Here is a 281059-nt window from a genome sequence, read left to right on the forward strand (position 1 = left end):
CCTGGGAGTCTCAAGGCCTAAGCCCCGCGCATGGCTGGGCGGCGCATCACTAGCCAGAGGCCCTCTGGGAAGCGGGATGGATGTTGAAAGGGAAGATGTGGACGAGCAGCAAGGGGAGAGATCCTGGGATGAAAGCAGGGCGCCGAGGATGTGGACCAGGGTGGAAAAGGCTCCCACTGGAGGCCAGAGCCCGACAGGCGGAAAGGGGCGGTACCCAGTGGGCGGGGCACGGCGGAAGCAAGCTCCACCCCCTTGGGCGCGTCCGTGTGCGTGGCTGGTGGACGCTGCTCACAGTCCCACTCGACGATGCAGAGCCTGAGAAGAGGACCCAGCAGCTCTCTGGTGTCCATCTTTCTGGGGACCCGTCACCTCAACATCCAGCCCGATCGTCTCACAGCTTAAGGAGGACGCGTCCCTGAGACCGCTCGCCAACATTCTCCCCCCTCCCCCACCACACCACATTCACACAGCAGGTCCAACGCGACACCCCCACCCGCGCTCCGCGCGCGTTCCCGCTCCGCCCCGCCCCCGCCTGACGTGCTCCCTCACGCCGCGCCCCCTCCCACCCGGCACGCCCCTCCGCTGCTCCCGGCCGTCGCGGGCCTGGAGCCGCCCCGCTGGCCTAAGCGACCCTCTTCGCGGAGCAGTCCTCCTCCGCCCGCTGCCCGCCGCCCGCCGCCCGCCGCCCGCCGCCATGGACGTGTACACTTCGCACCGGCTGGGGTCGCCCCGCGCGCGGCTCCCCGGCAGCTCCGGCCGCGGGTCGTCTTTCGTCAGGTACGCGGGGTCGAGGCCCCAGAGGAACGGCTTGACTAGGCGGTGGGGAATGCGGGCTGTCGGGGTCCCGCGGACGCCGCAGGGCGTGGCCCGACATGGCTTCCTGGCGGACGATTCTTTAAACGGCTCCTGGAGGAACGTTTTCCCAGGAACGGCGCCCTCTGAAGAGGCCCTTCCACCGCTCGGGTGTAGACAACCCCACACGGCTCCTTGTGAAGAGCCCTCCCTCCCCCATTGTGACAGTCCTCCCTCCGTGGGACGTTTCCCCCCACCCCGCAGGAGCCCACAGTGGCTTCCCAGAGGATAGCTCACTTGCCTTCGCCTGCTGATAGTCACCCTAAAACAGCTACCTCTGGAGACTGTCCCTTCCCTCACACAATGGGCTTCCCCCTGTGTAGGACCCCAAAGGCGTCTCTCTCAGAAACGACTCACGTAGGAAACCCCATTATTGTAGTTGTCTGGAGTCTTTGCCCTTGATAGAGTCTCCTCTAAAATCCCTCTCGACCCCTACACACAGACACACACACACACACACAGACACACACACATCACATCCCTAATTTCGCTTTTCCCCACCGTCCCCTACCCTAGACTGCATGGCGACGCCCCCCTCCCCTCACTCCACAATGGGGAACTCAGGTTGGGGGAGGTGAAGGTCATTAGGGTCGCAGGAAGGAAAAACTAACTGGAGGATAAAGAAGAGAGGTCCAGAAGCTGTGAAAGAGGCGGATGCAGAAAGAGAGAGCCCTCCTGGGGTGACTTGGCATGGGAGGGTGTCTGGTATTGGGAGAGTATCTGGTATTGGTTTTGGGGAGAGAGTCCCCTCTTCCCTTGTTGAGATGGGAAAATCTGTTTCCGATTTCTGCTCTCTGTCTTTGGAATTGACCTTGCTGGTCTGGGCATTGTTTGTGACTGAGCTGGCATGGGGCAGTTAGGGAAGTGTGGAGGTTGGAATGATGGAAAGGTTGCAGCTGAGACCTTTTAGAGGGAAGAAGAGTGGGCATTGAGCTTTGGTAGTACTGCTAAACTGCTATTAAACCAGAAGAGCACTTTGTTTGCGTGGTTGCTTTTTCTTTATTTTAGCCACTCAGCAAAGCAAGTGTGGTATTGTATTGTTCCCTTGAAAAGAGGCCGTCAATTTATATGCTAGAATGGCTTTCCCATATTCTTATTATGGTACTTAAGGTTTGGTGGGATTTTTTTCCTTTTTGCCCTGCTGGGGATGGACCCCAGGGCCTTGTAAATGCTAGGCAAGCACTCCACCACTTGGCTACATCCACAGCCTTGTGTTTGTGTGTGTTGTTTGTTTTTACTAGATGGAATTTATGCAGAACAAGAACTCATTCTTAGAATTCTGACCCTCTTTTCCTTCCATTCCTTTGCACACACTGAAAACGAATGCATGTTTGTAGAATGAATAAAGAATGGAAGAGCTTAAGAGAATAAAAGATGGTATCAGGACACACCTGTAATTCTGGGACGCTAAGGCAGAAGAGGATTGAGCCAGTCGAGGCCACATTGCAAGACATTCTGTGTCTCAAAGTGGGGGAAAAAAAACAAACAAAATTAAAAACAGCTAAACAAAATCAAGGTGGGAGAATTAGGGCTAGACTCCAATGAAATAATGTATTTTCTGCTAATTTTCTACTAATTTGACACTGTGTGAACTCCTCTGCTTTGTGGCATTCCTTCTGGGCTTTACAGTATCAATTATTTAATTGTTTTTAGTAACCTCCAGTCATCCAATGCTTCTGCCAGATAGTTTCACTGCTTGAAAGTGTTTGTTTCATAGAAATTGTCTAGGGGACTGGATAATTCTGTGTCTCAAGTGGTAGAGCACAAGCAGTGAGGAAGCAAGTTGAGTAAGAGCTTGAGGCCTTGAGTTTAATTAATCCTTGGTGTACACACACACACACACACACAAATTGTACAGGATACTTTAGAACTTGGAGGAGTTGGAGACATGGTTCATGTGGGAGAGCACCAGCCAATGAGCAAAAGTATCCGATACCAAGTTCTAGTCCAATTTCGGACCAAAAAAAAAAAGAACTAGGAGCAGCCATCCATTAAATCTAAGCTCTCTGTAAACTTGGAGTTTAGTTCCAGACAGTCTCCAGCTCAGGAAACGTGTGTGTGCGCGCGCGTGCGTGCGTGTGTGCGTGTGTGCGTGCGTGTGTGTGTGTGTGTGTGTGTGTGTGTGTGTGTGTGTGTGTGTGTGTCCGTCCCTGGAGACCAAATGCAGAACCTTGCCCATAGTAGTCAGGTTCTGTAGTTCTGGGTTGTATCCCAAACCTTAGCTCAGGAATATCATAGTGAGTTTTGTGTGTGTGTGATTTCTAAGGGGGAAAATACAAATATAAAAGTATAAAATCTTATGCTGGGCGCCGGTGGCTCACACCTGTAATCCTAATTACTCAGGAGGCTGAGATCTAAGGTTCACTGTTCAAAGCCAGCCTGGGCAGGAAAGTCTGTGAGACTCTTATCTCCAAACCACTGAAAAACAGGAAATGGTGATGTAGATTGAACGGTAGAGCGCTGGCCTTGAGCTGAAGAATGAGGGACAGTGCCCAGGCCCAGCGTTCAAGCCCCACAACTGACAAAAAAAGTATAAAATCTATAAAACATAAATCTGTCTAGAAAATAACTGCTGGGTTACTTGTTTGTGTTAACAAAGGAATGCTTTTTTTTTTTTTTTAATTGTCCCAATCCTGGGAGCTATCCCTGAGCTTTTTGCTCAAAACTCATGTTCTAGGGCTGGGAAGGTGGCTCAGTGATAGAACTCTTACCTTGCATGCCTGAGGCCCTGGGTTCGATTCCTCAGCACCACATAAGCAAAAAAGAAAAAAGCCAGAAGTGGTGCTGTGGCTCAAGAGGTAGAGCGCTAGCCTTGAGCTGAAGAGCTGAGGGACAGTGCCCAGGCCCAGAATTCAGGCCCCACGACCGGACCCAAAAACAAAACAAAACAAAACTCATATTCTACCACTTGAACCACTTCTGATTTTTTGGAGATGAGTCTCACAGACTTTCTTGCCCAGGCTGTCTTTGAACAGCAATCCTCATGTCTCAGCTTCCTGAGTAGCTACCATTACAAATATGAGCCATCAGTGCCCAGCTGCTTTTTTTTTTTAAAGGCAGTGTTTATATTAAAAGGATGTTATGATGGCTTTTAGTCATACCCAAATTCTGAATTTTCCATCAAATAGTTTAAGTAAAACTTAGGCTTCAGATAAGTATGGTGGGGCTAGGAAGGTGGTTTAGTGTAGAGTGCTTGCCTTGCATGCATGAGGCCCTGGGTTTGATTCCTCAGCATGACATAAGCAGAAAAAGCCAGAAGTGGCACTGTGGCTCAAGTAGTAGAGTGCTAGCCTTGAGCTGAAGAGTTGAGGGACGGTGCCCAGGCCCAGAGTTCAGGCCCCATGACTGGCAAAAAAAACCCCAAGCAAACAGGTAAGTATGGTGAGAGTAACACCAAGACCTAGCTGTTCTTTTCTGTAATTTTTGCCATCCTGGATCTTCAACTCTGGGCCTTGTCTCAGTCCTTGAGCTTCTTTTGCTCAAGGCTAGTACTCTACCACTTGAGCCACAGCACAATTTCTGTTTTTTTTTCTGAGTAGTTCATTGGCGATAAGAATCTCACAGACTTTTCTGCGGGCTGGCTTCAAACTGCAATCCTCAGATCTCGTCTCCTCAGTAGCTAGGATTATAGGTATGAACCATTGGTGCCTGGCTTTTTCTATACCTTTGATAAAGGAAATTCAGTGAAGTTTCCCCCTCCTTTTCTCACCTCTATATAACTGAACATGCAATTTAAGCCTGTCCCTTGCCTTTTTTTCCCCTCCCTAAATACTGGGGCCTCTTTCGTTCATCTTACTTGTTCATGGCAGACACTTCTACTTGAGCTATGCCTCCAGCCCAGCATTTTGCTTTTCACTGGCTTCAAACTGTGATCCTTCAGATTTCAGATTCCTATGTAGTTTAGGATTACAGGCATGAGCCACTGGTACCTAGCCTTTCCCTTACTTTTGACATTGAACATTGCTGATAGGTTTGGGCTAAGCACCTTCCAGTCACCCATATTGGCTTCTCTGCTACTCTAACAACTGAGTGATGAAAGAAGCAGGCTTAACTGGTGAAGTTACATTCCTAAAGACCCATAGTACCTTGCAAGTGCAAGGTTCTTTTCTACAAGGGAGTTCATTTTCACAGATGGGAATGGAGATCAAGAGTTAAAATATTATTGCTCAGAATTGGAGGTGCCTTTTCAAGGGTATGATAGTCATCAGTGCTGTCTATCAGATAATGTTGGTATCTGTCTCTTGAGTACAGAGTAGAATCATAGTTTCTTGCTTTGAAGTTGTCTATGGCTATGCAAGTTGCTTTTGGTCAGTGAAATGTATATAGGAATGTGTAACCCCTTGGTGATAAAAGCTTCAGGTATATAATTTGTCACTCTATTTTCTTCTGTTTTGATGGCTGTTGCTGCTCCAGATGGTGGCTACTCCATCAGTCTGGGGCTCAGAGTAAGAATGAGCCTGAAGTGAAATGCCACTGGGATTTTGGAATTATTACCAAAGTATAACATAGCCTAAATAGACTGGCACTAAGGAATCTGAAAACTTTCCTGCTTTCAAATATTTTTTCTTTTCTTTCTTTTTTTTTTTCCTTTTTGGTGCTGGTCCTCTGGAGCTTGAACTCAGGGCCTGGGTGCTGTCCCTGAGCTTCTTTGGCTCAAGGCTAGCACTCTACCACTTGACCCACAGCAGCACTTCTGGCCTTTTCTGAATAGTTTATTGGAGATAAGAGTCTCATGGACTTTCTTCTGGACTGGCTTCCAACCGTGATCCTCAAATCTCAGTCTCCTGAGTAGCTAGGATTACATGTGTGAGCCACCAGCACCCAGCTCAAATATTTTTTTCTATTGAAGGGTCCATTGCTGCTTGGGATTTGTTTAAGAGTTTAAACTACCTCTTTTCAACAAGCAATTCAATATACACTGTATTAGGTCTGTAGATTTGATGAACAAGATAGTCCCCTGCTCTCAAAGAACTATGTTATAAGTGAAAAGAGACAAATACAATAAATACAACATAGTGAGAAATAACTACTAAGGATGAACTAGAACTAAGGAATAGGAGATTAAGGAGGCCTATTCTGCTTAGATCTCTTCTAGGTTACTGGTGTTTGGACCACTGGAACAGAGAATAAAGTTCAGTTTGGGTCAGGCTCATATCCAAACGGAGATATTGGATAGAAGGTTATATAGAGTCCAGGAGACAAATTGGGGCTGGAACCATCTATCATCTGATGACTCCTAGCTTTGTATTTAAAGCTATATAACTTGGTATTCAGGGAGTGAATACATGAAGAAAACAACAACAAAAACTAATTTCTAAACCCTGGGGTAGCATGTGTATAATTAGAGTAAAAAGGTTCCAGAAAAGACAATGTAGCAATGTCTTCTAAATTCTGAGTAAGAAGTTTCCTATGATGTAGGCAAAAAATCAAGGAGAGTCTTAAAAAGCCAATGATACTGTTGATAGTTTGATATGGACTAATGACAAACTATTAGATTGATAATGTGGAAGTCATTGGTGACCTTAACAAGACCAGTTTTGGTGCAGGGGGTTCAAGAGCAAATGAGAGAATTGAAGAGTATAGATACTTATAGTGTGTGTCCTTTCAAGAACTTACAAGAGGGAGCAGAATAATTGGGCTATAACTGAAAGATTGTGAAATGTTAAGGCAATTCTTTTTGTGTTTGGTGAGCAGATATTTTAGCATGTTTTAAAATTGATTGAAATGATGCAGCAGAGGGGAAAATTGATGGTTTCGAGAAGAGACCCTTCCACGAGTGATGTCCTTTAAATAGGTAAAAGGAAATGGGACCCAGTACCCAAATGATACGTTGTCCTCAAGATAGGTTAAGTACAATATGGACAGTTTATCAGTGGAAGATTTTGTGGACCCAAATGCTGATACATTGGCAGTTTAGTGGTAAGAGAAAATGAAGCTGTCTTCTAATTATTACTATATCCTCAGGTAAATAAGGAAGATCTTTAGCTAAAAATGAAGAGTGGGGAAGTGAGATGTTGGAAGTTTGAAGAGAAAGGTGTAAAATTCATCCAGGAGACTGAGTTGGGCAAAGAAATGTTTTAGGATTGTCAGGCAGCACCAGGAGTCCAGTTAGTATTATTATAAATTTAAGGAAAGACCCAGTGAGCACAGTTGTATGCTTGTTTATAGCTGTGTTAACTACCTTGAATGTGGAGAGGGAATAAATAAGGGAGAACCTAGGCCTGGGCGCTGCCGCTGTTTTTCAGCTCAAAGGTAGCTCTCTACCACTTGAGCCACAGCAGTACTTTTGGTTTTCTGGTGGTTAATTGGAGATAAGTGTCTCATGGACTTCCTGCCCAGGCTGGCTTTGAATTGTGATTCAGTACACACTGAAACTATATTTTCATTTACAAGAAATAAGTTGGTGTAAATAACTAAATTATATATTTTTCCTTAATTACAAATCACATATGTAGAGTGAGAAATCATTAGATTCCACCAGGATTGGAAGCCAGAAGATAATGGAGCAGCCAGTGCCCTAAGAAGTGAACGTAGGGACCGGGAAGGTGGCTCAGTGGTAGAGTGCTTGCCTGGTATGCATGAGGCTCTGGGTTTGATTCCTTAGTACCACATAAACAGAAAAAGCTGGAAATGGCACTGTGGCTCAAGTGCTAGAGCACTAGCTTTGAGCTGAAGAATTGAGGGACAGCACCCAGAGTTCTGACCCCATGACCGGTAAAAAACAGAAAAGAAAAGAAAAAGAATGAAAATGTAGCTGGGTGCTGGTGACTCACACCTGTAATCCTAGCTACTCAGGAGGCTGAGATCTGAGGATTGCAGTTCAAAGCCAGCCCAGGCAAAAAAAAAAAGTCTGTGAGACTCTTAATCCCCACTAAACTACTCAGAAAAAGCTGGAAGTGGTGCTGTAGTTCAAGTGGTAGAGCACTAGCCTTGAGCACAAAGAGGTTCTGGCACAGTGCCCAGGCTCTGAGTTCAAGCCCCAAGACTTCAAAAAAAAAAAATTTCCACTCAGAATTCTGAATCCAACCAAAGGTGGTTTTCAGGCAAGTATAAGGAGAAATGGAGAAGATTTCATACATGCAAGGTCTCAAAGTTTAACATCCCATGCTTTGAAAAATAATATGATTAAGAGGTTTGTGTGGGACTCCTGTATATCATGTTGATGTGGGATGAAGAAATTTATAAGGCTCTTTGTGTTAATCCTGAATGATGGACCCCCCCCCTTTTTTTTTTTTGCGGGAATGGGGAGGAGAAGGCAGGCTCTCATTGTAGCACAGGCTGGCCTGGAACTTGCTATGATTTGATATGTAGAGCTGGGTGGCCTCAGTTCAGCTCATGATCCTCCTCCTTCCTCGGCCTTCCAAGGGCTGGGATTAAAAGTATGAACCATCACTCCAGGCTTGGAAGGGACCAGGTATTTTGTTTTCCTGTTTTGTTTTTTTTTGTTGTTGTTGTTGTTGTTGGATATGGGGCTTGAACTCAGGGCCTGGGCACTGTCTCTGAGGTTTTTTTTTTCTTGGCTCAAGGCTGGTGCTCTTTCACTTTGAGCCACAGCTCCACTTCAGGTTTTTAGGTGGTTAGTTGGAGAGTCTTACATTAGAGCCTTTCCTCTCCAGGCTGGCTTTGAACCTTGATCCTTAGATCTCAGCCTCCTGAGTAGCTAGGATTATGGGTGAGAGCCGCCAGCACCTGGTGGGATCAGTTTTAGTTGCCAGTTCCCACATTGCTTCCTCCTGGTACTTAGATCAGCGTCTGGCACATGATCAATATTCATTAAGTATTAACTGCTATTGATAGCTGTTATGAAACACTCCTTGTACTAATTATTTATTGAATGAATAAAGAATAATTGCAAGGTGAAACTGTGGACTATGTTAAATTTCATGGGTGTTTGTAGAATGAAGCATTCCAGCTGTGAACTGGGTGGTGACAAAGTGGTTAATGATAGTGATGCTGAACTGAGAGCATTTTAATTAAAGCTTCATAGAAGTCAGTTATCTCTTGGTGATTATTGACTACTCACCAAAATATTCATGTTTCTCTTTGGGGTTTACAGATCTACAGAAATAAAAATATAGTTGCAGTGTGGATAATCCCTGCCTCAAGAAAACCCAAAATGCAAAGTACTATTGTGTCTTGGAATGTCTGAAAATTTCAGCCTGTTATATACTTGCTTGGATGTTGGCCAGGGAGGTTTATTGTGGTTTTAACAGAAGAAAAAAGCGTTATGTACAGTTAGGCTTTTGTGTTCTTATTTCTAGCCCAGAGGTAGAGGTCTGGCTATTTTGTCTTTACTTGTGTCTGGGATGACAGTGTACTGTGGACTCACTCTTTTTCAGTGACTATTATGATACCATGCACGATATCTTGACAGTGTGTCCTAACTTTAGGACTCTTCTCTAGTGTTCTATTAGAACATTAATGAAAAGGAGGAGTGAATGGTGAGAAATGGCTTGCCTTGTATGTTACACAGTCTAAACTATTGTTTTTGCTCTGGAATTTGAAAAAAAAAAAAAAAAACAGGGTTTACAACATGGGTGCTTAAAACTGATACTTGTGATTTTAAACCCTACTTTGAAGAAAAGGCAGTTTATTTATAATAATTTTTATTTTGAAATCTAGACTTGAAAATGAGTTGCAAATATGGTATTAAGTATTCCTATGTGCCCTTCATGTGCCTTCCTTATATTTTACGTACAAGCATAGATTATTTATCAAAACTAGTTAAGATTGGTATAATGCTTTAGTTAACTTAGTAAACTTTTGCTTGCTTGGAGTTTAGCATTCGAGACTTTATTTGAATTGCTTAGTGTTCTCACATGTCCTTATCTATTTCAGGATCCAACCCAGAGTTCTGCAATGTATTTAGATTGAGCATGCTTGTAATAGCTAAAGTGAGGGAAGGTTAACTGTGGATGCTTTCTGAATAAAGACTTGGAAAACTGACTTTACAATGAGCAGATTGTGTGAAAGAAGCTTCTTAGAAAAGGAAGAAAATGGAAAAACAAATTATTATACTGGAATATAGTGAACAGATTTCTAAGTATCACTTTCCATTTATGGTGTTTAACATTTTTTATGTTCTTGGGTTTAGTTTGTAGAGTGCCACATGTATACTGGAATTAATGAAATATATGTGTGTATACATATGTACATATAGATAGATAGATATAAATATCAATTGCAAATGGGTATGAGTCTAAACCATTTTTTTTGGGGGGGGGTCCAGTCGTGGGGCCTGAACTCTGGGCCTGGGCGTTGTCCCTCAGCTCTTCAGCTCAAGGCTAGCTCTCTACCACTTGAGCCACAGTACCATTTCCGGCTTTTTTTTCTTTTTGCTTATGTGGTGCTAAGGAATCGAACCCAGAGCCTCAGGCATGCAAGGCAAGCGCCCTACCACTGAGCCACCTTCCTAGCCCCTAAACCATTTTTAAAAGGGGCCTAACAATAATGAACTATAGCTGGTAGCTTTTGCTAAAAGGAAACCTTGCCAAAATGCTTTAACTTCAGAATTTATTCTCTCTTGCAAAAGGTATCTATCTAGAGGAGGGCAGGCCAACTGTTAAAAAGTTATCAAAGAACCAGGCCTCTTCGGTGCTTATATTTTGCTATCTTTAAAGAGCAAGTATTGCTGGGCATGCCTGTAATCCTAGCTACGCAGGAGGCTGAGATCTGAGGATCACAGTTCAAAGCCAGTCCCAGCAGGAAAGTCTGTGAGACTCTTACCTCCAATTAACCACCAGAAAACTGGAAGTGGCACTGTAGCTCAAGTGGTAGGGCTCTCACCTTGAGCTGAAGAGCTGGGGGACAGCACCCATGCTCAGAGTTCAAGCCCCATGACTGACCAAAACAAAAAACAAAAAGCAGTTGTTTTCCACAAAATGGATGCATAACTATCATATCTACTCAGTAGGAAGGGGAAAGAAAGCAGTAAGGTGCTAGTGGCTCACACCTATAATTCTAGCTACTGAGACTGAGATCTAAGGATTGTGGTTTGAAGCCAGCCCAGGCAGAAAAGTACATGAGACTCTAGTTAACCAGCAAAAAGCAAGAAGTGGAGTTGTGGCTCAAGTGATAGAGCACCAGTCTTGAGAGAAAAAGCCAACTGAGAGTGAAGCCCTAAGTTCAAGGCCCAGCACCAGCCCCCAAAAAAGTGGGGGGGGGTAAGTTGGAGAAAGGAATATTCCTCTTAGTTCCCTTTAAAAGATCTTCCCTGGAAACTCCTGCAAGAAAACATCTGTATATGTAGTCACCTCTTGAAAAGATCTGTGTCTATTGCTGCCCCAAATTAAATCAGAGTGTTATTAATAAGATGGGAAGATTGGATATGGATTTGACAACTGTTTCTACCCCAGGAAGGTAGCTATGAGTCATGAGAGATATATTGTCTTGGATTAATAATGGCTGCAGGAAAGTACTAGGATAATATTAAATAGGTAAATGATATCAGCATGTTTTTCAGTCATCTGTGTGCTTAGTGACCTTCAGCTTGAGTCAACTTATGATTAGTGTCTAACCATCTATTGGCCATCACCAAAGCAACAATGACCGTAGGTCACTGTTCTATCAGACATCTGTGGAAAATAGCATTTATTGCCTTGTCATTCAATGTCTTTGCCTTTTCTTAAAGTGTCTAGTTTTGCAAAGAGAATAATTGCTGGTTTCATTCAGGACCAGTTTCTTTCTTTCTTTCTTTCTTTTCTTTCTTTCTTTCTTCCTTCCTTCCTTCCTTCCTTCCTTCCTTCCTTCCTTCCTTCCTTCCTTCCTTCCTTCCTTCCTTCCTTCCTTCCTTCCTTCCTTCCTTCCTTTCTTTCTTTCTTTCTTTCTCGTCCGGTTGTGGGGCCTGAACTCTGCTGTCCCTCAGCTCTTCAGCTCAAGGCTAGTGCTCTACCGCTTGAGTCACAGTGCCACTTCCGGCTTTTTTCTTTTTGCTTATGTGGTGCTGAGGAATCAAACCCAGGGCCTCATGCATTGCAAGGCAAGCGCTCTACCACTGAGCCACCTTCCCAGCCCTCAGGACCAGTTTCTTAAACCTATAACAGTCCTACAATGAGCTTTGTTTAATTAATGCTGATATGGCTTTTATTATTCCTACTGTTTCCACCAACATATTATTAGGAAAAAAAATTAACATGGCTAGAGCTCTACGACTTGAATACAGTTCTACTTCCAGATTTGTGGTGATTAATTGGAAATAAGAGCCTCACAGACTTTGCCCAGATTGACTTTGAGCCACAATCCTCAGATCTCATCCTCCTGAGTGAGTAGGTTTATAGGTGTGAGCCACTGGTGCCTGGCTCTTTTATTTTTTAATGCATTTCAGAGTAAGTAGTAGACATCAGTATGCTTCAACTTCTAAACATTTCTTGGAATTGATTTTTTTAAGAATAATTCTATTGCAAATTACAAAGATTCTACTCAAGAATTTAAGAATGGAATGTGGGGGCTGGGAAGGTGGCTCAGTGGTAGAGCGCTTGCCTTGCATGCTCGAGGCCCTGGGTTCGATTCCTTAGCACCACATAAGCAAAAAGAAAAAAGCCGGAAGTGGCGCTGTGGCTCAAGTGGTAGAGTGCTAGCCTTGAGCTGAGGGACAACGTCCAGGCCCAGAGTTCAGGCCCCACTACCGGACCCCCCCCCCCCCAAAAAAAAAAAAGAATGGAATGTGTTGGCTTACTTGGCTAGCAGGATAGTAGGGAATTAAAAATTGTAGAAATTGCTGTAAGGAACAGAGACCTCAGCCATTGGAGTGAAGACTCTGCTGTCTGAAAGTTGCCTCCTTCTTTGCTGTCTGTCATTTCTGTTGCTCACTACCTGGATGCATTTCTTCTTATAAACATACCTTCCCCAAGTCATGACTATCTTAGCTCCAAACCATGTTCTCCCTGAATCATGATCCTGGAAGCTATTTCTCTTCCACCACTAAAAAGATGTCCCTGAAAAGAATTTCAGTTGACTTAACTTGCCAACTGTCCAATCAACAGTAACTTGGGACACTGGCTGGGAACAAGTACAGGGTATGTTATACTATTAGGAGTAGAGATGGGAAGCATGCCAAGGGGAGTATATATCTCAGGAAGCATCCTATTCATTCTCTAAGGTTGGCAAACTCCTGATGTTTGATGAGGAAAGGAGAATTACAAATGCCAAAAAATATTAAATAAGACAATGGAATATTGAGTTTAGAACTATAATAATATAAAACGGTTTCATGTACAAGTAGGCTTTGGCCCAGAACTACAAAAATGGCTTGTTATTAGGAAATGTATTAATGAACTAACGGACCAGTAGATAGATGCACCCCCAAACACCTGCCTAAAATTGTCACACATTTTTTATGTAAGTGTGATAAAGTTCCAGCTAACAAGATAAACCAAAGAAATAATCATATATTACCTGGCTTATTGCAATAGATTGTTAATAGGTCTCCCAGGTTCAATTCTTACCTCCTTTCACAGTTCGAAGCCAGCCTGGGTAGAAAAGTCCATGAGACTTTTATTTTTAATTAACCAGCAAAAGCTGGAAGTGGAGTCGTGGATCAAGTGGTAGAGCACTAGCTGTGAGCAAAAATGTTCAGGGACAGTGCCCAGACCCTGAGTTCAGGCCTCAGGACACACACACACACACACACACACAAACACACGCACGCACGCACGCACGCAAACTTTGAAAACTGTAATAGTCTCAACGTTATATTCAAAATGGTAACAAAAATAAAATAATCAGGAACAAACCCAGTAAGAATGTGTAAGACTGACTATGCCCAGCTTTTATTGATTGAAATAGGTTATCTTGGAATTTTTATCTGCACTGGCCTGAAACCTCTATCTTTCATGTTGCCACATCCTGATTAGCTAGGATTACAGGCATTCATCACCACTGTATCCAGCCTGTATTTTTTTTTTTTTTGTCGGTCGTGGGGCTTGAACTCGGCCTGGGCACTGTCCCTGAACTCTTCACCTCAAGGTAAGAGCTCTATCACTTGAGCCACAGCACCACTTGCGGTTTTCTGGTGGTTAATTGGAGATACGAGTCTCATGGACTTTCCTTCCCTGGGCTGGCTTTGAACCTTGATCTTCAAATTTCAGCCTCCTGAGTAGCTAGGATTACAGGTGTAAGCCACTGGCACCCGGCTTTTTTTTTTTTTTGTATAGTTATTTCCATGTTTCTACAAGCATATATATATGGGTCAAATAGAGATTTAAAAAATTACATATGGCAATTTAATATATTCTACAAGTGGCATTCTACTAAAAGGATCAGTGAATGATTTTGTAACAAAATACAGTTAAGTTCTTGCTTCTCAAAACATTCTAGAGGAATGAAGAGCTAAGTGAATTTTTTACACTGTCACATAAGTAAAAAGGAAAATATTAAAACCCTAAGATTTAAAATTAAAGAGACATTTAATTCTGTCAAACCTTAAAGGTGTTTTTTTTTGTATTTTTTTTCCTTGTCCTGGGGCTTTATCTCAGAGCTTGGGCACTATCCTTAAGGTGTTTTTGCTCAAGGCTAGAACTCTTATTACTTGAGCCACAGTTCTATTTCTGGCTTTTTGGTAGTTTATTGGTGATAAGAGTCTTACCAATATCAGGAGTACATGCTTGTATTCCTAGCTACTCAGGAGGCTGAGATTTAAGGATCATGGTTCAAAGCCAGCCTGGGCAGAAAAATCCATGAGATTTCTATCACCAATTAACCAGTCAAAAACCGGAAGTGGTGCTGTGGCTCAAGTTGTAGAGTGCTTGCCTTAAGCAGAAGAACTCAGAAACAGGCCAAAGCCCAGAGTTCAAGCCCCATGACTGACAAAAAATATATATATATATCTAGAGGGGGCTTGGGATGTGCGTTAGTGATAGTGCTTATCTAGCATGCATGAAGCCCTGGGCTCGATTCCTCAGTGCCACATAAATAGAAAATTGGGAAATAGAGCTGTGGCTCGAGTAGTAGAGTGCTAGCTTTGAACAAAAGAAGTCAGGGACAGTGCCCGGGCCCTGAGTTCAATCCCCAGGACTGGCAAAATAAATAAATAAATAAAATAAAAATAATATATATATAGAGAGAGAATTGAAGAAAATATTTGCAACATATGACCAAACAACTTTTTAAATACGATGAAATACTATGTAACTATTGAGGGAACCCCCCCCCCAGTGACTGAGTAGAAAATGGACAGATAACTTGAATATGATAAGCATTTGACAGCTCCCCATACTTTATTACTGAATACAAAAATGTTCACATCAGTCTTCTGTGACGTGGATCACATGAGTGTGAGGATTTACTGTATAAAGCATTCAAAATAGGAGGCATACACTATGAAGAATAATATGAATACTTTGTTTACTTTTCAAGATTGAAAAAACATGAATCATGGAAGAAAAACAGGTACACTTTTCCCAGAAATTTTTCTATATTTTCAGGGAACCAGAATGAATTATAAATAAGAAAATCTGGCTGGTTATGTAGCACTTGTTATAAAAGCATTCAGCAATGAGTTTGCTGTTAGATATATTAAAGAAGATAAGAGCAATTTAGATAGTGGTGTAGGTTTATCTGCAACAGTTTTTACTGTCTGGAAGCCAGTGAGGTGTAGCAGAAAGAAAGTCCAGAGCCCACAGCTGGTGGGTCATTTGAGTTCTGGTCCTGTTAATCTTTTCTTGGCCTTGTGACCCTGAGCATGTTGCCTCTGTTTTTGGTAGGTTTTGCCTTCTTGTTATCTATAATGTCTAAACTTGGTCTAAACGCAAAGAAAATCAGAAATTATACTATGAAAGCAGCATATTTGATTTAAGCTATATTACTGGGTCAGCTGAGAATACATGACTTCTAAAGGTAGAATTTTGTATCCAGAATGTACTAGCCCTGCTCAAGTAGACCTGACCTGTGAACTCCAGGGCAGTGTTACTGCTGCAGTTAGGTGTATGTTTTTGTTTGGTGGTTTCTATTAAAAAAAAAAAAACAAAAACAGCTAGTCTAGTTAAACAACGGTGACCTCTGGGGATGAAGGTCGATTAAAATCTTTATTCTGTTTTTTCCCTCTTGAAAACTGACAATAAGTTAATACTTTGCATGTGTAATTCCAAAAGGCACAAATGCTCCAAAAAAGCAAATACGTCAAAGATGTTAATTGAATAATTCCTAATGGATCCTGGGAATATGAGCAATTGTGCTTTCTTTACACTTACCATGTTTTATGTGTGTGTGTGTGTGTTTAGTTAAATAATTGAGTAAGTGACCTGTTTTATGGTTCAGTGACAAATAGTGCCCTGTAATCTGGTTAAAAATTAAATTTGGGCAATAACTAATGTAAAAAGAACTGTGGATAAGGTTTAAGTGGTAGAATACCTGGCCAACAGTGTGTCTTTCTGAGTTCAAACCTCCAGTATTAGGAAGGAAAACACATAAATTTGGGGAGCAAGCAAGTGTACAAGGAAAAATAGAACTGAATTTTGTTGCTCTGAGTAACAAAAAATAAGCACTAAGAAAATGCTTTATTCTGGAAGGAGAAAGGTCTTTTGTATTTTCTGTCCGACTTTATTTGCCAACATATCTATGGAAACTACTGTTTACAGCATTGTCTAGGCTTTCTACTGCAGTACTGGGGGAGCTGTTTATTTCTTGGTCATATGACCTATTCCTGCTCTCTCACTGGTTGGTTCTAAGTTTGAAAAACCCCAGAGCTCTTGGTAACCCTGGCAGCCTGTCAGCATACAGTCTAGATGGATTAGGAAGCAGGCCAAGGACCAACTCGTTGAAATCTTTCTAGTGCAGTGACTAATTATAAGATTATAAGATGAAAAAGTAGCATTACTTTCCAGGGGAAGTTTTCCTATTTTTCTTAATTGTCTTACTGTTTCTGTCAAGTACTTCTTATACCTTAATGATCCTTTCCTTCCTTCTAGTTATAAATTTTTATTGTGAAAATGTTCAGATCAAACAGAAAAGGTCAAATAATAGTCCAATAAGTATCCATTAAGCCTACTACATGGATTCAGTCTTTTTGTTGTTGTTGTTGGTTGTGGGGCTTGAACTCTGAGCTGCTTTGTACTCAAGGTTAGTGCTCTACAACTTGAGCCACAGTGCCACTAACGGGTTTTTTAGTGGTTAATTGGAGATAAGAGTATCACGGGGACATTTCTGCCAGGGCTGGCTTTGAACTGTGATACTCAGATCTCAGCCTCCTGAGAAGCTAGGATTACCAGGCTTTAGTTACCAGTAACAGCTGTATTCAGTCATTTTTAACCTGTTAACATATGCTTCATCTTTTTTGCTGTTACTCTCTTCTCTCTCTCTCTTGCTTGACTTTTTTCTTTCCCTTTCTTTTTTTTCTTTCTTTCTCCCTTTCTCTTTCTCTCTCTTTCTTTCTCTTTCTCTCTGTCTCTGTCTTTCTTACTTTCTTTGGTGTGTGTGTGTGTGTGTGTGTGTGTGTGTGTGTGTGTGTGTGTGTGTGTGTGTGTGTGTGTGTGTGTGTGTGTGTCCTGGGGCTTGAACGTGTGTGTGTGTGTGTGTGTGTGTGTGTGTGTGTGTGTGTGTGTCCTGGGGCTTGAACTTAGGGCCTACATGCTATCCCTGAGCTTTTCTGCTCAAGGCTAGTGTTCTTCCACTTGATCCACAGCTTCACTTCCAGCTTTTTGGTGGTTAATTGGAGATAAGAGTCTCATGGACTTTCCTGCCTGGGCTGGCTTGGAACCACTGAGTAGCTAGGATTATAGAGATGAACCACCAGTGCTTGGACTATTTCTCTTTTATATCAAATCTTTCTGTAAATTATAGACATCATGACTATTTCTAAGTACTTAGGTGATTGCTAAGAAAAGAGGGCATTCTACTTCCATGAGCAGGATAACATCAAAAACTAATATCAACAAATATGTATTTAGATTTGTCCTGCATGTCTCACAGATGTTTCCCTGTTTTACATTTTTTTTTTGCTGGTGGTGGGGATTGAACTCTAGGCCTGGGCGCTGTCCCTCAGCCCTTCAGCTCAAGGCTTGCACTCTACCACTTTAGCTACAGGGTCACTTCCAGCTTTTTCTGCTTATGTGGTGCTGAGGAATCAAACACAGGGCCTCATGTATGCAAGGCAAGCACTCTACCCCTAAGCCACCTTCCCAGCCCCAAAAATCCACTTTCTTTCTTTTCTTCTTTCTTTTTTTTTGGTCAGTCATGGAGCCTGAACTCTGGGCCTGGGTGCTGTCCCTGAACTCTTCAGCTCAAAGCGAGCACTCTACTACTTGAGCCACAGAGCCACTTCCAAGACAGATCAATCTTGAGCAGAGAATTGGGCATCCATTTTTAGAGCTGCTGAGGAGAGAGGATATGAATATGAAAAGAATTAGGGTCTTTAGAAATGATACTAAAGTCTGGGAATATCACACCTTACACTTTGTTTTGCGGTGAGCGTAGGAATATCCTTGAAGCAAATAGAATCTGAAATAATACAAGTATACAGAAATGGAAACAAATATTCTCTGCTGACATTCTTGGTAGAGGTAACCACAGGGATGAATTTAGCTTTGTTTAGGCCCTTATACCAACATTTAGGTTTTATTGCCTTTGGTTTTGAGACAGACTGATGAGAACTCATTAGGGAAAATCAGTGTGGAAAGTTTCTTTTAAAAATCATCAGAAGTCGTCTTTGGAAGTTCTTAAAGTCAGCTGCTAAGTCTCAGTCCTGTTCTGAGATTGAATGTGAAAGGGCCTTAGGCTTCCCTCCTCTTTTGAGTCAGAGTGACTGGCCATCCAGTTCATATCAGTAGTTCAGGCCTAGTTCTCAGACCACTTGTATATAATCTCTTCCAGAAATTGAAGGAAACTCTTCCTACTCTTCAAGTATGTATTTTTATCCCTAGCAAAGTTTTCCCTCTTTTCATGCCTTTAAGGACTTGCTGCTTTTCTCACAGATTGTGCTGGCACTCAGGGAACTGTTTTCTGTTCTTGTTGCAGTGGCAGTCGACTCCGCCAGGTTCAGAGCATCCTGACCCAGAGCAGCAAGTCTCAGCCTGATGGAATCCTCTGCATCCTAGGTCAGTACTTGAGCACTTTGACAAGATGGTACTTACGGCTATGGTACTTGGCTTCTTGTTTACAGAAATAATAGTATCATTTGATAACTGGTATATTTATCTAGCAAAATGGAACCCTTATCTTGTGTGAATATGCAGGGGATGAAGGAAGGATGATACGATACTCTTACCAGGACCAGGATCCTAGTTGGAGATTAACCAATCTCTGTAAGGAATATGGGCACATTTCATCCTAATGAGTCTTGACAAATCTAGGCATGAGAGAATGCCCATTTGCTACATAAGCTCCATCTGTTAGTTACCAGAGTTCTGCTAACAAAGTACCATCCTAGATCTATCCAAAGACTCATTTGTTTTTTTTTCTTAAAAAAAAAACAAAAAACAAAAAAACCTGTCCTTGGGCTTGGACTCAGGGCCTGGGCACTGGCCCTGAGCTTTTTTGCACAAGGCTAGTGCTCTTCCACTTGAGCCAAAGATCCACTTCTAGCGTGTGTGTGTGTGTGTGTGTGTGTGTGTGTGTGTGTGTGTGTGTGTGTGTGTGTGTGTGTGTATGTGTGTGTGTGTGTGTGTGTGTGTGTGTGTGTGTGTGTGTGTCACAGACTTTCCTGCCTGGACTGGCTTTGAACTGCATTCCTCAGATGTCAGCCTCCTGAGTAGCTAGGATTACAGGTATGAGCCAGTGGCACCTGGCTTCATCTGCCTTTTTGTTTGTTTCTGTCTTATTTTTGAATTATAGAGGTTTAAAAAACATTTTATTATCATAAAGGTGATGTACAGAGGGGTTACAGTTACATCACTTGCCTTTTTTTGGCTAGTTTGAGGCTTGAAATCTGGGCCTGGGCACTGTCCTGAGCTCCTTTTTCTCAAGGCTAGCACTCTACCTTGTGAGCCATAGTGCCACTTCCAGCTTTTTCTGTGATTTAATTGGAAATAAGAGTCTCACAGGGGGGCTGGGAAGGTGGCTCAGTAGTAGAGCACTTGCCTTGTATGCATGAGGCCCTGGGTTTGATTCCTGAGTACCATATAAGCAAAAAGAAAAAAAAATAGCCGGAAGTGGTGCTGTGGCTCAAGTGGTAGAGCGCTAGCCTTGAGCTGAAGAGCTGAGGGACAGCGCCCAGGCCCAGAGTTCAAGCCCCACTACTGGACTCCCCCCCCCCCCCCCAAAAAAAGGAGTCTCATGGATTTTTCTGTCCAGGCTGGCATGGAAATGCAGTCCTCAGATCTCAGCTTCCTGAGAGGCTACGATTACAGATAGAAGTGAGCCACCAGTACCTGGCTCACCACCTTTCTTGATCTCCCCAATATAGGCAGGAGGGAATGCTAAACTACCTGCTGTAACACTAGTACAGCTTGCCCTTAAATTGTCTCACAGAGCATATTTTTGCTTTAAAAAAATTCCTATCACTTTCATGAAAAAATAATAGTATCATTGCAAAATAAACAGTGGATTAATGTTCATCTAGCTTTCATTCCCCTGAAATTGGTTGCTATTTTAATAAATGTGGTTAAGAGAGATCAGTGGGACATGGGATTCTTACTATTCTTGGAGCTCCTTTTGCCCCACCTCCTTCCTCTTAGCTTCATATAGGCAGCTTCCTCCTACTCTTGATACTTCTGTCTTACCCAGACCCCTCATATTAGAGCTCCACAGAAACCTAGAAACAGGTAGTATGTATTCTTGATGCATTGAAATGCAATTAGTGAATAATGTATAATTTTCTCTTTGTCTCTGACTCATACATACTAGATGGAAAGCTTTGAAAAGGCCATTTATAGGCACATATATCACCATACCCCTGCATCCAGTTTAGTGTGAGGCCTTCCTCCTGATATGTGTTGAGTTATGAGTGTTTCCAATCCCACTCAGTTGTTTTCTTTTTTGTGTGTTTTTATTGTTGTTTTGCTTTTTTGAGACAAGGTCTCACTCTGTAGCCCAAGCTTGCCTCAAACTAGTAATCCTCTGTTTCTGCCTCTCAAGTTCTGCAATATATGTGTACACCACCACACCAATCTGTGACTTAGTTTTATGTTGCCACTGTAACAATGATCAAAATTTAGTAACTATTTATTTATTTAGTCTGAGTAACTGAAAGTATTGCAAGATTTTTACCAAACCAGGTAAGACCATAATTTTTGTTCCTTTTGCTCTCAAGAATTATAGAAACGAGGGGGCTGGGAGGGTGGCTCAGTGGTAGAGTGCTTGCCTTGCATGCCTGAGGCCCTGGGTTCAATTCCTCAGCACCACATAAGCAAAAAGAAAAAAGCCGGAAGTGGCGCTGTGGCTCAAGTGGTAGAGTGCTAACCTTGAGCTGAAGAGCTGAGGGACAGCGCCCAGGCCCAGAGTTCAGGCCCCACGACCGGACCAAAATAAAAAAAAAAAAGAATTATAGAAGGGAGTAACTTCAATAATAATTGCTATTTGATCAGCCCACCTGAATAGGTTTTGAGATCAAAGTAAAAATACCTGATATTGAGACCTGTTTCTTTCAAAGAGAGTTGCTTAGTTTAGTTTCTAGCATAAAACTAGTCTCTGCCACTGCCTTTGAGTATCATAATTTTGCTGAATAAGGACAAATTATTAGAGCTCATTGTACCCCATAGTATAGGACAGCTAATCAGAGCCTTTTTTTGCTTTGCAGGAATTGATAGCAGGTACAATGAAGGCTGCCGAGAGCTGGCAAATTATCTTCTGTTTGGTTTATATAATCAGAATACCAGTGACTTTGAGAAAACGGGATTTTCTGAAGAAGTTTTAGATGGTAAGTCTGGTAAACTGAAAAAAGTGTGTAGTCTTTTTCGTGTGTGTGTGTGTGTGTGTGTGTGTGTGTGTGTGTGTGTGTGTGTGTGTGTGTGTGTGTTGATCAAGATCCTTGAACTCAGAGGCTGAGCACTGCCCCTGAACTTTTGAGCTCAAGGCTAGTGCTTTCCAGTAAGCTACAGTTCTACTTCTGAATTTTTGGGGTGTTTAATTGGAGATAAGAGCCTCACAGACTTTCCTGCCAAGGATAGCTTACAATTGCAATCCTCAGATCTCAGCCTCCTGAGTAGCTAGGATTACAGGTGTAAACCACCAACCACCAGCATGCAGCATGATTTATTTCTTTAGATCCTTATTTCATGTTTTCCTTCAGTTCCCTGTACTAGAATTTGAACTAGCACTTTACACTTGCTAGGTACCTTACCAATTAGAATACACTTCATGATCTATTAGCATTATTTCATGGTCTTTTAATGGAAAAATATGATCAGATTTAAAATATTCCAAAAACCCCAATAAATTCTTGTTTATTGCTTTTTGAGTGTGTGTGTGGGGGTATGTCTCACTATTATTGTTGAAGGCTGACATTGAATTTATAATCTTCTAGTCTCATTTCTCCTGAGTAGCTACGATTATAGGCATGAGCCACCGGTGCCTGGCTACAAAATTTTTTTAATAGTGAAAAAAAAGCATTTCTTCTTTTCTGATGGTCCAAATGCTAGGTAAGAAGTTACTAAGAAGTAATTTTCAAAATACATTTCCTGAGGCCAGGTACTCGTGGCTCACATCTGTAATCCTAGCTACTTATGAGACTGAGATCTAAGGATTAGAGGAGGGACGTAAAATCACACACACACACACACACACACACACACACACACACACACACACACACACACACACACACTTTAAACTGAGTAAATTAGTAAATTGGCTTTGAGGAAGAAAACCTTGGCTAGGGACTATTTTTTCCTTTTAATTGCTCACTGGTTTTTTATACAGGTTCAGATTATGTACTGGTGTCCAGTGAAAGCAATGTCAGTTGTGAGGCAAGGATGAGCCTGCAGGCTGTCTTGTAAGGAAGACTTCACATGGATCTTCAGTTGAGAAACAAAGGCCCTTTGTCTTGCTGACTTTAGGAATTGTTTTTGTGTGACTTTAATTCATGATGATGTTTATGGCAACAATGCAGGCTTTCTGTTGCATTCTTCTTTCCTTGGCTCTGAGACACCCTGCCTGTGTTGCTGCTGCTGTGGGCTGTTGCCCAGGAGCTATCTCTGATATCACATACTTAACATCATGACTTGTCTGCCAGATGGGTTAGAAAACACAGGAACAGACAAATAAAACTGGACAAGACACAGACAGCCTCTTGTGAGGCAGCTGGGGGAGGCAAAACCAAATATCTGATGTGAAATGAGCTTTCTGGAGTGTAATAGTTCTCAGCTGGGGATAGATTTGTCCCCCAGGAGACATTTGGCAATGTCTAAAGACATTTTTTTTTTATGTCCATAGCTGGACACAGATGCTAGTGGCATCTAATGGGTAGAGACTAGGGGTGTTGCTAAACATCCCGTAATGTACACTCCCAAAATTATCTGTGTTTTTTTTTTTAAGACATGTTCTCATTGTATAGCCCCAGGCTGGCCTTGAACTCTCAATCTTCCTGCCTCAGTATCTTTAGTGCTGGGATTCTAGAGGGGCACCACCATATCCAGTGACAAAGAATCTGACCCAAACTATCAGTAACTAGTTTTACAAAACCTATTGTAGTGTATATGAAAATTCTTCTTTGGTAGTGTCCTTAATAGTTTAGTGTTTATCCTTACGAATTAATTGAAGCTTTCCATTTTATCAGGAAGTACAGAAAAAGGTGACTGAAATTGTTCCATTAACTTAAAATTTTCAAATTTGGTTTCAGATTTTGATTTAAAATTTTTCCCTGTATATTGCATAGCCTCTGCTAATTTAGAAAGCAGCTTGGTATCTTGTTCCAGCCACATATTTCCCTGAAAACAAGGTGACTAAGGGAATTAGGGCACTGATATTAAGGAAATAGTTTAAATTTCCAAAGGTGCTTTTTTTTGGGGGGGGAGGTAGGGTGGGCGGAGTCAGTTGTGGTACTTGAACTCTGGGCCTGGACACCGTCCCTCAGCTCTTCAGCTCAAGGTATGCGCTCTACCACTTGAGCCATAGCACCACTTCTGGTTTTCTGGTGGTTTATTAGAGATAAGAGTCTCATGGACTTTCCTGCCTGGGCTGGCTTTGAACCGCAATCCTTAGATCACAGCTTCTTGAGTAGCTAGGATTATGTAATAGGTGTGAGCCACTGGCGCCCAGCTCAAAGGTGCTTTTTTACTTACATTTATACTGTCCCCTGGCTCAAAGGATGTTTAGCAAATGAACATTTCCCTCCAAATTATAAACTTATTTTAAAATCCAAATAGTTAGAAACTTGAAATGACCAGATAAATTTTGCTCCTATAGAGGAAGGAAGAGACCAACATTAGGGATTTTTATTAAAAAGACACAAAAATATCTTATATTTTCACTTCATTCTTATGTACTTCCTTCTTTTACCTGATTCTATATTCTGTTAAACTTATATTCATCATGGTGACATCAGTCTTGAGAACCTGAGAATGCTTAGTTAGGTTTAGCCTAAGGCTGTTGTGTTCTGTTATTGGCTTCTAATTTGTTTTTTGTTTTTTTTTTTTGGGGGGGGGTCCGGTCGTGGGGCCTGAACTCTGGGCCTGGGTGCTGTCCCTCAGCTCTTCAGCTCAAGGCTAGCGCTCTACCACTTGAGCCACAGCGCCACTTCCGGCTTTTTTCTTTTTTCTTATGTGGTCCTGAGGAATCGAACCCAGGGCCTTGAGTATGCAAGGCAAGCGCTCTACCAGTGAGCCACCTTCCCAGCCCTGGCTTCTAATTTTTTGAGTTACAGTTTAGAGTTTGATACTAGAAACCCTCAGTCTTTCAGTGATATCACACTTTTACTCTTCAGTAGGTAATCTACAACTGGTTTAGGACCAGACTGTTGGAGGAAGGGAAGAGGAGGAAGCACAGTCCTGAGAGATTGGTTTAGAGGGTAGCCTTTTCTGCCTTTTGCTGTCATTTGCTTCTAGCACTTCCCTAGGAGTCCATAGTGAAAAGCTGTGCTTAGTGTGTTTCCTGAACACTCTGGACCAGCCAAGTATAGAGCAGAATGGCTTAAAAGGCCATCTTCATGGAGCTTTGTTTTAGGCCACCCAGACATGTGGTCAGCTGGGGTTAATGTTTACTGGGATTTAGTGTGTTTTCATACAGTGTGGTCTTTCACACTGCACTGCTGTGCTGGCATTGCTAAACTTGCTGCATCAGATACTCTCCTTCCCCGTGTACTTTTTCACCTCCAGTAACTTATTTCTTCATTTTCTTCTGGAAGTCTGACTGCTTTCTTTTTCAATATTCTGGCTACTTTACTGTTCCTGCCACATTCCAAGCTCCTTCTGTTTACCTGGGTTTATTTGTACCCTTGGGATTTATGTTATTTACATGATCAACCAATATTAATAGCTGTTCCTTAAGTCTGTGAGGTGCTGATATATTTATAGATGCTTATTCCATTTCTACTTCCTCCCAGCTTTTCCTGTGTACAGAGTTCATTGCCCTATAGGAACCCTTCCAAAAAACTGACAGTGTTTAGGCCCACAGTTATCTGGAGCCAGTGGCCAAGAGTTCAACACTGATGTCCGTGGAAGAAAAGTCACTACCCTGCTTGGTGTTGTTTCCTGCCCCCGTAACCATGGATTCTATCTAATATTTGTCTCTGCACTGAAGTACACAACTGAGTTTAGTACTACAGATTTGACTGTGATGGGCTTTGCAAAACACAACTATTTCAGGAGATGAAGCCTATTTGACTAATTTTGTACCGACCTTATCAAGAAGGCAGTGGTGTGAACACTGTACAGGATATAATAAACCCGTACTGTCACTACCTGACAGTTCTATAGTCATTTTGAAGCACATTAACTGACTAAATAGTTTTAGTTTAAGGTTTTGTTACATTGTTTTTGAAGTGGTTTTAATATTTTATTTTGGTTTTTGTTTTGCTTTTTATGATGGTGTGGATGAACCCAGGGTCTTACATATACAGGTAAATACTTTATCACTGAGCCTATATATACTCATCCCTTAATGGTTTTAGTAATTTTTTGGCAGGAAACATTTAATGGAAAAAGCCTTTGTATAATACTCTTGTATTTTGATTTTTTTTATCTTGCAGATGTGATTATATTGATTAAATCAGATAGTGTCCATCTGTACTGTAACCCTGTCAACTATCGCTATCTGTTACCCTATGTGGCACATTGGAGAAATCTGCATTTCCACTGCATGACTGAAAATGAGGTAAGGTGTAAAAGAAAATAGGCACATACTTAAGGAAAGTGTTGGTATGGAACAGGAGGTACCCCTCCCTGTTCCCCTAAAAATCAAATTGTAGAGTGTGATTACATAAAAATAGCTCCTTGTTTCAAGTGGAAAGTTTTGAATTTCATATGAAGCTAACTTTTTTTTTGGGGGGGGTACGGTAGTGGGGCCTGAACTCTGGGCCTGGGCGCTGTTCCTCAGCTCTTCAGCTCAAGGCTAGCGCTGTACCACTGGAGCCACAGCGCCACTTCTGGCTTTTTTCTTTTTGCTTATGTGGTGCTGAGGAATCGAACCCAGGTCCTCATGCATGCAAGGCAAGCGCTCTACCACTGAGCCACCTTCCCAGCCCCATGAAGCTAACTTTTAAATAAATTTTTTACCTATTTAAACTGGAGCCTAGTAATAGCTTTATAAATCCACTGTCCTGACTTATTCTATTCTAGCCTGAATCCAGTCTCTCTCCAGGCTAGTAGTATCTAGGGACTGCCCTTGGAGATTTTTTTTTTTTAATTTTGTGATATTCTTATTTTGGAATCCTTGAGATTTGGGATTTCATAGAAATTGTTCACCAGTATTGGTCAAGAACTCTTTTTTCCGGGCTGAGAAGGTGGCTCAGTGGTAGAGCGCTTGCCTTGCATGCATGAGGCCCTGGGTTCGATTCCTCAGCACAACATAAGCAAAAAGGAAAAAGCCGGAAGTGGCTCTGTAGCTCAAGTGGTAGAGCGCTAGCCTTGAGCTGAAGAGCTGAGAGACAGCGCCCAGGCCCAGGCCCAGAGTTCAGGTCCCACGACTGGACCAAAAAAAAACAAACTCTTTTTTCCATGTGAATGAGGGGCTTAAGGGTGTTGGCCAAGTTTTATCTTTTTTTTTTTTTGTCTGTTGTGGGGCTTGAACTCTGGGGTCTGGATGCTGTCCCTCAGCTCTTCAGCTCAAGGCTAGCGCTCTACCACTTGAGCTACAGTGCCACTTCCGGTTTTCTGGTGGTTTATTGGAGATAAGATTTTCACGGACTTTCACGGGCTGGCTTTGAACTGGGATCCTCAGATCTCAGCCTCCTGAGTAGCTAGGATTACACAGACATGAGCCACCAGTGCCCTGCTCCAAGTTTTATCTTCTACATTTAGGTCTCTTGATCCATTTTAAGTTTTTTTGTGTGTGTGTGTGATATGAGTTTGACAAGTATTTCTGACTAGCAAATGACTGATTCTTGCTGCTTCTATAAAGATAACTTAGGTCAACTCTGATAAAATACAGGGACAATAAAGAACTTTGTATAACATCTCATTACTGTCTGTTTTAATTTGTCTTCAGTATGAAGATGAGGAAGCTGCAGAAGAATTTAAAATTTCCAGCTTTGTGGACATGGTTCGAGACTGTAGTAAAATTGGCATTCCTTATAGCTCCCAAGGTAAGTCTCTTATAGTGAGTTTTTATTGGATAGTGTATAAATGGAATGCCTCTGTTTCTTTCTTTGGAAGCATTCAGACGGGAAATGCCTTGATTCATTTTTACTAAGGCAAAGAATGAAGCAGAGTGAAGTTTGGGGACTTTCCTATACAAGCTTGTATTCATAAATGAAATTTTCACATCAACACAGCAAGCTACCTGTGGCCAAGAAGAAGATCTAATGAAGGATTTAGCACAATTGACATTTAGTTTGTATCACTTTTTTTTCCTGAAACATAGCCCAGGTTATCCTGGGACTCACTATGTAGCCCAGGGTGGGCTCAAACTTGAGACCTTCATTCCTCTGCCTTCAGAATGCTTGATATACAGGCATTTGTCAACATACTTGCCTCTGTATCTCTTTTTTATGTGAGGCCTCTTGGTTAAAAAAAAGTAGTAATTTAGATAGCCATTTAAAAACATGCTGACAGAGTGGCTAAAAAAATGATATGCTGACAGATTAAAAAACGATGTGTGGCTGGGAAGGTGGCTCAGTGGTAAAGCGCTTGCCTTGCATGCTTGAGGCCCTGGGTTCGATTCCTCAGCACCAATAAGCAAAAAAACAAGCCAGAAGTGGTGCTGTGGCTCAAGTGGTAGAGCGCTAGCCTTGAGCTGAAGAGCTGAGGGGCAGCGCCCAGGCTCAGAGTTCAGGCCCACGACCGGACCCAAAATAAAAAACGATGTGTGGAGCCGGGCGCCAGTGGCTCACACCTGTAATCCTAGCTACTCAGAAGGCTGAGCTCTGAGGATAATGGTTCAAAGCCAGCCCAGGCAGGAAAGTCCATGAAACTCTTATCTCCAATAAACCACTCAGAAAACCGGAAGTGGTGCTGTGGCTCAAAGGGTAGACCCCCTAGCCTTGAGCTGAAGAACTGAGAGACAGTGCCCAGGCCCAGAATTCAAGCCCCCATAACCAGCCAAAAAAGAAAAAATGATATGTGGAATACAAAAAAAAAAAAAAAATTGGTACTGGGGCTGAATCTCAGAGCCAGTCTCAGCACTGTCCCTTAGATTTTTTGCTCAAGGCTGATGCTGTACTACCTGAGCCTCATCTCTTACAGTTTTTGGTGACTAATTGGAGATAAAAGTCTCATGAACTTTACTGCATGGGCTGGCTTTAAACTGTGCAGTGCCTGGCTTAGTATTGTATTAAAAAAAACTGTATTTGCTATTGTTACAAGAAAGGAAACTTTTTGATTTGGTAATTTTCCCTTGAGGAAGTTGGCCATGTTTCCTAAGGGAAAGAAGCCAACTTCAGATCTGTTAATAATTACACCCACTAAATGATGCAAGTCAGTTGTAACAGAGTACTATTTACTTACTTACTTTTTACTTAATTAGGAAATCAAAATGAAAATGTAGAGAAATCTGAATTTATGTCACTTGGTTAGGTTAGAGTTTTCCTTGGATTTTATATAGTATTTCTAGTTTGAATGTATAACCTTTTTTCCTTTGAATGTATTTTGCCAGATGAGGCCCTGGTGAACTGGTGAGAAATGATGCCTATCTGACCATGTTAGATCAGGTTTAAAGACTGCTATGTCCAGGATAGCATTTGATATGTGTTGTTGTATTTGATTCCTCTAGGTCACTTACAGATATTTGATATGTTTGTGGTGGAGAAATGGCCAATTGTACAGGCCTTTGCACTTGAGGGCATTGGAGGGGATGGATTTTTTACCATGAAATATGAGGTATGTATGAAAAGCAGTGTATTTGGTTTTTGTCTGCCAGTGCTGTTAATTATGAAGGTCTCACAAAGTGAGCATACATTACTGTATCCCTCTGAAAACCTGACTGTTACTTCCCAAGGACATGGAGCACATTAGGATATTTGAAATGCAAAACAGTTGTTTTTGTGCCAGCTTGGCTGGGACACTGTACATGAGCTTTTATGCTCAAAGCTAGCACTATACTACTTGAGCCACAGCTCTACTTCCAGCTTTTTGGTGATTAATTTGAGTTAAAAGATTCATGGATTTTCTTGCCTGAGCTGGCTTCGAACCCCAATTCAGTGTTCTTAAATTTAGCAGATGACCAGTGACTCTTTGTTAAGTCAATTAATGAATGAATCTAAGGAAAAGGACTCTCTGGAAAGGCCTAGTAGGTTAGCAGCCAGACACAGGCTCCATGTGCCTCAATTGGATACACACTGACATGACCTGCCCCATCCAGCACAGGAAGCCAAGGAGGCAAAGAATTATCATGTTAGAAATGGGCACATCCTGTTATACCTTAGAAGCAAGCCTGAGAAATATCAGAATCCCTAGGAAATATGCTTGGCAGGACCACTTAGACTTGACTTTTCCTGCTCTAAAGCAACAGAATTTTTCCACTGCTACCAAGTAGCAGAACCTCAGCAAGGCTTTGGGAAGTAGTACTCTCTAATTCAGAAGTTTAGGGGCTTGAAAGGAGACAAACTACCAGACATAAATTATTTGGGGGGAAGGGCTTGAACTTACCAGCTGGGCACTGCCCCTGAGCTTTTTCACTCAAGGCTAACACCCTACCACTTTGAGCCACAGCTCCACTTTCAGTTTTCTGGTGGTTAATTGGATATAAAGTTCTTGCAGACTTTCCTGCCAAGGCTGGCTTCAAACCTCAGATCTTAGCCTCCTGAGTAGGTAAGATTACAGGTGTGAGCCACCAGTGCCTGGCTAATAATGATTGTATTTTAATTGTATGAACTAGACATTTGTAGAATGTCAACTTACATGACAGACACTACTCTGAGCACTTTATATGAAGTGACTGGTTTAATTTTTTTTTGTCGGTCTTGGGGCTTGAACTCTAGGCCTGGGCAATGTCCCTGAGCTGTTTAGGTCAAGGGGAGCACTCTACCACTTGAGGCATAGTGCCATTTCTGGTTTTTCTGGTGGTTAATTGGAGGTAAGAGCCTCCTGGACTTTCCTGCCTGGGCTGGCTTTGAACCATGAACCTCAGATCTCAGTCTCCTGAGTAGCTAGGATTTTAAGTGTGAGCCACTGGTACCCAGCTGGTTTAATTTTTATAAAACTCTCTGAGGTAGGTACTATTTTATATGTCTCTTTTTCAAAGAAATTGAATGAACTTCCCAGTCACAAAGTAAGTGACGGTAGGCTTTGGCCAAGTTCAGATGGTTTGTCTCAGAGCCAATGTTAATACAACCCAAGTGAGGCAGGCGGTCTGACTCCTGCCTTAAGGTACTAAATACCATGATGTCACATTCAGAAAGGTCCCTGCCCCCTAACAACTTTGATCTTTACACAGTAAGGTGGGTTATTTGGAGGAAATGGCATATATCACTGCCAGTGTAGTGGTAAATGCCTATAGTCCCACTACTTGGAAGGCTGAGGTAGGAGGATGTCAACTTGAATGCTAGCCTGAGGTACATACAGAGTCATACTGTCTCAAAAAAAAAAAAAGAAAAAAAGAGAAAGAAATTCTTTTATTCTGCTCCTATGTAGTTGTTAGTTTTTATTCTTCAGATATTTTGACTCTACTTCACCTTTCCTCACCTGAAGTCTCAGCTCTCTTCTTTACCCTCTCTTTCCCAGTTATTTAAGATGTGGAACAGTTTACTCTGCTAGTGTCCTCTCTACTGAACTCTGAGGGCTTGATGACTGCCTACGTCAGACCCTCTGGCTACCTATGATGGCCAAAAAGAGAGCTATAGATACTTATAACTTTACATTTTAAACTTTGTTTTTAATTAAACGGCCGTATTCAATGGAAGGTCCCTTATTTATTTATTTAGTCAGTTGTGGGACTTGAACTCTGGGCCTGGGCACTAGCACTTTGAGCCATACCACTTCCTGTTTTCTGGTGGTTTGAAGGTAAGTGTCTCAGGGACTTTCCTTCCCTGGCTGCCTTCAAACTGCAGTCCTCAGATCTCAACCTCCTAAGTAGCTAGGATTATAGGTATGAGCCACTGGTGCCTGGCTTAGAGGGCCTTTTGTCCCTGATGGTGGTAGGTTGTCAGCAGGAGAAAGAAAGCCCGTCTAGGCTAGGTCATAATTTTATTTGGCATTGAGACTAAGCTAAACTGGGTCATAGATATGGAGAATTTTCTCTACCTGGAAGCTGTAGAGGGAAGTTTTATAGCTTGTGTTTTTCTTCCAACTTCCTTCTTTTTTGGGGGGGGGAATCCGGTAGTGGGGCCTGAACTCTAGGCCTGGGTGCTGTCCCTCAGCTCTTCAGCTCAAGGCTAGTGCTCTACCACTTGAGCCACAGTGCCACTTCCGGCTTTTTTCTTTTTTTGCTTATGTGGTGCTGAGGAATCGAACCCAGGGCCTCGAGCATGCAAGGCAAGCGCTCTACTACTGAGCCACCTTCCCAGCCCCCCAACTTCCTTCTTATCCTTGAGCTGCTAGAAAGAGCTATTAGTTGGCAAGATAAATTTATAACAACTGGCTTCCTAAGGGAGGATCCTAATAGCAACCATCTGGCTAATGAAAGTAAGCAATTATTTTACTTATTTATGGACAAACAAAATCTTCATACTAAAATGTGAAGTAAGATTTTTGAAAAAAAATTCAGTAAGCCAGGAATGTTGACACACATTTCTAATTCCAACACTCAAGAGATTGGGATCATATGTGTGATCACAAGTGTTCACAAGTGTGTTAGACTTTTTGTCACTGGTGAAATACCTGATTTAAACCACTTCAGTGGAGCTGTATTTTGGCTCATGGGTTTAGTCCATGGGCCTTGACTATTGATTCCAGGCCTATGATGAGGCAGAACATCTTGGCAGTGGGAGCATGGGAAGCAGAGAGAGGAAGGGATTGGAAACCAAGTACGAATTTGAAAAGCACACCCTTGCTGGGGGCCAGTGGCCCACTCCTGTAATCCTAGCTCCTCAGGAGGCTGAGATCTGAGGATCTCGGTTCAAAGCCATCCTGGGCAGGAAAGCCCGTGAGACTCTTATCTCCAATTAACCACCAAAAAACCCAGAAATGGTGCTGTAGCTTAAGTGGTAGAGCGCTCACCCTGAGCTGAAGAGCGTAGGGACAGCACCCAAGCCCAGAGTTCAAACCCCACAACCAACAACAACAACAACAACAACAAAAAGCACACCTTTAGTGACCTACTTCTGTAGCTAGGCCCTGCCTCCTAAGATTTCACTACCTCTCAAAGTAGCACCACCAGCTCAGGTCCAGGCATTTAACAGATGAACCTGTGTATAGTATTTAGTATTCAGATCATAGCAGTGAGTTGGAAGTAAACATGGGCTACATAATGACATCTTACCTCAGAAAACAAGCTAAAACAAAACAACATTAAACAGAACATTAAAAGATCACAATCTGTTAGATGCAAGGATATATATCAGCATTTTAAGTTGGACACCAGTGGCTATGCCTACAACCCTAGCTATTCAGGAGGCTGAGATCTGAAGATTGTGGTTCAAAACCAGCCTTAGCGGGAAAGACTGTGAAACTTTTTTTCCAATTAACCATCGAAAAGCCAGAAATGGAGCTGTGGCTCAAGTGATAGAGCACTATTGAGCACAAAAGCTCAAGAACAATGCCCAGGCCCTGAATTCAAGACCCAGTACACACACACACACACACACACACACACACACACACACACACACACACACGTGCATGCACGCACACATGCGCACACACCACGTACACACACACACACACACACACACACACACACACACACACAGTAAAATTCTCCGTGGTTGGTGCCCAGGCCCTGAATTCAAGACTCAGTACACACACACACACACACACACACACACACACACAGTAAAATTCTCCGTGGTTGGTGCCCAGGCCCTGAATTCAAGACTCAGTACACACACACACACACACACACACACACACACACACACGAAATGTAAAATTCTCTGTGGTTGGTATCCAGAGATTATGAAGTTTAAAAAGAAGTAGAAAAAGCTGAGTGACAGTGGCTTATGCCTGTAATCCTGGCTACTCAAGAGGCTGAGACGATTATAGTTCAAAACCAACCTGGGGGGCTGGGAAGGTGGCTCAGTGGTAGAGCACTTACCTTGCATGCATGAGGCTCTGGGTTTGATTTCTCAACATCATATAAGGAAAAAGAAAAAAGCCGAAAGTGGCGCTGTGGCTCAAGTAGTAGAGCGCTAGCCTTGAGCTGAAGAGCTGAGGGACAGCACCCAGACCCAGAGTTCAGGCCCCACGACCGGACCCCCCGAAAAACTAAAAAACAAAAAAACCAACCTGGTCAGAAAAGTCCAAAATAACCAACAAAAATCAGGACTAGAGACATGGCTCAAGTGGTAGGCACTAGCCTAGCAAGTGCAAGACTCTTGAGTTCAAACTCCAGTACTAAAATAAAAAAAAATTTACATTTATCTATCTGTATACCAAAAAAAAGAGTTTTTAGTAGTTGCTTTTGTGGAGTGAAGATAACAGAAGATGTTTAGAGCTTGGAGTAGGGAAGTCACATTTTTTTATTTTAAATTTCCTATTTGATTTTTTTTTGGGGGGGTCCGGTCATGGGGCCTGAACTCTGGGCCTGGGCGCTGTCCCTCAGCTCTTCAGCTCAAGACTAGCGCTCTACCACTTGAGCCACAGTGCCACTTCTGGCTTTTTTCTTTTTTGCTTATGTGGTGCTGAGGAATCGAACCCAGGGCCTCAGGCATGCAAGGCAAGTGCTCTACCACTGAGCCACCTTCCCAGCCCTCCTATTTGATTTTTAAATTAAAAATTTTGTTATTTTAAAGGTGATGTACAGAGGGGTTACAGTTACATAAGTCAGGTAATAAATATATTTGGTTTTTTTTTTTTTTTTGGTCGGTCATGGGGGTTGAACTCTGGGCTTGGGCGCTATCCCCGTGCTCTTCAGCTCAAGGCCAGCACTCTACCACTTGAGCCACAGCGCCATTTCCAGTTTTCTAGTGGTTTAACAGACTTTCCTGCCCGGGTTGGCTTTGAACTGTGATCCTCAGATCTTAGCCTCCTGAATAGCAAGGATTACAGGTGTGAGCCACCAGCGTCCGGCTTGTATTTCCTTTTTAGACAATGTCACCCTTTCCTTCATTGTTTCCTAGTTTTTCCTTCCTGTCCTCACATACAAGTTGTATAGTTCATTTTCAACATAGTGTCTGCTGCATTTGTTCCTATTTGATATCTTTAAAGATATGTATTTGATTTTTTAAACCATAGATATGTATTATTTTAGTTAAAATTACAAAGACAAAACCATAGAATACTTATATACATATACATGTATATTATATACATATATATTATGTATACATACATTTATCTATCTATCTATCTACCATGTGTATGTATGTATATATGTGTGAACAATGATTGAAGATAATCAAAGAATGTACCAAAAGTTCTGAAAATATTCTTGAATGTGAAAGTATTTAGTATGTGAAAGTTCTATTAAACTTGAAACACTTAGGGACATGGAGGCATGGGTAAGGTGGCAGAGTGCCACCTGAGAAAGCAAGAGGTCCTGAGTTCCTCAAAAAAATAAAAATAAAAACCACAGTATATTGGGTGCTGGTAGCTCATACTTGTAATCCTAACTACTCAGGAAGCTGGGATCTGAGGATCTGAGCAGCTAGGGCAAAAAAAAGTCTGTGAGACTTATCTCCAGTTAACCAGCAAAAAGCTGGAAATAAGCCAGGTACTTGTGGCTTATGCTTGTAATCCTAGCTACTCAGGAGGCTGAGATCTGAGAACCATGGTTCAAAGGCAGCCTGGGCAGGAAAGTCCGTGAGACTCTTATCTACAATAAGTCATTCAGAAAACCACATGTGGCGCTATGGCTCAAGTGATAGAGCGCTAGCTTTGAGCTGAAGAGCTCAGAAGTGCTTAGGTCCAGAGTGCAAGCCCCATGACCGACCAAAAAAGAAAAAAAAAGCTGGAAATGGAAGTGTGGCTCAAGTGGAAGAATATTGGCCTTGAGCAAAAAAGTCAAATGAAAGCCAAAGCCCCGAGTTCAAGTCCCAGGACTGGGTCAAAAAAATCTCTGATTTACTATTCTTATCACACCAATTAGAGTAATTTCTGAATATCAAAAAATTCTGATTGTCTTAATGATACTGACTTAATTATTTCAATGTTTTTGTTCTTTATTCCAGTTGCAAGATGTGAGTTTGAATCTGTGGAATGTTTACAGCAAGATGGATCCTATGTCTCTGGAAAATTTGCTTTCAGAAGTAAGGAGACAAACAATTTAATTTAGTGAAATAGAGTAGTTTTTTCCTAGATTGTTATCTTGTGCTTATTGGGAAAGGAAGAGAACCTGAAAAAGTGATACTCCCTCTTCCTATTCTACTATGAGAAAACTTTACTTGAGGTAAAACTGAGGCCTTCTTCATAGTTTAGGATCTGAAGTTTCTCCTAAAGATAATCTTTCTGTGGGACTAAGTCTTAGTGAAACAGTGTAGAATGTGTTTTGTTGTTGTTGTTATTGTTTTGTAGCATAAAAAAAAGATGAGGTATGGCTTAAAGGAATCAAAGAGAATTCTGCAGAGGGCTAGAGATTAATAGTTTTGGCTTTGCGTGCTATTTGGTCTCTACTGCAACTATTTAGCGATACCATTGTAACATATAAGTGCCCTAGACAGAGCTTTAACAAGTGAATGTCTTAAGAGTGTATCTACAAAAAAATATGTGGATCTGCCCACCAGCTGTAGTTTGCCAACTTCTCCGACATTGTTCATCTGAACTTTGAAAAAAAAAAATTCAGGGTAAGGAGAACAATTTGCATTAAGAAAACAACAAATGAAGCTAAAGCCATGAGCTGGGCACTGGTGGTTCATACCTGTAATCCTAGCTACTCAGGAGGCTGAAATCTGAGGATCACCGTTCAAAGCCATCCTGTGCAGGAAAGTCCATAAGACTTTCCAATTAACCACCAGAAAACTAGAAGTGGAGCTGTGGCTTAAAGTGGTAGAGTACTAGCCTTGAGCAGAAAGAGCTCATGACTGACAAAAACAAAAAAACACCTAAAGCTATGAAATAGGTACTATCGTAAACAGTTCAGTAGTGTCTCTCAGTGGATGTAAATGAATGTATATAAAACCCCTATGATGTGTCCCTTTAACTTTGTACCCCTCATTTAGAATAGGGTAGAATAGACTGTTTACTATCTTTTTTTATTAATAAGTTTTTTATTGTGAAAATATTGTACAGAGGGGTTACAATTACATGAGCAAGGTAATAAGTACAGTTCTTATCAAGCGTTGTTGCCTCCACCTTCGTTTTTCCCCTACCATCCCTGCCCTTCCATCTCCACGACTACACTCCCCCCCAATACTATCATTTTTTATAACCAGCACTAATTTTAAAAAATGGGTGTATTTGCTGAGCACTGATGGCTCATGCCTATAATCCTAAATACTCAGGAAGCTGAGATCTGGGGATCCAAGCAGGAAAAGCTATGAGATTCATATCTTCAATTAACTACCATCATTCCTTCCTCACCCCACCCCCAAAACAAAATAAGTAGAGCTGTCACTCAAGTAATATAGCACCAACCTTGAATGAAAAAGCTAGGGAGGGCTGAGAATGTGGCTTAGTGCTGGAGTGCTTGCCTAGCATGCGTGAAGCCCTGGGGTTGATTCCTCAGTACCACATAAACAGAAAAAGCCAGAACTGGAGCTGTGGCTCAAGTGGGAGAGTGCTAGCTTTGACCCAAAGAAGCTTATGGACAGTGCCCAGGCCCTGAGTTCAAGCCAAAGTACCAGCAACCAGAGTACCTTAAACTGATTAGTTAGAAAGATGCACAAAAAAGCTTGCTGGATGCTAGTGGCTCACACATGTAATTCTAGCTACTCAACAGGTTGAAATCTGAGGATCAAGGTTTGAAACCAGCCTAGGCAGGGAAGTTTGTGTGACTCTTATTTCCAGTTAACCACCAAAAAAAACCAAAAAACCTGAGTCCCAGCCCCAGTATTGGCGCACACACAAAAATAGCAGAAAGTACCATGTGCTGGTGGCTTATGCCTGTAATCCTAGCTACTCAGGAGGCTGAGATCTGAGGATCGAGGTTCAAAGCCAGCCCGGGCAGAAATATCCATGAGACTCTTGTCTCCAGTAAACCATTAGAAAACTGGAAGTGGCGCTGTGGCTCAAGCGGTAGGGCGCTGACCTTGAGCTGGAGAGCACAGGGATAGCGCCCAAGCCCAGAGTTCAAGTCCCACAACCGACCAAAAAAAAAAGAAGAATACAACTCAAAGCCAGGTGCTGGTGGCTTACAACTGTAATCTTAGCTACTCAGGAGGCTGATATCTGAGTATCACAGTTTCAAGCCAAACAGAGCAGGAATTTCTGTGAGACTTTTTTTTGTTGTTGTTTTTGGTTTTTTTGTTTTTGGGTTCGGTTGTGGGGCTTGAACTCTGGGCCTGGGCACTGTCCCTCAGCTCTTCAGCTCAAGGCTAGCGCTCTACCACTTGAGCCACAGCACCACTTTCGGCTTTTTTTTCTTTTTGCTTATGTGGTGCTGGGGAATCGAACCAAGGGCCTCATGCATGCAAGGCAAGTGCTCTACCACTGAGCCACCTTCCCAGCCCCTCTGTGAGACTCTTTTTTTTTTTTTTTTTTTTGGGTCCAGTAGTGGGGCCTGAACTCTGGGCCTGGGTGCTGTCCCTCAGCTCTTCAGCTCAAGGCTAGCACTCTACCACTTGAGCCACAGCGCCACTTCCGGCTTTTTTCTTTTTGCTTATGTGGTGCTGAGGAATCGAATCCAGGGCCTCAGGCATGCAAGGCAAGTGCTCTACCACTGAGCCACCTTCCCAGCCCTGTGAGACTTTTTTGTGTGTGTGTGTGTGTGGCAGGGAGGGGGGCATCAATCATGGGGCTTGAACTCTGGGGCTGAGTGCTGTCTCTCAGCACTTCAGCTCAAGGTGAGCACTCTACCACTTGAGCCACAGTGCCACTTCCATTTTTTGGTGGTTTATTGGAGATAAGGGTTTCATGGCCTTTCCTGCCCCAGGCTGGCTTTGAACCATAATCCTCAGATCTCAGCCTCCTGAGTAGCTAGATTACAGGCGTGAGCCACCAGTGCCCAGCTCTGTGAGACTCTGAAAGTGGAAGTGTCACTGTGGCTTAACTGACACTCTGGAAGTGTCACTGTGGCGTAAAGTAGTAAAGTGCTAGCCTTGAGCAAAAGAGCTCAGGGACAGTGCTCAGGCCCTGAGAGGAAGGCCCATGACCAACTAACACACAAAAAAGCACAATTCACTGATGATTTAATAAATTTAAAGAGCTGTATAACTATCACAACAAGCAAATTTTAGAACATTTTCATCAACCCAGAAAGTTAACCTGTTCTCACTTGAAGCCAATCTTAATTCCTACCACAGCCCTAGGCAACTACCAGTCGCTACTTGTCTTTGAGGATGTTTTATATAAATTGAACATATTCCTGATAGTTTTTTGTGTTTTTTTTTTTTTTGGTCAGTCATGGGGCTTGAATTGAACTCTGGGTCTGGGTGTTGTCCCTCAGTTCTTCAGCTCAAGGCTAAGACTCTACCACTTTAGCCACAGTGCCACTTCCTGTTTTCTGGAGGTTTATTGGAGATAAGAGTCTCACGGAGTTTTCTGCCTGGGCTGGCTTTGAACCACAATCCTCAGATCAGCCTGCTGAGTAGCTGGGATTATAGGTGTGAGCCACCAATGTATGGCTCCTGATAGTCTTTTATATCTAGCTTCTTTCACTTGACATGTTTTTATGATTAGTCTATGTTGTAGTGTCTATCATTAGTATTACATTTCTTTTTATTCATTATAGAAATCAGTCTGATAGTTGATATCCCTTACAGTTTCAGGATAATAGTTTTCCAAAGAATTCTTATATAACATTCTTTTTTAAAAATTTTTCTTTGTAGGATTTGGTGGCTTTTGAGCATCAATGGACTAGCTTCTTTGCTAATTTTGACACAGAAATTCCTTTTCTACTGGAACTTTCAGAATCTCAAGCGGGTGAGGTAAGTAAGGGAAGAGCCAGAGAGAAGTAAGTGGATTAGTTATTTATCATTTTCATTATTTATTAGTTTTTTCAAAATACAATACTACCCTAACTTACTTTTTATTTTTATATATACTTTTACATATTAGAAACCTTGTTTTGTTTTTGTCAAGTCATGGGGCTTGACCTCAGCGCCTGAGCTCTTTTGCTCAAGGCTAGCACTCTACCACTTTGAGCTGCAGCTCCACTTCTGATTTTCTGGTTGTTAATTGGAGATGAGTCTCATGGATTTCCTGTCTCTGCTGGTTTGGAACCATAGTCCTCAGATCTCAGTCTTCTGAGTAACTAGGATTACAGGAGTAAGCCACCAGCACCCAGCTGATTTTTTTTTTTTTCAGTCATGGGGCCTGAATTCTGGGTCTAGGTGGTCTCCCTCAGCTCTTCAGCTCAAGGCTAGTGCTATACCACTTGAACCACAGTGCCACAGTGCCACTTTCCAGCTTTTTTCTGCTTATGTGGTGCTGAGGAATCTAACCCAGGGCCTCATGCATGCAAGGCAAGCACTCTACCACTGAGCCACCTTCTCAGATGATTAAAAAAAAAAAATCAGTTGGTTATCTCTTCTGGAAATGTGACTTGGTGGTAGAGTGCTTGCCTAGCATGCATGAAGCCCTGGGTTTAACTCCTCAGTACCACATAAACAGAAAAGGCCAGAAGTGGCTTTTTTCAAGCCCTAGGACTGGCAAAAAAAATTATTTAAAGAGGAAAGGATCTTACTAGCTCTGATTCCATTGTATAGATTGTTTGCAGTTGGTATCCTGGCCTTTGATGGATGTCCTCTTAACATTTTTTGTGCTTCAAATTTTCTGATGATTAATTCTTTCAGCATTTGTATATCTGAGGAAAAATATTTTATTTTGCCTTTTTTGTTGTTGATTTTTTTGTGCCAGTTCTGTGGCTTAAACTAGGCCTGGGCACTGTCCCTGAACTTTTTTACTTTACCAATTGAGTCACAGATCCATTTCTGGTTTTTTGGTGGTTATTTGAAGATATGAGTATCATGGACTTTCCCTCCCAGGCTGGCTTGCAACTGAAATTCTCAGACCTCAGCCTCCTGAGTAGCTAAGATTATAGGCATTAGCAACTGGTAACCAGCTTGCCTTTTTTTTTTTTTTTGGTGCTAGTTCTGGAGCTTGAACTCAGGTCCTGAGTGTTGTCCCTGAGCTTTGTTACTCAAAGCTAGCACTTTATCACTTGAATTATAGCTCTATTTCCAGCTCTTGGGTGGTTAACTGGAGATAAAGGTCTCAAGGACTTGCCTGTGTTGGCTATCTTCGAACCTTGATCCTCAGATCTCAGCCTCCTGAGTATCTAGGATTATAGGCCTGAGTCACTAGTGCCTGTCCTTATTACTGATTTTAAATGAGTGAGTTATAATAAACATTCATTTATTGGAAATGTGGAAAAAGTATAAGGTTACAAATTAGATCATAAATGATTATTGATACAGTTTCAGTATTTAAAATTTATAAATTTGAATTTTTCTTTTCCTTTTGTAGATTTTTTTTGGATAACTTTTGTTTGTTTACTATTTGTCCACAAAATTCATGTCACTATCCACTATATATACCGTTTCATGTTCTTATAGTTATCCAGACATTTTTATATTTCTTACACACATTACATACCCACCTGATGTGTTTATACATATGCATACACATATACACAAATGAGGAATTTTGTGAAGATTTTACAAAACTATGGTCTTATATACAACTTTGGCTTCTTTTCAGCCATTCAGAAGTTATTTTAGTCATGGAATGATCTCCAGCCATATAACTGAAAACAGGTAATATTCCTGGGAAAGAATAGTGGATGTGAAATAGAAAACATAGTTGATGAGGATGATATGGGTGGGGTGGCACAGATATATGGAACATCCAAGTTCAGAAGTTTGAGTCAGGAGAGTATAGCTTGACTTATCAGAGGGTATGAATACTCTATAAACTCAAGTTATTTTACTGCTTTTGCATTTTTGTATTTGTTTTATTTTTCTGTAACTTTATAATAAATTAGCATGAAAACATTATAACCTGCTGAAATTTAAAGAAATTTTTACTCCATTCCTAGCCCAGGAAAATAAGAAGAGAGAGTGTCCAAGAGGGGCTAGGCAGGAGCACAACAGTGACTTGTGGGAAGAAAGAGGGATGAGGCTCAGGGTCCACACCATGAAGAGGATAGAGGGTTCTAGAGTGCTTCCTTCTGCGTTTTTCTCTTGAGCAGCAGAGGTGCTTCCCTTGATGGATAGAGAATATAGAACTTTCCTGTTTCTTAATTCCAGTTCTATAACAGTGACATCTACTACCCTGATGGGACTCAGATTCACCATTTCAGTTCACAATACCGTAAACTACACTGGTGGGACTCAGATTGATCATTTTTTGCCCAAAGTTCACTTGGCTTGCATTAAGTTTCAGAAGAAAAATTAATCCCTCGTATTTTTGAGGGCGCTAGTTTACCCCAAACCTCAAGTTGTAATTCTTAAGGAAAATGAAAATACCAGCAATTTAAGGAAAAGGAGGGGATAGTGGAAACTATCAAGTATTCCTTCAATATTTCCTTTAAAACATTCCTATGGTCAGGCGCCAGTAGCTCATACCTGTCAGCTACTCAGGAGGCTGAGGTCTGAGGATCGCAATTCAAAGCCAGCCTGGGCAGGAAAGTCCGTGAGACTTATTTCCAATTAACCACCGGAAGTGGCACTGTGACTCAAGTGGTCAAGTGCTCGTCTTGAGCTAAAGAGCTCAGGGACAGCGCCCAGGCCCAGAGTTCAAGCCCCACAACTGACAAAAAAAAAAAAAAAATCCTAGGGAAAATGAAAGGTACACTGAACTGAAAGCTTTACTGGACTGAATGGACCACAGGCAGTTTGAAATGTAGGAGATCTCTGGCTAAGTGAAATGAAACTATAATATTCTAGGAGGAACCAATAGGTTAATCCTGTTGTAAAAATGAGCTCTGTGCATTCATGAAACGGTTCCAATATTCCTCATTCAGATTCCCAGCAAGGCCTTTTTTTTTTTTTAACTATATACAAGTTCTGTTTATATAAAAAGTAAAACATTCTTCTGTTATCAAATATATGCTAGCAGCATATGATATATCAAAGAGAAATGATTAAAAAACAAAACAAACAAGTATGGTTTCTGCCCTATGGAGTTTATAATGTGATAGAGAATTAAGACACCAATCAAAAAACATACCAAAATGAACTCCAGGAAATGGAAACGAGGGTTTTTTCTTTTTTTTTTTTTTTTTTTGTTTTGTTATTTTGGGTCCAGTTGTGGGGCCTGAACTCTTGGCCTGGGCGCTGTCCCTCAGCTCTTCAGCTCAAGGCTAGCGCTCTACCACTTGAGTCACAGTGCCACTTCCGGCTTTTTTCTTTTTGCTTATGTGGTGCTGAGGAATTGAACCCAGGGCCTCAGGCATGCAAGGCAAGCGCTCTACCACTGAGCCAACTTCCCAGCCCCATCTTTTTGTTTTATTTAGTCTTTGAGATGGTAAAAGGGATCACAGAAATAGAAAGACAAAGGTGGACAAATGAAGCAGTGGTACTCACTAGACAATAAACTACACAAATTTTGTGTGAGGACTAGAGGGGAAAACTTGGAGAGAGTGAAGGATGGGGTTACATTGTCCAAAAAGAAATGAACTCATTGCCTGACTTTTTTTTAAAATTTCTTAAAGCCTTTACTTTTGACTTTTGAGACATAATGGATTAAAACCTTACACACATGGAAAAAGACAGACATGATCACAGTTGAACAGAATCTAGTCAGAAACATTTTAGTGACTGCCAGCTAATGGTGAAGCTGAAGTTCTGGGAGCATGACATGCTGCAGGGTCAAAGGAATGAGTGATTAGTACTCCTCTCCTTCTTCCTCACCCTCTCCTTCAACAGAATCCACACCAACCTCCTCATAATCCTTCTCTAGGGCAGCCATGTCCTCACAGGCCTCAGAAAACTCTCCTTCCTCCATCCCCTCACCCACATACCAGTGGACAAAGGCACGCTTGGCATACATCAGGTCAAACTTGTGGTCCAGGCGAGCCCAGGCCTCAGCAATGGCTGTGGTGTTGCTCAGCATGCACACAGCACGCTGCACCTTGGCCAGGTCTCCACCAGGAACCACAGTGGGAGGCTGGTAATTGATGCCAACCTTGAAACCAGTGGGACACCAATCCACAAACTGGATGCTACGCTTGGTCTTGATAGTGGCAATGGCAGCATTAACATCTTTGGGAACCACATCACCACGGTACAACAGGCAGCAGGCCATGTATTTACCATGGCAAGGGTCACATTTCACCATCTGGTTGGCTGGCTCAAAGCAAGCATTGGTGATCTCTGCTACAGAAAGCTGTTCATGGTAGGCTTTCTCAGCAAAGATGACAAGGGCATATGTGTCATTGCCTGACTTTTGAAACTAACCTTTCTGTATATCATCCCTATAATAATAAAAATAAATACTCATATGGAAATATATTACAACTCTGATTGGTCCTATGAAATAGAAAAGAACATGGTTCTGTGTACACCATAATTAGAAAGCCAGATCACCTCAGGAATGATGAGTAGAAATAGAGAAGAGTCAGAAGCCCAGGACCAAAAATAATAATAATAATACTTTTTTAAAAGAGCACAAACTTGGCTAGAGTATGGGAGTTAAGGATGAATGGCCTTGCATGGAGTTGAAGAAATTGACCAGACTATAGAAGTTCTTTTTGGCTATGTGCAAGATTTAGGTTTTTCTCCTAATAGTAACACAAAGGTAGTACATGTTTTGCATGTTTGAAAGATTGTCATCACTTTTGGAGACTAGATTATAGAAGGGCAAAAGTTGATACAAGGAAACAGTGAGGGAAAGCTGCAGTTGTCCAAGAAAGAAATGATGGTAAACCCAGAATAAGACTGAGGCCAGGTGACTGGAGAGAAATAGATAAATAGGAATGAGCTAGGAAAGGCTGTTTAGATTTAGGGATGAGGAAGCCGATATCAATGGGATGTCACTGGTATCCTTTGCAAGAGCACTGTGAATGAAATGAGTGAGGGGAGTTGTTTGGATGGGCTGAGGAATAAGCAGGAAATGTGTATGAGGTCCAGCTAAGAGAAGTAGTAAGATAAGGATGGCAGGAGGGTATAGTGATGAGACCATTTACATTCCTCTTCTTCTCTCCTGCAAGTTAGTTAGAAAATAACTGCTATATTGTTTATCTAGTCTAAAAATCAGAGTTATTATCATACTTTTTTAAAGGCATTTCTGTTAAGATGTTATTTAATAACATCTTAAAGGGTTTGCTTTATCTTTACATCATGGACAACAAACTTAAAGCTCAAGTTGGAAAATACAAACCAAGCAAGGGTTTAGTTAGGTCCTAAACAACTAAACCCATAGGTCACTAGGAAGAGAGAGACATCTGGCATTCCTTTCCAATCAGCCAGGAATATTAGGTAGACTGGACTTTGCTCGTGTTGTAGGACATTGCTCAGAATAACCTGAGAACTCACTCAGGTGATAGGAAGTTGCCCTGACCAGGAATCCCTTTTCTAATCACATTCTAATCTATTGTTGACTTTCTGCATTAGCCCCAGTCGGCAGCCATTTGTTCTCTTTGGTAATCACTCCACACGAGAAAACCTGAATGCTGGCAACTTCAACTTCCCTTCTGAAGGACACCTAGTACGCAGCACTGGTCCTGGTGGGAGCTTTGCCAAACACATGGTGAGTAGCTGGACTACCTGGTGTACATGATTACATTTATCAAATAAGAGGGAAAGGCAGCTGGACAAAGGAATCTTTCCCAATTAATATGTTGATTTAGCTCTGAATCTGAAATTGTTTTGAAGGTTAGAAATCTATTGGAGGGGCTGAGAAGGTGGCTCAGTGGTAGAGCACTTGCCTTGCATGCCTGAGGCCCTGGGTTCGATTCCTCAGCACCACATAAGCAAAAAGAAAAAAGCCAGAAGTGGCGCTGTGGCTCAAGTGGTAGAGTGCTAGCCTTGAGCTGAAGAGCTGAGGGATAGCACCCAGGCCCAGAGTTCAGGCCCCACGACCGGACCCAAAAAAAAAAAAAAAATCTATTGGAAACTGACTATATATTCTTATAATTAGTAGTTATGATTTGGAGACATTCAGTTTTGAAATATTTGAAGGAAAATAGCTAAAAACATACTTTCACAAATCACTCTTCAAATTGTCAAAGTAATATTGGTAGAATTAAAAAGTGCAAAATTAAGCCTGGTGCCAGTGGCTCACACCTGTAATCCTAGCTACTCAGGAGGCTGAGATCTTAGAATTGTGGTTCAAAGCCAGACTGGGCAGTAAAGTCTGTGAGACTCTTTATCTCCAATTAACCACCAGAAAACTGGAAATAGCCCTGTGGCTCAAGTGGTAGAGTGCTTGCCTTGAGCTAAAGAGCTCAGAGTTCAAGCCCCACATCCAAAAAAAAAAAGTAAAGGAAGTAGAGCTGTGGCTCAAACCTAAGGAGCATACCTCTTGATAATAAAATATATTAACCAACTAGAAATATGTACATGAGGGGCTAGGAAGGTGGCTCAGTAGTAGAGCACTTGTCTTGCATGCCTGAGGCCCTGGGTTCAATTCCTCAGCACCACATAAGAAAAAAGAAAAAAGCCAGAAGTGGCACTGTGGCTCAAGTGGTAGAACACTAGCCTTGAGCTGAAGAGCTGAGGGATAGCGCCCAGGCCCAGAGTTCAGGCCCCACGACTGGACCCAAAAAAAAAAAAGAAAGAAATATGTACATGAATTGTTTTATGGCAATATTGATCATGTTCACATAGTAAGTTATAGGTTAGAGTAAATTCTCATGTCTATAACTTGGTTTTACAATGTTACAGAAAAATGCCAGGTATTCCAGTATAACTTCCTTAAATGCAGTAAAATTTGGAATGAATGAATATTTATAAATATTTATCCCATTTTTAGTAGTTGCACTAATTTTCATTCTTTTAGTTTTTGTACTAGCATTTTTGCATTTCACCTGCTATTGTAGGAATCCTTAGGAGATATGGACCATCCATTTCTGTCTTGGTCTAAAAGAACAACTTATTAGGGAAGAAGGAAAAAAATTACAAAATCCAGGTGAATATATTTTCTTTTCTGCAAGGCCTTTGTACAAGATAAAATCCAAATAAGGATAAAGTCCTGGGTTTCACGAGTTTGTAGTTTCCTATACCTTTGCCTGTCATATGTATCTAGATCTTATACTATAAAAGCTCTGGACAGAATATTATTGACAGTCAAAACCCAAACAGTAGCTGTGCGCTGGTGGCTCACACCTGTAATCCTAGCTACTCAAGAGGCTGAGATCTGAGGATTGCGGTTCTAAGCCATCCAGAGCAGGAAAGTCTGTGAGACTCTCATCTCCAATAAACCACCAGAAAACCAGAAGTGGTGCTATGGCTCAAGTGGTAGAGCACTAGCCTTGAGCTGAAGAGCTGAGGGACAGTGCCCAGGCCCAGAGTTCAAGCCCCAAGACCAACAGAACAAAACAAAAAACCCTGAACAATACCTCTTTTTTTCTTTTTGAGTTGTAAAGTCATTAGCATCCTGAGCTAAGTACCCAATAGCAACCTCACAATATGCCAAAGTTAAAAATAAAAAGCTGAGCATCAGTTACTCACAACTAAAATCATAGTTATTCAGGATGGTGAGATCTGAAAATCATGGTTCAAAACCAAGTCAGAGGGGGTAGAAAGGGGAAGAGATGGTATGGGGAAACAAAGAAGGAGGCAACAATGCTTGATAAGAAATGTACTCACTATCTTGCCCATGTAATTGTAACCCCTCTGTATGGTATTTTCACAATAATTAAAAAAACAAAACAAAACAACCAACTCAGTCAGACAAGAAAGTTCATGAAACTCTTTTTCTTTTTCTTTTTTTTTTTATGTTGGTTGTGGGGCTTGGGTGCTGTCCCTGTGCTCTTCAGCTCAAGGCGAGCACTCTACCGCTTGAGCCACAGTACCAGTTCTGGTTTTCTAGTGGTTTATTGGCGATAAAGAGTCTCACGGACTTTCCTGACCGGGCTGGCTTTGAACTGCGATCCTTAGATCTCAGCCTCCTGAGTAGCCACCTGCGCCTGGCTAAATTCATGAAACTCTTATCTCCAGTTAATCTATGGAATAGCACTAGCCTTAAGCAAAATAACTCTGAGCACACAGGCCCTAAGTTCAAGCCCCAGGACCGGCATGCACACAAAACAGATCTTTTGAAATGATAAAATTAAAGATGATCTTTTCTTCCTGTCTTTAAAATATAACAAATGGGCTGAGAATGTGGCTTAGTGATAGAATGCTTGCCCAACACGCATGAAGCCCTGGTTCGATTCCTCAGTACCACATAAACAGAAAAAGCTAAGTGGCTTTGTGGCTCAAGTGGTAGAGAATAGCCTTAAGCAAAAGAAGTTCACAGACAGTGCCTAAGCCCTGAGTTCAAGCCTCAGGACTGGCAAAAAAAAAAATTAATTTGGGTAAAATTAAATATACTTTAATTAACTTACGGTTTTTTTCTCCAGCAGTACACGTCAGCCTGCTCTTATTTTAAACTTTATTTTTAATGTTTCTCTAATATCCAGGTGGCACAGTGTGTCTCACCAAAGGGACCTCTGGCATGTTCAAGAACATACTTTTTTGGAGCTACTCACATTCCTTACTTGGGTAAATCACCATCTTATCAACTTACCTAATGAATGGTTTCTCCCATGAATGAAAAGATAAGATTTAACTAATTTGCTCAGAAGCTATTGGTACTGATTTGTGGGCCTTAGTTGATCCTCCTTGTTTGCAGCCCAACACATTATTCACAGAATGTATTTCAGGAGAAAAACCATTGATCAGCCTGTAGTGCCAAGGTGTACCCATGCATAGGCCCCATGCTCAGTGTCAGAGGAAAGGCCCCTATGAAAAAGACCTATTTTCAGATAGTAGAAGGTGTGGGTTACTACAAGGTTTCCATTCAGTTGTTCTTGTGATGAAAGTGAAAATAGGCCATACTAAAGGGCACCTAGGAGCTAGGAACTTCTAGAGCCCCACCCAGAAAGGCCAGCCATCCAGAAACTACAGTCCTCCAGAGATATAGAGAAAAATCTAGAAGATGCATGTGGATTCCAGCATTGATACCCAGAGAGGAATACATCAGAAGCCAGAGTTTCTCTTGAGTGTTACTAAATAAGCCAGAAAACTCTGGAAAGAAGCATGACTGGGTCATTTTAAAGTAACTAAGATTAATTAAACAACTGAGTCTAGCTGTAAGATAGGAAAATTATAACATTTATGTTATATCATGTAGCAAGAGTTTAATCAAAAGGAGTCAGAAAAGGCCAGGTACTGGTGGCTCATGCCTGTAATCCTAGTTACTCAGTCGGCTGAGATCTGAGGATTGTGGTTCTAAGCCAACCCTGGAAGGAAAGTCCATGAGACTCTTATATGCAGTTAACCACCAGAAAACCAGAAGTGGTGCTGTGGCTCAAGTAGTAGAGAGCTTGCCTTGAGCTGAGGAGCTCAGGGGCAGCACCCAGGCCCACAACCAAAAAAAAAAAAAAAAAAGCACAAAAAATACAACTAAAAATGATCAGAGCTTAAAATTCTACACATCTTCTCTGGTATTCAATGCTGATGCTGAATGGGTTATAAAATTAAGAATGTCAGGGGTGAAGGTCCAGGAGGCTATTGGGAGAAACCACTGCTGCTTGTACTTGAATTGTATTTAATTTCTAAAAGTACCATCCTTGAAAATGCTTCCAATTAAATCAAGCACTCCTGTACTCTGTCACATTCTTAATGCATGTGTTCTTTCACAGGTGATGATGACAAGCTAACCAAGAATGACAAGCTTCTCAGGAAAACTGAACAAATGTAAATCTTTAAATCTTTATATCTTTTTTTTTTCTTTTTCAAAGTTGAGCTTCTCACTGTGTCTGGTCTGTCTACTTCCTAATGAGCTTGACAGTTAGGACATCTGGCTGTGAGGTGGACATGGTCATGTAGTTTCCCAGGAGATCCCATTGAGGTTGGAGGGCCTTACCAACTTCTCTATCTGCTCCTCTATCCAGAACTCAGAGTTTTTATCTGCACCCCCATGCATTTATATGACATTAATTTCCTCTTTTGTGTGTGTGTGTGTGATGCATTATTTTTATTGGAGGATTTTCCAAAAACAAAACATTTTGAAATCCATTGGCAGAATTTGTGGGAAATCTCATGCAAATTGAGTTTCTCTGAACTCCTGTTTATGGAACATAGCTATGATCTGAATCTTGGCTTTGTAGCCTTAGAAAGTTCATACCTAGCCAGGTGCCGGTAGCTCATACCTATAATCCCAGCTAATCCTAGCTACTCAGGAGGCTGAAATCTGAGGATCACAGTTCAAAGCCGGCCCAGGCAGGAAAGTCCATGAGACTCTTTTCTACAATTAACCACCAGAAAACTGGAAGTGGTGCTGTGGCTCAAGTGATGAGTCCTTACCTCAAGCTGAAGAGCTCAGGGACAATGCCCAAGCCCAGAGTTCAAACCCCATGACTGACAAAAAAAAAAGAGAGAGAGAGAAAGAAAGTTCATACCTAGGGTCTGGGAATATGGCTTAGTGGTAGAGAGCTTGCCTAGCATACATGAAGCCATGGGTTCTATTCCTCAGAAAAAGTCAGAAGTAGCACTGTGGCTCAAGTGATAAGAGTGTTAGCCTTGAGCAAGAAGAAGGTCAGGGACAGATCCCAGGCCCTGAGTTCAAGCCCCAGGACTGGCAAAAAAAGAACATACCTAATGCTGACTCCCTCTTCCCCCCACATTGCATATATTAGGAAACCATATACAGGATATAACTGAATTACAAATTTTCAAAAAGCATTTACATGAATATGATTGAAAACAGAACAATGAAACCAGTTGAAATTGTTGTAAGAGGGGGTGGGGGGAGGCTAGGAAGGGATGTGAAGGGTAAACAAAGGAGGAGGCTGCAATGCTTGATAAGAAATGTACTGATTGTCTTGCCCATGTAATTGTAACCCCTCTGTACAGTATGTTCACAATAAAAATTAAAAATAAAAAAAAATAAATTGTTGTAAGAATGGTAGGTACAGGATAAAGGAGAGTGATAACAGGAGAGGAGATTGATTTGGGATGCATTGTATGTGTTTGTGGAAATGTTAGAATGAAACTGCCCTTATACAATTAATATATATGAATTGAGAAAAGGCATCTTCCTTCAGAAATACAAATACAGTAAGAGCTCTGTTATCACCTGATTATACACCAGAGTAAACTGGTGGGGTCTAGACATGAGCTTCCCAAAGGCCATCAAGGACAGGCCATAAAGAGGCTGGAGGAATGGTTTAATTAGACCACCAGCCTGGCAAGTCCAAGACTCTGATTCAAACCTTATTACTGAAATTAAGGAGGAATGGAAGAAGGGAGAGAAGATGATTTGAAGGTTTCTTCAAAACACAGGTTCCTGGGGCTGGGAAGGTGGCTCAGTGATAGAGCGCTTGCCTTGCATGCCTGAGGCCCTGGGTTCGATTCCTCAGCACCACATAAGCAAAAAGAAAAAAAGCCAGAAGTGGCCCTGTGGCTCAAGTGGTAGAGCGCTAGCCTTGAGCTGAAGAGCTGAGGGATAGCACCCAGGCCCAGAGTTCAGGCCCCACAACCGGACCCCAAAAAAAACAAAAACAAAAAACACAGGTTCCTAGAGCTGAGGGTGATCTAGCTGTGGCACCCATCATCCTATTGATTGCCAGGGGTGATCTGCCTGACTATATAAGTATCCCTTTTTTCCCTAACTGCCCTATATCAATTCTTTCCATCCCTTCTTGCAGCTGTTCTCTGTTGAATGGATGGATGATCTTCTCTAGTAGAGGAGGGCCACTTTTCAGTCTAGGATATGCAAGTAGTTATGCTTCCTGTTAGTTGTGCTGATAGCAGGAGATTACCAAATCATAGACCTAGTAGAACTTGTAACCTGGGGAGTCCTAGTGAAAATGACACCAGTATCACCCTGGTCCTTTGTGTGTGTGTGTGTATGTATGTATGTGTGCCAGTACTGGGACTTGAACTCTATAATGTCTTGCATTCTCAGCTTTTTTTTTTTTGTTCCCGGTTGGTACTCTACCAATTGAGCCATGCCTCCAGTTCTGGCTTTTTACTGGTTAATTGAAGATAAGTGTCTTTTGGATTTATCTTCCATGGCTGACTTCAAAAACCTGCATCCTCAGATGTTAGCCTCCTGAGTAGCTAGAATTGTAGTTGACCCATTTGGGGGTAGAGAGGTAGGCATTAGCTTGTGTATTGAGCTCTTATCTAATAATCTGTATAGACACTAAAGCAAAGGGAAGGCTGACCAGTGTAGATTGAGTGATGTTTGAATCAAACTAGAGAGGAGATATCTTTACATTTTGGGGGATTAGCGTTCATACTTAACCCCAATATCATGGTGTGAAAAGTCTTCTGGTCTCACCTGGAAGCGGACTGAAAACTCATTGGCAGTTTCCTCACCAGGCCCCTTCCTATCAAGCATACTTTGTGCCCCTGGCCTGGTGAACAGAATTCAGGATATAATGATCCATGAAGCTGCTAATCTGAGATTAATTGAATTTAGCTTTTCAGTCTCTCTTAAATAAGGTCTCCAGCCCTGAAATCACAGTAACAGCCAGCTTTTAGCAGGTCTGGTTAGGAGAGGACATACGGTATGATGGCTCTTGGAAAAACTGCAGGTCAGTATCGTATACTGAAGGAATTTTTGGTCTGTAGGTAGTGGTTCCAGGCCTGCTCTTTAGCTCTTTTGCTCAAGGCTAGTGCCTTCCACTTGAGCCACAACTCTACTTCCAGCTTTTTGTGGTTAATTGTAGATAAAAGTCTCATATACTTTTCCTGCCAGGGCTGATTTTGAACTGCAACCCTCAGATCTCAGCCTTCTAAGTAGCCAGGATTATAAGCATGAGCCACCAGTTCCAAGCAAGACTACCAGTTTTATTCTCTTTGTTTACAGAATTGGTCCTTTGAGCCAAACTCAGAGGAGCTGACTTTTTTTAAGGTAATTTAACAAGAGCAAAGTATAAATCAAATAGGCATAAGACTTTAAAAAGCGTTAAAGTTTAGAGTTGCTTTTTTCAATAAGTTCCTTTTTTCGATGAATCCTTTTTTCATTTTTTTCAGTCTTTTAAATTGGGGGATTATCATTTATATGCATGCAGCTTTTGATGAAACCTTGTGTTACTGTAGTTAATCATTATTTTTTGCTTTTAAAGTAGGCTCTTGTCCCAGATATATGCTGCTGTTATTGAGGCTGTTTTGGCTGGCATTGCATGTTACACTAAAACTTCCAGCCTAACAAAGGTAATTTAAATTTCCTTTTCTGTAATCATTATTTTCATTGTTTTTTCTTAAGACACCTTGAAGTGTTTAAAGAACGTTTGTGTGGCACCAGCAAATTGCTTATAGAGCACTAAATTTCTGCTGCCTTTGGCCAGCTGCTGTTTTTTGACAAGTGACAGCTAATCAGCATGTCTTTGTAAATACCTGTTCTGTTAAAGAAAAGTCATTATCTTGTTAATATTTAAACAAACTGCTTTTAGAAGTTAAAGAACCGTGAATCTTAACAAAGTTAGGTAAGTTTGTTTTGAGTTTGGTTTTCTATAATCCAGTGTTTTTTAAAAAATCAAGTACAAACTTGAAAATCTGACTTGCCTTTCCTAGACAATCGCACGCATTTTCACTTTCTGACCATTTTCTTCCTTGCTGTTTTGCGGTTAACCTGCCCTGCTGAGTTGGATTCCTAAATCTGACCCAGTAAGGAGATGAGAAGAGTCGGCTTGATGCCTCCCAATGCCAATAGGACCTTTCCTGAAAGAAGCCAGTTGACATTGGAAAGGTTGTGTATGATGTAGATATCAGAGAGACTGTAGCTGTAGACACCAGCTCCTTGTCATTTCCCCTCCTTACTGAATTGAATCTTAGACTTGTACAAAGCCATGGGACTTCAACATCACTTCTCACACTGTTTTCTAACTTATCTTCTGTAACTCTAGCAGTTTGAATCTTCTTAGCCTCTAGCAGAGACTGAGGGCAGTGTTCCCTTCCTCAAAGATAATGGAAGGGGTAGGAAAAAGCATTTCCTAGACCTCACATGTCACTTGCACCATTCTAGCTCCTTACTTCTCTCCAGGAGTTTTTCCCATGAACCCAGCCTGAAGAAAGCACCTGTTTTCCTTAACCTGATGCTTTCACTTTAATTTCCTGATGTGTACAAAGTAGTCATGTAGAAGAGAAGGGCATTGGCCATCTGTTAGAAGTGTTTTTCCTATCAGTAGTATGTGTACTTTTTGCTGCTTGAAAACTGACTCTGATTTTATATTATTTTTTTTACAGGCCAAGGAAGAAGCAGAGCAGATTCTGGGATCTGGGTTAGATTCCTTTGAGTTGATTCAGTTTAAGGCAGCCCTCCGGTAAGCAATGACTAGGTCTTTTATAAGGAACTTTTTTATATTTAAAAAAAGAATCTTCTTCACTTTTGTAATTTATATTTCATCTTCCATTTGAGAAATGTTCCAGTAAAATAATGAGATGTGTGAAGGAGATCATTCCTGATTAAACCTTTGAGAAGCTAAGATGTTAAGGATAGAGGAACTATATGAGGAAGTTAGAGGCTAGCATGTGAGGCAGCCCTGAGAACTTGTACAGAAGCAGACCTGGCTCCTCCGTACCTGATGGCATGGGACCCCAGGAAAAGTGCTTAAATTAACTAAATCACTCTCACTGGGTGGCTTGAAAGTATAGGGCAGGGGGACTGTGGATGTGGCTTAGTGGTAGAGTGCTTACCTACCATGCATGAAACCCTGGGTTCAATTTCTCAGTATCATATAAACAAAAAACTCAAAGTGGCACCATGGCTCAAGTGGTAGAGTACTATCCTTGAGCAAAAGAAGCTCAGGGACAGTGTCCAGGCCTTGAGTTCAAGCCCCAGGACTGGCCAAAAAAAAAAAAAAAAGTGTAGGCCAGATAGAGTATAGAAGTAAATGTCTGAGAGGATTCTAACCCAGTAGTCAGCAAGAGAAGTCTGATTTCTGTTTTGTTTCCTTTTTGGTTTGTAGCTCCAAGACAGCTTTTCATATACATGCTGTGAATAACCAGGGAAGGTAAGTGTATGGTGTGGTGCCTCCTCACATGAGGCAAGTTGAGCATAAAGGGAGGAGAGGCTTAGTGGTGCATACCTATAATCCCAGCACTGAGGCTGAGGTCAGAGATCATGAATTCAAGCCTGGCCTGGAATACAGAGCAAGACCTCGCTCAGAAAAATAAAAAATAGGGGCTAGGAATGTGGGTTAGTAGTAGAGTATTTGCTTAGCATGGATTAAGCCCTAGGTTCAATTCCTCAGTACCATATACACCAAAAAAGCTGGAAGTGGTGCTGTGGCTCAAGTGGTAGAGTGCTAGCCTTAAACAGATGAAGCTCATGGACAGTACCCCAGGCCCTGAGTTCAAGCCCCAGGACTGGGAAAAAAAACAGAAAAGAGAGAGAGAGCAGCTCAGGGACAGTGTCTTGTCCCTGAATTCAAGCCCCAGGACCCGCACCAAAAAAAGAAAGAAAATAAAAATAACAAGTGAAGGAGAGAGGACCCCCACAAAGATCACTTCAGGCTTGGGCTCAGGCTGGCTGTACTCAGGTAAGCCCCCATACCTTCAGGACTTCCACAGAAAGCTTAGGGGCAGAGGTCAGGACATATTCACTTCAGTGACTATATAACTTCAGTGACTAATTCTGCACATGCAGTCCAAGGTTAAAAATCTCTGAGAAAAAAGTTGTTGCCATTAAAAAAAAGATGGGTGCCGATGGCTCATGCCTGTAATCCTAGCTACTCAGGAGGCTAAGAGCTGAGGATTGTGGTTCAAAGCCAGCCCAGACAGGAAAGTCTTTACCTCCAGTTAATCACCAGAAAACCAGAAGTGGTGCTGTAGCTCAAGCATTCGCCTCAAGCATTAAGCTGAAGAGCTGAGGGACAGCACCCAGGCCCATAGTTCAAGCCCCAGGACTGACAAAAAAAAAAAAAGATTGTGAATTTCAGTCCAGTTAGAAATCCTTTAATGTCTTTCTCTCATTTCTTTACTCTTCTAGAATTGTGCCTCTGGACAATGAAGATAGCTTATTCTTTGTGAAAACGGTAAGCAGAGCTTTTGTGAGTCAGCTGGTTAAGAATGGCTTGTAGAAGGATATCTATAAGCAGTAAAGTGGAAGTAGGTGGGAGGTCTCCAAGGAGCTGAGATTGTGCTGTCCTTGTGTGAAAATATGAGCTAGGACAAGCCTGCCTTGACCAACAGACCAAGCTTTCAACAATTGTTTCTTTGCATTCCAAGTCCATAGATAGTTGTCTTTTTTTTGGGGGGGGGGGGTTGTCAGTCATGGGGCTTGAACTATGGACCTGAGCGCTGTCCCTCAGCTCTTCAGCTCAGGGCTAGCACTTTACCACTGAGCCACAGCGCCACTTCTGGTTTTCTGGTAGTTAATAGGAGATAAGAGTCTCACGGACTTTTCTTGCCAGGGTTGGTTTTGAACCGTGATCCTCAGATCTTAGCCCCCTGGTAGCCAGGATTACAGGCATGAGCTACCAGCACCTGGCCTGCATTAATATCTTTTTAACAGAGACTTAGATTCATTAATTGAACAATCCTGAGAGACCTAGGTGGTCTCCAACAACATGGGGTAGAGCTCCAGCGATAGAGCTTTCTATCCTGTGTGCTGGAGCCATACTAATGGGCCAGAGTGAAGGTTTAGAGGCATACTGAGGATTATTGGTTCCTTTTTGTTTGTTTGCAAAGTCTGTTCATGGGACAGACAGTCAAGTCATGGGACTTGAAATCAAGGTCTGGGTACTGTTCCTGTGTTCTTTTGCTCAAGACTAGTGTTCTACCATTTTGAGCCACAGTGCCACTTCTGGTTTTCTGACTAACTTTTCTGCCTAGGCTGGCTTTTTTTTTTCTTTATTTTTTTTGTCGGTCGTGGGGCTTGAACTCTGGGCTTGGGGCACTGTCCCTTTGCTCTTCAGCTCAAGGCAAGCACTCTTCCGCTTTAGCTACAGTGCCACTTCCGGTTTTCTAATGGTTCATTGGAGATAAGAGTCTCACGGACTTTCCTGCCCGGGCTGGCTTTGAACCAAGATTCTCAGATCTCAGCCTCCTGAGTAGCTAGGATTATAGGCATGACCCACCAGCGTCCTGTTCCTGGGCTGGCTTTGAACTGTAGTCAGACGTGAGCCACCAATACCCAGCTGAGATAATGGTCCTTGAAGTAGATCCTTGAGATATTGGTCCCTGGAGATAGCATGGTCCTAGGGGAGCCAGTTTGTAGGCCAGTTGCAGCTGCACCCAGTGCACACTGATATGAAGACAGTTGATAAACAATTTATGAGAAGATACTGAATATCAAATGTTCTGTTTGTTGTGTGTATACACACAAATTTGACCTTGAGTGTGTCCTATGACTACTGCCTAAGCCCTAATTTCAGCAGGCTTTGGTCATGAGAAACTAGGTGGGCAGCTATGGATGACTTGCATTCCCATCACCAGAGGAAAGCATCACAAGTTCCTGTCAATAATGTTATCTATGGAGAATAGTACAAATGTCATTTTTTAAGGTTATAAGTAATGAATGCTTTATAATACACCCACTTGTTAACATTTTGTGTTGATATTGTTTTAGAGCTAATTAGACTTTTTGGTGACATAATTAAGATCTATTCTTCGATAGTTAGGTGATAATAATACTTGCTAAAGTCTAAACCCCCAACTTCTGTTTAGTATTTTGGAAAGTATTTTGGTCAATAATAGGTGATTACAAATCCAGAACCTCCACTGAATGCTTAAAACTTCAGATAGTATCAAATCCTTTATCTACTATATTTTTCTTATATATACATACTTATGGTAAAGTTTAATTTATAAATTAGGTACAGTAAAAGATTAGTAACAATTTGTTACAATACATTGCCAGTATCATTAATTTTGTGTTTGAGGGCCATTATTAAAGTAAAATAAGGAAAACTGTCACCCAGTTATAGTTTAACTATTGGAAAACAAAATTATAAGTTATAAAACAAAAGTATATTATAAACTCTTTTTTAAAAAAAGAGAAAAAGAATCCGGGTGCCAGTGGCTCACACCTATAATCCTAGCTACTCAGGAGGTTGAGATCTGAGGATCATGGTTCAAAGCCAGCCCAGGCAGGAAAGTCCATGAGACTTTTATCTCCAATTAACCACCAGAAAATCAGAAGTAGTGCTGTGGCTCAAGTGGTAGAGTGCTAGCCTTGAGCTGAAGAGCTGAGGGACAGTGCCCAGGCCCAGAGTTCAAGCCCCAAGACCGACAAAAAAAGAGAGAGAGAAAAGGAGTTACATGGTGGTACAAGTTTATAATCCAAGCTACTCAGAAGGTGGAGGCAGGAGGATTATGAGTTTGAGACAAACCCAGGCAAAGTTACCTTTGAGACCTAATCTCAAAACAAAAACAAAAGTGCTAGGGGCAAAATCAAGTGGTAGAGTAGGAACCTAGCAAGCATGAGGGCATTATCAGTACAAGGCAGGAATTTAAAAAGGCCCTTACTTGGGCTGGGAAGGTGACTCAGTGGTAGAGCCCTTGCCTTGTATGCATGAGGCCCTGGGTTCGACCTCAGCACCACATAAACAGAAAAAAAAAAAAAGCCGGAAGTGATACTGGGGCTCAAGTGATAGAGCACTAGCCTTGAGCTGAAGAGCTGAGGGATAGCTCCCAGGCCCAGAGTTTAGGCCCCACAACCAGACCCAAAAAAAAAAGGCTCTTACTTGAATGAATACTATGACACTAGTCCAGTTGGTAACCAAGATGGTTATTAAGTGACTCACAGTGTAGATGTGTTGGACAAAGGAATGGTTCATATCCCCACCAGGATGGAATACAGTAGATAATATATTCCAACGCACTGCTTGGAATGCTGCACAGTTTAAAACTCATGCTTTGCTTATTTCTGGAATTATATGTGTGTGTGTGTGTGTGTGTGTGTGTGTGTGTGTGTGTGTGTGTGTGTGTGTGTGTGTGTGTGTGTGCGCGCGCGCGTGCACACACACGCGCGCGCTTGTCCTGGGGCTTGAATGCAGAGCCTGGGCACCTTCCCCCAAAGCCCTGCTCAAGGTTAATGCACTTAAGCCACAGTTTTTTCGGTAGTTTTAATGAAGATAAGAGTCTCACAGACTTTCCTGCCCAGGCTGGCTTTGAACTTAACTTCTCAGCCTCTTGAGTAGCTAGGATTACAGTAGTAAGCCACTGGTGCCCAGCTGGAAATCAATATTTTGGAGCTAACTGCAGTCAGTGATACCATAGGTAAGGAGGATTAGAAGGAACATTAGCAGATATAGACATGTACGCATAAATATCCACAAAGACGTGTCACCAAGTAAATAACTACCTTTCCAGTCTTGTTCAGAACCCCAGCCTAAACCTAACAAGGAGTTAAGAGTATGAAGTATATATATGTACAGAAGCCTATAAGAAATACCTCCAACTCTGATAAGCCAGTCATAGTTAAGAATGAAGGCTGTATTGTCTCTTAGAGGGAGAACAATTTGAGGGAATTTATAGGAACATAAAGATGCTGTCCTTCTAGCCTAAATATGTCTCTGATGCACTGGGCACTAGTGGCTCATGCCTGTAATCCTTACTACTCAAGAGGCTGAGATTGAGGATCATGACTTAAAACCTGCCTGGGGGAGCTGGGAAGGTGGCTCAGTGGTAGAGCACTTGCCTTGCATGCATGAGGCCCTCAACACCACATAAGCAGAAAAAGCCAGAAGTGGCGCTGTGGCTCAAGTGGTAGAGTGCTAGCCTTGAGCTGAAGAGCTGAGGGACAGCGCCCAGGCCCAGAGTTCAGGCCCCATGACCAGACTCCTCTCCCCTCAAAAACAAAACAAAACAAAAAAAAACCTGCCTGGGCATGAAAGTCCATGAGACTCTTACCTCCAGTTAACCACCAAAAATCCAGAAATAGGGCTGTGGCTCTAGTGGTAGAGTACTAGCCTGAAACAAAAAAAAGCTCAGGGACAGTGTCCAGGCCCTGAGTTGAAGCTCCAGTGTGGCACAAATATGTCTCTGATGAAGGAGCAATTGCAGGGAAGCCTGGGTGATTTTGAAATATCTCTCAGTTCAGAGGTTTTTCAGTATAGCTCGGTTTTCCCTACAAACTACATAGTAAGCGGCTTTGTGCTGCTTTAAGGTAGTATTTTGTTATGTTTGTTTTTTTTTTCTTTTTTTGTTGTCAGTCCTGGAGCTTGAACTCAGGGCCTCTGCACTGTTCCTGAGCTTCTTTTGCTCAAGGCTTTTGTTCTACCACTTGAGCCACAGCACCACTTCCAGCCTTTTCTGTTTTTGTGATACTGAGGAACCAAATCCAGAGCTTCATGCATGCTGGGCAAGCACTCTACCACTAAGCCACATTCCCAGCCCTGTTATGTTTCTTAAGCATCTTTCTCAAGAGGTACTTGACTGATAACTGATCTTACTCTGTTTTTTCATTTACTATAGGCTTGTATGACTGTCTATGACATTCCTGATTTGCTGAGAGGAAGAGGGTGCTTAGGATCTGTGGTCTTCTCAGAATCATTTTTGACATCTCAGATCTTGGTTAAAGAAAAGGGTAAGTTGGGCTGGGAAGGTAGGTCAGTGGTAGAGTGCTTGCCTTGCATGCATGAGGTCCTGGGTTTGATTCCTCAGCACCACATAAGCAGAAAAAGCCAGAATTGGAGCTGTGGCTCAAAGTGGTAGAGCACTAGCTTTGAGCTGAGGAGTTGAGGGACAGCATCCAGGCCCAGAGTTCAGGCCCCACAACTGACTCCCCCCCCCAAAAAAAAGAAAGAAAATAAGAGGGTAAGTCTTTGGAGATCAAACCTTGAAACTTTGGCAGGGGGGAGCAAAATAAACCGTAAACTAAGGCAAAAGACCAGCATAAATTGGTGGAAATATTAGAATCCCTATGATAAAATAGTAGTATAATAATTAATGAAAAACTCTTATAATTTAATAAGAAAAAAATGTATCCTACTCAATGGTAATATGACAAAAATATAAACATGCCAATTGCAGAAATGGAAAATAAAAATATAGGGAGGAAAGGGATAGTAGGGGAAAAACAAAGGAGGAAACCATGCTTGATAGAAAATATACTCACTTTACTAGCTGTAACCCCTCTGTACACTATTTTTACAATTAAAAAAACATAAAAAGCTGAGTGCCGGTGTCTCACTCCTATAATCCTAGCTACTCCGGAGACTGAGATCTGAGGACCACAGTTCAAAGCCAGCTAGGGCAGGAAAGTCTGTGAGACTCTTATCTCCAATAAAAAACTCTAGAAAACCGGAAGTGGCACTGTGGCTCAAGCAGTAGAGTGCTCGCCTTGAACTGAAGAGCACAGGGACAGCGCCCAAGCCCAGAGTTCAAGCCCCTCAACTGACCCAAAAAAAAAAAAACATAAAAATATAAGGAGGGACAGATATATATGAAAATATGTAGCTTTAGTGGTAATTAAGATGAAACATTTTGTAACAATAGTTAGATACAATTTGTTACCCATTATGTTGGCCAAAAACTTTAAAGAATGATATCCAGTGCTGGGAAGATGATCCTGATAATTTCAAGTTGGTTTTAATAAGTGTATTTTGTAGTACCTGTAATTACCTAGATAAAAATGAAAAGTAAGCTAAATTGGGCATGATGGCACATGCTATAATCCTCCACTCCAGAGTCAGATGGATCCCAAATTTGATGCCTGTCTTGAGTGAGACCCTATCTCAAAAAAAGGGAGGAAGACTGGATGAGGGCTAGAGGCCCTGGGTTTAATTCCCAGCACTACAAAAAAGAAAAAGGAAAGGAAAAAAGTAAGACTAATTTCTGCAACTCTTAAGTGTAGGTTTCTATTTGTTCCGAAAAATACCCAAGTTAATTACAAGGGGAAACTATTCTTCCATCTTCCCATTAGTCTCTCTGTCTCCAGATAAAGTTCCTATTTTCTAAGGACATTGGACTGTGCTAGTAAGAGAAGTCCTTGATCTTGAGAAGCAAGGGATCTAAATGTCTGTGGGATAATGGTTGGGAATAACTGACATGTCTGTGGTCTTCCTACAGATGGCACTGTTGCCACAGAGACCAGCTACATAGTCTTGACAGCCGCCATACCCCGATTCTGCTCCTGGCTGGTCAGTATCATCTGTAAAAGTAGGCCCATATGTAAATGTGGGGAGGACTTTGGGCAAAAGCTGCTTTGTGGGCTTCCTAGTAGGCTTTATGTCAGTGAATCTCAATTCTTTAATTTTCTCACAATCTTAGAAAATTCTTCACCCTTCCTCCCCTCCCCCCAAAAAAGCTTTATTATCTGTTAAGTGATGCAAGGAAGCAGTTAACCCTTCATATAATAGATGAAGATACTGTGCCTTAGAAGCTAATAATATCTAGGGAATACATTCTAAGTCCCTGAGTGACCTACCAGTCCAAGGTCACACAGATCTTGAGAAGTGGCTCCTGTGGCTCGCTTTTCCAGGCAGAATGATTGCTGCTGAGATGTCTCTCTCCTTGTAGAAGTGTCCCATTTCCACAGTAGGAAGTGGGATATAGAAACCATGATAGCAAGAGTATGATATTTAAAAGTCTAAGTACCTATTTTAGAATCTGTTTATACTGTTTTCCACTAGCCACACTGGAACTGTAGAAACAAAAAGTTATCCTTATCCTCTGACATGAATGTATTTAAATAAGAACACACTTTAAAAAATAGTTTAAGGGCCAGGAAGTGGCTTTGCGGTAGAGTGTTTGCCTAGCATGCATGAAGCCCTGCATTCGATTTCTCAGTACCTCATAAACAGAAAATGCTGGAAGTGATGCTATGGCTCAAGTGGTACAATGCTAGCTTTGAACAAAGGAAGCTCAAGGACAGTGCCCAAGCCCTGGGCCCTGGAAAAAAAAAAGTTTAGACTAGGTATCAGTGACTCATGCCTGAAATCCTAGCTACTTAGGAGTCTGATATCTGAGGATTAAGGTTCAAAGCCATCCTGGGCAGAAAAGTCTAGTCTATGGGATGTTTATCTTAATAAAATTACCAAATAAGAAAAAGAAGTAGAACTGTGGCTCAAGTGGCAGAGCACTAGCCTTGAGCAAAAAAAAGCTCAGGGACAGTGTCCAGACCAAGTTCAACCCCCAGGATTGCACACACACATACAAAAAGTTTAGTGTGTGCTTATTTCTTCATCCTTAAACAGAATTGTTGTTTTCCTTCTGAAATGGCATGTAAGTGGAGATTAACAAACATTCTCTCCATGGCCCATTAGCTGGATTAAGGTGCCAAGGGAGAGTCTACTATGTTCCAGGGCTCTGTGCCTTACTAACCAGCAGCCACCTCTATTAGCCTATCAGAGCCTGAGAATACTGGACATGGTGGAGGGAGTTTTAAATCATTCTCTTGGGAGATATATGAACACAGTGAGGAGAACTAGCAAGCTCTATCCTTGGAGTAGGAAACTGAAAAGCTGCATTTCTGTTGGACACAGGTAGAAGATGATGATGTAAAATTGTCTGAGAAAACCCAACAAGCAATGAGGGTAAGCAGCCTTCTCATCCCTGGTATTAACATCATTATCAGCATAAAACAAGTAATTCATAAAGGTAATATTTCACCTTAACTGCTATGCTAAGGGATTTGTACTTCTTTATCTTGGATTCCAATTTGCACTTCCCCCTTCCTAGCAGGCTTTTGGAAATAAACAATTCTGAAGGATAGAATTAGATGGATTTCTTTTGCCATTTAGACCTTTCATTGTTTTCAGATCTGAGACAGGGCTTGACCTAGACATGTAGAGCTAAATGTAAAGGCTTTAAGCCAAGGAAAAACTGAATTTTTCACAGAAAAAATTAAATCCACTAGAACATGAATAAGTATCACAGGTTCCGATGACAGGACTGGGAGAGGACCTTGATATTTCCTTTTCTCAGCATGTATCAGGGATGTCAGTTACATGACAAAAAGCCAGGCAATGCTGAAGGCCATGGAATAAGTTGGGCATATTTGAGTCTGACTCAACCTTTTAGACAGGTAAAACTAGGCAAGACTTTTTATTCTGTGAGTATTTATACTGTAAATCATCTCTTCTTTTGTTGTTAATGTTTTTAAAGGGTGATGAGTGTTTCCTGGGAAGTTTTCTAACAGAAGGAGAGGGAGTATATCTTTATTCTAGTAGTCTGCAGTCCTGGCCTGAGGAAGGTAAGTAGCTGTGACTTCTGTTCACTCTGTCTGTGTCCTTGGATTGCAGATACTGGCATGGGTGTTGTGATTAATCATACATCTGTTATTTGAAAAGACTTGTTATTAAAGAATTGTTTTCTTATAGCTTTTCTCCTTTGACCTACCCACTTTGTGGATGAGGAAACTTGGGTTGGGTTCACAAGCAAAAGGGTTAGTCCCAGAACTGTACCTGGACTTCTTGTTGCTGCCTGAAATTTTTTCTCAGAATGTGCTTAAACAGCAGCATTTTCAGAAATAGAGTCTCTAATCCTAAACAATTCTAGTTTTTTTCTATTGCTGTATAACAAATTACCGCTAATTTAGTAGTTTAAAACACTTGTTACCTTGGGTTGGGAATTTGGTTTAGTGGTAGAGTGCTTGCCTAGCATGCATGAAGCCCTGGGTTTGATTCCTCAGTTCCACATAAACAGAAAAGGCCAGAAGTGGTACTATGGCTCAAGTGGTAAAGTGCCAGCCTTGAGCAAAAGAAGCTCAAGGACAGTGCCCTGGCCCTAAATTCAAGCCCTAAGACTGGCATACAACAACAACAACAACAAAAAACACTTGTTACCTCATCATTCTGCAAGTCAGAAGTCCAGGTATGCTTGTCTGGATCTATGGTTTCATGAGGCAAAAGTCAAGGATCAGACAGACTAGGGCTAGAGGCTGTACTCCCAAGCTTTTCCAGGTTGTTGGTTTGCTGATTTCTTCTGCTTATAAGACTGAGACTCCCATTTGGTTGCAGGTTGCCAGGTAGGAACTGTACTCAGCTCTTCCTTTCAGAGGTCCTTCCCTGAAACCCTCTCTAACTCAACAATCAAAAACCTTCCATGTGTTGAATTTATCTCATACTAATGTACTTTCTGGCCCCTTGATTCACATCCTTTTTCAATATACAAAATACAGTCACTCATGCCCCAGGGTCTCATCTCATAACTGTAGCAACTTAGATTCCTACATCACATGAGCTCCAATATGCTGAATGCCATCATGAAGACCATAACCCATTGTAGATGAGGTTCTGGATTATAGTACACTGTTGAATGTAGTTCCTAAACACAATTTTTCTCCCTGTCTGTATGCCAGTGAAGCTATGAACTAAGTTAATTACCCCCAGCTTTCCAAACATAGGACAATATGGGACCAGAATAGGATAATAGATAGTTCTTAGCTTCAGGTTCAAACACAAGAAAAAATGGAAGTGAAAAAGGGGTCAACAGACTAAGGAGATTTGAATCCAGCTTGGCATATTAATTCCTTGATGAAGGTCAAGAACTGGAAATGATCTGTGGCTGGCTGGTAGCTCTGTCCTCTGGGCTCTTGGTTCTGTTAGCTGTGACTTCCTAGAGTTGCCCGCCACCTTTCAGATCAGCCTTCTGAGTTGCCTTCCCTTTCTATGAAAGGTAGTAGTTTCTTGATTAGGACTTATCACCTGGAAATGTCCTGCCCCCTTGGCTCTTGAGTTTCAACTCTGAGCTCTGGATTTCAACTCTAGGCTTATGACTCTGCCTTCTGGATTTCTGGCCACACCTCTTGTATCCTTTTCAGCAAAAAAGAGCACCCGGTTTGTAGCTTAATTTAAAAATCGAACTCTGAGAAATCAACAGACTCCCTTCATTTTGTATACTTTCTGTCCTCTCAATCCAGTTGTCAGCGTTTGTGCTGATAGAACATTCAAGAACCTTTGGATCTTATTATATGGATATGATGGGGGTTTGCTCCATGTTGCTTTTAGGTCTCCTTAAAGTAACGGGGGCGGAGGAGGGGAGAGAGAAAGAGAGAAGGAGGGGGAAGAGAGAGAGACAGGCAGAGAGAGACAGGGAGAGAGAGAATGTGAGTTTTGCTGAGGATCCAACCCAAGGCCTCACAGGCAAGCACTGCACCACTGAGCAGCACACCAAACCCCAAAATAAGACTTTCATGTGATCCTGTTCTTTCCCTGTTGCAAATAGCTTTTGTGCGGAGGAAGAGCTCTGACTTCACAAATTCCTCAACCTCCACTAAGCAAATCCTCTTTCTGGATGATTTGTTCTCATTGAAAATGTTCTAGCTGGTGGCAAATTCCTCTCCTTTTTCTCAGATCACTGGTTCAGCTTCTCCATTCACATAGAAGACATGCACAAGGAGGTCTGCCTTTCAACCCACAGAGTGCTGGGGGTGGTAACAGCATCTGTTAGCACGCCTTTGTCCTTCATTTCTGCTCCTCCAGATCTCAGTGCAGAAGAGCTGGAAATTAAGAACATTTGTGGAAGTCATGCAGTGTGTGACAATGCCACCAACAAGATTGTTTGTATATATTTTGCTTTTTGTTTTATTTTTTGTTTTCATTTTTATTAGAGTAGAGTGATTACACAAAGGGGTTTCACTGCACTATTTCCATACATGTGTATAGTGTACTTTGACTAAATTCACCCCTTCTGTTATTTCACACACACACCTCCCCCCATCCCATCTCCCCTCTTTGCATACCTTGCATAGTGTTCTATTTATTTATCCCATTACTGAGGCTTGAATTTAGGATCTGGAGCTTTTACTTGCTTTTTTTCTCAAAGCTGGTACTCTGCCACTTGTACCACACCTCCACCACTTGCATAGTTTTGATAGCAGGCACAACAGCAAAAATACTTGCCAAAATTAGTCTGTACCTTCTTAGCAAAGGATGTGTTAGAAAATTAATCTTGCATTTTACTGAGTTTGCAAGATTCAGTATAGCCTAGGTCTCTGTAAAATAATAATAATGTAACTAGTCACTGATAGCTGCTAGCCCAGGCAGAAAAGTCTGTGGGACTTATACCCAAGTAACCATCCAAATAATAATTTTTTAAAGGTGCAATTATTTATAAGATCTTATTAGTCCCTGTGTGTGTTTGTATGTGTGTTTTGCTAGGTATTGAGCCAAAAGCCTCCACCACTGAGCTACATACTTCAGCCCTAAAATTCTACTTTCATGTGAGTTCTCAGCACTTGCCTATTAGGCAACTGTTCTGCCACTTAGCCACATTGTTAGCCTAGTCACATTGTTTTAAGAGCTTAAATATCAAACATTCTTAGTTCTTGAGATAGATTCATTTTTCTGAGGCAGGAGAATTCAATAGATAGAAATTTAAACAGGAGGGGCTAGGAAGGTGGCTCAGTGGTAGAGTGCTTGCCTTGCATACATGAGGCCCTGGGTTTGATTCCTTACCACCACATAAGCAGAAAAAGCGGGAAATGGCTCTGTGGCTGAAGTGGTAGAGCACTAGCCTTGAGCTGAAGAGCTGAGGGAGAGTGCCCAGGCCCAGAGTTCAGGCCCCATGACTGACGGGAAAAAAAAGAAATTTAAACAGGAAGCCAGGTGCTGGTGGCTTACATCTGTAATCCTAGCTACTCAGGAAGCTGAGATCTGAGGATTGTATTTCAATCCCCATGAAACTGTTTTTGTTTTTTATTTGTTTGGTTGGTTGGTCCTGGTACTTGAATGCTGGGCCTGGGCATTGTCCCTTAGCTCTTCAGCTCTAGGTTAGTGCTCTACCACTTGGGCCACAGCATCACTTCTGGTTTTCTGGTGGTTTATTGGAGATAAGAATATCACTGAGGTTCTTGCCCAGGCTAGCTTTGAATTTAGATCCTCAGATCTCAACCTCCTGAGTGGCTAGGATTATAGGCGTGAGCCACAGGCGCCTGGCTCCCCAAGAGACTCTTACCTCCAATTAACCACTCAAAAAGCAGAAGGGAGACTGTATCCTCGAGCAGAAGAGCTCAGGGATAGCACCCAGGCCGTGAGTTCAAGTCCCATGACTGACAAAAAATATATAGAAATTTAAACAGGAATCTTCTCATTCATTGTATTAAGTATTTTGCCTCTTCAGGGCTCACAAAGACTAACCTAAGTCATGAGCCTTAGAATTTAGGGGCTCATTTAGAAGAAAGTAATAAAAATAGTTAAATTTTTTCTTAGGCTTTGGAAGTAGGCTTGGATAGTTGAAGGGTCCTGAAATTTAGGTGTCATTACTGTCTTGATAAATCTGCCTCTATTTGCATTAGATGATTAGTTAGAAATTGATGTTTTCCCATTCCTGAAAATATTTATCTTGAGCTTCTCAGTATATATTGTCTTGATTGATGCTTCAAGTCCTGAACCCCGTAGAAGAAATGAAAACTGGTTAGGTGCCGGAGGCTCACGCCTGTAATCCTAGCTACTCAGGAGGCTGAAATCTGAGGATCTCGGTTCAAAGCCAACCAGGGCAGGAAAGTCCGTAAGACTCTTATCTCCAATAAACCACTAGAAAACCAGAAGTGGCGCTGTGGCTCCAGCAGTAGAGCACTCGCCACAAGCTGAAGAGCGCAAGGACAGCACCCAAGCCCAGAGTTCAAGCCCCACGACCGACAAAAAAGAAAGAAAGAAAACTGGCCAGATTACAGTGCCAGTTAACAGCAGCATCTACCTTCCAGGATTCTCCAGATCTGGGGAGTAGTGCAGGCCTTCTGACTTTCTCCTCCAGAGTAGTTATGGGTGAGCATAGTTCTTCCTTCCCCTTGAAATTCTTCCAGCTCCAGAACTTTTTCTTTCCTAGTCAGTGGCTTCTGCTATCATAAGACTTCTTGCTATTCAGCTTCCCATTCATTTATGTCCTTGAGATGCCCTCTCCACCCTGCTGACAAGCCAGAGAAGCTGCCCATTACCTAATCCTTCAGAATTTGCTTTAGAGTTTTACCACACAAGCCCATATCCCTATACAGTCCTGTTTTGTACTTAATCCAAATAGACTCACATTGTGTTTGTTCTTCTTGGACTTGCTTTATATTTAATTATATATTTCTAGGATTCATCCAGATTATGTAGTATTTGGGCATCACACAGAATTACAATAGGAATTAGCAGGGCTATAGTAAACTATGAATGTATGGAAGAAGACTAAAAAGAAGTTTCTAAAGATAAAAATGAAAAAGATCAAATCATCTAGTTTTAAGCAATCTTTGCCCACAGTAATTAAAAACAAGAATGGTTATCAGCTGATTGAATAGACATTGCTAGGAAGATACCTTTGTAGATGTATTTAATCTCCCAATTTTTTTTTGGGGGGGGGGTCGGCCATGGGGCTTGAACTCTGAGCCTTGGCGCTCAAAGAAAGCACTCTACCGCTTGAGCTACAGCTCCACTTCTAGTTTTCTAGTGGTTTATTGGAGATAAGAGTCTCACAGATTTTCCTGCCCGGGCTGGCTTTGAACCGTGATATTCAGATCTCAGCCTCCTGAGTAGCTAGGATTAAGGCCTGAGCCACCAGCGCCCGGCTTAATCTCCCAATTTTATTTGCTCCTTTGGGAAATAGTTGACTGACTCCCTTTGTGGGTGTGGGTGTGGGTGTGGGGGGGGTGTGCATTTACACACCCACACATGTTCCTATGCTGGTATTGAGACTTGACCTCAAGACCTCACCCTTTCCTTGGCTTTTGTGCTCAAGGCTGTCTACCACTTGAGCCACACTTCTACTTCTAGCTTTTTGTTGGTTATTTTAAGATAAGAGTTTCCAGGACTCTCCTGGCTCTATCCTTAGATCTCAACCTCCTGAGTAAGATTACAAGAGTCAGCTGGGTTGGGGCTGAGAAGGTGGCTCAGTGGTAGAGTGCGTGCCTTGCAGGCATGAGGCCCTGGGTTCAATTCCTCAGCACCACATAAGCAGAAAAAGTCAGAAGTGGCACTATGGCTCAAGTGGTAGAGCAATAGCCCTGAGCTGAAGAGCTGGGGGACAGTGCCCAGGCCCAGAGTCCAGGCCCCACAACCAACCAAAAAAAAAAAAAAAAATCAGCTGGGAATATGGCTTAGTGGTAGAGTGCTTGCCTAGCATACATGAAGCCCTGGGTTTGATTCCTCAGTACCACATAAACAGAAAAAGCTGGAAGTGGCACTGTGGCTCAAGTGGTAGAGTGCTAGCCTTGAGCAAAAGAAGTTCAAGGACAGTGCCCAGGCCCTGATTTCAAGCTCCAGGACTAGCAAAAAAACAAAAACAAAAAAAAGCCACCTGCACCTAGTATATAAAAGTTTTTTTAACTGAACTCAGGACATTGCACTTGCTAGGCAATAGCTTTGCCACTGAGCTACATCCCAACCCTAAAATTTTTCATTTTGTATTTTGCACAAAAAAAATCTCAGATTTCAGCCTCCCTAAGTAGCTAAGATTGTAGATATGAGCCACTGACACCCAGATCCCAGAGTATTTTTTTCATCAAGTGGAGATTATTCAGCAGTAAGTCCCAGAAGTGTTCATCAGACAACATAGGAAGCAGTAGACAAATCCTGCAAAGACTGAGACCAAGGTACAATTACCTGCTTTATGGACAGGCCCAACAGCTGTCTGTACCACCTTCTCATGTTTGTCAGCTCCATACAAGTTCTTTTGAGCATGAGTGAATTATACAGTTGTATATTATCCACTTAGGAATGACTGTCATAGAATGCAAGATTCCTTCTGTAAAAACTGGCAAGCAATATCTAGTTTTTTAGGGTATGTTTAGATATGGTAAAACTACAAGACTGAGGATATTTGTTCCTTCTGAGTGGAAAGGAACGGCTGCTGCTGAGAAATGACATGCAGAGGGCTTCAGAAGAACTACGAAGGTCTGATTTCTTAGGCATAGGTGTGGAACATGTAGGCATTTGGGTTTGGGTGTTGTTGCTTTGGTCTTTTTCTTTTAAACAGCATGTGTACCTTTTTTTTTTTTTTTTTTTTGTCATGTGTACCTTTTTTTTTTTTGTCATGAGGCTTGAACTCAGGACTTGAGCCCTATCCTTGAGCTTTTTCACACAGGCTAGTGCTCTACCACTTGGAGCCACAATGCTACTTCCAGTTTTCTGGTAGTTAATTGGAGGTAAGAGTCTTGAGGACTTTCCTGCCTGGGCTGGCTTTGAAGCATGATCCTTACATCTCAGCCTCCTGAGTAGCTAGGGTTACAGGTGTGAGCTACTGGTACCTGGCTTTTGTGAACATTTTATGTTCTCTTGCTGACACAGAATGAAAATTACACATCTATTGCCTCAATTTCCCTAGAAGTGACAAATGTCCCCTCTCCACACAAGTTGTATTGGTAAAATACTTCCTTGTGGTCTGAAAAAGAAAAGGCCATATTCTTCTTTGACACCTGGTGTTGGAGCTAAGAATGTGACTTAGTGGCAGAGTGCTTAGCACTACATAAACAGAAAAAGCTAGAAGTGGTGTTGTGGCTCAAGTGTTAGAGTGCTAGCCTTGAGCAAAAGAAGCTCAGGGACAGTACCCAGGCCCTGAATACAAGCCCCGGGACTTGCAACCAAAAATAAAGAAAGAAAGCTATGCTGTAGCCCCTGCTGCTTCTTGGGCATTCATGGGAACCTTCCTTTTACTCTGGGTTTTCCATCTTACAGAATGGAATGGGAAGGACAGTAGTACCCACTAGGGTCCCTAAGGATGAGATAAGAAGCCAAAGAGATCTCTCCAGGAGTTGGCTATCCAGTCCCTGAAAAACCCTTGCAAAGGCATGTCCATTCAGACTATCTGTAATCAGATAGTCAAAAATCCAGAGTAGATATCAGAAATACTATGACTTCTGTGAATTTGAATCTCAGAGACCAGCACTGATTCTGGGCCACCTGATGAGTTATTTCATTTATCTCTTTGTGCTCTGAAGATAATGACAGAGATTGGTTCAGACCTTGGAGTAATGTGCAGGGAAAATCATGTTTTCCTTGTTGGAAGGACTAGAGGACTTCCCTCTGCTGACCTATACTGAGGGTCAGGCTCCATTCCTTTTTCCTGTATACAGAAAAACTACCCTCCATTTCCCCCATTCCTCTCTAATTCCCATTCATACTCACTAGGCCTCTCCTGTCCTAAAACCCCACCTACTCAAGAAGCCTTTAGAACTTCTTACCTCTCATGCAGAGGCAACCCTCCAGAGCTTTGGGACTACTTTCCTAGAACCACAACTCTAGTAGTCACTCCTTGTCCTTAGTGCCTATGCCTTAGAAATAAGATATTAGTGATAGTATTCTCAAGTTTGTGCCTCAGGCTCCAAGAACTGCCTTATATCTTGCCTTGTGTGAAAAGCTACAAAGCAGGAACAAAAATGATCCACCTTGGACCAGCTCCAGAGAACAGATTTATCTAGGGGTCTGATGGGTGTTCTGCATGGGCTCTATAGCCTAGCTAGCCTTAATGCTTCTCAGTTATCCATCTTTTCTATGTTACCTGCTTTGGGTATGTTTCCTAGTTGTCCTGAGACCCTAGTGATTTTTCTTGGTTCCTGAGTGAAGGACATGTTCTATTTAGGGATGAAACAGTTTCTTCAAAGAGAGGGAAAGAAGAATCTATGGACTTAGCAAAAGAGTGATACACTCAAAGTCTTTTTTAGCATATTTCTTTGGAAGATACCTGTAAAGGAGTATGAATTTTCTTCCTCCCTATCAAGTGACAGTTTATACATTTGTTTTTTAGTTCTTATGAAAGACTGTAACTATGGCTTTATTTCCCTCTGCAAGGATCTATGCAGAGCATGGTATTAGCATACAAATCATATAATGGAAGCTCAACTGATACAGTATCTAGTTACTACTTGGAATACCCCACCTACAAGGACACTGGACTTTGCCCCCAGGACTCAGCCCCTCAGCTCTGATCAGCTTTCTTTTCGTTCCAGGGAATATACATTTCTACTCTAATGGTCTTCTGTTTTCTCACCGTCATCATGGAAATATCATCATTTCCAAGGATCACATGAATTCCATTTCCTTCTATGATGGGGTAGGTGTTTTACCTGCCCATGACTTTGGTAGGTCTGAAAGATACTTACATTTCTGAGGGGAAAACCCTTCTTGTGTCTCCTGCACTGCCTTGAGACTGGATGACAAGAACCAGCAGGGTACTGAGGAAGGCAAGCATAGAGGTTGACAAAAAGCCTCTATATTCTTTTATTTATTTATTTATTTTGATGTCTATTCTGGGGCTTGAAGCATTGTCCCTGGGTTTTTGTGCTCAAGGCCAGCAATCTACCCCTTGAGCTACAGCTCCACTTCTGGCTTTTTTGGTCTCGTGGACTTTCTTGCCTCACTGACTTCAAACCCTAATCCTCAGATCTCAGCCTTCTGAGTCACTAGGATTACAGGTATGAGCCACTGGTGTCCAGCAAAACCTTTATATTCTTAAGACTCTTGGGAGCTTTGTCATACTCACTGTTCTGTAAACAGAACAGGGCTTAGTAGAAAGGGCTCTGGGTCAGAAAGGCCAGTAGCTCTCTATGACCAATTCACTCTTCTCAAAGAGGACTAGGAATTAACTTGAAAAGTCCTCCAAGTGGCCCTTCACAGATGACCTTTAGCCCAAGAACACAGGGCTTATGTACTTCAGTACTAGAAATGTACTTTATCCTATGCATTGATGGGACTCCACTTTCCCCTTAACTTTGGGAAAGAATTATGAATGGACCAAAATGGAGAGAAATGCCTAACTTTCCCTCTCAGGGCTTTAACTCTACCTCCCTCATACACTCAGGCTTAACCTCTGGCTCCATGAATGTACCACTGCAGAACAATCCTGCACTAACACTAGTTACAAGTCTGCACTAACACTCTTGGCTCTAGTGGGAAAAGAGTAGCTCTGAGTTTCTCTAGCCCATACTTAACAGCCAAGGCACAGCTCACCTCTCAAAAGTTTTCTCATATCCTTTTTCTTTTGGCAGTACTGGGATTTGAACTTAGGACTTTGGACTTGATGAGCAAGTACTCTACCACTTGAGCCACACCTCCAGTCCTTTTGTTTTAATTTTTTTTTAATTGTTATGAAGGCGGTATACAGAGAGGTTACAGTTATATGTCAGGAAAAGAGTGAATTTCTTTTTGGGAACTTTACCCTTTCCCTTGTACTCTCCCAGTTTTTTCCTCCCATCCCTACCCACAGTTCATTTTCAGTGTCTAATAAGTACCACTGCTGCATTTGTTTACCCTTTGTCCCTCCATTTCTGTGCTTCCTCTTACCCTCCCAAAGTCCTTTGGTTTTTCACATAGGGACTCATACTTTCACCTGGGCTAGCCTTAGTCACAAGCCTCCAATCTTTGTCTCCCAAGTAGCTGAGGCAATAGGTGTGAACCTCCACACCCAGCTTATTTTTTGAAATGGAGTCTCCCTGACTTTTTGTCCATTGCTGGCTTAGAACTGCAATCCTCCTGCATTCCACCTTTCAGGTAGCTGGGATTACAGATGTGATATTGTATCTAGAAACCTTAAGGATTCTATACAAAGCTGCCCAGCATTCAGGAGACTGAGGCAGGAGGATCTTGAGTTCAAGGCCAACCTGACTATATCTCCAACAACATAAATAAAATAGCTCTGAATTTACTGCTTATGTTTATTTGTTCTCTGTCTCTCTTTTACTTTCCCTTCCCTTTCTTTTCTCCTCTTCCCCTTCCTTTCCCTTCCCTTTTAAGCAGTAACTGAAATAGTATACCAAAAGCATAGACATCAAGAAACAATATTTAGGGGCTGGGAAGGTGGCTCAGTGGTAGAGCGCTTGCCTTGCATGCCTGAGGCCCTGGGTTCGATTCCTCAGCACCACATAAGCAAAAAGAAAAAAGCTGGAAGTGGCGCTGTGTCTTAAGTGGTAGAGCGCTAGCCTTGAGCTGAAGAGCTGAGGGACAGCGCCCAGGCCCAGAGTTCAGGCCCCATGAGCGGACCCCCCCCCAAAAAAAAAGAAACAATATTTATAAATTAAGTTTACCAAAATTAAGCCTCTCAGCGGCTGAGGAACATAGCTCAAGTCATAGAGCATCTGCTTAGCAGGCTAAGGTAATGAGTTCAAACCTCAGAAAGGGAGCAAGGTATAGGAGAGGGGGGAAGGAAGGGAAAAGAGGGAGGGGAAAAAGGAAATAAATAGGCTTCTGTGCTTTAAAGTACACTCCCATTAGTATGTAAACCAAAGAGAATGGAAGAAATATTTGCAAATTATATAATACAATAATATATAAAATAAGGGATTAATACCTTAGAAGGAATTTTGAGATGACATTTTCAGTTTGGTAAAAAGATACTTGTTCTGCCCATGTTTCCTGTAACAAAGTTGGAACATATGTCTATGATTGAACTTCAGTAATCTCAACATGAGGATAATCACAATGAAATTGTCATAACTAGTGTGTATTATGATACTAGTTGTAAATCAGCAAATGGCTTATCTTACTAATGATCTTCTTTTCTGTTTAGGATTCCATCAGTGTAGTGGCAGCCCTTTTCATAGACTTCAAGAGCTCATTACTTCTTCATCTCCCAGTTCAGTTCCATGGACCAAGCAGTTTTCTGATGATTGCCCTTTTCCCAAAATCAAAAATATATCAAGCATTTTACTCAGAGGTAATATCAATCATTCAGTAAAACATCTACTACCTTTTTTCTCATAGCAATTTAGATGGTAAACAATATCCTAGAGCTAACAGTGAGATGATTAGAGCAAGAGCAGAGAGGGCTAGTTGTGGGAGGCATTGATAATCCCCTGAGTTCTGGAATAGTATTCTTACCTATGAAAGTATGAGAGCCCAAAGAAACAGAGGGAGGGCTTTTTAAAGGCCTTTTAAGAAAGATCTAGCTGGGCACTGGTGCCTATAATCCTAGCTACTTAGGAGCCTGAGATCTGAGGATCATGCTTCAGAGGCAGCCCCAAGCAGAAAAGTCACAGTGAGTCTCTTTTCTCCAACTAACCACCAGAATACTAGAAGTGGCACTATGGCTCAAAGTGGTAGAGCCCTAGCCTTGAGCAAAAAGAGCTTAGGGACAGTGCCCAGGCCCTGAGTTTAAACCCCAGGACTGACATAAGAAAGAAGAAGGAGGGAGGGAGAGGAAATATCTACTTTGTTCTTGTAAGTCCTAATTTGATTTATTTCCCCTTTTAGCTACCCCATTATTCTCCATCCTGATGGGTCATGATCCCTGCCCTTGCAGATAGTCCCATCTGGCAGGCTGCCCATTAGATGCTCAACAGATTGAATAAGGGGCAAAGTATACTAAGAATTATGTGACTCCCTTAGAGTCCAAGCAGTAGCTAATACCAGACTGACAGGCAGCCACACAACTGGTGAGAAGACAGTGTGACTTCCCCCACTCCTCCAACAGATCTGCACAGTGTGAAGGAACTATAATAACTCATCCTAGCTGCAGAGTGGCTTCTCAGCCCAATCTGTGTCTTTCTTTTACTGCTGGCTGGGCCTTCTAACCTGCTTGTGTTTGCTCTTTCAATCTGGGAACCTAGATACCCTTTTATATTCTTATCAGCCATCCCTGTGCCTTTAGCCAAAAGGTAACTTGTACTACTGCTGTCTGGCCCTGACACGAGGAAGAGCTTGCCCTCCACTGCCAGAACAGTGTTACCTGACACTGTCCTCCAGACTTCCTGCCCTCTGGATGAGCAGTCCCTGTAGAGAGGAACCCAGAAAGACATTTCTAGCTCAACACACACACACACACACACACACACACACACACACACACACACACACACACACACACACACACACACACACACACACACACACACACACACACACACACACACACACACACACACACACACACACACACACACACACACACACACACACACACACACACACACACACACACACACACACACACACACACTGCTCTGGGCCTTATTTTTAAAGCAAACTTGTTTGTTACAATGGTTTCTGGATGAGCAGTCCCTGTAGAGAGGAACCCAGAAAGACATTTCTAGCTCAACACACACACACACACACACAAATTGCTTTGGGCCTTATTTTTAAAGCAAACTTGTTTGTTACAATGGTTTTTCTCTGCACTGGCAAGTCTAGATTTTCAACAACGATCAAATCCCCATGTGGGTTCCATATCCTGTTGTTGGGTTTAAAGTGTTCTTTGCTTAAATTCTGTTTTGTTTAGGTCTTCTCCCCCTGGCAACAGCAGGATAACTCAGGGCTTTCTTTAAAAGTGATCCAGGAAGATGGATTATCTGTGGAACAAAAGAGATTGTAAGTGGCTGCCTTCAGTGTTTGTGCTTCATTCCCTAAGCCTTGTGGGTGTGCTCTCTCTGCAGGGAGACTTACGTAACATAGGGGTCTTGGCTTCTGGAAGTCCTAGCAGTCATTTCAGTGCTGCCAATTTGCAGGTAGCCAGTGGCCTTGATACATAGATGGCAAGAGAGATGAAATCCACTCAATCCGAAACTGGAACTAGTGTCAAGCACCTTTAGACCAACCTTCCTATGTGGACATGCCAGTCATGTACTGATACCACATTTTGTTTTAGTCAGTGAAATGCTTGTTTCAGAAATATTGGTTCTGTCACGAAACTGTGGCTTTAAAGGCTCAGAACTAGTAGTATAAAATTCTTGTGGAGTGGGGAGGCAGAATTCTAATCTGTGAGCTTTTGATATTACAGGCACTCCAGTGCACAGAAGCTCTTCATTGCGCTGAACCATCCTGCTGGAGAGAAGTGGAGTTCTCAAAAGTTGCTCCCAGCAAAACTCCCAGAGCTGGACTGGTAAGCTCTGGATGTATGGTTTTCTTTCTTTCTTTTTTTTTTTTTTTTTGGGGGGGGGGGGTGTCCGGTTGTGGGCCTGAACTCTGGGCCTGGGCACTGTCCCTCAGCTCTTCAGTAAAAGGCTAGCACTCTACCACTTGAGCCACAGTGCCACTTCCGACTTTTTTTCTGCTTATGTGGTGCTGAGGAATCAAACCCAGGGCCTCATGCATGCAAGGCAAGCGCTCTACCACTGAGCCACCTTCCCAGCCCGGGGGGTATGGTTTTCGATGTTTATTGTTCCAACTTTTGAAATGTTAACAACCCCAGTGTTTGACCTTTCTAAGCTTTCTAACTTCTTTGAGATTCCTATAGAAGGTAGTAGTGATGTACCATAAACAATTTTACTTCTGGTGAGAATCTCTAAACCTCATTCTTCAACAAGTAAGAAGTTGCTAAGGCAAGACTGTGATGGTTTTTCTACTGTCTTGGTTTTTCCAGCTTTCTCCAGCATTTTGCTGTCAGCAGCATTAGTTGGGAACCTGTGATGCGGACCCATCTTCCAGTCCTGCTGCAGCAAGCTGAAGTCAGCCCTACTCACAGAGTAGAAAATGACAAGGTAGAAGAGTTTACCAAACGTGCTGGGAATTCACAGGAGGATAATCCTACAAGCCTGCCCTTAGATCTTTTATGTCAGTTAACAAAAGATGCTCAGACAGAGTCCTTTTTATAAGACTCCACCCCCTTGGATGCTGATGTAATGATACACGTGAAACTTGCTCTATACAATGAGTAGGTCAAGCCAAGCTCCATAATAGTGATAAACTCTGGCATCCTGCCATGCCCTCCCCTTGCCTCTTCAAGTCTTTTACACTCTTACTCTGTGTTCTCATGCTGTCAACTCTTCCTAGTTGTGACAAAGACTTACCTAGCAGTAGATAATACATTGTGTTTAATAAGGGGAAGGGTGCCCATTTACCATGTCCTGGCAGCAATCCCTAGGGTAAGGTGATATTATATAAACATTGTTCTCCCTAGAATGGATTTTAATCTGTTCCCTCCCCATGCTTTCCTCCCCTTGGCCTCCCTCCCATCATTCCTTTGGGAGCCATGTGTTGTAATAGACTCAGAGGAGGCATTTATTTCTGTGCAAATCTAGAAGACACAGCAGCAAAAGGAAATAGCAATGCTAAGCAATTAAAAGCATCATTTTCCCCTTAGGCAAGAGTATAGAAAGTTTAAAAATGCCTTTTTACTTAAAAAAAAAAGTGCTATAAGAGTCACCTCAGCCGGGTGCCAGTGGCTCATATCTGTAATCCTAGCTACTCAGGAGGCTGAGATATGAGGATCTTGGTTCAAAGCCAACCTGGGCAAAAAAGTCCATGAGACTTTTTTTTTTTTTGCCGGTCATGGGAACTGAACTCTGGGCCTGGTGCTGTCTGCAGATCAAGACTAGCGCTCTACCACTTGAGCCACAGTGCCACTTCCAGCTTTTTCTGCTTATGTGGTGCTGAGGAATTGAACCCAGGGCCTCATGCATGCAAGGCAAGCACTCGACCACTGAGCCACCTTCCTAGCCCCAGTCCATGAGACTTTTATCTCCACTTAACCACCAGAAAACCAGAAGTGGCACTGTGGCTCACGTGGTAGGGCACTACCCTTGAGCTGAAGAGCTGAGGGACAGTACCAATGCTCAGAGTTTAAGCCCCACAACTGACAAAAAAGAAAAAAAAGATTTACCTTAAAGTAAGCAATTATCTGTCTGAACACACATGCCGTGGTTTAAGGAGCTACAGCCTGGGTACAGAGTAATGGGAAGCAAGATAGAGAAAGGTGGATGGGAGGAACCCAAATAGTATGTCAGTTACAAGAAGGACTGTCCAGGGAACAGAAGGGGATGCAGTCCAGAGTTCCTGGTCAGAAGGGAGGAAGGAACATTGTGAGCTCTCACAAAACAAGAGGGCTTCACAGCTGTTTCTGCTGGTGTGATCAGCCTGAGTGATGAGTACCTCCACACCTAGCTATAGAGTGGTGTCTGGCCTGTATAATGAAGTAAATATATGCCCAGGGAAGTTTTTGCCATGTTTTGTTACTATTTTTTGTTTTGTTTTGTCTGTTATGGGGCTTGAACTCTGGGTCTGGGCACTGTCCCTCAGCTCTTCAGTTCAAGGGGAGCACTCTACCACTTGAGCCACAGTGCCACTTCTTGTTTTCTGGTGGTTAATTGGAGATAAGAGTCTCACGGACTTTCCTGCCCTGGCTGGCTTTGAACCACAATCCTCAGATCTCAGCCTCCTGAGTAGCTAGGATTACAGGTGTGAGCCACCAGCACTCGGGTCCCAGTTGTCCTTTCTGCCCAGTGCTTTACTAAGAAGTGTTACAGTAAATCAGTCAAAATATCCTTGAATCTCTACAAAAGAAGTGTCTGTGATCTCAAACCTATATGTTATTCAATTCATTGGACTTGAACTGATAAATTTGCAACATGCTCCACAGAAATTAGAGCTGCATTTTATATGGTGGTGGCTTTGTGCAGGCATTGTTGTAAACATTTTACATTAAACTCCGCTAATTCTCATACCCACCCTATAAAATCAGTTTATCATTGGCCCAAAATCAGAGAGCCTGGCTCCAGAAGACATTTCTCTTAACTTTTTTACATAGCGCTGCATCTCAGTTGAATTGCAAACCAATGACTTTTCTTTCATGTAGGTAATTATCAGCATTGTAACGGGTCTCCCAGGCTGTCATGCTAGTGAACTCTGTGCTTTTCTGGTCACTCTGCATAAGGAATATGGCAGGTTAGTATGAGTAATTCTTTTGCTTTGGGGAAAGGGACTGTATGCCTTGGCCTGCCTAGCTGCAGGGAGACTTTCCACATGTATGGCTGCTAGTTTGACTTTTATCTGCACAGTAGTTGTGCATCTATCCATTTATTTAACACATGCACTGAGAGCTTCCTGTATTCCAGGCACACTCTGAGTATGAGGGAAAACATCAGTGAACAAAATAGAGAAGAAAATCTGTTCTTTGGAGCTTACATTGTGGTTTGGAAGACAAATAACTACATAAGGAAGGCATAGTAGCCAGTAAAAAATGCTATGGAAGCTGGATGCAGTGGATCACACCTGTAATCCTAGCTGTTCAGGAGGCTAAGATCTGAGGGTCTTGGTTTGAAGCCAGTCTGGGCAGGAAAGTATATGAGACTCTTATGTTCAATTAACCACCAAAAAAGCCAGAAGTAGAGCTGTGGCTCAAGTGGTAGAACATTAGTTTTGAGCAAAAAGCTCAAGGACAGTGCTCAGGCCCTGAGTCCAACGTGCTCACACACATACAAATACAAAATGCTATGGAGAAAATAAAACAGAAGGTTCATGGAAGTACAGGCTAGGAGTGGAACTCCAATGTTTTGGTTTGGTTTTTGGGTTTTTTGGAACTGGAGCATGAACTCAGGGCCTTGTGTTCTTTCTTGCTCATCTTGTCTTCTTAAGGTTGTCATTCTACCACTTGAACCACAGTTCTCCTTCCAGCTTTTTGCTGGCAAATTGGAAATAAGAGTCACATGGATCTTTATACCCTGCCTACTTTGGATCCTTAGACCTCAGCCTCCTGTGTTGCTAGGATTTGGGGCATGAGCCACCAGTACCCAGCTGGAACTCAAAGTTTAAAATTGGGTAGTTAGGGAAGGCCTCACTGAGAAAATAACATTAAGGCAAAGACCTGAAGAAATAAGGGAATGAACCGTGTGATCTCAGGGAGAGCAGCAGGATGAGGAGGTACAAAGACTTTGGAAGTGTGCCTGGTCAGAGGGAAAGTCAGAGCCATGATGATTATAAAAAGTTGGGAGGTAATGAACCTTCCATGAACACAGAGTCTGTGTATGTGAGTCCATGCACAACTAGGACATGCTAGCTCAAGTAAAATTGGAAAAATAATTTACCCATCACTTCACTTGCTTGGCTGACAATTAATCAATCTTTGCTGACTGAGACAGGCATTTAATATACAGTCAGACTAATATGAAGGCATCCTGCAGGATTGTATGAAAGAACTGAAAAAAAATGAAATTACCTAGATAGAGCCAGGCGCTGGTGGCTCACGCCTGTAATCCTAGCAACTCAGGAGGCTGAGATCTGAGGATCATGGTTCAAAGCCAGCCTGGGCAGGAAAACCCGTGAGACTCTTTTTTTTAATATTTACACATTTATTTATTTATTTATTTATTTTTATTGTGAAAGTACTGTACAGAGGGGTTACAATTACATGGGCAAGATAATAAGTTCATTTCTCATCAAGCATTGTTGCCTCCTCCTTCCTGTCCCTTCCTATCCTCTCCCACCCCCCCTACCCGATTCTCTTCCCCCTCCACCAAAATTGTAAAGTTCGTTTTTCTGACATAATGACTTGTACATCTCATTGTTGCAATGGGTCCCTCTGTATCCCTATTTAAATGATTTGTTTTGTCCCTTCCCCTCCACAAATTATACCAACATCAAATACAGTAAAAGCAGGGGTGATACTGTGGGGGAAGGACATACAAAGCAACAAAGAAATCATCTTATAAATATGATAGAAGTATTCAAATGTTTTTTTCTTTCATGAGACTTATCTACAATTGACGACCAGGAAACCAGAAGCGGCACTGTGGCTCAAGTGGTAGAGCGCTCACCTTGAGGTGAAGAGCTCAGGGATAGCACCCAAGGCCAGAGTTCAGGCCCCACGACCAACAAAGAAGAAAAAATAAAAAATAAAAAAAAAAAAAGAAATTACCTAGATAGTTGGGAGTTTCGGGTGGAGGCTGTGGAGATCAGAAGGTGCATTTTGGAGAAATGTTAAGGTCACATTGGGTCCCAATTAACAAGCACTTAATGGCTCACCAGTTCCTCATGTCTAATTTTTTGTTTGTTTTTTTTGTTGTTGTTGTTGTTTTGTCAGTTGTGGGGCTTGAACTCTGGGCTTGGGTGCTGTCCTTCAGCTCAAGGTTAATAGTCTACCACTTGATCCACAGTGCCATTTCTAGTTTTCTGGTGGTTTATTGGAGATAAGAATCTCATGGACTTTCCTGCCCCAGCTGGCTTTGAACCATGATCCTCAGATCTCAGCCTCCTGAGTAGCTAGGATTACAGGCATGAGCCACCGATGCCTGGCATGTCTAATGTTTATATTGTATAAACATTATGATTGAGGCTTGAACTCAAGGCTTCATGTTTCTGCTTAGTTTTTTCACTCAAGGCTGGAGCTCTACCACTTGAGACATACCTACTTTAAACTCTATGCTAACTAATTAAAGATAAGACTCTTCAAACAGAGATTCTCAGATCTCAGCCTCCTAACTAGCTAGAATTATAGATGTTAGCAACTGGCATACTCCTAACATTACAAATTCTCTTACCTTGCCCATTTCTTTTTTTTTTTTTTTTTTTGGGTCCGGTCGTGGGGCCTGAACTCTGGGCCTGGGTGCTGTCCCTCAGCTCTTCAGCTCAAGGCTAGCGCTCTACCACTTGAGCCACAGCGCCACTTCCGGCTTTTCTCTTTTTGCTTATGTGGTGCTGAGGAATCGAACCCAGGGCCTCGAGCATGCAAGGCAAGCGCTCTACCACTGAGCCACCTTCCCAGCCCTTACCTTGCCCATTTCTTACTCTTAGCAAGAGTTTTATTGAATACCAGACTGAAGCCATTTTATTGCATAGTCCTTCAGGAAATCACTGCCTGGTCAAAAATCCTGAAGCATGGGCCTGGGAATGTGGCTTAATGATAGAGTGTTTGTATAACATGTATGAAGCCCTGAGTTTGAATCCTCAGGACCGCATAAACAGAAAAAACCAGAAGTGGCACTATGGCTCAAATGGAGTACTAGTCTTGAGCAAAAACAGCTCAGGAACAGTGTCCAGACCCTGAGTTCAAGTCCCAGAACTGGCCAAAAAAAAAATCTTGAAGCCTATTGGTTCTATGTGTTCCTGTCTTCCATATGGCAGGAGGTTTCTTGCCAAAAGCCCCGGTGATTGTGATTCCAGGATACTGGGCTCCCAACTACCTAGTGTTCTCTACCTTCTTCTTTGGTGCCAGGATTGATTTTTGCTCACAGAGTTTATGGGCAGAATGTCTTTGAGAGTACTAGGTACATTTGAATCCATGGCTAAGCCCTTAGGGCCAGGCCATCAAATGCCTCTGTACTAAGATCACCTTTGCTATTTCCAGGTGGATGGTATACCGCCAAATTATGGACAGCTCAGAATGTTTCCATGCTGCACACTTCCAGAAATACCTTTCTAGTGCCCTGGAAGCCCAGCAGAACCGCTCTGCCCGCCAGTCAGCCTACATTCAAAAGAAGACCAGGTTATTGGTAGTCTTACAAGGGTAAGTATTGGAAATCTAGGGGAAAGTGAGTAAGGGTGGTGACGGTACCATTACTGTGATCACAGAATAAACTCCCCATATACCTGAGCAGTGTCTGTGCTACACAGAGGAGTCTTAACCGAATAAGAATCCAGTTACACCGGGCGCCGGTGGCTCACATCTGTAATCCTAGCTACTTAGGAACTGAGATCTGAGGATTTCGGTTCAAAGTCATCCTGGGCAGGAACATCCGTGAGATTCTTATCTCCAATAAAACCACTAGAAAACCGGAAGTGGCACTGTGACTCAAGCGGTAGAGCACTCGCCTTGAGCTGAAGAATGCAGGGACAGTGTCCAAGCCCAGAGTTCAAACCCCATGAACAAAAACAAAAAAATGTGTGTGTGTGTGTGTGTCTGGGGGGGGGGGGGGGAGACGGAAAGGGATAGGAAGGGGAAACAGAGGAGGAGGCAACAATGCTTGATAAGAAATGTACTCATTGCTGGGCACCAGTGGCCCACACCTGTAATCCTAGCTACTCAGGAGGCTGAAATCTGAGGATCATGGTTCAAAGCCAGCCTGGGCAGGAAAGTCTGTGAGACCATATCTCCAATAGACCACTAGAAAACCAGAAGTGGCGCTGTGGCTCAAGTGGTAGAGCGCTCACCTTGAGCTGAAGAGCTGAGGGATAGCGCCCAGGCCCAGAGTTCAAGCCCCACAACCGACAAAAAAAGAAAAAAAAGAAATGTACTCATTATCTTACTCATGTAATTGTAACTCCTCTGTATGGTATTTTCATAATAATAATAAAAGAATCCAGTTACCATACTGTGGCCAAGGGATGGCCAGAGTATGGTAGTGGGTATAGTCCATATACAAATTACAAGTTTGACTTCAACATCATAATATCCTGAAGAGTTTGGGAATTGGGGAATTTGATCAAGATTTCTGACACTTGGGGCTGGGAAGGTGGCTCAGTGGTAGAGCACTTGCCTTGCATGCCCATGCATGAGGCCCTGGGTTTGATTCCTTAGCACCACATAAGCAGAAAAACAGGAAGTGGTGCTGTGGCTGATGTGGTAGAGCAGCTAGCCCTGAGCTGAATAGCTGAGGGACAGCACCCAGGCCCAGAGTTCAGGGACTGACAAAAAAAAAAAAAATTCTCTGACACTTGTTGGAATAATAATCTCTAAACTTCATCCTTCACTATCTAGATATGGGGATCTTATCTGTTTCTTTCTTCCTTTAAATGAAACTCTAGAGGTAGATTTCTCTCTCTGCAGTCTTGATTCTTATCCTGATTCTCAGGATGGCCAGTCCATTTGGGGTGGAAATACCACTTCTCGACCAGTATAGAGCTGTGAACACAGACTCTAGCTCCTCATGTCCCTGTGTAAGCAGCATGATGGTAGGTATACAACATGGGAGAGAAGATTTGCTAGAGCTTGTGTCACTGCTCCAGGAGACTCTAGATGAAAAAACATACTCTTGATCAGGCCTTCTAGAGAGGAATCTCTTGCCAGTTCAGGTTCATCGTCATCTGGGCCAAGATGGGAATGTGCAGGTCAGGAAATCCCAGGCTGTACTTTTCACTATTGTTATTATGGTTGGTAATAAAGAAGCTTTTGGTGCCTTTATGCTATTCTATGTTTTTTGTGTGTATTAATAATAATTAGTGAGTGCAGTAGGCTAGTTGTTTCCAGTAAAGAATGGGCCCAGATCCAAAACACTCTTTAGACTTCTGGCTGTGAAGGTGGCAGTTGGAGGCAGCTGGGATTGTGTTCCTGAGGAAAAAGATGGGTGGGACTGCACTCTTAAGACCTTCATGCATGGGCAGACTTTATGATCATACCCTATCTCCAGCCTCCCATAAAAGCCATCTTAGGCCACTGTGGGATCAGGTCACAGAAGCTACAAAGGAAGAACGTGGCCTTGAAACCACTCATTTTCTTCAGGTATTCTGTTGCTTCCGTTGGTCAAAAGAATGGGTCAGCCCAATTCCATCACTTCCTGCCTCTGCCAGAATTGACAGTCCGTAGAAGTTTGGGCCTGTGGGAAGGATCTAGCAGCTTTCCAATTTGCACTTGAGGTCGTTTCTGTTATTTCAGAGAATTATTTATTCTCTGTCCCTGGTTTCTTAAATCTCTGAAAGTGTCAGCTGTCCTAGCTGCTTCTGGTCTTCAGTGACTGTGTATGACTGACCACTCTTGGTAATGAGTACAGACTCCACCTTTTTCCAGGTTTCCTGAAAGATTCAAGTGAAAATATCACTTGAATATCACTACATGCTATAGCTCTTCACTAGGGCACTCTCTCCATAGGATGGGCCCATATTTTTGTTAGTTTCAAAAACTGAATGAATGGTTTTTTGGTGGTTTTTTTTTTTGTTTTTGTTTTGTGCTACTAGGGTTTGAAATCAAGGCATTGCACTTGCTAGCCAAGTGCTCTACCGTGCACACATGCAGGCATATGCACCAATATGTATATGCTTGAACTCAGGGCCTGGGCATTGCCTCTTAACTTTTTTGCTCAAGGCCACTTGAGCCACAGTCCCATCTCTAGATGTTTTTATGTTGATTTGGAGAAAGAATCTCTCTCACTCATGGACTTTCCTGCCCAGGCTGGATTTGAACCACAGTTCTCAAATATCAGCTTCAAATTCCCAGACCTAGCAATTGTCTTTCTGTTTACCCCTTCCACATAGGCTGGGATGATAAGTATGCACAGCATGGTTGAAGTGAGGTCTCGTGAACATTTGCCAGGGGCAAAATTTAAACTGCTATCCTGATCTCCACAACCTGAGTACCTGAGATTAAAGGTGTATGCTACCAAGCCCAGCTAATTAATGTATAATCTTAGAAACTGAATTGAAATTAGAGGCTGCCAGGGATTAAGATGGAAGTAGGCAGTAGAAAAGTAGATATGTGGGGCTGGGAAGGTGGCTCAGTGGTAGAGCGCTTGCCTTGCATACATGAGGCCGTGGGTTCAATTCCTCAGCACCACATAAGCAAAAAGAAAAAAGCCGGAAGTGGCGCTGTGGCTCAAGTGGTAGAGTGCTAGCCTTGAGCTGAAGAGCTAAGGGATAGCGCCCAGGTCCAGAGTTCAGGCCCGACAACCAGACCCCCCCCCAAAAAAAAGTAGGTAAGTAAATAACAAGGGATCCTTGTGGTATTGGAACTATTTAGCATATTGACTATGGTGGTGGATAATAGGAACCCACAAAGATCATAACTGTATAGATTTTAATATGCTCAGAGTATAAGTAAAATTTGATAGATATGAATTTGTAAAAAATTTTATGAAAATTGAAGGTTATATTTATGTAGTTGTAGTAGTTGTAGTCATTCTTTAAAATTACCTAAATAAAACAAATTTGCAATAGAGTAATGAGAAGAAAAGTCATAAAATTTAATGTGTATCTTACAAAATTAAGAAATTTGAGGGAAGGGGGGATGAGAGGAATGAGGGAGAATAATGAAAGGGGTGACACTGATCAAGATGTATTGTATTCATAAACTACTTTGGACTAGGAATGTGGCTTAGTGGCTTGCCTAGCATACATGAAGCCTTGGGTTCAATTCCTCAGTTCCACAAAATCAGAAAAAAAAATCAGAAGTGGCACAAGTAGTAGAGTGCTAACCTTGAGCAAAAGAAACTCAGGGACAGTACCCAGGCCCTGAGTTCAAGCCCAGGACTGGCAAAAAAATAAAAATAAATAAATAAGCTGGGCACTGGTGGCTCATGCCTGTAATCCTAGCTATTCAGGAGGCTGAGATCTGATGATCACGGTTCAGAGTCACCCCAGGCAGGAAAAGCTGTGAAACTCTATCTCCAATAAACTACCAGAAAACAGGAAGTGGCACTGTGGCTCAGGTGGTAGAGTGCTAGAGAGCTGAGGGACAGTGCCCAGGCCCAGAGTTCAGGCCCCACAATCAACAATAACAACAACAATAAAACATTTTTTGCTCTCAAGAAAATTAAATTAATGTAAAATATTTGCCTAACCAAATTGTAGGCTTAAATTTCAAACATAAAACAGAGCCCAGACCAGGTACTGGTAGTTCACATAGATAATCCTAGCTACTTGGGAGGCTGAGATCAGGAGGAACACAATTAAAGACCTATCTAGGCCTCAGTCATATCTCAACCAATAACTAGTCATAAGTGATGGTATTCCTGTTATTTCTAACTATGTGGGAGGGAGGCTGAGATCAAGAGGATTGCTGTTCCAGGCCAGCCTAGGCAAAAAAGGAAATAATAACCATAGGAAAATAACCATAGAAAAATAGGCTGAACGTGTGAATCAAACAATAGTGTGCCTGCCTAGCACACGCAAAGCCCTAAGTTCAAACCCCAGTATTACCAAAAAGCAAAATTAAAATTTAGAGGATACTTGGATAGAATTTCTCTAGATATTAGAGAAAGTTAAAGTTTTGCTAAGATTTTGTCGTGTTGTATTTTTTTTTTTTGCTTGGGTATTTTTGTGTATGTGCCAATACTGGGGTTTGACCTCAGGGTCTAAACACTGTCTCTTAACCTTTTTACTCAAGCCTAGAACTCTATCATATGAGCCATAGCTCTACTTCTGACTTTTTGATGGTTAATTGGAGATGAGAGTCACAGTCTTTTTTTTTTTTTGGGGGGGGGTCCGGTCATTTGGCTTGAACTCTGGGCCTGGGCGCTGTTCCTCAGCTCTTCAGCTCAAGGCGAGCACTCTACCACTTGAGCCACAGCGCCACTTCCGGCTTTTTGCTTATGTGGTGCTGAGGAATCGAACCCAGGGCCTCAGGCATGCAAGGCAAGCGCTCTACCACTGAGCCACCTTCCCAGCCCCGAGAGTCACAGTCTTTAGAACCAAGATCCTCAGTTCTCAGTCTCCTGAGTAGCTAGTGTTACAGACACGAGTCACTGACTCCTGGGGAGGACAGACAGGAAAGAAGACAACATAAAGAGCCAGAAGTGGCACTGTGGCTCAAGTGGTAAAGTGCTAGCCTTGAGCAAAAGCAGCTCAGGGACAGCACTCAGGCCCAGAGTTCAAGCCTCAGGACTGTCCCCCTCCCCTCCCAAAAAGAGCCAGTTTTTTGCTTTCACCATGCTGTTGGTTCACATTAGCCAAAGTGGTCTGGTATGCTCTGGCAGCTTGAGCACCAAATTGTCTTCTGCTTCCTTCTGTGGTAAGGGCCCTTCCTTCAGTTTGGAGGTCACACTCAGTTGTGTGGTAGCAAGGGGAGAAAAGGCAATTCTAGCAAGAACTACTCATTCTCTTAGTGAGTAGAGTAAACAGTTATGTGCTTTTTGTTTTGGAGCAGTGCTCAGATACACAGGACTAATCAAGGAGCCTGGAGACAGTTTTTCATTCTTTATCTTTCCACTAAAATTAATGAAGGTTAATGGAATCCTCTTAAAAAATTAGAATTCCCCCACTCACCTTCTGTAAGGGAAATCCTATTAAAGTGACTGAAACCCATGAGATACTGAACTTGGAAAAGATAAAGCCCTGAGCACTTATTTTTAGAAGTGATAAATAGTTAATGCTGAAGAGTAAGATAGAGGGCACTTATCTATTGAACATTCCCACAAAGAGCTTTGGGGCAGTATGTAGCATCAGTCCTGCTTACCAAGCCTACTGTTACAAGGGTCTGGTAGTGTCTATACATGGCATCCAGGACCACACAAGCACTACAGTAGAAAGATCCTTATGCGGGGCTGGGAAGGTGGCTCAATGGTAGAGTGCTTGCCTTGCATACCTGAGGCCCTGGGTTCAATTCCTCAGCACCACATAAGCAAAAAAAGCTGGAAGTGGTGCTGTGGCTCAAGTGGTAGAGCACTAGCCTTGAGCTGCAGAACTGAGGGAGAGTGCCCAGGCCCAGAGTTCAGGCACCATGACTGGCAAAAAAAAGAAAAAAAAAAGATCCTTATGTGGACACACACACACACATGCACACACACACGCACGCATGCACGCAAAGGGAGAAGCTAATGAGCAGAAAGCTTGCTGTGGAAGCCAGGCCCTCGTGAGGAAACTCTAGGACTTAGTACACCATGTCCTATACTAAAGCCCTGCTGGTTGGGCAGGATTCTGTCTAGGACTAGATAGAGAGTACAGGATATTGATATCTGGGATAAAGCTAAGGGCCATTTTACAGAGTTCAGGCCCCACAACCCCCCCGCCAAAAAAAAAGACAGGCACTGGTGGCTCACGCCACCTTGACCTCCAGAGCCCATCTGATATGAAAGCCTGCTCATCAGATTTGACTTCATAGGAACAGAACTTCTAGTGATGGTCCAGGTTAATTAGGACAATGTTTTCCTCTGTAAGGTCCCAGGGTTCTTGGAGTGGCCCAGGGTTGGCTTCAGAGCACTCAATAACCACCTTAAGTTTGTTTTTTGTGAGGGTGTTTTGTTTTGTCGTTGATCATGAGGTTTGAACTCAGAGCCTAGGTGCTGTCCCTGGGCTCTTTTTTTTTTTTTTTTTTGTCGGTCGTGGGGCTTGAACTCTGGGCCTGGGCGCTGTCCCTCAGCTTTTCAGCTCAAGGCGAGCGCTCTACCACTTGAGCTACAGCGCCACTTCTGGTTTTATTTCTGGTGGCTTATTGGAGATAGGAGTCTCACGGTCTCTCCTGCCCAGGCTGGCTTTGAACTGCGATCCTCAGATCTCAGCCTCCTGAGTAGCTAGGATTACAGGCGTGAGCCACCAGCGCCCGGCTCCCTGGGCTCTTTTGATCATGGCTAGCACTGTCACTTTGAGTGATAGGTCCACTTCTAGGTTTTAGTGGCTAATTGGATGTAAGAGTCTTACAGACTTTCCTGCCTAGACTGGCTTTGAATAGCGATCCTCAGACAGATCTCAGGCTCCTGAGCAGCTAGACTTACAGGTGTGAGCCACTAGTGCCCAGCTCCCACTTTATGTTCTTGTTGTAGAGCCAGTAAACAAATAAATAAGAAAGGATAACAGATGAAAACAAAAGCAACAAAAATATACAAGAACAAAATAAAAAGTATATGTAGCTTATGATCAGTGCTTTGAAGAAAAATTGAGGGAAGGGAGCAGGAAGTGCCAAGAAAGTGACTTCTTGCAGAGTAAGTATGAAGTCAGATGATGCCTTCTCATAAGATGTATCTCAGTGGTAGAAATAGAGCATGTTCAAGGACCTCAGTTTGATCCCTAGCTCTGCAAAAATAAACAACAATAAAATGCCACTTGAGCAGAGAGATGAGAGAAAGGGAGTAAGACTTGCAAATAGGAAAAGAGCATTCCAGGCAGAAAGGACAGAGAGTACAAAGGTACAAGTATGTCTGGCATGTTCAGGGATGAGCCAGGAGGCCAAAGTGGTTGGATTAGGGGAAGGGACAAGATGGTTGATGAAATTCTTGCCTATATTGGAGGAGCAGGAGATCAGATCATAAAGGCTATCTGGCCCTTAGTGTTTCAGCTTTCACACAGATGAAAAGCCACTAGAGGTTTGGCGCAGAACAATGACAGGGTCTGACTATGGTTTGGGCATATCCGTCTGACTTGTGTATTTAGAATAAATTGGAGGAAGGTAAGGATAGAAATATGAAGGAGGGGGCTGGGAAGGTGGCTCAGTGGTAGAGCGCTTGCCTTGCATGCATAAATCCCTGGGTTTGATTCCTCAGCACCACATAAGCAGAAAAAAAAAAGCCAAAAGTGGTGCTGTGGCTTAAGTGGTAGAGTGCTAGACTTGAGCTGAACAACTGAGAGATAGCACCCAGGCCCAGAGTTCAGGCCCCACAACTGGACCCCCCCCCCAAAAAAAAAAAAAAAAAAAAGAAATATGAAGGAAGGCTGGGAAGGTATCTCAGTAGTTCAGTGCTTGGCTTGCATGCATGAGGCCCTGGGTTCAATTCCTCAGCACCACATAAGCAGAAAAAGCCAGAAGTGGTGTTGTGGCTCAAGTGGTAGAGCGCTAGCCTTGGGCTGAAGAGGTGAAGGACAGCGTCCAGGCCCAGAGTTCAGGCCCCACAACTGACCAAAAAAATAATAATAAAGAAATATGAGGTATCAGATGGGAGGCTATCAGGATGGTTTAAGTAAGAGATTGTAGCAGTTTAGACTCAGTGGGAATATGAAAGTGAGACCTCTTTTAGATATATGCTGGAAGCTAAGATAAATCTTCTGGCCTAAGGCTGGGAAGGTAGCTCAGTGGTAGAGTGCTTGCCTTGCATGCATTAGGCGTGGGTTCGATTCCTCAGCACCACATAAGCAAAAAAGAAAAAAAATGGAAGTGGCGCTGTGGCTCAAGTGGTAGAGCGCTAGCCTTGAGGTGAAGAGCTGAGGGACAGCGCCCAGGCCCAGAGTTCAGGCCCCACGACTGGACCAAAAAAAAAAAAAAAATCTTCTGGCCTTGCATCTGAAATAGAATCCCCTCTGATAAGAACGACAGGAGGAGCAGGCTAATGAGAGTTGATCACAAATTTATTAACTTCCAAGGGAAGATAACAAATTGGCTTTAAGTCTGGAGTTAGAGAGGTTTTCAAGGCAAAAGATGAGAATTTGAATGGATACAGCATGTGTCTGCTGACCTAGGCAGGTTTGATGGTCCTGTGATATGGGAAGAAGAGGAAAGAGTTACAAAAAAAAAATGTGGGGGGGGGGGTGGGGAGGCTGGGGGGGTGGGGAGGCTGGGAAGGTGGCTCAGTGGTAGAGTGCTTGCCTTGCATGCATAAGGCTGTGAGTTCAATTCCCCAGCACCACATAAGCAGAAAATGCTGGAATTAGCACTGTGGCTCAAGGGGTAGAGTACTAGCCTTGAAATAAAGAGCTGAGAGACAGCGTCCAGGCCCAGAGTTCAGGCCCCACAACAACAACAACAAAAAAGCACTGGTGGCCCAGAGTTCAGGCCCCACAACAACAACAACAAAAAAGCACTGGTGGCTCACGCCTATAATCTTAACTGTTCAGGAGGCTGAGATCTGAGGATCATGGTTCAAAGCTAACCCAGGCAGGAAGGTCCGTGAGACTCATATCCAATTAACCACTGGAAAACTGGAAGTAGGCTGTGGCTCAAGTGGTAGAGTCTTAAGCTGAAGAAGAGTTCAGGGACAGTGCCCAGGCCCAGAGTTCAAGCCCCATGATTGACAAAAAAAAAAAAAAAAGTAGACACTGCCATGAGCTCCCAACTTAATGATTAGATAACATGCCCAAGGATACTTGAGTTCTGGGCTTATAGCATACTTCCTTTTTTCTGCAGAGCTGTGTGCCTTTCCTACCCATTCTCTTGCACAGTTATAAGGACTAACAGAATTAGGAATATAGAAACACTTTGTAGATTCCAGGGGCTCTAAATTGTGCTGGTAAGCTAATCATTCCTTTTTATCCTGTCAGCTACACAGATGTTATTGATGTTGTCCAGGCTGTGCAGACACATCCAGACCCAAATGTCAAGTCTCTCTTCACTATTGGTGCCATCACGGTGTGTGTGGAGCCCCTGAGCTGCTACATGGAACACAGGTAGTTATTTTTCGCCACCTCCAGCTCACATAATGTGGTGTGTTTAAATGTGCTAGAAGTGACTGTTTCCCTAATCACTACAATAAGAACATCACTGTACATGCAGTAGTTTATTAGTCTACATTGTATGTAGTAAGTGCTACATTATTATTGTGTGTGTATATGTATGTGTGTGCTTGGGCAAATGCAAGTATACTGGTCCTGAGGCTGGTACTCAGGGCTTGGAAACTGTCTCTGAGCTTTTTTGCTCAAGGCTAGCATTCTGTCACTTGAGCCACATCTTTCCACTTCCAGCTTTTGGGTAGTTAATTGGAGATAAGAGTCTCACAGACATTCCTGACTGGTCTGACTTCAAACCATGATCCTCAGAACCCAGCCTCTTGGGGCTGGAAAGGTGGCGCAGTGGTAGAGTGCTTGCCTTGCATGCATGAGGCCCTGGGTTGAATTACTCAGCACCACATAAGCAGAAAAAGCCAGAAGTGGTGTTATGGCTCAAGTGGTAGAGCACTAGCCTTGAGCTGAAGAGCTGAGGGACAGTATCCAGGCCTAGGGTTCAGGCCCCATGGCCAACAACAACAACAAAAAAAAAACTCAGCCTCTTAAGTAGCTAGGATTACGGGTATGAGCCACCAGTGCCTGGCTTAAGTACTAGATCTTTAAATGACCCAGAGCCAAAGAGAAATGAGAGGAATTGTAGAATACATACAGATGTGTGAAGACAGGAATTATGTCCTTTTTTTTTTTTGTCCATCATGAGGCTTGAACTCTGGGTTTGGGCACTGTCCCTGCGCTCTTCAGCTCAAGGCGAGCACTCTACCGCTTGAGCCACAGCGCCACTTCCAGTTTTCTAGTGGCTTTATTGTAGGACTCATCTCCAATTAATCACAGGAAAAAGCTGGAATTGGCTCTGTGGCTCCCTTCATGACAGCCCTCGTTGCAAGGTGCTTAGCTACACTGTTCATCTCTTAAATATCCATGGCATAGGGAGGATGGGATGACAGAAAGATCTTATCTTTGAATTGCTTGTCTGTTGCTTTGATAAAAGTTAATTATGCTGGGGCTGGGAAGGTGGCTCAGTGGTAGAGTGCTTGCCTTGCATGCATGAGGCCCTGGGTTTGATTCCTCAGCACCACATAAGAAAAAAAAAGCTGGAAGTGGCACTGTGACTCAAGTGGTAGAGCGCTAGCCTTGAGCTGAAGAGCTGAGGGACAGTGCCCAGGCCCAGAGTTCAGGCCCCACTACTGGACCACCCCCCCAAAAAAAAAAAGTTAATTACTGCTGTGTGCTAGTAGCTCACATCTGTAATCCTAGCTACTCAACAGGCTGAAAGCTAAGGCTTATTAATTCAAAGCCGTTCTGGGCAGGAAAGTCCATGAGACTCTAATCACCAATTAAAAACCAAAAAAAAAAAGGGCTGGAAGTGGAGCACCCTAAGCAAAGAGCTCAGAGATAGCACCCATACCCTAAGTTCACGCCCCCAGACACACATACACACAAACACAGAGAGAGAGAGAGAGAGAGGTAACTATTCTTCTCTGGGAAGGACTTTATGATGTTTTGGGAGTTTCTATCTCAAAGCAGTGCTATATAGCAATTTGCTGCCATTTGTATTGAGCAGAAGAAATCACCATTGTGTATATACTCAAGTCTTTTTATTTTTCTTCTTTTCAAAGATGCTCTTGGACATTATTGGGCTTGCAGAGTTCCTTTATTCTGGGGTTACAATGCTTTTTATCGTTTCAGGCTTCATTTTAGCTTCAGCAAAAGTTGTTAAATCATGATTTTGCAGAAACCTTTGTTTTGGACAGTTTCCTTTTTTTTTTGGATTTGGGATAGATTACATAGTAGTATGAAGTATGCTGTAAATGAAAATACAAGCTAGTGCTTTGTCTTAGCAGTTTTAAGAAATTAAAGCAAACAAATTTAAGTTTTCTTGTATTGAAAATAACATATGATTGTATGTTTTGCATTCCTAGAAGTAGGTTAACTGTGTTTTTTAAATTGTTATAACTTCACACCTTTTTGAAATCTGCCCTACAAAATTTGTTTGGCTTAAACGTCAAAGCCGTGACAATTTGTTCTTTGATGTGATTGTATTTCCAATTTCTTGTTCATGTAAGATTTCAATAAAACTCAAAAATCTATTCAAAACAAAACAAAAAAAAGGCAGTGCAATTTGAATCATCATCCTCTACCCTATTTTGAACTTTCATTTACCATTGGATTTGTGAATAAGATTAAGCTAGGGGTGTAACTCAGTGATAACATTTATCTAGCATGTGAGGTCTTGAGTTCAATCCCAAGTATAGCAAAAAATTAAAATTAAAAAATAGTCATCTCTATCTCCTATCACCTGAAGAACTAGTACTGCTCCCAACATCTTCTCCATCACATTTCATCAAGGGTGGGCCATGTGAGGACTTCTGCAGGGTGAGAACTTTGGTGCAAAACTGTGAAAGTCTTAGCCAGGCACAGTTGCTCACGCCTGTCATCCTAACTACTCAGGAGGCTGAGATCTGAGGATCATGGTTCAAAACCAGCCCAGGCAGGATAGACTGTGAGACTCTTATCTCCAGTAAACCACTAGAAAACCGGAAGTGGCACTGTGGCTCAAGCAGTAGAGCTTTGGCCTTGAGCTGAAGAGCTAAGGGACAGTGCCCAAGCTCAGAGTTCAAGCCCCATGACTGGAAAACAAAACAAAACATAAAAACTATGAAAGTTGGGCTGGGAAGGTGGCTCAGTGGTAGAGCACTTGCCTTACATGCATGAGGCCCTGTGTTCGATTCCTTAGCACCACATAAGCGAAAAAAGCCGGAAGTGGCGCTGTGGCTCAAGTGGTAGAGCGTGCTAGCCTTGAGCTGAAGAGCTGAGGACAGCGCCCAGGCCCAGAGTTCAGGCCCCACAACTGGACCCAAAAAAAAAAAAAAACTGAAAATCTTGAATAACTATGACTGTCTAGTGCGCAGTACTACCTGCCTCTTGCCTCATCAAATATGTCAACCTTGCATATCAGCAATATTTCAATTTTGAGGGAAATAATCAAGATGCTAATGATTTTTTTAATATTTCTTTTTCCCTAGATTTCTCTTCCCTAAATTTCTTGATCAGTGCTCACAAGGTAAGCAATATGCTTTACTTCCTGCTTACATGCCTTTCACATTCTGTTCAGATACAAGAGATTTCTGTCTGTGCTACCACTCTGAAATCTAAAGCAGGGAACTTTGACAACCTTCTTTTATCATACTTGATAAACATATTTCTTCCAAGAGCTTATATTGTAATTATCTTTATTATTATTACATAGTTGTACAAAGAGGTTACAATTCCGTATGTCAAGTTATAGGTACAATAAATCTTGATCAGTGCCACCCCTTCCACTATTCCCTCCCACTGTACCCACCTCCCATCCCTCCCCTCAAGTTTCTGTTAATGGCAGTAAAAAAATCACAGCAACATCACTTGTGGGCTCACGTCTGCTCTGGCCGTGTAGCTAAAGACTGGGCTGAGTAGTCTCTGGATAAACAAAATCTTAATGAATTTCTCTATCCCCAGGGCACAGTTTTTGGCAGAACCTATCTTCCTTAATATCACCCTTTCTTTCACACAATGTAATTTTCCATACCTCTTTGAATGTATTTAGAAAAATCTACTCATCCTGCAGGTTATATTCAGCTTTTCATTGTCCTGCTGCTATCAACTATAGAAGCTGTACTTCCTAGTCTATATTATCTGTGACACCTAGAGAGTGTGAATAAATTATAACTTCTCCACAGTAGTGATAAAATGCCCATTGTTGTCATGAGGTATGCTTGGGGATGGACTGCCTGAGCCAGCCTAGCAAGCAGAAATCTAATGGAAGAAAACAACTCAATGTCCCCAGCACATCTGTGCCTTGCTGATCCCATTGCCAGTCTGCAGGGAGCAGAGACAACAGCATACCAGAGCTGTTGTCTTGGGAAACAGCTGATCTGGGTGCTGCCCAAGGCAGGAGACTGGTCCCTGAGGGGGGAAGGGGTATGTGTTTGTTGGACTGCTATACCAGGTAGTTGTTTTTTGAGGCCCTCAGTATCAGGGTAGAATAGAAGCTGTCCTCTCAGTGTGTAACCCAGAGGGAAGTTAGGTATGAGTTGGAAAAGAGATATCCAGGTTGACTCTGCTTTGTTTTTTTTTAACCTTTGTGTGAACAAGTGTGTGTGTGTGTGTGTGTGTGTGTGTCCGTGTGTCCTGGTGTCCTGGTGTCCTTGGGATTGAACTCAGTTGGAGTTTGGGTGCTTTCACTGAGCTTTTCTAGCTCAAGGCTAGCACTCTTACCAGTTGAAACACAGTTCCATTTTTGGTTTTTGGTGTTTAATTGGAGATAAGACTCTCACAGACTTCCCTGCCCCAGCTGGCTTCAAACCCCTCTTGTCAGATCTCAGCCTTCTAAGTAGCTAGGATTACAGGTTGAGCTACTGATGCAAAAATCCCTAGGTTTTTATTTTAGGGGACTAAAAAGGGTAGTGGTACCTGTCCTTGAGATAGAAAACACCAAAATACATGTATAGATAATCAAGGAGGGTTATCTGACCCTAAGTTACATATTTGGATGTTTTAGTCAAAGCCAAGGGCATGGAGGGGCTGGGAAGGTGGCTCAGTGGTAGAGCGCTTGCCTTGAATGCATGAGGCCCTGGTTTCGATTCCCCAGCACCACATAAGCAAAAAGAAAAAAAGCCAGAAGTGGCACTGTGGCTCAAGTGGTAGAGTGCTAGCCTTGAGCTGAAGAGCTGAGGGACAGCGCCCAGGCCCAGAGTTCAGGCCCCACGACCGGACCAAAAAAAAAAAAAAAAGCCAAGGGCATGGAGTATAGTCAGCCAATACCGGGCATGGATCTAAAAAGTAAGAAAGCCAGAGTATGGAGGGAAATGAAAAGTCTAGGAAACTGAAAGTCAAAGCAGGACAGAACAATGTTTCAGACATTAGAGAAGGAATAAAATCATTGGTGTGTAATGTTACAGAGCCCTTAAGAGAAGGACAGAAAAAGCCTGTTGACTTTGCAAGTAACCTCAGCAAGAGTGCCTGAGTGGACTGATGAGGGCTGAAGCCAAGTCCAAGTGGACTAACAGTCAGTGAACTCCTGGAAGCCAGCAAATGTAAATGATACATTAAGGTATATGGAGCTGTTAAAAGGATTGACAGGGAGAGGAGAGTGCTTTCAAGAAGTTTTATTTCTAAGCCCGACAACCTAGATACTTGAGAGGCAGAGATCAGAATGATAGTGGTTTCAGGCCAGCCCAGGCAGAAAAGGTTTTTTTTGTTTTATTTTGGTTGGTCATGGGGCTTGAACTCTGGGCTTGGGCCCTCCCTGCACTCTTCAGCTCAAGGCGAGTGCTCTACTGCTTGAGCCACAGTGCCACTTCCAGTTTTCTAGTGGTTCATTGGAGATAAGAGTCTCATGGACTTTCCTGCCCGGGCTGGCTTTGAACCATGATCCTCAGATCTCAGCCTCCTGAGTAGTTATGATTACAGGTGTGAGCCACTGGCACCCAGCTACAGAAAAGTTTTTGAGACCTCATTTCAACAGAGAAGGCTAGACATCTTGGTGCATATACCTGTCATCGTAGATACACTAGAAAGTATAAATAGAAAGATTGCAGTCCAAGCTAACATGAGCAGCAAAGGAGACCATATCTCAAAAAATAATCAGAGGGCTGGGAATGTGGCTTAGTTGGTAGAGTGCTTGCTTGCTTAGCATGCGTGAAGTCCTGGGTTCAATTCCTCAGTACCACATAAACAGAAAAGGCTGGAAGTGGTATTGTGGCTCAAGTGGTAAAGTGCTAGCTAGGCTTGAGCCAAAGAAGCTCAGGGACAGTGCCCAGGCCCTGAGTTCAGGTCCCAGGACTGGCAATACTATCATCATCATCATCATCAGAGCTTTTTGGGCACCGGTGGCTCATGCCTATAATCCTAGCTACACAGGAGGCTGAGATCTGAGAATCATGGTATGAAGCCGGCTTAGGCAAAAAAGTCTGTGAGACTCTTATCTCCAATAAACTACTCACAAAAAGCTGGAGTGGCACTGTGGCTCAAGTAGTAGCCACTAGCCTTGAGCCAAAGAAGCTCAGGGACAGCACCCAGACCCAGAGTTCAAGGCCCTCCCCCAAAAAAATCAGAGTTGCCAGACACTAGTGGCTCATAACTATAATCCAAGCTACTCAGGAGGCTGATATCTGAGGATCGTGGTTTTAATTCAGATTGAGCAGAAAAGTCCATGAAAGTCTTACCTCCAACCAAAAAGCCAGAAGTGGAGCTGTGGCTCAACTAGTAGGGTGCTATCATTGAATACAAAAGCTCAGGGACAGTACCCAGGACACACACACACATACACACACACACAAATAAAACAGAGGCAAAGGTGATGGAGTGCCTGCCTAATGAATTTGAATCCCTGAGTTCAAACCCCAGTTCTACCCCCACCCAAAAAAAAAAAAAGATTTGCTATTTCTAGAAGAATGTGAGTAGTTATCCCTGAAGTCCCAGAAGTATTGCTGTTTGAGGCCAGTCTAGGTAAAAATTTGCAAGTCTCCATCACAATCAATAAAGCAAGGCTTGGTGGCATGTTTCTAGCTACATGAGAGGCATAAATAGGAAATTTGCAGATCAGGCCAGCCTGGGAAAATATGCATGATCCTATTAAATATATAAAGCAAAAATGGCTATGCATGTGACACAAGTAGTAGAGTGCTTGTTTAGCAAGCACTGTAATAATGGGTTCATAATAGGCTCAAACCTCATTATAACAAAATAAGGTAAGGTATGGTGGGGTATGCCTGCAATCCCAGCACTGGGGTCCTGACAGGGGAAGAGGGCCCGGGGGAAAGGATCAAGAGTTTGAGGCCAGCTGGAGCTACATAGTCTTATCTGAAAAACAAACCCCCCAAAAGTAATTATTATTAGTGAATTAATTACTCTTCCCTTGTTGCTAAAGAGAAAACCTGTGAGCTAGAGGAAGATATTAGACTTAATAGAAGGAGTCTATGGGGGTCCATATCAAGCTTAGAAATGAAAGTTGACCCAAAGTGTCCTCCAGGGAAGTAGAGAAATGTTTTTCTGGTTGATGGTTCTGACTACTAGTTGTGTTAAGACTTGTTGACCTGTCCTAGGCCCTGTCATGTAAATGTTGGAGCTGCCTTCTTGGCACTTTCCTCCTTAGTGCCTCTCTACTTTTTTCATGATGGACAAACACAAATGACCAGGTGCGGGAATCTTGGGGATCTTGATGATCTTTTGTCATCATTGTCCATCAGCTGAGAATAGCCTTGGGCCTGCATCCCAAAAGTAAAGCCCCTTTTAGTCTGAAGCCTTCTAGGCCAAGTCAGACTGAGTTCCCTCTGATACTTGCAAGATATATTTCATTAGTGCTACCTGTTCAAAGGCAATGTATCCAAGTCCATACTTACATATAGTTAGGGTTAAGGACAAATGACCTTGAGGCTATATTGATCATGAAGTGACAGTGCCTTGATAAACATCTTCCTTTTGCGTCTGGACACACAGGACTCTGTGGCTTGGCCTCACTTGAGACTTACCATGGGCATGGGCAGTATGGAGGAGATAAAGGCCTCACTTAGAAGTAGAATATATAACCAGTGGACAAACACCTCGTACCCCAGGAAGTATATCTCCCTTTGCTTCTGTTCATAAGTCAGGCTACTTGATTCATTGCTTTTAATAACAGAGGATTATTTTATAATGAAAAAAGGACTATGTAATATCCTCAGGATGCTTTGCTGATAGAAATCCAAAAACTAGGAAGCAATCTTGCTGCTTAAACTGCAAACTAGACAATGCTAGCTTAAAAGCAAAGTGGAGGGCTGGGAAGATGGCTCAGTGGTAGAGCGCTTGCCTCGCATACATGAGGCCCTGGGTTCAATTCCTCAGCACCACATAAACAGAAAAAGCTGGAAGTGGTGCTGTGGCTCAAGTGGTAGAGTGCTAGCCTTGAGCTGAAGAGTTGAGGGACAGTGCCCAGGCCCACAGTTCAAGCCCAATAACTGACAAAAAAAAAAAAAAAGCAAAGTGGAGATATTTTGTTGTTATGGCCTCCTTTTTACAAGTGTCTGTAGATAAAAGAAATGAGTTTTAACTGGGCACCAGTGGCTTACACCTAAAACCCTAGCTACTTAGAAGGCTGAGATCTGAGGCACGCAGTTTGAAGCCAGCCCAGTCAGAAAAGTCTGTGAGATTCTTCAGAAAAGCTGGAAATAGGGGCTGGGAAGATGGCTCAATGGTAGAGTGCTTGCCTTGCATGTCTGAGGCTCTGGGTTCGATTCCTCAGCACCACATAAGCAAAATGAAAAAAAAAAAAGCCGGAAGTGGCGCTGTGGCTCAAGTGGTAGAGCGCTAGCCTTGAGCTGAAGAGCTGAGGGACAGCGCCCAGGCCCAGAGTTCAGGCCCCATGACTGGACCCCAAAAAAGAAAAGCTGGAAATAGAGCTATTGCTCACGAGGTAGAGGGCCAGCTTTGCGCAAAAAAGCTTAGGGACCATGCCCAGGTTCTGAGTCCAGGACAGGCACAAAGAAGGTGTGTGTGTGTCTGTGTCTGTGTGTGTCTGTGTGCATGTGCGTGTGCATGTGTGTGAGTTTACTGCTGGGCTACTATGAGCCTTTAGCCCAGTTTGAGATGATCAAAGTGACTGTAGGAATGGCTTTTTAGGGGAGTTTTTTGGTTGTTTTTTGTTTTATTTTTTCCTACACGTAGGAACAGACCAGGCCAGACTGCTTGCTTATTCACATCCCAGACAAGTGAGGCCTTGGTCAAATCTGGTGTTCACACCCTGATATACATAAGGAAGCTCCTGGCCCAAACAAGATGAAACTGCTTTTTGTGACCTGTTTATCCTGTGCACCAGATAACTGTGTACCTGCCTCCCAGATGGCATTTCCTCTTGGCAGGTGGCAGTTTGCATAGCTGTCTCAGGAATGCTGGGGATAATCCTTTTGCTTGTTTCCCAGTAAAGCAAAGGCTCTTTTCTATGCCCAGTTACTGACCTAGAATCTCAACCCCACAAGATTTGTCCAGATGGTTCATGTTTGGCAGGCAGGACTTTGGACAGGGTACATCTCCTAGCCTCTCTTCAGCAGGCTAAACTTGTACATATGATGCTGGTATATACTCCAAAGGTGAGCACATTTCACTGGTATTACTCTCCCCTTCCTTTTTCTCAAAAGGATACTAGAGTCCCCTGGGCCTTTATAGATCTCCACTCAGTCTTTCCTGTCTCTTTTTAAGAGCCTTCATAGACTATTCTTGAGAATCTCATAGACCCCTTGCAGATCCTTTTTCTTGTTTTCCTATGAATTGTGAGCTTTCCAGGATACCACCTACTTTTCCTCAGAGCCACATTTTGGGCATAACCTCTTGAACTTCCTCCTGTGACCCTGGCTGAACCAGGCATGGGGTTCTGACAGACTATCCAGGCTGGCCTTGCTATAGCCCTGCAGCCTCCAAGAGTGACTTTCTGAATTGAAAATTAAGGCACAGACACCACAACTATCACCTTGATTAGGAGGCATCCCAGACACTGACTGCTTCAGGATAACAGGGCACTGGTGGTTCATGCCTGTTATCCTAGCTCCTCAGGAGACTTGAGATCTGAGGATCACAGTTTGAAGCCAGCTGGGCAGGAAGGTCCATGAGACTTTTTTCTCCAATAAACTACTCAGAAAAATCTTGGAGTGGCACTGTAGCTCAGGTGGCAGAGTGCTAATCTTGAGCACAAAGAGGCTCAAAGACAGCAACTAGGCCCTGAGTTCAAGCCCCAGGACAGGCAAAAAAAAGAACGTTCAGGATGCTGGGTGCTGGTGGCTCACACCTATAATCCTAGCTACTCAGGAGGCTGAGATTACAGTTCAAAACCAGCCCGGGCAGAAAAGTCTGTGAGACTCTTTATCTCCAATAAACCATGAAGAAAACGGGAAGTGATGCTGTGGCTCAAGTGGTAGAGCACTCCTCTTGAGCTGAAAAGCTGAGGGACAGTGCCCAGACCCAGAGTTCAAGCCCCATGACCGACAAACAAACAAACAAAAAAGCTTCAGAGAAAAGTACAAGGAAGGAATCTTAGCTACTCAGGAGACTGAAATCTGAGGATCACATTACCAAAGGATGCCAGTTTAGGCATACAAAATCCAAGAGACTCTTAACTACTAGCCTTCAAAATAGCCAGAAGTGGGGCTGGGAAGGTGGCTCAGTGGTAGAGCGCTTGCCTTGCATGCCTGAGGCCCTGGGTTTGATTCCTCAGCACCACATAAGCAAAAAGAAAAAAAAGAAAAAAAGCCGGAAGTGGCGCTGTGGCTCAAGTGGTAGAGTGCTAGCCTTGAGCTGAAGAGCTGAGGGACAGCGCCCAGGCCCAGAGTTCAGGCCCCACAACTGGACCCAAAAACAAAACAAAAAGAAAGAAAGGCCCTGACTTCAAGCCTCAGTACTGGTGTGTGCATGTGCCTCCCCTCCAGCAACACACAAAAAAAAAAAAATACCAAATCTATAAAGCAGGCTAATGAAGCCTCTAGATTTAGCTTTCATGTTGAACAACTCTGTGGTTGCTATTACATAACTCTGGCTAAACCTTGAGATCTGCTGCCACTTCTCAAGTGCTAAGATTAAATTTATAGCTGGGAAGGTGGCTCAGTGGCAGAGTTCTTGCCTTGCATGCATGAGGTCCTGGGTTCGATTCCTCAGCACCACATAAGCAGAAAAAGCTGGAAGTGGCACTGTGGCTCAAGTGGTAGAGCGCTAGCCATGAGCTGAAGAGCTGAGGGACATCGCCTAGGTCCAGAGTTCAGGTCCCATGTCCAGCCAAAAAAAAAAAAAGATTAAATTTATAAACTACCATGCCTGGCAGAATGCAGTTTTTAAATTTAAAAAAATTATAAGGGAATGAAAAAAAACAAACACAAAGAGAATTATGACATACATCTAGGTGATATATTATGTGGACTTTGGTTCCTGGCCCAAAGCTCTTGACAAGAAAATATTCTGAGGGGTTGGAAGTGTGTGTGACTCAGGTGATAGAGCACCAGCCAGTGAGTCAAAGAGTTTGAGTCCTGGTCTTGGACAAAAACAAAAAAAGGAAGGTAAGCCGGGCACCAGAGGCACACGCCTGTAATCCTAGCTACTTAGTAGGCTGAGATCTAAGGATCCTGATTCAAAGCCGGCCAGGACAGGAAAGTCCATGAAACTCTTATCTCCTGTAAACCACCAGAAAACCAGAAGTGGCGCTGTGGCTCAAGCAGTAGAGTGCTCGCCTTGAGCTGAAGAGCTGAGGGACAGTGCCCAGGCCCAGAGTTCAAGCCCCACAACCAACCAAAAAACAAAAAAGAAGGTAGAAAGGATGGATCTGGAAGTAGAAGTATGGGTCAGGTTGTAGAGCATGAGCTTTGAGCAAGAAAAAGCCAAGCAAGAACACAAGGCCCTGAGTTCAAGCCTCAGTACTAACACACACAAACACACACACACACATACACACACAAATTCATCTCTTAAAAACAAGCTGATTACAGTGCCTTATGCCTGTAATCCCAGCTAAATATAGGAGGATCATGGTTTGAGACCTTTCAAATCTCAAAGAATAATCTGGGTATGGTGATGCACTTTATTATAGTACCACTGCAAGGGAGGAATAGATAGGCAGGCTGTGGGCAAAAAACATGAGACTCTACCTGAAAAATAAACTAAAAAACAAAATGGCAGAGTACATGACTCAAGTGATAGATTGCTTGCCAAGCACAAGGCCTTGAGTTCAAACTCCAGAACTACACACACACACACACACACACACACACACAAGAAAATATGAAACTTGAACATGGACTGGATTTTTTTTTTTTTAATCAAGGGGCTTAAACTCGGGGTGGCCACTGTCTCTAAGGTTTTTTGCTCAAGGCTAGCACTGTACCACTTTGAGCCACAGCACTTGTTTGGGCTGGATTTGAACTGTGATACTGTGATCTCAGCCTCCTAAGTAGCTAGGATTACAGGTGTGAGCCACCAGCACCCAGCCATAGCTTGACTTTATACTATGTAACAAAATTACATTACAAAATAAATAGTGGAAAAAATAATAAATTGTGGTTAGGGGCTGGTGGCTCACGCCTATAATCCTAGCTACTTAGGAGGCTGAGATCTGAGGGTTATGGTTTGAAGCTAACCCTGGCAGAAAAGTCTGTGAGACTCTTATCTCCAATTAATCAGCGAAATGCCAGAGTAAAGCTGTGTTTCAAGTGGTAGAGTACCAGCCTCAAATGAAGAAGCCAAGTGAGATTGAGAAGCCCTGAGTTTAACACACACACACACACAAAAGAAAATATGAAACTTGAACATGTACTGGATTTTTTTTTTTTTGGGGGGGGGGGTCCGGTCGTGGATCCTGAACTCTGGGCCTGGGCGCTGTCCCTCAGCTCTTCAGTTCAAGGCTAGCACTCTACCACTTGAGCCACAGCACCACTTCCGGCTTTTTTCTTTTTGCTTATGTGGTGCTGAGGAATCGAACCCAGGGCCTCAGGCATGCAAGGTAAGCGCTCTACCACTGAGCCACCTTCCCAGCCCTGGATTTTTTTTTTTAATCAAGGGGCTTAAACTTGGGGTGGCCACTGTCTCTGGTTTTTTGCTCAAGGCTAGCACTGTACCACTTTGAGCCACAGCACTTGTTTGGGCAGGATTTGAACTGTGATACTCTGATCTCAGCCTCCTCAGTAGCTATTACAGGCATTAGCCTCCAGTTCCCAGCTGGCTTGGATTTTTTTACATTAAGGAGTTTGTTAGTCACTACTTTTTAAGTGTCTTTACATTAGAAATACTCAATACTAAAATATTTTGGGGTGAATATTTGAATAGCTAGTGGACGAGGCAGGAGATGAGCTGAGGAATGGTAGAAATGAAATGTGATTGGTCAGTATTGACAATTTTTCAAGCTCAGGTGATGGGACTCTGTTGGTTTATACATAGGTACTTGTCCTATATGTATTACTGACATCTGCTTTTGTTACCTTGTTTATTTTTTATTCTATTTTTTATTTCTTTTTTGTTGTTGTTAGTTGTGGAGCTTGAACTCAGAGCCTGGGTGCTGTCCCTTTTTCACTCAGGGCTAGCACTCTACCACTTTGTTTGTTTGTTTGTTTTTGCCAGTCCTGGGGCTTAAACTCAGGGCCCGGGCACTGTCCCTGAGCTTCTTTGGCTCAAGGCTAGCACTCTACCACTTTGAACCACAGTTCCACTTCCAGTTTTCTGGTGGTTAATTGGCAATAAGAGTCTCATTGGGGGCTGGGAAGGTGGCTCAGGGATAGAGTGCTTGCCTTGTATGCATGAGGCCCTGGGTTCAATTCCTCAGCACCGCATAAGCAGAAAAAGCCAGAAGTGGTACTATGGCTCAAAGTGGTAGAGTGCTCACCTTGAGCTGAAGGGCTGAGGGACCACCCAGAGTTCAGACCAACAAAAAAAAAGGAGTCTCATGGACTATCCTGCCTGGACTGGCTTTGAATCATCATCCTCAGATCTCAGCCTCCTGAGTAGCTAAGATTACAGTGAGCCACCAGTGCCCGGCTTTAATTTCTTCTTTCTGAAGAGAAATCTCACTGTGTTGCTCATAATGGTCTCAAACTCCTAGGCTCAAGCAATTCAATGGCTTAGCTTTCCAAAGTGACAGGAATTACAAGTACATTCCACTGCACTTGCCTTTGTAACTAATACTTTCCCAAGAAGGAAATAAGAATTATTGAATACTAGGACTGGAAAGGTGGCTCAATGGTAAAGCGCTTGCCTTGCATGCATGAGGCTCTGGGTTCGATTCCTCAGCACCGCATAAGGCAGAAAAAGCTGGAAGTGGTGCAGTGGCTCAAGTGGTAGAGTGGTAGCCTTGAGCTGAAGAACTGAGGGACAGCGCCCAGGCCCAACATTCAGGCCCCACGACCAGCCAAAAATAAATAATAAATAATTTCTTTTAAAAAAAAGAATTATTGAATACCAAAAGTGCAAAGGATTGTATATCAGAAATGGTGTATATACTCTGATCATAACTATGTAAAAATAGGAGTGACATGTTCAGGTTTTAGGCTGTGGTAACTTTTCTGACTTCTACATTCTCTGTGGTCTCATGAATTTTATGTCTAGATCTTCACATAAAATTGGGAGTGGTGTGATGGTGGCCCAACCACAGCTTTGTTCCTGGGCTCCCCCACCCCTTTTTTTTCAAATCATTCTCTATGTGAATATAACAGCTAAGTGCCTGATGTCTGTGGTCTCAAATGGCAGAGGTAAATGGCACAGGGATGTGAAGAGACTCTGAGCAGGAAATGTAGAGAAGAGCAGAAAGCTGCAATTTAGATAAAGAGGGTAGGAAGTGAAGCAGCTGCAGGGCTGAACCTAAGAATCTGCAATTCCTAGAAGTAAGACTGAATGGTCATGTCTGCATCAGAGTCTACTGGAAGGAATGGTCGGTCAGAGGAAGGAGTCCACAGCCCATCAGGACTCTGAAGGCTGACTGATTATTCTTGGTTCTATTCCCCAGGTCTGGTTAACAATGTGGTGTTCACCAGTCACACTATGGAGCAAAGGCACCCTCTCCTTGTGCAGCTGCAGAGCCTTATCAGGGCTGCCAACCCTACCGCAGCCTTCATTCTTGCAGAAAATGGGATTGTTACCAGGTAAACTTCTGCAAACTCTACAGAACCAGCCACTTTCTCAAACATAGCAATCTGCCTGTGGCACACAGGGTCTTTAAACTGTATTTAAGACCTAAGCATTATAGAAATTAGTTTTTGAAGTGCATTGATACTTAAAAGCCACCAAGAAGACCTCATTTGTCAGTATCCTATACTAGTATAAGGAGTTTTGGGGCTGGGAAGTTGGCTCAGTGGTAGAGCGCTTGCCTTGCATGCCTGAGGCCCTGGGTTCGATTCCTCAGCACCACATAAGCAAAAAGAAAAAACCCGGAAGTGGCGCTGTGACTCAAGTGGTAGAGCGCTAGCCTTGAGCTGAAGAGCTGAAGGACAGTGCCTAGGCCCAGAGTTCAGGCCCCACGATCGGACCCAAAAAAAAAAAAAGGAGGTTTTGTGTTGGTGCATTCACACTGTCATACATTGAAGAATAGAAATCCACCATAAGGTGTCTTATGTTGATTTGAGAGAAGTTGTATAGAGAACATAGAGTAATGAATTTTTTGCTTCACAGCCTTGGATTTAAATTACACATCAAAAATAGAGAAAACTGTTATATTGCAGTTTTGTTTGCTCAGTTTGTTAAAAGGTATATGGCTTATGCCAGGCACCGGTGGCTCAAGTCTATAATCCTAGCTGCTCAGCAAACTGAGACCCAAGGATCGTGCTTCAAAGCCAGCCCAGGCAGGAAAGTCCATGAGACTTTATCTCCAATTAACCACTAGAAACCTGGAAGTGGCACTGTGGCTCAAGTCGTAGAGGGCTCGCCTTGAGCTGAAGAGCTCAGGGAGAGCACCCAGGCCCAGAGTTCGAGCCCCACGACTGACAAAAAAAGGTACATAGCTTTTTATATAGTTTTGACTTCTCAAACATTAAAGGACTGGGGATGCAGCTTCATGATACTTGGTTTTTTGTTTGTTTGTTTGTTTGTTTTTGGTTGGCCATAGGGCTTGAACTTGGGGCCTGATTGCTATCTCTGTGCTCCTTTTCTCAAGGCTAGCTCTCTACAACTTTGAGCCACAGCACCACTTCTGGTTTTCTGGTGGTTAATTAGAGACAAGAGTCTCAGACTTTCCTGTCCAGGCTGGCTTTGAACCACGATCCTCAGATTTCAGCCTCCTGAGGATTACAGGTGTGAGCCACCAGTGTCCAGCAGATTCAACATAGTTAGTTACACATGTGTGAGGTCTGCGTTTGGTGTACATTCACACACACACATCTACACACACACTCATACAATAAATAAGCATGGAAGAAAAAAACAAATACTAGCCAAAACAATGAATCTGTGCAATTATATTCAAATAAATAATCAGGAGCTAAGAATGTGCCTTAGTGGTAGAGTGCTTGTCTAGCATGCATGAAGCCCTAGGTTTGTTTCCTTAGTACCATATAAACAGAAAAAGCCAGAAGTGGCGCTGTGGTTCAAGTGGTAGAACTCTAGCCTTGAGCAAAAGAAGCTCAGGGATAGTGGCCAGGCCGAGTACAAGCCCCAGGACTGGGAAAAAAGAAATAATTCAAGTAAAATATTAACATAATTCTATTGAAACCCTGACTCCACTAGAGAGAAGATTACACATGTGAAAGGCAAAAAGTGAGAAGGAATCTTTCAAGTGTTTGCTCAGAATTGAGGATACAGTAATGAATTTGTTAATTTTTGTAATGTATGTCCCTTAGCTTTCAATGGAAAGAGAATAATGCCACAATAACAATGTACACCCCTACCTTTAGATCTTAGTTTCTAAGTACCAATCCCTATCAAAAGATATCAGGACTCCTTGTAGGGCAGATAGCATGTGTAAGGCAGGAAAAATACAAGGTAAGCCTGGTCCAGTTTATGTCAGTAAACGAAGGAAGTACTCAAGATTAGTGGAGATGTGTGGGAAGATAAGAGAACTAAATTACAAGTTCCCACAAGAGCTGGACACTGGTGACTCATGCCTGTAATCTTAGCTATTCAGGAGGATGAGATCTAGATTGAGGTTTGAAGCCAGCCCAAGCAGAAAAGTCCACTAGACTCTATCTTCAAAATAACCAGCAAGGGGGCTGGGAAGTTGGCTCAGTGGTAGAGCGCTTGCCTTGCATACCTGAGGCCCTGGGTTTGATTCCTCAGCACCACATAAGCAAAAGGAAAAAAGCCAGAAGTGGTGCTGTGGCTCAAGTGGTGGAGTGCTAGCCTTGAGCTGAAGAGCTGAGGGACAGCGCCCAGGCCCAGAGTTCAGTCCCCACGACCGGACCCAAAAAAAAACCAGCAAGGACTGTGAAGGTGGCTCACTGGTAGAGTGGTCGCCTTGCATGCATAAGGCCCTAGGTTCAATTCCTCAGCACCACATAAGCAAAAAAACCTGGAAGTGGCCCTGTGGCTCAAAGTGGTAGAGTACTAGCCTTGAGCTGAAGAGCTGAGGGACAGTGCCCAGGCCCAGAGTTCAGGCTCCATGACCCACCCTCCCCCCACCAAAAAAAAAAAAAAAAAAATAGTAAAACAACCAGCAAAAAACAAGGCTGAAGATATGGCTTAAGTGTTAGAGTACCAGCTGAGCAAACATGAGTCCTTGAGTTCAGACCTTAGTACTGCCTGTCAAAAAAGCTCCCACAAGTCAAATTTGGTATAATTTGAATGCAATAAAGAACAATAATAATAATGCACTATAGTACAGTGATATTAAATATGGGGAGAGGACTGGATAACAAAGCCCCCCCTTTTTTTTCCCAGTCGTGGGGCTGGGGGAAAAATCGCTAACAAAGCCCTTTCTTTGTAGAAACAAATAAGGATTGACAGTTCAGTGATTGATGGTCTTATGTCTTCAAGAACCTGGGCCAACTCAGCACCACAAAACAAGAAAAAGGAAATCATTTTGTGGCTGAAAATGTATGGGGGAAAAAGATGCCTACTAGACCTCCAGAACAGACCACTAATCACTCACAAAGAGGAAAACTACCCTTACATCCTCAAGTTTGCCTAATGAGACATTCTGTTATCATGTGCCTCCAGGCTGTCAGTCATATGAATACCACCTGGGGATTAAACTTAAGCAAAACTATTTAACCTGAATCTAATTCTGAGGGAACAGTCAAGTCCAAGTTGTTGATGTGACAGCCCAGAGCCTGTGGCTCAAGCCTATAATCCTAGGTACTCAGAAGGCTGAGAGCTGAGGATTATGGTTTCAAGCCAGCCCAGGACACACCCAGACTTTTTTTTTTGTCGGTCATGGGGCTTGAACTTGGGGCCTGGGTGCTGTCCCTCAGTACTTCAGCTCAAGGCTAGTGCTCTACCATTTGAGCCACAGCACCACTTCCGGTGGTTTTCTGGTGGTTTATTGGAGATAAGAATCTCACAGGCTTTCGTGCCAGGGCTGGCTTTGAACAATGATCCTCAGATATCAGCCTCCTGAGTAGTTAGGATTACAGGCATGCCATCAGTGCCCAGCCAGAAACTTTTATCTTCAATAAATTACCCCAAAAAGTTTCTGATTCAGGGTGGGGCCCAAGATCCTACATTTCTAACCAGCCCCCAGTGGAAGCACTTCTGACTATACTGTGCAGTGGAAATGCCTTGAACGTGATAATAGTATTGTGGTTCTATAAAATACTTTCCTCAATTTAAGAAATGTATACTCAAGAGTTTTGGGTCCTTCTCCATGCAATTGCATGCATGCTTGCATGTGTATGGATTATGAGAGGGAGAAAAATGTGCAGGTTAAGGTTGTTAATCTTTTTTTTTTTTTGCCAGTCCTGGGCTTGAACTCAGGGCCTGGGCACTGTCCCTGAGCTTCTTTTGCTCAAGGCTAACACTCTACGGCTTGAGACACAGTGCCGCTTCAGGCTTTTTCTGTTTATGTGGTACTGAGGAATCAAACCCTGGGCTTCATGCATGCTAGGCAAACACTCTACTACTAAGCCTCATCCCCAGCCCAAGGTTGATAATTAACTAACCTGGATCTTTTCTGTATGTTTTTGAAGGAATGAAGACATTGAGCTGATTCTCTCAGAAAATAGTTTTTCAAGTCCTCAGATGCTACGATCTCGATACTTAATGTACCCTGGCTGGTAAGTATCATCATTGAAAAATAGCTAACTTTTTTTTTTTGTAAGCCCAATGGTTTATTTATTGATAGCAAAGCAAGAAAAAAAAAGTGAAAGCACTACTATGCTCTACAAAGAAGATAGTTGTTAGCTGGAATGCCCTGCCAGGATCCCTGTAGTCTATGTCTTAGGCTTCAAATTGGGAGCCATCCTAGATGTTGAGATTTAGGGAGTTATCTGTGGGCACAATGCTACCCAGTATTTTCTCTGGTGAGGGCAAGGTAACTGGCATGGCACAAGGAGTTCTGTCCTTCCCAGGTGAGAGTGTAACTAGTCCCCTAGGTTTCTATCTGACAGGTAGGCTCAGTGCCAAGAAGGCCCCTTCAGAGGTGAGTATGCAGTCAATCCATTGTAATCATACTCTGTCAACATCACCTAAACAGTCAGGTGTGAGCCGGGTGCTGGTGGTTCATGCCTGTAATCCTGGCTATTCAGGAGGTTGAGACCTGAGGATTGCAGTTCAAAGCCAGCCCAAGCAGGAAAGTCTGTGAGACTCTTTATCTCCAATAAACCACTAGAAAACCAGAAGTGGCACTGTGGTTCAAGTAGTAGAGCACTCCCCTTGAGCTGAAGAGCTGAGCGACAGCACCCAGGACCAGAGTTCAAGCCCCACGACTGACAAAAAAAAAAAAAGTCAGGTGTATGCTAGGTATTGTTCTAAAACTATACTCTTCAATGTGGTCACTTCTACCTACATGGCTGTTGACTGTAATACAAATTAATAAAAATGAAATAAACTTAGAACCAAGTACTAGTGGCTCACACCTGTAATCCTCGCTATTCGCTATTCAGGAGGCTGAGATCTGAAGATTATGGTTCAAAGCCAACCCAGGCAGGGAAGTCTGGGGAAAGAAGGGAGGGAGGGAGGGTGAGAGGGGAGAGAAAGAAAGGGAAGGAAGGAAAGGAAGGAAGGAAAGAAAAGGAAGAGGGAAGGAGAGAGGGAGGAGGGGGAGAGAGAGACAAAATGAAGGAAGGAAGGAAAGGAAGGAAGGAAGGAAAGGAAGGAAGAAAATTTACAGCCAAGTACTTGTGGTTCACACCTGTAATCCTAGCTATTCAGGAAACTGAGATCTGAGGACCGTTCAAAAGCCTTCCCCGCCCCCCCCCCCCCCCATAAGAAAGTACAAGAGGCTCCTATCTCCAATTAACCAACAGAAAACTGGAAGTGGAACTGTGTCTCAAAATGGTAGAACGCTAGCCTTGAGCTAGCAAAGTTCAGGGACAGCGCCCCAGGCCCTAAACAAAAGGCCCACAGCAACAAAAAAAAAAAACAGAATTTAGTCTCACATAGCCATATTTCCAGTATGCCATGGCTGCCTATAGTTTACAGCTATATTGCACAGCTCCAGAACATTTCCACCACTATAGAAGGTCCTGTTGGACATTGCTGCTCTAAGAGTTCTACCTGTGTTCTCATTTAGCCCTTATACCAAAGCTGTGAAGTAGATTCCATTTCTACATTTTGTAGATAAGGTAACAAAGGCAACTAAGGTACAGCTAAGCTAGTAAACAAAAGAGCTGGATTTCAAGCCCTGTTGTCTGGTTCTTGAGCTTGTTTTCTTAACCCTCGAGCTACACTTGGCCTTGTACAAATGGACAGTTCTGTCTATAAGTTTAGAAGGAATTTTTTACATCCTATTACAATTATATTGAAAGGAAAATAATGAAAACACCAGTTCTCAGTTTAAAAAAAAAAAGTTACACAAACAAGCACACTTTATGGCATCAGGAACAAAGTTTAAATATACGGAGACGTTCCTATCTACCAACCCAACTATTGTAATTCTCCCCAACCCTCTGAAGATATGAAGAAGGAAACTTTTGTGTGTGTGTTTGTGGGACTTGAATTCTGGGCCTGGGCACTCCCACTGAGCTCTTCAACTCAAGGTGAGCTCTCTACCACTTGAGCCACAACACCACTTCCAATTTTCTGATGGTTAATTAGAGATAAGAGGCTCACAGACTTTCCTGTATGGGCTGGCTTTGAACCATGATCCTTTGAGCTCAGCCTCCTAAGTAGCTAGGATTACAGGTGTGAGTCACCAGCGCCCAGCTAAAAGGAAACTTTTGAGGACAAAAGTGTTTAAGCCTTGGCCATAATTAATCTCTTCTTGTATCTAGATTATATTTGTTATTCTTAGTTCTTGAAGGCACTCTCTACATCCTGTATACTACCCCTATACCACCAATTGGGTATAGTAATCAAAATCTGCTCCAGGGCTGGGAACGTGGCTCAGTGGTAGAGTGTTGCCTTGCATGCATGAGGCCCTAGGTTCGATTCCTCAGCACCACATAAGCAGAAAAGGCCATAAGTGGCGCTGTGGCTCAAGTGGTAGTGTTAGCCTTGAGCTGAAGAGCTGAGGGACAGAGCCCAGGCCCAGAGTTCAGGCCCCACGAACGACCAAAAAAAAAAAATCTGCTCCAGGCAGTGGTGGCACCTAGCATTTAGGTGGAGGCAGGAGGGTTGACAAGTTGGATGCTATATATTGAGCTACATAGTGAATTCCAGGGTAGCCTGAGTTATGTAGTGAGACCCTATCTCAGCACCAACAGTAGTAGTCACTCTCTTTTAAAGCAGATAAAAAAATATTAAATTGGAGATTTTCATCAATATCTTTAGAAGCCTCTGATTTGAGTCAGATATTTTCCCAAATCACGGCTAGTGTGCCATTCCTTATTCTTTTGTTTTTTTTTTTTTTTTGGGTCTGGTTGTGGGGCCTGAACTCTGGGCCTGGGCACTGTCCCTCAGCTCTTCAGCTCAAGGCTAGCGCTCTACCACTTGAGCCACAGCACCACTTCCGGCTTTTTTTCCTTTTTGCTTATGTGGTGCTGGGGAATCGAACCCAGGGTCTCAGGCATGCAAGGCAAGCACTCTACCACTGAGCCACCTTCCCAGCCCATTCCTTATTCTTAAATAAGACAATTATATCTCAGCCTACCAAACACTGTAGAACTCAGGATACAAACATACTGTGTACCAAACACCACAGAACTCAGGAGACAAACCTAGTGCACGTGCATACCCGCGCGCGTGTGTGTGTGTGTGTGTGTGTGTGTGTGTGTGTGTGTGTGTTGGTACTGGAGTTTGAACTCAGGGCATTGTGCTCTTTCTTGGCTTTTTCACTTGACTTTTTCACTGGAGACCATTCACCTCTCTGTGTATGAGCTGTTGATGCTCTTGCTGCCTCTACCTGTGGAGTCTGATTTTAAAGTCTTCCGTTACCTAAAGAAGCTCCGTTCTCTAGGCCATGCTGACCCATGCTGAGCTTGGTGGTAGAGAATGGAGCTCAGGGTTCAGGCTTAGCTAGAGAAAGACTAATCCAGAAAAGAGTAGATATGAGGAGCTCATTAAAAGACTATATATAGAGAGAGGAGGCAACAAGTTCAACAAGAAATGTACTCACTACCTTTTTTTTTTTGGGGGGTGGGAGTCCGGTCGTGGGGCCTGAACTCTGGGCCTGGGCACTGTCCCTCAGCTCTTCAGCTCAAGGCTAGCATGCTACCACTTGAGCCACAGCGCCACTTCTGGCTTTTTTCTTTTTGCTTATGTGGTGCTGAGGACTTCATGCATGTAAGGCAAGCACTCTACCACTGAGCCACTTTCCCAGCCCCATATTCACTGCCTTTATGTATGTAACTGTAACCCCTCTATATCACCTTTACAATAAATTTAAATAAAAAAAACTCTGACTTTTGAGGTTTTCCCTGATTAAAGAAGACCAATTAATACTTCTAGGCACTGGTAGCTTATGCCTAGAATCCTCACTGCTCAGAAAGATGCTGAGATCTGACAATTGCAGTTCAAAGCCAGCTTGGTCAGGAAACTCCATGAGACTCTTATTTACAATAAGCTACAAAAGAGCTAGAAGGGAACTGTGGCTCAAGTGGTAGAATGCTAGCCTTGAGACAGGGAAGAAAGCTCAGGGACAGTACCTAGGCCCTGAGTTCAAATCCTAGGACTAGCACCAAAAAATAAAATATAGATAGATAGATAGATAGGCTTGGTGATCCCAACACTTGAGGGAGATGAAGGCAGGAAGATTACCAGTTCAAGGCCATTTATGATATGTAGCAAGTCACTTTCTTTAAAAAAATTTTAATGTTTTATTTGGTGTATGTGTTTGTGGGGAGAGAATATAAGAAAGCCTTCATGCCAAGAAATTGGCTATTTCGGGCTGGGAAGGTGGCTCAGTGGTAGAGCGCTTGCCTTGCATGCATGAGGCCGTGGGTTCGATTCCTCAGCACCACATAAGCAGAAAAAGCTGGAAGTGGTGCTGTGGCTCATGTGGTAGAGCACTAGCCTTGAGCTGAAGAGCTGAGGGACAGCGCCCAGGCCCAGAGTTCAGGCCCCACGACCAGACCCCAAAAGAAAAGAAAAGAAATTGGATATTTCATCATCCATTCATTTATTTACATTACAAGCTCAGTTCCTACTGCTTGCTAAGCAGATGCTCTACTTTTTTTTTTTTTTTTGCCAGTCTTGGGGCTTGAAGTCTGGACCTGGGCACTGTCTCTAAACTTCTTTGCTCAAGGTGAGAGCTTTACCACTTGAGCCACAGTGCCACTTGCAGCTTTTTTGAGTAGTTTGGGGGGGGGGGGTGGTTGTTGTTTTTTAGATAAGAGTTTCATGGAGTTTCTTGCCTGGGCTGGCTTCAAACTGTGATCCTCAGATGTCAACCTCCTGAGTAGCTATGGTTATAGGCATGAGTCACTGGTGCCCAGCTTTCTTTCAAAAAAAAAAAATCAGTCCTGGGGCTTGACTTCAGAGACTGGGTACTGTACCTGACCTTTTTTGCTAAAGGCTAGCACTTTACCACTTGAGCCACAACTCAATTGGAAATAAGAGTCTCATGGACTCTTTCAGGCTGGGTTGGAACCATGATCCTCAGGTCTTAGCCTCCTGAATAGCTAGGACTAAAGGTGTGAGACACTGGCACCCACCTCATTTATTCTAACAGGATGGCAGCAATCAGTCTCCTCTTTGTTTTTATACTCATTTATTCTAACAGGATGGCAGCAATCAGTCTCCTCTTTTTTTTTTTTGTCGGTCATGGGGTTTGAACTCTGGGCCTGGGTGCTGTCCCTCAGCTCTTCAGCTCAAGGCTAGTGCTCTACCACATGAGCCACTTCCAGTTTTCTGGTGCTTTATTGGAGATAGGAGTCTCACAGTCTCTCCTGCCCGGGCTGGCTTTGAACCGCAATCCTCAGATCTCAGCCTCCTGAGTAGCTAGGATTACAGGCGTGAGCCACCAGCGCCCGGCTTCTCTTTGTTTTTATACTTTACTCCTCTCCCACTTAGATCAAAGTTACCACTTAAAGTGGATAGGCTTTGGTTAAAGCACATGCTCATGTATAGGGATCCTCAGCCATTTCCCTCCCACAGTCTTGTTCTTGTAGACCCTACTCAAGACTTTGCTAGTAAAACAGTTTCTTGCTAATATTGCTAGTCCCCAATCATACAGTAAAATAGACACATTCACTTTTTTTTTTTTTTTTTGTCGGTCATGTGGCTTAAACTCTGAGCCTGGGTGCTGCCCCTCAGCTCTTCAACCCAAGGCTAACCTTCTACCACTTGAGCCACAGCACCACTTCTGGTTTATTGAGTGGTTTATTGGAGATAAGAGTCTCACAGACTTTCCTGCCTCAGATCTCAGCCTCCTGAATAACTAGGATTACAGGAGTGAACCACTGGCTCCCGGCTCACATTCACATTTAAACAAATGTTTATATACAAAATGGTATACATTAGGGGAGAATCATATAGGATAATAACACTGTTAAGCCCCAAATATATGTACTTAAATATTTTTAACTGTTTTAAGGTATGAAGGAAAATTTGATTCTGGATCCGTCTTTCCACTAATGGTTCAGATCTGTGTATGGTTTGGTCGACCCCTGGAGAAGACTCGCTTCGTAGCTAAGTGTAAAGGTGAGTGTTGACTGGAAAAGGTCCCTGGCTCCAGTGAAAAGGCACCCAAGAGTTGGTCCTACCTCCTGGAATCATTTCAGTATTCTGCATGCTATTTCTTCTCTCTGCTATTTTTTTTTTTTTTTTGAGTCCAGTTGTGGGGCCTGAACTCTGGGCCTGGGCACTGTCCCTCAGCATTTCAGCTCAAGGCTAGCACTCTACCACTTGAGCCACAGTGCCACTTCCGGCTTTTTTCTTTTTGCTTATGTGGTGCTGAGGAATCAAACCCAGGGCCTCAGACATTCAAGGCAAGCGCTCTACCACTGAGCCACCTTCCCAGTCCCTCTCGCTGCTATTTGTAAGGACCTTGTAGTCCCTTCTTTCTCATTGTGTGTAGCTAATTTGATCTCCACTCCATTGAGAGATTTTTCTCCATCCCTGATAATGTGAAAGAGGCTCCAGGAAAGATGGGGGTGGAGATAGAGGCTGTGAACCTGTAGTGGGTTCTTTCTCCAGTCCCTAGCCCTCCAAGCTGTATTGCCCTAAACTTGGCATCTGCCCTGAGATGGGTAACATCTCTGTGCTTTCTTCTCTTCTCCCCAGCAATTCAGTCCTCTATCAAGCCAAGTCCCTTCTCTGGAAACATCTACCACATCCTTGGCAAAGTGAAGTTTTCAGGTAACTTGGTAGTTGGAAGTGGAGCCCTACACCATGGAGCATGTAGCTCATGATGGGAGATTTTGTTGGTGGTTGTTTTTTTGGGGGTGTGTGTGTGTGTGTGTGTGCATGTGTGCATGTTTAAGGTTCTGGGGCTTGAACTCAGGGCCTGAACTGCTTTGTACTCAGGGTTGGTGCTACCACTTGAGCCACAGTGCCACTTCTGGCTTTTTCTGAGTAGTTTATAGAAGATAAAGCAAACCATGATCCTTAGATCTTAGTCTCCTGAGTAGCTAAGATTACAGGCGTGAGCCACCAGTGCCCAGCTTCATGATGGGAGTTTATAGCTTCTGCTGGTATTCTGCATACTGTTGATGCCTCTCTTAGACTACAACACCCTCCTCTGACCATACCAGATACCACTCTGCCCTAGGGCCCACTTGCTCCAGGTCTTCATACTCCACAGTGGAGGGACTATCCCTGGATAACCTTCTCAGACATCTCTCAGCTTCTTCTTTTTTTTTTTTTTTTTGGGGGGGGGGGGTCCGGTCATGGTGCCTGAACTCGGCCTGGGCGCTGTCATTTAGCTCTTCAGCTCAAGGCTAGCACTCTACCACTTGAGCCATAGCGCCACTTCCGGCTTTTTTTTTTTTTGCTTATGTGGTGCTGGGGAATCGAACCCAGGGCCTCAGGCATGCAAGGCAAGCGCTCTACCACTGAGCCACCTTCCCAGCCCCTCCTCTCAGCTTCTTGACTTCCTTGTTCCAGAGATTCCACCCCAGCCTTGAGCCATCCATGAACCTGTCACCAGGACCTGCCCATTTCTGAGTCCACCAGATCTCAGTCTGTGTCTGCCAAAGTCTGAGCCTCAGCTTGCTTCATTCTCTCTTCTGCGTAGCAGACCTGCTTATTAGCCTTAGGCCTCTAAAGGCCTTGCAACTTCATGGTCTCTCCTGAGCCTGGGAGTCAGAAAAGACCTAAAAACTGGTAGGAGTTGGGGCTGGGAAGGTGGCTCAGTGGTAGAGCGCTTGCCTTGCATGCATGAGGCCCTAGGTTCAATTCCTCAGCACCACATAAGCAAAAAGAAAAAAGCCGGAAGTGGCACTGTGACTCAAGTGGTAGAGCGCTAGCCTTGAGCTGAAGAGCTGAGGGACAGCGCCTAGGCCCAGAGTTCAGGCCCCACGACCGGACCCAAAACAAAAACAAAAAACTGGTACGAGTTAATAAACTTAACATTGAGGAAGCAGAGTCCATCCCTTTCCGCTGGACCAGCATTTACTATAGTACAGAGTCAGGATGAGGAAGGTTTATTATTCCTTGGAGGGAGAAAATGTGTCTGCTAGGGCACCTTCAGCTGGTATAACAGAAAACCCAGTTTAACTGGCAGGTGTTAGCTGTTTAGCAGGTGTTAAGAGGTTGGCCGCTGGTGGTTCACACCTATAATCCTGGGTATTCAGGAGGCTGAGATCTGAGGATCACAGTTCAAAGCTAAACAGGGCAGGAAACTCTGTGAGACTCTTTTTTTTTTTTTTTTGGGTCCGGTCGTGGGGCCTGAACTCTGGGCTTGGGTGCTGTCCCTCAGCTCTTCAGCTCAAGGCTAGCACTCTACCACTAGAGCCACAGCACCACTTCTGGCTTTTTTCTTTTTGCTCATGTGGTGCTGAGGAATCAAACCCAGGGCCTCATGCATGCAAGGCAAGCGCTCTACCACTGAGCCACCTTCCCAGCCCCTCTGTGAGACTCTTATCTCCAATTAACCACCAGAAAACTGGAAGTGGTGCTGTGGTTCAAAGTGGTAGAGCATTAGCCCTGAGCAAAAAAGCTCAGGGACAGTACCCAGGCCCTGAGTTCAAGCCCCACAATCCCCCCCCCCCCCACCCAAAAACAAAAAAGACATTGGACAGCAAAGGCAACACCATTAAGTATGTCTAATATTCTCCCATTCTTTGTAAGTTAGCTTATCCTCAGACTCTGCATCTAGCTAGTGGGGAGAGGCTGGGCCTACAGATGAGCAGGACTTAGCTCATTTGCAAAATCACTGGGCTCTCTCCTGCTTTGCAGGGCTCTTCCCAGTCTAGTGCAAGACATTGCTCCTCTTACAGTCTTACAAATTCAACAGCTAAAAAGTCCAGTTCCTACTCTCCTAAGTCTTTTTGTCTTCTTGTATTCTCTGCCCTGTTAGTATTATCCATCTGACCACCCTTAGCCAAGCCACAAACTCCTCCTACTCTTTCCTCTCTCATCCCAGTCTTTCAAACTTGCCACTAGTCACATCAGTTTTCTTGCAGTTTCTTGGGACTCTGTCTCAACTATTGACTTTTTTTTTTTCTTTTACTGGTCCTGGGGCTTGAACTGTGGACTTGGGCACTGTCCCTGAGCTCCGTTTTGCTCAAGGCTAGCACTCTATCACTTAAACAACAGCAGAACTGCTTCCAGCTTTTTCTGTGATTAATTGGAGTTAAGAGTCTCATAGACTTTGCTGCCCAGGCTGACTTTGAACTGCAATCCTCAGGTCGCAGCCTTCTGAATAGCTAGAATTACAGGCATGAGCTTCCAGTGCCTGGCTTAACCTCTGGATAGGGTCTTAGGTACCAACATTTGTTCTCCTTGCAGACTCAGAAAGGACCATGGAGGTCTGTTACAACACTCTAGCCAACTCCCTAAGTATTGTGCCAGTTTTGGAGGGACCCACACCACCTCCTGACTCGAAAAACACAACTCAGGACAAAAGCGGGCAACAGGAGTGCTACCTTGTGTTCATCGGCTGCTCCCTGAAAGAGGACAGCCTCAAGGACTGGCTTCGGCAGTCAGCTAAGCAGGTAACTTTGAACACCCAGAGAGAATATAGCATTTATATGACCAGCATACCCCAGGGCTGCTACTGGCCCCTGACAACCCCAGCCCTCCTTCTAGTCTGTACCTCACAGTCTTAGCCAGCACTTTTAGGGACATTTTGACAATGGGTAGAACCTACATTGGGGCAAACTAAGCAGATATGGTATATGTGCCCAGTGAGCCAAGAGCACAAGCTCTGCACACTCAGGGTGCAAAGCCTCTTAACACAGATTAAACAGTTTGTCTCACCTAGAACTCTAGGAATAGATGTGGCTAGGGCCTGGGTCTCTTGTAGGTACTCAATTCGGAGGCATAGGCTACCTCACCTAGATAAGCTCCTTGAATCCTCATACCTCAGCCTCTAAGTGTTAGGATTACAGGTGTGCACACCACTCCAGGCTTTGGATAAGCTCTTAAATGGTACTTGAATATAAGACCTTAAGCTGTCCCTTTTGTCTAGATTCCCAGGAAAGAGAATCTGCAAGTTGGCAGGTTAACATTAACAGAGCTACTGGGCTTTCTCCCATTTGTTCCCTCCTTAGGTGGCAGATAGGCAAGATGTTATGTTTAAGTCAAGCTAGTTCTTATGCTTTCCCTTTGCTGGGGGCTTCATCATGTAACTGACTCCCAGAGCCCTAGGCCTTCAACATTCCATGTACTCCCAACAACTCCTTTGCAACTTGTTCTCTCCCTCCATCTCGGCCTAGAAACCTCAGAGGAAAGCTCTGAAGACTCGGGGAATGCTGACCCAGCAGGAAATCAGGAACATCCACGTGAGTGTCCTTCCCTGGCCTCTCCCCCCAGGGGTCCAGTGCTGTCCTGGGCTATATAACTCTTGTCTTTTGGATTTCCTGAGGGAGGAACTGTTTATAGGGCATGCTTAAAGTCTTGCTTCTCTCAGACCACAGAGGGAAGCTAGTTATGACCAACCTTGCAGCTTTAGAGTAATGACTTGGACATGAAATGGAGGAGAACCAGTACCTGTGAGAGGTACAAGTAATGAGAGGCCTGGCCTTGTCACTCTGTTCATGTAACTGCAGACTATCTGTCCAAGATGAGCCATAACTAGGAATCAACTAGGGCCCAGAAAAAAACATTCTACATCCTGAGTGCTCACGAGAAAGCTTTCAGCTTCTGAGGCTAAGATGAAGTGCCCTTGATGAGCACCCTCACAAATTCCTAGGCTGATGCAGCCTCTGCCCCAGGTGGGCTCTGTCACTTGTCCCAGTGATGACTGGATGGGGCAGAGGAAGACTCTGGGACTCCTGGAAGGCCCTTAGCATGAAGCATCTACCAGCCTGGACAGCCTGCATACTCCTTGGGAGAGCACGGTGGGCATAACAGAAGACAGTACTCATAATGCAGGTTCCTCAGAAGCAGACCTGGAACAGGATTTGAGTACAGGTCAGTTGTTTGAGAAGGGATTCTAGGAGACATTAAACAATGTATATAGAAGATAAGAGATAAGAGAAGCAGAAATGGCCAGTGAAAGGCATGCTGATAAACCAGTGTTGCTGTGAACAGTAGAAACTTAATTCCATTAGGAACTCCAAGAAACCCTCCTGTGAGAGGCAGGGAATCACATCAGTCATTTGAGGTTACTATTGGTGTTACTGTAATCTTCTGCTTGTCTGTAGCAGAGTAGACTAAGACTATCTTGCTAGTTGTAATAGGCCAGTTTGTTTTTAATGAGTGAATATTAGAAAGTAGTCATAATTCTAACAGGATTCTTCCAATAGGTGAAACGCCATCTGGACCCCCTACCTGCAGGCTACTTCTACAATGGCACCCAGTTTGTCAACTTCTTTGGTGACAAGACTGACTTTCACCCACGTATCCTTAGACTCACCTTAGTCCCTGTGTGGAACCTGGGGTGGCTAAGCTGGGAAATGCAAACCTCTCTGAGGGACAGGTCTGCAGTCCTAGTGCTGGGATACACCAGGACAAACCTCAGGGTTGCGCATTTTATGTAGGCCTTTTATTTAATATTTATTTATTTACTTACTTATTTATTTTGTTGGTCATGGGGCCTGAACTCTGGGCCTGGACACTGTCCCTCAGTTCTTCAGCTCAAGGCTAGTGCTCTACCACTTGAGCCACAGCACTACTTCCAGCTTTTTCTGCTTATGTGGTGCTGAGGAAACGAACCCAGGGCCTCATGCATGCAAGGCAAGCACTCTATTACTGAGCCACCTTCCTAGCCCCTTCTGTAGGCCTTTTATTTTATTTTTTTTGTCGGTCGTGGGGCCTGAACTCTGGGCCTGGACGCTGTCCCTCAGCTCTTCAGCTGTAGACTAGCGCTCTACCACTTGAGCCTCAGCCCTACTTCCAGCTTTTTCTGCTTATGTGGTGCTGAGGAATCGAACCGAGGGCCTCATGCATGCAAGACAAGCACTCTACCACTAAGCCACCTTCCCAGCCCCTATGTAGGCCCTTTAAACTTGTTGAAATTAGAGTTGTCCTTTAGTTTGCAAATGGTAATGTTACTCTGTGGGGTATAGCTTGAATGCAGTTGTGGTAACATCCTGCAAGGTCATGATTTACAAGTTAGGAATATGGCCTGGCTATAGCGGTTCACCTGTGAAAAGATGGATGGTGAAATTTGAGACTGGGAGCTGCTATATGCAGGCTTCCATTCTAGGATCTCATAAAGGCCTTCTATCAACCCCTATCAGTCTTTGTAGGTGTGATGCTGTCTGTTAGGTACCTCAGTATCCCCTGCCTAACCTGCCTCTAGCTCCCTCTGGACCAGGCAGTTTCCCTTGTCTTCCAGGCTCAAGGCTCTCTTCCTTAACCACACACCACTCTCTTCCTTAACCACACACCAGTCATGGACCAGTTCATGAATGACTACGTGGAAGAAGCCAACCGGGAAATTGAGAAGTATAACCGTGAACTAGAACAACAGGAATACCATGACCTCTTCGAACAGAAGCCCTAGAAGCTGGGCCTGATGTCCACCCACAATGGGTGAATGAATGGGGTGTCAAGCCCCAGCTCTCCCAGAGGCCTCTGGAGGGTCTTTCTCTGTCCTCGTTGGCCTGTGTGTGCTGGCTTGAGTACATGTTGTCTTTGTTCTCTCCACAGCGCTGAACTCCATCACCTGCACCATTGCTGGGGGGTGGGGGTGGGATCTTCAAAGATGAGCAGTCAGGGCTGCCAGTATGCCTCTGATCTCTGATAACAGTATTTCCCTTGGTCTGTTGAGGCACCATGGGAGAGTGTGGGCTAACCATTTAGTTTGCACAGAGGAACTACTGGGACCTACCTACCCTGAGACCTAGGTATCCAGATACCCTGGCTATCCAAATGGTTACTATGCCTAGTAGCCAGACACCATCCCAAGATGGCCCTCCTCCCTGATGGTGCATGTTGTCCCTGCATCCTTCCATTGAAGGAGCTGGCCTCTGCTGGCCCTGGGACCTGTCCAGCAGGTTTGCACAAGCCCTGCCCAAGCCCAACCTATGGAGCCAGGAGCTCAGGTTGAGAATCATAGTACACTCTGAATGAGAAGGATTCCCTGATAAGCAAGGTTGAAAGAAAGGAATGATGCTTTCCAGAAGTGTGTAGCTCTTGAGGTAATGTTAACGACACTCCATGGTTGGTTCTTGAGCTCTCTGATAGCATGGTTTGATGTCCCAAGTTCAAAGACAAGAGCAAGCCCGCTGTCCAGGCTCCCAACAGTGCTTCCCCTTGCTGGCAAAAGGAGTGTCCTGTATCCTGCCTGGGACCTGATCACTCTTAAGGTGTCCAACTCCAACACCCAGTCTTCCTCCCATCCATACTAAGGAAGGACAGCTTTCAGCCATTCACTTCAGGAAACGCATGCCCCTAAACCTTGCTCTTGGCCCTGGATTTCTTTGGCTCCTGTGTATTGGGAGTTTCAGAGCTTCCATACCCAATCAGAATTCCTTCCAGTGGTTTTGTTTCTAACTGGACCATAAAACAGAGGGGAAATAAAAATTGTGTCCAGCTCAGCCTTTGAAATTAAGTGTGCAGTGGTAGGGGATCAGGCACTGATATTAGGTGATATCTCCTAGGACTTCAGCGCCTCAGTTGCTTGGATTGTAAATGTTTCCTGAACTTCACATACTTCTTGCATGCCTTAGGAAGAAGCACATAGTTGAAACCAGCATAGTTTTTTGGTAATGTAGAGGGGTTTTGAAAAAGACCCCTGGTGCAGAGGAGAGCCAGGATGGAGCACACATGTCCATATGCCTGGTCACAGGGAGCCCTGCATGCAAGTAGCAGAGCAAGGCTTTGTCAGTAAAATATGCTTGTATTAGAAAAGAAAACAATTTATACTTGAAGCCAAATGAACAAAGCTGCAAATACCATTATATCAGAAATCTTGCATTGAGAAAGCCTCCTGAAACTCAGGCCCATGTGCTCTAGTCTTAGCTCCAAAAGTCTAGGAGCCTCTGACTTCTGGCTGGCCAGAGGCCAGGGTCCACAAAGACCTTGCCTCTGCTTCAGAATCAGTAACATAGATCTTAAGTGCAATTGATTAATAAGCAATGAGTTACTGTAGCTTCCTTTAGCTCTACTGAGCTCTTTTTAAAAACTCGGAACATGAGCAGCCTTAGAAAAGGGAAAAGGGGGTGGGGGTGGGGGTCGACAGGGGAATCACAGGCCATTTAATTCTTTGACTGTGAAGTTGTTGATGGATGCTCTGGATGTCAGAGCTCAAGCCATTTCCTTGCTGCCCTGGCCTGGCAGTCTGGCTGCTGCACAAGAGTTTTTAAAGAGGGTTCAGAGTCCGCGGGACAGCGGGCCTTCCGGCCATGTGGGGCTGTACTACATGTCACACTTGGTTTCTGACCATTGTCCCTAGAAATGCTCTCTCACCAATCTGCCCCTCAGTCCCCATTCCTCTCCAGGTAGAGGGGAAATGATTACCTCAACTTGAATATGAAACTGTGATTGAAAAAAAAGGGCAAAATGTTAACAAGTATCAAAGCCAAAAAGGCAAAATGGGCTGAGGCCTCTACAGACGCTCCCCAGCCTGCTCGGGAGTGTGGAGGGGCACCCTGGTGAAAGGGCATTCCTGGGCACCCTGCTGTGCTCCTGGTGAAGGGCACAGCACAGCACACTGTGAGCTCTTGGTGGATCATCATGAACACTGTTCCCGAGAACCTGTTCTGATCATGGAGTTTTAAGACCCACTCTATCCCTTTGGGTCAGGGAGTGAGGTCTTAGGCTATCTCCAGAGGAAAAGCCGTGACACTGTGTTTTAGCTTCTGACCTCGGCAGTGGACACCAGGGACAGGCAGGGTCCTCCAGGGGCTGACGTGCTGCTGCCAGCTTCGTGTTAGCAGCTTCAGTTTCATGTCACCAGAGTGAATGTGATAATGGTGAACTCGCTGAAGTTAGGTGTTTTTTGTTTTAATATGGGGTTTTTTTTTTTTTGTTTTTTTTTTTTTTTTGATTGGAAGGGAGGCCGTAGAAATTGGAGAAATTGGAGATCACCCTAGCAAAGGGTCACTAGTGAGAAGTTGAATTGGCCCCACAAGCCCTGGGGCCCTGAACAAAGGCCTGTACGCTGGCCTAAGCTGAGATAAATCACTCCTAAATTGTTGGGATTTTGGAGAATTTTTGCACAGTAATAAGCTCTGGGTTGCTCTTTGGGCTTCTCAAAAGGGAAAAGTTCAATTCAAAGATTGTAAGCTACTAAGTATTCCAGCCATGTGGCTGAGTAGTTGGATAGTGTACCTCAAAAAGTAGGTGAGAAATGGCTTCCTTGTTGCTCCAGGGGGTCAAATACTAATGATATGAGCTCACTTACCTGCCAAAATTCACTTTTATACTAGTTTTTCAGTGCTTTAATATTTGTAACTTAAATTTTAAAACTCATATTTACAAACACTACTGTAACTTCAGTGAAACTGAATTGTGTGAATGAAGCTTTTTGCTTATTATAGTATTTATTACACTACTTAATTCAGTGAATATATAAAAGTAGCCTTCGATTTATTTTTATATTATTTTACATGTTTTTACCTGCAGTTGTGTACGTGAGTTTACCTTGGTAATTAAGATGTAATGCTAAGGACCAATAAACTATCACCCAACAAGCAAGGCCTCCATTGTTGTCTGTCCTGGACACTGCCCCAGGTTCCTTGACAAAAGGGGGGCAGGGGGCATTCCTGGGGACTCAAGGATCTTCCCAGCCTGGCTGGGATGTCCTTTCACTGGAGCTGCTATGAGACAAACCCTTGGGGGCTCAGAATGTGGCTTGATGGTAAAGTGTTCACCTAGTATGCATGAAGTCCTGGGTTCGATTCCTCAGTACCACATAAACAGAAAAGACTGGATGTGGTGCTGTGGCTCAAGTGATAGAGTGCTAGCCTTGAGCAAAAGAAGCTCCAGTGCCAGACCATGAGTTCAAGCCCAGGACTGGCACCAAAAAAATGTGGGGGAACCCTTAGGGCTCACACTTCCTTCCCTGGTTTCCACAGTTCACAAGAAGAAGCCACCTTCTCTGGCTAGCAGAGAGGGCCCTGGAGAAACTGGAGAGGAGCTTACAAAAGCCCAGTAGGAAAGCCCTCCCACCTCTCTACCTGCCAGATTCCTCACACACACTCTCATACCCTGTCCTTTTTTTTTTTTTTCTCCATTGCTAAAGATAGACTTCATGGCCTGGATGTACAAGCACTCCACCATGAAAAACATGGAACTATATCTCCAGCTCCTCTCCTAGTCTTTATCCTAGCCTGCAGTAGGAATGTGCCTTTACTGACTGAATGACCTGTAATGCACCTCCAGGTGACCCCTCAAACCCACCTTATAAATAGGAATTACTGGGCTGGAGAGCTGATAACAGACGGCAGAGCTACTGCCCTTGATTCCCTTAAAGCTGAGAACCCTCACAAACTCAGATCTAGAGTGGGGCCTTGAAACTGCCAATTCTTAAGGAGTAGTTGGCCAAAACCCTGGAGCTCTTAGGAACAAATATAAATTCAGGAACTATCCCTGCAGGTCCAGGTTCCGCTAGCCTAGCATCCACAGCAGGTGGCCTGCGGGTCTGGCAAGCTTACATCCTCTCCCACAGGCTCCACAGCTCCTGAGGGTGGGGAGAATCAGAGCCTGTGGAGAAAAGCGCTGATCTGGGAGGGGCCCTTTCAGTCAATTCCTACCCCCAGAGGCCTCAGGCTTGCCTCCAGGGGAGGCAGTGTTCCTGTGACCTGGAGTTTGAAAATCTAAGGTTACAAGTTCTGTGAGTCCTGTACAAGGCTACGTGGGAAGCTTCTGGTCGATGGGAGGGGGTGACCACAGTGTCACCCTCCCCCCAGTCCACATCACCCAGCTTCCTGCCACTCATCCTGGTGGCCGTACACCCAAGCTCCTTTACCAACCCACAGACTTTAGGGATGGTTCCCCCAAGGAACTGCAAGCAGAAGTTAGTGGGGGGGGAGATAGAAGTATAGAAGGGTTTCTTAGCTAGAGTGAATAGTGTGTTTATGTGGGAGCTTGGATGTTAGGAAGCAGGGATGGAACAGCATCTTCAACCTGGAGATCTCAGTGGGGACCTGGGACTACTGAGAACTGCTTGATAGAGAGGAGGAGCCACAGAACCTGAGAAACCTAAGTGTGATTTAGAGCTGAGGATTTCATGTGGCGTTGTAGTGAGGAACACCAGAAACAGGGATATACCAATTTTTGTCACACAGGGTAGAACAGTTGTGTCCAAACAACACAGCCACAGCCCATGACAAAGGGAACAGCTTGGTTCCGGTATACAGGGCCTGGAGTGGTACTAGCCTCAATTCCAGCATCGAGACATCGATGGCATCAAGACACCCTCTATGCTGGGTAGGGTAGCCTCACTCCCCGCCAGCAGTGAGCTGTCATTGCTTCCAGCAACACAACCCACCAAAAGCAAGACCCCACCTGCTCTAAAGGGGTTCCCAAAATCTGGGGTTCCATTCCTATTCCTAAACCAGACACTGGTCAGGAAAATGGGCTCATTCTGATAGGCCTGGCCAAAGGTCACTTCCACAGGCCCCTTTGGGAGCTTGTTCCCCAGACCGGCATTGTGGTTCCTCCCCTGCAGGTCAGATACCATTCTACTTGACTTTTACACAGTTTGCTTTTGCCAGTCTTTTCTAGTACAAGTCACTGGAAACAAGGTTGTGTTGTGATGGTGGTAGGGTGGGTTTTTTTTTTTCCAATTTTACTGCTAGTGTATTCATATTTTAATTGGCACATGTTAGTTGTAAAGGGGGGGGGAGTGTTGTGATATTTCCACACATGTACATAATGTATCCCTACTAACCTTATTCCTCTCTTGCTCTCCCCTCTTCCTCCCTCCTTTTTTTGTGGTGCCATCCTAAGGCTTGAACTCAGGGCCTAGGCACTGTCCCTGAGTTTTTTTTGCTCAAGATTAGTGCTGTACCACTTGAGCCACAGCCCCACTTTTAGCTTTCTGGTGGTTAATAGCGATAAGTCTCACTGACTTCTCAGGCTGGCTTTGAATTATGATCCTCAGATCTCAATCTCCTGAGTAGCTATGATTGCAGGCATGAGCCACCAGTACATGGCTTTCTTCCCCTTCTTAACACCTGAGTTTCAACAAGTTTCACTGTTCTATTTTCATACATGCCAAAACTGGGTACTGGGGTTTGAACTCAGAGCCTCTAGCTTGTATACTAGGTGGTCTACCACTTGAACTACATCCCATTCCTTTTTTTTTTTTTTTTTTTGTGGGGCTTGAACTCTAGGTCTGTACACTATCCCTCAGGTCTTCAGCTCAAGGCAAGCACTCTACCACTTGAGCCACAGCGCCACTTGTGGTTTTCTGAGTGTTTTATTGGAGATAAGAGTCTCGTGGACTTTCTCGCCCAGGCTGGCTTTGAACTGGATCCTCAGATCTCATCCTCCTGAGTAGCTAGGATTACAGGTGTAAGCCACCAGCGCTTGGCTCCCATTCCTTTTTTTTTTTTTTTTTTTCCTGAAGTAAAAGAAAGGTCTTTCAGAGCTGGAGATTTACCTCTGTTGGTAGAGCACTCTGCTTAGCATGTGAAAACTCCTGGGTTTGATCCTGAGCACTACAAAAAAAGAAAAGAAAGTCCTGTCCATTGTAATGTGGACAGGCCACTGTTCCACACTGGGGGCACAAGAACAGTCACACAGCCATCTTGAAGGAAAAACTGACAAGAATCACCTGATGACTTGAAGATAAAAGTGGAAAAACCCAAAGTGGAAAATAACCAGTATTTTGAAACATTTCCAAGAACCTTTTGTTACATTCCCTAAAAATCTGAAGAATAAATTTGTCCATAAATTATTCCTTTTCTTCCCAGGCCTCTGCACTGCCCTATATCATGACTAGTTTTTAAAAGACAGATTGGAAATAAATATTTATTTCAAACTATAAATCTGCAAAAGAAAATATAAAGTGTGAATGTATGTCTATTTTATCCATACAATACTTGCTGCTTTTCCTGTACCAATAAATTTATCCATGCACTAGTAGTTCCCACATGTAATTTGAGGCCAACCCAGGCAAAAAGTTTGTGGAAACACATCTTAACCAATAAAAAGCTGTACATAGTGGCATATGCCAGTTATGGCAGGAAGCTCAAGAGAAGGATCATGATCCAGGGTGATCCAGGGGGAAAAAATGTAAAGCCCTATCTCAAAAACAGAGCAAAGCCAGGCTCCAGTGACTTATGCCTGTAATCCCTATGATCTAGTCATTTTCAGGAGGCTGATATTTGATGATCGAAGTTCAAAGGCAGCCTAGGCAGGAAGGTCCAGGAGATATTTTACAATTAACCACCAGAAGGCTGGAAGAGGAGCTGTGGCTCAAGCACAAGAGATTAGGGACACCTAGACTCTGCCCCAGGCACCAGAATTAAAGGAAGAGAAAGGGAAGGGAAGGAAAGAAAGGACCAGAGTAAAAAGGATTAGAGGTGTGGCTCAAATAACAGTGAGAGGGGAGGGGTATGGGTATGCCCACAGTCTGGCCCTAGGGCTTAAACTGTGGGCCTAGGTACTGTCCCTGAACTTTGGGTTTCTTTTCTTTTTTTTTTCTGTTGGTCATGGGGCTTGAACTCTGGGCCTGGGCGCTGTCCCTCAGTTCTTCAGCTCAAGTCTAGCTAGTGCTCTACCACTTGAGCCACAGTGGTTTATTGCAGATAAGAGTCTCTCAGACTTTCCTACCCAGGCTGGCTTTGGACCATGGTCCTCAGATTTCAGCCTCCTTACTAGCTAGGATTATAGGCATGAGACACCAGTGCCCGGCTTCCCTGAACTTGAGTTAGAGCTCTACCTCTTGAGCCACAGCTCTACTTCTGGCTTTTTGCTGGCTAATTGAAGATAAGAGGTTCAAGAAGTTTCCCACTGGGCTGGCTTCCAACTGTGAATTACAGATCTTAGCCTTCTGAGTAGCCAGGATTATACATGTGAGCCACCAGTACCTTGCTGTTACCACTTTTTTTTTTTTTTTTTGTCGGATGTGAGGCTAGAACTCAGGGCCTGGGTGCTGTCCCTGAGCCTCTTTGGGCTCAAAGCTAGTGCTCCACCACTTAAGCCACAGTGGTATGAGCCACCGGTGCCCAGCTGTTGTTTTTGGTTTTGGGTTTGGGTTTTTTTGTTTGTTTGTTTTTTGCCAGTCCTGGGGCTTGAACTTGGGGCTGGCACTGTCCCTGAGCTGCTTTTGCTCAAAACTAGCACTCTACTACTTGAGCCACAGTGCTACTTCCAGCTTTTTCTATTTATGTGGCACTGAGGAACCCTGAGCTTCATGCATGCTAGGCAAGCACTCTACTACTAAACTGTATTTCCAGCCCATGTTTTTACTTTTTTTTTTCAGTTTTTTTTTTTTTTATTGTGAAAATACCATACAGAGGGGTTAAATTACATGAGCAAGGTCATGAGTACATTTCTTATCAAGCATTGTTGCCTCCTCCTTTGTTTCCCCTTACCATCCCTTCCCATCTTCCCCCCTTTGCCCCCCATGTTTTTACATTTTTAAGAAACTTTATGACTCCAAAATTTCATGCCTGGATGAAAACCCAAATAATAGAGAAATAAGGACAACAGGAAAAGATGGCTTGATAAAGAAGGTAGTTCTAGTTTGAAACTAAGACTTCATGGAATTTTCTAAACAGACTCTATTTCAACCTCTGTGGTTTTTTGTTGTTTTGTTTTTTTAAACTTTAAGCCAGGATTTATTTTAGTAGAACAAGATAAAAATAGGGGGCTGGGAAGGTGGCTGAGTGGTATAGCGCTTGCCTTGCATGCCTGAGGCCCTGGGTTCGATTCCTCAGCACCACATAAGCAGGAAAAAAAAGCCGGAAATGGTGCCGTGACTCAAAGTGGTAGAGCGCTAGCCTTGAGCTGAAGAGCTGAGGGACAGCGCCCAGGCCCAGAGTTCAGGCCCACGACTGGACCCCCCCCCCAAAAAAAAGGGAGAAATACGAGAAAAAGGGAGAAACATTTCCTGCTTCCAATGCAAAAAATGGGGGCAAAAGACTCACTAACTTCTTTGTTTTATAGATAAAAATAATTCCATACCTAGAAAGAGTAGAAATCTTACCCAACAGGTGCTTGGACCTCTCCAGTGTCTTCCCCAATCCATGTGCACCCAGCATCCTGCCAGGTTTGAAGCTAGTGTGAAGGGTGGTCTGAATAAGGCTTTAGGAAGCCTCAACTCTGGATTGTAAACTGGTGACCAGGACAAGGGACCAGTAAGAAGGAGAGCTAGGGATAAGAGTAAAAAAGAGAAGTGATGGGAGGATGATACCAAATGGACATAGACTAGCCAAGGATGGCCTAGAGGTGTAAGCCATCCAGAGGGCTTGAGGGTCTCCAGCTGGAATTCCACCTGTGGCAGGTATGGCATTCCAATGAGGTAAGGAGGGGTTAGATGAAAGGTAAAGTTGGCACCAGTGATGGCTCATGCCTCTGTAGCTTCTTGGGAGGCTGAGATCTGAAGATCATGGCTCAAAGCCAGCCCAGGCAGAAAAGTCTATGAGACTCTTTATTTCCAATTAACTATCAAAAAGCCAGAAATGGAGCTGTAGCTCAAGTGGTAGAGTACCAGCCTTGAGCAAAAACTCTAAAGGACAAAGAAAGGTGAAGTTGGGAGCCCAGACCTGTGGCATTTGCCTCAACACCTGCTGGGCAAAACTAGGTCAAGGTTTCATTGGGTCTGTCTATCAGATGTGTATTGGCTGAGAAGCTGAGCTGTGGAGCTAGAACTCAGGTCATGAGGGCAGTGGGACAGCCCTGGAACCTTCCTGCCCAGATGAAATCAGTGACCTGAGAGCCTATAGATTTCTGCTAGTAATAGATGCTGACAGAGTGCAGCTTTGGGGGTGGGGAAGGCCATAGAGATGTCATCCTCAGGGGAGCAGGTTATTGTTGAATCTCTGAAAAGCAGGAGTTCCCTGTTCCCTTGGAATAAAACTGAAGGGAAAAATGAGTAAACTACTTGCTTTCATCACAGATTTTGGAAGTTACTTAGCTAAACCAAGCATTAGACCCCTGCTAGCTCTAGTGTAGATAGCACCTTTGAACATGCATCCTATGAAGATATAGGAACTTTGTTTTTGGTTTTTTTTTGGGGGGGGGTCCGGTCGTGGGGCCTGAACTCTGGGCCTGGGCACTGTCCCTCAGCTCTTCAGCTCAAGGCTAGCACTCTACCACTTGAGCCACAGCACCACTTCTGGCTTTTTCTTTTTGCTTATGTGGTGCTGAGGAATCGAACCCAGGGCCTCAGGCATGCAAGGCAAGTGCTCTACCACTGAGCCACCTTCCCAGCCCCAAGATATAGGAACTTATATTACACGTGCACACACCATTTATTACTTCACCTTACTTTTGATGGATTGTCATGCTTTAGACCACTCTGTGTGTGTCTGTGTGTCTGTGTCTGTGTCTATGTGCACGCATGCTGGTCCTAGGACTTGAACTCAGGGCTTGCATGCTGTCCCTTACCTTTTTCACTCATAGCTGATGAGTTCTGCCAGCTGCCAGTGGCTCATGCCTATAATCTTAGTTACTCAGGAGGCTGAGATCTAAGAATCACAGTTCAAAGCCATCCTGAGCCGGAAGGTTTGTGAGACTCTTTTTTTTCCCCATTTATTTCTACCACTTGAGCAACAGCATCACTTCCTATTTATTTATTTATTTATTTATTTTTTTTGGGGGGGGGGTCAGGTTGTGACCATGAACTCTGGGCCTGGGCACTGTCCCTCAGCTCTTCAGCTCAAGGCTAGCGCTCTACCACTTGAGCCACAGCGCCACTTCTGGCTTTTCTTTTCTTTTGCTTATGTGGTGCTAAGGAATCGAACCCAGGGCCTCAGGCATGCAAGGCAAGCGCTCTACACTGAGCCACCTTTCCAGCCCGTTTTTTTTAAATTAATTTTTTTATTGTGAAAATACTGTACAGAAGCCGGGCGCTGGTGGCTCACGCCTGTAATCCTAGCTGCTTAGGAAGCTGAGATCTGAGGATCGTGGTTCACAGCCAGCCTGGGCAGGAAAGTCCAAGTCCATGAGACTCTTATCTCCAATAAACCACTAGAAAACTGGAAGTGGTACTGTGGCTTAAGCGGTAGAGTGCTCGCCTTGAGCTGAAGAGCACAGGGACAGTGCCCAAGCCCAGAGTTCAAGCCCCACAACCGACAAAAAAAAAAAATACTGTACAGAGGGGTTACAATTACATGAGCAAGGTAAAGAGTACATTTCTTATCAAGCATTGTTGCCTCCTCCTTTGTTTCCCCTTACCATCCCTGCCCTCCCATTCCCCTCCCCCCCCACACGCTTTTTTTTTTTTTTTGGGTCCGGTTGTGGGGCCTGAACTCTGGGCCTGGGCGCTGTCCCTCAGCTCTTCAGCTCAAGGCTAGCACTCTACCATTTGAGCCACAGCGCCACTTCCAGCTTTTTTTCTTTTTGTTTATGTGGTGCTGAGGAATCAAACCCAGGGCCTCATGCATGCAAGGCAAGCGCTCTACCACTGAGCCACATTCCCAGCCCCCCACTCTTTTCTCTAATTAACCATCAAAAAACTGAAAGTGGCATTGTAGCACAAAGTGGTAGAGCACTAGTCTTGAGCACAAGAGCTCAGGGGCAGCACCCAGGCCCCAAGTTCAAGCCCCATGATTGGCAAAAAAAGCTGGTGCTCTACCACTTGAGCCACACCTCCACTTCTGGCTTTTTGGTAGTTAATTGAAGTCTAACAGACTTTCCTGTGTGGGCTGGCATTCAAACGGAAATCCTCAGATATCAGCCTCCTAGAACTAATTAACAGCTTGAATTAACAGGTTGGAGCCACCAGCCCTCTGTGCTCAATCTCAGTCTCTTTTTCTCCCTCCTCCTCTACCCTCCTCCCTTCGTCTTTCTCTCTCAATGAGTAAGAAACCATTGATGAGGAATAATCGTTCGTGAGGGTTCAGGGGACAAGCACAACCAGAATAAGGACCAGGCTGGAGTACAAGGGGGTGGGTGCTATTTGGAAGGTCAAGGCAACAACACTTGCCTGAATAGGGATTCAATGTAGATGAGTCAGAACAATGGAATTCCCATGTCTGGAGCAGCTGGGTGGATGGTAAAGTCAGGAATCCTATTTGTATGCATTTCATTGGATTTGTGTATTAGCCATCTGGGTCTGTTGGGGTGGGAGGTAACTAAGCTGTGACTCAGGAGCTCAGTGACAGGAGTTAGGAAATTTGAGTCAGCCACCACCAACCACAGGTAAAGGAAAATACCAGGAAGCTCTTAGAAGGGAGTGGGAGGCAAAGTCCCCCCACAAAGGTGCTGTGTCCTGCTGCCTTTCTTGCCTGGGCAAGAAAGCCCAACCAGGGAGCTGGTAGAGAGTAGTCTCTTGCCAGTGGAGGGGCCCAAAAGCAGCTATGAGTGGGTTGAGGAACATAGGAGGGGGATATTTGAAGCAGTTTTCTCTACAGTGTAATTGCAGCACTTAGGCTGAGGCAGGAGGATCTTGAGTTCAACCTCAGTTACATAGTGAGACCTTGTCTTAAAACAACAAAAATTGTGGCTGAGAAATGGATGGGAATATTTGTTTATTGGGTGGATACTGGGGGCTTGAAATCAGGGCTTTGGTGCTCAAGGCTCATGCTCTACCAATTGAACCACAGCTCCACTTCTGGCCTTTTGGTGCTTAATTGGAAGAGTCTCAAGAACATTCCAGCCCAGGCTGGCTTTGAACTGCAATCCTCAGATCTCAGCTTCCTGACTCATGAACAGGCATGAGCCACTAGTGCCCAGGAAATGGTTTAGTATTTATTTTGATTACACAGTCACTCCTTACCCCAGATTTGAATTACAGGCAAATTAAGTGGCAGGCAAAGCCCAACATGAGCAGGAGGCCCTTTGACACAGGTGGTGTGTGTCTGGTGGAATCCAGTGGACATGGTTTGATGTCTACAGCCCAGGGAGGTCAGAGGTCCCAAGAGAGGAAATGGGAGAGGTCCACATTCTTCTGCCTGGGTCCCTCAGATTGCTTGTGCCAATAGGCCTTGAGGAAATGGGTTGGGTTGAGAGGGATGATGCGAAGGATGACATCAATCAAGATGCATTCTACTTATAAACTGATTTGTTGAATGGTAACCACTTTTTACAACTAAAGATAATTTCTAAAAAATGGTGGGATCCAGGCAGGAGATCTCAGGCATCTGACTTGGCCCTTAGCCTCCAGTGTATAAGGCACAGGAGGCTTTCGCTGGAAGAGGTAGATGCTGAGTTCTTTTGAGAGCCACACAAGAAAGGTGCCCAGTGGACCACAGACACCCCCTTGAGGGGGATTTGCTCTGAGTTTCTCTTCCATCCTCAGGCTAAGGGGCAAGGTCCTCTTGATTCCTCTGATAAGGGAGTAGAAAACCAAGGGGATTTAGGTGCTGCTTCTCCAATCCCAGGTGTTGTTCTGGAACAACAGGGTTGAAAGGACCAGCAGGTGTTTGGGAGCTGCTGGGAGGCAGGAGAAGAAGACCTCAGATGGAAGAAGACTGGGGGAGGGTATTTCACTCTTACACCCATCTCCCTCCCTAAGCGATGTCCACCTGTCCTTCAGCTTCACGTTACCTCCACTCAGAACCTTATGAAGCTGGGAGTCTTGGCCTAGAGCTCTACCTTAAAGTCTGGAAAAGGTCCCAAAGGTGGGTTGGATGGGTGCACAGCCCCTCTCAGTGGCTATTTACCTCAAGAAAACAAGCACGCAGCCATCTCCGAATGTGGCTGCCCGCCTGCAATTCAGTTGCCCCCGTCCTTAGGAGCAGTCATCGGGCAGTCATTGGCAAAAGGCCTCCAGGCACCTAGGAGGGGAGGGACAGTGCACTGGGCTGTCCTTGATCCCCTCGGGCAGTCTTTGGATGTCGGGCACGACACTTACACCAAGACTCTTGCTAATGCACAAGGAGCCCTGGATGCAGTCTCTGCGCAGAGAGATGCACCCTTGGCCCAAGGGATCCCAGTGTAGAGGCTGTAGGGGAATAGCGCTTTGCTGGGGAGAGAGAGTGTGTGCATGGGGACAATCTGGGCTCCGAGGGCTGTAGAATTATTTACCGAGGAGCCACCATGGGCCGGGCCAGGCCAGGGGTTCACCGTAGCGGTAGGACTGACCAGAACCCAGTGCACCAAGGTCTCCTAACACTCAAGCGCACAAACGTGTGCGCGCACATCTCTCCAAGCCAACCCTGCGCCTGCATGTCTAGGGAGGGACCCGGGGCGGCGGTGCCATTTTGGGAGGCGCACGGCCTGCAAACCCGACGCTGCGGAGCGGGAAGGGGGAACCGGCTCCGTGGGCCTAGGCGGAAGCCAGGGAAGGTGCGCCGGCCCGCGTCAAGTTAGTTCAGTCGCCGGGGCTGGAGGAGTGGAATTAAGAGAAAGGAGCCCGCGATTGAGGGCGGGGCCAGGGAGCTGAATGGAGAGGGTGGGGCCGGCGGGGGCGTGGCCTGAGGACGCCCCCAGCCTGTGGGCGGGAGCCGGCGGCGCATTTAAAGCAGAAGCCTCGCCAGTGCCCCCCGTTCTCCCGGTCTCTGAGCTCACCCAGGCTGTTTTCCCCCAGCTACGTCCCAGCCCCGACCCCACGACGCTTGGGCAGGCGCGTGCGAGCCGGGTCCACAAGGTCTGGCTAAGTGGCCGTGGGTCCCCGGGAGCTGCGCGTTCGCGGGTGAGGGGGGGGCGGGCGGGCCAGCGGGGACCCCGCCCTTGGTGGCCTGGCGAGGCCGCCGGAGCGGCATTAGGACCCAGGCGAGGCCACGGGGTGGTGGTGGGTGGGGGTATGCCGTCGGCTCCCGCCGGTGGAGTGCGGGGGGAGGAGGAGGGACACCGAGTGTGACAAGGCCTCAAAGAGCCGGGTGAGGAGCCCCCTGTGGGTGCGCGTGCGCAGCCACCTGGCGGCCAATGGCCGGGGTCACGGCCACGGCCACCAGACGAGTAGCGTCGCAGCTGGGCTGTGGACGTGAGAACCGGCCCTCGAGGCGAGGGCGCGGCCGAGACGCCCGACCCCGCCCGCCAGGGGAGCCCCCCAGCCTGGGCAGGGGTCCCCGAGTCCGGGCGGGTGCGCGCGCTGGCGGGACGGGGAAGAGGGCGCCTGGTGGACAGGGCGCGCCGCGTGGAACGCACAGCCGTCTCGGTTTTAATCCTCCTGTTTGAACGAGTGCTGAGTTCGGGGGGGGGGGGGGCTCAGAAGTGGCCAGCATGTGAGGCTCCCGGAGCCTCTGAGCCCGGGATGCTGCCGAGCCAGCTGCGCTGTCGGTCGCCGGGGTTGGGATCCCCTTACGTCCTGCCTGGCCCTTCCCCGGGGCAGCCGCGGGAGCCCAGCCGGAGCCCACTTTTGTCGCGCGAAGGGAGGAAAGATGTTCCCTCCAGCCCCTCGACCACTGCCCATTTTCCCCATTACTGTCCCTTCTGGAGGTGCCTCGGGTCTCCCTTCCCGCGTACGCTCCCTGCGCATCCTGCACTCAGACCCCCCCGGGGCTGCAAATCCCAGGCTCTTTCCCCCCACGGCACGCGGCACCGCCGGTGCTTCCTTCTGTGCACCCCTGGAACACACAGCCCGGCCATCCCGGGCCCGAGGCGGGAGCGCGCCCAGCACCGTTCCAGCTCCCCACTCTCACACCCCGCCCCTCCTCCCTCCTGACTCGCGGCTCCGCCTTCCTGGCGCCCCGGGGCTGCCCCTACCCCCTCATCCCGCTTTCCCCCGGCAGGGGGTCGGGGGGGGGGTGAAGGGAAAGGGGATCAGGAGGGAAGCAGAAGAGTCGGGCATTTATTTCCTTTTTTTTTTTTTTTGCCGGTGTGGGGCTTGAACTTAGGGCCTGGACACTGTCCCTGAGCTTCTTTTTGTTTAAGGTTAGTGCTCTACCACATGGGTGGCAGCACCACTTCCAGCTTTTTCTGAATAGTTAATTGGAGATAAGAGTCTCATGGACTTTCCAGCCTGGGCTAGCTTCCAACCAGGATCCTCAGATCTCAGCCTCCGGAGTAGCTAGGATTACAGGTGTCAGCCACCAACCCCTCTGGCTTTAGATGGAGGAATTTAATCTCTTCAATTAAGATTGTTTTTTCCTGGTTCCATTGGGGGCTCCTCCCTATTATTGTTGCGGAGTGTCCCTCTATCACCTCTCAGTGACTTGGGGTGGGGTAGGTTGCTGGTATGGAGCTGGTCACAAGACTTTGGCTTTCCTTGTAGAAAACTCCTCCACCATGTCACAAGCTTCCACTGTGTCACAGAACGGGTTCCTTGAGGATTCCAGTGAAGACTTGGGTGAGTGCAGAGAGAGCTCCTTGATTAAATGCCTTTAGGGACCTGCATACTCCTGGTCTTAGCTACCTGTGTGGCCCAGGGCTGGTGCCCAAATGCTTTGGAACTTGATGCCAGCAGAGGTCTGGGGGTGCTAAGGTCTGGGCAGGCAGCCACTTCTACTCTTCCTGGCTGTGGTTCACTGTTAGGTGGCAGGTGTCTGGGCAGTATTAAGCCGTATGTTGTACATTCCCTTATTTCTCAGTCCCCACCTAGTACTGCAATTGACCTTTAAGGAAATCAGACCTGGGCATCAGTTGTCTCCTCTTAATCTGTCCTTTCCTAAGTCTCTAGGCTGGTGTTGTCTTGCCTGTCCTCTCCCAGCCCGGTGTTGTTTATCAGGACAGTGTTGGAACAGTGATGGTGTGCTCTTAACCCTGGGTTCCCCAGGGGCTCTGTGCGCCAGGCTGCTTGCTGTGATCAGGTTAGCTGTAGGATGGCATTGCAGGAGCCATACAGAAAGATAAGGCTACAAAGAGTAGAGCTCTGGGTAGAGGAGAAGGTGGAGTTCCCACCACCACCACCACCAAAAAAAAAGGCAGCATAGGGTAGTAGTGGTGTTGGGAAGAGTGGCAGAAGGCAGACTGGGATGAGTTGGTATTGGTGGAACCAGGTTTTTGTCCTCTCAACCCCTACCGCTGGTCGTGGGGCTTGAACTCTGGGCTCTTCAGCTCAAGGCAAACGGTCTACCACTGGAGCCACAGCACCACTTCTGGTTTTCTGGTGATTAACTGGAGATAAGAGTCTCACGGACTTTTCCTGTCTGGGCTGGCTTTGAACCGTGATCTTCAGACCTCAGCCTCCTGAGTAGCTAGGATTACAGGCATGAGCCACCGGCTCCCAGCCCAGGTGTTTTTTTGGTCTTGATTTTTTTTGTGCTAGCCCTGGGGTTTGAAATCAAGTCTTCAATCTCTTGCTCAACTTTCTTGCTCATAGCTGATGCTGTACTACTTGAACAATAGGTTGAGTCCAGCCATTTTTGCTGGTTAATTGGAGGAAGTAGCTCTTGGACTTTTCTTCCTGGCCTGGCTTTGAACCTCAATCCTCCAGGTCTTGTTTTTTTTTTGGGGGGGGGAGGTGCGGTCGTGGGGCCTGAACTCTGGGCCTGGGCGCTGTCCCTCAGCTCTTCAGTTCAAGGCTAGCACTCTACCACTTGAGCCACAGCGCCACTTCCGACTTTTTTTCTGCTTATGTGGTGCTGAGGAATCAAACCCAGGGCCTCATGCATGCAAGGCAAGCACTCTACCACTGAGCCACCTTCCCAGCCCCCCAGGTCTTGTTCTCTTGAGTAGCTAGGATCACAGGTGTGAGCCATGGACAGCAGGCTAACCAGCTTTAAATAAGGCAAGCCTAGAATACTAAAGTCAGGGAGAACATTCTTTGACTTAATTTTTCTTCTCTGGGCTCTGGATGTAGTGTAAGCCAGAAACTGGGAGTCACCAAGCTCTGAGCTCAGGAAATTTGGAGAAATGAGGCCTGGGGTGTACAGGTAAACTGGTAGGAAGAAGTAGAATCGAGTGAGGGTGAGTCACTACTTTACAGGTGGAGGTGAAGTGCTGGTCGGGCATTTGTGTCTAAACAAGGGCCCTTTTCCTAGGAGTACTCATGTATAAGGAAGTAAGTATAAGACAGTCTGAAAGAGGTTCCAGCTGTGCCAGAAGAGAAGAAGGACACTTAGGAGAGGAAGAGGAGCATTCCAAGTGAACCCTAGAGAAGGCCCTGGCGGGAGGGATGTCCTCTGAGAAGAGTGGACATGCCTGGAGCACTAGCCAACTGGCCTAAGAGAGATGAGTGAGGAGTCGGACTGGGCCTCGGGAGCTGAGGCTCAGGGCAGGAGTAGAGGACATTTGCATGTTATCAGGAAGTCTTTGTTGTTGTTGTTGTTGTTTTTGGTCATGGGACTTGAACTTGGGCCTGGGGGCTGCCCCTCAGCTTTTTGGCACCCTACCACTTGTGCCATAGAGCGGCTTCCGGTTTTCTGGTGATTAATTGGAGATAAGAGTCTCTTGGACTTTCCTTCTCAGGCTGGCTTTGAATCCCAATCCTAAAATCTCACCCTCCTGAGTAGCTAAGATACAGGCGTAAGCCACTGGTGCCTGGCAGGAAGTCTTTGTATAGGATGAGACCTGATGGTGAAGATGGGGGCAGCTGCAGTCATTGGGGGCAGCTCTGGGGTCCTGCATGTGGTGAGGAAAGCATGTGATGTGAAGCAGGGCTGAGATGAAGCTTCCTTCCTCTATTTCTCTGACTCTTCCTGCTTCCCAGGTCTCAGCCTAGATGAGACTCCACCTGCCCTCTCTGGCGGCAGGGGCTCTAAGCCCTGTGTTAACAGAGCACCCAGAGATAGGGGTTTATCTGGAAACTTCAGTTGCTCTGCCTTCTCTTGAGTTCCATAGCCTGGGCATTCTGGGGGACAGAGGCCAGACAGTCTTATCTGCACTATGTACCCTGGGCTTAGCCTGTGGAATGGATGTATTGACAGCGCAGAAACTTGGTTCTTATAGCTGGGAATGTCACAGGGGGACTCCAGCTCTGTGTACCTGCTGCTGTCATGAGTAAGACCAGACAGGACCAGAAATTCTGCCTCCCTGGGCTGAGGCTCCCTTCCTGAGGTGTGTGGGAGCCCTCACCAGGCACTGTGTCTAGCTGGACATTCCAGGGGAGCCTGTTTCTTGTGATTGCCCTCCTGGTGAACAGCACTGATAGCTCTCTTGGGTGTCTTTTGGTGACAGCTTCATCTCTGAACTATTTCAAGAATGACACGGATATCTCCAAAGCTCGAGATGAGAACCTGCGGGATGAGACCTTTGACACGGTCAACTCCTCCATTGTGTCTGGCGAGAGTGTCCGGTTTTTTGTTAATGTCAATCTTGACATGCAGTCCACTAAACCTGGTATGAAACTTTCAGGAGGGACAGGCCTAGGGGAATTAAGGGCCTGGGAAGATAAAGCCCTGCTCTATCAAGTGAGACCTGAACAGTTGTGGTGCCACTCTGAGCTTTTCTCCATTTTTCCAGATATGGCCACTGGCGGCTGCATGCTCCTGCACACCTCTCGCAAGGTGAGGGCCTGACCTGGGAAGTCTTGGGGTCTCTAGTTGGAGGGAGCTGCTTCTCTTAGAGTCCCCAAGCTGTTTCCCTCTCCCATTGTCTCCAGAAGTTTCCAAGCAGGGATGTGTATGTGTGTATGTGTGTGTATGCATGCACACACACCAGTAGTGTAACTTGAATTCATAGCCTCACACTCTTGCTTAGTTTTTTCCAAGCAAGGCTGGAGCTCTACTACTTGAGTCACACCATACTTCAAGCATTTTGCTGGTTAATTGGAGATAAGAATCTTCTGGCTGACTTGGAGCCAAAATTCTCACACCTCAGCCTCCTGAGTACCTAGGATTACAGGTGTGAGCCCCCAGCGCCCAGCCTAAGCAGAGATTTTTAAAGTAACTCAAGGCTGAGCGTTCCCATTTAGTAGGAGGTATTGGGCCCAGTGAGCAAGAGCAGCCAGAGACCACCATTGCCTAGGCAAAGACATTAGTGTCAAACACAGACCTGTGTGGTTCTGACCCTGGATGCCCCATAGTACCTGAAGTTAAAGAACTTCGAGGAAGAAATCCGTGCACAGCGAGACCTGGATCGCTTCCTGGCACAGGCCAGCATCATCCTGGATGAAACAGCCACCTCTCTGGATGAAGTGCTGCGAACCATGCTAAAATGCTTCACCCAGGACCCCAACCATGCAGAACCAAAATACAACTTGGACCGGCTCATGGCCAAGCTCTTCACGGATGCTGAGAACCCCACGGAGGGTAAAGGTAAGACCTACCTCTCTGCTTTGGCAAGAGGAGGTTTGCTGATGGACTGGCTGACCCTGCTTCCTTCTCCCTCCACTGTTGTCTTCAGCCCATCTGCTGTCAGATACCATTCAAGGAGTCACTGCCACGGTCACAGGGGTGCAGTACCAGCAGTCGTGGCTCTGCATCATGTGAGTTGCCAGGAGACAGCTACCACTTGTCACTCTGGAGCTAGGCATCTCATATCCCTGAAGAGGATGGCCCTCAAGTGACATAGCCCTATTCGGGATGAGGAGGTTTAAGCACTCTATCCTATTTGGTCATCTTTTCCTTCCTAATAGAGGCTACAGCTAGGGGTTCTGGGTAACTGGGAGCTGCAGCCATTGAGGGTGCTATCAGTGTCCTGTGTGTTCTATCCCTACCAGCTGTACCTTAAAAGACCTACATAGGAGGCATGTGTGCATCAGCCGCCTAGTTCGCCCACAGAACTGGGGGGAAAACTCCTGTGAGGTTCGCTTTGTCATCCTGGTGCTGGCTCCACCCAAGATGGTGAGTTCAGGTCTTGGGGTCGCTCTGCTTTCTGAGGAGGAAGGTCTTCTTGAAAGTGTTTCTTCTTTCAAAAAAAAAAGAAAGTGTTTCTTCTTTTTTTTTGGGGGGGGGGGGAGTGGGGGGAGGGGCGGTGGTCCGGTTGTGGGCCTGAACTCTGGGTCTGGGTGCTGTCCTTCAGCTCCTCAGCTCAAGGCTAGCACCTTACCACTTGAACCATAGCACTACTTCTGGCTTTTTCTGCTTATGTGGTGCTGAGGAATCGAACCTCATGCATGCAAGGCAAGCACTCTACCACTGAGCCACCTTCCCAGCCCTCTTTTTTTTTTTTTTTTTTTTGCCAGTCCTGGGGCTTGAACTCAGGGCCTGGGCACTGTCCCTGAGCTTCTTTTGCTCAAGGTTAGCACTCTACTACTTGAGCTATAATGCCACTTCTGGCTTTTTCTGTTTATGTTGTACTGAGGAATTGAACCCAGGGCTTCATGCATGCTAGGCAAGCACTGTACCATTAAGCCATATTCCCAGACCCTCTTGAAAGCATTTCTAAATGCTTTATTTTTTAAATATATATTTTTTATTTTTATTTATAAAATTTCTAAAGCCTTCTTCTCACACCTGATCGTTTACATTTCTGTTACATCTAAATTTCCCTAGAAGTTGCTCAAAAGGTTTTTCCTTAACTGAGAAGGAATTCTTTTTCTGCAGTAGTAAGGTTTGAACCTGCTGCTGCCAGTTCACAGGGGAGCACCTGCTTGCAAGCGCCTGTGCTTGGCAGAGGCGGGGCCTTCTCTACTCTATAGGGGCTGCAGATGTGATCCTCCTACCCTTCAACCCCAGAAAAGCACCAAGACGGCGATGGAGGTGGCACGCACATTTGCCACCATGTTCTCGGACATCACCTTCCGACAGAAGCTCCTGATGACCCACACGGAGGAAGATTTCAAGGAGGCCCTGGTGCATCAGCGGCAACAGCTCACTATGGCGATGCCATCATTATGGGAATACAGCATGATCTCCCTTCCTTCTCACAAACATCCAAAGGTATAGGAGAGAGGTGGACTTGCGTGGCAGAGGTCATGGACCAGCTAGGGCTAATAAGTCCTGTCTTCTCCCCAGCCCCCTAAGTTCAAGGACTTCTTGCGATTTGGGAAAGGCATCAGGGAGGACATCTTGCGTAGGCTTCCCGTGTACCCATTGGACTTCACTGATGGTATGTGGCCCAGAATTTAGTTTTTCAGACCCCGGGACCACATGTGTGCCCATCCTTCATTTCTGACAATCCTGCCCCATCCTCCATTCCTAGGCATTATTGGGAAAAACAAAGTTGTATGCAAACACATCACCACCACCCTGTTCCTCTACTTTGCCTGCCTCCTGCCTACACTTGCTTTTGGATCCTTCAACGATGAGAATACCAACGGAGCCATTGGTGAGGTGCTGGTGACTAGCAAAGGTGTGCTGGGCAAGTTCACAGGCTACACTGTGCAGCTGACCTTCCCATCTCTTGACAGATGTGCAGAAGACCATAGCCGGGCAGAGCATCGGAGGCCTTGTGTACGCGCTCTTCTCCGGGCAGCCGCTGGTGATATTACTGACAACCGCGCCCCTGGCCATCTACATCCAGGGTGCAGTGGGGGTTGAAGTGGGAGATGGTGCTTGAGGTTCCGGATCCAAGCTGAGCTCTGACCGCCCACCCTACCCCACTGCTTGTAGTGATCCGTGTCATCTGTGACGACTACAACTTGGATTTCCATTCCTTCTATGCGTGGACAGGCCTGTGGAACAGTTTCTTCCTCACACTGTATGCTTTCTTCAACCTCAGCCTGGTCATGAGTCTCTTCAAGAGGTGACTGGCTCTTCCTGAGTTGTTGGGGATCCTTCAAGGCCAGGCATCTGGATCAGCCTCTTGTGTTCTTGTAACCCTGAGAGGGGTGCAGTGCTCCCCCAAGGGGCTATGGCAGGCTCACTGGGCCTGAGACACTGGTCCTCTTCATTTGTGTGGGTGGGTGGTCTCTGCAGTTTCAAGGAGGCTTACTCTTCCCTAGTAACAGCCCTATCTTATGAGGCGTATCACCTCCTGCAGGTCGATGGAGGAGATAATTGCCCTGTTCATCTCCATTACATTCGTGCTAGATGCTGTCAAGGGCATGGACAAAAGTGAGTGCGAGCCAGCTACAGAGGGAACTAAGCTGGGATGGAAAGCTCTAGACAGTGGCCTGATGGAGCAGAGGAGATGGGGTGGGGCTAAGGTTGCTTCTTCCCATGGTCAGTTGTGGAGCTCACAGCTTTGGGAACTGTGAGGGGCAGAGCAGAGAGAGCAGCAGCCCTACATGCTGAAGGGTAACAAGGCTGCCCCTCACATGCCTAGAGATGGGGGAAGAGGCACTGGGCCAGGCATGATCGATCGGTGTCAGAAGTGTGGGGATGGAGTCAGATGGGCAGGTCACTAAATGGGTATTGGATGACACAAGGCTAGAGCTCTCTTCCTTTCCCCCTCTACCTCCAGAGATCCTCTCTCTCTTCAGGACCCTCCCCCTTTTCACTCTGTCTCCCTCTCCTGGGTGCTCTCCCTCCCCATCCAGGAGGACGCTGGGCTCCGACCTCAGAGCTCAGATGACTGAGGCTTGTTGGCCTGTTCCACAGTCTTCTGGAAGTACTACTATGGTCATGGCTACCAGACAAAAAGGACTTCATCCCTGGTGAACCTGCTGGGCCTCAGCACCAGCCTTAATGGCACCCTCAACAGTACCTTCAACAGCAGCCTCCTGGACAGCCCCCCCCAGTTAGTGGAGGAAGACCACTCTAGCACCACACACCCGGACCGGGCCACCGCAATCCTCAGCCTCCTCATCATGCTGGGCACGCTCTGGCTGGGCTACACCCTCTACCAGTTCAAGAAGAGGTGAGGGGGGGGGCAGGGGTCAGGGTCACAGCTAACTGATCCCCAGACCATACTCATATGCCAGTTGTCCCTAGCCCCTACCTGCATCCCCGCGTGCGTGAGGTCCTGTCTGACTGCGCCCTGCCCATCGCTGTGCTCTGCTGCACCCTCATCAGCTCTTCGTGCTTCCGGGAAGTTGAGAGTAAGTTGGGGCCTGAGAGTGAGGGACAGCGGGGGAGGGGAGGAGAGGGCAGCACGGGCTTATTCCCTGGGGGCTGCAAGCTAAGCAGGAGCCTGTCCCCTGTTGCAGTGAGCAAGTTTAGCTACAACCCCAGCGGAAACCTCTTCAAGCTAGCACAGATGCACTTGCTGTCCCTGGAGGCTATTGGCAGTACCATGATCCTTGGCTTCCTGCTCTCCTTGCTCTTCTTTGTGGAGCAGAACCTAGTAGCAGCCTTGGTCAATGCACCAGAGAACAGGTTTGGAGCTGGGGAGGGTGGAGTGAGGGAGTTAGCCAGGCTTCTCAGGGCCAGAGAGGCTCTGTCCATGTGTGCCTGTCTTCGGCAGACTGGTGAAGGGCACTGCCTACCACTGGGATCTCCTGTTGCTGGCCATCATCAACACAGGACTGTCTCTGTTTGGGCTGCCCTGGATCCACGCTGCCTATCCCCACTCCCCACTGCATGTGAGAGCCCTGGCGTCAGTAGAAGATAGTGTGGAGAACGGGCTCATTCATGAGACGTGAGTCTGTGTGTGTGTGTGTCTGTGTGGCCCCCCAGAGCCTTGGGAGCAAGAGCTATGTAGGCTTGAAGCAAGAGAGTCTTGGGCCACATAATCTAGGGAGAGAGATGTGACTTGGAGGAAAAGGGTCCAGTGACAGTGGCCAGAGATGGGTGTGTGGCCTTTTCCCTGTGGCTTGCAGGATTGTGAACGTGAAGGAGACTCGGCTGACCTCACTGGGTGCCAGTATCCTGGTGGGTCTCTCCTTGTTGCTGCTGCCTCTGCCGCTGCAGTACATCTCCAAGCCCGTGCTCTACGGCCTCTTCCTCTACATTGCACTCACCTCCTTGGATGGCAACCAGCTCTTCTCACGTGTGGCCCTGCTGCTCAAGGAGCAAGTGAGTTCTTAGCCTGGGGAGGAACAGTGGGATGGGGGATCTGGCCACTCCTACCTACATTTGGCCATTGCTGCCCATAGACATCATACCCACCCACCCACTACATCCGGAGGGTACCTCAGAGGAAGATCCACTACTTCACAGGCCTGCAGATCCTGCAGCTGCTGCTGCTCTGTGCTTTTGGCATGAGCTCCCTGCCCTACCTGAAGATGATCTTTCCGCTCATCATGATTGCCATGATCCCCATTCGGTATGAGCAGACAGATGCAGAGGGCAGGGAGGCCAGCCCAGTGCTGGGGGGGGAAGGGGGGCAAGTAGAGGTGGGTGCCTGCTGCTTTCTCCTCTGACCATTCACTTCTTATCTTCTCACACCTCCCTCTTCCTGCAGCTACAAACTGCTGCCCCAAATTATCGAAGCCAAATACTTGGATGCCATGGATGCTGAGTATAGACCCTGACTGGCAGGCCCTGGCCACTCCCCTTCACCAACTCTCCCCACCCTCCCAGGCTGGCTCTGTGGCTATGTAGGGAGATGTGGGTGTCCAGGTTGTGGCTGTGTGTTCTCACAGCTGTTTTCCAGGGCTATGGCACCTGGGCATTGTGGGGTTTAGTGTTGTGTGTGTGTTCACCACTCTCCCCATTAGCCTTTAGCTTTGGGTCAAGAACATTGCCCAGGGTGGGACTAAGCAGGGTGGATTTTCTTTTGATAAAAGAGTTGATGCCCAGGAGAGAAAACCATTTCCTTGATTATGTAAGGAACTCACTGTGCGCACATTAGAGAATAAAGCTATTTCTAGGCTTCTGTATGCTGCCTCTATTCCCTGCTACCCCAACCTAGGAGAAGTGAAATGGAAAGAACTTGTTTGTTGAGTGCCACCGGGATGGGCTGTCACCTCCAATCCTGTGGGTGATTTGGGCAGCCTCTGTGCTGCCCTGTTTCCTGGCATCTTCAGGAACCATCATGTGCAAGGGCCCAGGAGGAAGGGCCTGAGCCTAGTAAGGTGCTGTGGCTGGGGGTGGAAAGCAGTGTGGAGTGCAGGGCATGTACTGGAAGGGCTCACAGTGACAGTGTGACTGTGGGGACTGGCCTGCCATGCTTCTACTTGTTCATTTGGTGGTTGGCCAGGGTCCAAGACAGTGGCAGCCATCAGGGAACCTGATCTGAGGTTCAGTGAGCGTCCCTGTGCACACCTGGGAGCAATAATGAATGGCAGACAGGCACACTGGCTCACAGGTGCTGCCACATCTCCTTAAAGAGCTCTGGCTTCACAAATACCCTGCAGACTAAGGGGTTTTGGAATGTAGTAGTGGATGAAGAGTTTTGTTACATCTAAAACAAAAGGGACTAATACCTGAAACAGGCAAAAGAATTCCTACAAACCAACGTGGGCCAGAGGTATAGCTCAAGTGACGGGGGAGAGGGAGGAGGCAGGGCACTGGTGGCTCACACCTATAATCCTAGCTACTCGGGAGGCTGAGATCTGAGGATTGTGGTTCAAAGCCACCTCAGCCAGCAAAATCCATGAGACTCTGCAATTAACCACCAGAAAACCATAAGTGGAGCCATGGCTCATGATAGAGCACTACCCTTGAGTGAAAAAACTCAGGGACTGCGCCCAGGCCCTGAATTCAAGCCCCACAACCCTCCCCACACCCCCCCTCCCCCCAAAAAAATTAACCAGCAGAAAGCTGGAAGTGGAGCTATGGCTCAAATGGTAGAGCACTAGTCTTGAGCAAAAGAAGCCAAATAAGAACATAAGGTCACTGAATTCAAGCCCCAGTACTGGCACATATGCACACACATAAGCTGGGTCAGCAGCTTAAGGTCGAGAGATCAAGCCCTGTATGGACACATGAACACGAACACACACACACACACACACACACAGGCCTCTCAGTAATCAGAAATGCCAAGTCCTCAGATGCTACCTTATACTTGATGGACTGGCAAATACCAGCAGGCTGAATGGTGTTGGGATGGGCCCTCCCCGACCTGCCCCGGAATACGGTTGCAGAATGGAGATAGATGTAACTGGACTCTAGGGTGAGAGGTTGGTTCAAGTCTGTTCTCCACAGTCCTGTTTTAGAGATAAGTCAGTAAGTATATGTGTACCCAGGCCAGGTCTCAGGAAGGAGCTCAGCAAACACCAGGATGCCCTGCCACATGTACTCCTCCCGTGAGTTACAAGTTCTGTCTTGGGGACCCCTTCCTCAGTGGCCTGGGTAGAGTCAGACAAGGACAGACAAGGAACAAGCAGTCCCTCAGACATCCTCCCACCCAGACACTAAACAGGGACTGTGCTCAGGGGGCTCAGCAGCGTGCAGGGTGACATGCCAGCACTTCTGGGGAAACTACCGAGCTGGGTCTGTGAGGGAGTAGTGATACTCTGAATTGTAGTGATCCATGAATTAATTGCTCCTCACCATTCTCAGTAGGCTGAACCCCTGGGAGGGACCCACCTGCATTAAGAAACCCCATTTCTGCTTTCTGTTACTGCCCTATAGTTTCTAGACATCCTTGAGGATGTGCACCCTTCCTCAAGGGAATGACTTGCATGAAATCCAAGGCAGCCATCTGGGCCCCAAAAATCACTTCCAAAGAATGGCTTCCCAGGGCTGCTGAGCCAGGCCTCCTGGCCTCACACTTATACACTTATACACTTACTGAGGTCTCAGTCTCTAGGCTGAATTATGACAGTAAGTATTCCATCATCCTTCCCACCAGAAAAATAACTTGGCATTATAATAATAAGCGTTTTAGCTGCTCCAATGTACAAAGGCATAAAGTAAAATGACGGATGTTCCACATGTCCAGCCGCAGTCCGGCACAAGCCAGCAGAGGTATCAACTAATTGAGGGGGTGGAGGAGGCAGCACAAATCTGGCACAGAGAGAGGCAAGTCTGTAACTCATGATCCATGGCTTTAATAACAAGAAGGCAGGCATCGGTGGCTCATGCCTGGAATCCTAGTTATGCTGGAGGCTGAGATCAGAGGGTCTGGACAGACAAATCTTTGGGACTCCAATTAACCAGCAGAAAGCCAGATGTGTGGGTTCCAGTGGTAGAGCACCAGCTGTGAGAAAAAAAAGCTGAGCAAGGGCTGGGAAGGTGGCTCAGTGGTAGAGCGCTTGCCTTTCATGTATGAGGCCCTGGGTTCGATTCCTCAGCACCACATAAGCAAAAAGAAAAAAAGCCGGAAGTGGCGCTGTAGCTCAGGTGGTAGAGCGCTAGCCTTTCATGTATGAGGCCCTGGGTTCGATTCCTCAGCACCACATAAGCAGAAAAAATGGAAGTGATACTGTGACTCAAGTGGTAGAGTGCTAGCCTTGAGCTGAAGAGCTGAGGAACAGAGTCCAGGCCCAGAGTTCAGGCCCCACGACCGACAAAAAAAAAAAAGCTCAGCAAGAGGCCTCAAGTTCAAGCTCCAAAACTTACGTGCGTGGGCACATGCACGCACACACGCGCGCGCGCGCACACACACACACACACACACACACACACGAGGATGAGAAAAAAGCAAAAATGGAGAAGATGTAACACTAGCTAACAATGGCAGATTAATATCCTTGGCAACAGCATTGCCCTTCTGCCACCCCCACCCATAAGGCTTCCTGTACCTGCCAAAGGGGACTCAGACATCAGCCTGGAGCAGGGCTCAAAGCAAATTTTATTTTGGAAACAAATGCCTTTCACATTTCCATTTACTGCATTTTCAAAACATCAAAGAACCTTACAGACAGTAAGGTTCTTACCCACACATTCAATCCTGCCAAGGTTGCTTTTAAACACCTAAGGTCCTGTCGGGATCTCAGGCCCAGAGGCTACAGGAGCAATCACTGAATTCCTGGGGCAAGAGTCAGGCTTCAACTTGCCCAGAGCTTCTCAAAGCAGAGCCAGCTGCTCTTCCAATCTGGAATGGTGAGGCTGCCCAACACAGCTAGCAAAGGGCACTCCTGCTGGGCATCCTTAGAAGGGTGCCTCTAGGATGGGGAGGTTTCTGGCTAGCTGGCTCCAGATCCTGGGCCCAAGTGATCACCTTTAGGTCCAGGAGTCACACTGCCAAAGTATTCCTGTAGCTCCAGCAGGGCCCGGAATCGATGGGAGATGGTATTCTTCTCAGCCTTGGGCATTTCTGCATACCTAAGGAGGTAAAGTAGCAGTTCAGAGGACAGAGAAACCAGATCCCAGAAGGACATAACCGGAAACTCACCCCTGGAACCCCAAACTCAAGGAGCCCTGAGGAAGCAGGGCAGGGGATCCCCAGCTACCTATAGACTGTTCAATTTAACTGGATAATTTTAAGTTCCTAGGTAGGTAAAAGCCCTTATTAATAATCATGAAAGGATATTAAAATTTGCTCTAGTGTGTCCAAAAGTCGTTAAAGGACGGTGGAGACAGGGATGAGCTGCATATTTGATCAGCTTTGTCATCTGTTGACAAGAAGCAGTGGACCTGACAAAGCAAATACAGCACTGGGGGTGGGGAGGCCTGGCGACTGCCAGCAGCCCATCTTCTGTGAGAAAACTCCAGTGAGGTGAGAAGCCCGTCTCTGGGCTCTAGACCTTTGCTATCCAATATAGTAGCCACTAGCCACAAGTAGAAGAAACTCAGTCCCTCAGAATACATTGCAAGCACTCCACTGGGTTATATGTGCCTAATGGCAGTGCAACCACAGTGCAGACACTTGTCACCCAAGAGCATTCTTGGACAATGCTGCTTTACTATGTCTTCCTTCAGCCTTGTGTAGCTATAGTTGAGGCCTCTGGCCATACACCCCGGGGCCTCCAGCCTGGAAAGCTCAAATCTAATAAGAACAAATATGTGTCGCATACACAAAGGTAGGAAACTTGGAGAACATGCAGCACCATGGGGTTTCACGATTCCAAGAGACTGCAAGTCAGAACATTTTTCCCAATCCAAATAAGGGAACGCAAGAATCCTACGAAACTCTCAGGTTTAAAATCTCTTGGTAGGCCAAGGCCAGAGAAAGAAGCACTGGTCACACAGCTGCTCTGGGGTGAGTGCAGACAGAGCCCAGGACACCTGATCAACCCTGGTGTGTGTGGGCTGGGCCACCTGGATTCCTTGAGTCCATACCCGCAGAGCTGCTTTGAGCTGGAATGGCACTCTCCAGAGCCTGCCCCACCCATATCCGCGTGCCTGCACCTGTACAGGGTGCCCACCCAAGCCCACACCCCAGGGAGGGAACTAGAGCTCCTTACGTTTGCTCATATCCATCAGGCTGAAAGCATGGGTCCCAGCCAAAGTCCCGGCAGCCTCGGGGCACAACAATTCGTCCCTGCCACAGGAAACAGGACAGGTATGACTGGAGATGCACTCAGAGGACAGTTTGAATTTGGCTATTTGGGAATTTGATTAAATACTCAACTGCAGTTCAAAGGGTCCATGTTTGATAATACCTACATAAAATACAGAGCGGGAGGCACAGGAACTACTGTGAATCTGACTGGTCCACCAACACCTCTGGGCCCACTCTCCCTCTTTAGTTTGAAAAATTGGGAGAAAACGTGTTCCTAATAGGAAGTTAAGGGCTCTGAATTCTGAGGATAGCCTCTATGTGTATAGCATTTTCTTTGTTAGTCATGGGGCTTGAACTCTGGGCCTGAGAGCTGTCCCTAAGCTCTTCAGCTCAAGGCTAGCACTCTACACTTGAGCCACAGCACCACTTCCAGTTTTCTGGTGGTTTACTGGAGATAAGTTTCACAGTCTTTCCTGCCTGGACTGGCTTTGAACCACAATCCCCAGATCTCAGCCTCCTGAGTAGCTAGGATTACAGGCATGAGCCACTGGCGCCCAGTGCACATAACATTTTCAAAAATACCAGGGAAATAGCTGGGAAAATAACTAAGTGGTAGAGCACTTGTCTAGCACATGCAAGGTCTTGGGTTCAAAAACCCATACCACCAACAAACAATAAATAATTAGGATAGCATGCAAAAAAATCCAGGTTTCAATCACCAGAATGCCAGGATGGGGATTTTCACCTAATTATCAAGTCATGCAGAGCCAAAGGAAAAGTCTCCTGTTAGTAGGGAGCTGTGTGACCACAGTCAATTACAGGACCACTCAGTGTCACTAAAGTGACAAGTTTTCTGAGTACCTACACTGCGCCTACAGTGGTCTTAGCACTGGAATCACAAGACAGCCTTCCCTGCTGGTACACGTCAAATAAGGAGTATATGAACTATTACCAAATGCAAAGTGCCTTACAACAGCCCAACAAGGTGTTGAACACCAGAACAGAAATCAGTCTTTACTATCTTTTTTTTTTTTTTTTTTTTGTCGTGGGGGCTGAACTCTAGGTCTGGGCGCTGTCCCTCAGCTCTTCAGCTCAAGGCTAGCGCCCTACCACTTGAGCCACAGCGCCACTTCCGGCTTTATTCTGCTTATGTGGTGCTGAGGAATCAAACCCAGGGCCTCATGCATGCAAGGCAAGCGCTCTACTACTGAGCCACCTTCCCAGCCCAATAACTAACTTTTTTTTTTTTTTTTTGGGTCCGGTCGTGGGGCCTGAACTCTGGGCCTGGGTGCTGTCCCTCAGCTCTTCAGCTCAACGCTAGTGCTCTACCATTTGAGCCACAGCTCCACTTCCGGCTTTTTTCTTATGTGGTGCTGAGGAATCAAACCCAGGGCCTCAGGCATGCAAGGCAAGCACTCTACCACTGAGCCACCTTCCCAGCCCCAATAACTAACTTTTTTAAGAGAGAGAATGTTCCATGTGTCACTGGGACAAGGGTCCTGGAATGGAGTGGAGCTTGGCATCTCTCGCTAAAAGGACAAGCTGGCTAATGTGCTCCTATGGACAAGGCGCAACCAGCCTGTCAATGAGAATGAGTACTGGTGAAAACAGAACAAGATGAATGAATAAGGCCACCTCAGAGAGGACTGGCAAGTAACAAAGCCCATAAGGCAGACAAAATTGAAAACAGGGAATGGCAGGGACTACAGTGATGCAGGCTGACAACGGATCAGTTGCTCAGTCCCTGCAGGCAGTGAGGCCTGTTGCTAAGTGGAAGTTTCTGGAAAAGCAACAGCAACCACTGCTCATTTTTAACAATTTAACCAAGCAGTGACCCAGCAACCTGTTTCGGGGTGCTTATCCTAAAGAACTGAAAACAGGATGTTGAGATGGCTGTATTCCCATGTCACCCAGCATTATTCACAATAGCCCAGAGGTGGAAGCAACCTAAAGGTTAATGACAGATAAATCCACACAGAGAATATGGACTATTCACACAACGAAATACTCTTTGGCCTTAAATGTGATTGGGATCTATTATACAGCAGTGTAAATATGCTTAACACTGATGTATTGTACTTTTAGAAGTTGTATTTCAAGCCAGGCACCAGTGGCTCACGCGTGTAATCCTAGCTACTCAGGAAGTTGAGATCTGAGGATTACGGTTCAAAGCCAGCCCAGGCAGGAAAGTCCAGGAGACTCTTATCTCCAATAAACCACCAGAAAACTGGAAGTAGCACTGTGGCTCAAGAGGTAGAGCACTAGCCTTGAGCTGAAGAGCTGAAGGACAGCACCCAGGCCCAGAGTTCAAGCCCCATGACTGGAAAAAAAAAAAAAAAAAAAAGAAGTTGTATTTCATGTTATGTTATTTTACTACCATAAAAATAACCAGGCATAGTAAAATGAAGTATCTGTAGACAGTCCCAGAGTACATCTAGATTTTAACCTGGCAGAGGGATTTGGCAGTTAAGTGGCCTGTCACAAAGAGACCAACAGAAGGATGAGGGTGCTGAGCACCTAGAAGGGAGGACTGGACCAAGAGAAAAGCAGCTATATTTAGGGTTCTGATAGGTAAGTGCGGAGGTGTTGAATAGCAACCAAAGAAGGAATGAACTCAAGTGACAGATAAAAATTCTAGGCTGGGAAGGTAGCTCAGTGGTCGAGTCGTTGCTTAACATAGGCAAAGCCTTGGGTTCTCTCTCCATCATCAACAGAGAAGACTAAAATTCTGTGGAAAGGTGGAGGACAGCTGAGAGAAGCCGCACCCTGGCAGATGGATAAGGAGATTTTGGAGCAACATCTGAGCAACAGATGTAGCTCTCAGGCAATTACCTTAAGTTTGAACGTTCTCTTCTTACTGGGACCCTGAGTGGAGAGAACTGGGGCATATCATACCTCAGAAGCTGACCTAGCGGCCTCAGGGGTCAACTAAGTTTAGGGATCAACAAGGCTTTTAACTGTGGTACCCAGGAATGCCACCCAGCAAGGCCCTGATAATTGTCCCTGGAGTGCCCTTTTGGCATTGTCCTACAGATCTTCAGCATTAGGGCACTACGCCACCTGGTGCAACAAAGGAGAACTGCATTCTAGTGGGTACTCACGGAGGTCCGGCCCCTGAACAAACGCACAGGCTCAGTTGGGTCCCCGGTGCTCAGAGCGAAGGTGCAGAGCGCGTAGGCTGATTTGTCCTCAAAGCCAGCAAGAAGCTGGTGGAGACCTGTGGACAAGTACAGCAAAGTCTCAGTATCTCCATGCTGCTCAGTCCCATCCCTCCCTCTCCCCCTCCAAAAAGGCAAAAGGCCCTTCATGAGAGAGCTGAGATCAGGGCCTGCTTGAAATCCAAAACTGGTTATCTGCTAGCTGGCATAAGGTTTTGTAAAACAACAACAACAACAATAATGTGTGAGTAGGGCACTGGTGACTCACACCTATAATCCTAGATACTCAAGAGGCCGAGATCTGAGGATTACGGTTCAAAGCCAGCTCAGGAAGGAAAGTCCATGAGACTCTTATAAGTCTCTCAGAAAACCAGAGATATCTTTCCATTTATTGATGTGTTCTCTAATTTCTTTCAAAAGTTTGAGTGAGGAATGGGAAGGTGGCTCAGTGGTAGAGCACTTGCCTTACATACATGAGACCCTGGGTTGATTCCTCAGCACCACATAAGCAAAAAGAAAAAAGCCGGAAGTGGTGCTGTGGCTCAAGTGGTAGAGCACTTGCCTTGAGCTGGAGAGCAGCGCCCAGGCCCAGAGTTCAGGCCCCACCACAGGACCCCCCAAAAAAAAAAACCCCCAAAAAAAGTTTGAATGATCTAGTTTTCCTGAAATCTCATAAAGCATTTGATAATAACTCTAATAACTCTAAGTCACAGAGTGAATTAAGTAGGTCATGGGAACATAAAAATAATCTAGTGGGGAGGGCTGGGAAGGTGGCTCAGTGGTAGAGCACTTGCCTTGCATGCTCGAGGCCCTGGGTTCGATTCCTCAGCACCACATAAGCAAAAAGAAAAAAGCCGTAAGTGGCGCTGTGGCTCAAGTGGTAGAGCACTAGCCTTGAGCTGAAGAGCTGAGGGACAGTGCCCAGGCCCAGAGTTCAGGCCCCACGACCGGACCCAAAAAAAAAAAAAAAAAAGAATCTAGTGGGGAATCAGGCGTTGGTGGCTCACACCTGTAATCCTAGCTACTCAGGAGGCTGAGATCTGAGGAATGCAGTTCAAAGCCAGCCTAGGCAGGAAAGTCCATGAGACTCTTTTCTCCAATAAACCAACAGAAAACCATAAGTGGTGCTGTAGCTCAAGTGGTAGAGCACTAGCCTTAAGCTGAAGAGCTGAGGGACAGTGCCCAGACCCAGAGTTCAAGCCCCATGACTGACCAAAAAAAAAAAGTGTGAATCAATGCAATGTGGACCTTGTTGGTTCCCAACTATAAGGCAGCATTTTTGCTACAAATAAGAAATCCCATCCCCAAATAATTACATAATATTGAGAAATTAGTTGAGGGTACTACTCAGTGAGTATATATTTAGCATGCTTAAGGCTCTAGGTTCAGTCTGAAGCACTAAACACACATACACACACATTTTACACTTACAAATAATTTTACATACACATAATTTTGATTGGTTAACCTTTGCAAAAACTTTCAGCTTTCACAGATACAGACTGAAGAACCAAACAGACATGTTTAGGATTTGCTTTTGTTTTGTTTTGGTCATGGGGCTTGAACTTTGGGCCTGGACGCTGTCCCTGAGCTCTTCAGCTCAAGGCTAGCACTCTACCACTTGAGCCACAGTGCCACTTCCAGATTTCTGGTGGTTTACTGGAGATAAGAGTTTCACGGACTTTCCTTCCTGGCTGGCTTTGAACCACACTCCTCAGATCTCAGCTTCCTGAGTAGCTAGGATTACAGGGATGAGCCATCAGTGCCCGGCCTGCTCACTTTTTTCTATGCAACCAAGGCAGGTTAGATTTGACATGCAAGCCTCCTGCCTGAGCCTCCCCAATGCTGGCTTGCATGGCTGGTACTCAATCATCTGAGGCAGCTTAATTTTTTGCTGGTTATTTTGGAGACAGGCTCTTATAGACCTTTCTGCTTTGGACAGCAACAGCCTGGATCCCAGCCTCTTCAGTAGCTAGTATTATAGGTGTGCGCCACCAGTGGCTAGCTTTTTTTTTTTTTTTGGTTGGTTGTGGGGCTTGAACTCAGGTCCTGGGAACTGTCCTTGAGCCTCTTTGTGCTCAAGGCTAGTGTTCTACCACTTTGAGCCACAGCATCACTTCCAGTTTCCTGGTGGTTAATTGGAGATAAAAGAGTCTCATAGACTTTCCTGCCTGGGCTGGCTTTGAATCCCAATCCTCAGATCTCAGCCTCCTGAGTAGCTAGGATTACAGGTGTAATCCACCAGAGCCCAGCCATGGCTAGCTTTTTAAATGACAAAAATGACACATATTTATGGCTATTATTCTCTTCTACTACTGTGCATGTTTGGGGCTGGATTTCAGAGCCTCATGCATGCTAGGTAATAAGTGTTCTACAACTGAGCTACCGCCCAACCCTTGGCTTTTTGAGACAAAGTATGGCTATGTAGTGAATGCTGGGTTTGAACTCACTGTTGTAGGCCTCAAACTCCTGCCTGCTGAGTGCTTGGGTTACAGAAGAATGCCACCACTCCTACTTATAAAGCACCTAAAAAGGGAACACTGGCATAACCATGTAGGTGGTAGGGTATAAACTATCCAGATCTGAGAAGGACTGTCCCCCACAACACTCCCTGCAGATCAGGCAAGGCCCTGGCTGACGCAGGGCCCACAGGTGTCACTAGGGTCAAGTCTCTCTCTCTCTCTTTTTTTTTTTTGCTGGTTCTGGGTTTTGTACATTGGGCCTGGGTGCTGTCCTTAAACTCCTTTTGCTCAAAGCTAGCACTCTACCACTTGAGAGACAGCTGGAAGTGTCCAGCTGTAATTAATTTTCTGTGATTAATTGGAGATAAAAGTCTCATGGACTTTCCTGCCTAGGCTGGCTTTGAACCTCAATCCCCAGGTCTCAAGTCTCCTGAGTAGCTAGGATTAGAGGTATGAGCCATCAGTGACCAGCAGGTGAAATCCCTTTTGAGAGCCACAATTAGCAATTCACAGCTTCACCACCCATCCCTCACCTTCTCCCTATCTCAGTGTTCTCTGGAGTACAAGGAAAGGTGAGTTCCAGGTTTCAGACAGGGAAGGTAAAGGGAGGCCCAATGGTTGAGGATGGATCCAGGACTTTTAATTTCTGGTAGACCTTTCTGTTTTTAAAACTACCCCCAAGATTCTCAGTTCCAACAGATCCAAGGGAAAAATAACAGGGAAAATACCTTCAGGCTTTAACTTCTCCAGAAACCATTTTCTGCAAAAGAAATAAAGAATAGTCAGATACCAGAGCAAATGAATTTCCTATCACCTTCTCTGGATTATACTCCAGAAAATCAGAGCTGCAGGACAGCCAAAAGGAAAAAGAATGTCTCAAAATAAAGAGCAGTAATCTAAGGGAGGGGGTAAATATTTAGCTCAGTGTTAGAACTCCTGAACATAGCATGCTTGAGGCCATGGATTCTGTCTGCAATAATAGACAGATAGACAGACAGAGACACGTAGACAGAAAGATATGTAGGCAAATAGGCAATAAGCCCTAAGTAAATACAAGCCTCAACCTCACTGGTAACTAGGAAAAGACAACTTAAAAGTGTATGTGGACTGGGAAGATGGCTCAGCGGTAGAGTGCTTGCCTTGCATGCATGAGGCCCTGGGTTCGATTCCTCAGCACCACATAAACAGAAAAAGCTGGAAGTGGCGCTGTGGCTCCAGTGGTAAGAGCACTAGCTTTGAGCTAAAGAGCTGAGGGACAGCACCCAGACTCAGAGTTCAGGCCCCATGACCGGCAAAAAAAAAAAACAACCTGCATGCGGAGCTGGGCGGTGGTGGTTCACACCTGTAATCATAGCTATTCAGGAGGCTGAGATCTGAGGATCATAGTTCAAAGCCAGCCCCAGCAGGAATGTCTGTGAGAAAACCAGAAGTGGCACTGTGGCTCAAGTGGTAGAGTGCTGGCCTTCAGCTGAAGAGCTCAGGGGCAGCATCCAGACTCAGAGTTCAAGCCCCAGGACAGACTAAAAAAAAAGGAAGGGGGGGAGGTAGGAGTGGGGGAGGAGGGAGGAGGAGTTGGGGAGAGGGGGAGGAAAGGGATGGTAGGGGAAAAACAAAGGAGGGGGTAACAATGCTCGATAGGAAATGGACTCATTATCTTGCTCATGTAACTGTAACCCCTCTGTACAGTATCTTTACAATAAATATATATATACATATATATATATATTTAAAAAAGAAAAAAAACTGCATGTGGTAAAATTTCCCATGCCCCTAACTATAAGTACTAAAAGGTCATGATAGTAGGGGAGGATAGTGATGAGGATGGCTGGTTAGGATGTAGAGCAATATATATACTGTAGACATAAGTATATACAGGTGCAATTGCTTTGGCAAACAAACTGGTCAATTTTATGTTAGTTTCTTTTTCTGTGCTGGTCCTAGGGCTTGAACTTAGGCCCTGAGCTTCTTTTGCTCAAGGCTAGCACTCTACCACTTGAGCCACAGCACCACTTCCAGTTTTTGTTTTTGCTTTTTGCTGAGGACAGGGGGAGATAAGAGTCTCATGGACTTTTCTATCCAGGGTGGCTTCAAACCAAGATCCTCAGAACTTAGCCTCCTGAGTAGCTAGGTTTACAGGTGTGGGCCACCAGTGCCTAGCTCTATAGAGTTTCACTATGTAATACAAGCTTTGAATTTGCCATCCTCCTGCCTCAACGTCTCAAATTTTGAAATTAACAGGAGTGCATCACCATGCCTAACTCACATCCAAAAGCTAGATATGTGCACTCAAAACGTAGCAGGAACACTTCTGTACCATGTCCACAACAGGGATGTTTTCAAATTGTACTCTAGAAATACACAAACCTAAGAGGGCCCGGGCACTGGACAGTTTTAAGGAAATCAGTTTGCAGATCTCAACTTTCTTATTTCCTCTTTTGTGAAACTGATCCGCTTGGGTATGTACCTCTGAAACGAGCAGTTTTCCCTTTCCCAACCCCACTTACATAATCACATTCTCACACTTTACAAAAGAAAGGCACACCTCTTCAGTATCCCTAATCTGTCCTTAGGACAATTGCAGTATTAATGCTGATGCCAAGATAGTGAATGATCCAAAATATCAGGTAGCAATCGTTTCTGTTTTGCTGAGTTTTTGTTTGTTCTTTGTTTTTTGTTTTTTTGGGTTTTTTTGGTCGGTCGTGGGGTTTGAACTCTGGGCCTGAGTGCTGTCCTTCAGCTCTTCAGCTCAAGGCTAGCACTCTACCACTTGAGCTACAGCACCACTTCCAGTTTTCTGGTGGTTTATTGGAGATAAGAGTTTCACGGACTTTCCTGCCTGGGCTGGCTTTGAACCGCGATCCTCAGATCTCCTGAGTAGCTAGGATTACAGGTGTGAGCCACCGGCGCCCGGTTGTTTTTTTTGTTTTTGTTTTTTGCCAGTCCTGGAGCTTGAAATCAGGGCCTGGACACTGTCCCTGAACTTCTTTTGCTCAAGGTTAACAACTCTACCACTTAAGCCACAGTGCCACTTCCAGCTTTTTCTGGTACTGAGGAATCAAACCCAGGGATTCATGCATGCTAGGCAAGCACTCTACCATTAAGTCACATTCTCAGCCCTGCGTTTTTTCTTTTGTTGGTCATGGGGCTTGAACACAGGGTCTGGCAGCTGTTCCTGAGCTTTTTCATTCCAGGCGAGTACTCTACCACTTTGAGCCACTGCACCACTTCCATTTTTCTGGTGGCTAATTAGAATTAAGAGTCCCTCAGACTTTCCTGCATGGGATGGCTTTGAACTGCGATCCTCAGATATCAGCCTCCTGAGTAGTTAGGATTATAGACTAAGCTGATGATACCCGGCTATTTTGCTGGTTTTATGTCTAGGACCCTGCAAGAAGCTGGGAGCACTTACATGTATGGGCCGGGAAGTCCCCCAAGGGCATTGAAGCACAGACAGGTATCCTCCACCAGTACTGGCCCCTGTACCTGCAGCACAAGGACATGCAATGCTGAAACCTGCAATCAAGAAATACATTCCCAAAAGCCACCCAGTCTAGGGCCAAGCCCACAGCTAGCTGAGGTCAGCAGACAGAGGCCCATCACGAGTGACAGCACCAGCCCTCTTCATCTTCATAATAACAGCTGGGAACACTAAAACACTGGCAGGTACAAAGCTTGCTCCAGACAAAGGAACTGCTGGGATTCACATACAGGAAGTTTAACAATTCATAACATGCTCCTCAGTTCTCCAAAGATGTATGCCTGCAGGGATGGATGTGTGTGGGGAGAATGTAGGGCTGGAAGGTATGTACCTGAGAAGCAGAAGGGTGTGGGTTGGAACAGGAAGGCACTGTTTCAAAGCCAGTTTTAACTGGTGCCAACAGAATTGTGCTTGGGCAGGTCTTTGAATTGCTACTATTCTGTTTGTTCCCAGGAGGCACATGCCCCAGGATTGAATGTGGACAAGCAAAGGATAAGTACCTGGCGAGCTGCCTCCTGACATTTCTGTATGGAAATTTCATCTGGCTCTCCCTGGTACTCTGGCACTTATCAGGAAAACAGACACATACATACACAGTCAGGTCACGGGGAAGACAGAGAAATCGAACCATCTTTTAAAAATAAAGCAAAAACAGAAACATACGGTCAATTTTCTGTGCCACCAAGGTGCATGGAAATGTATCACCTAGAATCTGAATGACCTGTTCCAAAATAAAAGAACATAATTATCATTGGAGAATTCCCTATTATCATGTGAGCTAACTCTCCCACTGATCCCCTAAAGCTTACCAAATTGGGTCCATGAGCCTTTGGGTCCCACCTCAGCAAACTGATACGCCATTTGCCTACTCCTCTAATTTCAGGTCTCTGCTTATGACTATCCCTTTCCCCAAATTCAGAACACTTCTCTTCTCACTGCTCCTAAGACACCCCAACTATCTTCCTATCAAGGATCATCCAGAGTTCTAGAGGGTAACTGGATGGGAAGAATCATTCTTCCAATTAAAATTTATCATTCTTTCCATTGTGAATGTACTCAACAAACCAAAATAATCTTCTCAGCAGTGATTTTTATTTTTTTTTGAGACAGGGTATCTTGCATATGTGGAGCTCAGGCTGATCTGGAACTCAAGATCCTTCAGCTTTATCCTCTCAAGCCAGTGACTTCTTTCCCCCTTGGCCAGTCCTGGAGCTTGAATTCTGGGCCTTGGCGCTGTCCCTGAGCTTTTGCTCAAGGCTAGCACTCTACCACTTGAGCCACAGCACCATTTCTGACTTTTTGTGTGATTAATTGGAGAATCTCGCAGACTTTATTGCCCAGGATGACTTCTAACTGTGATCCTCAGATCTCAGCCTCCTGCATAGCTAGGCTTACAGGCATGAGCTGGCCCCTGGCTCCTATTACTTTTCAAACTATTAAAATTGCTGGGCATTGGTGGGTCATGCTTGTAATCCTAGTACTCAGAAGGCTGAGATCTGAGGATCAGGGTTTGAAGCCAGTACAGGCAAAAAAGTCCATGAGACTCTTACTTCCAATTAACCACCAGAAAACTGGAAGTGGAGCTGTAGCTCAAAGTGGTAAGGTGCTAGTCTTGAGCACAAAAATTCTGGGACAGCACCCAGGTCCTGAGTTCAAGCCCCATGACCCCCTTCCCCCTCCAAAAAAAAAGAGAAAACAAATTAAAATGACCGATGTTATCTACCCCATTGTATTTGTTGTCTCTATCTCAAAATAATATTTACACAAAGAAAAATGCTTACAAACCTCATTATTTTAAAATTAAAGAAAACTTTATTGAACTGACTCCTTTAACGCATTAATAAAGAATATATAATTATAAACATTCTATTTTCCAAGACAGGGTCTCATTAACTTTGCCTAGGCTAGTCTCAAACTCAAGTTTTCCTGCCCCAGTCTCACAAATTCTGGGGTGATAAATTTGCTCTATCATATACAGCAAAGATGTTGAGAATTAGCCTTTAGTATGGTGGCTCAGTGGTAGAGCGCTTGCCTTGCATGCCTGAGGCCCTGGGTTCGATTCCTCAGCACCATATAAGCAAAAAGAAAAAAGCTGGAAGTAGTGCTGTGGCTCAAGTGGTAGAGTGCTAGCCTTGAGCTGAAGAGCTGAGGGACAGCGCCCAGGCCCAGAGTTCAGGCCCCACGACCGGACCCCCCGCCCCCCCCCCAAAATAAAAGTATAGTCTATTTCCTGTTATTTTTTATGCCTTTATTTTGTATATTATAAATTATTTTCAGAGAGGCAGGAAGATGAAGAGTTCAAGGGTAGCATAGGTTATATAGTAAACCACTATCTCAAAATGAAAATAAAGAACTACTTCCTGACAAAGAGTCCACAATAGGGTTCATCACCTTGCCAATGGACTATGAAGAGATGAAAAAAATCTCCCCTAGGATGCACTGGGGATGTCTATCAGTGGTAAAACACTTGTCTAGCATGCATGAGGCCCTGGGTTCAATCCTTAGCCCCAAAAGGGAGAGAGGCAGACATCCCTGTTTAGGCAAAGTTCAAGTTATCTTCTCCAAGGAGCTTCTCCTGGTACTCAGCCCCTTCTTTTCTTTTCTGGGCCCTTGTACTAGCTAGGCAACTGTTCTACCTAGTAGTGAGCCACACTTAACATCTCAGCCCTTTTTCTGGATGGGGGGTGGTACTAGGGATTGAACTCAGGATCTCAAATTTGCTAGGCAAGCACTTATCACTTGAGCTGTGTTTCTTTGTTTATCTTTGAGACAAGGTCTCACTATCTATTCCAGGTTAATTTTGAATTTGCTAAGAGGCTGGGCCTGGCCTCAAACTCATTATCCTACTGCCAGAGATATCTCAGTGCTGGGATCACAGGCACATGCTACTACAGCTCCTTCTTCAAATGTAGAAAAGCCGTGTTCTCAGCCAGAGGTTTGGGTTCTGATGTCCACCAATCTACATGGACTTCATTCAGGATGGTACTGCCATCTGCTTGACTGATCTGGCCTCAAGCTTTCAAACCTTTCCATCAGCTGCACCCTAGCTCCTGAGAACACCACCCTTGTCCTCATAGAGAAGTGCCAGCATTCTCATGTTTCACTTGGGAGTCCTGCTCCATGCCAGAAAGAAACACTACATAGAGAGAACATGAATTTGAACAGGTTTTATTGCATTTCCCCACTTAGCCTATTAGCACTGGACTATACCTTTTGATTTAACTTTTACTCGGGGCCTTTGGCTTGCTAGTAGGCATTCTATCAAGTGAGCCACATAACTAACCTCTATACTTTTTGTTTTGTTTTTGTCTAGGGCTTGAACTCATGACTTGGGCACTATCCCAAAGCTATCCCTTCCCCTTACTTCCTCCCCCCCCCCCCACGCCCCAGGCTAGTGCACTAGCATTTGAACCATAGTTCAGGCATTTTAAGTGGCTAATTGGAGATAAAGAGTCTCAAAGTCTTTCCTACCTAGGCTGACTTTGAACTGTGATCCTCAGATCTCAGCCTCAGCTAGGATTTACAGGCTTGAGCCCCCAGCGCTCAGCTCCTTATACTCTTTTTGACCAATATTTCTATCCTTGTTTCATAAATCTAAGCTGGAAGTGTGACTCAGCTGTAGAGTGCATGCTTAGCAAGTGTGAAGCTGGGTTTGACCCTGGTACAACTAGTTAACAACTGATTAGACAGATTTACTTCTTATACATGGCGTGTAGATCAGAACGTCAAGCACCTCTGAGTTAGGTTCATGCTTCCCACCAAAAAATAAAAATAAAATATGAGGGCTGGGAATTTGGCTTAGTGGTAAAAGTGCTTGCCTAGCATGCATGAAGCCCTGGGTTCAATTCCTCAGTACCACATAAACAGAAAAGATTGGAGGTGGCACTGTAGCTCAAGTGTAGAGCACTAGCATTGAGCACAGAGAGGCTCAGAAACAGAGCCCAGGTCCCTAACTTCAAGCCCCAGCACCGGCAAAAAAAAAAAAAAAAAAAATGAAAAATGAAAAATACAAATTCGGGCTGGGAAGGTGGCTCAGTGGTAGAGTGCTTGCCTTTGCATGCATGAGGCCCTGGGTTCGATTCCTCAGCACCACCTAAGCAAAAAAAAAAAAAAGCTGGAAGTGGTGCTGTGGCTCAAGTGGTAGAGCGCTAACCTTGAGCTGAAGAGCTGAGGGACAGCGCCCAGGCCCAGAGTTCAGGCCCCACGACCGGACCCCCCCCCAAAAAAAAAAAAATACAAATTCTCGTTAGGTCTTTTTTCCAAGGGCTCTGGTGCATGCAACACGTTGTTAAAACTACGTTCTGTTAAAACTGTCAGCCACAGCCATTATGATGGGCGAAGAGACCGTGCCACACACCACTGAGACGTGGAAAGTGACTAAAGGGATTTCTAGATCATGATGGGCCGTGGACCGCTCAATTTAGAGCAATCACTTCACGCTCTCCCGCCGCCATCATGTCGGGAAAAGCTGAGGTATCTGGATCCGAGAGAGGTGTCGGGGCAGCCGGTTTGGGGTCGACCTCAGGAGGTGACCTTGCTGCAGGGGACCCCGCCCCAGCTCCCGCCGCCGCCGACCTCACGAGCTCACGTGCTCTGTGCCGGCTTCTGGAAATGCTCTCATCCCCACCTCGACCCACAGGGCGTCCCCACTTACCACTGTCCTTTCCCCGCACCCCGGCCTTTCCCACCTATCCTTCCCGGCGGGGCCTCCGCGTGCTTCCCATGCCTGGAAACCCCACTCAGCCTATTCCCGCCTCCCGGCCGGCCCCTACTCCCTCCCGGCACCTCCTCCAGCTTCTTGGCGTTCCCTGTGACAAACACGATCTTTTTCCCGACCAAGGAGGCCGCCATGGTGAGCTCGATGACTCCCGGAGACCCCGGAAGCGCTCTGCAGCGAATAGCCAGGGACTTCCGGCTGGGGGCGGAAGCGGCCGACTCGGTTTCCGGTGGCACTTGGGGTCGCTGGGCCAGGTTAAAGCGCTCGCAGCCTCCGGGGCGGCGAGTCCTTGCCCCTCACCCGGAGAGCACTGTAGGAAATCCTCTTCCGGAAGGGCTGGAAGCCTTCGTGCTCCCCGGGAGCGCAGTGCCCCGGGAGCCCGGCCCGCGTTGCCCTTTGTCGGCTCCAAGGGATGCTTGGTGGTTGGGGATTTGGGTGGTTTGGGGTTGTTTTTCTTTTTGCCGATCCTGGGCCTTGAACTCAGGGCCTGGGCGCGGTCCTGGAGCTCATTTTGCTCAAGGTTAGCGCTCTAGCGTTTGGCCCACCGCTCCTTTTCTGGGTTTTTTTTTTTTTTTTTTGGTGATCAGTTGGAGATGAGTATCATGGATTTTCCTGTCCAGGCTGGCTTCGAGCCGCGATCCTCAGATCTCAACCTCTTGAGTATCTGGGATTCCAGGCGGGAGCCTTCGGTGCCCTGCTGGGACTCTGGGGTTTTGGACCAGAAGAGGCCACAGGAGGGCCAGGCGCCAGTGGCTCACACGTGTAATCCTAGCTACTCAGAAGGCTGAGTTCTGAGGATCGCGGTTCAAAGCCAGCCCCAGCAGGAAAGTCCATGAGACTCTTATCTCGCAAGTGGTGCTGTGGCTCAAGTGGTAGAGCAGGGACAGCGCCCAAGCCCAGAGTTCAAGCCCCACTACCAACCAAAGAAAAGAAGAAAGAAAAGAGGCCACCCGGCTTATGTCGCTCCGGACCTGAGGGGAAGCAAAGAACCCTAGAAGCCAGTTATTTGATGAGTTCCAGCCCTGTCTCCTGGGCTGGGCGCTTTCTTAAGGCATCTGTAAGGCTGTCTTGTAGAATTGTGTTTCCTAGTTAAGGGATCCCAAATCTGTTTTTTAACCTGCTTTCACCTTCAGCCCCATTCCTTGAACTCTTTCTTGCTGACCAACTGATACACTTACTTGACTGTGAACTTAAACTTGGCATAAGGTAAAAACAGGCCATCTTTTACTTACCTCTGATACTTTGGAAATCAGTATTTCAAATCATTATCTAGTCTCTCCTGCCTCTCAGATTTATCATTCCTCTTCATGGTCAGATCTTTGCATCCTGAATGCAGCAAGGAGAACTTCAGTGCTCTTAGACTTGCTTCTAAACAGGCCTTGACCCTCTGGGCAGGCCTTTTTTTTCCTCTCTCTTCTTGCTCAGCATTCTGTCTCCAGCTATCCTGAGGCAATATCATCCTCCTCCTCCTTCTCCTCCCCCTTAGCTCAAGGCTAGTGCCTTACCACTTGTACTTGTGGTTTTTGTTTGTTTGTTTGTTTGTTTTTTGCTTATGTGGTGCTGAGGAATCAAATCCAGGGCCTCATGCATGCAAAGCAAGCGCTCTACCACTGATCCACCTTTTCAGCCCTATTCTTCTGATTGATTCCTTTGCTTGTTTTTCTAACTTCATGTGGTGATTGCAAGCACTACACCACTTGAAGCATTCCCTAGTCTCAGCAGTAGCACTTTATTGGCCATTTTCACACATAGACAAGAAAGGAAGGGCTGGGAAGGTGGCTCAGTGGTAGATCGCTTGCCTTGCATTCTTGAGGCCCTGGGTTTGATTCCTCAGCACCACATGAGCAAAAAATGAAAAAAGCCGGAAGTGGCGCTGTGACTCAAGTGGTAGAGCGCTAGCCTTGAACTGAAGAGCTGAGGGACAGCACCCAGGCCCAGAGTTCAGGCCCCACAACCGGACCCACCCCCCCAAAAAAAGAAAGAAAGAGGTTTGTGTTCTTTACCAATTCCTCTAGTCATTCTGATAGCAAAGTATTAGAGCCACTGCTTTGGGTAGTGGTGATACGATAAGAGTAGTAGTGGCTGGGATTGCGGCTTAGTGGTAGAGTGCATGTATGAAGCCCTGGGTTCTATGCCTCAGTACCAGACAAACAGAAAAAGGCAGAAGTGATGTTGTGGCTAGGTGGTAGAGTGCTAGCCTTGAGCAAAAGAAGTTCAGGGACAGTGCCAGGCCCTGAGTTCAAGCCCCAGGACTGGGGGAAAAAAAAAAAAAAGTAGTGGGAAAGGAAGAGGAAAACAAAACATTAAGAGAAGTTATGCACTCCCTGCATCTTACCTTTCCAGCTTAGCTCAAAGCAGCTATGAGTCCTCAGAAAACCACCATTGGACAGGTCACTGAAGGAGAAACTTGAGGACAGTTTCTTTCTTCCTTTTTTTTTTGGAGGGGGGTCCAGTCGTGGGCCTGAACTCTGGGCCTGGGCGCTGTCCCTCAGCTCTTCAGCTCAAGGCTAGCGCTCTACCACTTGAGCCACAGCGCCACTTCTGGCCTTTCTTTTCTGCTTATGTGGTGCTGAGGAATCGAACCCAGGGCCTCATGCATGCAAGGCAAGCGCTCTACCACTGAGCCACCTTTCCAGCCCCAGAGGACAGTTTCTTCCAATGAACAGTCATGCTCTTTGTATTGTAAAGGCACCCATTATTTTTAGCTCATTAAGCAAAGGTTTTGGAGAGCAGGGAACTTTGGATATTTCCTGAGGATAAGACTTGGGGTTTGGGGCTGAGAAGGTGGCTCAGTGGTAGAGCACTTGCCTTGCATGCATGAGGCCCTGGGTTTGATTCCTCAGCACCACATAAGCAGAAAAAAAAAAAAAAAAAAAAAAAAGCCAGAAGTGGCGCTGTGGCTCAAGTGGTAGAGCGCTAGCCTTGAGCTGAAGAGCTGAGGGACAGCGCCCAGCCCCAGAGTTCAGGCCTCACGACCGGACCCAAAAACAAACAAAAGACTTGGGGTTTTAAAAATTGGAAAAATTAGATGCAATGGATGTCTGTAACCCTGGCTACACAGGAGGCTGAGAATTGGAGGATCATAGTTTGAAGCCAACCCAAGTAGAAGAATCTGAGACTCCTATCTCCAATTAACCAGCAAAAGGCCAGACTGGAGGCATGATTAATTGGTAGAGTGTCAGCCATGAGGCGAGTACAATGTGTTATTTCAAGTCCCAATACTGGCACCAAAAAAGAAAGGAAAGAAGGAAAAAAATATAAAGAAGCCAGGCTGGGAATGTGGCTTAGTGGTAGAGTGCTTGCCTTGCATGCATGAAACCCTGGGTTTGATTCCTCAGTACCACATACACAGAAAAAGCCAGAAGTGGTGCTGTGGCTCAAGTGGTAGAGTGCTAGCCTTGAGCAAAAGAAGCTCAGGGATAATGCCCAGGCCCAGAGTTCAAGCCCCAGGACTGGCACAAAATAAAAAATAAGGAATCTGGGCACCAGTGGTTCATGCCTCTAATCATAGCTACTCAGGAGGCTGAGCTCAGGATTGTGGATCGAAGTCAGCCTGGGCAAGAAAGACCATGAGACTCTGATCTCCAGTTAATTAGAAAATAAAGCTGGAAGTGGTGTGTGGCTTAAGAAAGGAAAAACATGGGGTGTGCTATGGCTGTATTAGGCCCTGAATGTGATCCCCACCACTAACACACACACACACATACACACACCCCAAAAATCAAGATTATCAGCGAACAGTAGAGCATTAAGCAAAATAATCAGACATTGATAGGTCTCTATATAAGATTACTGCTGATGGGGCTGGGAAGGTGGCTCAGTGGTAAAGTGCTTGCTTTGCATGCATGAGGCCCTGGGTTCGATTCCTCAGCACCACATAGCCGAAAAAAAAAAAAGCTGGAAGTGGCACTGTGGCTCAAGTGGTACAGCACTAGCCTTCAGCTGAAGAGCTGAGGGACAGTGCCCAGGCCCAGAGTTCAGGCCCCACAACTGGCAAAAAAAAAAAAAAAAAAAAAAAGATTACTGCTGATGGAGGCACTAGACAGTATAGGCTGAGATCCAAAAAGTAAATAAAACTCTTACTTCTAACCATCAAAGAGCTGGGCACTTGTGGCTCAGTCCTGTAACCCTAGGTACTGAGGAGGCTCAGATCTGAGGGTCAAGGTTCAAAGCTAGCCTGGGCAGGAAAGTCCATGAGACTTATCTCCAACTAACCACCAGAAAACCAGAAGTGGCACTGTGGCTCAAGTGTAGAGCGCTCACCTTGAAGTGAAGACCTTAGGTACAGTGCCCAGGCTCAGAGTTCAAGCCCCACAACTGACAAAAACAAAAACAGAAGTAGAGGTATAGCAGAATTGGTACAGTACCATCCTTTTTTCTTTTTCTTTTTCTGCCAGTCCTGGGGCTTGAACTCAGGGCCTAGGCACTGTCCCTGAGCTTTTGTTCAAAGCTAGCACTCTACTACTACAGACACAGAGCACCACTTCCAGCTTTTTCTGTTAATCAGGTACTGAGGAATCAGACCCAGGGCTTCATGCACGCTAAGACACTCTACCACTAAGCTACTCAGCCCCTGTGAGACTATTACCCTAATAAACTACTCAGAAAAAGCTGGAAGTGGTTATGTGGCTCAAGTGGTCGAGCACTAGCATTGAGCACAAAGAGGCTCAGAGACAGTGCCCAGTCCCTGAGTTCAGCCTCAGGACTTGAAAAACAAACAAAACAAAAAACACCTGGGGTTCACATTGTGACCTTTTTTTATCTTTGTCTTGTTTCTCTGGTGTTGGGGTTTGAACATAGGCCCTTGCACATGCTAATGAAGTCTACATATTTAGCCATGATGTGTTTTTCTTTTTTCTTTTTTGTTTGTCGGTTGTGGGTGCTATCCCTCAGCTCTTCAGCTCAAGGCCAGCAATCTACCGCTTGAGCCACAGCGCCACTTCTGGTTTTCTAGTGGTTTATTGGAGATAAGAGTCTCTTGGACTTTCCTGCCTGGGCTGGCTTTGAACTGTGATCCTCAGATCTCAGATCTCAGCCTCCTGGGTAGCTAGGATTACAGGCGTGAGCCACCAGCACCCGGTGCCATGATGTGTTTTTCTAAAACAAATTTACTGGGGCTTGGAATGTGGCTCAGTGGTAGAGTGCTCGCCTAGCATGCATGAAGCCCTGGGTTCAATTCCTCAGTACCACATATACAGAAAAAGCCAGAAGTGGTGCTGTGGGGGGCTGGGAAGGTGGCTCAGTGGTAGAGCGCTTGCCTTGCATGCATGAGGCCCTGGGTTCGATTCCTCAGCACCACATAAGCAGAAAAGAAAAGCCGGAAGTGGGGCTGTGGCTCAAGTGGTAGAGCGCTAGCCTTGAGCTGAAGAGCTTGAGGGACAGAGCTCAGGCCCAGAGTTCAGGCCCCACGACCGGACCCAAAAAAAAAAAAAAAAATTAAAAAAAAAAAAGAGGTGGTGCTGTGGCTCAAGTGGTAGAGTGGTAGCTTTGAACAAAAGCAGCTCAGGGCCAGTGCCCAGGTCCTGAGTTTAAGCCCCCGACTGGCAAAAAATAAATAAATAAAAATAAATCCTAAAACAAGTTACTGGTGAATTATTTGTTCCCACATTTATATAGGTCCAAAAGAAAGAGAAATTTATATTTCCTGTGGGTATACTGAGATAGAGTCTCAAAGACTCTGCAGATTTCAGCTGTCTCGGTGGGTAGGATTACAGGATTACAAACATTAACCATGGATACAATATTTTATTTTATTTTTTATTTTTTTTTGTCAGTCGTGGGGCTTGAACTCTGGGCCTGGGCGCTGTTCCTGAGCTCTTCAGTTCAAGGCCAGTGCTCTACCACTTGAGCCACAGCACCACTTCTGGTTTTCTGATGGTTAATTGGAGATAAGAGTCTCATAGACTTTCTTGCCCCAGCTGGCTTTGAACCGTGATTCTTAGATCTCAGCCTTCCTGAGTACCTAGGATTACAGGCGTGAATTACTGGTGCCTAGCTCTTAATTTTATTTTTTAATTAGATGTAAAATTGCAGGTCTGATGAAAAAGTATAAATCATTTATTTAAATGAAAGATTTTTTTTTTTTGGTTAGTTATGGGGCCTGAACTCTAGGCTTAGACATTGTCCCTCAGCTCTTTAGCTCAAGGCTAGTGCTCTACCACTTAAGCCACAGTGCTATTTCTGGCTTTTTCTGCTTATATGGTGCTGAGGAATTGAACCCAGGGCCTCATACATGCAAGGCAAGCACTCTACCACTTTCAACTACCATATATGATATATGACCTTTGCAATTATTTCCACTTAACATCATGTGTTTGTGTGTGTGTGTGTGTGTGTTTAATAGCATTCATAAATGATGTTTTTTTTTTTTTTGTCGGTGGTAGGGCTTGAACTCCGGGCCTGGGCGCTGTCCCTCAGCTCTTCAGCTCAAGGCGAGCGCTCTACCACTTGAGCTACAGCACCACTTCCGGTTTTCTGGTTGTTTATTGGAGATAGGAGTCTCAAGGTCTTTCCTGCCCGGGCTGGCTTTGAACTGCGATCCTCAGATCTCAGCCTCCTGAGTAGCTAGGATTACAGGTGTGAGCCACCAGTGCCCGGCGTCATAAATGATGTTTTTTGTTTGATTCTTTGGGGCCTGAAATTTGGGCCTGGGCACTGTCCCTCAGCTCTTCAGCTCAAGGCTAGGGCTCTACCACAAGAGCCTCAGCACCACTTCCGGTTTTCTGTTGATTAATAATAAGATAATAATTAATAATAATAATAAGAGTCTCAGGGACTTTCCTGCCTGAGCTGGCTTTGAAGCATAATCCTCAGATCTCAGCCTCCTTACTAGGTAGGATTTCAGGCTTGAGTCACCAGTGCATAGCAAGGTACTGTTTTCCTTGAAATTGGTGAGGTAGCTTTCTGAGATTGTCCTAACAGAATGTGATGTTTTCATATAGGGTACATGTACTTTGAAAACTAACAAAAGATTTTCCCTCTTTTGTTGTTGTTGTTCGTGGGGCTTGAACTCTGGGTCTGGGTGCTGTTCCTCAGCTCTTTAGCTCGAGGGTAGCACTCTACCATTTGAGCCACAGCACCACTTCTGGCTTTTTCTACTTATGTGGTGCTGAGGAATCGAATTCAGGGCCTCATTCATGCAAGGCAAGCGCTCTAAAATCACTGAGTCACCTTCCCAGACTGTGTTTTTTGTTTGTTTGTTTTTGGATCTGGTTGTGGGGCTAGAACTCTGGGCCTGGGCGCTGTCCCTCAGCTCTTCACCTCAAGGCTAGCGCTGACCACTTGAGTCACAGCGCCACTTCTGGCTTTTTTCTTTTTGCTTATGTGGTGCTGAAGAATCAAACCCAGGGCCTCATGCATGCAAGGCAAGCGCTCTACCACTGAGCCACCTTCCCAGCACATAGACTGTGGTTTGTTTTTTATTTTTTGAGTTGTGAGTCTTGAACTCTCCATCCCTAAGCTCTCTGCTCACGGCTAGCAGGCTACCACTTTGAGCCACAGCATGACTTCCCTCTTTGAAGTAGTTAATTAGAGATAACAGTCTCACAAGAACTTTTCTGCCCCAGCAGGCTTCGAATCGTGATCTTCAGATCTCAGCTTCCGAGTAGGTAGGATTACAGGCGTGAGCCGCCTGCGTCCAGCTCATTTTCGTGTGGCCGGGGCGGGGCCCTCTAAGAAGTGGGCGGAGCCTAGATGGAAGTGTGGGAGGGCTCGCATGGGCAGTGGGCGGGTCCAGGGTGATCCGGGTCTCGCGGTGAGATCTCGCGCTGGTTCTTCCGGGAGGCGTCGTCATGGTGGCGCCTGTGGTGTACTTGGCGGTGGCAGCTCTGCTTGTCTGCCTTATCCTCTTCCTGACTCGCATCAGGAGCCGAGGGGCAACAGGTAGGAGATGGTACCGCTCCGGGACCGGTTGAATCTAGTCCTTTGGGCTTCCGAGCTTTTGTAGGCTGTGACTCTGCCGCCATTGCGCATGCGCCAGCGTGCTTGGCAGGGTTAGGGAGCGGTCAGACAAGTCGTGCGCATGCGCATTTGTGGTAACTACGGGGACCGATGCGGACCCTCAGAGCTAAAACCAAATCTGGGACCAGGGAGTCAGCCCACCTACCCTTTTCTTCACCCCTAAGCGAGAGTCTTGTCCATCCTCTTCACCAGCTGGCACCTATATCACAAGGGCCAGGTCCTAGCATGTACCCTGTCATTCATTACCATCTGTGCTCTTAGGGGAGGCCACAGGGTTTTTCCCCTCCTCGACTGGCTCCAGACTGGGTGCCGGGAGGAAGCATCTGAGTGTTTTCTGCCCTCAAGGGGCTGAAGGAAGTATGAATAGGTTCCAGGAAATTCTTAAAGCCCTCACCAAGGAGAGCATCTAGGCCGCCTTGGTCTCTGCTCCACCTGGTTCTGCATCCTGGTCAGAAGGTCATTCGTTGGTCAGAGCACAGGGCAGATGGCATCTGTCAGCTCCCATCCCCATTTCTTGTCAGTGTAGGGGTTTGTGTATGTGTCTCTCCTACTCCCTGGGTCCACAGGCTATTTCAGAGAATGGGCATGCTCCAAGAGCACGGGAGAGAGAAGCTGAGATAAGACTGATAGGAAACATCTTCCTGAGGGATGAGATTTAGACCTTGCCTGGCAGATCTCCTCTCTAGTTGGGATGCCATACAAAACTGCAGCAGATGGGGTTAAGCAAGAAGTAAGTATTTTGAAGTGGCATTCACTGAGAGACACTACAGTGGGAATATAACAACAGGTAAACTGGGATAGTGGGGTATTGAAGGTAGAGAAAAATTTCATCATAGGCAGAGAAAACAGGTACGCTTGCTGCATCAAACCAAGGTGTGAGCTGTAAAGGACTTGATAGCAGACTATGAAGTTGGAAACTTATGCTATGGACACTAAGAATCTGGAAGGAGGTTGAGCAGGAGGAGGAGGCTTCCATTATGTTACTTCCCCAGCCATCAGGAGGCTGGGGTGCCTGATAGCATTGTGGTTCCTCTCTTCCCAAAGCTGGTCAAGAGCCATTGCATAATGAGGAAGAGCCAGTAGTAGCAGGCCGGCTATCCCAATTTCGGCCCCTCGAGCCTGAAGAGCAGAGAGCTGGAGGCAGGCCCAGGCGCAGGAGGGACCTAAATAGCCGCCTTCAGGCCCAGCGTCGAGCCCAGCGTGTGACCTGGGCAGAAGGGGATGACAATGAGGAGGAAGGTGCAGTCCCAGGTAAGAAGGGTTCAGCCTTATGGGGAAGAGAGTTGGATTGAGACCCATACTCAGTGGGGTTGTTGAGTGTGAAGCAACAGTGCAGGAGGGATGTCTGGGAATCACAGAGTAGGGTCAGTAAAGATTTAGAATCTGGGTCCTAGAATGTGGCTTAGTGGTGGAGTGCTTGCCTCATATGCATGAAGCCCTGGTTCAATTCCTCAGTACCACATACACAGAAAAGGCCAGAAGTGGCACTGTTGCTCAAGTGGTAGAAACAGCTCCATGACTAGCCAAAAAAAAAAAAAAAAGATTTAGAATCATTGGCCATGGGGCCAACAATTCTCTATCCTAACCATCCATTTGGCAAGCCCCCTCTCAGTATTTAAGCAAGAGGACAAGGGTTTTCAGAATGATCCAGGAGGGGCTGGGAAGGTGGCTCAGTGGTAGAGCGCATGCCTTGCATGCCAGAGGCCCTGGGTTCGATTCCTCAGCACCACATAAGCAAAAGAAAAAAGCCAGAAGTGGCGCTGTGGCTCAAGTGGTAGAGCGCTAGCCTTGAGCTGAAGAGCTGAGGGACAGCGCCCAGGCCCAGAGTTCAGGCCCCATGACTGGACCCAAAAAAAAAAAAAAAAAAAAGAATGATCCACGAATTCCTCATCCTATCTCTTATGTCCTAGCACCCTTCCTGGAGTAAAGTCACTTACTTATAACCCACCAAGAAGGATCTGCAGGTAGCTACATTTCCTTTCACATCGAGGCCTCCTTAATTTATGGTGCTAGAAGACCAGTAGATTCCTTAAGATTGGAGAAAAAGGGGGCTGGGAAGGTGACTCAGTGGAAGAGTGCTTGCCTCTGGTGAAGCCCTGGGTTCAATTCCTCAGCACCACATAAGCAGAAAAAGCCAGAACTAACATTATGGCTCAAGTGGTAGAGCGCTACCCTTGAGCTGAAGAGCTGAGGGACAGCGCCCAGGATGAGTTCAAGTACCACGACCAAAAAAAAAGATGGGAGAAAAGGATGTTTCTTTTACAGTACTTAAAGGCTGGCTGTAGCCTGAAGAGGTAGTATCTGGGTCTTTCCCAGAAACTGGGGGTAATTGAGGCTCTTGCCTTCAGCCCTTAGGATTAGCACCTTTGCCTCAAAAAGAAGCTCTCTGAGACAGGTGTGGTGGCACACACTTGTAATCCCAACACTTAGGATGCTGAGTGGAAATGCTTCAAACTTGAGGCCTACCTGGGCTACATAGTGAAACTCTGTCTCAAAATGAAACAAAAGCTTGCTAGGCATGGTAGTGTGTACCTGTAATCTCAGCATTCAGGAGGCTGAGGCAGGAAGATCATGAGCTCAAGACAAACCAAAGCTGTTTAAGACTCTGTTTCAGAAAAAACAAAGCAAAACAAAAAAGAATAACAACAAAAAAATAGGGCCTTCCTGTTTCAGACTTGGGGTCAGAACCTTTACTTAGTCACCAGATCCTTAACTTTCAGTTGGTCCTGGTGTAGTCCTGGGGTTAAGGCTGATTTTGTTTTGGTGTGTGTATACCAGTCTTGGAGCTTAAACTCAGTGTCTGGGGACTGTCCCCGACTCAAGGATAGTTCTTTACCACTTGGGCCACAGCTCTACTTCCAGCTTTTTTGGTGCTTAATTGGAGATAGTCTCATGGACTTCTGCCTAGGTTGGCTTCAAACTTGATCCTCAGATCTCAGACTCCTGAGTAGCTATGATTCTAGGTATGAGCCACCAGTGCCCAACTGAGGCTGATCTTTAACTTGTAGCCTGGCTTTGGTAGGACAAAAGGAGAATCTTGGCCAGGAGCTGAATCTACAATGCTCAGAAGTTTCTGACTAGGGTGAGGAGCATTTCAGCTTTGAAGTTGGGGTAAATTTCCTCATAGGGCTATTACCCCTGGAGGTTTGACACAGAAATGGAGACCAAGGACTTCTAGAAGCCCAGATAGCCCCTAGCTATGATCTTTAGACAGTTGAATGCCAGCACCTCGCTCTTAGAACTATACTGTATCTATAAAGCCTCATCTGTCCCCAGACCCTTGCAGCTCCCAACCCCGCCTCACATACACATGTACTCACATATACTCACACATATGTACACCTATGTGATTTACAGTAGATTCCTCTGAAGGACAGAGGTGAGTACAAGGGGCTTTCCTTGTGTGAGGGACAGGGATGGGACAGATTCTCTCTGGCTAGAACCTGAACTGTCTCTCTGACCATACTCAGACCAAGAGGAAGAAGGCATTGAGAAGCCAGTGGAAACTCACCTGACAGGGAAAATTGGAACCAAAAAACTACGGAAGCTAGAAGAAAAACAGGCTCGAAAAGCTCAGCGTGAGGCAAGAAAAAGGGACAGGGCATAACTATGGGAGGTCTGGGATTGCCCTCCTTTCTCTGTTCTTGAAACTCTGCCCTTGGGACTCCCCTCTATACTGGACTGTGGGTTGGTGCTTGCAGGGCTCCTGTCTCTTGCAACCTTAGTCCATGCCCTAGCCCAGGCCTTGCTATGCCTGGTCTCTCTGGGAGGTGGGCAAACTATCTGGGGTTGGGGAATGTTCCACTATGAAGACCTCTCTCCAGGCAGAGGAGGCTGAACGTGAGGAGCGGAAACGCTTGGAGTCCCAGCGTGAGGCAGAGTGGAAGAAGGAGGAGGAACAGCTTCGTCTGGAGGAGGAGCAGAAGGTGAGGCTGACACCTAACCCTATCCCAGCATACCTTGCTTCTTATACAGTTTTCTCACCCCTCTGTGGTTTATTTGGACCCTGGACTCAAAAATGTCATTTTTATGGAAGCAATATTACTATGAAACCTCCCAGGAAATCCAGTGTGGTATTCTGTTTTCTTGCCATCTCATACTTTGAAAAGAAGTGTGTGTCCACTTAAGGGGTAGAAAAGAACCTACATAAATAATTTTTACAGGGGATAAAAGCTTTAACAGGATGTATCTCTTCTGTATTTATATTTCTTTGCATTCATGTAGACTTATGGGTATTTACTTTGCACTTGTTTACATGGTATTGAATAGTAACACTATGATGCTCTTTAATTGTACCAGCCTTAGCCACCATGAGCATGCTCCTGTGTACCTTTGACTTTGGCTCTCATTGTTTCTTTTTCTTTTTTTTTTTTTTAGCACTTGCTTCCTGTCATGAAAAGATATTTTTAGGCTTTTGTTCATGAGATGATGGTCATGTAGTTGTACCAAGGGGTTACAATTTTCATAAATGAAGTTATGAGTATAAAGCTTCTTGGTTGGACTAGGAAGGTGGCTCAGTGGTAGAGTGCTTGCCTCGCATGCATGAGGCCCTGGGTTCGATTCCTCAGCACCACATAAGCAAAAAGAAAAAAGCCAGAAGTGGCGCTGTGGCTCAAGTGGTAGAGCGTTAGTCTACAGCTGAAGAGCTGAAGGACAGCGCCCAGGCCCAGAGTTCAGGCCCCATGACTGGACCCAAAAAAAAAAAGCTTCTTGGTCAGCGTTACCCTCCCTTCATTTTCCCCGTCTTCCCCTTTCCATCCCTAGGCTTTTCTATTATATTACTTGCCTTAGCATTAGTTTCATATTTTTTTATTAATCTTTTGTGTGTGTGTATGTGTGTTGGTCCTGGGGGTTGAACTCAGGGCCTGGGTACTATCTCTCAGCATTTTTGCTCAAGACTAGTAGTGCTCTACACTTGAGCTATAGCTTCACTTCTGGCTTTTTGGTGGTTAACTGGAGATAAGAATCTCATGGACTTTACTGCTTGGGCTGGCTTCAACCTGTGATCCTCAGATCTCAGCTTCCTGAGCCCTAGGATTACAGGTGTGCACCACTGGCATCTGGATTTCATTATCTTTAAGTAATAGTTTAAAGGCTTCCAATTCAACAGTCAATTTATGAATACATTGCCTCTTCATCAGTATCATCCCTTTCCATCATTCTCCCTCATCCTCATCCTATTATTTCTTTATATTTTTTCAATTCTTTTGGTTACTGTATTACACTTTATTGGATATATTTTTGTTTGTGATTATATTACATATCATTTACTATAAATTTATTTGCATTATACATATATAAATGAACAGATACATACCTATTGTTTCATATTTTATTTTATTTTTTTGGGGGGGGTCCTGTTGTGGGGCCTGAACTCTGGGCCTGGGCGCTGTCCCTCAGCTCTTCAGCTCAAGGCTAGCTCTCTACCACTTGAGCCACAGCACCACTTCTGGCTTTTTTCTTTTTGCGTATGTGGTGCTGAGGAATCGAACCCAGGGCCTCAGGCATGCAAGGCAAGCGCTCTACCACTGAGCCACCTTCCCAGCCCTCATATTTTATTTATTTATTTATTTTTACTAGTCTGGAGGCTTGAACTCAGAGCCTGGGCGCTGCCCCTGAGCTGTTTTTTGCTCAAGGCTAGTACTGTACCACTTGAGCCACAGTGCCTCTTCCAGCTTTTTTTGTGTATGTGGTACTGAGGAATTGAACCCAGGGCTTCATACATTCTAGGCAAGCACTCTACCACTAAGTCACATTCCCAGCCCGAAATCTCATTTTTGACCAATGTATCGGGCCAGATGACTATGGGATTCATTGAGCCAGGGAACCATCAGGATGATTACACATGGGAGATAGATAACAAGGTCTGTTCAATGCCTGTTTCATGTGGATAGTTGTGTGTTCAGTTGAAGAGATTAGAGTGGAAATACAAGTGGCAGTCAGGGGGAGTTGAGGCTGTAGGCTAGGCAAAATGGTCAAGAGTGCGTGAGGGAGAAAGCAAAAGCAAGGCTGAATGTTGGCGGTAGAGAGGAAGCCCATGAAATGGAAGGTAGAAGCCAAGGGATAAGAGGAGATGGTTTGCCATACCCAGAACCATTATCACAGCAGGGGTTTGAGGCTGAAGGTTGTCCTTTGGGTTTGTGAGGTACAGGGTGTGAACGAGACCATAGTGGAGCCTGGTACACTGAAACCAGCTTGGAGTAGGCTGCTGGGTGCATAGGTGGTGAGAAAATGGAATCTGGTTTTTGTTTACAAAGTCTGTATATGCTTGAGTAAGGAGAAGGCGGGATTGTGGCAAGGTTTTTTTAAAAGAGATTCTTGCTAACTTACCTCTTGATCAGAAAGGGAAGGGCAAGAGGCTGAGGAGACTTTGTCTGGGTGGTGACGGAGCTGAGGACAAGAGAAGCCTCTCAGCCAGGCGCCGGTGGCTCACGACTGTAATCCTAGCTACTCAGGAGGCTGAGATCTGAGGATAGAGGTTCAAAGCCAGCCCAGGCAGGAAAGTCCATGAGACTCTGATCTCCAATAAACCACTAGAAAACCGGAAGTGGCGCTGTGGCTCAAGTGGTAGAGCACTTGCCTTGAGCTGAAGAGCGCAGGGACAGCGCCCAAGCCCAGTGTTCAAGCCCCATGATCAACAACAACAACAAAAAAAGAGAAGCCTCTCTGCCTGTTGTTTACCTGGAAGACCATGGAGTGGGAGTCTTGAAGTCACTGAGAATAGACTGGGCTGTGTGTCCTGGGGTCCTGCAGGGACAGCAGAATCCAGAGCAGGGATAAATAGGCAGCTGCCCTGACTGTTGAGCCTCTGTGTCCACAGGCAGAGGAGGAGAGAAAGGCCCGGGAGGAGCAAGCCCGGCGGGAGCATGAAGAGTACCTGAAACTGAAGGAGGCCTTCGTGGTAGAGGAGGAGGGTGTGGGTGAGAACATGACAGAGGAGCAGGTAAGCCCACAGCCCTTGGCTTGGAAACTGAGAGGTAGGTGGGCATCAGTACTAGTAGGCCATTGTGGTGCGAGCCTTGTTCTCAGTGTCCCATCACCCCAAACCTTGGGACATTGTGCTGCTTATGCAGTCAGTTGGTTGTGCTGGCACACGGGCAGTCGGCAGGCAGGCAAACAGTTGGGGCCAGATATGAGCTTTTTTGTCTCTATCAGGAAGACACTTACTCTATTTCTCTGCCCCTCTAGTCCCACAGCTTTTTGACAGAATTCATCAACTACATTAAGGTAAGAGGCTCAGAAGAACACTGTTGTCAGCTCCTGCCATCTGTGTGTGTGTGCATGTGTGTTCATTCGCAGAGCTCAGTGGTCAAGGCAGAAGTGGTCACTGCAGGTACTGGTGGATCATTCAGTCTTGTACAGGAGTAGCAGAGCCCAGAGGAGCTAAGCTGCTGGGTCTAGGCCAGGAAACCCTTCCCTTTCAGACTCAATAGGTAAAGAAGGACTGGGGGAGGCTCAAGTGTCTGATGGCATCCTCACACTTGGTTTGACAGATCCCCCTGCTCTTCAGACCCCACGCTCAGTGAGTCATTGTGTTTTCAAATCTGTTCACATGTGTTTTCTGTCAGTTCTGTCACACTGAGCCTCTGCTGAGTTGAAGCAGGCACCCTCTGCCATGTGCTGCTGACCGGGAACATGGGTTTTCCAGGAGAATAAGGGTGGTATTTCCTTTGAAACCAGGGCAGGCAGGGCAACATTGTGCCCTGTCAGCCCACAGCTACCTCAAAGGCCACACTCTGGGATGCATAAGCATGTCCCTATCTGCTTCGCTGCTAGGCAACTTATCTCCCACAAAGGATGCAGTAAGGGGAGAGGTTTTCAAGTGCAACTCAGAGGTGCAGAGGCGGCTGAGGGAAGAAGTGCAGAGGGAGCGGGGGCGATGATGGGGGTGGTATCAGGGGCTGCCAAGGAGCCAGGGCTTGCATAATCCTCCCCCACCTCTCCTGGAAGAGAGCAGAGTTTAGCCGCCTCCCAGCTGCAGCAAAAGGGTGCGCTCACAGCCTGCGGCTCAGGGTCCCTAAGACAGAGAAACACTGATAGCTTCCACAACATTCTGTTTCCTCCGGCTGCAAATATTCCCTTTTGTTGGAACCTTTTTCCCTATCCTGCACACTCAAGTGTATGCCTTCTCCAGAAAGCCTTTCCAGGTGGATTTTGCACATGGAATATTGATGTGAGATAATGGGCATTGCTTGCTTTCGCTGGTCCACTCCACTTTTGACCATGGCTGGGTTTGTCTGTTTCTTTGGTCATTTCTTTTTCCAACACACTTTTGACTAGGTCCTCATGTTGACTTTGTGGTCCTGCTCTGAGCTGTCACTGAGCCTGATGTCTGGTACCTGTTTTGTAGGTAGTGGCTGGCTGGCCAGGTCACCTTGTGCTTGCCTGCTCCCTGGCCCAATTGCCTCTTGCTTGCCTCCCTACTTGTACATATGGTTTGGCATTTCAAACAAGTCACATGCCGTCTGCAGCTGGGGAGGTGTCACAGTGTCATTCCTCCCCCAGCTCATTTGCTGTACAAGATTCATGGAAATGTAAAGGACCGCCTTCTCCTGAGTCACATGCTGTCTGTGGGGGAGGCGGGGGCTAATGCATGTGTAGACCCAGCCGTGGATCCTCAGCTGCACCCCTGGGAACTCAAATTTCTACAGAGAGTGTGACAACAGCACGTGTTGCACAGGGCTGCACATGGGAAGCACTCTTCAGTGTTAGCGACAGTTATTTTCAGGGTGGGCTAAGTGCCTCAGACAGGGTGAAGGGAATGAGTGAAAAGAAGTGTGAGTATGTCAGGGTGGTGGAGGATCTAGGCTGAGTGGGTAGGGAACATAGGTGAGACAGGAATGAGCCCCCACTTGGGGCTCTGAGAGATCGCAGTTTATGGAGGCCTTTTATCTTTTTCTCTCCTGTCCCTGTCCATCTTTCCTATCTCACCAGCTGGGCTGTGAACTTAATGAGTGGGAGCTGTGTCTTACTATTTTGTCTCTGCACCTTCTCAGTTCTTTGTCCTGTCTCAGTTCTCAGCAAACACAGGTCTTGAAGACAGGGTTTTTGTTTTTTGGGGGGTTTTTTTTTGGTGGTTTTTTTGGTGCCAGTCCTGGGGTTTGAATTAAGGGCCTGGGCATTGTCATTGAGCTTTCATGCTCAAGGCTAGTACCCTACCAATTTGAGCCACAGCTCTAGTTCTAGCTTTTTTGGGGGGCAGTTAATTGGAGATAAGAATCTTACAGACTTTTCTGCCTGGGATTTTTTTGAACAGTGATCCTCAGATCTCATCCTCCTGAGTAGCTAGGATTACAGGCATGAGCCACCAGCGCCCAGCTCGTAGACAGTTTCTAAAAAATAGATCAGATCAAAATGTGAGCCTCAGGGAGGATACGTGGTAGAAATGATTTGACCAAACTCAGCCTTTTCCCTTTTTTCTCCCTCTCCTTGTAGCAGTCCAAGGTTGTGCTCTTAGAAGACCTGGCTTCCCACATGGGCCTTCGGACTCAGGTAAACCCTGAAAGGTGGATTGCAATGTGGAGCATAGCCACATGATCTTTGTAGCCAACCATGTGAGGGGGGAAGAGAGGAACTACCCTAAAGATAGAGACTCCTAATGCCTCTTCAAACTTGCCTCCAACAAGAGTGGGGAGAATATAGGAATCTCGCACTCCAGGAGTCCTGCATTTCTACTAGATAACAAGAACATATAGGAAGGAAAAATAAATTTGATTTCCATCTCTCTACCAGCCCTGTCACCAAACAGCCCAAATCCAGTTACCTTGGCAACTTTTGTAAACAGGCTGCCTTATGGTTAAATATCTCCACTGCTCCTTTCCTGCTGAAATCCTTCACTGAGAATCTTTCAGGGTTCAGGGCAAGAGCCCCTTCTGCCCTACTCTCCTCCAGTGTTGAAGCACAGAGTCACACCAGGGAGAGATTTGGCTGCAATAGAAGGGAGGTTGCAGGTGGCTTCCCCCCACGTTGGGGACCACAAACCTGTCACTCTCCTGAGAATTATTCTCCTCATAGGACACCATAAACCGTATCCAGGATCTGCTGGCTGAGGGCACTCTAACAGGTGAGAGCGTGAGAATCAATCACTACAGGGCCTGGCCCTGGGGAATGGCTAGCACAGGGAGGTGCAGGGACTTGGCATAGGCAGGATGACTATTATGGGTGGTGGAGGGTTGGGTAGCAGCTGGGGGCGGGGGGGTGAGTCACCTACAGGGAGGAGGTGATAAGGTTGGGGGTCAGGTGAGGAATGATAAGGATGGCCAGAGGCACCTGGTTTGACTTGATGTCAGGATAGGCCAGGCAGGCAGGAGACCTGTGGGGCTCTGAGTCAGCTGTGAAGGAGTGGATGGTCACTCTCAGGCCAGTTGGGGAGGATCCAGGAAGGCTCAGCCCCACAACCTGCATGTCCCCACAGGTGTGATTGACGACCGGGGCAAGTTCATCTACATAACCCCAGAGGAACTGGCTGCTGTGGCCAACTTCATCCGACAGCGGGGCCGGGTGTCCATCACCGAGCTTGCCCAGGCCAGCAACTCCCTCATCGCCTGGGGCCAAGAACCCCCTGTTCAGGCTCCAGCCTGACTCCAGCTCTTTCCTCTTGGACTTGAGGCTGGCATAGCTTATCTGGCCATATATCTTCATCCCTCCCTACCGTTTTGGGGCAGTGGTGGAGCATGGCCATGAAGTTGTAGATTAAAGGTCTATGAGCACTGCTGAGCATTTTCTAGCTTCATGTGGTAGAAGGCCTGGCGTAGGATCTCAGATAGGCACGTGAAATCTAGATATACGAATATCTGAGAGGTGAGGAGGTTTCCTTGCAAGCTAGTGAATTATTTCCCCCCCCCCTCTCTTTTTTTCTTTTTTGGCAGTACTAGGCTTTGCTAGTCATATACCATCCTGCCTAGTCATTGTGTTTCCTTCATAATTTGAGATGACAGATGTGTGCCACCGTGCCTAACCATTGAGATAGAGTTTCATTAACTTTCATGCTGGGGCTGGCCTCAAATAAAAATCCTCTAATCTTTACCTCCCAAGTAGCTAAGATTACAAGCTTGAGCCTCTCTGACTGTGAAGTCCCATTCTTTGTGTGTGTGTGTGAGGTGGGGGGGAGAATGCTGGTGCTCTACCACTTGAGCCACAACTCTACTTCTGGCTTTTTTCTGGTTAAGTGGAGAAAAGAGTCTCACAGACTTTTCTGCCCAAGCTATGTTTGAAGCACAATCCTCAGATAGCCTCCTGAGTAGCTAAGATTATAGGCATAAGCCACTAGTGTCTGGCAAGAAGTCCCATTCTCATTCATACAGTTATTAAAAGAATGTTTTGTGCCCTTCAGGCCCAGCTCCTGAGACCCAGTGAGCCCTTTCTCTACCCATATCCCCTGAGAGTGAAAATGAGGAAATCTCTCAGGTCACACCTTCCTTAACTAGAAAGGAAGTCTCTTTCTTTTTTTAAAGATTCAAGAATCCTAATCTGGGCCAAGAGCTCTGAGAAGAGTCACTGGAGTCCTAGGGAGCAGCAGCCTTTGAGATGGAGGGAAGGGAAGTCAGTGAAGAAGAAAGGCTGGCCAGCTGCTTGGGAGACAGGTAGACGAGGCAGGGCTGCTTGAGCTGGATTTAATTGTACAGTGGAGACACATCGTTCATACAACAAGTCAAACATTCAGCCCTGAATCCTTGTCGTGGGGGATTCTACCTACTGGTGGATATGAGGACCATATGCTCAAAAGTGGGTGTGAGGTGGGAGATGCGTGTCTCCTGTAAGGTCAGTCTCTCTGGCTGCTGTGGGTTCTTCATGGCATGAGGATCTTGCTTTGCTGAGAGTGAAGCACATGTTTCAATGTGGAGGGTTTGTTCTTGTTGTTAATTCAAGGTGACTCCTAAACATAAGCCACCTTCTTCCTCTGGTGCCTGGTGGAGGAGGCAGTTTTCTGTTCTGGCCCAGAAGGAAGTTGTCTATGTGGATGGTGATGGGGAAACAGAACATCAGGCTTCAGGATCACAGCCTTCCTAAGGGGAGGAGTTGTCAAGGGTGATTTTGACTCATGTGTCATAAGCATTGAATATAGAAACTCAGTTCCAAGTAAGGGGTAAACTCTTAATCTCGTCAGCACCAAGTACTTGGAGATAGTGAATAGAATGCATGCATTGTTTGGAAAGCCATCTGGAGCCCACAGTCTTAGTGGGAAAAGGAAGAAACATAGTACGAGGTAGGAACATCATAAGGTAAAAATGGAGCTGGCCGCTAGTGGCTCACACCTATAATCCTAACTACTCAGGAGGCTGAGATCTGAGGATCATAGTCCAAAGCTAATCTGGGCAGGAAAGTCTATGAGACTCTTACCTCTAATAGATTACTCAGAAATAGCTGGAAGTGGCACTGTGGTTCAGTGGTAGAGCATAGACTTGAGCAAAAGAAGCTCAGGAACAGTGTCCAGGCCCAGAGTTCAAGCCCCAGGACCAGCAAAATAATAATAAAGTGAAAACAGATGACTTATAGTTAGATCAGTGATTCTCAACCCTGGTTATTCATTAGAATTACCCAGAGAGTATTCCATAGTTTCATCTCAGGCTGTATCCAAGACCAGAATCAGAATCTCTGGAAGTAGCATCAGAGGCCATCGGTATGAGACTTTAAAGGGCAAGTGAAGTTGAGAGGAACCAGGAAGAGTGGTGCAGATTAAACAAGTTGCAAGTGATTAAAATCCTCAGCAAAAGAGGTTTCTCATAGCAAGTCCAGAGTCTTCCCACGTCCCCTCAGTCATCTTCCCCACTGCGAACCGTACCAAGATGGCTAATGTAGCCCCAACAGAAGCCCCAATGGCCAAGATCAGGAAAAATGTACATCCCTTATTCATATCCTGAAGCCTTTTAAGATTCTTCAAAAAGACAATATGGAGGGAAAAACCATACCAAAAAAAAAAAAAAACAAGCGAGGCTGGGAAGGTGGCTCAGTGGTAGAGTGCTTGCCTTGCATGCCTGAGGCCCTGGGTTCGATTCCTCAGCACCACATAAGCAAAAAGAAAAAAGCCAGAAGTGGTGCTGTGGCTCAAGTGGTAGAGTGCTAGCCTTGAGCTGAAGAGCTGAGGGACAGCGCCCAGGCCCAGAGTTCAGGCCCCACGTCCGGACCCACCCCCCACCCCACCCCCCCAAAAAAACAAGCCTTATTATTTAGTATGAGTCTATTAATCTAATAAATTGCCCAACTATACAGTTTACTAAATAACATTTTGCTAAATGTGTTTTAACTGCTTATACAACTAATCAATGAAAATTTATAGGCTAAACAACTTGAGGGTTCTTCAGACATTTAAATAAATTGTTAATTTAATAGACTAAAGTAGTCTAAGCATTTAATTAAAATCCCCATTAGCTCAGTTGTAGTAGTATACACAGGCCTTGGGTTTGATCCCCAGTACCACAAAGACAAAAAGAAAATCTTTTTTTTTTAATAGTACTGTAGTTTGAACTTAGAGCCTCACACTTGTTTAGTTTGCTTGCTTGGCTGATGCTCTACTACTTAGACATCCCTCCAGCCCATCTTTTTGTTGGATAACATTGGAGATGAAGTCTTGTGGACTTTGTTGGTCTCAAAGCTCAGTCCTGAAGAGTTCAGCCTCCTGAATAGCTAGGGTTATAGGCATGAGCCACCTGTACCTGACTAAAATTCCTTAATTTAATATATGAAATTATTTTACATGCTTCTATATCCTAAAAGTAGGCTAGATACACCAAGTGTTATAAATTACAGTACTGATCTGAACATGTCTTTTTGTTTTTTGGTTTTTTTTGGTCCGGTTGTGGGGCCTGAACTCTGGGCATGGGCACTGTCCCTCAGCTTTTCAGCTCAAGGCTACCACTCTACCACTTGAGCCACAGCACCACTTCCGGCTTTTTTTCTTTTTGCTTATGTGGTGCTGGAGAATCGAACCCAGGGCCTCATGCATGCAAGGCAAGCCCTCTGCCACTGAGCCATCTTCCCAACCCCACTTACCTATTTTTTTTTTTTTTTTTTGGTCGGTCGTGGGGCTTCTTTTCTGCTTATGTGGTGCTGAGGAATCGAAACCAGGGCCTTATGCATGCAAGCGCAAGCTGAGCCACCTTCCCAGCCCTCATTAGCTCTTTTTTACTTTGTGTATGTCTGAATTAAGGAGATAATCCCCTGAGGATTGGATCCCAGGGCCTGGAGCTTACTAAACATATACTCTACTATATGTACTACATCCTAACCTCCATTTTAGGTTTTATTCTGTTCTGAGGAGACAGTGTTTATTTACCCTGGAACAACAGGTATTCAAGTGACTGATGACCCAGGTTCCCAACACCTACTTACATGAATCCTTTGGGTTTCTCCTCACAGAAGGAGCTCTTGCCAAATATTTGCCAACCAAGTTTGGGATTTTGTAATTCCCAAGCAGTGCTGTCCTGGGTGTCTTCATAACTACTCCAGCATAGGTCTATTTTGGTACCACTTACAATAGAGTCTAATCTGACTCAGTTTATATTATAACTTCTCTTTCTCGTGAATCTACAAAGCCTGTTATTGGCAAAGCTCTATGGTTGGAAAGTCATATAAGACAACTTGTCTCTTAAAAATGACAGTTTACAGGATTGTCCATTACTTGAAAACTTATTGAAAATGACTGTGTAATGGGTACTTATACTTACCTTTTCCTTTTTGGGGCTTGAACTCTGGGCCTGGGCACTGTCCCTCAGCTCTTCAGCTCAAGGCTAGCACTCTACCATTTGAGCCACAGCGCCACTTCCGGTTTTCTGGTGGTTTATTGGAGATAGGAGTCTCACGGTCTCTCCTGCCCGGGCTGGCTTTGAACCGAGATCCTCAGATCTCAGCCTCCTGAATAGCTAGGATTACAGGCGTGAGCCACCAGCGCCTGGCTCCACTTACCTATTTTCATATGCTTAAAATTCCCTATATCAGAAAGTTTAAAAAACAAAACGAACCCTTGATGGCCTGAAGGGGCTTATGAGACTGCAGATGTGGCTCAAGTGGTAAAGAACCTACCTAGTAAGCACAAGACTGAGGTCAGTCTCCAGTACTTCCAAAAGAAAAGAGTAAAGTAGCCACTCCATTCACCTGGCAGTTGGGTCATTCCCCTAGGCTTACTACAATAACCTACCATACTGTACAAGTTGGGTTTTTGTAACATTAGAAAATTATTTTTAGCTGGGCGCTGTGTTTTTGTAACATTAGAAAATTATTTTTAGCCAGGCACTGGTGGCTCATGCCTGTAATCCTAGTTACTCAGGAGGCTGAGATCTGAGGATTGCTGTTCAAAGCCAACCCGGGCAGAAAACTCTGTAAGACTCTTATCTCCAGTAATCTACCAGAAAACTGGCAGTGGCACTGTGGCTCAAGTGGTAGAGTATTAGCCTTGAGCTGAAGAGCTGAGGGACAGCGTCCAGGCCCCGAGTTCAAGCCCCATGACCAAAACACACACACACACACACACACACACACACACACACACACATGTGTACACATACATACACATTGTAAGAACATTTTAAAAAATTACATCTATGGAGAACCAGCTGAGTACTTAGCATGTCATTAAACATCCCTGGGAAAGAGCAAAAAAATGTCCACACACAGGGGAGTTGTGGTGGTATTACCTTAATAGCTGGCCAGTCCCTCAGCTAAGCAAGTATGAGATCAGCTGGTAGAATGGATGAAAGGGACCAATGGCTAACAAAGACAGGTCTTCCAGGCTGAGGGAAGAGCAGATGAAGTAGAGAATGTAAGGCATGAGGTAGACATGGACTGTTGGGTGAAGAATGGCATTAGAGGTGGGAAGGGAAGGGAATGCTGAGCCCTGAGATTTGGGCTATATTTGGAGAGCTGGGACCTAAGGGAGGAATGTTTTTGTCTTGTTTTTATTTTAAGACAGGGTCTCATTGTGTATGTAGCACAGGCTAGTCTAGAACTAGAAATCCTGACTCAGCCTCACAGGTGCTGGAATTACAGATATGTGCCACCATGCCTAGCTCTGGAAACGTTTTAAGAAGTGTCTTGAATCAGTAACTTTCTCTCTTTTTTTTTTTTTTGTCAGTCATGGGGCTTAAATTGGCCTGGGCACTGCCTCTAAGCTCTTTTGCTCAAGGCTAGCGTTCTTTTGAGTCAGAGTGCCACTTCTGGTTTTCTGGTAGTTAATTGGAGATTAGAGTCTCATGGACTTTCCTGCTCAGGCTGGTTTTGAACTGTGATCCTTGGATCTCAGCCTCCTGAGTAGCTAGGATTCCAGGCGCCAGACAATAACTCATTTCTTAAGCCTTTACAGTCCTTGTATCTCCCCAACCAGCTTTTCCTCTGTACCTCTCAGTAGGCTATTGTGGGTGCCCCCTAAAGCATGCACCTGGCACCTCTAGTTCCAAACTTTGGCCCCAGAATTAGGCTCTGATGTTCACTTTTGTCAACAGTATTGTTTAATAAGAAACTCAGTTCATCTCCAATTAACCAAAAAAATCAGGACTGGAGGTATGCCTCCAGTGGTCCAATGCCAGCCATACAAGCAAGCTTGAGACCCTGAGTTCAGACCCCAATACATATACTACTAAAAAAGAAAGAAAGTGCAACTCAGGAGAAGAAAAGTTGCAAAATGGTAACAAATAGTAAACAGTAACAGACACAAAGGCAAATAATAAGTTCCAAGAGGTTATTACAATGTCTATCTGCAGTGATCATATAAATAAAAAGTTTACAAACAAGACTTTATTTAAAGCTAAGCCAGGCACGGGTGGCTCACGCCTGTAATCCTAGCTACTCAGGAGGCTAAGATCTGAGGATCAGGGTTCAAAGCCAGCCCAGGCAGGAAAATCTGTGAGACTTTTTTTTTTTTTTTTGGGTCCGGTCATGGGGCCTGAACTCTGGGCTTGGGCGCTGTCCCTTAGCTCTTCAGCTCAAGGCTAGCACTCTACCACTGGAGCCACAGCGCCACTTCCGGCTTTTTTCTGTTTGCTTATGTGGTGCTGAGGAATCGAACCCAGGGCCTCAGGCATGCAAGGCAAGCGCTCTACCACTAAGCCACCTTCCCAGCCCCTCTGTGAGACTCTTATTGCCAATAAACCACCAGAAAACTGGAAGTGGTGCTGTGGCATAAATGATAGAGCTCTTCAGCTCAAGGATAGCGCCCAGGCCCAGAGTTCAAGCCCCACAATGACAAAAAAATAAAAATAAAAAGATCTGAGAATAACCCATAACTTTCCATGATATAATAATCTTACTGTTACTTGCGTTTAAAGGAATAGTTGTCTGCTTCATAAGCAGATGTGAATACACAACACTCACTTGGGAGGAGTGAGTAATTTTACTTTAAATCTCCTCTCATAATGAAGTAAGGTCAGATAAAACCCCAGTGCCAGGGGCTGGGAAGGTAGCTCAGCGGTAGAGTGCATGCCTTGCAAGCATGAGGCCCTGGGTTTGATTCCTCAGCACCATATAAACAGAAAAGGCCGGAAGTGGCGCTGTGGCTCCAGTGGTAGAGCGCTAGACTTGAGCTGAAGAGCTGAGGGACAGCGCCCAGACCCAGATTTCAGGCCCCATGACTGGCAAACAAAAAAAAAACCCAGTGCCATAAAACAATATGCATCAATTATATAAAACATTAAATGTTATAGGGAGAACTTGGGGAACATAAGAAAAGCAAAACCCATCTAAAGTCAACTGTGCAAATCAGTCAAAAATCATGGTAAGAAAGAGAATACAGTCTATGTTTACTTTAACTTGGTGGTCATGGGGCATTCTCTCTCTCTCTCTCTCATGTGTGTGTGTGTGTGTGTGTGTGTGTGTGTGTGTGTGTGCGCACGCGCACATATGCATGCACAAGAGCACTTGCATGCACAGCTTATCAGCTCATAAAACAGCTTGTAAAAGAATTCAGCACACTTGGATCATAACCATTTCAGTTACACTTTTATAAGATAATTCCCAAGAGCTGAGATAAAAATCAAGAATTAAAAACAAAAAGGGTAACTCCCAAGACTTTTACTGATAATTCCCATAAATCTTTGGGCTAGTGTCAAAGATCTTCATTTACTTACAGAGCAAGCATAGCTGATTGTGTTGATGCAAGCTAATCAGTGATTGGAAAAGGATAAGACAGAAGGATTGTTAGTTTGGGGCCAGTCTGGGCTATAAAAAATTTTAAGGAAGCATGAACTACATACTGCATAAAAAGACCCAGTATCAAAAAAAAAAAATGTAGGTTAAGCAGACATAAAAGGCAAAATGCTTTAGTATAGCCATCCTCACTTTGGTGGGTTAAAGTACCATGTCTGCCCCAGCTTAGTGTGCAGAGGTAACAGCAGCCATCCATAGAGAAAGCCCCATGTCCTCTCCCAAGTGACTCCAAGGAAGTCCTTGCTAACTTAATAGATTTTTTTTTTTTTTACTTAGGTTTTGGTGATTTCATTTGTCATTCAACGTGAATGAGCATCTCTCTAGTGCTGCTGTAACAAGTTACCATAAAGTATTGCACAGGTTTATTATTGTACAGTTTTGTAGCTTAGAGTCTAACAGAGGTCTTAACGGCTAAAATCAGGGAGAAGCTCTCTCTGTTCATGTTAAGAGATTTATTTTCAGGTGTCCAGAAGCCACCTACATTTCTTGGCCTGTGGCCCTTTTCCTCCATCTGCAAAACCAGTTTTGTCACATACCTCTGACCATTCTGTAGACACATCTTTCCCTCTCGTCTGCCTTCCTAATTTTGGCTGTAGTTAGGGCCTGATACTTGCTAGGTAGGCACAACTACTGAGCTAGTATCCACTTTTTTGGGGGGGGGGGGGCGGTGTCGGTTGTGGGGCCTGAACTCTGGGCCTGGGCGCTGTCCCTCAGCTCTTCAGCTCAAGGCTAACGCTCTACCACTTGAGCCACAGTGCCACTTCCAGTTTCTAGTGGTTTATTGGAGATAAGAGTCTCATGGGCTGTCTTTAAACACTGATCCTCAGCTCTTAGCCTCCTGAGTAGCTGGGATTACAGGTGTGAGCCACCAGCACCCAGCTCTCCACTACTTTTGTGCACTGGTTATTTTTGAAATAGGGTCACTTTTTGCCTGAGCACACACCTACACTGTGCTTCTCCTATTTATTTATTTATTTATTTTTTGCTTCCTGCTGTAGCTAGAATGGCAGGTACACATTACCCAACTGTCCAGGCTGGCCTTGAACAGCAATCTTACCAGTTTTAGCCTACCACATAGCTAGATAACAGGTGTGCACCACTGTACCCAGCTATTGTTTGAGAAGTAGTCTTGCAGAAAATACAATCTTTCCAATAGCTAGAGGACAGGTGTAATCTTCTCGTGTCTCTCTTTCACTATTTATGTGTGTGTATGGTATAGAGGTTTGAACTCAGGGCCTCTTTCTTGTCAGGTTAATGTTCTGCCTCTTGAGCCATACCTCTGTCTCTTTTTTTTTTTTTGGGTCCGGTTGTGGGGCCTGAACTCTGGGCCTGGGCGCTGTCCCTCAGCTCTTCACCTCAAGGCTAGTGCTGTACCACTTGAGTCACAGCGCCACTTCCGGCTTTTTTCTTTTTGCTTATGTGGTGCTGAGGAATCAAATCCAGGGCCTCAGGCTTGCAAGGCAAGCATTCTACCACTGAGCCACCTTCCCATCCCCCTCCATTTCATTTTGAAGTTGGGTCTTGACAACTGTTCTGTACCCATTGTCCTCAAACTACCATCCTCCAGATCTCAGCCTCCTGAGTAAGTAGAGTTACATGTGTGAGCCCCCAATGCCTAACTTCTAATTCACTTTTTTTTTGGTTGTGGGGTTTGAACTCAGGACCTGGGGTCTGTCTATCCCTGAACTTTTTTTGCTCAAGGCTAGTGCTCTACCACTTTGAGCCCCAGCTCCACTTCTGGTTTTCTGGTAGTTAATTGGAGATAAGAGTCTCACACACTTTCCTGCCTAGGCTGGCTTTGAACTGTGATTTTCATATCTCGGCCTCCTGAGTAATAGCTAGGATTACAGGCATGAGCCACCAGCGCATGGCCCCTTGTTCACTTTTAAAGATTTATGTGACTACACTGGGCCAACCTGGGTAATCCAGGCTAGTTTCCTAATGTGAAGGTCAGTTGATCAGAAGGCTTAATTCTCTATAATCTTAATTTCCTTTTTCTGTATAACTTAACATATTCATAGATTCTGATGATTAGGATTTAGACATCTTTGGAGAGCTGTTACTATTCTGACTAGAGTATTAAGATGGGGATTAGGAAATTTTAAAAAGAACTCTGTCTAAGTAGATCCTATAAACAGTAGGGAAGACAGATGATTAATCAGTTCCAATTTTCTCATGTCTTTTGTAAAGTTTTGGCATTAAGATCATTCCACCTTTATAAAATAAACGCATGGCACAGCCTGTAACCCTATAGTTGGCACACACCTTTAATTCTAGCTGCTGGAGAGTCCAAGGCCTTAATGTTTTGGGTAACTTGGTGAGACCCTGTCTCAAAAATAAAATGAGAGGGTAATGGGGGATGAATATGAGCAAAGTATTTTATGTGCATGTTTGAAATGGAATAACCCATGGGGCTGGGAAGGTGGCTCAGTGGTAGAGCGCTTGCCTTGCATGCATGAGGCCCCGCGTTCGATTCCTCAGCACCACATAAGCAAAAAGAAAAAAGCCGAAAGTGGCACTGTGGCTTGAGTGGTAGAGCACTAGCCTTGAGGTGAAGAGCTGAGGGACAGCGCCCAGGCCCAGAGGTCAGGCCCCATGACCCCCCCCCCAAAAAAAAATGGAATAACCCATTAATGTAAAAAGAAAAAAAGAAGAGGGATAAGAAAGAATCCAGGAGAATATAAAAGTATACTATATGCATGTATGGAAATACTGCAGTGACAACCCTTTGTACAATTAATATGTGCTAATAAAAAATAAACAGGCCAGGCACTGGTGGGTCACACCTGTAATCCTAGCTACTCAGGAGGCTGAGATCTGAGGATTGCGGTTCAAAGCTAGCCAGGGCAGGAAAGTCTGTGAGACTCTTCAATTAAGCACCAGAAAACTGGAAGTGGCACTGTGGCTCAAGCGGTAGAGCATTTGCCTTGAGCTGTAGAGTTGAGAGACAGCGCTCAGGCCCAGAGTTCAAGCCCCACGACCAACAAAAATAAAAATAACAAGCTGGGCACCCCCGGCTCATGATTGTAACCCTAACTACTAAGAAGGCTGAGATCTGAGGATCACAGTTCAAAGCTAGCCCAGGTAGGAAACTCCGTGAGACTTATTTCCAATAAACTACCAGAAAAGCCAGAAGCAGAGCTGTGTTCAAGTGGTAGAGTGCTAGCCTTGAACCAAAGAAGCTCAAGGATAGTGCCCAGGATCTAACTTCAAGCTCCAAGACTGGACCAAATAAATAAACTAAAACAGGGCTAGGGATGTAGCTTACTTAACATGCACAGGCTCTGGGCTGTCTTCAATACCACACACACAAAAATAAAAGCTCTTCATCTTTTCCTATAATTTAGAATTAATCTCAGGGCTGGGGGTTTAGCTCAGCAGAAGAGTGCCTGCCTGGCAAGTGCAAGGCCCTGAGTTCGGTCCTCAGCTCTGGAAAAAAGAAAAAAAAAAGTTATAAAAGACTCCCCCCACCCCCCCAAAAAAATAAGGCAACTAGAATTAATCTCCTTAAAGCTTGGGTAGAATGCAGCAGTAAAACAATCTAGGAGATACATGCAGAAAAGCCAGATAGCTTGCTTAGCATGCACAGGCTATGGTGTTGATCCCCAGCACTGGAATAGAAAACAAAAAAAAATGCTATGCCAGTTTCTTTTTTCCTATAGCATCTCCAACATGGACTATCATCAGCCTTGTGAATTTTTGTTTTAACTACCTCCTCATGTCTTTGGAGAGGAAGAGTTTCCCAACCCAGAGTTCCCAAACAGGACATTTGACACTTGTACAGGTGAGAGTGGTGGTAGTTTATTAGTTACGTGTATAATCATCACCCAGGGAAGGAGGACATCATAAGCCATGTAGGGCTACAAGGGACTTGCACCTGCGAACTGAGTGGACAATCAGAGGCTGTGCAAGGGCAGATTTTATAGAAGCAAGAGGATAGGGAGTCCCTAGTACCTGCTGGAGATGTGATTGGTTGGTTTGAACAATTCCAATAGTTGTCAGGGAACTAAAACCCCCTACTGAGCAATAAGTAGGAATTGCACCAGGTCTATTTGATAAGAGGTTTGTTTGGTTAGGGGACCTTATCATGGGTCCAAAGGGAGAGCAAACCTTGTGGTTAGACCATTTGAGGCCTTTTGATTTTTTTTTTTTTTTTTGGTCGGTCATGGTGCCTGAACTTTGGGCCTGGGTGCTGTCCCTCAGCTCTTCAGCTCAAGGCCAGTGCTCTACCACTTGAGCCACAGCTTATGTGGTGCTGATAAATCGAACCCAGGGCCTCATGCATGCAAGGCAAGCACTCTACCAATGAGCCACCACCACTTTCCCAGCCCCAAGGTCTTCCTGATTTTACCAATCAGTAGGAAAAATTATTAGATCTTAATTCCAACTGTTTCTGGATAATTAGAAGGGTCCTTATTATTATTTTTTTGGTGGTGGTATTGGGATTTGAACTCAGGGCATTGCATTTGCTATACAAGTCGTCTTCCATGAGTCATACTCCCAAACCCTTTTGCTTTTAGTTATTTTTCAGGTAGGGTCTCAATTTTTTTGCCTGGGCTAGCCTGGACCATAATACAGTCCTTAAGCCTTGTGTGGCAGACATTAATCACTACACTAGTTGAAATAGGAGTCGCCATAATTTTTGCCTAAGCTGGAACCAAACTGCAGTCCTCCTGATTATTGTGGCTAGCTATGAATTAAAAAGCTGAGGGCTGGTAATGTGGCTGAGTGGCAGAGTGGTTGCCTTGCATACATGAAGCCCTCAGTTTGATTCCTCAGTACCGCATAAACAGAAAATGCTGGAAGTGGCACTGTGGCTCAAGTTGTAGGGTGCTAGCCTTGAGCTAAAGAAGCTCAGGGATAGTGCCCAGGTCTAGCGTGCAAGCCCCAGGACTGGCCAAAAACAGAAAAAGCTGAGTGAGAGCAGGAGGTTCTTGGTTCAGGCCCCAGTACTGGCATGCACGGGCATACCATACGTGCATGTGCACACACACAGATACAAAAACACATTCTTCATGAAATACAAAACTATAAAGAGGGCTGGGAAGGTGACTCAGTGGTAGTAGAGTGCTTGCCTTGCATGCAGGAAGCCCTGGGTTCGATCAGCACCACATAAGCAGAAAAGGCTGGTAGCGGTGCTGTGGCTCAAGTGGTAGAGGGCTAGCCTTAAGCTGAAGAGCTGAGGGAGAGCGCCCAGGCCCAGAGTTCAAGCCCCACGGCTGACAAAAACAAGAAAACTATAAAGAGCAAGTAAGTCAACATAAAAATAGAGGTGAAATGGAAACTGGCTGAAATCAAAGGAAAATAAAACAAATGCCTCATTGGTGAAAACAAATAGCACTCTTGACTTTGAAGAAAATTAACTTTGTGGTATTGAGGAAGAACTTAAGATACCCAAGATGCAGAGAAACAGAACAGAGATTTATTTGACAATGGTTATCCAAAGTGACAATCTTAGGGGGAAAAAAAGCAAAATCTATTCATAGAATGCACAGGAACATATTAGTAGACTTTTCAAAGCTGAAAAGATATATTTTCTTTCTAGAAAATTAACAAAGGCCCCCACTGGAAACATGTATGACTACTGTGGGTAAAACAAAACAAAAAACTTTTACGGCACCAGGCAAATAAGCTCAGCTTTGATTCCATTTTTACTGTGAGAGAGTGAGGTAAGGACAAGGGAATCAGGAAGTTTGACAGGCAAGAATTCTATAAACATTCAAGCCACCATGAAGGCATTTTCACCTAGAGCAAACAAAAAACAAAAATGCCCTCCCTGAAATCACAAGTCATGCAAAACATGTGTCCAAATAAGAAATAGAGGGCTGGGAAGGTGGCTCAGTGGTAGAGCGCTTGCCTTGCATGCCTGAGGCCCTGGGTTCGATTCCTCAGCACCACATAAGCAAAAAGGAAAAAAAAAGCCGGAAGTGGCGCTGTGGCTCAAGTGGTAGAGCATTGGCCTTGAGCTAAAGAGCTGAGGGTCAGCACCCAGGCCAGAGTTCAAGCCCCATGACAGACAGACAGAAAAAAAAATAAACAAGCTGGGGGTTCGGAATGTGGCTTAGTGATAGAATGACAGGCACTCTAGCTGGGCACCTAGCTCAGGCCTGTAATTCTAGCTACCCAGGAGGCTAAGATATGAGGATTGCAGTTCAAAGCCAGCCTGGGCAGGAACGTCCATAAGACATTTATCTCCTGTTAACCACCAGAAAACCAGAAATGGCGCTGTGGCTCAGAGTGGTAGAGTGGGTTAGCCTTGAGCAAAAGAGCTCAGGGACAGCACTCAGGCCTCAAGTTTAAGCCCTGTGACTGACAAAAGAAAAAAAAAAAAACTGAGTCTATCATCGTAGTCCAAGTGGACAAATGTAAGTGGGTCTGAGGACAAAAGATATGTTAAATGTCATATAATAACCCCACAAATATAATTATGTGTCACTTGAGGCTGGGGGCATGCTTTAGGTAGGAGAGTGCTGGCCTAACAAGCAAAAATTCAAACTTCAGCACACACAAAAAAGTTTCTCATTACATAAAAGAACATAAAAAATTAGGTCATTGACGTGCAATAAACTATGTATAATGTATATATAATATTATATATATATAGAGAGAGAGAGAGCGTACCAGAGCGCATATATGTAACTCAGGGCCTGGGAGCTATCCCTGAGCTTTTGTACTCAAGGCTAGTGCTCTACCACTGAGCCACAGCTCTACTTCTGGCTTTTTGGTGATTAATTGGAAATGAGAAACTCACAGACTTTGCTGCCAGAGATGATTTGGAACCTCAAACTTTAAATCTCAGCCTCCTGAGTAGCTAGGATTAGTGGTGTGAGCCATCAGCGCTTGCCTTACTTAATCTAAAGGCAACCATTAGACCTAAAAATAGCTTACTGCCAGGCACCAGTGGGTCACGCCTGTAATCCTAGCTTCTCTGGAGGCTGAAATCTGATGATCGCAGTTCGAAGCCAGGCCGGGCAGAAAAATCCCCGTGAGACTCTCCAGTTAGCCACTCAAAATAGAAGTAGGAACTGGGAAGGTGGCTCAGTGGTAGAGCCCTTGCCTTGCATGCATGAGGGCCCTGGATTCGATTCCTCAGCACCACAAAAGCAGAAAAAGCCAGAAGTGGCGCTTTGTCTCAAGTGGTAGCCTTGAGCTGAAGAGCTGAGGGACAGCGCCCAGGCCCAGAGTTCACTAGACCTCACAACCGACAAGAACAAAACAAAACAGCACTGTGACTGTGCTTCAAGTGGTAGAGCACTAGCCTTGACCACAAAGAGACTCAGGGACAGTGCCCAGGTCCTGAGTTCAAGCCGCACAACCGACACCGCCCCCCCCCCCCAAAAAAGCTTTCTGTTTTAGAAATCACTAGAATATAAAAGCAAATGTGGAGAACGTCAGAAAACAGTAAGACATAAAAGTACATCAGCCGTCACAGCAGGGAGAATGAACTAAAATCTTAGCCAGGATGAAGGTGCTGCGGTCTTTAGCCTGGACCCTGGTGCCTCCAGGCTTTTTACTGACGCAGAGCCTCCGGCGTGGTTAGTTTCCCCACCCTAAAGGAGGCTAAGGCTGTAGTCCAAGGCCAGCTACTTCCTCGGGTCGGTCTTCTCGATCCTTGGGGCACTTCCTCTCCCCACCCGGCGCAGTAACTGCGGCAGGCCGGCGCTACGGGTGAAAAACAAGTCCCCACCTTGCTTCCTCTCACTCTGGGATGCAACGTGGGGGCTGACACCAGGCACACCGCACAGAACGAAGGCACGCAAACCCTTCTGGAGTACCAAGTGTCTTATTTCCTCGGCGCACCTCCTTGACAGCCTTCGGGAGCAGCAAGTTTTACTGGCCCTCCACGCCTCCCACGAGCGTGCCAGGGACCCTCGCGCGCCGACTGATCTTTCCTAGTGGAGTTCGATCAGATCCAGCTGCACCAGCTCAATCCGCCCGGACCTTGCAGAGTCTCAGGGTCTCAAAGGCGGTCCACTGGAAGGCTTCGTCCGGAAGAGCACATCCCAAAGAATAGGGCTCGGGGCTGACTCGGGATCCCCTTCCTCAAGCCCAAAGCGCTCATTTCCCTATTGCCTAAAAACGATGGTGGGGGGGGGGAGGGGTCGGGGGAGTCAGGGTAGGCGCGGTCTTGCTGGATTGGAGAGAGAGAGAGAGAGAGAGGAGAGACTGGGGGCTGAGCCCAGAGCGCTTGGTAGGGCGAGAAAAAGCTGGCAGCCGAGGAACTCAGCGGAATTTTGGCGCCTCCGAGCGGGCGAGACAGTGGGGGTCCCAAGTGTCAACTCGCGTGCAGCGACTACGGGGTTAAGGAGCCCCGCCCCAGCACGGGGATTGGCGGCTCCGGGAGGCGTGGCCTGAGGGCGGGCCCGCGTTTGCCGCAGCCGCTGGTGGGCGGGACCCGGGCGGGGAGCGGGAGGGGCGCAGAGCGGAGCCGGGCCCGCGCCGCGCGCCCCGCCGGGCGGGCTTCGGACTGCGCCAGAGAGCCGAGCCGGTGGAGTCCACGTCGGAGACCCTGCGCCGGACCCCGAGACAGCGAGTAAGTGGGGCTGGCCCACCGCGGCGCCCCTCCCGGCTCTGACCCGCCTCCGTGTCCGCTGCACTGCGCGACGCGTCTGGCTGGACCCGTAGCTGGGGAGGGGGCGCGTCCCGCTGCTAGGGTCCCGGGGGGAGGGGAGAGGAGATGAGGCTGATGATGTCATGGATGCTTCGCCTGGCCAGGGGGAGGTGGCGGCCGGAGGGGGTGCGGCCCAGATTATGTCACCTCTTCCCTCCGCGCCCCGCCCCCCGGGGCCACGCGCGTTGTCCGGGAGCCCGAAGAGGTGCGGGCGGGATTTCCCCCACCCTGGAGACCCCCTGGCACCTCTGCTAATGGCTTGTGGCCGGGGTCTCTCTCTATTGGCGCTCTGCGCTGTGGGCTGATGGTGAATGGCGAGCCCTCCTCCCCCCACCCCCCGCACAGCTGAGGCTCGCGTGTGCGTGTGCGTGTGTGTATGTATGTATGTGTGTGCTAAGATGTGAGGGGGGTGCGCTGTCGGCTCCCTCAGTCCTGAAAACCGGCTTCATCAGAGCTGGGATGGAGGAGGATAGGGTCTCTTCCCCTTCGGTTGCTCATACCACCAAGGGAAGATGGATCTTCCCTCATACATCCCAACCAAGAAGTTCTGGAGATCTCTGCACCCCAAAAGGCCCAATAGTGCCCCCTGAATCCCATTCCTTCTCAGTCCTTCTACCTGGAAGCCCTTCCTGATTCCTGTTCGGATTAATTGCCTATTTGCACAGTTCCTAACATTCCCATGTGCATTTGCCCTGAATTTTCTTCATGTCAGAATCTAAAGACCCCCTAAGATATCATTCGTTCCCCAAGAGTACCCACAGGCCAGCCTTGGGAAGGTCTCAGTGAAATAACCCTAGGGTATCCTGAGCCAAGTGCTCCAAGACCCCTGGGGTATCAGGGATGCTATCCCAAGAGACAGCATTTGGACTGGTGCCAGAAGGATTAGGATGGGCAGAAAGCTGAGAAGAGGTTGTGTGTGGAAGAGAGGCTCAGATCAGGAGAGACAAATGCAGGATGGGCACCAGGACAAGCTGTGGGTCCTCTGCTGCAGGCTCTTTTTTTTTGGGGGGGGGGGAGCAAGAGAATTACCAGATATTTTACCCATGATACACTTACTTCTTAAAATTCCTGCAAGGTAGGTGTGAGAATCTGAGGTGAAATCACCTGTATAAGGTGATCAGTCGAGCTGCGATTTACACTTGGAGCTGATGCCACCAGAACTACATTCCCTGTGCTTACCACTGCTTATGGAAAGATTTGGCTACAGCAGGGACAAAATTGGCTTTGCCCTTTAGAAAGAGTCCCTAGCAGCACCTTGGGGAGGGGGTGGAGAAAGCCAGTGAGAAGACCCCAGCAAGGGTGTTGACAGGGACCCTGCTAAGATCTTCAGGATGTGGAATGGGTTGGGCTTGGGGGCTTGCGATCTCAAGTGTTCCTAGGCAGGGTGGGCACTGTGGGTTGGAGGGACTTGCATGTGTGACCCCCCCCACCCCCATGGGGTCTCCATTTGATCTTTTTTGCGGCTGCTAACTGCTGTGTGTAATGTCACCAGCACTGATGGTTGATGGAACAGGGATAATCAGGCAAAAGGCTGCTGTCCCAGTGTGATGTCGTGAGACTGGACCACCTCAGGATCTTGGCCCACAGAGGAACTTCAGTCCTTCCTTTCTGCTCAGTTCCCATTTGTCAGGGAAATGTATCCTTCTCCTTGTCCTTCCAGCTCTATGCCAGGGTTATTGAGGAAAAGTTGCAGCAGCCCAAGCTTGGAAGAGGCAAAAGATAGGGTATGTTTACCATGATATGTTAGAATTAAGGGGAGCAAGGCTCCAGGAGTGAATTTCTCAGATAGAGCACAAAGAAATGGAAGCTCAGGTCCTGGGACCTTGTTTTCATGCAAGACTGTAGGGCAGAGAAGCATAAGACCATCGTCCAACCTATGGCCCAATTCTCCTTTCCTGGATCTTAAGAGTAGGTGATGCTAGGGGCTAGGAAGGTGGCTCAGTGGTAGAGTGCTTGCCTTGCATGCAGGAGGCCCTGGGTTGGATTCCTCAGCACCACATAAGCAAAAAGAAGAAAAAAGAGTAGGTGATGCTGTCTGTTTGTATTGCATGTTATGTTTACATCTCCCCAGACATTATCCCCATCATTCATGATCAAGATCATTTCTGAGGGCTGGAAAGGTGGCTCAGTGATAGAATGCTTGCCTTGCATGCCAGAGGCCCTTGGTTAGATTCCTCAACACCACATAAGCAGAAAAAGCCAGAAGTGGCGCTGTGGCTCAAGTGGTAGAGCACTAGCCTTGAGCTGAAGAGCTGAGAGACAACGCCTAGGCCCAGAGTTCAGGCCCCACAACCGACAACAACAACAAAAAATCATTTCTGAGGTTCTTTACACCTAAGCCTGGTACAGCCCCCTTGGTAGGCCCTTGCCTAGGTCTGCCTAGGATTAAATAATCCTTGCCTTTGGCATATCAGCATACTCAAGTTTCTGCCATATTTAATATTTAATTTAAAAAAAATTTTTGCCGGGTGCCAGTGGCTCACACCTAGCTATTCAGTTGCCTTTTTTTTTTTTTTTTTTTTAATCCAGAGCTGAGGACCAAACTCAGGGCCTTGCACTTGCCAGGCAGGTGCTCTTCCACTGAGCTAACCCCCCAACTCCAATCCTAGCCACTCAGGAGGCTGAGATCTGAGGATCACAGTTCAAAGCCAGTCTGGACAGGAAAGTCCATGAGACTCTTATCTCTAATTAACCACCAGAAAACTGGAAGTGGCGCTGTGGGTCAAGTGGTAGAGTGCTCACCTTGAACTAAAGAGCTCAGGGACAGCGCCTAGGCCCAGAGTTCAAGCCCCACGACTGACCAAAATATATATTTTTAAAGCCCTTGGATCCCAAACCTCTTTAAGTGACAGCATTCTCTGGCCTCTTTTAGCAGGGAACTCTGTTGCATCTTCTCTTTGCACCCTTCCACCCCTATGCACCACTTTTCTGAAGTAGACACCAATGATGTCTTTAGCTGCCAAATCCAGGGCACACTCTTCAATGCTCTTTTTTGTTAACACTGAGAGCTGCCCCCACTTTTTTTTTTTTTTTTTTAAAGATAAGAGTCTTACCATGTTGCCCAGAGTGCATTGAACTCCTGGGCTCAAATGATCTTCCTGAATAGCTGGGACTACAGGTGTGCCTTGCCCCCACATTCTTGAAGCCCTCCCCTTCTTGATCAGCTTCTTCTGGCCTTTTTCCTGTTCCCACACTCCCTCCTAGACTTCTGGGACTCTGCCACCCTAGCTCAATGCTGGGCCCACCCACACCACCCTTGGATGCTGACATCCCAGTCTCTCCACCCAGTGCGTGAGAGGTATTTTTGTTCTTCTCAAAATCACCTGTTTCTCCTAAGCAATCTTCCCTTGTCATGTTAAGGGTGTCATACCACCCTGGTACCCCAGCCCAGACTCCTACCAAGTCCCCTCCACTTGAACCCTGGCTGTATGAAGTTTTTGCCAGTTCCTCTTTCCCAAACTCTGCCCAGGCCTTACTGGTTCCAGACCTCAGATCATTCAGCTTCCATCCTTCTAGTCCCAGCCTCCCCACCTCCTTTTGTATCCCTGAGGAAACACTCAGGGATGGTAAGAGAAAGGGGGCATTTTAGGGTAGGAAGAAGTTTCAAGGTTGAAAGGTAACAAGTAGTTGTGAGTATGCTGACTGGTGGAGGTAGAGCAGGGTCTAGAGAGAGGCAAGAGAGGCCTGGAGCACAAATTTTAATGAGACAGCTCTGTCAGGGTGGTGCACCTGTCTGCTCTGCACTTCAGTTGTGCCCTAGCTGCCTCTCATGCTCCAGCCTAGTTCCAGCTGAACTGGCCCAAGGGGGGAGGGTGGCAACCTGCCTTTCTCCACACCTTTGAAGGCAGCTGAGAGAATGGAATTCTACAAGGGTTATAGATCAACTTACTGGTAAACTTTCCCACCATCTAAGGCTGTTATTACTGGCATGATCAGAAGACACTGAAGGGCAAGCTCCCTTGGTCTGGAGTCTGATAGGAGGGACACAGCATGTGAACTAGGCATGAGTGTAGTGTAGTTTAGAGCACTTGAGGTAGTGCCACCAGGGCCCCTCACCTTAGAGAAAGGGAAGGGCTCCCTTCCTGGTGTCTGCTGGGATAGGGTGTTACAGTTCTGAAGGGTGACCCCTCTGATTTCTGACACATGCATCTAAGCATGTAGCCAGCAGCTGGCACTGCTTAGTGCACTCCATTTCAGCTGGATTATGCAGATTTCTGAGACAGGTGAGGACCTGAAACAAAAGAACCGGGAAGTGGGGCTTCTGGGAGCCCAGGTAACTTGAGGCCCAGCTCTCCTCCCCACCCCCTCCCCGCCCTTTCTGTAGGGCGGCTTTGGGAGAGGGGACACACACACACCAGAACTGACTCTGGGGACTTTACCGTGAACTGAGCAGGGGTCAAGGTCCACAGGGAAGGGGGAGGGGGTAATCCAGGAAGTCTTCCTGGTGGCAATGAATTCCTAGAGTGGCGGGGCGGGATCCTCAGGGTGCCGGTGGGTGCTGAGGCCCCACCCACCTGTGGGCAACGCTGGTGGGGAGGGCGGCTCCCGCTGCTGGCGGGCGCTGCGTCCGGGGGACCCCGGGCCTCCTCCAGCCTCCGCCTGCGGGGGGGACCACTACGTGGTACGGATCTCGGGGCGGGGGTCCCTCCCTTGGGCTGGCCCCGTGCAGCCCAGTTGGGAAGACTTCCGAGAGGGTTCTCTTGTCACTCCGCTGCCCGCCGCGGCCCGGGTGCGTGGGTCCGCATGCTCACCGCTGCGCCCGCGCCAGACCCCGGCTTGCGCCGCAGCCGCGGCTCCGCCCAGCCCACCCGGAGACCCCGGTTCCGCGCGCGCTCGCCGCCTCCCGGCGCCTGGCGCGCGGCAGCTGGGCGAGGTAGGTTCTTGTTCCTCCCATTTCGCAGAGGAGAAAACTGCAGTCCAGGATGACTCGGTCAGCTCGTCCGAAGGCGCGCCGCTGGTTCGGGCCGAGCCCCGACTGTGAGAGCGAACCACTCGGCCCCTACAGACCGGGCCTCGGAGGGTCCCAGGCTTGAGGACCCATCGGCCCCCCACCCCCCTTGGAAAGGCAAGGACGGAAGCCTGCGCCGGTAGTGAGCTTCCACCCCTGCCCCTGACTGCAACACCTTAAGTTAAAGGGGGCTGGGAAGGACCCCACCGTCAATATTTGGATAGGGTTGTTACGTCTCCCCTTTAACTTGTGAGGTTCTCTATCTGATTCCTATACTGCTCTCCTTTTCCCACCCCACCTCCCCAGTCCTGAGGTTAGGATATAGAGGCCCAGACCTAAAGAGCCCCTAAATTCTGGGAATTGCAAGAGAGAGGGTCACTGAGGCGGAGAGGCTCATGATGGATGGGATGGTTGAGGAGTGGAGTACTGAACTGTGCCCAGGCGGGAGGGTTTGTGCATGGCGTCCTGGGGTATCAGGCAGCCCACATTACCACTCTTCACCCTATTCCTTCACCTTGGATGGTCCCGAGATCTTGTACCCATTGTAGGGACACTGAAGGGCAGAGTGGGGTAGGGGGTGAATGCCTGGGGGTGGCTTGGCACTGGGAATGGGGTCTGATCTCTCTGCTTTCCCACCTGTGCCCACAGTGCCCCCCTGGCTTAGTCATGGCGAAGCTGGAGACACTGCCTGTGCGTGCCGACCCAGGGCGGGACCCCCTCCTGGCCTTTGCCCCACGGCCTTCTGAGCTTGGCCCTCCAGATCCCCGCCTGGCCATGGGCAGTGTGGGCAGCGGTGTGGCCCATGCCCAGGAGTTCCCCATGAAGAGCGTGGGCACCCGCACAGGGGGTGGGGGCAGCCAGGGCAGTTTTCCTGGCCCCCGAGGGAGTGGTGGCGGGGCCAGCAGGGAGAGGCCCAGCCGCTACCCCTCAGAAGACAAAGTTCTCGCCAACTCCCTCTACCTCAATGGCGAGCTGCGGGGCAGTGATCACACAGATGTCTGCGGCAATGTGGTGGGCAGCAGCGGTGGCAGCAGCAGCAGTGGTAGTGACAAGGCCCCACCACAGTATCGTGAGCCCAACCACCCACCTAAGCTCCTAGCAACCTCGGGCAAGTTAGACCAGGTCAGTCACCAGAGTCTGGGAGCCTCACAGCATCGTGCCAGGGTGGGAGATAGCCCAGAGAGAAGGGTGAGGTGGGCCTTCTTGGGGGCTGGGCTGGGGGGCTGAGGAGTGGGGCCCTAAGTGTTGCTGTTGGATCCAAAGCAGAGAGATCTGGCTTAGGAGAGAGCTAAAGTGAGGACAGACATGAGGAGCCTCTGGGTGGAGATCTAGTAGGAATAGAAGGTGGTGCTCGGACAAGACCAAAGAGAAGAGGCTGGGGCCAATCTAAGGTCTTCTTCTGATGTCTACTCCCCCTTCTCTTGCTTTTATGCAGTGCTCAGAGCCACTAGTTCGGCCATCAGCCTTCAAGCCTGTTGTACCCAAGAATTTCCATTCCATGCAGAACTTGTGTCCCCCACAGACCAATGGGACCCCTGAGGGACGACAGGCCCCAGGTGGCCTCAAGGGAGGACTGGACAAGTCTCGGACCATGACCCCAGCTGGGGGGAGTGGAGGTGGTCTCTCAGACTCAGGCCGGAACTCACTCACAAGCCTGCCCACCTATAGTTCCAACTACAGCCAGCACCTGGCCCCCCTCAGTGCTTCCACCAGCCACATCAACCGCATTGGCACTGCCAGCTACGGTAGTGGCAGCAGCGGTGGGGGGTCAGGCTACCAGGACCTGGGCACCTCTGACAGTGGGCGGGCCTCCAGCAAGAGCGGATCATCATCATCCATGGGGCGGTCAGGCCACCTGGGGTCTGGGGAGGGTGGAGGTGGAGGCCTACCATTTGCAGCTTGCTCACCACCCTCGCCCAGTGCACTGATCCAGGAGCTGGAGGAGAGGCTGTGGGAGAAGGAGCAGGAGGTGGCAGCTCTTCGACGCAGCTTGGAGCAGAGTGAGGCTGCTGTGGCTCAAGTGCTAGAAGAGCGGCAGAAGGCGTGGGAGCGTGAGCTGGCCGAGCTGCGACAGGGATGCAGTGGGAAGCTGCAGCAGGTGGCCCGCCGTGCCCAGCGTGCCCAGCAGGGCCTACAGTTGCAAGTGCTGCGGCTGCAGCAGGACAAGAAGCAGTTGCAGGAGGAGGCGGCCCGGCTGATGCGGCAACGGGAAGAGCTAGAGGACAAGGTGGCCGCCTGTCAGAAGGAGCAGGCCGACTTCTTGCCCCGGATGGAGGAAACTAAGTGGGAGGTGCGGGCAGGGGGTTTGGGCCTTCTCCATCTCCCCTTCCTTCTGTTCCTCTAGAAAACCCATAGCAGTAGACCAGAACTGTCACGGGAGGAGTGAAAGGAGTAAGGGAACCAAATCAGTTGAGTGTCTGATTCTGTGAGATCAGCCATGTCTGTCCTGAGCCCCGCAGGTTGCCTGGTGTGTCATCCCTGTCTGTCTGAAGTGGACTGAGGCTGGCACGGAAGCTGGGTGCCTCTGGTGCTTGAGCTGGATTGAGGGTTGAGCAGAGCTTTGTCTTTACCCTGGTTTCTCTTGCTACCTTTCCCTGCCCAGGTGTGTCAGAAGGCTGGTGAGATTTCCCTCCTGAAGCAACAGCTGAAGGACTCACAGGCTGACGTGTCACAGAAGCTGAGTGAGATCGTGGGGCTCCGCTCACAGCTGCGGGAAGGCCGAGCCTCGCTGAGGGAGAAGGAGGAGCAGCTGCTCAGCCTGAGGGACTCCTTCGGCAGCAAACAGGCCAGCCTGGAGCTGAGTGAGGGAGAGCTGCCCCCTGCCTGCCTCAAACCGGCGCTCACCCCTGTAGACCTGGCTGAGCCACAGGAAGCCCTGGCCACCTGTGAGAGTGATGAGGCCAAGATGCGTCGACAGGCTGGGGTGACGGCTGCTGCCTCCTTAGTTTCTGTGGATGGGGAGGTGGATGCTGGTGGGGAGAATGGGACACGGGCCCTGCGGAGGGAGGTGGGGCGGCTGCAGGCCGAGCTGGCAGCTGAGCGGAGGGCCCGGGAGCGCCAGGGTGCCAGCTTTGCAGAGGAACGCCGCGTGTGGCTGGAGGAGAAGGAGAAAGTGATCGAGTACCAGAAGCAGTTACAGCTGAGTTACGTGGAGATGTATCAGCGCAACCAGCAGCTGGAGCGGCGGCTGCGGGAACGTGGAGCCTCAGGGGGTGCAAGCACACCTACCCCCCAGCATGGGGAGGAGAAGAAGGCCTGGACCCCCTCTCGGCTTGAGCGCATCGAGTCCACAGAAATCTGATCCTTCACCTAGGCACATGGCCTTCTGACAAATACCCTGTTGGAAGGCCTGAGGTCCTAGTATCCCTTTCCCTCCATTTCCCTTCCCCATGTCCCCCATATCCCCAGACCAAAGAGGTTCTCAAAGCAGCTGTGACCAGGCTCCTCCCGCCCCCCCCCCCCCAGCTTTAGCACTGCCCCCATGGGCAGCCACGTGGACCCCTCCTCCCAAGGAGGGCATGGGGGAATCAGAGTGCATGGGTTTGAGGGCCCAGGCAGCAGGGAGTGTGCTCCCTTTCTGGGAAGCCCCTTGTTGGAGATGGAGGCAGCAGGCCTGTAGTGCCAGGAGATGCCCCAGCCCTTCTAGGGGGGTCTGGGATGCTGCCGTTGGCCACCTTGTGTCCAGTTTCTGTACTCCTAGGCTGTGCAGCCTGAGGGGGCCTGCACGGGTCTGCTGATGCTGACAGATCCTGGGCTCCCAGTCTCTCTCCTTCATGTGGTTGGTTTTCCCCTCCCCGGGGGCAGATTGGCAGGACAAGAGGGAGCAGATGGCCTGCCTGTGGTTGAGAGGGCTACCTGCCCAGCCCCTCCCCCCAAGGTCTCTTGGGCTCAGGCATCAGAGCCTGGCCTGGTCCTGAGTGTATGTCTCTATGTGTGTGTTAGGGGAGAGAAGGGTTGGGGCTGGAAGCTCAGTGCCCAGGACAGATCTGCCCTCCTGTTCTTAAGGAAAGGAGGAGGCTTCTTAGCTCTACCCTTACCCTTCTGGCCAGAATTCTGCAGGGCAATAGCCCTCCCTCCCCCTACTGCTTGGCTAACCCCACACCCAGGGCCACTGTCCAGCTCTAACTACAGCTATTAAGTGCAACCTGCCTCTCAGGCACTACCCTTGCCCAGTTTCTGAGGTCAGATGAGTGTCTGTGATGTCTTCCTGTGTCTTCCTTCACTCACTCCCCCCCCAGCCTCCTGCTTTCACGCTCAGAATATCATCTTCCCAGGCTGCCTTTTCCTCAAAGTCTCACCTTTCTTCTAGTAGGAAATTCTGCTTGACCTTTGGTGCACTGCCCACTTCCCAGTTCTACTGGCTCAAATCTGAGCCTGAGGCCCTTGTTTTGGGGAAGGGCCAGAGCAGGTAGGATGTGATTGCCCTTGAAGAACAAGGCTGGCCTGAGAGGAACACTGACCTCTTGGTTCCTTGCCAAGCTCTGAGTTGGTTCAGTATTTGCCCAGGGAGGGCTGGGATGGCCATCAGTAGGGGTTGGAGCAGCCAATGTCACTTCCTTCTCTGGGGTCCTTCTCAGAGTCTATCTCCCCAAGATAGGAAGGGAATTTCCCATTTCCCTTCTAAGAAAGTAAATTTCTAATTCACCAGCAATAAAAATTGGAGGAGGCTTGGCCCTCAGTCCTTGTATTTCTCTTTTTCACTCTCTCTTCCACCCCCAAAATTGAGTTTGGGGGGCAGAGTGGAGAGAGTTGGCAACTACTGTGAGCAAGTCCCCCAGCCCCTGACCAGCCTCCTCCCATGACTGGTGACTGTTTAATGAGCTGTGCAACCCCCACAAAAACAGGAGTGCCCCTTTCATGGCCTCCAACCTTCTGCACAGCCCCTTCTGGGTGGTCCTCATCAGGTTCCTGAGCTGGATGGGAGGCTATCCTGGCAACCACTGCCTATTCTACCCCACTCCTCATTGCACCTGCCCCAGAACCTGGGCCTGGGCCACAGGGACTGGGAGAAAAGAAGGCATTAGTAGGAAAATAAATTAAAAAAATATGAACAGACTCAGCTTTGGGATGTCCAACCACAAAATAAATTATATATAAATATATATAATATATATATATATCTACCATATGTGATGGAAAGACTTTTCGTTTTCTTTTCCCAAAGAAATAAAATGGAGAAAGCCTCTTGAATGGCATTCTGTGGCCTGATTGTGTCTTTGCAGGTGCAGGAGGTAAGGTCCAACAGTGGAGAGGGCAAAGCTGGAGTAAACATTTCCCAGGGGAAGCATGAAACCAGAGGTGTTCACTGGGCCCTACTAGGAGGTTGGCCCATGCCCAAGCTCCTGTGCACTTCCCCCAAGTTGGTGTGTGTGTGTGTGTGTGTGTGTGTGTCTGTGTGTGTGAATAACTTCTATATTTCTACCCAATGGGGCTTTCTCTTTGGCAACACGAGATACAGCCTGAACTTATCTAAGCCACTTTATAGTGACTGGCATATTGTTGAGGGAAGAGGGTATAAAAGGACAGAATGGGTTGGCAATTAGTAACAAAATGGATCTGATAAGTGTAGTGCATAGCAGTGAGTTGTCCTTTTCCAGAATTGCTTCTGTCCTCAAAGCCACACAATCAAGAATGTGTTTTGCTGTAGGAAACACAACTTGATTTACAGAATCTTTTTTTTTTTCCTGGTCGTGGGGCTTGAATTCAGGGTCTGGGTTCTGTCCCTGAGCCTCTCTGTACTCAAGGTTAGTGCTCTACCACTTGAGCCACAGCACCACTTCCGGCTTTTTCAGTGTATGTGGTACTGAGGAATTTAACCCAGGGCTTCATGCATGCTAGACAAGCACTCTACCACTAAGCCACATTCCCATTCCTGATTTACAGTACCTTTGTTGTTGTTGATTGTGGAGCTTGAACTCTAGGCCTGGGCATTGTCTCTCAGCTCTTTAGCTCAAGGCTAGTGCTCTACCACTTGAGCCACAATGCCACTTCCAACTTTTTCTGTTTATGTGATGCTGAGGAATCAAACTCAGGGCCTCATGCATGTGAGGCAAGCACTCTACCACTGAGCCATCTTCCCAGCCCTGATTTATAGTATCTTAGTGGTTCATTTTTCCTCTCCTGGGGGGGGGGGGGGGAAGTCTGGGTGTAGGTGTCAAAGAAGTTGATTCATTGTGGACCTAGATAGGCTAATTCTCCCATACTAGCTTGTTTCCTCCTTGCCACAAGGTGGCTGCCATCTTATGAAGGGATTGGTTTGCATCACTTTATCAGGCAAGTAAAAGCTTTCCCATAATCGTGTCAGCATCCCTCCCTTTTAATCTTGTTGGTCAGAACTGAGTCATATGCTCCTCCTACTTCAAGGGAGATTGGGAAATTGAGTATTTGGCAAAGAGTAATAGGATTGTCTCACATCTCCTAGAGATGGGCTTTCTGTTGTCTGGCCACTGCTAGCAGAGACAGACCTGTAATCAACAACTAATAAGCATTTCCTGGTCTGACCTATTGAGAGGCCCCTCAAGCAGTGGCATCCGTGGTCTGGGGTGCCAGGCAAACTGCTCTCCACAAAGTTCAGCAGTTAGGATGCTGGACCCTCACCTTGGCCAGGTCATGTCCTCTCTATATAACTTTTGATAAGATGCTGTCTGGAGGGAGCATTTTTTTTTTTTTTTTGGGTCCATCCGTGGGGCCTGAACTCTGGGCCTGGGCACTGTTCCTCAGCTCTTCAGCTCAAGGCTAGTGCTCTACCACTTGAGCCACAGCGCCACTTCCGACTTTTTTCTTTTTGCTTATGTGGTGCTGAGGAATCGAACCCAGGGCCTCAGGCATGCAAGGCAAGCGTTCTACCACTGAGCTGCCTTCCCAGCCCCTAGAGGGAGCATTTTTGGGTCTCCCCCACAGCCCTTTGAATGGATGGCAGGGACAAGGTATGAAAACTCTCATCAGCAACTTTCAAGTACCCTCAGCCCTCAGATATGGCAATAGAGGCTGCCCTCTGCCCCTGCTGCCCCCTTCTTGTGTCTGTATGCCAATTCTGGTGCTTGAACTCAGGGTCTGTGTGTTGTCCCTGAACTTTACTCAGGGCTGGTACTTTACTACTTATACCACATCTCCAGTTATGCTGTGTGTGTGTGTGTGTGTGTGTGTGTGTGTGTGTGTGTTTAATTGGAGAGAAGAGCCCATTCCTGGCAGGGATGACTTCAAACCCCTATCCTCAGGTTTTAGCCTCTTGAGTAGTTGACAGGCATGAGCCACTGGTGACTGGCTTTGACCCTTCTAATGAAGTGGAGTTTCGGCAGTCTCTTTCTTTCCTAGGATCCCTAAAGCAACCCAGGTATGAGACCACAGTGATGGCGTTGGGGTGGGGGTGGGGGATGGGGGATGTGGGGGGAGATGCCTGGCTCACCCATCACAGTTCTGGTCTCCAGCACTAACTCATCACATCCATTTTTCCAAATAGTCTGGCCTATCCATCACTAATTCTCCTGAGAGCACTTTATAGATACATCTTATTATAAATGCATTGTAAGCCTCACTATATAGCTGAGAAACCAGGTTTTGAGAGTTTACAGTGAGTTCCCCAAAGTCATAAAACCCTGATGTCCAGATTCAAACCTGTATCTACGATGCTCAGTTACTTCCAGGGTGACCCGTTCAGGGTGCTATTTCTTACCCCGGAGGGCACAGACGTCCCAGCGTTTTCATTCATGCCCTCTAGTGGACTTGGTCCTTAGAAAACGCGGCAGAGTCTTTTGAGCCTCTTATGCACCCGTCCCTCGCCTAGCAGGCGGAAGTAGCGGACGGCAAGCCGGAAGTGGCGCTGAGGATTCCGGTGCTGGTGGAGGAGCGGACGTGTCTCCTCAACCTGCGGGGTCCTAGGCCACATATTGCGGCGCCCGCCTTGGCCAGGCTCAGGTGAGTGGCAGCGGCTGGGGAGGAGGTCGCGGCGGCCGTTTCCTGCCCGGGGGCTGAGCCTCCAGCCTTCCTGGGGCGTCCAGGCCGTGGCGTGCGCCCAGGCCCCGGTCCCGGAGAGCCTCGGTCACGCTCGCCACCAGCGTCCTGCGACCCGACCGCAACCTGCCCCGGTGCTAGGTGAGAATATAACTGTACGTGGCTCCCAGGGCAGTGTGAAGATGCAGTGAGATCTCCCTCCTCACCTCTTGCCACACCGGAATCCTTTGTGCACTGTAATCCCTCGGACATTTCTGAGTCAGCCGCTCCGGGGTAGGGCCCGAGATGCCGTTGTTTCCAACCGGCTTCCCGCACGTCGTACCGTGAGCAGCGATGCTCTCCATTAATTGGTTTAGTACTTGGGACAAGGTAAGTCTTCAGTTAAAGAAAAGAAGATTAGGACAAACCTTTTTGTGTGTGCTCCGGTACTGGGGCTTGAACTCAGGCTCTGGGTGCTGTCTCTTAGCCTTTTCTCTCAAGGCTGGTTCGTGCTCTACCACTTGAGCCACACTTCCATTTCCAGCTTTTTGGTGGTTCATTGGAGATAAGAGTCTTACAGACTTTCCTGCCTGTGTTGATTTTGAACCACAATCCTCAGATCTCAGTTCCCCTGAGTAGATAGGATCATAGACACGAGCCACCCCGCCGACTTACATACCTTTTCTTTATTTTTAGCAGTTTCAGGTTGCAAAAACCTAGTATTGTTGTCTCCTCCCCCCCCCCCCCTTTCTTTCCAGGGATAGGAAATGACATTTCTTCCCTTGCCTCCCCACCCCCCCCCTTTTTTTTTTCCTGAGCAAAATCCAACAGCTCTTTTTTGCTGAGTCAGGGAGCTTTGTGAAGGCCCCCCTGTAGTAGATTCTTCTCGGGTCTTCCCAAGAGGCACTTCATTGTTCATTCGCTGTAGGCCTTTGGAATCCACTGTGGTTGGTGTTTGGAATTCCAGTCATGTTTTCTGTACTTTGGGTACAGTGTGAATAGATAAGAATGCTCCCTTTCCAGAGGCAGGTCTGTACCTTACTGTTCTGGATCCCATTAGGAAAGCCCTTCATGATTTGCTCCTGCCTAATATATGAAAATAAAACCTGATGACTGTATTGCTTCATACAGCTGATAAAGTGAGGTCTTTGGCAATTAAGCAGGACTGCTGTATATTTGTTAGTGAAGGTTTCTCTTCCCTATTTAGTGATTTATTTTTCTAGTTCCCAACAAAACCTTTTCTTTTATCACATAAATAAAACAAGTATGATATCAAAGAATTCTGAAGTTCCTCCTTGGCTTGTCTAAAAGAATATGCTATATAGTCTTGCACACTGAAAAAGCAAGTAAAACCATGTGCTTAGTGGACTAACAGTAATAGTTACTGGAACTGCTTGAGAATTTTTTTCTTGTGACTGTGGGTATACATACTTCTCTTTACATGCCTGGGTTTTTGTCATGCTTTTAGTAGACTCATTTATATGGGCCAATAGGACTCTGTTTTATATGAGAGATTTTTCAGATCCAGGGCCTTAGGAAAATTTTTTTTTTTTTTTTTGGGGGGGGGTCAGTCATGGGGCTTGAACTCTGGGCTTCGGCACTGTCCTTGAGCTCTTCAGCTCAAGGCCAGCACTCTACCACTTGAGCCACAGCTCAACTTCTGGTTTTCTGATGGTTATTTGAAGAGTCTCATAGACTTGCCTGGCAGGGCTGGCTTTGAACTGTGATCTTTAGATCTCAGCCTAGGATTACAGGTGTGAGCCACCAGCGCCCAGCCTAGGAAACTCTTTAAAAGCAGTTACTCTAACAGAATCATCTTTGGGCTTTATATCTACCTACACCTGTTACCGTCCTGATAGAGGAATGACAGAGTCTTAGAAGGAGTGGACTGTGTGCGCTAACAAAGTTTTAACAGATGATTGTATGGGCTGTTTTTGTTCTTATAAGCACTGAAACCAGAATGAAGAAAAGAGAATGGTTTGCTAGATTTGATTTTTGTTTAACTTAGCTCAGTACGTGATACTTTGACTAAACAATTTTACATGTGTGCTTAACCTTCCTAATACTAGTACACTCCTCTGGTGTGCTCTTCACCTATGTAGAAACAGAACAAACTAGCCCCGTTAATATACTTAATAATAGCTAAAGGCGTTTAATGTGAGACACTTCTGCTTCTAGAGAAAGTTAGAGATTAGGTATGTTACTCAGTGATAGAGAGCTTGCCTAGCATGTGTGAGGCTCTAGGTTGGATTCTCAACACTGGAAGTGAAGGAAGGAGAAAAGAGTTGGGGGAGACAGACAACGATTTGGTGTCTGGAACTTGTATATTCTGAGGGTGTTATACACTTAATCTACAGTTGGCATGGTTACCTTCCTCTGCCCTGCTCCCCTTGGAGTTATTTGGACTTGCTCTGACCTGCGCCTGGAAAATAGAAAGGTAAATTCCTTGTTTTTATGAAGTCACATCAATCAGTGGGCAGTGGGCAGTGCTTTTCGGGAATGCAAGTCTCTGTTCTGAGAATATACACTGATTAAGTAAGACTCTTAAAGTGGCACTGGGAAGCAGAGTATACTTGGGGCACTTAAACTAGGAAAGGAGCTTTGTGCAATGACATCAGATGTCTTTGAGTCTTTAGTGAAAAAGAACCCAGAGTTAATAGAACATCTCATAATCTCTCTTTTGAACTAGTGGATTCTTTGCAGTCCTTGAGTGAAGAGGAGCTCTAACTTTCAGATATGTTTGCTCTACCTGGGCGGCACACCCCACCTCCATTCCTTCCCAGTGCCTTTCCTCCTACTTTTTTTACCCTACTGTTTCTCTTCCTTGCTTCTATTTTTCTTTTCCACAATACTCAGGACCTAACTTTTAAAGTGCTATACTTTAGACCACAGTAGATGTGTTGATATGGTATTTAGTATAACTCCAAAAGTTGCCTGCTGAAAAAAGTAAGTGGCCCCAGTTTACCAATTACAGTTTTGTACTTCATGCCTCAAAGATTCCTTGCTACCCACCATTTCTGTTACTGGACATCTATAAAGTTCTATAGATAGTAGGAAGTACTTAAGTATAATTTTTCCACATTTTCCATATGTTATTTCATTGTCTTTTGAATAATACGTAATTTCTTGTTATTCCATGCATTTTGTAAGTTTAATTTTTGTTTAAGTTGCACATTTTTATGATTTAAACTATCAGTGGAACTTATAACACTATTCCTTTTCCTCTCTCTCTTTTTTTTTTTTTTTTGGTCAGTCATGAGGCTTGAACGCTGGGCCTGGATACTTTCCCTGAGCTCTTCAGCTCAAGGTGAGTGCTACTTGAGCCACAGTGCCACTTCTGGTTTTCTGGTGGTTAATTGGAGATAAGAGTCTCATAGACTTTCCTGCCTGGGCTGGCTTTGAACTGTGATCCTCAGATCTCAGCCTCCTGAGTAGCTAGGATTACAAGTGTGAGCCACCAGCATCTGGCCTCTCTCCATTTTTGTTCCTCAATACTTTCACCTATTGATCTGTTTCTTTTGACATTTATCTGTGTATTTTAAAATGTGATTTAATGTTATAGCAACATGATTAAAAGAAGTCTTAAATAGAAAAATGTTTCTCTCTTAATTTTACCATAGCAATAGAGCAGCTGCTTTATCATAATACATTTGTGTTGCTATTTCTTTCTTGATATTTATGTTAAAGAGGGTCATTATGTTTGCCAGGCTGGTCTTCAATTCCTGTGCACAAGTAATTTTCCCACCTTAGCCTTCCAAGTAGCTAGACCTACAGGTGCAGCCAACTCCTCTGCCTTGTTGGTATTTATTGATTTCTAACTTTTTTTTTCTGTACTGGTCCTGGATCTTGAACTCAGGGCCTAGGCACTATCCCTGGACTTCTTTTGCTTAAGGCTATAGCTCCACCACTTGAGTCACAGCTCCATTTCCAGCTTTTTCGTAGTTTACTGAAGATAACAGTCTCAGGAACTTTTCCTCCTGAACTGGCTTTGAACCACAGTCCTCAGATATCACCCTCTTAAGGAGCTAGGATTTCAGATATGAATCATTGGAACCTGGCTTGATGTCTGAGTTTTGTATCTCTTGACTTCTGTATAACAAACTTCAGGACTCTATGCTTTTTTCCTCCCCAATAATGAAGTTTGAACCCAGGGCCTCATTCTTGCCAGGCTGGTGCTCTACCACTTGCGCCATGCCTCCAACCTTGTTTTTCACTCACTGTTTTGAGAATAAGGTTTCACTTCCCACTCCGGCATGTACATGGACTCTGGCTCTGCCTGCTGTGGGTTTCTCATTGTTGCTGGGATCATTGGCATGCTCCACTGCATCCAGCTTCCCCCTGTGGAGATGAGTCTCCTGGACCTTTTTGTCTGTCTTGGCCTGGAACCATGATCTTCCCTACCTCAGTCTTTCACATAGTAAGTACATACAGTTCTACCCAGTTGTGGGTTGAGAAGAGGTCTTGTGAATTTTTCTGCATTATCTGGCCTCCAATTGTGATCTTTTTTATCTCAGCCTCCCAGAGGCTCTATTTTATATCACTCTCCAACCTCCCTATACTTTGTCCCCCTACCTTTTTTCCTGTCAATATAGTTTCCTTATAATTTTTTTTTTTATTTAGTACCAGTACTGGGGCTTGAACTCAGGGCCTGGACCTTATCCCTTTTTTTGCTCAAGGATAGCACCCTATCACTTGAGCCACAGATGTACTCCTAGCTTTTTTTGTGGTTAATTGGAGATAAGAGTCTCATGGACTTTCCTGTCCGGGCAGGCTTTGAACTAGTAGCCTCAGAGCTCAGCCTTCTGAGTAGCTAGGATAACAGTTGTGAGCCACTTGTGCCCAGCTAATACTTTCTGTCTTATAAAACATTTTTTTTTTTTTTTTGGGTCCGGTTGTGGGGCCTGAACTCTGGGCCTGGGCGCTGTCCTTCAGCTCTTCAGCTCAAGGTTAGCACTCTACCACTTGAGCCACAGCGCCACTTCCGGCTTTTTTCTTTTTGCTTATGTGGTGCTGAGGAATTGAACCCACGGCCTCATGCATGCAAGGCAAGCGCTCTACCACTGAGCCAACTTCCCAGCCCTTGTACAACATTTTTTGTCTTTCCTCAATCAAGCTCACACCATCTATTGGAGGAACACCAGTGGGAATTATAAGAGCTAATGAAGGGGGCAAATGAGGATGAATATGGTCAAATTCATTTGCATCCTTGAAAATAGAACAATGGAAACTATTGAAATTGTTTTGAGAAAAAGGAAGGGAGATAAGGGAGAAGATTAGAGGAAGTGAGATTGATTGGGTACATTTTTTACATGTGTGGAAATGTCAGAATGAAAACCCTTCCCTTGTACAACTAATGCATGCTAAAAGGAGAGATTATTATTATTTTTTGTGTGTATGAAAATACTGTACAGAGGGGTTACAATTACATGGGCAAGATAATGAGTACATTTCTTATCAAGCACTGTAGCCTCCTCTTTTGTTCCCCTTCCCAGTCCATCCTCCCCCCTTACCCAAACCCCTCCCCCAAAGTTGTAAAGTTCATTTTAGACATACAAGTTGTACGTCTCATTGTTGCAGTGGGTCCACCTGTATCCCTATTTAAACGATTTGTTTTTTTCCCTTCCCCTCCAAATTATAACATCAAATACAGTGAAAGCAAGGGTTATACCATGGGGAAGGGACATACAAATAAAAGGGGAGATTCTTAAAAAGTTATTTCTCAGCTTGGATGCAGTGATACATGCCTATAATCTTAGCTCCCATGAGGCATAGACAAGAGGATCAGGAATTCCAGGCTAGCTCAGACAAAAAATTAGTTAGGTCTTGTCTCAAAAAAAAAAAAAAGAAGGGTGAAGGGCTGAGAAGTTGGCTCAGTGGTAGAGCGCTTGCCTTGCATGCATAAGACCCTGGGTTCGATTCCTCAGCACCATAAGCAGGAAAAAAAAAGCCGGAAGTGGTACTATGGCTCAAGTGGTAGCGTGCTAGCCTTGAGCTGAAGAGCTGAGGGACAGCGCCCAGGCCCAGAGTTCAGGCCCCATGACGGGACCCCCCCCAAAAAAATCAACTAATGGGGATTTGGGGTATGACTCAGGGGTAGGCACTTACATAGCATGTGTGAAGCCTAGAACTTTAGCCCTAGCACCTCAAAAATAAATTAACTATCCAACTAACCAACTAATGCTCTACGGCAGAAGGCTATGAACCTTTTTTTTTTTTTTGGGTTGTGGGGCTTGAACTCTGGGCCTGGGTGCTGTTCCTGAGCTCTTCAGCTGACGGCTAGCTCTCTACCACTTGAGCCACAGCACCACATGCAGTTTTCTGGTGGTTTATTGGAGATAAGAGTCTCAGAGACTTTCCTGCCAGGGCTGGCTTTGAACCGTGGTCCTCAGATCTCAGCCTCCCGAGTAGCTAGGATTACAGGCGTGAGCCACTGGCCCCTGGCAGGTCATGAACCTTTTATATACAGGGCTAGACAGTAAATACTTGCATAAATCCAAATAATTCTGCTTTTATGACAGGAAAGTCAATTTAAACTATGGGTAAATTCTGATAAGCCTTTACTTATGTAATAGGTACAGGACTAGATTTGAGCCCTGAGGTATAGTTTGCTGACCCCTGGTCTGTGGCACCTGATACATGGGTTGAAACTTGGGCAAATGGTTCATAGGTCACAGTAAAGAACCAAATTAATCCAGGCCCTAGTGGTTCATGCCAGTCATCCTAGTTATTTAAGAGGCTGATAACCTAAGCATTGTGGCTTGAAGCCAAATCCAAGAGACTCTCATTTCCAACTTACCAGCAAAAGCTAGAAGTGAAGGTATGGCTTAAGTGATAATAAAAGCCATAATAAAAAGTGATAATAAAAAGCTATGAATAAAAAAGTTAAACAAAAGCATGGGATCCTGAATTCAAACCCCAGTACAGGCTAGAAACAAAGGAACAAAGTGTATAGAGATTTAGTGTGTGACATACTTTCCTGTCACTCAGAGAAGCCTGCGTAGCTAAGCTACAAAACAAAGCTATCATCTTGCCCTAAAATCCTATGGATTCTGATGGGCGCTGATGGCTCATCATGCCTGTAATTCTAACTGCTCAGAAGCCTGAGATCTGAGGATGGTAGGCAGTTCAAAGCTAGCCTGGACCTGAAAGTTCATGAGATTCTAATCTCTAATTAGAAGAAGAAAAAAAAAGAAAGAAAAGAAAAAGCTGGAAGTGAAGCTGTGACTCAAGTGGTAGAGTGCTAACCTTAAGTTACAAAAAAAAAAAAGCAGCTAAAGGACAGTACCCAGGTCCTGAGTTCAAGTTCCCCCACCTGCACACAGTACTTTGTTTCTTATATATGGATGTGTGAGCTCTGGCAGCAGAGTTAGGCAGAAATTTCAGAAAGTTATTTTGACTTCTTTGGGAATCTTGGATTTCTTTTTTTTTTTTTTCCGGTTGTGGGGCTTGAACTCTGGGCTTGGGCGCTGTCCCTGTGCTCTTGAGCTCAAGGCGAGAGCTCTACCACTTGAGTCACAGCCCAACTTCCAGTTTTCTAGTGGTTTATTGGAGATAAGAGTCTCTCAGACTTTCCTGCCTGGGCTGGCTTTGAACCGTGTTCCTCACATCTCAGCCTCCTGAGTAGCTAGGCGTGTAATAGGCGTGAGCCAGCGGCACCCGGAGGAATCTTGGATTTCTATGCAAGCTTTGTGTGCAGACCTTGGCAGCCCAGGTCTTCTTGGATTTGATTTTCAGGTTTTGATACCTAAGTGGAATAAAAGAGAATAAGCCTTTTTTTTTTTTAAGTAAGAATATGTGGGAATTGTATTACTGACAGGCAGAATAAGGACATAATCAGCACCTGACTTAGGACAGGCATGGCTAATATGCTTTCTCCATGACTGGTCAGTGGGGCAGCCTGGTGAACTGCTGATCCGTTACCTTTAACCCAGCTTTGAGAGGCTTTATGCTTTCCACTCAGCAGTAAGAAAGGGAAGGCCTGCCTTCCTTCACCATCATGAATGAGTTACTGAGAATATGTTCCCATTGCCTGACTATTCTGCAGTAGTTATTAAACTTATGCAAGAAGCCTGGGGGCTAGGCATAGTAGTCCAGATAAATTCACACTCAAGAGGCTGAGGCAGGAGGATCTGAGTTCCAGGCCAGCCTTATGCTATGTAGCAAGAAAACAACAAAACTACTTGCCTTGCATGCCTGAAGCCCTGGGTTCAGTTCCTCAGCACCACATAAGCAAAAAGAAAAAAGCCTGAAGTGGCGCTGTGGCTCAAGTGGTAGAGTGCTAGCCTTGAGCTGAAGAGCTGAGGAACAGCACCCAGGCCCAGAGTTCAGGCCCCACGACTGGACCCAAAAAAACAAAAAAACAAAAAAAAAAAAAAGAAAGCAACAAAAATATCCAAGCTGGGGCTGGGAATGTGGCTTACTGGTAGAGTGCTTACCTTGCAGGCATGAGCCCTGGGTTCGATTCTTCAGAACCACATACACAGAAAAAGCCAGAAGTAGTGCTTTGGCTCAAGTGGTAGAGCATTAGACTTGAGCAAAAGAAGCTCAGGGACAGTGTCCAGGCCCTGAGTTGAAGCCCCAGGACTGACCAAAAAAATCCAAGTTGGGCACCATGGTTCAAACTTGTAATCCTGGCTTCTTGAGAGAGGTTCAAGGCCAGCTTAGGGGAAAAAGAGTTCACAAAATTCTGTTTTAAGGGCTGGGAAGGTGGCTTAGTGGTAGAGTGCTTGCCTAGCATGCATGAAGCCCTGGGTTCGATTCCTCAGTACCACATACACAGAAAAAGCCGGAAGTGGTGCTGTGGCTCAAGGGGTAGAGTGCCAGCCTTGAGCCAAAGAAACTCAGGGACAGTGCCCTGTTTTAGCCAATGGCTGTGCATGGTGGTATATGTCTGTCATTCCACTAACGTGGGAAAGCACCAATAGGAGGATCCAACTCAGGAATAAAGCAAGATGCCATAAAAAATAACCAATACAAAAAGGACTAGCAGAATGACTCAAGGTGGGTAGAATACCTACCTCATGAGTGTGTAGCCCTGGGTTCAAATCCAAGTACTGCCTTCCTAAAAAAAAAAATATCTAAAGATGACAGTTGAGCTCTTCCTTTTTTTTTTTTTTTTTTTTTTGTCAGTCATGGGCCTGAACTCTGGGCCTGGGTGGGCACTGTCCCTCAGCTCTTTGCTCAAGACAAGCACTCTACCACTTGAGCCACAGCGCCACTTCCGATTTTTTCTGCTTATGTGGTGCTGAGGAATCGAACCCAGGGCCTCATACTTGCAAGGCAAGCACTCTACCATTGAGCCACCTTCCCAGCCCCCCCCCCTTTTTTTTTTTGTCAGTTGTTGGGCTTGAACTCTAGGCCTAGGCACTGTCTCTCAGCTATTCAGCTAAAGGTTAGCCCTCTACTACTCCAGCCACAGTGCCACTTCCAGTTTTCCGGTGGTTTATTGGATGGTGGTTTATTGGAGTCTCACAGAGGGGCTGGGAAGGTGGCTCAGTGGTAGAGTGTTTACCTCGCACGTATGAGGTCCTGGGTTTGATTCCTTAGCCCCATATAAACAGAAAAAACTGCAAGTGGTGCTGTGGCTCAAGTAGTAGAGCGCTAGCCTTGAGCTGAAGAGCTGAGATTAGCACCCAGGTCCAGAGTTTAGACCCCATGACAGACCAAAAAAAAAAAAAAAAAAAGGCTGGGAAGGTGGCTCAGTGGTAGAGCGCTTGCCTTGCATGCCGAGGCCCTGGGTTCAATTCCTCAGTACCACATAAGCAAAAAGAAAAAAGCCGGAAGTGGCGCTGTGGCTCAAGTGGTAGAGCGCTAGCCTTGAGTTGAAGAGCTGAGGGACAGTGCCCAGCCCCAGAATTCAGGCCCCATGACCGGACCCCCCAAAAAAAAGTCTCACAGACTTTTCTGCCTGGGCTGGCTTTAAACCACAACCCTCAGATCTCAGCCTCCTAAGTAGCTAGGATTACAGGTGTGAGCCCCCAGTGCCCGGCTTAATGGCAAATTTTAATTGGACAACTTTGTCATTTTAATGTTGGTCTCAACTACCTTTTAGAAGTGGTCATTCATAGCTGGGTGCCGGTGACTCAAGCCTGTAATCCTAGCTACTCAGGAGGCTGAGATCTGAAGATCATGGTTCAAAGCCAGCTTGGGCAGTAAAGTCTGTGAGACTCTTATCTCCAATAAACCACCAGAAAAACTAGAAGTGGTGCTGTGGCTCAAGTAGAGTGCTAGCCTTGAGCTGAAATGCTGAGGGACAGCGCCTGGGCCCAGAGTTCAAGCCCCATGACCAATAACAACAACAGCAACAAAAAGTTTGCCATTACTGGTGGCTCATGCCTGTAATCCTATCTACTCAATAAGATGAAATCTGAGGATCATGGTTCCAATCCAGCCTGGGCTGGAAAGTCTCAAACTGGAAAGTCTCAAATTAACTACCAAAAAAATAGAAATGGAAATGGAGTTGTGGCTCAAGTAGTAGAGCCATAATCTTGAACATAAAAGCTAAGCCTAGGGCTAGGAATGTGGCTTAGTGGCAGAGTGCTTGCCTAGCATACATGAAACCCTGGTTTCAATTCCTCACTACCACATAAACAGAAAAAGCCAGAAGTGGCGCTGTGGTGGTAGACTGCTAGCCTTCAGCAAAAGAAGGTTAGGGACAGTGCCCTAGGCCCTGAGTTCAAGCCTCAGGACTGGCAAAAAAAAAAAAAAAGCCCTCAAAAATGACAACAACAACAAAAAGCCCTCAGCCTATGCCTTGAGTTCATACCCTACGATCTACCCCCCCCCCCCAAAAAAAAAGTGCTTTGTTGAATGGCTGTCCCTTTGCACAACTATAAAGATAATAAAACTTTTTAAAAGATTCATTGCACTCATAAGCATATTGAATGGTAACCTCTTTGTACAACTACTTATAAATAATAATAATAAAAAATAATGTATTATAAACAATTAAATAAAAAACAGGGCTGGGAAGATAGCTCAGTGGTAGAGTGCTTGCCTTGCACGCATGAGGCCCTGGGTTCGATTCCTCAGACCATATTAGTAGAAAAAGACAGAAGTGGTGCTGTGGCTCAAGTGGTAGAGCATTAGCCTTGAGCTGAAGAGCTGAGGGACAGTGCCCAGCCCCAGAGTTCAGGCCCCATGACTGGCAAAAAAAAACAAAAACAAAAAACCTAGGAGGACTGGGAATGTGGCTTAGTGGTAGAGTACTTGCCTAGCATTGATGAAGCATGAAGCCCTGGGTTCAATTTCTCCATCCCACATAAACAGAAAAAGCCAGAAGTAGCACTGTGGCTCAAGTGGTAGAATGCTAGCCTTGAGCAAAAGAAGCTCAGTGGCAGTGCCCAGGCCCTAGTTCAATCCCCAGAACTGATTTAAAAAAAAAAAAAAGCCGGGTGCCAGTGGCTCATGCCTGTAATCCTAGCTACTTAGGAGGCTGAGATCTGAGGATTAGGGTTCAAAGCCAGCTCGGGCAGGAAAGTCCGAGAGACTCCTGTCTCCAATAAACCACTAGAAAACTGGAAGTGGCGCTGTGGCTCAAGCGGTAGAGAGCTAGCCTTGAGCTGAAGAGCTGAAGAGTTCAAGCCCCATGACTAACAAACAAACAAAAAAAAAACACAAAACCCCAGACAACACTAGGAGAACAGGTGCTTATAATTCTAGCTACTCAAGAGACTAAAATCTGAAAATTGAGTTTAAAGCCAGTTTGGGCAGGCAAATTAGAAAGACTCTCTTCTTTTTAATTACAAAACTTGGAACTGAAGGTGTGGCTCAAGTAGTAGAGCACCAGCTACAGGCAGAAAAGTCTAAGTCTTTAAGTAAGAATGCAAGGCCCTGAGTTCAAGTTCTAGTACTGGCAAAAAAAAAACAAAAACTGGGTACTGGTGGCTCAAGCCTGTAATCCTAGATAGTGAGGAGACTGAGATCTGAAGATCATGGTTCAAAGCCAGCCCAGGCCGAAAAGTCCTGGTGAGACTCATCTCCCATTAACCACCAGGAAACTGGAAATGGCACTGTGGCTCAAAGTGGTAGAGTGCTAGCCTTGAGCAAAAGAGCTCAGAGACAAGTGTCCAGGCTCTGAGTTCAAGCTCTATGACTGACAAAGAAAGGAAGAAAAAAGAACCAGAACACTTTTTCATTTGTGCTCTTAGTGTAGTAGGCTTTATAAATATCTTATTCTCCAACTATACTTTTTTGTTGCTGTTAAAGGATGAAAGGAATTGCTCATTCTTTTCCCAGCTTTCTTTTGGCAATCTTCTTTTTCATTTCTGTTGTGTTAGCAAGCAACTGACTGTGACTTTTCTTTTCTACAACCAAGTAGTAAGTTGGATCAAGCAGGTGTCTTAAGAACTCCTGGGTTTGGGGTTTTCCTGTGCCTTTCTGCAAGGAAGGGTTTATCTTTGATACGTGGTGGCTTGTGGTTTGGGTATTCACTAGCATTGAACTTTGTGTGGACAGCCATGTAGTTTGTATCTATTTCTTGTAAGTTTTAGTATTGTGATTGGAAGCCATTTATTCTTCATCTACCCTTTTTTCAGTATCTGGCACCAATTCTGGCCCAGTCATTTGTGATCCATGGCTCTTGTGGTATTCCGAAGATTTCCGGGCAGTTTATGTGGAACACCTCACTGTCCAGCTCTAATCAAGCACCATGTAGACAAGAAACTACCTGATCAGACCTATGAGGACTGTGCTCTGCCTGCCAGAAAGATCAGTCCTCACACCAGAATGACAACTACTCTCAAGTTGTTAAAGCCTGTAAAATACAAAGTATTTTGCAGTCCTTTTGCCTACAGTGCAACCCAAAGTATGGCATATTGGAATATGGGCGGCAGGACACGGCAAGGGGGACAGGACCTTCCAGAGCAACATAGCCTCCACTATACTGCCAGAAAAGTTAACAACATTGTTAGTATAGCCTCTTCTCAAAGAGGACTTACAACCAGCCGTGCCCTTCTGGGTTTGGAATTCAGCAAGGCTTCTATCTCCAATGCCAGCACATGGCAACCAGGCTCACTGAGGGTTGATGAAGAAGATGTAGAAGTGTTTGACTCCTTAGAAGACACCCGGGTTTTCCTGCAGCTAAGGCCAGAGTACCAGCTACACAGCTATACCAGATCTGAGACTTGTCAGCCCTTGTCTGTTTCAGAAGGTGAACTAATTTTGCACAAAGTCACAGTTCATCAAAATAGCCTTCAGCCTGAAGTCATTGTTGATTATTTCTGTAAGCTGAGCACTTTGCCTGCTGAGCAGCAGCCTGGTTTGCTGCCCAGGGCCAGCTTTGCCTTGCTATGCCAGCTGAGTATGAAGAACATACAACTCTTCCATACTGAAGATTTGATCAGTATTTTGAAAGCCTTTGTTGTTTTAGGAATCCCTCGCTCTCATTCAATTCTAGATGTATATGAAACCAGGTTTTGCCATCAGGTGTGGAAGATGAGTTTAGATCAGCTTCTCTTGGTGGCTGATCTTTGGCGATACTTGGGCCGCAAAGCACCTCGATTTTTAAATATTTTTTTTAGTTACCTTAATTTGCACTGGAAAGATCTATCCTTGTCTCAGCTGATTCACTTAATTTATATTGTAGGTGAAAATCGTGAGGCACCACAAGACCTAATGCAAAAACTAGAATCACTGATTGTTAAGTACATAGATTTGATCAATTTAGAGGAAGTTGGCACAATCTGTTTGGGGTTCTTTAAGTCAAGTAGTAGTCTGTCTGAATTTGTCATGCAGAAAATTGGAGACTTGGCTTGTGCGGACATGAAACATCTTAGTAGTCATGCCTTAGTGCATATTCTTAAAATGTTCCGTTTCACTCACATGGATCATGTAAAGTTCATGAAGCAATTTGGAGAGATTGCTCCTCAGCGAATTCCTTCCCTAGGGGTGCAAGGTGTCATGCACCTGACCCTTGCCTGCTCAGCCTTACGCTTCCTGGATGAAAGAGTTATGAATGCAGTGGCTGCCTCTTTGCCTTCGCGGGTAGCACATTGTCGAAGTAAAGATGTAGCCAAGATTCTGTGGTCATTTGGAACTCTTAACTATAAGCCACCCAACACAGAAGAATTTTATTCTAGCCTGATAAATGAGATTCACAGAAAGATGCCTGAATTCAACCAATACCCAGAACACCTGCTTACTTGCCTGCTGGGCCTGGCATTTTCAGAGTACTTTCCAACAGAGTTTATCAACATTGCTCTGAGTCCAGGGTTTGTCAGGTTGGCCCAGGAGAGAAGTAAGTTTGAACTCAGTAAAGAACTGTATACTCTTGATGGTACAGTTGGCATTGAGTGTCCAGATTACAGAGGCAATCGTCTCAGCTCTCACCTTCAGAAAGAAGCATCTGCAAAGTTGTGGAATTTAGCAAGAAAGGATATGACCTCAAAGCCTGAATTCCTAGAAGCTTTCTCTTTACTTGAGACCATGTTGGGTGGCCCCCAGTACATCATGCACCATATGATTTTGCCTCATACTCGGTCCTCTGACATGGAGGTCCAGCTCGATGCTAACATGAAGCCATTACCATTTAACAGAGATGCCATACCAACTGAAGATGTAGCCAAAATAAGACTTAAGCATGTGGGAGTCAGCCTTACAGATGACTTGATGAATCAGTTGCTGAAAGGGAAACCAAGAAGTTATTTCAAGGGGGAAATTGAGACAAAGGCTAGCCAGAAGCCCATGGTGTTAGACAACAAAGGGCCGATAACCATGGAGGGTGACCATTGCAATGTAGCAGATAGATTGGGTACTATGGAAGTGGCTGATCCTTGTCCCCCAGTCCAGAAAGAGACCCCACTAGTGAAACTAGCCATTCAGCTGACAAATAGAAACCAGTATTGTTATGGTTCCAGGGATCTGCTTGGACTGCACAATATGAAGAGGCGGCAGTTAGTTCGGCTTGGGTATCGTGTGGTAGAGTTACCCTACTGGGAGTGGCTCCCACTATTGAAACGAACTCGCTTAGAGAAGCTGGCATATCTCCATGAGAAAGTGTTTACCACTGCTTTCTGAAGTGCTCCCAGAGGGATTTGTACTCATAAAAGCAATAGGTGTATACCTTACCAGGTGTAGTTTGAGCATCCCTAATCCAAAAATAAAAAAATCCTAAGTACTCCAAAATTTGAAACTTTTTATGTTTTGTTGTTGGGAATACTGGAGTTTTGAACTCAGCATCATGTTGGCTCTGCAGATGCTATATTACTTGAACCATGCATCCAATGTTTCTTGTTCTTTTTGTTTTGTTTTTATATGTCTGTGTACATACATGTGTGTGTGCCAGTATGAGTGCTTGAACTTTCTGCTGGATTTGAAGATAAGAGTCTCTTAAATTTGTCTTCACTGGCTTTGAACCATGATCTTCAGATCTCAACCTCCTGAGTAACTAGGATTGTAGGTATGAGTCATTTATGTCCAGAGGTTTTTCACTTTTAGTTATTTTTCAGATAGGGTTTTGTCATTTTGTTGTTGTTGTTTTTGTCTTTTTTTTTTGTCGGTCATGGGGCCTGAACTCTGGGCCTTGGTGCAGTTCCTCAGCTCTTCAGCTCACGGCCAGCACTCTGCCAATTGAGCCACAATGCTACTTCCGGTTTTTCTGGTGGTAAATTGGAGATAAGAGTCTCACAGACTTTCTACCCTGAATAGCAGTTCACTGCTATCCTCAGATCTCAGCCCCCTGAATAGGTAGTTAGGATTACAGGCATGAGTCACCAGCGCTGGACTTGGCTTTTGTTTTGTTTTGTTGGGCATGGAGCTTGAACTCTGGGCCTGGACGCTGTCCCTCAGCTCTTCAGGTAAAGGCCAGCCGTCTACCACTTGAGCCATGGCACCACTTCTAGTTTTCTGGTGGTTGGTTGGAAATAAGAGTCCCACGGACTTTTCTGCCCTGGCTGTCTTCCTGAGTATTTAGGATTACAGGTAGGAGCCACTGGTGCCCCAAGCTTCTTGTTGTTGTTTTTAATGTGTGTGTGTTAGTCCAGTGCCAGTCTCAAACCATGATCCTCCTACCTGCAGCCTTCTTAAGTTTCTGGGACCATAAGCATGTACCACCACGTGCAGCTTATTGATTCTGGTGGGTTCTTGCCCAGGCTGGCCTTGATTGAACCATAGTTCTAAACTCCACCTCTGAGTAGCTGGGATGGTAGCCATGAGCCTGCTCAGCCTATGTAGGTTTGTTCCTTTTCTTTCTTCCTTCCTCCCTACTTCCCTCTATTTTTCTTTTTTTTTTTTTTTTTGTTTGTTTGTTTGTTTTGCCAGTTGTAGGGCTTGAAATCAGGGCCTAGGCACTGTCTCTGAGCTTCTTTTTGTGTTTGTGTGTGGGGGGGGGTCAGTTTTGGGGCTTGAACTTTGTGTCTGGGTGCTGTCCCTCAGCTCTTCAGCTCAAGGCTAGTGCTCTACCACTTGAGCCACAGCACCACTTCCGGCTTTTTTTGTTTATGTGGTGCTGAGGAATTGAACCCAGGGCCTCATGCATGCTAGGCAAGCACTCTACCAAGCCACCTTTCCAGGTGCCATGCCCCGCTTTTTTTGCTCAAGGTTTGCATTCTACCACTTAAGCTACAGTACCACTTGTAGCCTTTTTTGTTTATGTTTTATGTGGTCCTAAGGAATCAAAACCAGGGCTTCATGCATGCTAGGCAAGCACTCTACCCCTAAGCCACATTCCTAGCCCCTCTTTTTCTTTCTTATGTGGTTTCAGAGCATTTTGGATTTTTAGGGTTTTGGATTAAGGATAATCAAATGGCAGTCTACGCATATATTCTCAAATCTGAAACAACCTGAAATGTGAAATATTTCTGATGCCAAACATTTTGGATAAAGAACATTCAACCTGTATTCCCAATTACAAAAGCTAGAATGTAAGTTTAATATAAAAACATCTGCTAAGAAGTAGTTATGCTTCTATGGCATTGAAGCTTGAATATGAATTATTTGTAATCCATACCAGTAGTAAATTTTGGCTACTAAAGTAGCTAGCTTATGCATTTCATTCTTGGTAAATAAAAAAAAAAATCTTAAAATGTCCTGTGGTCTAGTAAGTCGTATTTAATTTTTCTTTTTCTGTTTACTATCATGCTTTCTGTTTTGAGTCTAAGACCAATTAAAAAATATTGTCCTAGCCGGGCGCCAGTGGCTCACCCCTGTAATCCTAGCTACTCAGGAGGTTGAGATCTGGGGATCGCAGTTCAAAGCCAGCCCGAGCAAGGAAAGTCTGTGAGACTCTTGTCTCCAAGAAACCATCAGAAAACTGGAAGTGGTGCTGTGGCTCAAGTGGCAGAGTGCTAGCCTTGAACTGAAGAGCCAAGGGACAGCAATCAGGCCCAGAGTTCAAGCCCCAAGACTGACAAGAAAAAGAAAATTGTCCTTTACTTTGTGTAATATAAGAATCTCTAAGCTTCACTTACATTTCAGGATTTTTCCTTCATCTGTGCTGTTTTTCACATCCTCTAGACTGAATGTCTGAATTCTTGTTTACATTGAGTTGGCTGTCCTTCGTTGCTCATTCTTCCTTATTGGTTTGTTTGTAGTTTAGTGCCAGTCCCAGAGCTCGAACTCAGTGCCTGGGTGCTGTCCCTTAGCTTTTTCACTTAAAGCTAGCATTTTTACTACTTGAGTCACAACTTCATGTCCAGCTTTTTGTTGGTTAATTGAAAATAAGAATCTCATAGACTTTCCTGGACTCCCAGTTAGCCTTTTGAGTAGCTAGGATTACAGGCATGAGCCACTAGCACTTGGTAAGAATTTCTTTTATAAGGAATCTTTTATTATTTTCCAGATCTCATTATGAAGATCACTCCCTCAGAGAGGATTTCACCACTCATGCTAACTGAAATACCACCACTCCATTAAATTTAGTGCCAGTACTGGGCCTTGTCCTTTCACTAGTGGCAGACACTACCACTGAGCCATGTCATCAATTCCAGCTTTTTGCTGGTAAATTGGAGATAAAATTTGAGTCTTATGATCTCATCAATTTATTTGTTTAAGCTGCTTCACAGTTTTCAGACCTTAGCTTCCTGAGTTGCTAGAATTACAGATGTGAGTCACTAGTGCCCAGCTTCTGTGGGTCTTTGATTTTCAAAGACTAATGTCAAAACTTACTGTTTTGCTTAATTCACTTATTAGCTCAAAAAGATTTTTTTTATTATAGTGTGGATTCTTTGGGATTTTTCCATATAGGCTTGTGTTACCTGTATATAGAGATTGTTTTACATCTTTCCTTCTACTTTGGATTTCTTATTTCTTCTTTTTGCCTAAATATTCTGGCAAGAACTTCTAGTAAGATACTGAATAGATGTAATGAAAGTAGCCATATTTGTCAGATCAGTCCCCTGATCTTAGAGGAATACTTTATCTTTCATCATTAAGTTTGATAACAGCTGTGGATTTTTCATAAACCCTTATGTTAAGGAAATTCCTTTTTGATCCTCATTTTCTGTGTGTTCAACTAATAGCTTTTTTATTTTATTATTATTATTTTTTTGGGTCCGGTCATGGGGCCTGAACTCTGGGTCTGGGCGCTGTCCCTCAGCTCTTCAGCTCAAGGCTAGCACTCTACCACTTGAGCCACAGTGCCACTTCCAGCTTTTTTCTTTTTGTTTATGTGGTGCTGAGGAATCGAACCCAGGGCCTCATGCATGCAAGGCAAGCACTCTACCACTGAGCCATCTTTCCAGCCCCACTAATAGCTTTTTTAGTTGTAAGTATGTCCCAAATAATACAGGAGACATTCTTTTTTTTTTTGGTCGGTTGTGGGGCTTGAACTCTGGGCCTGGGTGCTGTCCCTCAGCTCTTCAGCTCAAGGCAAGCGCTCTACCACTTGAGCTACAGCACCACTTCCAGTTTTCTATTGGTTTATAGGAGATAGGAGTCTCACAGTCTTTCCTGCCTGGGCTGGCTTTGAACTGCGATCCTCAGATCTCAGCCTCCTGAGTAGCTAGGATTATAGGCGTGAGCCACTGGCGCCCGGTGAGACATTCTTATATTTAGAAAAATTCAATGTTTATTTGAAATTCAGGGTTAATGGAACACCATTTGCTAAGTCTGCCAGCTCAGAGACAGCATCACTATTTTGAGGGCTGTGACAGAAGGGATCAATATGCTGAAGATAGGGTGTTATAGTCAAAGATAAGTCGAAAACTCAGGAGAAAGAAAAGAGCATGAAGTAAAGTACTTGGGGAAGGACAGGGTTAGTGTTAGGTTTGTATTTTAGGGCCTGGTCACCTCACTTAGGATGCTACAGAATTTTGCTGATAGTTATTAGGCAATGATTAAGCTATAGATTGTTTTTTTGCCAGTCCTGGGGCTTGAACTCAGGGCCTGGACACTGTTCCTGAGCTTCTTTTGCTCAAGGCTAACACTCTACCACTTGAGCCACATCACCACTTGTTGCTTTTTTTGGGGGGAGGGGGGGTCCGGTCGTGGGGCCTGAACTCGGGCTGGGCGCTGTCCCTCAAGGTTAGCGCTCTACCACTTGAGCCACAGGGCCACTTCTGGCTTTTTTTCTTTTTGCTTATGTGGTGCTGAGGAATCGAACCCAGGGCCTCAGTCACGCAAGGCAAGCACTCTACCACTGAGCCACCTTCCCAGCCCCCACTTGTTGCTTGTTATGTTTATGTGGTTCTGAGGAATTGAGCCCAGAGCTTCATACATGCTAGGCAAGCACTCTGCCACTAAGCCACATCTCCAGCCCTAAGTTAGAGATCTTGACAAAGCCTTTTTAGAAGAAAAAGGATGCTTGTTTATTGTCTTGTTTTAATCTTATGTGTTTACTTATTACCTATTTTTTTCTTTTTTATTTGAGACAGATTCTCACTGTGTAACTCAAGCTGACCTTGAACTTGTGATTGCCTTGCCTCAGTCATGGGGGTGCTGTGATTATAGGTGTATGCCACCACACCTACCTTTTTTCTTTTTTTGGTGACAGTACTGGGACTTGAACTCAGGGGTTGGCACTATCCTTAGCTTTTTTGCTTAAGATTGGCACTCTATCACTTGAGCCACACCTCCATTCCAACTTAAACAAAAAACACAAAAAAAAACCCTGGTTAATTAGAGCTAAATCTAATACTTTTCTTTCTGCCCAGGCTAGCTTCAAACCATGATCTTCAGATTTCAGCCTCCTGAGTAGCTAGGATTAGATGTATGAGGCACTGGTGCCTAGCTCTACCTATGGGCTTCCTTCCTTCCTTCCTTCCTTCCTTCCTTCCTTCCTTCCTTCCTTCCTTCCTTCCTTCCTTCCTTCCTGCCCTCCCTCCCTCCCTCCCTCCTCTCTCTCTCTCTCTCTCTCTCTCTCTCTCTCTCTCTCTCTCTCTCTCTCTTTCTCTTTCTTTGTCATGGGGCTTGAACTCGGGGCCTGGATGCTGTCCCTTAGCTCTTCAGCTCAAGGTGAGCGCAGTGCCACTTCCGGTTTTCTGGTGGTTTATTGGAGATAAAAGTCTCATAGACTTTCCTGCCTGGGCTGGTTTTGAACCATGATCGGCAGATCTCAGCCTCCTGTGTAGCTAGGCATGAGCCACCTGCATCATCTTCTTAAGAGTAAAAACTTTGTTCATGGGATGAAGATATAGCTCATTGCATAAGGTGTTTGCTTGGCATATGCGAAGTCCTGGTTTTTATTCTTAGCACTGCAAAAACAAAACTGTCTACTTGTGCCTGACACAGTGCTTCAATGCATCAAGCCTTTGAAGTGTGACTCACCTGAACAACTTACAAAATTACAAACTTCTTTTTGAGCCTATGCTTGTTTGTCTTTTTGCACACCTCTCACTGGTAGAAATAGGCTGGGAGCAGCTGCCTTTCATTTTAACCTGCTCTAAGAAAAATGTGCGTAAGTTACACGTTTTTCATGGGTGGACAGGTAACTCAATTTAGAAATTATAAGAAGTATTATGTGTCTTTAAAAGCTGAAGTGCTCAATTTATAAAATTGCTCACCATATTGGTATTCCACCTACTCTTTGAGGTTAAATGCTTTTCTTTTATTTGACAGATAATCTTTTCCTTTTTTCCTCTAACCTGTTTGAGCCCAGTCTTTAAAATATGTGTGTCTGCCAGAATTCCTTTTTTTTTTTTTTGTGAGAATCAGTATCAGATTGTATAAGTCTGCTATTGCAGCTTCTTTGTAGGCATAAGGAAAATGGATGCTCTAGTGTTCAGAAAGTGTCATGGTCACCTTATTCTCTTCCAAATTATCCTTCTACACTTCCCCCACCTCCAGGATTTGATCTCAACAGTAGCAGCAGTGCTTATTTCATTGCTTCAAGCTTCAGGGAGTATTTGAACAGCGTAACCAATTCATCCCAGTTTGCCCAGGACTTTCCCAGTTTTACCACTGAAAGTCCCATGTGCTGAGGAACCTCCCAGTCCTAAGTACATCACTATAGTTGGTCAGTCCACATCTGGATCCCTACCTGACCCTTTCTTTCCCTTCCCCTTCCTGAGCTCAGGTACAGGGAGGTAGAGGAGAAAGGTTTATCTATCTGAACATCCAGACCTGTACAGACTGCCAGCTACAAAAGATACCTGAGCATGTGTGTGGCTTGTACAATCATCCCTGATATCATCCTGAGACCTCAGGAACCAGTCCAGGTTTTTAAGCTACTCCTCTCAACTTCACCACACACAGAAGGAAAAGTCTCAACGTGGTCCACTAATCTAGTGTTAGATATTTAAATTTCTGAATGCATGCCATTACCTCCAAATACGTGTGTGTGTGTGTGTGTGTGTCTCCATAGCTAGGCTTTGTTTAGTTTCATTTTTGTTGTTTGAGGATCAAACCTAGAGCTTTGCTATGCAGGTACTACATCCTCACATCCTCAGTGAGTGTGTATGTGTGTGTGTGTGTGTGTGTGTGTGTGTGTGTGTGTGTATTACTGGAGATTGAATTCAGTGCCTCTTGCTTGTACTGTACAACTTAAGCCATATGCCTGTGCTTTTTATTTTTAGTTATTCAGCTAGGGTTTTTGTTGTTGTTGTTGTTGTTGTTGATCCTGGGGCTTGAACTCAGGGCCTGGGTGCTGTCCCTGAGTTGCTTTTGCTCAAGGCTAACGCTCTACCACTTGAGCCACAATGCTACTTCTGGCTTTTTCTGATTATGTGGTGCTGAGGAATTGAACCCAGGCCTCATGCATGTGAGGCAAGCACTCAACTACTGACTGAGACACCTTCCCAGCCCTCAGCTAGGGTCTTGTGCCAACTTTGCCCCCATCTCCATCTTTCAAGTAGCTGGTATTATATACATATGCCACCATGCCCAGCCCTTTGTTTCTGGTTTTGTTGTTTTTTTGTTTTTGAGATAGGGTCTCTTAACCATTCCTGCCTCCACCTCCGTAGTGCTGAGATCTGAGGATCAAGGTTCAAAGCCAGCCCAGGCAGGAAAAGTAGAAATGGCACTGTGGCTCAAGTGGCAGTGCTCTCCTCTTGAGCTGAAGAGCTCAGGGACAGCACCCAGGCCCAGAATTCAAGCCTCATGAGACCGACAAGAAACTTTTAAATTAAAAAAAAAAAAAAAGCCAGGCGCTGGTGGCTCACGCCTGTAATCCTAGCTACTCAGGAGGCTGAGATCTGAGGATCGCAGTTCAAAGCCAGCCCGGGCAGGAAAGACCATGAGACTCCTATCTCCAATAAACCACCAGAAAACCGGAAGTGGCGCTGTAGCTCAAGTGGTAGAGCGCTTGCCTTGAGCTGAAGAGCTGAGGGACAGCGCCCAGGCCCAGAGTTCAAGCCCCACGACCGACAAAAAAAAAAAAAAAAAAAAAAAAAAAAAAAATATATATATATATATAATTTCTTCAAAAGTAGCCTTGAACACCTTGCAAGATGCTCAGTAATACAATATATAAATTATCCATTTTCCTCCCTTTGAAGACTATCCCTTAAACTAAAGGGAGAAAATATCAAGGAACAAACAAGAGTATCCTTTTTTTTTTTTGGTCGGTCATGGGACTTGAACTCTGGGCCGGGGTGCTATCCCTGAATTCCTCTTCAGCTTAAGGCTAGCGCTCTACCACTTGAGCCACAGCACCACCTCTGGTTTTCTGGTGGTTTATTGGAGATAAGAGTCTCATGGACTTTCTTGCTCAGGCCGGCTTTGAACCATGATCCTCAGGTCTCAGCCTCCTGAGTAGCTAGGATTACAGGCGTGAGCCACTGGCGCCCAGCTTTGAGAATAGCCATTTATTTCTAAGTAGCTTGTACCTTGATGCTTATTTTTGCTGTTTTCAGGCAGCCATTTGCAAAATAGCTCCTCATGTAGTACAAAAAGGACATGGGAACACATCAGCCGAAGGAAAGGGAGCCCTTGAAGGATGAATCGTTTCTAAGTGGTTCAAAATTGCTTTTGTCATCTAGGAGGTTAATGGTAGACTTCATTAGTGTCATTTTTCCCCCTTGATTATAAGCTTTCTACTACTTCTTTCTGATCAGTAGGTTTCAAACTTTTTTTAGAAACCCTTAGAAATGCCTTTTATGTCTAAACTTTGAATGAATGAATAAACCAAGTCTGTCTGTCTGTCAGTCTATCTATCTCATCTATCTATCTATCTATCCTCTACATAACAAGCAAAAGTTTCAGAGAATAATGCTCACACTTATGTGTGGTACATTCTGTTATTTCCTTTCTGTTCTACTTAATTAAAAAAATACTGTTTAAAGTCAGGCACCAGTGGCTCATGCTTGTAATCCTAGCTACTCAGGAGGCTGAGATCTGAGGATTGTGGTTCAAAACCAGCCCATTTAGGAAAGTTCATGAGACTCTTATCTTGAGCAAAACAAAAAAGCTCAAGGATGGCACCCAGATCCTGAGTTCAAGCCCCAGAATTTACATCAAAACAAACAAATGTTTATAACTCAGTTAATAATATTGTAAATTCTTGACCTGTAGATTTGAGAAATATTGTTTCAGCAAACAGAGGTCATTTAAGCCCCTTCAGATGACATTCAAGGCTTTCCTGATACTCCTGTTTCCTCTAGCCCAGTGATATATTCAAGCCCTGTATGGTGCTGTATGTATAGTCCCATCTACTCAAGAGACTGAAGTAGAAAGATCACTTGAACCTATGACTTTGAGACTAGACTGGGAACAGTGAAACTGCATCTCAAAATCTGCAGGGCTGGGAAGGTGGCTCAGTGGTAAGAATGCTTGCCTTGCATGTCTGAGGCCCTGGGTTCGATTCCCAGCACCACATAAGCAAAAAAGGAAAAAAGCCGGAAGTGGCACTGTGGCTCAAGTGGTAGAGCGCTAGCCTTGAGCTGAAGAGCTGAGGGACAGCGCTCAGGCCCAGAGTTCAGGCCCCACGACCGAGCCCCCCCCCCCCCAAAAAAAAAAAAAAAAAATCTGCAGCCATTTAAGTGGGAGTTTTATGTTTTGTTTTTTGTCAGTCATGGGGCCTGAACTCTGGACCTGGGCACTGTCCTCAGCTCTTCAGCTCAAGGCTAGAGCTCTACCACTTGAGCCATAGCACCACTTCCAGCTTTTTCTGCTTATGTGGTGCTGAGGAATTGAACCCAGGGCCTCATGCATGTAAGGCAAGCGCTCTACCACTGAGCCACCTTCCTCCCTAAATAGTATTTCTTAAAAAAAAAAAAAGTATTTCTTGATCTTGCCTCTTACAGTCCCTCTTTACATGATTGTATCTAGGACTCTTCCTCTTCTCTTCTCTGGGATCCTGTAGTTAAGCATATATACTCCAGTGTACCCTTAGGATGTAGCAGCTGTCCCTCTTCGGAGTTGTTGTGTGCTTAGTATTGTATCTTAGTTGTTTATACCAATTTTCTCTATATTATCCCAGTTTTACTCTGTGCTGCCAAACACAAGCACAATTATCCATAGTTCAAATGTTACTCTTCTATATTCTTCCCTGAGATCTGAGTATACTTTTAAATATCAAGACCAACAATAGGAAAATACATTTCATGCTAGACTAAATATATGCTTTATTTGTATAAAACTGAAACAAAAACTTCATGACATAATGCTACTTAAAATGTTTACCTTAATATTATAATAAGGGTTGCTGCTGAGGTAAATACTTAGCAAAAGGAGATGATTTATACCCCATCCTGTTCTAAAGTGATTTTAAGAAGACTCATAACAAAACTCATTCATAACAAAGTATGAAATTGACATATGACATAAAAGTAAGTAGAGATTTTAGGGCAAGAGACATTTGAGTGATAAGTTACAGATTTGACTCTGGTTTTATAGAAACCAAAGTAAAAGAACTTGACTTTTGATCATATGGTAAATACTGACTTGTTTGTGAAAAGCAATTACTATAGTACTGAGATGGAAGGATACATTTCTTCGTGGGTCTCCAAGAAAGGATCCATGTAGAACATAAAATGATAGTTATGCCTGCCTAACAAAACAGCATCCAGCCTTACAGAACCATGTCTTACACAGGAAGGATATCTTCTATTAAATTTATGGTTTTCTGGGCTGGGAAGGTGGCTCAGTGGTAGAGCGCTTGCCTTGCATGCCTGAGACCCTGGGTTCGATTCCTCAGCACCACATAAGCAAAAAAGAAAAAAGCCGGAAGTGGCGCTGTGGCTCAACTGGTAGAGTGCTAGCCTTGAGCTGAAGAGCTGAGGGACAGTGCCCAGGCCCAGAGTTCAGGCCCCACGACCGGACACCAAAAAAAAAAAAAAAAAAAATTGTGGTTTTCTTTCTTTTTTGTACTGATTCTGGGGTTTGAACTCAGGGCATGGGCAATGTCCTTGAGCTTTTGTGCTCAAGGCTTGCTCTCTACCACTTGAGCCACACTTTCACTCGTAGCTATTTTTGGTAGTTAATTGAAGATAAGAGTTTCATAGACCTTCTTGCCCATGCTAGCTTTGAACTGTGATCCTTAATGTCTCAACCTCTTGAGTAGCTAGGATTAAGGCATGAACCACCAGTATGTAGCTTGTTGTATCTTTGATCAGATTTACCCCCAAAGGATATGCTTTAAATATTCAAATATGGTTCTCAGCTAGTGTGTTCTGTTACCGTGGTGTTCTTCAAGTTTTCATGGATTGGTTACTGAATTTGTTTTCTTGTCACTGTCACTGTTGGGGAGTGAACCCAGAGCTTCACAGCTGATAGGCAAATAATTTACCACTGAAGGTAAGGTATAAGTCCAGCCCCTAATTTTTGTTAATATGTTGCATTTATTCTTGCTACAGTTGAGGATCCAAAATGCTGAGAAATTTGTGATATAGTGGTATTGGATATGCCCTGCAACAGCCCCCAAGGTTACCTGGGAGAAGGATAGAGCTGCCACTTGGGCTGGACTGAAGAGAATTAACATTGGATTGACTGAAGGCTCTGGATATATTCCCTCACATTACATTTTGGTAAGTACTGTGGAGAGCAACTAGTCTGATCAGTTCTAGGCTCATATACTTTACTAGATAATTACTAGAGTTGACTACCTCTCTGCAAGGTAGAGCAGCTTCATCAAGGGTACAGTTAAAGTGGTAGATTACCAGCTTAGCAAGTGTGAGATCCTGAGTGAAAACCCTAGTATTTCTGGGCACCGGTGACTCAAACCTATAATCCTAGTTACTTAGGAGGCTGAGAGCTGAGGCTCTCTGTACAAAACCAGCCCAGGCAGGAAAGTCCATGAGACTCTTTATCTCCAATTAACCACCAGAAAACTGGAAGTGATGCTGTGGCTCAAGTGGTAGAGTGCCTACCTTGAGCTGAAGAGCTTAGGGACAATGCCCAGGCCCAGAGTTCAAGCCCCATTACTGACAAAAAAAAAAAAAAACCCAAAAAACACAAAACCCTAGTACTATTGAAGAATAGACAAAGAAGAAACAGAAAATAAATGCTGTGTTTGTTTTTATCATAAAGGAGTCATAATAGCTCTTTTTTTTTTATTGTAAAGATACTATACAGAGGGTTACAGTTACATGAGTGAGGTAATGAGTACACTTCCTCTTGAACATTGTTACCCCCTCCATTATTTTCCCCCTACCATCCCCTCCCTCTCTCCCTTCCCCGAGGTTCTTTTTTTTTTTTTTTGATTGTGATTAAGTGATTACATAATTTCCGGAATTTCACAGTATTGTGGAATAATGATGCTCATTTAAAGCCAGCACAGGCTTTGAACTCTTATCTCCAATTAACCACCCGAAAACCAGAAGTGGCACTGTGGCTCAAGTGGTAGAGCACTAGCCTTGAGAAGAGCTGAGGGACAGCGCCCAGGCCCAGAGTTTAAGCCCCACGACTGACAAAACGAAAGTACAATCTTCTCAATGATTCTTTTTATTTTATTTTATTGGCAATGCTGAGGTTTGAAGTCAGAACATTACACCCCCTCAGCTTACTTGCTCACAGCTGCCTCCCTCCCTGCTACTTAAGTCACACTTCCAGCCCTGCTTTTTACTAGTTATTTTGGAGATGGATTTAGACAGACTTTTCTGTATAGTCTGGCTTTGAATGGTATTTCAGCTTCCTTAGTAACTAGGATTAAAGGTGCGAGCCACCATTTCCTGGCTTCGCGCGCTCTCTCTCTCTCTCTCTCTCTCTCTCTCTCTCGCTCGCTCGCTCGCTTGCTCACTTACTCACTTGTTCTCTTTGTGTGTGTGTGTGTGTGTGTGTGTGTGTGTGTGTTTATGTGCACACGTGTGGATCCTGGGGCTTGAACTCTGGCCTGGGCACTATCCTGAAGCTTTTTTTTTTTTCTTTCTTCCTTTCTCAAGGCTAGTGCTCTACCACTTAAGCAACAGCTCCACTTCCAGCTTTTTGGTGGTTGATTGGAGATGAGCATCTTATGGAGTTTTCCTGCCTGGGCTGGCTTTCAACTGTGACCCTCAGATCTCAGCTCCTAAATAGCTAGGATTACTGATATGAGCCACAAGTACCTGGCTTGATTGTTTTGTGTTAATAAGAAAATATTAGGGCCAGGCATGATGGCTCACATTTCTAATCCTATATACTCAGGAGGCTGAGATCTGAGAATCGCAGGTCAGAGCTAACCTGGGGAGACAAAAAACTGGAAGTGGAGATGGGCTCAAGTGTTAAGAGTATCAGTCGTGGCAGGGGGGAGCCAAACAAAAAGCCAAGCAAGAGCAGGAGGCTCTGAGTTCATCCCTCCACTCCCAATAAAAATCATCAGTGAACCCACAAATATTAAATGACAAAGGTGCTTAGCACCACTGCGACTTTCCCATTCTAGGCTCTCGGGATTTTGTTTGTTTGTTTTTGAGCCTAGCCACCTTTGTCCCTGTCCAGGAGGGAGCTCCTATGGCAGCACTGGCAGACCTTGCCTCCACCAGGTTTTTGGTATAGCATCAGCCAGAAAACTAGCAGTCTTTGCCAGGATGAGAAGTCCGCAATAGAAATCTCCTTTACAACCTGCAGTGTTTAGTTATCCCCCAACATTGTGTTTAGGATGCATAGAGAGGATGGACTACGAGACATTGAATTACAGGTTTTGTTCTATGATTCCTTTTTTTTTTTTTTTTCTTACAGAATTAACTCCTAAAAGTTTAGAACTGAGCTTTTTTTTTTTTTTTTTGGTCGATCGTGGGGCTTGAGCTCTGGGCTTGGGCGCTGTCTCTGCGCTCTTCAGCTCAAGGTGAGCGCTCTACCACTTGAGCCACAGCACCATTTCTTTTTTTTTAGTGGTTTATTGTAGATAAGAGTCTCATGAACTTTCCTGCCTGGGCTGGCTTTGAACCATGATCCTCAGATCTCAGTCTCCTGAGTAGCTAGGATTACAAGGCGTGAGCCACTAGCGCCCGGTGCCTAGAACTGAGCTTTAACTTGTCTAATACCAAGTTTCATTTTTTGTTTAAGGCTGTTTCTGATGCTTGGAATCTATCCTTGCAGCCACAAAGATGGTAATAAATCTTTGTCTTCCGCAATTCAGACCAAGAATTCACTGCAACAAGGTAAACTGAAGATGTACACTTCAGTAATGAGTATATATTTTCTCCATATTCTCTCATGTATATGGAACTTCATTTAAGCTTACTGTACTTTCACCTTTAGATTCTACCAGATAATATTTAGCTAAGCATGGAGCAAACATACTTCTAGAAGTATAAAGCACCATGTAAGGAGATCTGTAACTCATTTTGTGCTGGGATATTTTTTTTTTTTTTTGGTCTTTTCATTTTTGGTACTGGGGATTGAACTTGCTAAGCAAGCACTTTGCCACTCAACTACATGCCAGTCCTTGTCACTGTGTAATTCCTTGGGTGATCTCATAGTGCTACCCAAAGTCATAGCAAAGGTAGTAATACTCTCTTTCCCCTAATTCTTTTACTAATTTCTTTTTCTTTGTTTATTTGTTTTGAGACAGAGTCTAACTATGTGGCCCAGGCTGGTCTTAAAGCCATTCATGATCCTTCTGCCACAGCCTCCTGAGTGCTAGTATTATAGGAGTGAGCCTCCACACCTCCACTCTCTTTTGCTAATTTCTAATGCTAGAAGCAATAGTTTGTATTTGTAGTTTAGACTCCTCACTATATATTACTGAACGTTTGGTTCTGTTTTGTTTTGCTTTTTGCTTTGTTTGATACAAGGTTTACTGTGTAGTGGAGGCTTTGTTTTGCTTTTTGTTTTGTTTGATACAAGGTTTACTGTATAGTGCAGGCTAGCCTCAAACTCATATCATCCTACCTCAGCCTCCCATGTGCTAGTGTTACAGGTATGTGCCACCACGCTTGGCTTGCCATTTTTTATTTGAATTTAAATAAAAATTTTTAAAAATAAGGCAGAATGTATATAACCTAACTTGTATCCTCCTGTCTTCACATCCTAAATGCTGGGATTACAGGTGCCCACCCCACGCCCAGCTTGGGGACATAGTTGCCTAGAGCTTTTGATGTGATTTTGGGTACTTTACAAAAAAAACTTAGTTCAGTTCAGTAGAGGAAATTTGAAAGTGAGGAACTCTAAACTTCCTTAAGGAGTTTCTTTGTTTTGTTTTGTTTTTTAGAAGTGAAAAGTTCCTACCTTGGTGTCATTAGCTCATCCGATAATCCTAGCCACTCAGGGGGCTAAGATCCAGAGGATCATGGTTCAAAACCAGCACAGAGAGAAAAGTCTGTGAGACTCTTTATTTTCAGTTAATTATCAAAAAGCCATTGTAGAGGCATTGTAGTGGAGGGCCAGCCATGAGTGAAAGAGCTAAACAAGAGTGTGAGGCCCTACATTTGAGCCACAGTTCTGGAAAAAGAAAGAAAGAAAGAAAGAAAAATAAAAAGTGACATTAAAGACAGATGACAGCAGTTGTTTTCATTTGGATCAGCGTATGTCCTATATGTCATTAAATCTAGATCTCAGCTGATGGCTATGAAGTTGAAAATCTCATCTCTGAAGACCTCACAAAAAGAAGCCATGGTTTTAGGACTGAGTATTTCATTAAGCCACCAGTCTATGTGACAGTTTCCTTTCCTTTTAATGTGGAAATCGGTAGGATTAACATAGACCTCACAGCTGGGGGAGGCCAAAATGTCACTGGCCTGGAAATGTACACATCTGCCTTATCCAGCAGAGCCTCTTGGAGTTCATCTGAGTGCCAGGCCCTGGGCCTATCTGAGCCATCTGTCCCGGACAAGGAAGCATTCACCTTGGTAGGCAAAGTCTTGCTGAGAAACCAGAACCAAGTAGTGTTCAGCCACAGGGGCTTCAAGGCCAGGCCACCTTTTAGCCCAGTGGAAGTCACACTGCCCTCTCCTGCTGTTGTAGCCCAGGAGCTGTGGAATAAGGGGGCTCTTTCCCTTAGTCACGTGGCCCACCTCAGGATCTGCATCACCCATGTGACAGGCAGTGGCATTCCTTGCATCAAACGGCTAGAGGTGTGGGGTCAGCCAGCCAAGACCTGCTCTCAGGATGTGATAGACAGTGTCCTGTTAGTGGCTTCAGAGACCCTACCTCAAGTCTTAGCTTTTCAGACTCCATCCTTGCCCATGGAGAGTGATTGTGCCCCTGGGGACCAGTCTGAGCACCCACAGGCCCCCTCGGGCCTCCAGGGGCTGGCTAAGGAGATTCAGGATGTGCCTGAGGAGTTTCTGGATCCCATCACCCTCGAGATCATGACTTGCCCCATGCTGCTGCCCTCTGGCAAGGTCATCGACCAGAGCACCCTGGAGAAGTGCAACCGTAGTGAAGCTGCGTGGGGCCGGGTGCCCAGCGACCCTTTCACAGGTGTAGCCTTTACTCCACACTCCCAGCCCCTGCCCCACACTTCCTTGAAAGCCCGCATTGATCATTTCCTGCTCCAGCACTCCATCCCTGGCTGCCATCTACTTGGGAGAGCACAGACTGCATCAGCAGTGACCCCTTCTATCATTGCCCTGTCTTCTCGGAAAAGGAAGCTAGAGGAAGCTGGACAGGCCTCGAATAGCAGCCTTGGTACAAATGCTTCCTGTTTCTCCAGCATATACCCTCTGGTCTCACCCACTACCTCAGAACACACCACCAAGAAGATGAAAGCCATCAGTGAGCTTGGCCTGACGTACATGGACTGTTCAACAGGTAACTCCCTGTCCTGTGTCCATGGCTTGCAGACACTAGCTGATCCTCCTTAGCTATATGCTTTGTAGCTTAATTGTCAGGCTACTTCCCATGCGTCTTTCTCAGTCTGTAAGATGCTTTGTCTTTGTCTTCAGTTCTCAAAATGTTCAGAGGCCTTGGAGGAGCTGTATGTGTTTTTATGCCTTGGCTCCATCTGCATTTTTCCCCCTTCATCTAGTGTTAGTCACACTGGCAGGCTTGCCTGCCTCAGGCTCCCTTTTTGTGGCATGGCTAGGTCTACACTTTTTTCTGGCTCTAGTCTCCTTGGTCACTCCTGAGAGGAGAGACACTTGTCCCTAGAGCAGACTGTTTTCTGAGGACATCTTTTTGGCTCCTCAGGTATCAGTGGACTCCTCCAGGGTGTCTTTTGACCTTCACAGAGGAGCACTGGCAGAGCTGCCTCACCTCCCCATGAGGTGCCATAGCACCCAGAAAAGAGGAAGATTCCAAGTTGGAGAGAAAAGCTATCCCAAAGCAGCAGACTACAGTGCTCCTGAGTATCAGATGTAGGCCTTCTGGCTTCCTGCCTCCTCTCTAGTGCTTTGCCATTAGGACCTCGAAGCTGAACATGTTTAGTAGCTTTGCTTAAGCTTGACTTTTCTCCCCACTTACCCTGCCCAACTTCATGTGCTTATTGAACTCAGTTTAGGAGCCGTTGCTGAACCCCATGTTCATGTTCATATCCTGAGGCCCTGCACAAAAGTCTATTGTGGTTTTCATGTGTTCCAAATAAGACTAACACGGAATATATTAAATCTAGTAAAAGACAGGAGGAGCAAAGAAAAACAAGGAACTATAAATTAAAAATGTCTTTTCAACCGAGGACAGCCTGAACAGAAAGTCTAATGCCTTGATTAGGATATTCTCTTTAAGGCAGTGAATGACTTAGGGCAAATACTGATTAAAACAGAGAATAGAGAAAATTGGTAAGATCTTTCAACTACAAAATTGAAGCAAGAGGAATTTTTGGAATCTAAGATTAGGTAAGAGTTTTAAAGGTGATTTCACAAAAGAAGTCTTTATACTACTTTATCACTATTCTATTTTAACTAAACTTAACCCTAACACTAGCTTCGTAAAAATAAGCAATATATTAATATAGTTTTAAAAAGTGAAAAAAAATTTGTACACACAAAATGAAACAACCAGTCCTCTTTCCTCCTTTTGATGGGCAGTTAAGTTGTTTCTCATTTGGGGGATATTAAAAATAGTGCTACACAGAATTAACTTTGTACAAATACAATTTTCCATCTCTGCAGATGTCTCTGTAGGACATGATCCTACATTTGGAATTTCTGAGTCAAAGGATAGATTCTGTAAGTCAGACAGATGTTGGTGAATTGCCCTTTGGCCATCTCACCAGTGATGTGACATTTCTCATGGCTCTAGTAACAGTATTGGCAAACTGTTCACACTGTTAACTCATAGGTTAAACAGTGTCTTGTATTGCTTTAATTTCAAACCTCTTATTAATGAGCCTTGAGCATTTCTCACATGATTTAAAAAAAAAAAAAAAAGGACTGGGAAGGTAGCTCAGTGGTAGAGCGCTTGCCTTGCATGCATGCGGCCCTGGGTTCGATTCCTCAGCACCACATAAGCAAAAAGAAAAAAGCCGGAAGTGGCGCTGTGGCTCAAGTGGTAGAGCACTAGCCTTGAGCTGAAGAGCTGAGCGACAGCGCCCAGGCCCAGAGTTCAGGCCCCACGACCGGACCCCCCCCCAAAAAAAAAAATAAATAAAATTAAAAAAAAAAAAAACAGCCTATGCTTTCTTTACTGTGAGCTATTTTCTGCTGGGTGTTTATTTGTTTTGCAGTAGGATCTTGCAGTATAGCCTACACTGGCCTCAAACTCTCCATCCTCTTCTCTGTCCTCCTGTCTTAGACTCCTGAGTACTGAGATTACTAGTATGTACCACTTTACTTAGTCTCCTATCCCAATTTTTTTTTTTTTTTGTCAATCGTGGGGCTGGAACTCTGGGCCTGGTTGCTGTCCCTGCACTCTTGAGCTCAAGGCGAGTGCTCTTCCGCTTGAGCCACAGTGACACTTCCAGTTTTCTAGTGGTTTATTGGAGATAAGAGTCTCACGGGGGCTAGGAAGGTGGCTCAGTGGTAGAGCGCTCGCCTTGCATGCATGAGGCCCTGGGTTCAATTCCTCAGCACCACATAAGCAAAAAGAAAAAAACCAGAAGTGGCACTGTGGCTCAAGTGGTAGAGCGCTAGCCTTGAGCTGAAGAGCTGAGGGACAGCACCCAGGCCCAGAGTTCAGGCCCCATGACTGGCAAAAAAAAAAGAAGTTGGAAATTTTTATTTTCCATATTCTGAAACAATTTCTTAGTATTAAAATAATCTGTACTTTACATATTTGGAGACTGTCTTGGATAACAGTTTATAGTACTATGGGAGATAGCTTAGCAGTTTGTTGTTGTTGTTCGTCAAGTCGTGGGCCTTGAACTCTGGGCCTGGGTGCTGTCCCTAGTTCTTCAGCTCAAGGCTTGAGCCATAGTGCCACTTCTGGTTTTTCTGGTGATTAATTGGAGATAAGAGTCTCAACGGACTCCACTCTGCACCTGGTGCTCCATTTGAGGGGAGGTTTTTAATTTCCCCTTTTAAACTCATGACAAGTTTCATTGCACTTTTGTTTAAATAAATAAAGTTCTTGCATTCCTGAAAAAAAAAAAAAAAAGTCTCACGGACTTTCCTGCCTGGACTGGCTTTGAACTGTGATCCTAAGATCTCAGCCTCCTGAGTAGCTAGGATTACAGGCATGGGCCACCGGCGCCTGGCTTTAACAGTTTTTTTTTTTTTTTCCTAATGAAAATTAGTTTAAATTGTATCATTCTTTAATTTCCCATTTTTCTCTAGAAGGTTATGCAAATACTGTGCATTATAATCGCTATTTGTCTGGATTTGAGAATAAATTTTAGCTAACGACCCCCAGAAACTCTGGAAGCATGTTAAGTACAGTAGGATCAGATGGGAACAAAAATACTTAGCTCCATGGTATTGACCTTGACAGGCTTGGTGTGACAGAGGGCCACACTAAGCGTGCTCTTTTAAGGCCCCAAGTTGTCTTTGTATGTACTGCAAACTATAATAAAACATGCTACTCCCTTTTTGGGACCTGCCACCAGACAGGTCCTGAGCCTTTTCTTTCTTCTTTCTTTCTTTCTTCTCTCTCTCTTTTCTTTCTTTTTTTTACCAGTCGTGGGGGCTGAACTCTGGGCCTGGGCACTGTCCCTCAGCTCTTCAGCTACCCCTTGAGCCACAGCGCCACTTCCAGCTTTTTCTGCTTATGTGGTGCTGAGGAATCGAACCCAGGGCCTCATGTATGCAAGGCAAGTGCTCTACCACTGAGCCACCTTCCCAGGCCCCTGAGCCCTTTCTTACCCAGTCATAACTTGGCTTTCTGTTGCTCACTTAACCTAGATGGTGATGGCCTGGTCAGAGTGAGTAACCAAGGTTGGTCTACATGCTTTACTTACCCACAGAGAAAGGACACAACACCTACAGTGGGCAGGCAAACAGCTCTGCAAGGATGGGAACTCCAGAAGGGAAGATATACATAAATAGAAGACTGTCTGCTGGGGAGGAAGGATGGAGGCAGGGGGCAGAAGTACAGAGCTGCCCATTGCTTTTTCCATTTCCTTAGCCAGCAGGAGGCCTTTATAGAAAGACATATTCAGGGGCTGGGGATTTAGCTCAGTTGGAGGGTACTTACTCAGAGTGTGCAAAGCCCCCCACTCCATGAAAAAGAAAAAAGAAAGGCAGCTGCAGTTCTCTAGCAGTGCCACAAGGTGGCCCCCTCCTGCCCAGCTATTGGGGTTCCCAAGGCTGTGCCATATCCCTGGGAGAAAAGAGGAAGGAATTTCTTTATACTTCTTTAATTCTGAAGTTGGAAGGGCTATTTTGTAGTCCCCAGAAGACTTGTGGCTTCTCTTGCCAAACTTCTCTCTGGATGTTGTGGTCTACATATCTCTTAACAGGTCCAGTGTCTCATGAGCAGAAGCTGTCACAAAGCTTGGAAATTGCCTTGATGTCCACCCTTGGCTCCATGCCCTCCTTCACCACCCGGCTGACCCGGGGGCAGCTCCAGCACCTGGGCACAAGAGGGAACAGCACTTCTGGGAGGCCAGGCGCCATCTCGGGTAACCTGGGCCAGCCATCTGCCAGGGGTCATAGAATGAATAGTTTGTCTGTGCAGGATGCTGGGCCTGGTCTCTTGGGGCTCTGTGTGTCTGCATGACCAGCTCCCCTTTCATTGTAATTTTCTCTTTCCTTCTTCAGGGAGAAGTGGCAGGGCTACCTAGGCAGGTGACTCTTCACAGTCAGACCTGTCATTCTGTGAACTCTGGTCCACCTACTCTCTGCCGAGTTTTCTTCATAAGATCCAATGTTTATTATTCTCTCCTGAGGATTTTTTTTTCTTTTTTGCAGTGGCAGGATGGGTAGTATTGGTATTTGAACTCAGAAACTCAGAGTCTTGAACATGCTTAGACAAGTGCATTACCACTTGAGCCAGTCCTTTTGCTTTTAGTTTAGGGGTTTTGTGCTTTTGCCCAAGCAGGCCTTAAACCATGATCCTCCTGTCTTCGCCTCCTGAGTAGCTAGGATTACAGGTATATACCGCTGTGTCTAGCGCTTTTCTCTTTGTTTTCCTAATCTAGTTTGTCTCCCATCCAACATCTCCCATCAACATAGAAGGGTAATGGAATATTAGAATTTGTTCAGATACAGATGAGAAGACCTGACAGGAATGCTGGGGTGCTGTATAAGATGAAACTGCAAGTACTTGATAACTCCTGCTGATGCAAACCTGTGCCTTCTAGTGTGGTCTGGATTCTAGACCATCTCCCTGTCTTACTTCTGCCCATTCTGATTGTTTCTACCTTAACTGTTACTAAGAACTTGCCTGTCAGAGCTGGATGCAGAGGGCTTCCCAGATACTCAGGAAGCTGAGATCTGAGGATTGATATTTGAAGCCATCCTCAGTAAGAAAGTCTGTGAGACTCTTATCTTGAAAATAACCAGTAGGGGGCTGGGAAGGTGGCTCAGTGGTAGAGCGCTTGCCTTGCATGCATGAGGCCCTGGGTTTGATTCTTCAGCACCACATAAGCAAAAAAAAAGAAAAAAGCCGGAAGTGGCGCTGTGGCTCAAGTGGTAGAGTGCTAGCGTTGAGCTGAAGAGCTGAGGGACAGCGCCCAGGCCCAGAGTTCAGGCCCCACGACCGGATCCAAAAAAAGAAAAAAGAAAAAGAAAAGAAAAGAACCAGTAGGAAAAAGAGCTATAGGCATGGGTAAGTGGTAGCACACCAGCTAAGCAAGCACAGAGTCCTGAGTTCAAACCCTGGTACTGCCCTCTCCCCCCAAAAAATAGTGACTGGCAGCTTGCCCCTAGCATCTTGTGATGTAGCAGATAGTGTCACTTTTTATTTTGGCCTTCAGATGACATGACTTCCCTATCTTCAGTGGTTTCCCTTCACTTTTTTTTTTTTTGTCGGTTGTGGGGCCTGAACTGTGGGTCTGGGCACTGTCCCTCATCCCTCAGTTCTTCAGCTCAAGGCTAGTGCTCTACCACTTGAGTCACAGCACCAACTCTGGCTTTTTCTGCTTATGTGGTACTGAGGAATTAAACCCAGAGCCACATGCATGTGAGGCAAGTACTCTACCACTGAGCCACCTTCCCAGCCCTTTTTTTTTTTTTTTTTGCCAGTCCTGGGCCTTGAACTCTGGGCCTGGGTACTGTCCCTAACTAAGCTCCTTTTGGCTCAAGACTAGTGCTTGAGCTACAGCACCACTTCTGGCTTTTTGTGTGATTAATTGGAATTGGTGAGTCTCATGGACTTTCCTGCCTGGCCTGACTTTGAACTGGGATCCTAAGTTCTTAGCCTCCTGAGTAGCGAGGATTACAGGCCTCACTGAGCCACTGGTGCCCATGTCCCCTCACTTTCCATTGCCAACTTCTCTCTCTACCACACTCTGGCCCTGGACCCTCTTCTCTCTGTATTCTGTCAGACTAGTGAAAGTTCATTTGTCTAATACTGCCCCTGTAGCTCCTGCTTCTCTTTGGAGCTTAGACCCTTGTTCATGACAGCTACTTCCTAGCTTCTTCTCTTCTCACAGGTATCATGATTAATCATTCTAATTGAGTTGTCCTGTCTTCCCTCCAAGGCTTTCTTTTGCCCTCCTTCACTTTTGTAAAGAACTATTTTTTCGGGGGCTGGGAAGGTGGCTCTGTGGTAGAGCGCTTGCCTCGCATGCATGAGGCCCTGGGTTCAATTCCTCAGTACCACATAAGCAGAAAAAAGCCAGAAGTGGTGCTATGGCTCAAGTGGTAGAGTGCTAGCCTTGAGCTGAAAAGCTGAGGAACAGTGCCCAGGCCCAGAGCTCAGGCCCCACAACTGACCAAAAAAAAAAAAGAACTTTTTTCCACCTATGTGAGCCTTTGACACAGAAGTCTTCCCTGGTTTCTGACAATTCCAATGAGTCTGCTTCATGCTCCTCTATAATACATCAGGTTAGTCTCTGCTGTGATTCCCTGGGCTGCCAGCCTGCTGCCAGCTCCTGTTCTCTCTCCTCTAGTCCTTGCAGTAGCCCCTACTGCTCCCCACTGCCACCATCCATTTCTTTGGATCCTCCCATAGCATGCCATTGAACTTAGAGTGACTCTGAGGTCCTGCATGCTCTATGTAGTCTGTCTTCTCTCAGTTTCATCTGAGATCACACTGTCACTCACTGGTCACACCCCGTGTCTCCCCGAGTGTGGGCCTTTGTTTCTACCTGGCCTTTGTTTTCTACCTGGTTTGTGCTAGAGAGAATTAGGGCCTTTTATGTTTCTGTGATACAGGTACATTTTGTTGTTGGTTTTGTGTCGATACTCAGGTTTGAATTCTGGGCCTCAGCTCTTGGAGGGTACTCTATCACTCAGTCTATGCCTCCAGTTCAGGTTTGTTTGCTGGTTAATTAGAGATAAGGGTCTCTTTGATTTTTTTGTTCTGGCTTTCTTCAAATTGTGATCTTCAGATCTCAGTCTTCTGAGTAGCTAGGATTATTGTCATGAGCCACCAGCACCCTCAGGTGTGGGTTTTTTGTTTTTGTTTTGTCGGTCTGGACCTGGGCATTGCTCCTCAGCTCTTCAGCTCAAGGCACGTGTTCTACCTCTTGAGCCACTGCACCACTTCTGGTTTTCTGGTGATTAATTGGAGATAAGAGTCTCAAGGGCTGGGCGCAGGTGGCTCACGCCGGTTCAAAACCAGCCCTGGCAGGAAAGTCCATGAAACTCTTAAAGTCCGTGAAACTCTTATCTCCAATAAACTGCCAGAAAACTGGAAGTGGTGCTATAGCTCAAGTGGTAGAGAGCTAGCCTTGAGCTGAAGAGCTGAGGGACAGCACTCAGGCCCAGAGTTCAAGCCCCCCGACCAACAAAAAAAAAGTCTCAGGGGACTCAGGCAGGCTCTGAACTTTGATCCTCAGATTTCAGCCTCCTGAGTAGCTAGGATTACAGGCATGAGCCACCAATGCCTGGCTTTCTTTCTTTCCTTCCTTCCTTCTTTTTTTTTTTGGTCGGCTGTGGGGCTTGAACTCTGGGCCTGGGCGCTGTCCCTCAGCTCTTCAGCTCAAGGCGAGCGCTCTACCACTTGAGCTACAGCGCCACTTCCGGTTTTCTGGTGGTTTATTGGAGATAGGAGTCTCACGGTCTCTTCTGCCCGGGCTGGCTTTGAACCACGATCCTCAGATCTCAGCCTCCTGAGTAGCTAGGATTACAGGCGTGAGCCACCAGCGCCCGGCCCTTCCTTCTTTCTTTTCTTTCTTTCTTTTTTTTTTTTTTTGTCAGTGGTGGGGCTTGAACTCTGGGCCTGAGCGCTGTCCCTGTGCTCTTCAGCTCAAGGCTAGCGCTCTACCACCTGAGCTACAACACCACTTCCGGTTTTCTAGTGGTTTATTGGAGATAAGAGTCTCATGGACTTTCCTGCCCGGGCTGGCTTTGAACCTCGATCCTCAGATCTCAGCTTCCTGAGTAGCTAGGATTACAGGCGTGAGCCACCGGCACCCCGCTCTTTTCTTTTCTTTCTTCCTTTCCTTTCTTTCTCCCTACCTCCCTTCCTCTCTCTCTCTCTCTCTCTCTCTCTTGGTCGGTCGTGGGGCTTGAACTCTGGGCTTGGGCACTGTCCCTGCACTCTTCAGCTCAAGGCGAGCTCTCTACCGCTTGAGCCACAGCGCCACTTCCGGTTTTCTAGTGGTTTATTGGAGATAAGAGTCTCACTGACTTTCCTGCCTGGGCTGCTTTGAACCACAATCCTCAGATCTCAGCCTCCTGAGTAGCTAGGATTACAGGTGTGAGCACTGGCGCCCGGCTCGCTCTTCCTTCCTTCCTTCCTTCCTTCCTTCCTTTCTTTCTTTTCCTTTCTTTCTTTTCCTTTCTTTCTTTTCCTTTTTTTTCCTTTCTTTTTCTTCCTCCCTCCCTCTCTCTCCCTCCCTCCCTCTTTCCCTTCTTCCCTCCCTTCCTTTCTCTCTCTCTTTCTTTCTCTCTTTTCCTTTTTCTTCCTCCCTCCTTTCCTCTCCCTCCCTCTCTCCCTCCCTCTCTCCCTCCCTCCTTCTCCCTCCCTCCTTGCCTCCTTCTCTCTCTTTCTCTTTCTCTCTCTCTTTCTTTCTTTTTGACTTTACTGAGCTTAGGGACAGGACAATCTCCCTTAGCTTCTTCACTCAAGGCTGGTGCTCTACCACTGAGCCATACCTTCACTTCTAGCTGTTTTGCTGGTTAATTGGAGATAAGATTCACAGGTTGGCCGCAAACCATGATTCTCAGATCTCAGTTTCCTGAGCAGCTAGGATAATAGGTATTATACTGGTGCCCTGCTGATTTATGTGATTCTTGGCTAAAGTGCATGTGACAGACACCCATTTCTTTTAGGTTGCTTCATGTTTGGCTGAAGGGAAATTCCCAAGGCCAGGCACTTTTTCACCTGTAGCCTCAGGGATGTTGAGGCAGGGCAGCACTCTGTATCACATTGCAGCTGGTTTTCCAAGCCAAACTTCATGTCTTGGTAGGCATATTCTTTGTGTAGATGTCAGACCTATGTATCACATGCTGACTGAGCTCTGCTCTGAGGTGTTTTGCTAGGCCCTGAGAACAGAGAAAGAATCTCATTTGTCCTCACCCTTAAGAGGTTCCAAAGGCACAGTCATGTAACTGGTAGCATGAGAAGAGCTGAGAGCTCAAGAGCACAGGAAAAGGGTCATAAGCCTCTCTAGTACGCCTAGAGGCTGTGTGATCTGAGCTACAGGACATTATAGGCACAGTCTGAAGACCAACAGCCTCCAGGTGTACAGAAGAGATTTGAAATGACTGGACTCTAAAGGACAAGCGTGGATGCAAAGACAGGGAGGCTGGATAGGCCATGCAAGGGCTCGAGGAGTGCCCCAGTTCGTATGAAGAAGTGTAGGATCAGGTTGTGCTGGTGAGACAGAGGGTCACAGTTTCAAGGAAAGATGGTGAGGACAAAAATGCAGGAGTAAGCCAGGGAGGAAGGGACACATTGAGCAGCCTGGATGGTAACATGGAAGTAGATGGGGAGAGGGACTTGGGGTTCAAGAACTTCTAGAGCAGTTACCATCAACTGGGAATGAAGAGTTGGACTCCCTAGATAAGGGAAGAAGGCAAGGGCCCCAGGAGAGGAAGAGTCCCAGGTGAGGCTGGTGGGGGTCAGGGAGTGCTCTCCTCGCTCAGGAGGCCCTTTGAGAGCTGTGCAAGGGAGGAGCTTCCCAAGAGGCTGCGGAGCACAGGAAGACTGAGGGGCTGGGAAGGGGCTACAGAGAGACAGGGGCCTGCCCCCTGGTAATTTCCCTATGCCCTGTCCTCCCCTGGTCCTGGTGTCGGGAACCTTTGTGCTTTTCCCTTTCCTGGTTTATGGTATCACGCTGAGCTGTGCTGTGCTGTGCTGTGCTTCAGTTTTGGCAGGAAAGAACCTTGCTGAGAGATGGGGAAAAGCCTTATCTTACTACTGCCCAGCTGCCCTCAGACCCAGCTCTTCTCCAGCAGTCATAGGAATAGCATCCAGACTTGGTCAACAGTGGCAGAGAAGAGTCTCCCTAGGTCCAGTTCTGCCACCTCTCCTGCCAGATCAGCTAGGGTGGGCTGGGGAGGGACAAAGTCAGACTACTGTGGAGCCTGGACCGAGGAGCAGCCATCCCTAACCTGGCCATTCTCTTCTTGATTCACCAGAGCAGTCCAGGAGCGATGTTGGTCCTGAATGTGCCTCCTGCAAAAGAGTATTTTCTCCCTACTTCAAAAAGGAGCCTGTGTACCAGCTACCCTGTGGCCACCTCCTCTGCCGGCCCTGCCTGGGTGAGCAGCAGCGCTCTCTGCCCATCATGTGCACAACCTGTCAGCAGCCAGTCGCCAGCCAGGATGTGCAGCGAGTCCACTTCTGAGTGATCATCCTCAACCTGAGGAGCCCTGTTGCTAGGAGGAGCCGAGGGGAGTCAGGAGCAGGGCTCAGTGCTCCTGTGACCTGGCTGGTACAAGCACATAGTGGCCTCTTTCCTGGGACTGTCGCACCTCACTGTACAGCATGGTCACTAAGTGGGGAGCACTCCACTCCTGGCTCAGGTGGCAACAGGATAAAAAAGCCATAAGCTGGGCATAGTCGAGGGGGGTGTCCTAACTTCCTGGGACCTCCCTGCCTTTCCCCAGTCAGAGCCGGGCCCCAGGGATCTCCTGCTGAGGGCCCCTAAGCTATCTGCACACACCTTCTTCTAGCCTTGTGAGTAGAGCACAGTGGACTATGGCTTGAGATCTCACAGAGATCCTCTGCCTCACAGTCACCCAGAAGTGGACCACAGTGGGAGTTGTGGAGCACATGACCCAGCTTCCCCAACTACCACCACCACCACCGGCAGATAGCAGATATCATCAGAGCCTTAATAAAGTAATGGTTGACATCCACCGTGAGCATCCGCTGGATAGAGTGCCTGTTTATTCTCATACTCCTGTCCTCACCTGCATCCACACAAGTGGATGTCGCAGGGCAACTGTGAGCAGTCACTACAACCCACCAGGCTGTTTTGCGTACCAGTTGTGTAAAAGGACAGGAGCGTCTCAGGGCGGGACCTGAGAGCTGCAGGCATGGATCTGCTGTGGGTACTGCCAGTAGGGAGATGAGTGGCCTCTCTCTGGCCAACTGCCTGCATGCGTCAGCTCTTTATGCAACTGCTGAGGCCACAACGCAAGTTCTTTTCAGAAACATACACACACAACTTTTTAGAGACTTCATTCAAAATTTAGCTTTCTGGAGTCCCAAAGGGAAAATAAATATTCCTACAACAGTTTACCTTGTCATAAATATCCTGTTCATGGGGGAAATGTCAGTGAGAAAATACACTACACCATCCCTGTTCCCTTCCAAGCTTGGTGGGGAAGAACAGGAGAACAGCTGGTCATCAGTCTCTGGGGGCAGGTCCTTGTCCCTTCAAACCACCCATGGCTCCAGTCCAGATCCCAGGAGTGATAGACATAGGGTTGTGTATTTTGGGGTTCCTGGGACTTGTTCACACAAGTGGCTGTGCAGAGGTGGCTGTCTCCTCTTGTCACACTGGCGCTTACCTTGCCACTGGTAAGACTGGTGGGAGGCCCTGTACGTCTTTGCCTTTCAGCGTGGAATGTCTGGATAGTCTCCATGCCTGCCCTTTCCTGTGTGCGTGACTGGGGATCCAACCTCCACCCGTCATAGTCTCAAGACCAGTCTGCTTTTTCGCCAGCACCCCATGTCCTCAGGGCTGAGGGCTGGCATTGGCTAGTGCTGCTGCTCCCTGTGGGCTTGGAGAGCTACATGTCTAATGACAGCAGCCCAACAGGAGGAAGCTCAGGTCTGGCAGCCCCTTGGAGCACACAGGACCTGGGTCCTCGCGACCTTACATTTCCCCAAAGCGTGTGCTCTTCACCCACTCTCACCAGAAACGTACCAGACCCAATGGAGTACCACTAGCCTTCATTTCTCTTCCCTAGAAAATGAAAATGCAGGGCTGGGAAGGTGGCTCAGTGGTAGAGCGCTTGCCTTGCATGCATGAGGCCCTGGGTTTGATTCCTCAGCACCACATAACCAAAAAGAAAAGCCAGAAGTGGCGCTGTGGCTCAAGTGGTAGAGCGCTAGCCTTGAGCTGAAGAGCTGAGGGACAGCGCCCAGGCCCAGAGTTCAGGCCCCACGACCGGACCCAGAAAATGAAAATGCAATTTCTCCTGTTGCCAGTTGTCCCAAGGGCAGTTTATTTCTCATCCTAACCCAGGGCCAGGCACAAAACAGCTTCCCAGTAAACACAAGAGTTCAACTCCGTTGACACATGACTTGGGACCCCACAGCCTCTCTGTGCTGCTGCCTTCCACAGATCCTCCCGCTCTCCTGACCATGAGGTCTGCGGCATGTCTCCCTTCTGATGTCATTTGCTCAGTGGAGGCACAAGCACAAAGCACACATCCCATTTGAGACCCTTGGAGAGCAAGCAAGATGGCTTGATGAGGCCAAGGGGCCCAGCTGGCTCCGGTTCCAGCTCTCCATCCTCCAGGTGCAAAGATGGAGCCTGGTCAGCCGCATGCTGAGGCCAAGACTTTAGCCCCTGGCCACTCCCGGTCCTCTCAGGAGCTGGGCCATGCCAGCTGCTGTTGGCTCCAGCCTCTGTCAGAATTAATCCTGAAAGTAGAAGAAATAGAACCAAATCGCCAGTAAGAAGAGCAGCAGCAGTTCGGTGTTCACAGAGAATCCCTGCTCCCTGCAGTTGGACATCTGGGCCCTGTAGCCCCGAGGTGTTGGGGCTAGGAAGCCTCCCTGAGCCCCACACCTGTCCTGCTTCTTCCTAAAGTTCTCCAGCTTGAGGCCACTCAGCTGCTGGGTGCCTTGCCATTCCCCAGGAAACGGGGTCCACTGACGCTGGAGTTGCTGTAAGTAGGTCTGCAGACAAAGAGACCTGCCTCTGGAGTAAACCGCCCCCGTGCTGTTCAGCCTTTCTGCCTCCCACTGCCTGTAGCATTGTGACTGGCCTGAATGTCATTGTGATGGCCACTGCGGCGGGGATGGGGCTGCCACAGGCTGGCCCCTCCTGTCGCGCTCCCTTGGTTGTCTTATGAGCAGGACGTGGCCCTGCCACACACTGTCTATACCCCCTCTCAGCACCAGGTCCGGGCCTGCTGCTGCCTGCGTCTTCCCTTGGGGTTCTGTGTGGGTCAGGGAAGGGCTGAGCTGGAAATTAGCAGAAATCATATAGTCCAGTAGAGAGGAAGATAAGCCACATATAACTAAACTTTAACATTTTAAGACTTGTTTTCTAGTCTCACCAGCTAGCCACATCTCAAGTATTTGAAAATTACATTGGTTAGTGGCTACTGTATTGGGACAGTTCAGTTGTAGACCAACTGTATCATTCATAAAGTTCTAGGCCAAAATAAGAACACAGTGAGACTTGTCTCTGCAGTGGCCTGCAGAAAACTGCTGCAACATGGTGGGGTTGGAGGTAGGAGGCCAGCAGGATAGTGGGAGAGAGGAATCACCCAGGCCTGAGCCTCACTCCTCTGGTCCCGGCAAATAGACATTAGCTATTCCTCAGCCTCTGCTAAACTCTTCTGTCTTGTGGCTGGAAGCTGAGATCAGGAGGATCACAGTTCCAGGCTAGCTCAGAAAAGTCTACAAGACTATGCTGGTGCATACATCTCCCAACTACAACAGGAAATGAAAAATAGGAGTAATCACAGTCCAGGCACATGCCTAAGCAGGAAGCAAGACCTAATCTCAGGAATAACCAGTGTAGCTGGGCACTCACCAGTGCTCACACCTGTAATGGTAACTACTCAAGAGCCTGAGTTCTAAGGATTGTTGTTTGAAACCAGCCTGGGCAGGAGAAGTCTGTGAGATTTATCTCCAACTAACCACCAAAAAGCTAAAAGAGGAACTGTGGCTCAAGTAGTGGATTGCTAGCATTGAGCAAAAGAGCTCAGGGACAGGCCCTGAATTTAAGCCACAAAAGGTAGGTGGTCCAAAAAAGGTAGAGGAGGAGGAAAATGGGAAAGAGAAGGGAGGAAAGAAGATGAAAAAATAAGATAAGGGGCTGGGAAGGTGGCTCAGTGGTAGAATGATTGCCTTGCATGCATGAGGTCCTGGGTTCGATTCCTCAGCACCACATTAGCAAAAAGAAAAAAGCCGAAAGTGGCACTGTGGCTCAAGTGGTAGAGTGCTAGCCTTGAGCTGAAGAGCTGAGGGATAGTGCCCAGGCCTAGAGTTTCAGACCCCATGACCCCAACCAGTGGAAAAGGTTGGCGTTTGTCTCAGTAGAGCACCTGTCTCACAAGTATGAGGCACTTGTAAAGCCCAGTACAATTTAAAGTCTTAGGTGGGGAGGTGCCTAGAATGGCTCCGGCCTGCCATACTCATCCCAGCCTCCCTCAGTGAAGCCAGGGTGTCATATACACGCTGGGCACACCTGATGGATGGAGATCCTCAGAGTGCCACAGGGACACAGCTCTTGTGATAGTAATTTTTCTGTGAAGATTTAGAAGAGTAACAGCACAGTGCACTTCCAAGGTATGACCTCACAAGCATTTTGGAGCTTTCCCTTTCCCATACTTTTAGTATAAGGGAAATGTTATATATATTTTTTCCATTGCTGAGAAGACAAAAAAAAAATAGCTCAAGGGTTGAGTGCTTGCTTAACATTCATGAGGCCCTGAAAAAAAAAAGCCAAAGTCAAGAATTTAGTATTGAAGCCGGGCGCTGGTGGCTCACGCCTGTAATCCTAGCTACTCAGGAGGCTGAGATCTGAGGATCGCGGTTCAAAGGCAGCCCGGGCAGGAGAGACCGTGAGACTCCTATCTCCAATAAACCACCAGAAAACCGGAAGTGGCGCTGTAGCTCAAGTGGTAGAGCACTGGCCTTGAGCTGAAGAGCTGAGGGACAGTGCCCAGGCCCAGAGTTCAAGCCCCACGACCGACCAAAAAAAAAAAAAGAATTTAGTATTGAGCAAAATGTCCCGATCAATATGTGCAGTAATATATACAATTCAGGTTAGGAGAAAACCGAGGTTAAATCACACTCAGAACTACTCTGACTTGCTGTAGTTCTGTAGTTGGGTCATCTCCTGTGGAATCCACAGGCATTGCCAGCTCCTGTCTGGTGAGAAATCACTGGCCGCATAATATACAGGAACCTCCTTACGTAGGCATCAGAGTAGAACTATTGGATATCAACTTCATAAGCAGCCTGTGGCCCAGCTGTGTGCCTCTAGGCATAAGAATAAAAGCTGTTCCTGGCGCTGGTGGCTCACCTGTAATCCTAGCTACTCAGGAGGCTGAGATATGAGCATCACGGTTCAAAGCCAGCCCTTGCCTTGAGCTGAAGAGCACAGGGTCAGTGCCTAAGCCCAGAGTTCAAGCCCCATGACCGACAAAAAAAAAGTTGCTTCCCTTAATAAGGGCTCTGCAGGTTAACCTGGCTGAAAAAGCACCTGCATGCAGTTACTGGGAGAGGTCATGGGGAGGGTCTTTAGCAGGCTGTGGCCAGGTGCAGTGGTGTGAAGCTGCCCTAATGGGCTTGCCATCTTCACAGAGACCCCAGCTGAGTGACATGGAAAGCATGTATGAGTTGGTACCCAATGAGTCCATGTGGTCCTGGCAGAGTAGGAAGGCAGGAGGGACAGACAGATTGGCAGAAAGTCTCAGAAAGATGTCAGGAGTAGGAAGAATGGGTTGGGACCAGAGACCCTCTCAACTGGTGGAGAGAACTGGGCTTGAAAAGGGAAGGACAGAAAATTGGCCTCCATCTCTCCGACCTCCTCTCCTCCTCTTGGTACCCTCCCCTTGGGCCCAGGGCCCAGATAACAGCTCTGACTCAGCAGATGAAATGCAACCCCATGGCTCATTAATTAGGAAGACTGTAATTAGCCTGTCTCAGAAAATAGGAGCCTCCAGAGAGAACCCCTTTCACCTGCCTTCCTCTTTCCCACCTACTGGATGAGCTCAGGCTGAAGGAGCTCTGGCTCTGGGGACTCAGGAGGTGAACGGAGCATGAGCAATTGGGGAGATGAGATGCTCTGGCACGTGCTTGTGTGTGCAATGGTGACCTTCTGTAATGAGATGATGGAAATGATCTAAGATGCCTGAACCCCAAGGTTTCCTTCCTCAAGCAACATGGGGGCAGCCTGGCCCAGGCTGATTCAGCTTGGCCTGTGGTAAGAACTGCACCCCTTCTTAAAAGCAGTCTCCCCAAAGCTCTCCAATTGCTCACCCTCCCCTTTCAACATTCCTTGGGAAAAACTGTCCCAAACCTCAGGCTTCTCCTTCTCTCCTGACTTCCCATCTCTGTGATTAGTATTACATTATTGCTTCTCAATTATCTGGGCATACTTTGCCGGATAGAAGTAGATTCGGTTCCTTTTCTTTTCTTTTCTTTTGTGGGTCCGGTCGTGGTGCCTGAACTCTGGGCCTGGGTGCTGTCCCTCAGCTCTTCATCTCAAGGCTAGCGCTCTACCACTTGAGCCACAGCGCCACTTCCGGCTTTTTTCTTTTTGCTTATGTGGTGCTGAGGAATCGAACCCAGGCCTCAGGCATGCAAGGCAAGCGCTCTACCAGTGAGCCACCTTCCCAGCCCCTCGGTTCCTTTTCTTAAGGTCTGAACAGCTTGTGGATGTTTTGACCATCCAGTATGGCACAATACACCTTGGACGATTTCCAAGGCTGTCATAAGATGCCATATCACTCATTTCAGTCTTGTTTTCTAAAACATTCATTCTTGAAGCCCTGAGCCACCATGCAAAGCTTTCAGATTGAATCCACGTATTTGGAGTCTACCAAGATGTGAGAACCCCACAGCCCACGGGAGGCAGACACTGGAGTCAGCACACCCAGTGTGCCTTGGCGTGTGTCCAGCCCAGGTGCTCAGCATGAAGAAGTGTCCAGATGGTTCCAGTTGCTGCCATTCACTCTTTCCAGTGGAGGCCCCAGACATTGTGAAGGAAATAAAGGATAACCTTGCTATGCCCAGTGTGAACTCCTGATCTTCAGAATTGAGTGGTGGTGGCAAGCCGGGGCCAGTAGCTCTCACCTGTAATCCTAGCTACTCAGGAGGCTGAGATCTGAGAACTAATTCAAAGCTAGGCAGGAAAGCCCATGAGACTCATCTCCACTTAACCACCAGAATGCCAGAAGTGGGGCTGTGGCTCAAAGTGGTAGAGCCCTAGACTTGGATGAAAAGAGCTCAGAGACAGTGCCCAGGCCCTGAGTTCAAGCACCATGACCGACAAATAAATAAATAATAAAATTTATTCATAAATGAATTCAGTGTCCTGCTGGCTTCGTCACCCCCACAATTTAGGACAGTGGAATGACTGGTAACTGTATCCTTCCTTGGGCAAATGACTCAACCTCCCTGTCCTTCAGCTTCCTGTCTATGAACAGAGATAGAAATACTCCTCCCTCGGGGGTTTTAATGCGGTTCAAGGAAGAAAGCGTGTAAAGGGCTGACTGGGATTGATTGCCACGTAACTCATGCCAGGGCACACACACGCACGCACGCTCGTGCGCATAGGCTGGCACGCACGCACACTCACAAACGCTCACACAGGCACGCGCACGCGCACACACCTCGTTCCTTTACATCTTCGTACAAGCTCTCACTTCGGGGTACACCCTCCCCGCCCTCTCTCCCCGGGAACGTTAGAGACCCAGACCCTGGCATATCCTGGGCAGCCTTCACTGCGCGGTGGCCTCCGCGTCCCAAGGCTCCTCCTCTGCGGTCGCCCGCGACGGCGGGTGGGCGCGTGGGGACCCCCGCGGCGGCCGAGGGGGCCAGGTCCCCTCGTGTCCGCCCAGGACCCCCGGCTCCACCCGCGCCTCTCCCGGCGGCGGCGGGCAGGGAGCCGGGGAGCCGCGGCCGCCCCGCCCGCCCACGGGCTGATGGCGCTGAGTGATTCCGGGCGCCGCGCTCCGGGGCCTGGGGGCCGCGGGCTGCGCTCATGGCGCTCTTAGTAGTCGGGGCACAGCGCGCCTCGTTAAGGCCGGCGGGGCGGGGCGGGCCGCGCCGTGAGTCCCCGCTGCACAGCCCAATTTGCGCCGACCCGGACCGCTCGGTGCCGGTCCCCAGGCCCCGCTCGCTCGTCTTTCCTTAGTGACTTCGCCTCTGATCCGCCCCACCCCACCCCCACCCCGTCCCCAAGGCTTTTTCTGGTCGCTTTGTCGCTCTGGCTGGTTGCTTCTAAGGAGGGAGAGACAGAGATCTGAGCCCAGTCCCCCAGCACCAGGGAGAAGCCCGGGTTTCTCCTTAGCAAACGCTGGAGGACTCAACGAAGCTGGGAGAGAGTCTCTAGATTTGAAACTTGCCTCAGTGCCGGGTTCTAATAGAGCAAAGAGTCATCAAAACTGTTTTCCCTCCATTTTGCTTTTTTACTTATTTTTGCAATAATATTTTATAGTTGGGCACCAATAGCTCCCATCTATAATCATAGCTACTCAGGAGATTGAGAGAGAACTGGAGGATGGAGGCAGAAAAGTCTAGGAGACTCCATCTCCAGTTAGCAAAATGCCAGACTAGAATTGTGGCTCAAGTGGTAAAGCATCCGTGTGTCTTCATGGTGGATGGTTCACAGATAGGACCACTAGGAAACAGGTGAGAAGAGAACATTGTGCTTTAGGCTAGCAGCAGGCTTCATTTGAAAACGAAGCTAACTCTTTGTTAAATGACAACCCATTTGTACAACTACTTAAAGGTAAAAAAAAGATTTAAAAAAAAAAATAAAGCCAACTGTAGTTGGAGTAGCTGAGACTTATATGGCACATACAAAAAGGAATACAAGGAGGGAAGGGAAGGTGGCTCAGTGGTAGAGTGCTTGCCTTGCATGCATGAGGCCCTGGGTTCAATTCCTAAGCAAAAAAAGCCAGAAGTGGTGCTGTGGCTCAAGTGGTAGAGCACTAGCCTTGAGCTGAAGAGCTGATGGACAGTGCCCAGCCCAGAGTTCAAGCATCATGAACAAGAAAATAAGAAAAAGAAAAGAAAAATGAAGCATAGTGAACAGCCAGGAATTCTGAAACAAACACTATTATTTGACAATCTACTTTGGCTTCATCTCTATACTCCTTCATAAGCTACAGTATTTGTATAAGGAAAATGAAAAGAAAAAGAGCAGCTTTCCCCATCTGACCTTGCCTTCTGGCCCAAAATAATTAGCAAGGTCATCGTAAAGAAAGACATTTATCACAGAAAAGCAAATACCTGGAAAAATGATTCCAAGCAACAAGTACTTATCTTAAAGAAGAACATCTGTCTTGAAATGCGTATGGCGGAGAGCAAGTGGATGAATGGGAAGAAAGAAAGAAGACAAACACTTCAACAGATCAGATCAGATTTAATCATTGCTGTAGAGGGTTGCCAAGTAACACTGGACAGAGATACAAGGGGGCGTAGAAAGTGGGGCTCCAGGATTTCAGTATCAGGCAGTTTGGACAAAAGTTCCTTCCGGACAATGCATACTTTCAGACAGGGTCCAGGTGAGGTTTTTCTGAGAATTTCTCCAAGTCAGGAACTTCTGAAAATGGCCCTGGAAGCGGGGGCAGGTGTCAAGTGAGCCTTGAAGGAGGCATTGGGTTATGAGAACCATGCAGATTCCCATCACCGAAACAATGATCAAAGTTTAATGAGGAGGCCAGTCTTAGAGCCCCCAAACACAGATGATGAAAGCATAATACCAAGAGTGATTAAATGGCCGGGCGCTGGTGGCTCACGCCTGTAAGCCTAGCTACTCAGGAGGCTGAGATCTGAGGATCACAATCCAAAGCCAGCCTAGGCAGTAAAGTCCATGAGACTCCTATCTCCAATTAACCACCAGGAAACCAGAAGTGGCGCTATGGCTCAAGTGGTAAAATACTAGCCTTGAGCTGAAGAGCTGAGGCACAGCACCCAAGCCCAGAATTCAAGCCCCATGACCAAAAAAAAAAAAAGTGATTAAATGGGGAGAGGGAAATATGGGGGGGGGATAGTAAATAGTTTAAAAAAAGTGATTAAGGGGTTGGGAAGGTGGCTCAGTGGTAGAGCGCTTGCCTTGCATGCATGAGGCCCTGGGTTCGAGTCCTCAGCACCACATAAGCAGGAAAAAAAAAGCCGGAAGTGGCGCTGTGGCTCAAGTGGTAGAGGGCTAGCCTTGAGCTGAAGAGCTGAGGGACAGCGCCCAGGCCCAGAGTTCAGGCCCAGAGTTCAGGCCCCACGACCGGACTCCTCAAAAACAAAAAAGTGATTAAATGTGTAAGAACAAAGAAAAACACATTTAAAAATAACCTTAAGTCCAACCCTGCCTTTATCATAGGTAGCCCTGATGGGCGAGCTGTGTGTCTCCCTTTGCACACCCACACTCATCCGTTAGTGTGTGCCTGTGCCTTTCTGCTTGCCTGCTTGCTCACTCAATAAAACTCTGCCAAGTTTTCTTACCATTGTGACTTGTCTGGAAATTCTTATTTTGCAAACAAAATCAAAGACTGATACTGAAAACTCAAGTGGAGGGTCCCTATGTCTCAAACCAGTAACAGGAGGATCATGAGTCTGAAGTTGCCTGGGCTACTCAGCAAGACCCCATCTCAGAGAGAGAGAGAGAAAGAGAGAGAGAGGCAGACAGACAGACAGACAGATAGACAGACAGACAGACACAGACACAGACAGAGAGACCAGGGAAATAGGAAATTAGAATAGCACATTAAATAAATAACCTTGGGGCCAGATGCCAGTGACTCACGTCTGCAATCCTAGCTACTCAGGAGGCTGAGATCTGAGGATCCCAGTTCAAAGCCAGCCCAGGAGACCGTGAGACTCCTATCTCCAATAAACCATTGAGAAAACTAGAAGTGGCGCTGTAGCTCAAGTGGTAGAGCGCTAGCCTTAAGCTGAAGAGCTGAGGGACAGTGCCCAGGCCCAGAGTTCAAGCCCCACAACCAATAAAAAAAAAAAAAAAAGAAAAGTCAGCACACTAAAGGCATCAAGGCTCTGAGAAATAGGCATTAATTGAAGCCATCCCTCCAGCCTAGGTAGAGAGGTAGAATCTGGAGGGTCTTGTTTTTTGTTTTTTGGGTTTTTTTTTTTCCAGTCTTGGGGCTTGAACTCTGGCCTTGCGCCCTGTCACTGAGCTCTTCAGCTCAAGGCTAGCACTCTACCACTTGAGCCACAGCGCCACTTCCAGTTTTCTGGTGATTTATTGAAGAGTCTCATCTCATGGACTTTCCTGCCCAGGCTGGCTTTGAACCATACTCCTCAGATCTCAGCTGCCTAAGTAGCTAGGATTATAGGCATGAGCCACCGTTGGCTGGCTGAGTTTGGAGTTTTTCTTTTTTTGGGGGGGGGGCAGTTGTGGGGCTTGAACTCTGGGCCTGGGCACTGTCCCTCAGCTCTTCAGCTCAAGGCTAGTGCTCTACCACTTGAGCCACAGCACCACTTCCGCTTTTTTCTTTTTGCTTATGTGGTGCTGAGGAATCGAACCCAGGGCCTCAGGCATGTAAGGCAAGCACTCTACTGAGCCACCTTCCCAGCCCCGAGTTTGGAGTTTTTAAAGGGGCTTGGAGTGGAAGCAGTCCTCAAAATGGACTGTGGACTAGTAGAGAGACAGAGTCCTGGCCTGTCCCAGAGCTGTCCCTTCAATCCGTCAGATGATAACTGGGACCTGAAGAAAAGAAGGAAGGGTAAAGGCAAGGGCACTGGGCAAGCCTGAAATGGGACTCTCCTTTCTCCATCTCCCTCATGACCTGCCGAGCTGGAGTAGAGCAAGTTTCTGACCAAGCTTGACTCCTTTTCATCCCACTGGTAGTTGGGCCATGTGTCATCTCTAGATTTATGTGAGATGGCACATGCCTGTAATCCTAGCACTAATGGAGGCTGAGAGGCAAGAGGATTGAGAGTTTGAGGCCAGATTGTACTACATAGTGATACTCTGTCTCAAGAGAAAAAAAAGAAAGTCCTCAAGTTCCTAACAGGTCATTCCTGAAAGATCTGGTGCCATGTTCTCTTTAGCTATCCCCCTGGAGAAGGTGAGCAAGAAGTTGTGAGGGCCAGGAGAGCTGGAGGCTGGGCACAGCCTGAACCATGAGCAGTGGATCCAACACCACAACATTCTAATGGCTGGGAAAGAAGGCTATAGCCTCTTTAAAACTTCTAGACTCAATGCCAGGTGCTGGTGGCTCAAACCTGTAATCCTAGCTACTCAGGAGACCTTGACCTAAGCATCAAGGTTCAAAGCTAACGCTGGGCAGGAAAGTTTGTGAGACTCTTATCTTCAATTAACCACAAGAAAACTGTAAGTAGGGGCTGGGAAGGTGGCTCAGTGGTAGAGCGCTTGCCTTGCATGCCTGAGGCCCTGGGTTTGATTCCTCAGCACCACATAAGCAAAAAGAAAAAAGCCAGAAGTGGTGCTGTGGCTCAAGTGGTAGAGCACTGGCCTTGAGCTGAAGAGCTGAGGGACAGCGCCCAGGCCCAGAGTTCAGGCCCCACGACCAGACCCCCCCCAAAAAAAGAAAAAAGAAAACTGTAAGTGGCACTGTGGCTTAAAGTGGTAGAGCTCTAGCCTTGAGCAAAAGAGCTCAGGGACAGCATCCAGGCCCTAAGTTCAAGCCCATGACCACCAACAACAAAAAACAAAGAAAAAAAGCACCAAAAAACCTTCCAGACTCTCACACTGCTTTCTTAGGCCAGGTCCCATCTAACTATGGCTTCTTCCTCCTCCCGCAGGCCCAGGTCCCCCAGCCTTTCCCCAGACCTGAAATGGTATTGGTCTGGAGTGAGCCCCTAAGCAGGTGACTGTCAGATTCCACAAGGCTCTCTCTCCCCACACCTTTGAGCCTTCCTGGGCCTGGATTTCTCATTCCCTACATTAGCTTCCTAACCCAAACCCTCCCTAACTAGATTTGGGGAAACCATGTGGTACACCCCAAGAAGCTGTCCCCAAGGTCCTGAGTCTCAGGCCCTGAGTCTCTCTGTACCCTGCTCTGTGGGGTGCAAAGCCTGTGTGGGAGCAGCCAGGCCTTCCTCTGATGCCTTACTGCACCCCCATAGGGCCATTCCCCCTAATTCTGCATCCCTCTCTTGACTTCATGACTGTGGCTGCCCATGAGGGCGCCTGAAGCCCTCTGTCCTTGCCACGAAGCGTATGTTATTCTGGGCCACTTGTCCTATTGCAGGGCTCAGCTGGCTGTCCCCTGCTCCACAGCTCCTGGGTCTGACCCTGTGCCTAAGCCCACAGGGCCCAGGTGGATGAGGCCTATGAGCTCCCCACCCCTTCTGGTCAGTTAGAATGTTCAGAGACAGTCGCAGGGGACCCCCGTCTGTCCCTCTCCTGGAGCGCACAGTGTCACAGCCACACTGGCAGCTGTTCCTGTCACATTATGGTCAATGACAGCCCAGCGGCCTGCCCTCTCCTCCACCATCCTCCACACAGACAGGCCCACGTGCGTCCCCAGACGCCTGAATCACTGCTGACGGCTTGGGACCTGGCGGCCGTGGGCTCCTGGGGAGTCACTGGGGAGGGGGGGGTGGCAGCCACGTTGCCTCGCAGGGAACACCTGCGGACATAAATAGGCAGCGAGCGGAGGCAGAGGCACAGAGCCAGCTGAGCAGCGCCGTGCACAACCTCACCTGCTTGTGCCAGGATGCCCGACACCATGCTGCCCGTCTGCTTCCTCGGCCTGCTGGCCTTCACCTCGGCTTGCTACTTCCAGAACTGCCCACGGGGTGGCAAGAGGGCCATGTCTGACATGGAGCTGAGACAGGTACTTCTGCGGCTGCGCTCAGGGGGGCTTGGGTGCAACAGTGCCCTGGGACCCCAAGGCAGGGGCTAGGAAAGGGGGAAGTCATGAGGAGGCAGCTTTTAAGATGGGGCGTCTGGGAGGAGGAGGCACGGCTGGGCAGAAGGGCCATTGGGGTGGGGAGGAGGGACCAGGCTGCCAGACAGGCATCAAGGGCTCCAGACAGAGAGTGCAGGATGGTGAGAAATGCTTCCCCAGCAAGTGGGCTTGGAGCTGAATCAAGTGGAACTGGCTGGCAAGGCCTCGGCGGTGCCTGTGAAGTCCTCTCATCTGGACTGATGCAGTATCGATGGCTTTCTTATCCTACCCACTTCTAGCCACAGGAGTCCAAACTCACTCCCAGGAGACAGCCATTGTTCTGAGCTTGCCTGAGCAGGTTGTGCAAGCCAAGCCTCCTGTGCAGAAGTCCTGCTGGGTATCCAACCCAATTCTCTTAGGCTGTGTGGCCAGCTGGTGCCCAGTTGATCCTAGCGCTGGCAGAGCTGAAGTAAATCTGAATTTTTCTGTTCAGTCCTGCCCAGCACCTAAGCGGCTCACATGGAGTTGTTGAACAAGCCGGAGTGAGCAGATGGGCAGTCTCCTCAGCCTGATTTTCCTTGTATGGGGCTTCTCTTCAGAGGCCTGAGGCACCGGGGATCTATGCCTTCCCTCCTGGGCTAGTGCCTCTGCTACCAGCCTGGCGGGCCCTGATCCAGTGGGCAAAGAGATGAGCGAGGCCAGGAAACAAGGAGGCAGCGTCTGGATGTGTTTTGGATGAGGGTAGCAGCCCTCTGCAGGGTACAGGGTGCACAGGGAATTGGGCTAGGGTTCAAAGGAGTTCGGGACTAGAGAAAAGTGTATATGGAGCTCAGATGGGGTCAGACACTCAGGCAGAGAGGGGTGCCCATGTCCCAGAGCTGGAGAGAGGGTCTCTCGTGACGCAGCCCCCTGATAAAGGTGAGGGTAGTTATTATCGTTTGGCCTTCAGTCATGGGAAAACCAAGAAGCCCTGTGGCCCCATTGATCAGCCCCAACCAAGCCAGAACCCAGGAGCCCTGCCCATCCCCATCCCCTGCGCCCCCCGAGGGCGCCCCAGCGCCTCTCCCTGACCCCCGCCCTCCCCGCAGTGCCTGCCCTGCGGCCCCGGGGGCAAGGGCCGCTGCTTCGGGCCCAGCATCTGCTGCGGGGACGAGCTGGGCTGCTTCGTGGGCACGGCCGAGGCGCTGCGCTGCCAGGAGGAGAGCTACCTGCCGTCGCCCTGCCAGTCGGGCCAGAAGCCGTGCGGGAGCGGCGGCCGCTGCGCAGCCGCGGGCCTCTGCTGCAGCGACGGTGGGCCCGGGGGAGGGGGGAGAGGGGAGGGGAGGGGGAGGGAGAGAGGGGGAGGGCTCGAGGGCGGGGCGGGGGGGAGGCGGGAGGCCCCGGCGGAGCTGCGCCCACCCTGCGCCCCGCCCCGCGCTCACACCCTCCCTTCCGCAGAGAGCTGCGTGACGGACCCCGAGTGCCGCGAGGGTTTCCGCCGCCGCGCCCGCGCCAGCGACCGCAGCAACGCCACGCAGCTGGACGGCCCGGCCGGGGCGCTGCTACTGCGGCTGGTGCAGCTGGCTGGGGCGGCCGAGCCCGCCGAGCCCCCCAAGCCCGGGGCCTACTGAGCCCTCCCGCCCGCCCCCTCCCCCCCGCCCCTGCAGCTCGGAAATAAACCTTGGAAATGCACCACAGTGTCTGTCTCCCGTCTCTAGGGGTGGGGAGGGAGGGGCAGAAGGAAGGGGGGTGCGCGGATCCCCTACCCCGCCCTGGCCGGTTCCTGCATCCTAAGTTGTGGGCAGGAGCTGGGAAGGTGGCTCAGTGGTAGAGCGCTTGCCTTGTGTGCATGAAGCCCTGGGTTCGATTCCTCAGCACCACATGCACAGGAAAAAGCCAGAAGTGGCGCTGGAGTGCTAGCCTGGAGCAAAAGAAGCTCAGGGAGGGGCAGGCGCGGGTGGCTCGTGCCTGTAATCCTAGCTACTCAGGAGGCTGAGATCTGAGGATCACGGTTCAAAGCCAGCCTGGGCAGGAAAGACTGAGAGACTCTTATCTCCAATAAACCATTCAGAAAACTGGAAATGGTGCTGTGGCTCAAGTGAAGAGTCAGGAGCAGTGCCCAGGCCAGAGTTCAAGCTCCACGACAGACAAAAAAAAAAAAAAAAAATGCTCAGGGATAGTGCCCAGGCTCTGAGTTCAAGTCCCAGGACTGCCTTCCCCCCTATCCCCCGAAAAAAAGAGGTACTAAGTTGTGGTCAGATCCACCTCAGAGAAAGAACAGAATCGGTAAAGGAAACGATCTTCAGGCCAGCAAAGATGCGTCTAAAACCACACCTATACTCCTAAGCAGCTTAGAAGGGGCTGAAGCCAGCCTGGGCAGGAAAGTCTATGAGACTCTTCTCTTCAATAAACCAGCAGAAAAAAGCTGAAAGTGGAACTGTGGGGCAAGTGGTAGACTGAGCAAAAAGGAAAGGGACCTGAGTTCAAGCCCCAGAAAAAGAGAGGAAGTGGGGACTGAGGGAAGGAGAGAAGGAGAGAGAGGTAGAGGCGGAGGGAGGGAGGCAGGCAGCAGGCAGGCAGGAAGGAACCAGTGCAACCTGGGGGCAGGTCCATGACCAACAACAAGAAAGAACAAAAGCAGGGCGGGGGAAGGCATTGGTGCACAAGAGATAAAGCAGAAGAATGGAGAGAGATGACACAGAAGCTGAGAGAGCAGGGCAGGCTTCACTTCCACCCAAGGGACCTCACCCGGGTTCTCAGATTCCCAGGGCAAGGCCTATTCCATCCAAGGCTGTGCTTGTGTGTGGAGTGGGTTAGACACAGCACTGTGGACCTAGCAGAGGGTACACAGGCTATTTGTCCTGTGCCCCAACCATTAAGGCTCTCAGTGTGGGAGAGAGACTGTAGGGAGAATAGAGCTGCAAACTCATGTACAGCAGTGCATGCAGCCCACACACTCAGAAAAACAGACAAGACAGGCGAGGGGTTAGAACATTGCCTACCATGCACCTGGTCCTGGTTTCTCTAGCACTGAAAAAAAAAATTATTAGAGACATGTCCATGACTCTTGACCTCACCCACAGACAGACACCGTTAAAAAACCATAGGTGTGAGGGCTGGGAAGGCGGCTCAGTGGTAGAGCGCTTGCCTTGCATGCATGAGGCCCTGGGTTCGATTCCTCAGCACCACATAAGCAAAAAAAAATAAAGCTAGAAGTGGTGCTGTGGCTCAAGTGGTAGAGCGCTAGCCTTGAGCTGAAGAGCTGAGGGACAGCGCCCAGGCCCAGAGTTCAGGCCTCACGACTGGACCCAAAACAACAACAACAACAAAAACCCATAGGTGTGCCCAGAGAAACACACCACAGCGATGACAGATGAACACGAGGATCACTAGGTCCATATTCACCTCACACACGCACTGGCTCCCACACATAGGACCCTCTCATCCTTGAACACAGGGCAAAGATGTCTCCAATACTCGTCCCTGCCCTCCACCCCCTTCATCCCCTCATTTCCTTTCCCTCCAGCCCCTTGGCCCTCCTTGCTTCTCTCCCTCTGTCCCTGAAGCCCTGGGAACCTTCCATCTTCCATGGTGTCTTTTCCTTGGCTGTCTTGTTTCAAGACTTGGGTCCACAAGAGGCTCTATGGCTTTCTCTGCAGACACTGACGCCAGGAGAGAGCACAGGCAGAGAGATGGCCGGCTGACCCCCTCCACCCAGGCTAGGGGCCGAGCCTGTGACCCAAACTGCCCACCCAAGAGCCCAGGTGCTTTGGCCTCCTCAGTGCTCCCTTGGCTTTCACCTTTGACCCCTGCAGAGACCGCCTCTGCAGTGGCAGTGCAGAGAGGGACCAGGTGGATCGAGGTGAGGCAGGGCCGGGCAGGTGTCTCCCCACCATGGATTCCTGCATTCTCCACATGTGGCCTATTTAGGGTCTGCCCCTAAATGGGGTAGAGCTAGGTAGGGCCAGACCTAAAGGGAAGGCTATCAGTTCTTTGTGACAGAGGCAGGTAGAAGAGGGATGTGGTTTGGCTGCACCGGATCTAATCCCCAGCCTTGTGTCTGGGCTTGCACGTTTCACAATGAGATTCAGAGCCTCCTACTCCAAGGTAGAGCCTCTGCTACCTGTTTTCTTCCACCTGTCTCCAGATCAGTCAAGTTCTTCCTCTGAGATGTTGCTACATCTCCCTACCCCTACCCTGCTCTCTGTCTCTGGACATCTTTGTATTCCTTCCCTCCTCCCTGGAGTCAGCTACAGAGCACTCTCAGGAAGCTCTGCTCAGTCTGTGCTCAGCACAGACCAGCCCCTCCGGGGTGCAGGGGCTGCCACAGCTAGTGACACTCCAGAGCAAGGTATCCAAGCCTCTACACCTCCTGTTTCATAAAGTGGTGACATCAGCATCTTCTCTAAAATATTTCCTGATGAGCCAAGTGCCAGTAGCTCACACTTGTAATTCTAGCTATTCAGGAAGCTGAGATCTGACTACTGAGGCTCAAAACCAGCCCTGGCAGAAAAGTCCATGGGACTCTTACCTCCACAAAAGCCAGAAGTAGAGCTGTGGCTCAAATGGTATAGTGCTAACTAGCCTTGAGCAAAAAGAAGGTCAGGAGCCAAGTACTGATGGCTCATGCCTATAATCCTAGCTACTCAGGAGGCTGAGATCTGAGGATTGTGGTTTAAAGCTAGCCTGGGCAGAAAAGTCCCTGTGAGACTCTTACCTCCAATTAAGCACTCAAAAACCAGAAGTGGTGCTGTGGCTCAAGTGGTAGAGTATCCAGGCCCAGAGTTCAAGTCCCACAACTGACAAGAAGGAGAAGGAGAAGAAGAAGAAGGTGGTCAGGGACAGAACCGAGACCCTAAGTTCATGCCCCGGGACAAGCAAACACACACTGTTGAATCTCAACAAAGGCTGGTTAATGCCTTAAAAATATTAATAGCTTTTGTTTTATTAATTTCCACTATTTTTTTGTGCTAAGGATTGAACTCAGGGCCCTGTGCATGTGTCCCACCACTGAGCTACACTATCAACCTCCCCTTGCTATATTTTAGTGGTCTTGGGATCTGAACTCGGGGCCTTTTATTACTTATTAGGCAAGCAAACTACCACTTGAGTCATACCCTAGCCCTTTTTGCTTCAGTTATTTTCTGATTTGAGTCTTTGTAAATACCTGAGCCTGCTTGTACTGTGATCTTGCTATTTATGTTTCCTTCCGAGCTATTAGTTGATATACGCTCTCACTAACTTCTTGCTTGTGCTGGCCTCGAACTACAATCCTTCCAATCTGTCCCTTCTGAGTAGCTAGGATTACAGGCATGAGCTTCCTATGTCCAGCAAAAGTTGGCCCATATACATACTGTTTTTTCTGGTGATACCAAGATTTGAAATCAGAGCCTTGAGCCAAGTTTCTAGTTGTTTGTTTTTATTTTTATTTATTGTTTGGTCAGTTATGGGACTTGAACTCAGTCCCTGAGCTTTTTTGTTCAAGGCTAGTGCTCTACCTCTTTGAGCTACAGCTCTACTTCTGGCTATTTGGTGGTTAATTGGAGATAAGAGTCTCACGGATTTTTCTGCTTGGCCTAGCTTTGAACCTTGATCCTCAGATATGAGTAGCTAGGATTTACGGGCATGAGCCACTGGTGCCTGTCACTGGTTCAAAGCCACAAGACTCTTATCTCCAATTAACCACAAAAAAAAAGCAGGAAGTGGAGCTGTGGCTCAAAGTGGTAATATTAGCTTTAGGGAAGGAGTATCTCTAGTTTAAGGCTAGCCCTTGGTGGAACCCTGTCTCAAAAAGAAAAGAAAAGTGCCGGGCGCCAGGGCCTCATGCCAGAAAAGAAGTTAGATTGGAACTATGTGGAAGAGCACCAATTTTGAATGAAAAAGCCAAGTAAGAGTGTGAGGCTCTGGGTTGAAGCCCTAGTACCAGCTCTTAATTAGTTAATTAATATTCCACTGTCTCCCAATAACATCAAGCTGGGGAAATTTAACACATGGGCCTTTGGGGACATAAAAGATCCAAATTTAGCGGGGCGCTGGTGGCTCACGCCTGTAATCCTAGCTACTCAGGAGGCTGAGATCTGAAGATCACGGTTCAAAGCCAGCTGGGGCAGGAAAGTCTGTGAGACTCTTATCTCCAATAAACCACTAGAAAACTGGAAGCAACCCTGTGGCTTAAGCAGTAGAGCGCTGGCCTTGAGCTGAAGAGCGCAAGGACAGTGCCTAAACCCAGAGTTCAAGACCTATGACTGGCAAAAAAAAAAAAAAGAAAGAATCCAAATTTAAGCCCGGGGCCAGTGACTCATGCTTGTAATCCTAGCTACTTAGGAGGCTGAGATCTGAAGATCACGGTTCAAAGCCAGCCTGGCCAGGAAATTCTGTGACTCTTATCTCCAATTAACCACCAGAAAACTAGGCGTGGTGCTGTGGCTCAAAGTGGTAGAGCGGTAACCTTGAGCAGAAAAGATCAAGGACAGTGCCCAGGCCCTGAGTTCAAGACCCAGGAACATAAAAATAAAATCCACATTTAGCCAGGCATGCTGGCTCAAGCTTTTAATCCTGATTAGGAGGCAAAGTTTGGAGGATTGCAGTTCAAGGCCAGCCTGAACATAAAAGTTTGAGAGACTCAACATGGTATCCCAGCTACCGAGTAAGCACCATAGCTTGATGCAATGTCCCTTACCTGTCACCTCCAGCAACAAAGGTATACACCTATGCATTTCTGCCTTCAACCTGATGTCTTCCTGTCCCCTCCAGTGTTACCCTCCCTATTCTAAGTATCAGTAATTTCATGATGATCACAGTGCTAACCCCAGGGTTATTTTCTAATATGTATTTGAAATGCAGACACATGAGAATTTTCTTTAATCATCCTTTCAGTTTCTTTAATTTTATGCATTGAGGTCAGGGATTATAATCAGTATAATGTTGGCTCCTACCTTATAATTGCCTTCTTTTATGACAAGTGCAGGGTTGGTTTTGTGAGCATTTCATATGTGTACCTTTAAAGCCACACTTTCTCTAGTTGTTGAGTGTAAGGTTTTTTAGACATCTCTGGCTTCAAAAGTTTTAATGGTGAAGTGAGACGCATTGTATTCATAAGCTGCTTTGTTACGTGGCAACCGCTTTGGGCAACTAGTTAAAGATAATTTTTAAAAATTGCCATTCATTGGTGGCTCACGCTTGTAATCCTAGCAACTCAGGATGGTGAGATCTGAGGATCATCGTTTGAAGCCATCCTGGGCAGAAAAGTCTGTGAGACTCTTACCTTGAATAAACTACCCAGAAAAAGCCAGAAGTGGCATTGTGCCTCAAGTGGTAGAGTGCTAGTCTTTATTTTTTTTTAATTTATTTTTTTATTTTATTTATTTTATTTTTTTGGGGGGGGGTCCAGTCGTAGGGCCTGAACTCTGGGCCTGGGCGCTGTCCCTCAGCTCTTCAACTCAAGACTAGTGCTCTACCACTTGAGCCACAGCGCCACTTCCGGCTTTTTTCTTTTTGCTTATGTGGTGCTGAGGAATTGAACCCAGGGCCTCATGCATGCAAGGCAAGCACTCTACCACTGAGCCACCTTCCCAGCCCCTAGAGTGCTAGTCTTGAGCACAAAGAGGCTCAGGGACAGTGCCCAGGCCCTGAGTTCAAGCCTCAGGACCAGAAAAAAAAATAGATAGAATATTATATATTGTTAGATATAATTGCATTTTTTTTTTTTTTTTTTTTTTTGCCAGTCCTGAAGTTTGAACTTAGGGCCTGAGCTTATTACGATCAAGGTTAGAGCTCTACCATTTGAGCCACAGCTTCACATCAGGCTTTTCTGGCAGTTAACTGGAGATGAGTCGTTTGGACTTTCCTGCCTGGGCTGGCTTCAAACTTTGAGCCTAAGATCTCAGTCTCCTGAATAGCTAGGATTACGGAATGAGCCACCAGTGCCTAGCTCATAATCATTGTTTTTGTGTCTTGTTCTTTTTACCTATAGATAACAATCATTGTCTCTAATTATTTTTCTATTGATTATATTGTGTTCAGTGATCACTAGTTGCTGCTTGTCTTTCTTCTTTTCCTTATTTTGTGGATACAGCTTGTTGCTAGGCCTTTCCTCCTTTTGGCTTTGGAGTCATTCTTCAGGGTGGACTCTCAGGGTTGCCCGTCCGCCTGCAGGGTGCCCAGCTTGGGCAGATTCTCTTACTTCATAGGCAGTAGGGCCCCTGGGTTCAGACCCAGCACTGGAGATGGCCCTGCCTATGCTCAGCTCCCCCAGAAGACAGCTCCATGGCCTCCTTGGGGCCTGGTTGAGAGTCCTACTCTTGGGGAAAATAAGGCCCTTGGGGTGCCCCTCTCCACCACCCCTATCAGGCTAGCTCTGTTCCCCTAACTTTCCATGTATGGCTCAAATCTCTTCTAGGAGTCATTCAGTCATTCAGTCTGCACTGCCAGCTTCCCCTTCACCAGGTGGACCCGGGCCTTGTCCATTCATTCACACTCTTGTCTTTTGGGACTTCCCAAAGTTCCCTCTGTGTGTGTGTGTGTGTGTGTGTGTGTGTGTATGTGTTTGTGCCCACCTGCCTATACTAGAGCTTGAACTCAGGGCCTGGGCACTGTCCCTTAGCTTTTTTGCTCAAAGCTGCCACTCTACCACTTGGCCACAATTCCACCCCTGGCTTTTAGCTATTTAATTGGCTGGGAACGTGGCTTAATGGTAGAGTGCTTGCCTAGCTTGGGTTCAATTCCTCAGTACCACATAAACAGAAAAGGCCAGAAGTGGTGTTGTGGCTAAAGTGTTAGCCTTGAGCAAAAGAAGCTCAGGGACAGTGCCTAGGACCTGAGTTCAAACCCCAGGACTAGTTTAAAAAAAAAAAAAAAGGTTTCCTGATCGGGCTGGCTTTGAGCCAGGATGCTCATATCACAGCCTCTGAGTAGCTGGGTTTACCAGCGTGAGCAGCCAGCAGCTACCAGGTCTGGAAGCTCTTCAGGCAGCTTGCAGGTCCCATCTTGTGTTGGGAGTGGGGAGCTGGGGTTTTCCATGGGCTGGGCAGGCCGGTCAGTGCCTCTCCATCCCCTAGGGATGGTGGCACCTGGAACAGTCCCCAGCGTCCCCTCTGGGCCCTGTGGCTCTTCTCTTCGTTGTCACAGGCCTGTGTGTGTGGGGGGGGACCAGGCCGGGGCACCTTTCCACCCCCAGTGCCCCTCCCTCCCACTCAGACCCTGGAGACACACACGAGTCAGGTTGGAGAAGGAAGATCCGTTTTATTATCATTACTTCGGGCGGGGGACGAGGGGCGCGGTGGGGCTCAGCGCTCGGCGAAGGCGGCCTCGGGGTCGCAGGCGGGGTCGGAGCGGCAGCCGTCTGCGAGGACAGCGGGAGTCACGCCGGAGCGGGGACGGGGTGGGGGGGGAAGGTCCCATGCCCCCCCCCCGCCCCGATCGCGCCCGGCCCGGCCCCCCGCCCCCACCCCGCCCGGCCCGCTCACCCGGGCTGCAGCAGAGGCCCGCGGCTGCGCAGCGGCCGCCGCTCCCGCACGGCTTCTGGCCCGACTGGCAGGGCGACGGCAGGTAGCTCTCCTCCTGGCAGCGCAGCGCCTCGGCCGTGCCCACGAAGCAGCCCAGCTCGTCCCCGCAGCAGATGCTGGGCCCGAAGCAGCGGCCCTTGCCCCCGGGGCCGCAGGGCAGGCACTGCGGGGAGGGCGGGGGTCAGGGAGAGGCGCTGGGGCGCCCTCGGGCGGCGCAGGGCGGGAGGGGGCGGGTGCGGATGGAGGGGGTCGCGTCTCAGCCTCACCGGGGCGGGAATCCACGTCCACCAAACCCCCGGGCTCCCCCTGGGCCGAGGCAGGGGGCGGGGGTGGCCCGCCCCTCCACACACAGGGGGGCCGGCATGGAGGATCCAGGATGGGGAGCTCACCTTGCGCACGTCGAGGTCCAGCACGGCCCTCTTGCCGCCCAGCGGGCAGTTCTGGATGTAGCAGGCCGAGGTCAGAGCCAGGAGGCCCAGCAGGCAGCAGGCGAGGCTGGGGCCAGCCATGGTGTGGGCGCGTCCGGGTTCGGGGTCCACGGCTGCTGGCGATCGCTCCCACCCTGGCCTTTTATGCCGGGGCGCTGTGCTGGCCGAGCCTCCTCTAAGAGGGCGGCCACTTGCCTGGTCACGGCGGGTCAGGCCCATTCATTTGCAGGCCCAGGCCAGGGTGAAGGTCACCGCGTCGGCTAATGGTCGTGGAGCCTCGGGGAACGTGAGCAGGAACGTGAGTGGCCTGAGCCACCAAGGACAGGGAGGGGGTGTCCAGCCCAACCAAGGGCTATTTTTCCACACTTCCAATGCCTCAGAGAGATGGCAGAGTGGGGAAAGTGGACACTGGACCCCACCCAGCCTCTGAAACTTGGATGGGAAAGAAAGATCATATACATCTTCTCCAGCCTCTGAAAGCAATTCAGCCCTTCTTCAACTATGAGATGGGCACAAGCTACCAGGCAATTAGCAATTCTTGAGGCTTAGCCGCAGATCCAACTCATAGGTAACCTCCTATGGCGCGCAGCTGTTGGAACTGCCCAAAGATTGTTTAGATGTATCTCCTGCAGGTTATAGCAGTTATTAGGTTAGCATGAAATCTTGCTGTCTACTGTGTTTTAAAGAGCATTTAGGGAGTTGGAGGCATGGTCCGAGAGGTAGAGCATCAGCCATGGGCAGCAAAAGCCGAGCAAGAGCTCAAGGCCCTGAGTTCAAGCCCTATTACTTGTGTGTGTATGTGTGTGTGTGTGCAGGCCACTTCCAGTTTTCTGAGTGGTTTA

The 281059-nt window shown here is 46.1% G+C and overlaps 10 protein-coding genes across 24 annotated transcripts; 7 read left to right on the forward strand and 3 right to left on the reverse strand.

Annotated features, from left to right (window-relative positions):
• The first annotated feature begins 712 nt into the window (after positions 1-712).
• Positions 713-127183, forward strand: Dnaaf9 (dynein axonemal assembly factor 9). Of its 4 annotated transcripts, none has more exons than XM_042694379.1 (37): positions 713-777; positions 18799-18878; positions 21518-21637; positions 25904-26028; positions 27361-27457; positions 29083-29189; positions 35576-35653; positions 39329-39427; positions 41202-41257; positions 45056-45191; positions 48067-48149; positions 49295-49345; positions 52726-52813; positions 53846-53922; positions 54568-54612; positions 55590-55635; positions 60020-60131; positions 61616-61686; positions 63031-63081; positions 63653-63740; positions 72408-72511; positions 74963-75109; positions 76670-76758; positions 77168-77269; positions 77750-77867; positions 79961-80049; positions 83447-83605; positions 92929-93054; positions 96135-96172; positions 107591-107726; positions 111699-111785; positions 117644-117750; positions 118333-118407; positions 121000-121205; positions 121929-121994; positions 122961-123054; positions 124050-127183. In XM_042694379.1, exons 4-37 carry the CDS (start codon positions 26014-26016, stop codon positions 124160-124162), a joined length of 3156 nt encoding a protein of 1051 aa, XP_042550313.1. In that variant the 5' UTR covers positions 713-777; positions 18799-18878; positions 21518-21637; positions 25904-26013; the 3' UTR covers positions 124163-127183. The 4 variants fall into 4 exon arrangements, with proteins under 4 accessions (XP_042550313.1, XP_042550315.1, XP_042550312.1 ...); XM_042694381.1 differs by having other exon boundaries at positions 52729-52813; XM_042694378.1 differs by having other exon boundaries at positions 48067-48148; positions 49291-49345.
• LOC122120227 (tubulin alpha chain) lies at positions 43168-43869 on the reverse strand. Its single transcript, XM_042694382.1, has one exon. It carries the CDS (start codon positions 43779-43781, stop codon positions 43329-43331), a length of 453 nt encoding a protein of 150 aa, XP_042550316.1. The 5' UTR covers positions 43782-43869; the 3' UTR covers positions 43168-43328.
• Positions 127184-138209: 11026 nt separating the features above from the next.
• Positions 138210-149124, forward strand: Slc4a11 (solute carrier family 4 member 11). Of its 4 annotated transcripts, none has more exons than XM_042694711.1 (20): positions 138210-138310; positions 139877-139951; positions 142720-142881; positions 143005-143048; positions 143567-143798; positions 143887-143968; positions 144203-144326; positions 145161-145364; positions 145440-145533; positions 145627-145752; positions 145835-145948; positions 146037-146169; positions 146407-146480; positions 146967-147225; positions 147300-147406; positions 147515-147683; positions 147772-147945; positions 148127-148322; positions 148403-148572; positions 148711-149124. In XM_042694711.1, exons 2-20 carry the CDS (start codon positions 139891-139893, stop codon positions 148778-148780), a joined length of 2595 nt encoding a protein of 864 aa, XP_042550645.1. In that variant the 5' UTR covers positions 138210-138310; positions 139877-139890; the 3' UTR covers positions 148781-149124. The 4 variants fall into 4 exon arrangements, with proteins under 4 accessions (XP_042550645.1, XP_042550648.1, XP_042550646.1 ...); XM_042694712.1 differs by having other exon boundaries at positions 138217-138235; XM_042694713.1 differs by lacking the exon at positions 138210-138310 and adding an exon at positions 139675-139684.
• A 2847-nt stretch (positions 149125-151971) lies between these two features.
• Itpa (inosine triphosphatase) lies at positions 151972-167568 on the reverse strand. The gene is made up of 8 exons (XM_042694450.1): positions 167466-167568; positions 163344-163401; positions 163181-163245; positions 162612-162685; positions 159931-159962; positions 156684-156799; positions 153545-153621; positions 151972-152462 (listed from the first exon to the last, which is right to left on the reverse strand). The coding sequence occupies exons 1-8, from the start codon at positions 167529-167531 to the stop codon at positions 152324-152326; spliced, it is 627 nt and encodes a 208-aa protein (XP_042550384.1). The 5' UTR covers positions 167532-167568; the 3' UTR covers positions 151972-152323.
• Positions 167569-175120: 7552 nt separating this feature from the next.
• Ddrgk1 (DDRGK domain containing 1) lies at positions 175121-186381 on the forward strand. Its single transcript, XM_042694449.1, has 9 exons — positions 175121-175278; positions 176401-176607; positions 178827-178939; positions 179181-179282; positions 182177-182299; positions 182545-182583; positions 184792-184848; positions 185371-185419; positions 185771-186381. The coding sequence occupies exons 1-9, from the start codon at positions 175188-175190 to the stop codon at positions 185935-185937; spliced, it is 948 nt and encodes a 315-aa protein (XP_042550383.1). The 5' UTR covers positions 175121-175187; the 3' UTR covers positions 185938-186381.
• Positions 186382-201921: 15540 nt separating this feature from the next.
• Positions 201922-212079, forward strand: Lzts3 (leucine zipper tumor suppressor family member 3). Of its 3 annotated transcripts, none has more exons than XM_042694546.1 (6): positions 201922-202021; positions 206297-206372; positions 207001-207164; positions 207696-208169; positions 208483-209337; positions 209650-212079. In XM_042694546.1, exons 4-6 carry the CDS (start codon positions 207714-207716, stop codon positions 210346-210348), a joined length of 2010 nt encoding a protein of 669 aa, XP_042550480.1. In that variant the 5' UTR covers positions 201922-202021; positions 206297-206372; positions 207001-207164; positions 207696-207713; the 3' UTR covers positions 210349-212079. The 3 variants fall into 3 exon arrangements, with proteins under 3 accessions (XP_042550480.1, XP_042550478.1, XP_042550477.1); XM_042694544.1 differs by having other exon boundaries at positions 206310-206372; XM_042694543.1 differs by lacking the exon at positions 206297-206372.
• Positions 212080-214873: 2794 nt separating this feature from the next.
• Fastkd5 (FAST kinase domains 5) lies at positions 214874-230352 on the forward strand. 3 transcript variants are annotated; one of them, XM_042694453.1, is made up of 2 exons: positions 214874-214961; positions 227513-230352. In XM_042694453.1, exon 2 carries the CDS (start codon positions 227550-227552, stop codon positions 229989-229991), a length of 2442 nt encoding a protein of 813 aa, XP_042550387.1. In that variant the 5' UTR covers positions 214874-214961; positions 227513-227549; the 3' UTR covers positions 229992-230352. The 3 variants fall into 3 exon arrangements, with proteins under 3 accessions (XP_042550387.1, XP_042550388.1, XP_042550389.1); XM_042694454.1 differs by lacking the exon at positions 214874-214961 and adding an exon at positions 215284-215366; XM_042694455.1 differs by lacking the exon at positions 214874-214961 and adding an exon at positions 217264-217413.
• On the forward strand, positions 214891-257431 carry Ubox5 (U-box domain containing 5). 5 transcript variants are annotated; one of them, XM_042694457.1, is made up of 6 exons: positions 214891-214961; positions 241142-241312; positions 243765-243859; positions 245252-246452; positions 250474-250635; positions 256709-257431. In XM_042694457.1, the coding sequence occupies exons 3-6, from the start codon at positions 243806-243808 to the stop codon at positions 256915-256917; spliced, it is 1626 nt and encodes a 541-aa protein (XP_042550391.1). In that variant the 5' UTR covers positions 214891-214961; positions 241142-241312; positions 243765-243805; the 3' UTR covers positions 256918-257431. The 5 variants fall into 5 exon arrangements, with proteins under 5 accessions (XP_042550391.1, XP_042550393.1, XP_042550395.1 ...); XM_042694459.1 differs by having other exon boundaries at positions 243798-243859; XM_042694461.1 differs by having other exon boundaries at positions 256714-256833.
• Positions 257432-270133: 12702 nt separating this feature from the next.
• LOC122120471 (arginine vasopressin) lies at positions 270134-271917 on the forward strand. Its single transcript, XM_042694720.1, has 3 exons — positions 270134-270253; positions 271396-271597; positions 271745-271917. The coding sequence occupies exons 1-3, from the start codon at positions 270134-270136 to the stop codon at positions 271915-271917; spliced, it is 495 nt and encodes a 164-aa protein (XP_042550654.1).
• A 7653-nt stretch (positions 271918-279570) lies between these two features.
• Oxt (oxytocin/neurophysin I prepropeptide) lies at positions 279571-280342 on the reverse strand. Its single transcript, XM_042694618.1, has 3 exons — positions 280179-280342; positions 279751-279952; positions 279571-279626 (listed from the first exon to the last, which is right to left on the reverse strand). Exons 1-3 carry the CDS (start codon positions 280296-280298, stop codon positions 279571-279573), a joined length of 378 nt encoding a protein of 125 aa, XP_042550552.1. The 5' UTR covers positions 280299-280342.
• Between the last annotated feature and the right edge of the window lie 717 nt (positions 280343-281059).

Source organism: Dipodomys spectabilis, unplaced genomic scaffold (genome assembly GCF_019054845.1).
Source record: "Dipodomys spectabilis isolate Male_0828 unplaced genomic scaffold, ASM1905484v1 ptg000175l, whole genome shotgun sequence".
Taxonomy (NCBI): Eukaryota; Metazoa; Chordata; class Mammalia; order Rodentia; family Heteromyidae; genus Dipodomys; species Dipodomys spectabilis.

Bases quoted from the DNA above. Each gene is read 5' to 3' on its own strand.
- Fastkd5 (XM_042694453.1), top strand. From the start codon at position 227,550: ATGGCTCTTGTGGTATTCCGAAGATTTCCGGGCAGTTTATGTGGAACA.
- Dnaaf9 (XM_042694378.1), top strand. The intron at 75,110-76,669 runs GTAATATCAATC...TGTTTTGTTTAG, and splicing joins ATCAAGCATTTTACTCAGAG to GTCTTCTCCCCCTGGCAACA. The intron at 107,727-111,698 runs GTAAACTTCTGC...ATGTTTTTGAAG, and splicing joins GAAAATGGGATTGTTACCAG to GAATGAAGACATTGAGCTGA.
- LOC122120471 (XM_042694720.1), top strand. From the start codon at position 270,134: ATGCCCGACACCATGCTGCCCGTCTGCTTCCTCGGCCTGCTGGCCTTC. The intron at 270,254-271,395 runs GTACTTCTGCGG...CCCTCCCCGCAG, and splicing joins CTGACATGGAGCTGAGACAG to TGCCTGCCCTGCGGCCCCGG. The intron at 271,598-271,744 runs GTGGGCCCGGGG...TCCCTTCCGCAG, and splicing joins GGGCCTCTGCTGCAGCGACG to AGAGCTGCGTGACGGACCCC.
- Ubox5 (XM_042694457.1), top strand. From the start codon at position 243,806: ATGGTAATAAATCTTTGTCTTCCGCAATTCAGACCAAGAATTCACTGC. The intron at 246,453-250,473 runs GTAACTCCCTGT...ATCTCTTAACAG, and splicing joins GTACATGGACTGTTCAACAG to GTCCAGTGTCTCATGAGCAG. The intron at 250,636-256,708 runs GTAACCTGGGCC...TTGATTCACCAG, and splicing joins GAGGCCAGGCGCCATCTCGG to AGCAGTCCAGGAGCGATGTT.
- Ddrgk1 (XM_042694449.1), top strand. From the start codon at position 175,188: ATGGTGGCGCCTGTGGTGTACTTGGCGGTGGCAGCTCTGCTTGTCTGC. The intron at 179,283-182,176 runs GTGAGGCTGACA...CTGTGTCCACAG, and splicing joins GTCTGGAGGAGGAGCAGAAG to GCAGAGGAGGAGAGAAAGGC. The intron at 185,420-185,770 runs GTGAGAGCGTGA...ATGTCCCCACAG, and splicing joins GGCTGAGGGCACTCTAACAG to GTGTGATTGACGACCGGGGC.
- Lzts3 (XM_042694546.1), top strand. From the start codon at position 207,714: ATGGCGAAGCTGGAGACACTGCCTGTGCGTGCCGACCCAGGGCGGGAC. The intron at 208,170-208,482 runs GTCAGTCACCAG...GCTTTTATGCAG, and splicing joins CCTCGGGCAAGTTAGACCAG to TGCTCAGAGCCACTAGTTCG. The intron at 209,338-209,649 runs GTGCGGGCAGGG...TTCCCTGCCCAG, and splicing joins TGGAGGAAACTAAGTGGGAG to GTGTGTCAGAAGGCTGGTGA.
- Slc4a11 (XM_042694711.1), top strand. From the start codon at position 139,891: ATGTCACAAGCTTCCACTGTGTCACAGAACGGGTTCCTTGAGGATTCC. The intron at 139,952-142,719 runs GTGAGTGCAGAG...TTTTGGTGACAG, and splicing joins GGATTCCAGTGAAGACTTGG to CTTCATCTCTGAACTATTTC. The intron at 145,753-145,834 runs GTGAGGTGCTGG...ATCTCTTGACAG, and splicing joins GAATACCAACGGAGCCATTG to ATGTGCAGAAGACCATAGCC.
- LOC122120227 (XM_042694382.1), bottom strand. From the start codon at position 43,781: ATGGTGAAATGTGACCCTTGCCATGGTAAATACATGGCCTGCTGCCTG.
- Itpa (XM_042694450.1), bottom strand. From the start codon at position 167,531: ATGGCGGCCTCCTTGGTCGGGAAAAAGATCGTGTTTGTCACAGGGAAC. The intron at 156,800-159,930 runs GTATTTTCCCTG...ACTTGTCCACAG, and splicing joins GGAGAAGTTAAAGCCTGAAG to GTCTCCACCAGCTTCTTGCT. The intron at 152,463-153,544 runs GTAAGGAGCTCT...TTACCTCCTTAG, and splicing joins CCTGATGGATATGAGCAAAC to GTATGCAGAAATGCCCAAGG.
- Oxt (XM_042694618.1), bottom strand. From the start codon at position 280,298: ATGGCTGGCCCCAGCCTCGCCTGCTGCCTGCTGGGCCTCCTGGCTCTG. The intron at 279,953-280,178 runs GTGAGCTCCCCA...CCCTCCCCGCAG, and splicing joins TGGACCTCGACGTGCGCAAG to TGCCTGCCCTGCGGCCCCGG. The intron at 279,627-279,750 runs GTGAGCGGGCCG...CTGTCCTCGCAG, and splicing joins GGGCCTCTGCTGCAGCCCGG to ACGGCTGCCGCTCCGACCCC.